Source organism: Canis lupus, chromosome 38, assembly GCF_048164855.1.
Source record: "Canis lupus baileyi chromosome 38, mCanLup2.hap1, whole genome shotgun sequence".
Taxonomy (NCBI): Eukaryota; Metazoa; Chordata; class Mammalia; order Carnivora; family Canidae; genus Canis; species Canis lupus.
The window spans coordinates 6,295,719-6,582,916 of NC_132875.1; the positions used below are offsets into that span (position 1 = coordinate 6,295,719).

General features: G+C 45.2%; 4 protein-coding genes, 3 long non-coding RNA genes and 1 pseudogene across 13 annotated transcripts; 5 read left to right on the plus strand and 3 right to left on the minus strand.

The window, feature by feature from the left end:
- The first annotated feature begins 1,036 nt into the window (after nucleotides 1-1,036).
- On the plus strand, nucleotides 1,037-23,133 carry MGST3 (microsomal glutathione S-transferase 3). 3 transcript variants are annotated; one of them, XM_072814627.1, is made up of 7 exons: nucleotides 1,589-1,690; nucleotides 6,366-6,444; nucleotides 16,702-16,825; nucleotides 18,856-18,929; nucleotides 19,897-19,954; nucleotides 22,108-22,180; nucleotides 22,880-23,133. In XM_072814627.1, the coding sequence occupies exons 3-7, from the start codon at nucleotides 16,709-16,711 to the stop codon at nucleotides 23,014-23,016; spliced, it is 459 nt and encodes a 152-aa protein (XP_072670728.1). In that variant the 5' UTR covers nucleotides 1,589-1,690; nucleotides 6,366-6,444; nucleotides 16,702-16,708; the 3' UTR covers nucleotides 23,017-23,133. The 3 variants fall into 3 exon arrangements, with proteins under 3 accessions (XP_072670727.1, XP_072670728.1, XP_072670729.1); XM_072814626.1 differs by lacking the exon at nucleotides 6,366-6,444 and having other exon boundaries at nucleotides 1,037-1,690; XM_072814628.1 differs by lacking the exons at nucleotides 1,589-1,690; nucleotides 6,366-6,444 and adding an exon at nucleotides 2,344-2,588.
- Nucleotides 23,134-28,778: 5,645 nt separating this feature from the next.
- On the minus strand, nucleotides 28,779-48,851 carry ALDH9A1 (aldehyde dehydrogenase 9 family member A1). The gene is made up of 11 exons (XM_072814625.1): nucleotides 48,628-48,851; nucleotides 46,196-46,341; nucleotides 42,884-43,013; nucleotides 42,504-42,638; nucleotides 41,055-41,251; nucleotides 39,915-40,055; nucleotides 37,788-37,976; nucleotides 37,479-37,566; nucleotides 36,078-36,219; nucleotides 32,482-32,594; nucleotides 28,779-29,490 (listed from the first exon to the last, which is right to left on the minus strand). The coding sequence occupies exons 1-11, from the start codon at nucleotides 48,806-48,808 to the stop codon at nucleotides 29,396-29,398; spliced, it is 1,557 nt and encodes a 518-aa protein (XP_072670726.1). The 5' UTR covers nucleotides 48,809-48,851; the 3' UTR covers nucleotides 28,779-29,395.
- LOC140626868 (uncharacterized) lies at nucleotides 43,006-44,485 on the plus strand. The gene is made up of 3 exons (XR_012025863.1): nucleotides 43,006-43,186; nucleotides 43,297-43,437; nucleotides 44,289-44,485. It is a non-coding gene; the product is annotated as an uncharacterized lncRNA (long non-coding RNA).
- Nucleotides 48,852-62,838: 13,987 nt separating the features above from the next.
- Nucleotides 62,839-113,950, minus strand: TMCO1 (transmembrane and coiled-coil domains 1). 3 transcript variants are annotated; one of them, XR_012025864.1, is made up of 8 exons: nucleotides 113,713-113,950; nucleotides 112,801-112,878; nucleotides 107,526-107,585; nucleotides 95,865-95,911; nucleotides 94,182-94,249; nucleotides 80,133-80,277; nucleotides 68,284-68,382; nucleotides 62,839-63,414 (listed from the first exon to the last, which is right to left on the minus strand). XR_012025864.1 is itself a non-coding variant. In XM_072814632.1 (7 exons), the coding sequence occupies exons 1-7, from the start codon at nucleotides 113,780-113,782 to the stop codon at nucleotides 63,316-63,318; spliced, it is 567 nt and encodes a 188-aa protein (XP_072670733.1). In that variant the 5' UTR covers nucleotides 113,783-113,950; the 3' UTR covers nucleotides 62,839-63,315. The 3 variants fall into 3 exon arrangements, 2 of the variants coding, with proteins under 2 accessions (XP_072670733.1, XP_072670734.1); XM_072814632.1 differs by lacking the exon at nucleotides 68,284-68,382; XM_072814633.1 differs by lacking the exons at nucleotides 68,284-68,382; nucleotides 112,801-112,878 and having other exon boundaries at nucleotides 113,713-113,940.
- Nucleotides 75,447-76,139, plus strand: LOC140626961 (AP-4 complex subunit sigma-1 pseudogene; annotated as a pseudogene).
- Nucleotides 113,951-114,039: 89 nt separating the features above from the next.
- On the plus strand, nucleotides 114,040-218,104 carry UCK2 (uridine-cytidine kinase 2). 2 transcript variants are annotated; one of them, XM_072814629.1, is made up of 8 exons: nucleotides 114,040-114,360; nucleotides 137,996-138,167; nucleotides 198,679-198,838; nucleotides 199,668-199,764; nucleotides 204,685-204,827; nucleotides 210,750-210,847; nucleotides 213,336-213,384; nucleotides 214,190-218,104. In XM_072814629.1, the coding sequence occupies exons 2-8, from the start codon at nucleotides 138,051-138,053 to the stop codon at nucleotides 214,327-214,329; spliced, it is 804 nt and encodes a 267-aa protein (XP_072670730.1). In that variant the 5' UTR covers nucleotides 114,040-114,360; nucleotides 137,996-138,050; the 3' UTR covers nucleotides 214,330-218,104. The 2 variants fall into 2 exon arrangements, with proteins under 2 accessions (XP_072670730.1, XP_072670731.1); XM_072814630.1 differs by lacking the exons at nucleotides 114,040-114,360; nucleotides 137,996-138,167 and adding an exon at nucleotides 148,103-148,251.
- Nucleotides 154,216-163,755, minus strand: LOC140626872 (uncharacterized). The gene is made up of 2 exons (XR_012025867.1): nucleotides 163,543-163,755; nucleotides 154,216-157,765 (listed from the first exon to the last, which is right to left on the minus strand). It is a non-coding gene; the product is annotated as an uncharacterized lncRNA (long non-coding RNA).
- On the plus strand, nucleotides 167,679-170,206 carry LOC140626871 (uncharacterized). Of its 2 annotated transcripts, XR_012025866.1 has the most exons (3): nucleotides 167,679-167,848; nucleotides 168,609-168,787; nucleotides 169,119-170,206. It is a non-coding gene; the product is annotated as an uncharacterized lncRNA (long non-coding RNA). The 2 variants fall into 2 exon arrangements; XR_012025865.1 differs by having other exon boundaries at nucleotides 168,609-170,206.
- Nucleotides 218,105-287,198: the final 69,094 nt, after the last annotated feature.

The window sequence follows — 287,198 nt, forward strand, 5'->3', positions numbered from 1 at the left end:
AGGACTGGGTTTCAACACCAGGGATTGGGAGGACAGAGTCTACACCAGCAAGTGGGAAATCTTTCGGGATCCCCGGGAGGCTCAGCAGTTTAGCACCTGCCTTCCGCCCAGGGCGTGACCCCGGGGTCCCAGGATCGAGTCCCACCTCAGGCTCCCTGCGTGGGGCCTGCTTCTCCCTCTGCCTGTGTTTCTCATGAATAAATCAATGAAGATCTTTAAAAAAAAAAAAAAAAATAATAATAATAATAATAAAATGGGGAAAATTCTTCCCTGACGCACACACAAGTGCTTTCCTGCTTTCTTCCCTTCAACGTTGCATCAAAACAAGCCCTTTATACTCAACCTGCCGGAAACTTAAAACAAGAGCCCTTCTAGAGCCTAAGCGGAAGCTGAGAGCCTGGGAATGAAAACTGCTGCAAACCCCTGAGGAAGCTCTTAGGTACTTCCACCAGGTCAACACAGAGGAGAAAGAAAGAAAGATAGATAAATAGATAGATAAACAGATAAAGATAAATAAATGAATAAGTAGATAAATAGGTAAGTAAAATAAAGATAGATAAGTAGATAGATACATAAATAGATAAATAAATGGATAGACAAATAGATAAATGGATAGATAAATGAATAAATAAGTAGATAAACAGGTAAGTAAATAAATAAAGATAAATATAGGTAAATAAGTGGATAGATATATATAAATGGATAAAGATAAATATGTAGATAGATACATACATAAATGGATATAGATATAGATACATAGATAAATGAATAAGTAGATATAGATAAACAGATAAGTAAATAAAGATACATAAACATAAATCGATAAGTAAATAAACAGATGAATAGATAAGTAAATAAATAGATAATAAATAAATAAACACCCCCCCCACCCGGTGTGAAGCCTCCCGACGAAGGCTGCAGGCTGCGCGCGCCGCCCCGCCCCCCCGGGTCCCCGCCCCCCCCCCGGGTCCCCGCCCCCCCCGGAGCTCCAGGCCGCGGGCGGGACGAGCGCGCGCTCCCGAAGGCCCCCGGGGCGGAGCCTCCACCGGAAGCACCGCGAGGCGGGCCCAGGCGAGCCGGCCGGGGGAGCCCGGGCGAGGGTAGGTGCGGCCGCCCCTCCCGGGTCCCGGCTCCCAGCTCCCGGAGAGTAGCCGGGGACGCGCACGGGCCCAGCACCCCGACGTCCTCCGGCTCGACGAGCGCTGCACCCCGAGGCACGAAGGGCCTCCGGCGCCCCACGCCCGCAGCGCGAGGCTCGAGCTCTTTCGCCGACTCGCCGGGCGCGCTGCGCACGCGCCTAGGAGCGAGCTACGGTGGCTCTGCTGGGGACAAATTACTGACGCGCTACAGTTCTGCAAACCCGATCCAAAAAAAAAAAAAAAAAAAGTAGGAACTGACTGGGACAATTCAGGAAGGCGGCCACTGAGGCGTCTGCAGAAGGGACTGACACACGGCCTTGGGAGTAGGGAGGGGTGAGCCCTGAGAAGGATAGAAACGCAGTGGCGGCGGCCCAACCACCACGCAGAGAGGCTGGGCGCCCCCGCCGTGGGGGCGTGGCCTCGCTGGCCAGGGGGCGGGGCTTGGCGTAGGCCCCGCCCCCGCCCTGCCGGAGGCCCAGGGCGCGGCACCCTCGCTTCGCTGCATAGCTGCGGTCTGCACCAGCCGCACCAGCCGAGCGGAGGTGACCCAGGTGAGTCCCCGCACCTGCGGGCCGCGGGAGCGCCGGCTCTCGGGGCACTTCTGCTGCAGCGCGAGGCACCGCCCGTACCTCTGCCGTCCCGCGCGGATTAGGGACGCGCTCCCTTTCCCCCGGCTGCTCTGTACGCTTCTGTCCACCTCTCCATCCCCTTTGACCTCCACCTGCCCTGCATCCTCCCGTGATGGGGTGGGTTTGGGGCGTTGAAGTGGGGCCCGCCCCGCTATCGGTAACTCAGGGGAGACTCTCAAGGTCAACCCTGTAGTGCCCTCCTTTGCTCTCCTCCTCTCCCCGGGCTGCGCAGACCCGGCGCTCCTGGCCTGCGCCTCCCCGAGCCCGACTGACCTTGCCCAGTGCAGCTCCGGTGCAGAAGATGGGCGGGAGGGACCCCTAACTCTGGGAAATGAACAAGGGGCAGTGGAAGGGGAGGTGGGCGGGGGGCTGGGGCGACTGGGTGATGGGCACTGAGGGGGGCACTTGGGATGAGCACTGGGGGTTATGCTATATGTTGGCAAATTGAACAACAATTTAAAAAAAAAAAAAAAAAGGTGGGCGGGCGGGACACTGCAGGCCCGAACCGTAGCAAGTGCCCCGGGAGCCCTGCGCCTGCCGCGGATGTGGACGTGTTGCTAGGGACCCGCCGGGAGAACCTCCCAGGGAATTGGGGTTGTTTTCCTTCTGCCTCGTAGGAACGTGTGCCGGTTTGTACTGGAAACCCCTTGCGTGGGTCTTTAACTACCGCTGCGCGAGAGCAGGAGGCTCTTGATGCTGCACACATCGGCTTTGGACTTGAGAAAACTTCCCCCCCTTATCTGTGTCCGTGCAGGGAGCCCTGGGGCCGCTGCAGAGGGGCGGCTGCAGGGCGGTGGTAGCAGCGGCAGGAGACTCCTTGGTGAGTCATTCCCCTAAGTGGTGGCTTCTGCTCTTACTGACTTTCTGACCTCGAGTTTAAGAGCTACTTTGTAGCTTAAGGGACAAGTGACTGTGGAACAGGAAGCTGGGACCAGAGGGGGTGGGGTAGGAGAGGAGTGACTGAGCAGGGGCAGCAATCCCTTAACTGGAGAAAGGGAGTCCAGAGGAAGGACACCTGCTGCTGTGCCCACGAATGACCCTTTGCAGGTGCTGTGGGCCTAGGCCTGGGCGGGTGCAATTGCTGCAGATTTGAGATCCCTCTGTGCGTGGGAGCTGCAGCAAGGGCTTGTCTTGGGAAATCTGTCCATCACGGAGAGCCTGCAGTTTGTGGGAAGCACCCAAGGTTACCAGGTCAGAGTTACAAGACTATGTATGTGTTAGTCCCATGACTTCAGTAATGAAGAGCATAGAATCCTACTCCGGGGATCAAGAATGTTTATTCTCACAGGAGTTAAATTTAACCCAGTTAAATAAAACTAGCATCTAAAACCCAAACAAATACTTTTACCCCTGGGAAGGCATTTCTGTTAAGCTTCCATCCTGACACAATGTTACAAAAATAGGAAACTTTGTCAAGCAATTTTTTTTCCCCCTGAACTGATGTTACTATATATAAAACAGATATACTAGAAAGATAACTGTGGCCTGCTATAGAAAGTTCCTTAGATTAAGGAGCAAAACTGGAGGACAGTCTCCCCCCCCCCCCCCCCATATAGACTTCCTGCTGTTGGCCTAGAGTCCTGAAGAGACACAGTCATGAAAGGTTAAATTTCCGAACCGGGAGGACAGCAAAGTGAGTCAATGTGCAGTAATGAAGCGCTTTAGCCCATTACCCAGAGACGTGTTGAAAAGCCCCTGGAGCAATCTGGAATGAAGTGGATGACAAATCATGCTGTCAAAACGCAATTTAGTGCCTGCTGCGCCGTTAGCTCTATTTAAGCCTATTGCTCCCTATTTAATATTTAATATGTAAATATTCTGAATATAGATTCAGAATATATTTGTTGCCAGGTATTTGTAAGTGATGCTTGTTTCAAAGAATCTACCCAATGCTACAGTTTACACAGATGAATTCACTAACACTACTTAGAAGTGTACCATTCTCCTGAAAAAGAACCCAATAGTCAGTGGCTAGGATACGACCATGTAAACAAGAATTCCTGTTTCCCTCACTGTCTCTTATGGTGCCTGTCTGCCTACCTACCTGTCTTTCCATGGAGAAAAACATCAATGAGTAGACAGGAAAATTGCATTACCTTCTTCTTCTTTTTTTTTTTTTTGCATTACCTTCTAAGTGACATTTGGAAATACCTTTAAGGATTTCATCATTTGGGATTATAAGTCTCCCTCTTTGCCCTCTGAGTTCTTTTTTTTTAAATTTTTATTTATTTATGATAGTCAAACACAGAGAGAGAGAGGCAGAGACATAGAGGGAAAAGCAGGCTCCATGCACCGAGAGCCCGATATGGGATTCGATCCTGGGTCTCCAGGATCACGCCCTGGGCCAAAGGCAGGCGCTAAACCGCTGCGCCACCTAGGGATCTCTGCCCTCTGAGTTCTTGCCAGAGTTGGCCTCTTCATTAGCTGGAACTCAGGTTCTAATACTTTGGTACCTTAGTTCACTTTTTTTTTTTTTTTTTTTAATTTTATTTAGGGGATCCCTGGGTGGCTCAGTGGTTTAGCACCTGCCTTCAGCCCAGGGCATGATCCTGGAGTCCCAGGATCGAGTCCCACATCAGGCTCCTTGCATGGAGGCTGCTTCTCCCTCTGCCTATGTCTCTCATGAATAAATAAAATCTTTAAAAAAAAAAAAAAGATTTTATTTATTTATTTATGAGAGGCAGAGACACAGGCAGAGGGAGAAGCAGGCTCCCTGCAGAAAGCGTGATGTGGGATTCGATCCCGGGACCCCAGGATCATGATCTGAGCCAAAGGCAGCTGTTCAACCACTGAGCCACCCAGCTGCCCCCACCCCCTCACCCCTTTTTTAGTAAGTGGTATTTTATTTCTCCAGCCAAAGCGATGTGGATGAATGATTTTGGCACAGCTTCATTCTAAGTACAGACCGGCACAAAGAGTTAGATCCCCCGTTTCGGCCAGGAACCAGCAGCCCCGATAGTTCCTCCATCCACAGTGTCTGGTACCCTGGTGAGGACTCAGCAGCTGCTAAGAATTAACTGCAGCCTGCCCACATTGCTTGTGGTGGAAAATGCAAGTGGTGTCCCTGTGACTCATTTGAGATTTTTGTTTTCCTCTTGTGGAAGTCCGGGCTTATTTCCCTGTGACCTTCAGGAACTGCACAATGCCCATTAAGGTACAGGGTGTGCGGAAATCACAATATGACAAGAAGTGCGGGTTTCTTTGCTCCTTGCAAGCCTGTACACCTGAAAGATGGGAGGAAGCTTTTCCTTCCCAGAATCTCTCCTCTTGTCATAGGGCTGTGCTGACACCCATTAAAAGAAATTTAAAAATAAGTTTCTTTTTTGGACCTCATCCAAGTTTTCTTTTTTTTTTTCTTCCAATTAGAAAGTTCTCAGGCTTTAATCAGTCACAGACTGGGAGTTAATTATTAGCTCTCTATCCCTGTTAATATATTTTATGCTCAGGAGAGAGTTTGGGGAGATAGAGAAATTCCAAAAGAGATCAGGTGTGGTCAGAGTTGCTCTGCAATCTCGTTAAGAGGTAGTAGAGACAAGGGTTTGAAAATACAGAGTCTGGAGCCAGGCTGTCTGGCTGTGTGTGAGTGCAGGCTTCCTCTGTGATGGCTGTGTGATGTTGGGCAGATTACTTAATCCCTCTGATGCTTCCTTTCCCCATCTGCACAATACAAGTAATGTTATTTCATAGGGATGCTATGAGCAGGTAATATTGGTGGGCCACCCAGAACAGTGTTTGATATATAGTAAATAATATAGGCTAATAATAGGTATTATTAATAACAACTGATTTCTCCTAACCAGTCTTTTTCTGGTCTATATGATTACTCATACCCTTCTAGTCCATACCCTTCTGACGCACTGGTGTCCTTTCTCTTCCTTACGCGAGCAAAGCCCTTTCCTGGCTCCTGTGCACTTGATGTTTTCTCTCCCTCTGTCCTCTCCCGCCCATCACACGGTGTCCTTCAGAGCCTTCCACTCAATCTGTTCCTGTCCCGTTTCATGGTCCTCCTGTGTTGTCTCTCTCCATGTCATGTGTCTCCTGGAGGGTCAGGACCCTCTATCCCAGTCTGGATCGCCATCGCAGACCTGCACACTCCGCCACCCCTGCGTGGTGTCCTGAGTGTGGTGGGGGATAAAACAGGGAGGGAACCATTCCTGGAAGCAATACTGAAGGGGGTGGTAGGTGTGGGCTTCAGGCAAGCACTCCACTTAGGTAAACTGTCTGTCCTACACTGACTGTGTCAGGTCAGCTGCATTTCATGCATTGTCAGGAGATTTTTATTTTCTTCTGTGTCCCATTGCTTCTCCCCATTCTTTCTCTTGCTCCCCTGAAGTGGGTACCTTCAGACCACAGGAAATGCCCCGTGGCCTGCCACTGGGATCACGTCTCCTGGGAGGTTCTGCTCCAGATGGCCCAGCATGGCCCAGGACGTCTAGGTGAGGTGCCAACCCATCAAGGAACTCTCACCCCATAGAGCCTTCTGTATCAAGAATCTGGGAAAGTTTGGCATCACACCAGCAGGGGAACCTAGGATTTGTTCTCTCGTTCCAATCTATTCGTAGATTCTTGAGGAGCTGAATTACCAGTTTTTTTCCAGGGGAGACTCCGTTCCATTCAGGCGTGTGTGTCTAGTGCCTCTTCACACAGAAGTCAGACTCCGGAGAAGACAAGAGCTGGTAATTTGCTTATGTGACCTTACCAGGGATTACTGTGTCCATGCCGGCTCGGCCCACTGAAGCAGAACTATTGTGAACCTGGGCTTCATGCTGACCCCCTCCTTTCCAGCTCCCAGCCAGTGAAGTTAGGTATTTATTGATTTCAGTATTGATGGTTCACCAACGTGTTGGAATTAAAACAATATGGGAAATTTCCCTTTTTTTTTTTTTTTTTTTGAGAGCGAGAGCATGAGCAGGAGGGGCAGAGGGAATCTATAAAGTTCAACATGTTTGGAATAGAATTCGAAATTCTATTAATTTTGAATAGAAAATTCAAAATTTTCCCTTAAAGAGACAGCTCTCCCACCTTTTTTTTTTTTTTTTTTTTTTTAGATTTTATTTATTTATTCATGAGAGACACACAGAGAGGGAGAGAGAGACAGAGAGAGAGGGGCAGGGGGGCAGACAGACATAGGCAGAGACAGGCAGAGGGAGAAGCAGACTCCATGCAGGAAGCCCAATGTGGGACTCGATCCCGGGACTCCAGGATCATGCCTTGGGCTGAAGGCGGTGCTAAACCCCTGAGCCACCCAGGGATCCCCCGATCTCCCACCCTTCTAACTGTCAGTGTCCACTTCCCAAATGTCCTGCGAGGAACATTGGTGAGGAATCAAAGAATATGAGGTTCTGGGGAAGTACCATTTTCTGACCTGCTTGCTATTCGCCTCACCGAGTTAATGATTAAGTGCTGGATAAATAATTGTGTGCCTGTTGAGCTAACTTGTTTTTAGCTCTTGGAGAAACATCTATCAAATGTGCAATGCAACGGTGAGAAGTGGTCATTTTTCCTCACCTGGGTTATGATTCCTTCTTTTAAATATCCTGGCCCCTTTTTAAAAAATCCAGCTGTCGTGTGAAACTTTGGCATTGAGGCAGATCCCATTACCTGTTTCGTTGTAGAAGTGGCCAGAAGTGGCATTTTGAAAATGTAGGGTGGACACAAAGAAATCCTGTGATTCTTTCTTTTCTCCCATCGTGGAAGCAGGGAAGTACTTTGGTGCGGCTTCCATCCACGTTCTTAAATTTCTCCATTGAGCTCTCCATGGGTTCATGAGGGTCAGCTGCCCTGGCTGAAATGATGTTGAAGATGGTTCATTTGTAGAAACAGAGGCAGAAGTGAGGCTGGGCAGCTGCCCTGAGGTGCTTTAAGCAGGCTGAGTAGACACCCAGCACAACCTCAGAGTTTTCTCTCTCTCTTTTTTTTTTTTTTCCAACCTCATAGTTTTCTGAACCACCTTGCATGTTGGGAAGTCCATTTGGGACCATCAGACCAGCCCTTTAAGTGACCGCCCTTGTGTTAGTCTCATGAAAATATAAAAGAAGGGACCACGTAAAAAGAAGATTGGATGAATAACAGAGGGAGCCAGATAAGAATTTTAAGGAAACACTGGGAAATGGCTCCAAGTCAGTGTGTGAGTGAGTGCTTGCCCACTGTCCCACTCCTGGATGTATAAAGAAACAAAAAGACACTGCTGAGAAATTGCAGGACAATTTAGGGAGAACGATCTTGCAGATGGAAGTAGAGGGTGACCACTGTCCACGCTGGCTTTTGTCTGCTTGTTTAAGAGCAAAGAGAGAGCTGAAGGGTGAAATCCGTGTTCTCCCTTTAAACAATCCAATTGATTTCACTTAGTAAAAGATAAGTTGATGTAACTTCATGATTCAGAAGTAATAATTTGAGGCAAGTGCCCAAATCTATAAAGCTTGCCTCTTGCCCCATTTGTGCAATGCTGATTGTACACTGGGGAGTTTCTTTTGGCAGCCAAGAGAGACGTGAGTACATAGTGAAGGAGAGCTTCACCCCCCGGAGTGTTCTGGTGAATGTGGTTCAGGAAGTGTTCTGGGTCGTCCTTGAAACTGAAGGAACCCCTGCCCCAGAGAGAAGCAGAACTGGAGGGAAGGTTGAGCAAAGCGTGGTGATGTTTCCAGAGAATCTGCCGGTAAAATTCCTCGAGGGGACTACTTCAGGCAGATGTCATAATGCAAATTTGTGTTGCTCACTCAGGCACTGGAATGGGGCATGTCTTCTCATTGAAGCCCAGGCTTGATCACTTCTCAAGGGAGACCTGGCCTTGGGGCTTTCTTAAAATCCACTGGGTGTCTACTCACTGGCTGTGGAGACCTTGAGGCCCCACTGTCCTCTAATCTCCCCCTGGAAACCTACCTCGACCTGCGCTTTTCCCCTTCCCCACCTGCTTCAAAATACTGCTCCTCGTTTTTCCTCGCCCTGACATGTCTTCAAAAAATCATTTTCAGCTATTTAATACTTTGATAAGTACAAAAGTTACAGGCAGAAATATTGCAGTTTTAAAATATTCTAGAAATAAAAAAAAATATTCTAGAAATAATTTGGTGGGTTTTTTAAAAGATTTTTTATTTATTCATGAGAGACCGAGAGAGAGGGACAGGGACAGAAGCAGGCTCCATGCAGGGAGCCAGACATGGGACTCGATCCTGGGACTCCAGAATCATGCCCTGGGCTGAAGGTAGGGTCTAAACTGCTGAGCCACCCAGGGATCCCTAATTTGGTTTTCTAAAGTATTCTCAAGAAAGGCATCTATGGGGGCACCTGGGTGGCTCAGTGGTTGAGCCTCCGCCTTTGGCTCAGGTCGTGATCCTGGAGTCTTGGGATCGAGTCCCGCATCGGGCTCCCGGCATGGATCCTGCTTCTCCCTCTGCCTGTGTCTCTGCCTCTCTCTGAGTCTCTCATGAGTTAATAAGTAAAATCTTAAAAAAAAAAAAAAAAAAAGAAAAAAAAAAAGAAATTAGGGCAGCCCGGATGGCTCAGCGGTTTAGTGCCGCCTTCAGCCCAGGGCCTGATCCTGAAGTCCCAGGATTGAGTCCCATGTCAGGCTCCCTGCGTGGAGCCTGCTTCTCTCTCTGCCTGTGTCTCTGCCTCTCTCTCTCTCTCTCTCTCTCTCTCTCTGTGTGTCTGAATGAATAAATAAATAAAATCTTAAAAAAAATTCAATTGAAAATAAAATCTAGTTTCTTTTAAGGCCTTCACTTTCATATACTTTCAACCAAACTATTCTGACTCCTCTCAAGACGGCCAGGAAACTGAAAGGATCCACACCTGCCACTGCTAATAAGGGAGAAGAGAACAGAAACCCTTCTTCCGTCCTATTTCTGCCTTTCCCCAACATGTTCACTTTCATTTTGTAGGATAAGTGTGCACCCAGTTTCTGATCCCTGCTGTGACGGGGGAAATCTGGAATTGGGTGTGTGTTTGCTCGTTTGCCTGTTTCCCCCAGTAGAACACGGGCCTGGTGAGGGCAGGGACCAAAGTGTGAGCTCTTCATCTCCAGCTCAGGGCCCTGTGAGCGGTATACAGTAGGCACTCAGGAACCTTGGATGAGCAAGTGAGCGCACACGCCCACGCGGGGATGAGCAAGCATCTCTGGCTGCAGTGTGGGCTTCAGGGACTGCAGTTGGCAGATGTCCCTGGTCAGCATCGGAAACCTGCTTCCTCCTGAATATTCCTGCTTTATCACGGCTGGCTCAGAGCTCGGAAATAGAAATGAAATATATATGGTTCTCGATTCTGTTTGCTGTTTGAAAATAGAGTTCTAAATTATACGTTCTTTAAGGGAAATTATCATTGATTCAAACATGCGCTTTTATAATTGAATCAGGGCAGAGACAGTTGATGTAAACGCACACATAATAGAGCCCGGGTAGCTCAGCGGTTTAGCGCTGCTTTCAACCCAGGACCTGGTCCTGGAGACCCAGGATCGAGTCCCACGTTGGGCTCCCTGCATGGAGCCTGCTTCTCCCTCTGCCTGTGTCTCTGCCTCTCTCTCTCATGAATAAATAAATAAAATCTTTAAAAAAAAAAAAAAGAATCTGGTGCGGAACATTTGCTGAGTGCCCACCACGTGTCAGGCATCATGCTGAGCCCTCGAGACAGCGTGTCCCCCCCCCCCCCCCCCCCCCCCCCCGTGTCTTCCTCACAACAACGACAAGCGCAGAGGCGGGCGGGTACCACCCGAGTCTCTATTTAACACATAAGGAAGCCGAGGTCGCTAAAACAGGTGGAGAAATCTTCCCAAGGACACGCAGCTAGGAGGTGTGAGAACTGGGTGCTGAGCTTGGTTTCATTCCAGAACTTTATCCCCGAGCTGCCAAGAGCACAGGGCAGGTGAGTGACAGGATGCAGGCTGGGTAGTGAGTCACCTGTGGCTGTTGGTTCCATCGCGATATATTGACTGTTCCTCTGAGTTCTCAGTTCCTGTCAGGCCACTTTCTGTAGTTTTTTTTTTTTTGGTGTGTATCTGCTCATTTTGAAAATTACAGAAAGTACAAAGGAAAGTCTGTAATTCACCCATCTAGAAGTGATTATGCTGATGGTTTTATTTTTTTTACTTTTATTAAGATTTATTTTTTGAATTAATTAATTAATTAATTAATTCATGAGAAACACAGAGAGAGAGGCAGAGACACAGGCAGAGGGAGAAGCAGGCTCCATGCAGGGAGCCCGACGTGGGACTCGATCCTGGGACTCCAGGATCACACCCTGGGCTGAAGGCAGATGCTGAACCGCTGAGCCACCCGGGCGTCCCTATGGTGATGGTTTTAATATTTTTGATTTTTTTCTATTACGGAGAAAATTGAGATTATACACTATATACGCCTTTTGAGGTTTTTTTTTTTTTTTAAAAAAAACCTCTCATGCTGTATGTTAAGCCTGTTTCAACACCTTTAATTGTGTGCACACCATTTTTAATGGTCATACTACAATATTCTGTTTTACAGGTGTACTATTTAATTTGTCCTCTTTGCTTGGCCATGGTGCCATTTCTGTTGTCGCTGTTATACATGGTGCTCAAGTGAACGTCTTTGAACCACATCTGTCTGAGCCTCTGATTATAACCTCTAGCTTAGCTTCCCTGTGGAATTAATGAACCAAAAGGTATGAACAATGTGAAGAATATTAACCATCGTTAGGCTGTTCTCCAGATGGTTCCATCTTATAACTTCCCCACCACCGTGTCATAGTGCACACTAAGTACGTTTAAATAGGTACCTAATGGGCAGCCCAGGTGGCTCAGCAGTTTAGCGCCACCTTCAGTCCAGGGCGTGATCCTGGAGACCCAGGATCGAGTCCCAGGTTGGGCTCCCTGCATGGAGCCTGCTTCTCCCTCTCCCTCTGCCTGTGTCTTTGCCTCTCTCTCTGTGTCTCTCATGAATAAATAAATTAAAAAAAAAATAGGTACCTAAATACATTTCTGTGTATACAAATTATAACTTCTCATGTACACAGCGAGAGCGTGACCCACCTCGAACACAGTGTGATGATGAACAAACGCCGTTGTGCAGCTAAGCGGGTTACAAAAGACTCTACACCTGCTTTGGAAGTTGAGCTGCAAAGGGACTGTTAGACCACATGCCGTGAGTCTGGTGCCACCGCAGACACCAAAGTCTGGGGCAGAGATCCCCACCCAAGACCACCTTATCTCCTTAGGTCAATAAAAGGGTTGCTGGTGACACAGAGTCGGTGTGTAATCAGCAAAATGCGGTGTGCTAAGCCAGAGAGGTGATGCAGCCTGTAGCTTGGTGGCTCTCCGCTGGCTCCAGGGCCGGGACAGCCTCAGGCTGCGGCCTCTGTCAGCTGTGCTGCTCCCCCGCCCTCCGAACCAGTGAGCTCACCTGCACCCGAGCCCACCAAGGCCGACCTTTAAGGGGTGGGAGCATCCGTGTCTTAGCCTTGGATTCCTCAGAGCAGAAGGACTCAGCAAATGATAGGGTTTTTTTCGGCCTCAAGTTTTTATATATATGGTTTTGTTTTAAAATTTTATTTATTTACTCATGAGAGAGAGAGAGAGGCAGAGACACAGGCAGAGGGAGAAGCAGGCTCCATGCAGGGAGCCCGCTGTGGGACTCGATCCCAGGACCCTGGGGTCACACCCTGAGCCAAAGGCAGACGCTCAACCACTGAGCCACCCAGGGGTCCAATAGGTGTTGTTTTATGAATGTGGACTTCAATTGATTCTCTTTTTTTTTTTTTTAAGATTTTTATTTATTAATTCATGAGAGACAGAGAGAGGCAGAGACACAGGCAGAGGGAGAAGCAGGCCCCATGCAGGGAACCCGATGCAGGGCTTGATCCTGGGTCTCCAGGATCACGCCCCGGGCCAAACCGCTGAGCCCCCCGGGCGTCCCAAGCTGATTCTGTCCCGAAGGGACAAGCCATAACCATTTTCCTGTCCCAATTGGATTTATGTGTTCAGCAGCCATGATGACAGAGCTTTCTTCTGTGTTCTGACCTCCTCTTTCTTTGCTTCAAAGGGTTCTGGAGACACTTTTGAGGGGAACAAAAGGGAACTTAAATCGCCCAGGCACCTACTTTAAGCTGGGCGCCGTGGCAGGTGACAAGCATTGTGTCAGTTGGTGGTGTCATTCCTGAAAGCCACCTGGAGCCGCGGCTTGTCTGTTTATTCCGCAGGTGTCTATAGGGCCCACTGTGTGCTTGGCGTGGAGGATGCCAGACAGACGCGGTCTCCCCAGCTGCCCTAAGTGGCTGCCGTGGCTGGTTCAGCATCGATCACACCAGCTGGTGTCTGGAGCGGGACTCCTCATTTGGTGGGAGGGCAAGGGGGTGTCAAGGAGTGCTGTCTGCCCATCCTGTAGGAGGCATCCTGGGCTTTGCTTTTGCGCCTTTGCAGGTGCGTCCAGGACTCCTGCGGGGAGAGGTTCAAGGAAAGTAGACCCCTTCCTCCCATCTGAGCACACAGCTAGCTACACGGTCTTTTGCAAACCACCCACTCTGGCATTGGCCTCTGGGTCCCCCACTGTATATTCTCTGCCCTTCAGAGGTACTTGTTCCTGGCTCTGCTTGCCTGTACCCAGATCCCTTTTCCCTCATACCCATCACGGTAGCAAAGTGGGAGGAGGGTAACTTTCACTAGAGTGTGCATGTCTAACAGCTTTAACCTCCCAGATTGCATGTACACTCTGGAAGAGGAGCTCAGTAGTAAGTATTGATTTCAGGTTATAAATTTTTGAGCAGTCGCCTGAGTGTGGCTCATTGCCTGCCTGCAACAGAAACATCTACTCAAGATGCCTGTCGTGCCTCTCAGCTTCCACCCCAACCCCTTACAAACCAGAAAAACCAAGGGCAGTGACTGAGTCATGAAATTCTAACGTTTTGCCTGTGCCTGGGTATTCGGGGCAGACCTAAAACCTGCTCTGGTCTTGGTTCTGCCCTCATTTACCTGAGCCTCCATCCCCGTTTCTGTGTAGTGAAGCTAAAGAGATTTTTGTGAGGGTTAAAAGTGCCACACAAACACAGGGTGACCCCCTGCTGCCGGGGAGCCTGGCATCCTGTCCAGAGGCTAGGGTCTGGAAATGCGCTCTCAACCTAGGACTCTCGACTTGCAAACTTTGACCTGAGCTAAGTGTGCTTCATTTACTGTCCTTAAGCAGGTGGCTTCTGACAGAGTGAGTGACAGCTTCATTTTAAATGACCTGTTTGGCAGAGTTTTGTTGAGCTCCAAGGACATCAGATAGGTTGGAATGCTCAGTCATTTCTATTCTCAAAGAGGTGTTCAGAATTCACCCTATATTTCCATTTTAATAACTACTACCTCCCCGAGCTGATTTTCTAAATTTTGGAAGCAACTAAATTCTAGGAGGGAATGAGGGCAGGGAAGTGTGGAGGGCAGCCAGAGACCACCTGCTTTCTGCCGCCGTACCCGACGGCAGGGAGACGGTAGCCAAGAGGCCAGTCCTGCACCGAGTCATGGCCACAGCCCTTTGCAGTGTGTCCCCCAACCCAGGAGCCGCTCAAGGTGAAGACTGTAGAAGGGGAAACTGGTGAGAATTATTGTGGATCCTGAGAAAGGGTGTGGGGGGAGGGAGGACAGACTCTAGGACTTCAGCCCTAAATGTCATCTTTGAGACCTAAGGGAAACGTCCTTTTAAAGAACTCAGCCGCCTTCTGGCCCCAAACTGCACACCGAGAAAGGTGCTGTGACCCTGACACTGGTGCCGGCTCTCAATCTCCAAGTGGGATTAAAATGGGGACCTTGGGGGGCAGCCCGGGTGGCTCAGCGGTTTAGTGCCACCTTCAGTCCAGGGTGTGATCCTGGAGACCCAGGATCCAGTCCCAGGTTGGGCTCCCTGCATGGAGCCTGCTTCTCCCTCTGCCTGTGTCTCTGCCTCTCTCTGTCCCTGTCTCTCTCTCTCTCATAAATAAATAAAATATTTTTTAAAAAGGGGGGGGAAGGGGGGGGACTTTGGAACCAAACTGGAATCTAAATTGGAATCCCAGCTCTGGTGCCTTCTATTTTCGACCCTGGGAACATGCCGTAACCTCTGGGTCCTTTTCGGAAATGGGGATATTCTATCTTGCTGGGTTGTTGGCTAGGGCGACTAGAAATGCTTTGGGGCGGGATCCCCGGGTGGCTCAGTGGTTGAGTGTCGGCCTTTGGCCCAGGGCTTGATCCTGGAGTCCTGGGATCGAGTCCCATGTCAGACTCCCTGCATGGAACCTGCTTCTCCCTCTGCCTGTGTCTCTGCCTCTCTCTCTGTGTCTCTCATGATAAATAAATAAAACCTTTAAAAAAAAATAAAGAAAAGAAACGCTTTGGGGCCAGGTAGGCCTCCCAGGCCCACAGGACAGGTCGCAGTGAGCGGTTAGCAGGGCTGGAAACTGCAAACCCCACGCGGGAGCTGCTGGCCGGTGGGCGGGCAGGAAGGCTCCCGGGGAGCGCTCTGTCCTGCCTGCCTCACCTGCCTGCTGCCGGAGCTCAGGGAGGTGGAGGGGCGGCTCGGCTTTACCTGGGCATTACGAGGGCTTCCCCCGACCTGCCAACTTCTCTTCTCCCTGATGGCCAGTCTGTTTCTTCTCTTTTTTTTCCTTGTGGGGCAGAACAGTAGCTAAAAGAGCTGAAATTGCAGAACACGGAAAAATGCCGACAATTAGCCTTTTCTCTGTCTTAGGGTGAAATGTTTCAGGTATACAGCAAAGTTGGAAGAATTATATATAGAGACCGTCCCTAAAGCCACCACCTAGTTCCCATGATTGGCGTGTATCGTCATTTCTTGATGCATTTCAGAGTAAGTGGCAGGCACTGGACATGTCCACGAGGGGGGCTTTGAGGTGAAGACTTGATGAGCAGCCTGGCTCCCCCGAGCTGCCCCGAGCCGGGTCTCCTGGCAGCGTGACAGGCTCAGAGCCACGCTCTTCTTTCAGAGCGCTAGAGCTCGGTCTCCTACCTGCGGTACATGTGCTGCTAAACCAGTATGTGCCCCGGGATCAAGGGGCGTCCCACGATCCCTGCCCTCGGTGTCCCCCGTGCCACAGTCACACAGAGAACTTGGAAGCATTGTTTACTTACTGTTTCGTACCCTGCTTCCCTCTCCCTCCCTCCCTCCCTCCCTCCCTCCCTCCCTCCCTCCCTCTCTTTCTCCCTGCCTACCTCTCTCCTCTCTGTCTGTGTCTTTAATACATCCTTTAGGATTTTGCCACATTAAACCTTTTTCTGAAAGTGGTTTAGAAGCAGCCATGTCCTACAGCAATGCCTACTGCACTGGTGCGGCCACATCTTGCCAACGTCATGTTCATCAGGAGAGAATGTGATGTGCTCGCACACCTTTCTCTGTGTACATTGCGTGATTGAATAACGGTTCGATTCTGTTGTGTGATGCATGGTAATATCTACAGCTGCCTCTTAGAAACATCATGTTTACTCCCACCTTTTTGATCAGACCTTTTTTTTTAATTAATTATTTATTCAGAGAGAGAGGGGGAGAGAGAGAGAGAGAGAGAGAGAGAGAGGCAGAGACAGGCAGAGGGAGAAGCAGGCTCCATGCAGGAAGCCTGATGCAGGACTCGATCCCAGGTCTCCAGGATCACACCCCGGGCTGCAGGCAGCGCTAAACCGCTGAGCCACCGGGGCTGCCCGGGTATACCTTTTTTAAAAGATTTTATGTATTTGAGGGACAGAGTGAGCGGGCGAGAGAGAGCACAAGCCAAGGTAGAGGGAGAGGGGGAAGCAGACTCGCCGCTGAGTAGGGAGCCTAATGTGGGGCTGGATCCCAGGACCCCAGGATCATGACCTGAGCCGAAGGCAGGTGCTTCACCCCTGGAGCCACCCAGCTCCCCTGCAGGTATAGCTTTGCAGGTAATGAAGCGCTGTACCTCCATGCTCCAGGCCTCCTACCCTGGGTCCCTCCAGTGCAGGGTGGTACCCTAATGTCTTCTTCCTTCCACAGAGCCAGCATGGCTGTCCTCTCGAAGGAATATGGTTTCGTGGTTCTAACCGGTGCTGCTAGCTTCATAATGGTAGCTCATCTAGCCATCAATGTTTCCAAGGCCCGAAAGAAGTACAAAGTGGAGGTGAGTGGAAACCTAGAGGGGTTGGGGCAAGACCTTGTTCTCAGTGGTGGAAGGAGAGGTGAGGCTAGGGATCAGCACTGCAGTCTGAGAACTGCACCTCCTGGAAAAGCTGCTCCTTCCCAGCAAGAAGAAGGCAGGAAACCGGGGAGGGTGGGGGCCCTGCTGGGGAGCAGTCTCCACCGTGTTTTCACCTGGTCTCTTCCGTAGAAGGACCAGCTGTGCTGGGGCAAGGACAGTATGGCTTTTGGCCGGACCTATGTGCCTGGGAGAGTGTTATTTTCTAAAGAGGGTTAAACAAGCAGGCCTACGTCAAACCAAAAAGCTTCTGTGCAGCAAGGAAGCTGCCAACAAAATGAAAAGCTCAACCAGTGAATGGGAAGAAATATTTGCAAATGATATAATAATGATAAGGGGTTCATTTCCAAAATACATAATTCACGGAACTCAAAAAAACCCCAAACAACCCAATTACCAAAATGGGCAGAGGACCTGAACAGCTATTTTTCTAAAAATTACATACAAATGGCCAATAGGTGCATGAAAGGTGCTCAGCATCACTCGTCATCAGGGAAATGCAAATCAAAACCGTGATGAGCTATCATCTCACACCTGTTGGGGAATGGCTATCATCAAAAAGACAAGAAATAACCAAAGCTGGCGAAGATGGGGAGAAAAGGGAACACGCTGTTGGTGGAAATGTGAATTGGTGTGGCCCCTATGGAAAACAGTGGAGGGTCCTCAAAAAATTAAAAATAGAACTACTGTAGGCTCCAGCAATTCCACTTCTGGGTATTTATCCAAAGAAAAGGAAAACACTAGCTCCAAACGACATGTGCACCCCCGTGGTCATTGCAGCACTATTTACAGTAGTCAAGACATGGAAGTAACGTAAGTGTCCATCAGTGGATGAGTGGATAAAGACGGGGAGGTGTGTATACAGAATGGAATATTATCCATAAAAAAGAACGAAATCTTGCCACTTGCAACAACATTGCTGGACCTTGAAGGCAAGTAATGAAATCGGTCAGACAGAGAAAGCTAAACATTGTATGACCTCACGTATATGTAGGATCAAAAAAATGAAAAGTCTACAGGGTACAGCATGGCAGCTATAATTAACTCTATACTACATATTTGAAAGTTGCTAAGAGAGCAAATCTTAAATGATCTCAAAAGATAAATAATCTCCAGCTATGGTAACGAGACTTACTGTGGCGGTCATTCCACGATATATGCATATATCAGATCGTTACGTGATACACCTGAAAGTAATATAATGTATGTCAATCATACTTGGAGTTTTAAAAATAAGTAATAAAGTGAACTAAATAAAGAGGGTTAAATGGCAAGTCTTTCCAAATGTGCCACTTTAAAAATGATGTCTTAAGGTCATTTTCCGTTTCCCAAATAGAGGAGAAATGTGTGGTGCTGAGGTTAGCCTGGGCTTAGACATCAGATATAAGAAGGAGGTCTATTAAATGCTTCCTTTGGTTCCAATTGATCTAAAAAGGGACGATTACTGAGGTCGTCCCTGGTGAGCAAATTTAAATGCCCATTTCTGTTTAGCACCTTATCATGAGACTCTGACCAGAGCTTCTCTGAAAGTTTTCATACTGATTTTTTTTTTTAACAGACCCATCCATTAAAATTCTCTCTTCTGTTCCCCCATCAAGGAAAATCTTAAAAGGTTGTGGGATCTGATAACTCTTGGCAAGGGGCTCTTTCCCTGTGGGGTCTTTGTGATGCATCGGGAATCTGGCAGTGATGGCACAGTGTCAAGGGCACCGAGCCTGGCGTAAGCTGCCTTCATCCCTTGTGCAACTATTGCACAGACGTGCCCGCTCTAAGGACTGCTTAGGGCTAGAAATGCGCTGATTCTGCTTCTCAGAGTTGAGACCCTTGTTGCTGCAAGTATTTAAGCAGAGAGTGATCATCTGTCAAGGGGATGGGAGGAGATGCTGGAGGATAGGTTATCTTTTAGATTGGCTGTAAACCAACACTGAATGCTACTCTTGACCTTTGATCCTCAGTATCCCACCATGTACAGCACGGACCCCGAAAACGGGCACCTGTTCAACTGCATTCAGCGCGCCCACCAGAACACGTGAGTGTCGGCCCCACGGGGCTCCGGGGAGGGCCTCAGGGTGCAAGCTCTCGGGCCCGGCCCCTCAGCCATCGATCGGCACTGTTTGCCGAATAGCAGGTGTGGTGATGATCACGGGCACCTCATTAAAATGGTCGTAAAAAAAAAAAAGGTGTGTGAACAGATCGATCACTCAGAGTTGTTAGGATAGTGGGGTTTTGGAAAAATCTTTTTTTTTTTTTTTTAATTTTATTTATTCATTCATGAGAGACATGGAGAGAGAGAAAGAGGCAAAGACACACAGGCAGAGGGAGAAGCAGGCTCCATGCAGGGAGCCCGACACGGGACTTGATCCTGGGTCTCCAGGGTCATGCCCTGGGCTGAAGGCAGTGCCAAACCACTGAGCCACCCGGGCTTTCCTGGAAAAATCTTTTCAAAGATGTCTTTCAAGTTGCGTGGCCCTCCTACTGCATTTGCAAGGCGTCCTAGCTAAGCTGACCTAGAATCGCCCAGCCCCAGGCAGGGAGCAGGCGTGAGCCCCAGAAGGAAATCCGGGGTTCGCCCCTGCCTTCCTCACCAGCATGCTGGGGCTGTGGTCTCCCGCTCAGTGTGTTCTGAGCTACCTTTAATCCCACGCGGGGAAAAGACGGTGGATCCTGCTAGTTGGGGGGGCATCTCTTCCCTCTCAGTGTTTAGTTTTACTCTCAAGTGTCTAACTCGGCCGTGGCTCTGCAGTTTTACGTAGACTGGGAGCACTTTTTTTTTTTTTTTAAAGATTTTATTTATTCATGAGAGACATAGGTAGAGAGAGGGGCAGAGACACTGGCAGAGGGAGAAGCAGGCTCCATGCAGGGAGCTCGATGCGGGACTCGATCCCAGGACTCCAGGATCACGCCCTGGGCTGAAGGCAGGTGCCAAACCGCTGAGCCACCCAGGGATCCCCATTTTTTGTTTTTTGTTTTTTTAAAAAGTTCTCTGTCTATTCCAGGTTGGAAGTGTATCCTCCGTTCTTATTTTTCCTAGCGGTTGGAGGTGTTTACCACCCGGTAAGTTTTTCCAAGGGGGTTTTCATCTGGATTTAGCTCACTGAGCTACTGGGGAGGAAAGCGCAGAATGGACATTGAATGAACATCTTCAATGTCCTTTTAAAAGAATTTCATTCGGGGGCACCTGAGTGGTTCAGTCAGTGAAGCACCTGCTTTCGGCTCAGGTCATTATCCCAGGGTCCTGGGATCGAGCCCCACCTCGGGCTCCTGGCCCGGCGGGGAGCCTGCTTCTCCCTCTCCTTCTGCTGCTCCCCCTGCTTCTGCTCTCTCTCTTGCTACCTCTCTCTCTCTCTCTGAAACAAAATCTTAAAAATATAATAGTTTTATTCAGTTACTGTTACAAAGTTCTTTAAAGTAGGTAGGACCTTCCCCATGTTTTACAGATAAGGAGAAGCCTCTCAGATACTATGCAACTGTCTCGGGCACACAGTGACACACAAAGTAGAAGTATCAGAACTTGAACCCAAATCTCTCTGATCCTGGAGGGTCTGTGTCCCTAATTTTCAGGTGCCACACTCAAACACTGACAGATAGCTGAAGTTACGACGGTGAACAAACCGGGCCAAGACACCTGGTTTGCTTTTAGCTGTGGGGTCACAGACAAAAAGCAGTAAGTCCAGATGGCGCTGCGTGCCACGGAGGAGAGGAGAGCAGGGCAGGTGGAAAGGGAGTCTTGGAACGGGACAGAGCTGTGAGTGGGGTGGTCGGGGGAGGACTGTGCGTGCTGCTCAGGTGACAGGCAAAAGTTACAGAAGGTGAGGGAGCACGTCTTCCGGGCAACGGGCGAGGGCAAGGCCCCAAGTGGTCAGCAGGAGGCGGGGGCAGGTCACAGGGCCTGATAGGCCACCACAGACCTCGTGGGCGGGAGACGTGGTCTGCACGGTACCTTGAACCTCAGGAAAGCCAGTTTATTGGAGCCAGGTTAGGTGCCGGTTGGGTCTCACCATGGACCCAGGCCACTGTCCCCTTAACTGAGCTCTGAGCCAAGTTCTGGGACTTCTCCTTTCTGGTTCTCAGCCTTACACGAGCCTCTGGTCCACACTCAAAGGGCCTTGGGCTTCGTTATAAGCCGCCAGAGTGGCACGTCTGTGGTTCCTGATCTGAAGTTCTGTTTTTTCAAAGAAACATCTGCTAATGTCTTCGAGAAGATACTTCTTTCTGGGGCCTCTGAGGGGCCCCCAACTTAGCAGGTGGCTAGACGAGCTGGTCTAAAGAGATTAGCTGGTCTTTCTAGTTAGGCATCATCACGTGTCCATCCCGTCTGCTTTTCCTGTGCCTCTTCCCTGGACCCCGTTCCTCATGCTCCATTCTTCCGAATACTCTAGAACTAGTCTGAGGACAAGCACCGATGTCAAGTCCTAGGTCGGTGGTAACGGTGTAGCATGACAGCCAGGCTCAGTCTGGCAGGGGCCAGGTTGCAGAGGGTGACTTATGGGCCTGGGGCTTTTATTTTTCGTGGCTTCACACACCTGATAGTTGACTTTACCCAAAATCAACTAAACAAACAAAAAAAACCCTAAAGTACTCGCCTTACCCTCCATGATGCCACTGATAAATTGCAGAGGCGCTTGGAGACGGTGGCGTGCGATGCTTCACATGCCCACACGGCCTCCCGTCCTCTCCTGCCTCCTTTGGACTCAGCAGGTCCCCCCAGGGTGGTGCTCAAGTAGGACTTTCTGTGTAAGTTTTACTCTTTCTACTCAAGGGTGTCGGGAAGGGGAAGATGTCCCCCTCCAAGACCGCGTATTCTGGGGGGACAGCATGACACCCTCTGCCTACTTCTTCTAGCGGCAGCACTTGGGTCCTGCCCTGGGGTCAGTTCTGTCTTGGGGCTCACCCTTCGGCCCCCGGGCCTGCCTCTCCCTGTCCTGTGCTCCTGGACAAGGAGTTCTCCAGGGCAAGCCAGGAGTTTCCTTCCATCCCGTCCTCCTGGAGGGCCAGACTCCTCTCCCCAGCCACAAGCAGTTCACAGAAGAATCACAGGTCTTTGATTTTCCTGCGACACACGACATACCTCTGCCCCAACTGTGGTGGGGGAGCATTTTACCATGTCCCTGGAAGTTTTGGTAAAACGTGGTGTCACCAGCCCTGGATGTTACTGAAGGTCGGCCTGTTGGTTTAATGCCAGTACTAACGCAGCCCTTTTCTTTTAGCGTATAGCTTCTGGCCTGGGCTTGGCCTGGATTGTTGGACGAGTTCTTTACGCCTATGGTTATTACACAGGAGGTAAGTACCTATTGACGTCCGCCAAGGAAGCAAATTTAAAACCCTGTGCTGCTCTATTTTTCTTGTTAGCAGGGCTTTGAGAAAAGGGGAAGTACCTTGATATTGAGGTGAAGGGTCTGGTATCTCCCTTCTTTTTACTAACCTTTGAAGAGCAACAAAACTTATTTTTGCTGAACGTTTTGTATGTGTCAGTCGCTGCTCTAAGACCTTGGTGTAAGCTAGGTAACCCGATAGCAATCCTAGGATGCAGACAGTACATCCTGTTCTATAGCTAGGAAACTGAGGCTCGGAGCTACTAGTGTACACTGCTAAGCCGGGATTTAAAGCCAGGCAGCCTGACTCCGGAGCCCCTGCTCCTGACTTGCTGCTATCGGTGGTGTCCCTGGGAGAGAAGGGGGAGAGAGACTCTTTGGGCTGTACTTCCCTCTTGAAAGCAGGGGAACACTCCCAAAGGTCCTGGAGCAAAGCTGCTCTCATTATTATCCCATAATTCTTTTAAGGTCCAAATAATACCGCTGCGACAACTTTCTTTGCACGCAGTATCTGACATACTGACAGCTTTAGGCCAAACATTGGTTGACCTCGGCCAACCAGATGGTCCTTTGTGCAACCCCAGACGCCTCGACAGAAGGCTTGTGGATGTTGACAGCTCTGTCCTTCCGACACCTCTAGTCACCCCTGCTCCTTCTCCTGTTTCAGAGCCCAGCAAGCGGAGTCGGGGAGCCCTGGGCTCCTTAGCCCTCATCGGCCTGATGGGCACCACGGTGTTCTCTGCCTTCCAGCATCTTGGTTGGGTTAAAACTGGCTTGGGCGGTGGATCCAAATGCTGCCATTGAAGAATGACAAGATGTTTAAAAACTCATTCATTTTGAGTGACTTACTTTTATTTTCAGTTATGTTTTTTTTTTTTCTAAATATAATAAAAACTTACCTGGCATTAGCCTCATACCTAACCCTGACTCGGTCACTGATTTCTCTTTTGAGTCTTTGTCAAAAAGAAGTAGCCTGTTCCTACTAGAGGAGAGAGGTGATGGGTACTGAGCGATGGGTACTGAGCCCCCTCTTCCCTGCCAGAGGGTGTTTACTTAGGTGAAATTGGGGAAATGTCTGATTTTGGTAATAGGCTCATAATCATGCCGCAGCTGTGAAAAATTGGCACCGCAGAGGAAAAGTCTTTTAGCCTGAGTTAGGATATAAGATTATCTTACCACTTGGCTGTTAACACGTACAGTAACAACAAGGATTTTGGTTTTTTTTTGTTTTTTTTTAAGATTTTGTTTATTCATTCATGAGAGACACAGAGAGAGAGAGGGGCAGAGACACAGGCAGAGGGAGAAGCAGGCTCCATGCAGGGAGCCCGACGCAGGACTCGATCCAAGGGCCTCCAGGATCATGCCCTGAGCTGAAGGGAAACGCTCAGCCACTGAGCCACCCGGGTGTCCCAATCAATAAAATTTTTAAAAAGATTGGCTCTATTGCTTAAAAGCTAAAGCTCTAGACTAACTTTAAGTTATGAAACTTAATAGAGATACAGAGATCTGATTGCATAGGTCCAATGGGGGAAGGACATCTTTTTCTTTTTTTAAACAAATTTATTTATTCATGAGAGACACACAGAATGAGGCAGAGACACAGGCAGAGGGAGAAGTGGGCTTCCTGTGGGGAGCCTGATGCGGGACTTGATCCCAGGACCCCCGGATCATGCGCTGAGCCCAAGGCAGACGCTCAGCCACTGAGGCCCCTGGGGAGGACACCTTAACAACAAAATGTAGAAAACTAAACAGGCTCAGTTGACCTGGAGCAGGGTGCTGGCTGGCAAAATGAGAGGGCTGCCCCGGGGTGAATGTGGCCGTGAGCTCCATTAACAGTAGTGCAGTGTCTACACCTGTGCTGCTTCAGTACAGTAGCCATGAGCCACATGTGACTGTTTACATCCAAATTTATAAAATGTAAGTAAAAGTCAGCTCTGTAACTGCTCCTGTCACATTTCAAGTGCTCACTAGCCTGTGAGAATGAGAGATGGGATCTGCACCCGCACCCAACTCTAAACTCCATGCTTTCCCCATTACTCCTCCATCACTTACAGCTGGAATGTTCTGGTTAGCCACGGGACATGGTCAGCCGTGGCCTCACGACCACCTGGAGCGCTCCAGCCATCGGGTGAGCAGCCTGGAGGGACCAGTGTACACTTTGCCGTAGTTCATGAGAAGTTTTCCCCAGCATGGAGCAAAATAAGGAAAATGAGGACCATTTTCATAAAGCTTTAACTTGCGTTCTTTTTTCTATTAAAATGTCCATGCCTATAGGGATGTCTGGGTGGCTCAGCGGTTGAGCGTCTGCCTTCGGCCCAGGGCATGATCCTAGAGACCCGGGATCGAGTCCCACATCGGGCTTCCTGCATGGAGCCTGCTTCCCTCTGCCTGTGTCTCTGCCTCTCTCTGTCTCTCATGAATAAATAAAATCTTTAAAAAAAATAAAATGCCCTTTATAAAAATGATGGTGATGATGAATGGTATTTTTGGTCCAGACTTGAACAAAATTAGGACTTTATAATAGGCTAGGGTTATGGTTTTGGTTTTTTGTGTTTATTTTTTCATGAGAAGCGCATCTCAGATTAGAGAGCTTGTGGTTTCCTTTCTCGTCACACGAAGTTTGGGTGTCAAGGATGCAACCCAGGGGAGGCCTGGGGACCATGTGGCATTTTCACCTTTGAAGTCTTGACAAGATGCTTTACAAAGTCCTGTGATCCATCGTTGTCATTTTGCTGTTACAGAATGGGCTCCAAGGGGGGTTTTATAAGGAAGCCCACCACGTGAAATGGTGCTGTGGTTGGAGGGGGCACCCAGAGCGGTGCCTTATTTCCCCAGGCCCCCCTCGGCCCCCAGGGCTTGGCCAAATCCAGCCTGCAGATCTCTGCCATAGGGAATCACCAGGTCTGACAAGCTACTTAAGGTTCAATTCCCTTGTCACCTGCAAGGGGGAAAAGAAAGGGTATAGGAACTGCCGCTCACTCTTCTCTGGCAGGGTATGTTCCAGAGGGTGGGTTTATTTCTATGGAGAAGCACATTCTGGGTTCGTGGTAGATGGAAGCTAGAGAACCAGGCTGGGCTAGTTTATCCACGTTGCAGTGCAGGTGACCCTCGTCGCGGGAAGTGGTGTGCCCTTGGCCAGGCTGATTGGCCTCCCCTAAGTCTCAGCTCCCCCAGCTCCAAGTTGGGAAAAACGAGGACACTTGGTATATAAAGTTCTTGAGGATTGAATGACGGTCCGTGCACCGTGCACCGTGCAGCCCAGGCCTAGGGCCGGCTCGGTTCCAGGCCTAGCTGTGGGGAGCGCCGGCGCTGCCTGCTGGTAAAGCTTCATTCATCGGGAGTCGGTAACCCGGTGACCTACCCTTTTAGGATCCAAGGGGCCCCCACTCCCCTCTTCGTCTCCCACAGCACTCGCCCCCCGAAGTGGTCTCCTAACTCACTCGAAAACAAGTGTCTCCAGTCCTTGGCTAATAAACAGCACTGTTCGAAAGAACCATCTGACACTGTGGAAAGATTTGACATCTGCATTTGTCCAACACAGTACCCACTACCCACTGCCCGTGTGTGGCATTAGGTACGTGCAATGTGGCTGAAGTGAGCAAAAAATGGAATTTTTCTTTAAGTAAACGTAAGTAGCCACATGTGGCTCGTGGCGACTGTCCTCACGCGGCACAACAGTAAAGCAGTGGTTCTCCACCTGTCTGCTGAATCCAGCTTGGCGGGGACCACCCAAATTTGGATGACCAGGCCATACCCCCGATCAATTAAATTAGAATCTGTTTTTTTTTTTTTTTTAATTTTTAAGCATTTTTTAAATACAGAAGATTCTCTGGAACAACCAAAGTTCAGAACCATTGCTCTAAGGGCAGCATTTGGCCAACTATTGTGCGTAAGAATCCCCTGGGGGTCTTGTTAAAATGCAGATCCTGGTCCTTAGGTCTAAGGGGACATGGATATTCTGGGGGTCTAACAAGCAGACGCTGCTGGTCCCTGGGCCACCCTGAGTAGCGATGGGATCCATTCACTTATGCAAGCAGTACTTTCCTTGAGCCCAGCGGCCTGACAGTTGTGGCTCTGAGAGCTGGCATGTCTGGAATGGAGTAAAAAGTGAGAGCCTCCATTTTTTTTAAAAAAAGCTCCATTTTCTATCCTAAAACCAATGGCCGATCAACTCCTGGCCTGGCCAAAAGGACCCCTGGACCGGGCAGGGAGCGGCAACCGTTTTACAGGTCACCAGGAGGCAGGAGTCGTTTGCAGTTCCTCCCTGTAAGAAAGTCCTTGGAGACAGAAATGCCCAAAAGGTAATAGTGGTTTCCCCTGGAAGAGAACAGATGAGGAGGGAGAAAGTGGCCAGGCCGGTGTTTCTGGAATGTGCGGGGTCAGCATCATTACTTTTCCGGGCAGGTTTGCAGGGCCGTGGCCGAGGACACCCTGGAGCGCACTGTGGACCCTGTGGGGTGTGGCCGCCGAAGAGCGCTGCGCCCTAGTCCTAATCCTAGAAACCTGAGTGTCACCTTCCAAGGCAGGAAGAGGTGTGCAGGTGCGCTTCAGGTGAGGGCGGAGCTGAGAGGGGAGGATGGTCCTGCCGCAGCCAGTGGGTGGGCTCCAGATGCCATCCCTTGTGTCCTCGTAAGCGGGAAGCAGGGGGAGCTGAGGATGCTAAGCTGTTGGCCCGTGACATGGAGGAAGGGACCACGAGGCACGGAATGCAAGGGATGCTCGGGACGCTGGACAAGGCAAACTCAGGGACTCTCTCCTGCAGCCTCTGGAGGAACCTGGTCCTTTTTTTTTAATAAACTTATTTTTTATTGGTGTTCAATTTGCCAACATATAGAATAACACCCAGTGCTCATCCCGTCAAGTGCCCCTCTCAGCACCCATCACCCAGTCAGCCCCACTCCCCTGCCCACCTCCCCTTCCACCACCCCTAGTTCGTTTCCCAGAGTTAGGACCTGGTCCTTCTGATGCCTGGATTTCAGTCCAGGGAAACCACCCCGGGCTCCAAGTCGGAGGTTTGGGGTCACTTGTCACAGCGGCCCTGGGAAACCAGTACAGGCCATCTAGGCCCTGGGAAACCAGTACAGGCCATCTAGGTTCCAGAATCGAAGGCAGGCAGGAAGCACAGGAAGTGAAGCCCCACCCACCTGGCTCCCCCCATTGTTTCTTCCTCTCAACATCAGGGCCAGTATCCTGCTTCGGTTTCAGTTTCGGTTTCGCAGGAGCACTCACTGAGGACTGGGCAGTAGGAACACAGCGAGGATTCAAAGGCCGGTTCCCCCTCCCCTGCCCTCTTCTCTTTAGAGGAACTTCAGCTCCCACTGCGTGAGTCACAGGAGCGCTGCCCGCCCCCCAACCCCCTGGCCCCAGACCCACCATGGGATCACTCTTGGCCTTGCTCCCAACACCTACGTGCCCTCCGTGCAAATAAGCACCAAGAGGCTGGGGCGCCTGGGTGGCTCAGTCAAGCATCTGCCTTCAGCTCACATGGTGATCTCAGGGTCTGGGATGGAGCCTGAGCTGGGCTCCTCACCCAGCCAGGAGCCTGCTTCTCCCTCTCCCTCTGTGCAATCTCTCAAATAAATAAATAAAATCTTAAGAAAACAAAAAAAACAAACAATACCGAGAGGCTGATGCAGTTGCTCTCATCCTCCAAAATTACAGTATTGGCCCATCACAACACACCATGAGATGTGGGCCCGGGGAGGCCAACCATCCCTTACCCGACTACTAAATCAGCTATGTGCTGGTTCCTTCCATGTGCCAGCCTGACTGGGCTAAGGCATGACCAGACGGCTGATAAAACAGTATTTCTGAGTGTGCCTGTGAGGAGGTTTCAGCCATTGAGTTGGTGAACTGAGGAAGGCAGAGGTCTCTCCCCGGGGTGGGTGGCCATCGCCCAACCTGGGCAGGGCCCAACCAGAACAAAAAGAGGGAGAAAAGGGGAGTTCGATCTCTGCTGGAGCTGGGACATCCATCTTCTCCGGCCCTCAGACACCAGCACTCCTGGTTCTTAGGGCTTGGAACTCAGATTTAAAACCCTCGGCCCCCCTCGGGTTTCAGGCCTTCAGACTCGGACCGAATCACATCACCCTCCTTCCTGGGTCTCCACCTTGCAGATGGCACGCTGTGGGCCTCCTCGGCCTCCATGATCCGTGAGCCGACTGTTACAATAAACGTCCCCTTGTACGTGCCTACCTATTCCGTTACTCTACTCTGTGCTCCTGTGTCTCCGGCCAACCCTGACCAATGCAGCTCCCAGACATAAACGGTCTCCCTAAAAGGCAGAGAAAGGGGCAGGGTGAGGACCCCTGCGACGGGCTGAGAAGTCACCGTGCCTGGACAGCTCTGCAAGCACAGGCACTCCGTGTGGGGGGGGGGGGGGGGGGGGGGGGGAAGGACATGGAGCCTAGAAGGTTCCACGGGCCTTAAACATTCGCTACAGCGCCCGAAGCCCATCCTTGTGTACTCAGTGCAAAGGACTGATCTGCTGTGCTACGTGTCTAACTTCAACCCTACCCTGTCAACATTCGGACCCCGGAGATGTGCTTAGCTTTAAAACATGAGGCTGCAAGATTAACAGGGTGATTTATTTCATTTCAGTGTGCCGTGGCAGCATACAGCTCGGTGGTGTATTTAAAAAGAGAGCAGGCTGTCGTTCAAGGGCTGGAGGCCGGTCTCCTCCACTGGCGCAAGTGGAAACCAGGTGCTTACTCTGGTAGGGTAAGCCTCACACAGAGTGTGACCCTGTCATCTCGCTCCCGACTGTCAGCTTTCTCAATGAAATGACAAGGGGCCAGGGCTTAAACACGTCAATGAGCAGAAAAGCATCTCGGCTTCTTCCGCCAGGAACCGAACCACGAGCCAGTTCGCTGAAGCCGGCGGCTGAGCACTGCCAGTGGGTCAGATCTGTGGGACCAGCAAAACCCTGCCCCCCGCCCCCGTTCTCCAGAAGTGTGTTAAAGATTTCACAGAAAATTTGCTCTGGGGACAATCGCAGCTTTCCTGATTAGTATCTAAAAGGCACTTAAGCACATTCTCGGTTAGGGAGGGGACCGAGCCATGAAGAACACTGAGGCCACTCTCTTATCCCGAAAGACACAATTCTGGGTTTGGAACAGAAGGCAGCTGTACGGCCTCTATTGAGATCCAGTCCTCGCTCCACGCCCAGCCACGCCGCACATTTTCAAAAAACAGACTCCACTTCACCCATCTCCACGCACACGGTCTTCAGCTGGGAGTAATACTCGATTGCCACGCGGCCATTCTCTCTGCCGAACCCTGAAAGGAAGAGCAGGGTGAGGAAGAGCCACCACTACGGTGGTCTGAAGTCACGGTGACCTTCAAGGACACAGGCGGGGCCTACCCCAGTGGCAGGGAGCACACAGAACCGACAAGTTTGGGACAAAATCCTCAACTGCACATGTCAGCTGTGGAGCTAGGCACGGGGAAAAGTGACCCACTGGCCTTTGGGGATGAGGACAGGGAAATAGCCACGTCTCGTTTCTGCAACAGGAACCTTAACTTAGGTACCTGCTGTTCTGGGCTGAGATCTGAAGACGTTCAGGCTTTTCTATCAAGTGTGAAAGCAGCCTCTACAACCATCAGCGGACGCCTTTGAAAGCTAATGCTAACTCGGGGAGCCGGGGTGACTCAGTCGGTTGGTTGAGCATCTGACTCTTGATTTCAGCTCAGGTCGTGATCTCAGGGTTGTGAGATCGAGCCCCACGTCAGGCTCCACGCTAGGCATGCAATCTGCTTAAGATTCTCCCTCTGCCCCTCACCTTCCCCCTCCAACTGCACTCTCTCAAGAAGGAAGGGAGGGAGGAAGGGAAGGAGGAAAGAATAGATAACCTCTATTGCTTTAAAGCTAAACCTACAGACTAACTTTGAGATTATGAAACTTAATAGAGATACAAAGATCTGATTGCACAGGGTCCAAATGGGGAAGGACACCTTAGTAACAGAATGTGGAAAATGCGGACAATCTGCTTGGGATTGTCTCTCTCCTGTTCCCTCTTCCCCTGCCCCTACTTGTACTCATACTCTCCCCCTCCCTCTCAAATAAATAAATAAATCTTAAAAAAAAAAAGTTGGTGTTCACTTAAAACTTAACTCTAACTTAATAGATTTTTTAACCTTTTCTTTTTTTTTTTTTTGATTTTTTAACCTTTTCTTACACTAATCTGTGTTTAATATTTTAAGATATTTTTAATATTTTTAAATAATATTTTAATATTTTACTTAAAATTTTTTATTATGTATTTTATTTACATATTCATGAGAGAGACAGAGAGACACACAGACACAGGCAGCAGGCTCCAAGCAGGGAGCCCAACGTGGGACTTGATCCCAGGTCTCCAGGATCACGCCCTGGGCCAAAGGTGGTACCAAACCTCTGGGCCACCCTGGGCTGCCCACACTGAATCTGTTAAGAGTAGCTTGCTGTTTACACACTGCCAACTCACAAGGGCAGCTCAGGTTACTCAAAGTCTAAGCGATGCCTGGATAGAAGGTCACAGGTTCCAAGGATAGCATTCCGCACCTGCCTGGCTTTTCCTGTTAGCCTCAGGCTCAGGTAGGGTCTGCCTCCAAAGGGCGAGGCCTGGTCCCCACAAATAATGTCCTTAGACGACACTATTCGAAAGGTGGTTTATACACCGGCCCTGGCAAGGCCTCACTCTATCCCTTGTTCCCTTCCACAGGCTCTGAGCACACAGCTAGTGGGGCGGTTTGGGCCAGGTGCTGCTCCGCAGACCTGGCCACATGTTGGTCTTGCTCTCATCGCAGGTAGGCAAGCCTGAGTGCACAGATCCAAACATTTTGATCTGAGGATGGGAAAGCTGGCCCAGGAGGCCCCTTTGAGGCCTACGCTGCAGGCTCCAAACAAACTTTCCTCCACACCAGGAGTTACATATTTAATAAAGCAGCATCCTAGTTCCTGCTCTGCATTTTGTGCCTATGTGTCCAGCTCCTCTGGGCCCCAGGCAGGGACAAAGGTGATCAGGGGAGCAGGATCAGGGAAGGCCAGGGTAATAACAAAGCAAGTATTAAATAAAACTCTCAAATTAACACCCATCATCTCATCAGCTCTCCTTGGGGTTTGTAGGTCTGCCAACACTGTGATGGGCACCTTAGTAACAGAATGTGGAAACTCTTAGCATGGGGCCCCTATAGAGTTGGAACAATTTTCAGAGAAAGGTATAGGAGATTAGAGAATATTTATGGGCAACCATCTCCAAAGAGAGAACCTCGAAGTAAGGGCTCTATCCCAGCTGCCTCGAGGTTCCTCATACGCTGGACTTCCACCTGCACCAGGTTACAGTAATGTCTGCACAAATGACTGAGTCAATGTAAGCAACGGGCAGCAGCCTAAGGACAACATTCCTGGGTGGCATCCAGCATAACCAGAATGACCGTTGTTAAAAAAAAAAATGAGTAGGGACACATGGGTGGTCCAGTGGTTGAGCATCTGCCTTTGGCTTAGGTCATGATCCCAGGGTCCTGGGATCGAGTCCCATATTGGGGGAGTCCCCTGCATGGAGCCTGCTTCTCCTCCCTCTGCCTGTGACTCTGCCTCTTTCTGTGTGTTTCTGACGAATATATAAAGAAAATCTTTAAAAAAAAACAAAAACAATAAAACAGAGGACTATATGCTTTCTGAGATGCGAGAGCCACTTTACGTCTAAAGGCTCCACAGTGGACAACGACAAACATCCCTAGTATGGAATCTCTGGGGTGGCTTTATGCCTATAGCAATCACGCAATGTGAGGGGAAAAAAGTAATTCTACCCACAAGGTAGACCTTTCTGAGATGTCTACCAGCAGTTCATAAGCCAGGCTTATACATGTCAGAACCTTCTGGACAGGGATCCCTGGGTGGCTCAGCAGTTTAGTGCCTGCCTTTGGCCCAGGGTGTGATCCTGGAGTCCAGGGATCAAGTTCCGCATCGGGCTCCCTGCATGGAGCCTGTTTCTCCCTCTGCCTGTGTCTCTGTCTCTCTCTGTCTCTCATGAATAAATAAATAAAATCTTCAAAAAAAAAAAAAAAAAGGAACCTTCTGGACAGCTTTTGGGGGAAAAGAAAAAAAAGAAGATGCTTGGTTTCCATTCCCTGAAACAGCTGCAGGGAGTCTGGGGAAGACCGGGCATCAGTCTACTCTCTCAGGTGATTCTGACACTCAGACAAGTTTGGGAACCTGGTCTCGAAGGTCTGAAGTGCGGCCAACAGCCCTAGAGACCAGGTTTGCTCTCACGCTCTCCAGCTCCTCACCTGACTTCTTATATCCACCGAAGGGCAACTCCACTGGGCTGACGTTGTAGTTGTTAATGAAGCACATTCCAGCCTGCAGCTTAGCCACCACTCTGTGAGCACGCTGGATGTCTCTATGGAGGGGGAAAAACAAGAAACAACAAAAAGGAAACCAACGTGCTGGTTATTCATAATTTCTTTTGCGACTACTTTAATAAGAAGTTAGGCTGCGGGTTCTAAAGGTCTCAAAATATTGCCTAATTCTTGTTTCTTTACAAGCTTTATAAAAGCTTGTGGCATCCAGGCAAAATAGATAAGGACTCGAGTTTTATGGTCTCATCTGAAAGCATCTACAAAATAAGTAGCAGCAAGGGGGGGCGGGTGTAAAACACTTCGGGCGACAAAGTTTCTGTGACAAACAGTGCCACAACCACTGGCCATCCACATGGCCACGGAGAATGACGGTAGAGCCCTTTCTACACCATATATAAAAATGAACTCAGATGGGTCACAGACCTACACAGTACAAACCATAAAACTCTTCAAAGGAAACAGGAATAAATCTTCCTGACCCTGGGTTAGAAGAAGACTTCTCAGACAAGATACCAAAAGTGACAGACAAAAAGAACAGAATGAGACTGTGTCAAAATTGACAATTTTTGTACTACAAATGAGACTATCAAAAAAGTTAAAAAAAAAAAAAAAAAAAGACAACTCCTAGAAATGCAAATCAAAACTACCCTGAGAGGCACCTGGGTGGCTCAGTCAGTGAAGCAACTGCCTTCACCTCACGTCAGGATCTCAGGGTCATGCTCTATAGGGAGAGTCTGCTTCTCCCTCCGTGCCCCCACTCTTCCACTCTGCTCATGCTCTAAGAAACAAATAAATGTGGTTGGTTGTTTTTTTGTTTTTTTTTTAAACTACACTGAGGCACCACTTCACACACATCAGGATGGCTGAAACCACAAGGAGAGACAGTAACCACATGATCCGGCAATTCCACTTCTAGGTATCTACCCCAGGCAGAAATGAAACATACCCACACAAAGGCTCAGAGATAAGTGTTCACAGACGTGTTATTCATAATAACAAAAAAGCAGAAACAATCCAAATGTCCATCAACTGGTGAATGAACAAAATGTATGCATACAATGGAATATTATTCCACAGTAGGATGAACCACTGATACCTGGTGCGACACAAACTTTGAAAACGTTCTAAGTCAAAGAAGCCAATCAAAAAAAAAAAAAAAAAAGAAAGAAAGAAAATTTTTAATTAGATATATTTTATGCCTAAATTATATAGATCAGTGGGTTATAGAAACTACATTACAGGGGCACCTGGGTGGATCGGTTCCTGAAACGTCTGCCTTCAGCTCAGGTCATGATCCCAGGATCCTGAGCTCCCTGTTCAGGGGGAAGCCTGCTTCTCCCTCTCCCTTCCTCCCTACCCCACTGCTTTCTCAAACAAATAAAATCTTAAAAAAAAAAAAAAAGGAATCTACATTACAGTCTAGTCTCTATCGTTTGCATTTTGTTAATGTAGTATTCAATATATTTGTGACACCAAGTTTGATAACCCATGCAAATGTGTATATCATAAACATGATGTGGATTAAAATCATCTTAATGGACTACAAAAAAAAAAGATATGTCATCAAATATACTGAGAAGCAGAAAATTCAACTGTGTTGACTCATGTCCATCAGTCCAAATACTCTGATAGTATTATTTGGTAGTCGACATTATTTGGGTAGTTGAAGTGATGTATAAATGGTTGAGTTAAATTGGTTTATGTTAGCAAAATAGATCCCTCATGAGAATTTTGATGTAATCTCTGTTACATATAACACAAAAATCTGTGGACATGAGGGGCACCTGGGTGGCTCAGTGGTTGAACATCAACCATCGACTCAGGTCGTGATCCTGGGGTCCTGCCTATGTCTCTCATGAGTAAATAAATAAAATCTTTAAAAAAAGAAGTGTGGACATGAGCATTAAATACAATGTACATGCTATTATATATATATGAGGCACTATAAAAATGTGTTTATTACAGTAATAAAAGTTAAACCCCCCAAAAGCCAATCACAAAAAAAATCATATACTCTATGATTCCATTTTTACAAAATATCCAGAATAAGCAGATCTGTAGAGAAAGCAAGTAAGGCTAGTGGTTGCCAGGGCCTGGGGGAAGGGGAAAATGAGGACTAAGGGCTCCTGTTTGTGGGATGATGAAAATGTTCTAAAATTAGATTATATGGTGATGGTTGCACAACTCTGTAAATAAGTACACTAAAGGACACTGAACCATACGCTTTAAGTGGGTAGATTGTATGGTATGTGAATTATCCTAAAGCTATTAGAAAAGTAACAGCATTTAGGGTCAACCTTTGGGATTGCCTTTATCTGTACTGTGGGGTCAAAGCAAGAGCAAGAGTTAACCCGTTCAAATCCTCCCATCAAAACGGCAGCTCCTAGGAGAGGATTATGGTGACACACAGGTGAAACTACCCTGTGTGTCACCGTAACAGTGGATACCATCGTCCAAACCCATGTAACCTACAACACCAAGATAAACCTGATGTCACTGTGGTCTTTGGGCAATTACAATATGTCTAAGTAGGTTCATCAACTGCAACCAATGACCCCTGGGTGGGAGACGTGGATGATAAGGGGGCAGGATGGGGGGAAGGTGTACGGGAAATTTCTGTGCCTTGCCTCCCATTTGCAGTGAACCTAAAATTATGCTAAGAAATAAAATCTACTAAGAAACAAGCAAACAAAAAAGCAGCAGCTCCTTAACCTTTTCTTTCTTCAGGGCTCAAAGAGAAGCTATTTCATTCATCAGGCCCTCCAGTGGAGACCTGGGTCTTCTTTCCCAGGTGCCTCACCACAAAACTACAAAAAAAAAAAATTGAACCTTGTATATACCACCAAAGAAACTGCATAATTCCAAGTGTAAGCAGTCTAGAGAACTGCCTACTGCTGCCAAAGACTAATCAAAGTCTGTATATGCTCAAGCAATCTGCAATCACATTCAAGGAAATTTTGCTCCCAAATCATTTTTACTTTTAGTATATTGGTTAAAGTTTATGCACAAAGATATTAATCCCAATTTTAGTTACAAGAGTCACAAGTGGAAACAATATTCTATACATATGCAACAATCAAAAAGAGGCCTACATATTTTACAATGCATTCCAATTAGGAACTATTCTAAAGCCGTGAAAAATCATGTTTTTGAAGAGCACCGCCCCGTGTTTATATGCTTATAGGTTCTAAATTCCTGGACATGTAGGTTTTCAAGAGACACTCAACCTGATTCTCTACTCAGATCAGAACCTTAAATATTTGTTCAATGAAGGAATGAAATAGGATAGAATTTTCATCAATATTGTTTAAAGCTCAATTTAAATTCAACGGCAGGGGACGCTGGCCGTTCAGCGCAAACAACGAGATGTGACTCTGGCACCTTCTAACTTCACCCGGAGCAAGCAGAAAATGCTGATGAAAATGTCAACTCCAGAGAGGAAAAGACAGCAATGGGCTCCCCGAGCAACTGGGCAGAGATCCCTGTATTCCTGCAAGGCTGCCTGAGTGTCCTTCCCCACATACCTGGTAAAGACACCAGCTGCTAAGCCAAAACTGGTATCATTGGCTCTTTCCAGAACCTCAGCTTCAGTGTCAAATGGTAAAATGGACATAACTGGTCCAAAGATCTCTTCTTTCACACAGGTCATGTCGTCTCTGCAATTGGCTGCGAACAATGTAATAAAGCCAAACATCAGTGAAGGAACGATCATGCTTGGTGCGTGAATGTCTTCACAATAAGCGCTGAGATACAGAGCCGTAAGAACGGCTTGAGAACGCTACTCTACACGCCACTATCAATATTATGATGCACATTCCGTTCCTTCTTACACGTACCTTTGTTTTTCAATACATCTGGGTTAATACCATACACGCTATTGTTTAACCTGTATTTTTATTTAAAAATATATTTTAAGCTTTTCCTATTCACTTAATAACTATAAGCTAATCCATGGTATGGAGGCTGAGTTCACAGCTTTCAAATCTCAAGTGGATCTTTTTTTTTAGCAAAGGCTAAGGGTTAAAATGCATCAGATAATCAAGTGCTGAAAACGGACACCATTGTCAACCTTGGGCAAAAATCAGCTGACCTACCTTCCAACAACATAATTCAATGTGAACAGAATTTTTAAAAGCCTATTAAACTACTGATATTGGGACATCTGCATGGCTCAGTGGTTGAGCATCTGCCTTTGGTTTAGGTCATGATCTTGGAATCCCAGGATCGAGTCCCACATCGGGCTCCCCATAGGGACCCTGCTTCTCCCTCTGCCCGTGTCTCTGCCCCTCTCTCTCCTGAATAAATAAAATTTTAAACAAACTACTGATATTTTGGGGGGATCCTAAGATCTATTGTAAAACTGCAGAGGAAAGCATGAGAACAACATGACCTAGAGCAGTGGGCACCTCTAGGGTAGGGGCCGAGTGAAGGGATGGAGGACAATGGAAGGACCATACACTTGCCTGTCCCAACCAGGAGATGGTTAAGATGGAAAGGAGGTGCTAAAATCTACTACATCATTTAAAAAATACTGCCAGACTGTCTGACAGATTGGTTTTATTATACTGATGATGTACAGTTCAAAGAAAAACATATTCTTCAGCAACATTCCTGAGAAACAAAATGCATTCTTTTTTTTTTTAATCAACCATGCACTTCCTTTTTTCTTTTCTTTTCTTTTCTTTTTTTTTTTTTAGTTCCTTGTTTCCAGAACAACAGGTGCAGGCCCAGTAAGGCTCAGGTAAACACACATAGTTGTCCAAGAGGTAGTGCACACAGGGTGACAGAGAACTTCTCCTTAAATCTGAGCTGTGGGGACACAGTTGACCAACACTTGCTTTATGCCATATTCATGTTTTTTAAATATCCTTTTCAATGTGACATTTACTTCAAACTGTTTAAAAGTGAACAAGAGGAGGACATACTCAGTACACAAGGTCTCATGTAATAGCCATCCTTCAATTTGGGATCTTCAGGTACGTGTATGTCTCCACCACAGAGCACTTTAGCACCCTGCCCAAAAAAGAAAAAAGAATGCAAATTTTCTGTTAAATGCACAGCCTGATATGCATTCTTGACACGTGAGGCGTGTCCTGAACGGACGCCCAGTCACTCCCCGGCAGGTACAGAGCAGAACACAGGTGAGGACACAGTAAGCCCAGCAGGTATGGGTGCAGGAAACGTGCAGTAAGTCCCCTCTTCTTCACCCCATCCCATCGCCACTGGTTTCTCACCTGCTCCTTTGCCAGCTTAACAAACCCAAGGACTCGCTCCAGGTGTGGACGGTTGATGAGGGGGCCCATCCTGGTATCTTCCAGGAGGGGATCTCCGATTTTTATCTTTTGGGTCCGCTTCACCACTTCCCTTGTAAATTCATCAAGAATTTCCCTTTGCACGAATACTCTTGTGCCATTACAACAAACCTGAAGGACGGACACAGATGTGCATGTGTGTAAGGAAGGGGAAGAGGGAGGAATCCAACAGCCTTAATCTTAAAAGAGATAGTATAACCCCCTTAAAAGGTTAGTTCCAGCTCTAAAAACTATCCCCATCCTGAATGGGATCACATATGGAATTGTGGACATAACAGCACATCAGCCAAGAAACTGCCTGCCCTTCCAGATCAAAGTTAGAGCTTTTTGTTTGTTTACTTTCCTAAAGGCCACTCACAGATCCACGTGAGCCATGCGACCTCTCCTATTGCCTCCCACTGGAGGCTCAGTGGGGCCCTGTGTTTTAAGAGTAGGAGGGGATGGGACAGTAAAAATAGATTAACAATGAAGGGCTTGAGGGATGCATGAGTGGCTCCGTGGTTGAGCATCTGCCTTCAGCTCAGGTCATGATCCCAGGGTCCCGGGATCGAGTCCCACATCGGGCTCACCGCAGGGAGCCTGGTTCTCCCTCTGCCTGTGTCTCTGCCTCTCTCTCTGGGTCTCTCATGAATAAACAAAATCTTAAAAACAAAACAAAACTTGAGCCTAATAAGGGCTTGAGCCTAATAAAAACCTGAAATATTTCATAGAGAACGTCTGTCCCTAAAACCACAAATCAATCGTGACCAGTTAGATCCTTCCATAGAATGCGAGCACAAATACTGTTCCAATGCTATCAGAACCATGGATACAAAGCCCGCAAACAGAGCCAACTACTCATGCTCACAGAATAGTGAGATCTATCAAAAGTTCCCAGGAGCTGCGGTGAGCCGAATCTGCAATTATCAGAGCATCAAAATTAATGATAGTAAATGGACTGTAATCTGTAAATGAAGTAAGAACCCATGGTCTGTAATAACACAAATCGATGAGTGAAAAAAAGCAGCACGAGAGAAGGGAAGGTGCCTTCCTGTAGTGGAGAGTGAACTAATTAATACATGTAGAAGGAAGAACGGAATTGGGAAGTCACCATTTGGGGAGCACCGTAATAGGTTTCCAGCAAAAATCCTCAGAGGGTGTTAAGACTAGTGGCGGAGAGCAGGAGGGGCCGAGTCCTCTGGCATGTTCTCTCATGTGACATGTCTCACCCACGAAGGAGACCCACCCGCAGCACAGACAACCCCACCTCTGGGAAGGACACAACTTTACTTTTGTGGTGTTTTTTGCCCCAAATGCATAACCCAATTCTTATCAAAAGGAAACACCAGGGGTGCCTGGGTGCCTCACGATCCCGGGATCGAGCCCTGCATTGGGCTCCCTGCTCAGCAGGGAATCTGCCTCTCTTTCTCCCAAATAAATAAAATCTTAAAAAAAGAGGGAAACATCGACAGACCCCAAACGAGGGACATTCTACAAAATAAATAGCTTGTGTTCTTCAAAAATGTCAAGGTCCTGAAAGATACGAATAATTGAAAAGCTGACTGCTCCAGGCTGTGGAGATACAACAGCTAAAGCCAACGCACCTTCCGGGATTTGATCTTGGGCCAGAAAAAAAGAAACTGTGTGGGCTTTTGTTTTGTTTTTGCTGAAAGGACTAATGTCAAACAAATGACAACATGAGAAATAAGAGCTGCAGATTGAGTAACAGATCAGGTTATTGATCTCACTAAGCGCACGGTGCTTCATAAGAGAATGCACTTGTTTCTAGGAAATTCACGCAGGAATGTAGAAGTTATGGGTCTTACGTCTGCAACTTTCAAACAGTTCAGAAAAAGATAACATGCACAGGTATGTCCAGAAAGGTAAACAGAATGACAGAAGAAAGCTGATAAAATGTTAGTATTTGAGAATCGTGGCTCAAGGGTACACGGGAATTCTGTGCAATGCTTCTGTAAGTCCGAAATTATTTCAAAATGAAAAGCTTTAAAACATGCTACTAGGTGAAGGGGGGAGCTTCCTTCTAACCGTCTGCTGGGGCCAGGTGCCTACCTCGCCTTGCGTGAGGAAGTTGGCCATCATCGCCCCCTTCACCACATTCTCCAGGTCACAGTCGGAGAAGATTATCAGGGGAGACTTGCCTCCCAGTTCCAAGGTAACAGGTTTGATTCCTTTCGCGGCCATCTCCATGATCTTCCAGAACAAGAACAAACATATTCGGAAGTTTAACACGAATAAAACTGCAAGTTTCATCAAGTAGAACCTGGGCCTCCAGGCATCTCCAACTACGGGTGACCTGCAGCCTTGTTCCTGTCTGCAGCCTTGCCCTTCCGCTACTTATCCCTTTCCAGAACCCTGAAGAGAATCCACAGGACTGCACCTGACATTCTGAAGGGGAATTCATTTAAAAAATACTGTTAGGGATGCCTGGGTGTCTCAGTGGTTGAGCATCTGCCTTGGGCTCAGGGCGTGATCCCAGGGTCCTGGGATCGAGTCCCGCATCAAGCTCCCCTCGAGGAGCCTGCTTCTCCCTCTGCCTGTGTCTCTGCCCCTCTGTGTGTCTCTCATGAGTAAATAAATAAAATCTTAAAAAAAAAAAAAAAAAAGGAATAAAAATACTGTTAATTCACATGTCCTGGTCAGAAACTCTTCTATTATTATTATTACTGTGTTCAAGGCTGGCAATTAATACATCAGAAATAGACTGAGCAAACACCCTTCCGAGATGGCTGTGACAGGGGGGTTAAGACACCAAAGACCCAAGTGGCAGCGAGACCCCACGCTCTGAGACACAGGCAGGAGGTGATGACTTCCATCCCCTCGAGGCTACCTCCACTCCACTACCTTCCCCACTTCACACTTTTTTTCAGGGCGCCTGGGTGGGGCAGTCAGTTAAGCATCTGCCTTTAGCTCAGGTCATGATCCCAGCGTCCCCGGATCGAGCCCCAAGTTGGGCTCCCTGCTCAGCGTGGAGTCTGCTTCTCCCTCTGCCTCTGTCCCTGCTTGTGCACTCACTCTCTCTAATAAATAAAATCTTTAAAAGAAATAAAGGACACTCCAGATCTTTGCCCCGATGCCTCTGGCCCCCCTCCCGATAGAAGCTGGGTAAGATCAGATGATCAGCCTCAGACACGTACACTGGGGAGGCCCCACACTGCCGTCTGTGGGAAGCAATACTGGTTTCATCTCTACCTTCATGCCGGTGGGCACGCTTCCGGTGAAGGAGACTTTGGCCACGTCAGGGTGCTGACACAGGAGCTGGCCGGTGGCAGCCCCCCCTTGCACCACATTGAAGAGCCCGGGGGGCATGCCGGCCTCCGTGTAGATCTCGGCCAGCAGCAACACCGACGCGGGCGTGAAGGGGGAGGGCTTAAAGACCATGGCGTTACCTGCACAAACCCAGGACACAAGCACAGAAGATGTTTTAAGACCGGTGATCCTCTGAGCACAGGACAGGAGGACAAGCCAAGAACAGCCTCCAGTGTTTCCCCCCATCAATGCCCAGACCCGCACTGGCGCTCAGCAGCAGACACCTTGCTCTTCCCTCCTCGGCTTCTCCGCTTTCGCAGATCCAAGCCACACCTGCTCAGGCCCAACCGGAGATACCTTCCACTCGCGTTTCCAGGCCCTGCTACGCACGGGCTGCAGCAGTCGGCAATACCGCGCTCACTCCCAACTTACAGAAGTGGGAACTGGAGACCATAAAGCTTAACCGGATGAGAGTCTCCAAACTGGTGACTTAGCTCTACTCTGGTCACAGCTGCTGCGGTCTCACATGGGAGGGCACGTGCAAAAAAGCAGAAGGACACAAGGCAGCAACACGAGAAAAGCTGCATTTTGACACCATGTCCTAATCGTGATGCTTTTTTTAACCTTTGACTTTTTTTTCTCTAAGAATAAATCCTCTTTTCCCGATTCCTCTTTAAGTAATAGGAGGACACTTTTTACATCAGCCAGCCAAAGTTTCTCTGATGGAAGCCTTGTTTATCATTTGTCTTAAGACACAAATAAAGGAGGAAGTTTATCTTCTGCGTCTTATGTGCAGCTGAACTCCCTCTACAGAAATTCATTCCACAGTTCTCGTGCAGAAAGGGAGAGAACGGGCAGCCCGGGTGGCTCAGTAGTTTAGCGCCGCCTCCAGCCCAGGGAGTGATTCTGGAGACCCGGGATCGAGTCCCACGTTGGGCTCCCTGCATGGAGCCTGCTTCTCCCTCTGCCTGTGTCTCTGCCTCTCTCTCTCTCTGTGTCTCTCATGAATAAATAAATAAAATCTTTTTTTTTTTTTTAAAGTGGGGGGAGAACTTTTAGGTAGCACAAATCTGAATTAATTCAACAGTGAAAAAAGAAGACCTCCAAGACCAAAATTAACAGTCCTCCTTTCTGTAACAAAAATAAATTAGATAAATAAAGTGGGAATAATGCAGATGCAATCCATGTGTATGACCTACGCTGTAAGGTCTCTCGGGGGGTGGGGAGTAAGGGATGCAGGTCCTGTGAGGCTCTGGCACCCCAGCACAGGCCCCTTCTGACGTGGGGTGTGAGTGTGTGAATGAGTGTGTGTGTGCACGTGCACACCAACAGGTGACAGGTAGAGAACAGGGAGGGAATGGTCTCCCAAGTAGAAGATTCTTTCTTTCTTACCGCACGCTAAGGCCGGAGCAGATTTCCAGCAGGCAATCTGGAAGGGGTAGTTCCATGCACCTATTCCCACGCATACGCCCAGCGGTTCTCTCCTGGTGTAACCAAAGGACCCGCCAGGGAGCTGGATATATTCGCCTAAGAGGAAAACAGAGGCGTCATGGAGAACGCAGGACGGCTCTTCCCAAGCCCCTGCCAACTATGATAACCCACAGTTTCAGTTAGGAAAGACAAAGTAATTCTCAGGGTCATCCAGGCAGAGAGTGATAAACTCAGGATTTTAACCCAGGTGTGTGTTGGTGTCCGCATCTTCATCCTCCTCCACCAGGACCTGCTTGCCTACCTCCCCGTCAGCTCACACAGAAGGCCAGGCAAGGGCTCACCAGCCATGGATCCAGCCAAGCCTGCGAAGTATTCCAGGCATTGCCAGGAAGTGTCAATGTCCCAGCGGGCCTCGAAGATGGACTTGCCATTGTTGATGGTCTCCATGGTGGCGATTTCATCCTTCCGTTCCTTTGGGTAAAACAGAACACTAGGCTTAAGTCATGTTACCATATACCTCAATATATTCTATACTCAGACTATGTGTATAAATACATATGTACGTGCACATATGTGCTCACATGTATAAAGAGACAGTCATCATTATGGAAATGGTACGCAACAGCCAAACACACGACTGGCAGGTAAGAGGTTATGGACACACATGGCTTCAATTCACCCAAAGACACGCAGCATGTGAAAATCACAAGATAATTATGTTCTAATTGTCAGTACTTATCAATTCTCTTTTTAGATTCTGTCTCAGTTGTAGCTACACGACTCACAGATGCTGGAGTGCTGGAGACGGTGCAGGGATGATTGGGAAATGGGACTAAAGAGAAGAGTGCAACAATGCCTTTCTTTGTCCCAGAGATAAAAGAGCTGAATGAACAGAGTGAGTAAGAAATAGACGTTGGCTATGGATCTAGTGTAAAATAAACAAGAGGGTGACTATCTGGACACACACACAAGGTGCACTGAACCATCAACAAGATGCGGCGTTGTCTTCTTAAATCTGGTAAGCGGTGAGGCTGACCAGAAGTAAAAGGAAATGGCAACAAGCCCACATCCACAGTACACACCTCGGGAAGGAAGGGAGGGCGAATATAAAAATCACCAGGAAAGTCTGACAGTCAGATCTGAACACACTATATGTCTACCAAGGCCAGAGGTATCCATAGTGTTCACTGACTCCTTCCACTGTCCTAAGTCGAAATGTATAGATCCATTCTCTGCCTTCACAAAGCCGATTTCTCAAACAGGGAGTTAGTAAGTGCTCAATAAATGAGCCCAGACCCTGAGCTCTCAGACACAGGCAGCAGATGAGGACTTCTGTCTACTACACGGGGCCCAACACTAACTACTCCAAGGGCCCTCCTTCCCCCCCTCCCTTCAGACCTCTGCCCAATTATCTACGGCCTCCCGCCCAGTACAAGCTAGGTAAGATCTGCAGATGCTCTGGGTAGCCCACTCTGCCATTTGTGTGAAGACAGGTTTTCTTAGTCAGTCAGTTCTAATTAACACTGGAAATTATCCGAACCAAAACATACTGAGAAAAAAAATAGGCAAAAAAACGAACAGAGCACTAGTTGCTATGGGATAGCTTCAAGCCGCCCAGTGTGTAACCGGAGGCCCCGGGAAGAGATAGAAGCAGGGCAGAAATTCAGTTAGACCTTCCTGATACTTAAAGCACTAAAAAAAAAATCCTGTTGACCTAGACTTATAGGCTTATAATTCTTTCAAAAGACAGAGCAAAATGAAGACTTTTAGACACACAAGACCTGAAAGAGCACCACCGACAACCTGTTCTATAATAGATGCCAAAGAAATTTCTTCAAGAAGAAAAAACAGGATACCAGACAGGAATCTGGGCCTACACAAAAAGGGATGAGGAGCACCAGAAATGGTAAAAATTTGGGTAAATAGAACATATTTTTACCTTATTTTATTTACTTTTTATTTAAAGATTTATTTATTTGGGAGAGAGAGAGTGAGCAAGCGAGCACAAGTATGGTTGGGGGGAGGCAGAGGGAGAGGGAGAAGCAGACCCCCCACCGAGCAGGGAGCCCGACTCGGGGCTCGAGCCCAGGACCCGGGACCATGACCTGAGCTGAAGGCAGACTCTTAGCCAGCAGAGCCACCCAGGTGCCCCAGAATTAAAAATAACTTTTAACGATAGAGGAAAATACTTAGTTGGGAGGAAATTCTCCATGAACACTGTGACATCCTGTGCGGCCCAGGCTTTCTGAGCAGAGAACCCTGGCAAGCCAAATGAGAGGCTGAGGTCTTGGAAGGCAGACACAGTGTCTCCTAAAGACAGCTGCCCGGAGAGATGTGGAGATAGGAAGCCCTCTGCTTCACATTTCTGGAGACATCTGCGTACTTTCCAGGGTAATAAACCTGGTAACACCTTCCCCCTGAACCCTGGAGGAGATCTGCTAAGGGAGTCATCGCTCTTGCTCCAGGAGAGAGAGCAGCTCCTGTGTAAACTGAGTCCTATCACTTTAGGGTTCCCCTCCGGGGTGCAACCTCTGCCTACAACAGCATTACATGTGGCTCTCACTGAGAGAGACCCCTTGTGGGGACTGGAGCTCAAAAAACTCATGCTAAGGTACTGCTCTGGATATTCTGGTGTACATCCTTCTGAATCTTCTCATTTTCTGTAACGAAGATCTCTAGTCCTTTTGCTTTTTAAGACTGTAAAAAGTTCAGGGGTTCATGCAAGTCTTGATCTCAGGGATGGGAGTTCAAGCTCCACGTTGGGTATAGAGATTACTCAAAATAAATAAATGAAAAAAAATTTTTTAAGAATTATTTATTTATTTATTCATTCATTCACGAGACACACATGGAAAGGCAGAGACACAGGTAGAGGGAGAAGCAGGCTCCATGCAGGGAGTCCGATGTGGGACTCAATCCCCCAACCCAGGATCACGCCCTGAGCTGAAAGGCAGATGCCCAGCTGCCAAGCCATCCAGGTGTCCCATAAAAATTTTTTAAAAAAGACTTGTCCAGTTTAAAATTATTTATTTACTTAGAGAGAGAGAGAGAGAGCGAGCACATTTGGCGGGGGGGGGGGGGGCAAGGGGATGGGCACAGTGAGAGGGGGAGAGAGACTCTCAAGCAGATGCCCTGCGGAGCCTGACACACTCAATCCCAAGACCCCGAGACCACAACCTGAGCCAAAATCAAGAGTCAGTTGCTTAACTGACCGAGCCACCCAGGAGGCCCTTAACTTTGTTTTGTAAGAAGGGAACATCTATAAATGTACAAAATCTTCCTAGGTAGTTGAGGTAGAAAATGTACATGAAAAAAGAACGGTAGACTTAAGAGTCATCAGAGCAAAAGTAAAGGACACAAATACACAAAGTTAAAAAGGAAAGGAGACAAGTTGCAAAGGATACGTAAGCACCAAGATGGAGAAAACCACCTGCCAAGGGAGATGTCACAGACAGCCAAGCTCCAGAAGGCCATTACTCACAGAAAGCATGTCCTATATACCCAGGTGATCACATGAAAATGTTTTTCAATTTTGTAAAAAAAAAAAAAAAAAGGCATAACCTAACGGATCATTAAAGTCTAACTGTAAATCATCATGAGGAACCCTCAGAGCAACGCAAGGGGATATTTCTGAAAGAGGAAGTAACACATACCCTTATTATCCTGGCAGCCTCCAGAAGAATTCGACAACGCTCCATGCCAGATTTCTGACTCCATATTTTAAAGGCAGCCTTGGCATCCTGGACAGCCAAATTTACTTCCTTTTCCCCCGAGCAAGTGAAAGTAGCTATCACTCGGCCTGTAAGAAGAAACACAGGGTTATCTCCAACTGTTGCCTCATCTTTCAAGAAAGTACTGGGTATCTAAATTACCTTTTAGTGACCTCTATCTTGTTTTTAACTATGGTCTGATTTAATGATCGCTCCTATGCCAGCAGTTCTGACCTCTATTTCAAGGTGACTGAACCCTTTAAGAATCTAATAAAAGTTGCAGACTTCTCTCTAGGAAAACGTACTTCACCAGATCCCAGAATTACAGATTGTGTCCTTTGCCCTAAGCACAGTAGTAACCTCAGGTTAAGAAACTCTCTCTCCTCTATTTTATAAGTGGGTTTTGCAACTCTGCTTAACAGTGTTTGAGAATATCAAAGGTCTTGCGAAATCCAAGTTGAAAGTACTCAGTCCCGTGGGTTATGAACTCGGGATTTTTTTTTTTAAAGATTTATTTATTTATTTATTCATGATAGACATAGAGAGAAAGAGAGAGAGAGAGAGGCAGAGACACAGGCAGAGGGAGAAGCAGGCTCCATGCACCGGGAGCCCAACGTGGGATTCGATCCCGGGACTCCAGGATCGCGCCCTGGGCCAAAGGCAGGCGCCAAACCGCTGAGCCACCCAGGGATCCCCGAACTCGGGATTTTAAATCACTGGTCCATGTTCTATAGAAGTCATATCATACTAGTGATACTTCATGAATATGGATAATAAACAGCAGTATCAGGAAAACATATCCCTAAAACACAAGAAAAATTTCTCAAGTATGAAAAAGCCCAGGTTCTCCTGTTCTTACTCCAACCTCTTTCCCTATCCTGGTGCAAAATATGAGCCCACATCCCAAGGGCTGTGATGGACTCTACCAACAAGAGTTCTGTAAGTACATCAAATCCACAGTTCCTTTTCCCTCCCACAAGAACTCCAGAGACTCTGTTTTTTTCCAGAAAGATTTCACAAGCCTGCAGTTTCTGCTGCAAATTCGAACAGCCAGTTGTTAAAGGCTAAGGATTGCACACACTGAAGGTAATTAAAATAAAGAACTTTTCCTTTTCTCCTATATGATTACAGGGATGGGGCGGAGAGGCTGTTTCCACCAGGAAATCTGCTGATCCCTGTAGCCCCTTCCTGCTCTGACAAGGTTACTGCTGCTCTGTGATGTAGCATGACTGATCAATCCTAAATTCTGCAGTCCTTTGCAATCCAGTTTTGTCCCTCTGGCTACCCGCCTTTCTGGTTTACACAAAACATTTACATATTTCTCCCCACAAATATTCCATAAAGCTCAGCAAAGCAAACATAAACCCACACCCAAAACTTTTCCCTTTTAGCTGCGACATCTTTGGAATTCTCAGAGCCGATCCAGGGCCCAGCACTTGGCAGCGTGAAGCACGGGACAAAAAAAAAAAAAAAAAAAAAAAAGAGCTGGCCTTTTTTTCCCCTTTCCGAATTCTGATTCGTGCACAGAAATCTTCCAAGGCTAGGAGGTGGCCACAAAGTTCACGGTCATTGGGGTCATCTGCGCACGCATCTCCGTTCTCCCCACTAGTGTTTTCACCTGCCCGTCCTTCTGTGGAGATCCTAGCCGTCGCCTGTGCACGTTGCTGAAAACATTACTGCTGTTCTAACTTTAAAAGTCAATAACAGGGATCCCTGGGTGGCGCAGCGGTTTGGTGCCTGCCTTTGGCCCAGGGCGCGATCCTGGAGACCCGGGATCGAATCCCACGTCGGGCTCCCGGTGCATGGAGCCTGCTTCTCCCTCTGCCTGTGTCTCTGCCTCTCTCTCTCTCTGTGACACTATCATAAATAAATAAAAAAAAATAATTATTATTAAAAAAAAAAGTCAATAAAAGGGCACAACCTCGGGCATCGTGGCTCTGTAGGCTCTGTTCAGGCCGTCGTCGCGTTACCCACGACTCCCCGCCGCCCCATGCAGCCCCCCAGCTTTACCGGTTTGCTAGACTCGGTTCCTGTCCCGGGCAGATGCAATCCTGTCTGCCCCGGGGCCTTGACTGCCCGCGCTCACAACCTGCCTCCGCACCGTCCTCACCTGTGCCGGCTGCCAGGTGCGCTCAATAGAGGCCCGGGGCCGTGCAAGACCTCGGGCCGGGCGCGGCGGGCAGCTCCGAGCGGCGCCCTGCCCAGGCCCGGCCGCCCCCCTGCCCAGGCCCGCGGCCGCCCCCCTGCCCAGGCCCGGCCGCCCCTGCACCGCCCAGGCCCCCCGCCCCCCCTACCCCCGTCCCTCTGTCCCGCCGCCCCCTGCATCCCGGCCCCCGCCGCCCGCCGCCCAGGCCCCTCCTCGGGTCTCCGGTTACCCGTGGCCGGCTCGAACGCCTTCTCGGTGCCGGAAGAGTCCGCGGGATCCACGCGGGCCCCGCCGCGGTAGTTGAGCGGCTGCGAGACCACGAAAGTGCCGGTGCTCATGGCTGCGAGCGAAGCCGGCCGGAGACTGCGCGGAAGCCGAGCGAGCGCCGCCAGGCCGGCTCCGAGAAGCATGGGGGCGGCGCGGCGCGGGGCCGGGGTCAGAGCGAGCGGCGGGGGCCCGGGGGCGGGGAGGGCGGGGCCTGGGGGGGCCTGGGGCGGGGCCTCCGAGGGGAAGGGCGAGCGGCGGGGGCCTTCGGGGCGGGGCTTCGGGACTGAGCCGGGGAGGGGCGGGGCCGGCGGAGAGAGGCTAGCGGGGAGGGGCGGGGAGGGGCGGTGTGCGGCCTGGGGCAGGGGCGGGCTGTGGGGAGGTGCACCAGGGCCCCGTGCACTCCAGGGTCCCACACACCTATCAGGTCCCACACTCACACCCGGCCCCAGATGCACACCAGGTCCCACGCGCACGCCAGGGTCCCACGTGCACACCTGGGCCCCACACACCTATCAGGTCTCGCACTCACACCGGGCCCCAGATGCACACCGGGTCCCACGCGCACGCCAGGGTCCCATGCACACACCTGGGCCCCACACACCTATCAGGTCCCATGCGCACACCAGGGTCCCACGCGCATGCCAGGGTCCAGAATGTCCAGAGCCGACCGAAAATTATCACGCATGCAAACAACCAGGAGGAAATCCATCAAAAGACCCAGAAACCACACAGATGATAGAATTAACAGACAAGGATGTTAAGAGTTATCATAAAAGTACTCAATATGCTTCAGAAGGTAGAGGGAAAAAATGAACATGATGAGAAGGAAAAGATAAATAAAAGACTCATTTCAAACTTCTGGAGATGAAAAATGTACTATCTGGGGGGTCTGGGGGGGCTCAGTCTGTTAGGTGTCTGTCTTCAGCTCAGGTCATGATCTCAAGGTCCTGGGACTGAGCTCAGCAGGGAGTCTGCTCCCTCTTCATCTGCCCCTTCTCCCCCTCATTCTCTCTCTCTCTCACTCAAATAACATCTTTTTAAAAAGAAAAAAACGTAATATCTGAAATTTTAAAATATACTAAATGAGATTAACAGATGCTGCAGAAGACTAGTGGATTTGAAGACATAGCAGTAGAAACTCTCGAAGATGAAACACAAAGAGAAAAAAAAGGCTGGAAATCACAATAAACAGGACATTTCTGGGCTGTGGGGCACTATCCAGTGACCTGACACATAGGCACCTGGAATCTCCAAAGTAGGGCCATTGGGAGGTGGAAAGAAAAACAGTTGAAGAAATAATGGTCAACATTTTTCCAAACTTCACGAGAAATCTAAATTTAGCAATCCAAGAATTTCGATGAATTTCAAATAGAAGAAACATTAACTATCCTATTCGAAATATCAGAAATCTGTGATGAACAGAACTCCCCAAGCAGGTGCTAAGAAATAGATCTTCTTTTTTTTTAAATTTTTTTATTTATTTATGATAGTCACACACAGAGAGAGAGAGGCAGAGACATAGGCAGAGGGAGAAGCAGGCTCCATGCACCAGGAGCCCGACGTGGGACTCGATCCCGGGTCTCCAGGATCGCGCCCTGGGCCAAAGGCAGGCACCAAACCGCTGCGCCACCCAGGGATCCCAGGAGTAGATCTTCTTAAAGGAATATTCGGCTTTCGCAGCCTGAGGTCCGCAAGCTTGGGAGCACAAGATGTGTTTTATTTTAACAATGACTTTCTTCGACCAGGCTCCCTATGGTCACTTCAGGAATGTTCTCGCTTCAAAAACTTACAAAGCATTTACTCTGTTTGCTGCTGCCCAGTCCGTGTGTCAGGAGCCATACCCAGAGTTCCTCTCTAGGCAGGGTCCTTAACCTGTTTCATGACTTGCTTCCTTGCCCCTAAGCTCCTCTTTCTTAAGTTAGTGGCACCTGCCTTGCAACTGCCTGAAACAACTGGGCAAGGCTGAAATGACATCTTGGTTGGCCTGAGATGTCTTAGTAAGAGGCCACTGAGACAAGGCCAACAAGACTTGTCTCTTGCTATTTATGCTATTAAAGTAGTTGGCTTTTCAATATCTCTAGGGTCCCAAATTCTAGACTCTCCCAACCGTTCTTTGCTTTCAAAACCAGTAGATTCTGGTCTGAGCTCCTCTCTTTCTAGGTATACCTAGCTAAAAACAGCAAGAGGCAGCTACCTCAGGCCTTCTGGCTCATTCCAACCACGTGTTCTAGAAATCCTGGCATAGCAGGAACTGTATCTGCCTTTCACGTAACCACAGAAATAGTTCTACCAATGTTTTGCCCACGCATCAGACGATAGTCCAGCCTTTCAGCCAGTATTATTGCTCCCTGACCCTGTACTATGCATCTACTAAGCCAATGCCTATGTTTTAAGTGTTTATTTTTTACTTTTTGAAAGATTTATTTACTTTAGAGAGAGAGCATGCATGAGAGCTTGAGCAAACAGAGGGGAAGAGGGAGACGAGAATGCTCTAGCAGACTCCCTGCTGATGGGGGAGCCCAAAGTGAGGGCCTTGATCCCTGGACCCAGATCATGCATGACCTGAGCTGAAACCAAGAGCTGGCCACTTAACTGAGTCCCCCCCAGATGCCCTCTTAGGTGTTTATTTTAAACAGCATTCCACTTCAAGGTACCAATTTCTGTATCACTCAAGGTCTGTTAATCTGGTTTATGAAATAATTCCAAAATGCAATGACTTGAAAACAGTAGAAATTTATTTACAACTTACCTAATGGTCCAGGGACTTCTAGGTTAGAGTGTTCAAGATCTGTGGGGCCAGGGTGGGGAAGAGGGACCTTGGCTTCACATAGTTACTGAAGGACCCAGGGTGCCATCTTCAACACATGGTTTCCAAGGATGCTCTCAGTGTCACCCTGCTGGTCATCCAGAAAAGAAAAAAGACCAAGGAGGTGTAGTGGGTGGGGCATGGAAGTTACACGGCCATACCGAACTGCAGCTCAGTTAGTTAACTAGGAGTGCAAAGTATGCATTTTGGGACATAGCTAGCCATCTCCACAGATGTCCTATTAGGGGTTCCCAAAGAAACAGAATCAATAGGATATATTATGTAGACAGAGTGAGGTAGAGAAACAGACCAAGGTTTTAAGGAATTGGCTTATGCAGGTCTGGAGGCTGGCAAATCTGGAATACACAAGTCAGCCTGGTGGGCCGGAAATCCAAGTTAAAATGGGTGTGCAGTCTTAAATCCAAAATCTGAGGGACAGAAGGCTGGAAACTGGGGCAGATTTTCGATGCTGCTCTTTTGAGGAAACTTTCTTTTTATTTGGGAAACCCCACCCTGCTGTTAAGGCCCTCACCTGCTTGGATGAGGCCCCCTTTTTTCCTTTCTTTCTTTCTTTCTTTCTTTCTTTCTTTCTTTCTTTCTTTCTTTCTTTCTTCTTTCTTTTCTTTCTTCTTTCTTTCTTTCTTTCTTCTCTCTCTCTCTCTCTCTCTCCTTTCTCTCATTTACGAGAGACATACAGAGAGAGGCAGAGACATAGACAGAGGGAGAAGCAGGCTCCCCACAAGGAGCCTGATGCGGGACTCGATCCCAGGACCCCAGGATCATGACCTGAGCTGAAGGCAGACGCTTAACCCCTGAACCACCCAGGTGTCCCGAGGTCCCATTCATATTAGGGAAGATCATCTGCTTTACTCAAAGTCTACTGATTGTTTATCACATCTGAGAAGTACCAGCACAGTAATTTCTAGAATGGTGTTTGACCCAGCTGCTGTGCACTGCAGCCTAGCCAGGCTGACCCGTAGGATGCCCCTCCACAGATACCAGGCATTACCAGTGGTTATTTTGGGACAGGTAGTAAAAGAAGGGACAAGAGGACAGTGCTGAGGAAAAAGACATGGACTTTTGCTATTTACATATCTTTATAAATATTTGATTTTTATCAAGCAAGCGGGAAGCCTGCTTCTCCCTCTGCCTGTGTCTCTCTCATGAATAAATAAATAGACTCTTTAAAAAGAAAAACAAAAGCCAGGTATTCAGTTAAAGTGGCATTCTAAGATAAAATTGAGGATGTAGCAAAGTCTCAAGAAAGAGCAGGGGCTGCAGAGGACCCGGAGGAGAGATCTAGGCAGCAGAGGGCAGGTGACAGGGAGGAGGAAGGGCTAGGCTGGTGGAGACGTGCAACAGGAGGAAAGATGTGGAGGTGACCAGAAAGGTGAGGGGGACCCTCCTGGGGCCACCACTCTTTTTCTCTTATTTTTCTTTATTTTTTAAAAAAGATTTATTTATTTTAGAGAGAGAGGGAGCATGCATGCATGAGTGGGGGAGGCACAGAGGGAGGCGGGAGGGGGGGGAGAGAGCACAAGCAGACTTCCTGCTGAGTGCAGAGCTCCGCCCTGGGCCTGACCCTGAGATCACAACCTGAGCCGAATCAAGAGTTGGATGCTTACCGGACTGAGCCACCCATGGGCCCCTTTCTCTCCTATTTTTAAGGTTGGTCGTTATGTCAAGGGAGCAACAAATCTTTTTTATTGTTTTTGTTGTTTTCATGGAGGCTTGAGGAGTGAGAAGGAGAGTCCAGTAGGAAAGGGAAAAGGTAACACACCTGCCGGGTGTCTACAAGGTCTGTGTCTTATGCTCAACCACAGGGAGCCCTCCCACTGGCCCCGTTACACCCATTCTAGAATCCTCGGTGTGTGTGGTCCGTTCTCCCTCCCTTGCTCAGTGCAGGGGACAGGTGGCTCCAAGAGCAAAGCGCGTCACCCCCTAGACCAGCCAGCGGAGCCAGTTACCATCACTAGGTGGCGCACGCCCCCAAGCAATAGGCGGAGCAGGCCCTGCCCTAAAAGTTAGAAAACTAGAGAAAGCAAACCCATACAACAAAAAAGGAATTCAAGAAAGAGCTCAACAGATTCAAATACCTATCGCTTTTTGAAACCTTGACCACCAAGTTGCTTTATCCTGTACCCCAAAACTTGAGGCTGGGTGGATATTGGTCAAGATAGAAATATCCCTGCAGCAGGTGGTAGCAAACAGCGAGATACAGAATAAGAGGCTGACGGCCCAGCAAGGACCTGATGATGGCTCCCACAGGCAGCCCATCTCCACCTCGGATGGCCTGAATCATCATCCATACAGCTTAATATTAGTAACCTACTCAACAGCCATTTTTCCCTTGTCCTAGGCTAGCAGAGCCCTGATTTTGCTCCAGTGTCTAAGTCCCCTCACATAATTAGGGCAAGTCACGAGCCAACCAGATTTCTTATTCCCCTTGGTATTGATGGGTTTGGGGATGGACATGTGACCCCAATCCAGTCGGTGAGCACTGGAGAGGCCGGGTATCTTCTAGGAAAAGATGCCCCCCCCCTTTTTAAAGATTTTATTTATTTTAGAGAGAGCGAGCGAGCTGGGGGAGGAGCAAAGGGAGAGGAATAAGCACACTCCATGCTGAGCCCAGAAGCCCATGCGGGGCTTGATCCCATGACCCTGAGATTGTGACGTGAGCCGAAATCAAGAGTCAGACCCTCAACTAAGTGAGTCATCCAGGCGCCCCAAGATTTCCTACTTAAAAAAATTTAATTTCTGTTGTTTAAGCCACTCGGTTAGTGGTACACTATTGGAGCAGCTCTAGCAAACCAATCCAGGAAGCCAATGGAGAGTTTTGAGCAGAAGAGTTGCACAATCCGGCTTACTTTTGCTACGTTACAAAGCGTGGAATCAAATGGACCAGTTAGGCTGCTGATGCAGTAAGCTCCGGGGGGTGTGGGGGGGAGGTGCCCACTGGGGGGGGGGGGAGGTGCCCGCGGGCCACAGCAGTGGTTTAGGTAGAGGCAGTGAGAAAGGCAAAGCCCAAGAGAATATGCTGATTGCGTGGGTGTGAGGAGTGTGGGCGAGAGGAACCAAGGGTGCCTGCATCTTACTCATCTTCAGCTTGTGGGGCCTCCCCTCCTCCTAGGTACTCTTGTCATTTTGTGTTGACATCTCTTTTTCATTTAAATAATATCCCCCAGAAATTGGTCTTCTTCCTTCACAGTCTATAGATTCTCCTCATAGATCACAGCCAAACCTATGACTTTGTCACTGGCATTTCGATGACTCCCTGATACATGGCTCCATCTTTGATCTGCCTTCTGAGTGCCAGAAACACACCCAGACGCCATCAGGCATTCCCGCCTAGCTATCCTACAAGCTCCTTTCATTCCTTTTGTCTAAATGGAATCATTATTTCCCCCCCAAAGTGTGCTTCTCTTCCTATATTCCCTTCAGTGTACCTGGGAAGTTCAAATGTGGCTTCAGCTTCAGATCTAGGGGCTTAAATAGTGTTGTCAAACTCCCTTCTCCCTCCCTGCTCCCTCTCTGCTCCCCCCCCCCCCCCCCATATCTCTGCTCTACTTCTGTATGTTTATTGGATTTATTCTCTGGTTCTTTTATATTCACCAGAAAAAAATGGTGAACGGTTTGAGCCTATGTACTCAGAGCTTGTGATCCAAAAGCATGAGAGGCCTTCGCTTTCCTTTGATGTCCTTATCAAATATTAGAGTAGTTCCTAGTTGGTTTTGTTTGGCCCACATGCCCAGTCTGGAGCCCAATTACGGGGCCAGGAAGATAGAGTACTCTAATTGGCTAGCCTTGGTTCTATGCCCGTCTTCAAGGGGACAATGTGAATGACACGACATACCACACGGAGCAGGGGAAGTATGGTTCCCTAAAGGAAACTGTTACCGGAAAAAGGAATGCCAACAGTAACAGGGGACCTAGACTCCAGTCAGACACCATTATATTCACAGTGATTCAAAGGATTACTTAGAACACTTAATTTTTATGTGTTCACTTGTCTATTTGACATCTACTTCCCTCACCCAGTTGGAGCTCATCAAAGAGTGACTGTGTCTTTTTGGTGATCACAGCATCCCCTGGCACACAGTAGGTGTTCAGTAAGTATCCGATGAATGGTTGGCCTCCTAACCCATCCAACACCCTGCCTTTTCTAATCTACATCCACCCTGCCACCAGAGTGATCTTAAAATGTCAATCTGATTGTGCCATTTCTCTGCTTGTAATCACTGGCAAATTGGGAGATTTCAAAATTCCTCAGGTAAATCATGGATAGATAGACCTCATGTCTATCAGTCATGAGGCTTGTCAGTTCTCCATTCCTCCCTAATGCTCCAGTCAACTTCAACTATCTACTGTTTCTTGCCTGCTTACTTTTGTTATGTTATTCTGTCTCCAATGCTTTTCTTCCAACCTTTTCTCTGCCACTTCCAAAAAATCCTTCAGAATTTGGCTGTTGCCAACTTTTGGAAACCGTTCTTGGATCTGTTAGACATCCTCCTCTGTGCTCACAAAACAATACAGTGTTCCTCTCAGCCTACGTTGTTGATTTATTCAAATGCTGCCTGTCTATATTCTAAGCTCCTCGAAGGCAAGGGTTTAATACTAACTTTTGCTGACCAGTACCCAAAATCCTCCCCAAAGAGAATCAATGGTTTCTTTCTCTATTCGTAGCTACTTCTATGGCAGTATACATCACAATCATCAATGTGGCTCATCCTTCTGGAGGATACTGTATCATTAATCCCTGCACCTGCCCTGGTGCTGCTGGGTTGCTCTGCCCTAAAAAGTCAACTGCGGAGTAGAATCACATGCAAAAATATTAAATGTACTCCAGACACTTTTAACTTAAAACATACAAATATACACCCATTCACTATTGTTTGGAGTCTCACTATTTTTGTGTGTTGTATGTGTGTGTGTGTGTGTGTTGGGAGGGGGTTGGGGTTTGTTTTATTTTGGTTTCTTGGTTTTGTTTTGATCATGACTGGCTCATTTATTCCAAAGAATTATTATTTGTTTTCCATGAATACTTTTTTAGCAGTAACACAAAAGAACCAAACATTTGCAAGTTTTTAAAAATTGGAAGAATTCAAATAGAACCTGTAATGACAAAAATCCCATATTTTACGGTGGATGCTTTCCAAAGATAAAATGTTTATAAACCAAAATGTATCATCTCTGATTTCCAGTTTTGGTTTCTTTAATGTGGAAAATGAACTGAAACACTAAGAAAGGACAGAAGGGCTGAATCTTTCTACATTTTTACTACTTTTTTCAGGTTCTGTTATTTCACCCACAAATACGTCAGAGCAATTATTTTTAGCAACTTGCTTTTATTGAGTCATTCCAAAACATTCAGTTTTCATAGATGCAATTCTTTTTGCCTTCACATTTCATTGATTTGCATAATATTTAGTCAATTTACATGATTAAAATTAACAAAACAAATAGCATTCTGCAGTCACGGGTGGGAGCTGGCGGACATAAGCATGGCTAAGAGCATTCGATACACTGTGAACATAAGCGTGGCTAAGAGCATTCGGTGCACTGTGAGCATCAGTCAGCATGCTCTGCAGGGGAGCAGAGAGGATGCAGAGGAAGGCCTGAGTAAGAGGGGGTTGGATACAGGACCTCTGACTATTTACCCCATTTTCCAGATGAGGCAGCTGAAGCTTAAAAAGAACTGGCCCATTTTTAATAAGTTTTCATATATGAAAAACTCAGAGATACAGAGAGGAGAAAGAACCTGGCCGTCTAAAGGTCAAATAAAACTTATTAGGAGGTGGTACTTGAAATGAGTCTAGAAGGGGACAGGAGGAGATCACACAGGTAAGCAGGGGAATATTCCAAGCAGAGAAAACAAGGGTGATAAAGTCCAGAAAGACTGTAAAAAATGAAGAATTCTCAAAATAAATTCTGCTGGAGTCTAGGTTTATCAGGGTATGAGGGGGCAGCAGAGATCCACACTGAGATGCTTTTCTGTGCCAAAGAGTTTACTCAGAGGCTCCTGGGAGCCACTGGACCACTTTCCTTGAAGAAGAACACAGTTAGACTTCTTTTTTTTTTTAAATAATTTTTATTTATTTATGATAGTCACAGAGAGAGAGAGAGAGAGAGAGAGGCAGAGACACAGGCAGAGGGAGAAGCAGGCTCCATGCACCGGGAGCCTGATGTGGGATTCGATCCCGGGTCTCCAGGATCGCGCCCTGGGCCAAAGGCAGGCGCCAAACCGCTGCGCCACCCAGGGATCCCCACAGTTAGACTTCTATCTTAGAAAGATGCTACATGTCAGGATAGACAACAGGCCAGAGTAAGGGGGGCTTCCAGGGAGGCTGCTGCAGGGGAGCTGAGGGACAATGAGGAGGGCCTGACTCTGGGGGCATCCACACACGGTACTCTCTTCCCACAGGGCCTACTGGCTTTATCCAACAAGGACGGGCAAGGACATTATCTTTCCATATATGTGGGGGCTTATGAGTGGGGTTATACCCACAAAAGAAGTAGGATAATGACTAGCTCAGTGCCTCTCTGTATGTAGGTTAAATACGCTTTTTTGGGCTAGCCCAGAAACCTAGTAAAACATTATATATCATTTTTATAAGGCAAAATTAAAGAGCATGTCCTAAAAGTTGAAAATAAAATCAAACAAATGAATAAACTCAAAGAAACGATTCCAGGTAACTTGAAATCTCAGTGATTTGCTATGAAGTCAGAGTAAGATGTATCTTAAAGAATTCCACCCTTACCAAAACAAACAAACAAAAACAACAACAAAACCCCACCAAAAAAACCAACCCACCAAACTTAAACTATTTCTAGTAATCATATTGTTGGCAACAATAATGGTAATTACATTCTGAGACTTCTGGATAGATATTAACGGGATTATGTTAGTGAATTATGTGATATTGTAATTCTATCACTTCTGGTAGTGGAAACTGGAATTCTTAGGATGGGATAAAAGAGATATGGATTAAAGAAATTAAGTAAAAATTTTGAGGCCCTAAGTTTAAGTAGGGAGTAGGGTATCAGTATAAATTCATAATGTAATTTATCTTAAAATGACAACAAAAAACGTACTGCCTATCTTAGTCCACAAAAAAGGCCTAGAAACGTAGCAATCCAGTCTCAGGGAGCATCCTCAGTGCTCTGATTACAGTGTCCAAATACCATTTTCCAGTAAAAAAGAACCAGGCCTCCTTGGAAAACGTGTTGCTTTCAAGTCAGGCAGGAAATTTAAGATGGTTCTGAAACATCTGGTCATATCACTCAGCAAGGATGCTCCCAATGACAACTAGAGTCATGCCAAATGGACCCAGAAGCCAACTTCAAAAGCCTCTCATTGGCTAAAAATGGTAGAATTTCAGTATCCACAAGAAAAATAATTTCAGTGACTTGAAGTGAATCAACTGCTAATCACACACACTCACACAAAAATTGTTCACCACAGTCATTCACACTAGTGAATGACTGATTATTCTGAAGACAAGACAATCCAACTTTTATTCTGGCTTTCCCCCCAAAAAATTTACCATTCTGTAACCAAAAGTAGATGGAGGGGAAGGGTCTATCTATAAAGGATTTTAATAAACTGAAGAGATACAAGAAATTAGAACATCATTTTTTAATCTCAACTAATTAATGGATCAAAAAGCTGCTAACATCTGGCAAGTTGAATTTAAATAAAATAAAATAAAGAAGGAAAAAGCTGCTAACATCACAAAAAGAGACAATAAACAGTTAAGTAAAACAGGTATGCAATCAGCAAGACCCGAACTAAGGGAAACTCTACAGGATAAACAGCTCAGTTTCTTCAATAAATAAATTGCAAGGGGAGAAGTGAAATAAACAGTGAGGAACTAAAATCTGAGTGGACTCCAAACCCTACAGCATCAGCATCACCTTGCACTTGTTAGAAGTGCAAATTCTCAAGTGCCACCCCAGACTTAGAAACTCTGGGGGGGATCCCAGCAGTCTGTTTTAATAAGCCTTGTAGGGGATTCTGATGCACTCTAGTTTGAAAACACTACAAGAGACTGGAGGAGATTTATAATGCTTATCAGCCATATGTAATATGGTCTTATTTGGCTCTTGATTCAAAAAAGATTGTAATGAATTTTGATATCTTTAGACAACTTACGGAATCAAGAAATTATTAATTTTTTAGGTTATATAAATGATGTTAAGATTATACACACACATAAACAGGGCAGCCCTGGTGGCGCAGTGGTTTAGCGCCGCCTGCAGCCCGGGGTGTGATCCTGGAGACCCGGGATCGAGTCCCACATCGGGCTCCCTGCATAGAGCCTGCTTCTCCCTCTGCCTGTGTCTCTGCCTCTGCCTCTCTCTTTCTCGTTGTGTCTCTCATGAATAAAAAAAAAAAAAAAAAAAAAAAAAAGATTATACACACACACAAACATATTTAAAAGCATTGAGATATTTAGGGATAAAAGATGGGATGCCTAGGATTTGCTTCAAAAACACTATAGGAGGCCGGCTGGGGTAGATCTAAGATTGGCCACGAGTTAGTACTTGTTGAAGTTGAATAATGGGTATCTCAATGTTTTTTATACCTTTTAAGACTTTTTCAGATTTTTTTCCATTTTAAAAAGTATAAAAACTCAGAGATAAACGTAAATTAAAAGACTGTAACTTGGGATCCCTGGGTGGCGCAGCGGTTTGGCGCCTGCCTTTGGCCCAGGGCGCGATCCTGGAGACCCAGGATCGAATCCCATGTCGGGCTCCCTGCATGGAGCCTGCTTCTCCCTCTGCCTCTCTCTCTCTCTCTCTGTGACTATCATGAATAAATAAATAAAATCTTAAAAAAATATTAAAAAAAAAAGACTGTAACTTAATCAGAATTAAAGCAAAAAAAAAAAGAAAAAGAAAGTATAAGAAAGTATATGGCACTTTTACTTGTACTGAAGGTCAGTACTGAAATACACAAAGGTGTAGGTATACCAAAAAACCCCTAGTACCTATCAGTACGTGGCAAAGTGATTTTGACTTGGATGTATGGGAATTCTGGATGTTCATCAAACCACTGATGTCACTGTAAGTCCCTGATCCCACCGAAGAGGATGACTTCTATGGGAAATCAGGGACCACAGTCTAGTTAAGGGCCTATGAGTAACTACACCCATTTCCTTTCCAATTTCCAGACTGACTGAGATTTTGAAATGCTATCTGTTAATAAATTCAGATTTACCTGCATTTTTTTGAATGTTTACTGCTTCAGCATATTATGAGTGCAACCTGAGTAGGCTAATGCAGGCATTAAAAATGCTTGTTTTTTTTCCCCTTAAACTAGATGGTCTGGATCTAGTCATCCAAATGACTAGTCTTGAAAATTTTTCAGGGTAAGTAATTAAAAAAAAAAACTAATTATGGGGTTGCAATAGCCCCTAATATATCCTTGAATTCACTTTCTTGTGATGTGGTAGCTTTATTCTTTTGTAACACATCTATGGTGCTCTTTTAGAAACAGGGTGAATAGCTGTTACTCTCCTTCTCCCCTTTTACTCTCCCTCTTACCTTCTTCTATTGAAATACACTTTATGAAAACCTAGTCCATGGGACGCCTGGGTGGCTCAGTGGTTGAGCATCTGCCTTGGGCTCTGGGCTTGATCCTGGGTCTGGGGATCGAGTCCTGCATTGGGCTCCCCATGAGGATCCTGCCTCTCCCTCTGCCTGTGTCTCTGACTCTCTCTGTGTCTCTCACGAATAAATAAATAAAATGTTAAAAAAAAAAAAAGGTAACCTAGTCCATGACACATTTAATTAGAAAGTACTATCATCAAAACCTAAGGAGGTAGCCAGTAGGATGGACCATGTATTCTCACTTTACAAAGACATTGGCAGAATTTTCAGTGTGGTTCCTTCTCTTTTTAGGTTTTATTTTAGACAGTCCATCACTTTTGTCATCATGTTATCATGATCATTATTTTCGTCACGATCATTCTTTTAGCTATTATTTTGCCCAGAATGGTCAATGACATGGGGAAAAGACCATTAGAAATCATCACCATCCAACATTAAACACCCTGTCTGATAAAAGTAACCTAGAAATAAAGATTTCTGTTCCATTTCATCTGCTTTTATGGAGTTTTTGCTGTGTTCCCACCCATGTGACTGCTTTAAGAAAAAAACGAAAAACAGAAAAAAACCCAACTTTAGGGTTCACATTCTTGACCTGAAGAGATAGGAGCGGTGGGAAGAGAATCAGCACATACCTACGGGGAAGTACTGACGAGCCCGGACTATGTAACTTTAGATGGCTTCACTTCAAATCCTGACTCTGCCACTCACTAGCTAAGTGATAGTGAGGAAGTTACTTAACCTCTCTTGTCTCAGTTTCATCTTTTAAATGAGGGTGAGAACAGTCATTACCTTATGGAGTTTTCTCAAAATAATTAACTAGATAACCCATAAAACAATTAAATTTATCCATACAGTTTATCAATTTGTGTTGACCATTGTTTCTTATATCCCACACCTTCCTCCTGGTATTCTTTTTCTGTCCTGGCAACACATATATATTTCTTTTTTTAATATGTAAGTTCTATGCCCGTCATGGGGCTTGAACTCATAACCCTGAGATCAAAAGCTGCATGCTCTACTGACTAAGTGAGCCAGGCACCCTGGAATCATATCCTTTAATAATTCAGCTATCTTGGATTTTGTAGCTCTGAAAATACTGCTCCCAGTTTTACCCCCAAACTTATGGTTTAGCAGTACATAAAATTCTAGGCTGATAATTATTTTCCTCAGCACTGAAGGTATTATTCCGCTGTCTTCTGGATTTTATGCCATTCAGAAGTTTGCTATCAGTTTAGCAGTTGTTACTTTGCAAATGACATGACCTCTCTCACTGGTTGAATACATGCATCTAAGGAGTATGTATTTGTTACTAGAGTATCACTCCATACAAGATTTCCAATTTCATGGATCAGGCAGGGGAAGATCACGGTAAAAGCATCCTCTCATTTTTCATGAAGGACCATGGCAGGAACTAAAGGCCATTGTGATCAAAAGGAAGCTCTGCAAGACTGCATACCTATACCCTCGCCTCCGGGAGATGACTAAGAGTGACTTCCCAGGAATCCAGCAGGGTATAAAAGGGATGCTGAGGACTCTCATTTTTACACTCACGTGAGTTACTTCTTTCCTTTCCTCTCATGCTTTCTACTTCCTACAATAGGACAAGTCTATATTTTGAGCTTATAAGGCAAGTATGATAAAATAGTACATTTAAAACTTTTAGTTTAGCCCTTTGTGGCCAATGTTTATGTTCAGATTACTAAAAACATGTATCTAGGAATATGGTACAAAACAGATCTCACCTTGTAGATGAAATAGCTAAAATTTTGGCTTCTTTATTCATCTTCGGTCATATATTTGGCTTGGAAACAATGTACAACAAATAGTTCCAATTAAGATATCACAAACTGAATTTTTCTTCCAGAACTCTAAATGCTCATGGAGAGCCAACTTCCATGGTACAAGGCACATAGCACACACTTGAATCGGTCCCACAGAAAATATTCATGTAAGCCAAACAAGAAAGATGCTATTTGTTTCTCATTACATAAACATCACCTGAACTTATCTAACCAACAAACATATTTTTTTAAATTAATCTGTGACTGAAAGTACTATCATGTTTGTTGGGTGCCATTCTCATTAGAATAATATCCAAAAAGTCTAAAAATAACTCAGAACTAGAAAGTGGCCCAAGCCCTAAGGCTGTCTATGGCTCCTGCTACAAAATAGTTGCCAGTCTAATTTGAATGTTTAAAAAGAATGACGGGTATTACAGGGTTCTTCTTGATTTCAAGAAAATTTCCCAGAAGGAGGTGGAGGGCCAAGAAATCCACCTGCCTGCTTGGTGGCAGCACGTGAAGGGGCAAGACCAAGAATCTTCTGGATGTTCTGTGAAGAAAACAGAATTAAAATTCAGTTTTAATATGAGATATTGAGAAGAGTGTTTAACATAGATCCCATATGAAGAGAAGGCATACAGATTAAAAGTACCGTTATGATCTAAAACTGGACAATTACTACCATGTTATTTTTTAAAAGGCCTACAACATGATGGAGATCATAGAAGAATAAAAGCCCTCTCACCTAATGTGACCTTGGTCTACAACCAAAAAACAAAAAAGCTGATTTTTTCAAGTGGAGAACCATTAAAAGAGGTAATCTTTTATTTCAACAAGAAGCATATAAAATATACTCATTAGCTGTTTCTTATAGCAAGGCCTTTTCTTTGAATGTGGAACATTAGCTGTATTTTAGTCATTACTGCACCGTCAAAAGCTGAAACTGAAATATACAATTTCAGTTTTTTCAAAGTGGTAAGGAAACTTAGGTTCCTGCAAAGCAATGGGAGTCCAAAATCCTCCTACATTTCTAGCACTTCCCTCATCTTTTCCACTTGTCATATTATATCTAATTCAGCAGTTTTTTAAAAAAAATTCACCTTCATTAAAGTATTTCTCATAAAAATAACTTTTTATACTCATATTTTATTACTCACTATAACATTAAATTAAAGTATGTAAATACGACATCAAGCAAAATCAGCATAAACAGTTTTAGGATAAATACAGGCTCTTGAAAAGCATGACTCACCCGGTAGGAGCAGACAGGTGTGGGTGCAGAGTGCAAACCATGAATGGAGAGTGGGATGTAGGGATTAAATGCTACGCCTTTTTAAAGAGGAAACTGAGAGGGTTTGTAAATGTGGAAAGCTTCAGTAAAGATCAGGTGTTAAGATTCTGTATAGCATTCATAAGAGGGAAAAACCTTAAAGATCATCTACATTCTCTTGCTCAATTCTTTCATTTTTACATTTGAGGAATTTCAATGAAAACCTGGAAAAGTATGATGGTTTGTCCAAAATTACAAAGTTAAATGAAGAACAGAGTTAGAATTAAAACCCGTGTGTTTTGATTCATAATCAGATAAGTTCTCTTCAGCAGTATTTCCTGTGTTAAAGTTCTAGTCTTCAGAACAAACTACACCCCACTGGTAGGCAGGTTAGCATGTGTACATTCACTCAATAGTTATTGAGCACCCACTGTATGTAACGCACCATGACAATACCCATATCCAGCCTTCTCTGAAGTGTACACAATCCCTTAATCCTTCCATCATTGGGAATGAGGACTACTACTGATTTGAGTGTTTATATTTCCAACATAGTACCCTGTCAGAATATAATAGAATATGTAAATACGAAGACACAACTTTAGGAACTCATTCAAATTACATTTTAATATTTTTATGAATACGTTTTAATATTTTTATGAATGATCATAAAATACTTCATCCATCCACTCACTCACAATACTGCAGCTTGTGCTTTACTAAAAATGAAATCTGAGAAGAAGCTAAGAAGAAAAAAAAAAATCAATCATTAGGTCAGCCAGCTTCTCCTTAGTAAAGTTGGAGAATGTATTACTTTTATAATAAAAATAGCTCCTTTTTTGCCTAATTCTAAAAAGGTGCACAAAACAGTAAGACCAAATGATATAATGTCACTAATTTCCAATTTCTTTTACTTTTTTTTTTTATCCAATTTCTTTTACTTAATCAGTAAGTCTTTACTGACCACCTACAATGTAGCCAGCATTAAGCAAGGCATTGTGGGAAATTACTTTAAAAATAAAATCTGAAATAAGACATTACAGAATTAGCCGGTGATAAACACATTTGTCTAGTTAACAAACACAATAATACAGTCTAGACAAAATATACTAGGCATCCTTGATCAGTTATTCTGTAGAGACAGGGGCCAATTAGGTGAGTCCTTACCATTTCAGAGATAAAGACTAGTGTAAAACTACTGATGCCCTTTAAATTGCAAGTTTACTGTAATTTAAAGAAGACAATCAAAGGAAAATAGGAAATATATTGAAGGGTAGACTGTTGATAGTCTCATTTATGAAATAACAACATATAAATGACTATTAGACACAAGTCCACTGCTCTAGATGGGGAAGAGCTCAAATAGCAATAGAAATGTTAAAACAGGGCACTTCAGCAGCCAAGGCTGAAGTTCATGGAAATCCAGGCAGCTGTATACTTGTGGCAAGAGCCCTAGGCTTCCTTTGGGAACTCTAAATTAAGTTTATCAGTGTTACATTACTCAAGAATTTGCATTTTAATATAAATGCTATCTACTGCATGCAATCCTATCCTTTAGTGAAATTCTAAATGATCTTTTTAAATTCCTATGGTCTCACAAATGAACCCAGGTTTTATGATGGTTTTTCTCAGGGAAAATTTTCTCTGTTTCCCTGTCCATGAAGTCTTTTCAGTGTAGGAACTAACTGAAGCTCTCAAGATGCAAAAAGACCTGGGTAAAAGAGTAGAGGTCACCATTCTCCACGGCAGTAATAACATCCAACATTTCTATTAACTTTAAAGTTTATACATAGTTCTTAGGACTAGATGCCAGTCCTTAGTTATCCTTGCTTTGGAGATGAGAAAGTTGAGCCAGAGAGGTTACAAGCCAGGACATGAACAGATATACAACTTAAAGTACAGTTTTCCTCTATTAAACCACTAAGAGATCCTTGTCTTAGGAATAAAAAATTTTGGGACACCTGGGTGGCTCAGCGGTTTAGCGTCTGCCTTCAGCCCAGGGCATCATCCTGGAGTCCCAGGATCGAGTCCCACATCAGGCTCCCTGCATGGAGCCTGCTTCTCCTTTAAAAAAAAAAAAAAAAAAAGGAATAAAAAATCTTGTAGTAGGCCTGCCTATAAAAAAATTCTCAGTTATGAAGACTATGTAAGCACATGAGTATGTTATATCGTTAAGTAAATAAATGCATATAAATTCAAACCCACAGAAGGTACAACACACCAAGAGTAAGCCCTAATATAAATTATGGACTTTAGGTGATAATGAAATGTCATTTTAAGTTTACTGACCAGAACAAATGCACCACTCTGGTGCTAGAGGGTGGTAGTGGGGGAGACTGTACACATGTGGGGGCAGGCACTACATGGGAAATCTCTGTATGTTTTTTTTTTAAAGATTTTATTTATTTGACAGAGAGAAAGAGAGAGAGAGTACAAGGAGGGGGAGTGGCAGGTAGAGGGAGAAGCAGACTCCCTGCAGGGCCTGATGCGGGACTTGATCCCAGGACCCTGAAATCATGACCTGAGCTGGAGGCAGATGTTTAAATGACTGAGCCACCTAGGCACCCAGGAAATCTCTGTACCTTCCACTCAAATTTGCTGTGTACCTAAAACTGCTCTAAAAAATAGTCTATGAAAATGCATATAAAACTGTAAAGATATGGGACGCCTGGGTGGCTCAGCGGTTGAGCATCTGCCTTTGGCTCAGGTTGTGATCCCGGAGTCCTGGGATCGAGTCCCACATCAGGTTTCCTGCATGGAGCCTGCTTCTCCTTCTGCCTATGTCTCTGCCTCTCTCTCTCTGTCTCTCATGAATAAATAAAATCTTTAAAAAACAATAAATAAAAATAAATAAAACTGTAAAGATACATGAAAAATAACAGTTTATGCCCTTTTCTCATTCCTTGCCTCCAACTTTTTGAAATATTGCTAACCAGGATAACTTATTTTTTTTAAGGATTTATTTATTAGAGAGAGAGAGAGAGAGAGAGAGAGCGAGCTAGAATGAGCATGAGAAGGGTAGGCAGCAGAAGGAAAAGCAGACTTCCCACTGAGCACAGAGTCTGACATAGGGCTTGATCCCAGGGCTCTGAGTTCATGATCTGAGCTGAAGTCAGATGCTTAAATGACTGAGCTACCCAGGCACCCCTAAACAGGATAATTTAAAATAAAGACACGTTTCTATGGGTGCTATCTCAAAGTGCTAGGCATTGTTCTAAGTACTCCACACGCATGTTCTCATTTAATCCTCACAACAACTCAGTGAGGCAGGTTCGTTATCCTTACATGCAGATTAGGAAAAGTCAACCAGCAGGCCATGATTCAATACATTCTTACTGAACATGACCCTGTAACAGATATTTTTGTATGTATTATCTCCTTTATATCTTTCAATATGTATTTTGCTAAAAGACAAAAGCTATAATAATATATTAAGATGATATGGAACACTTAATATATATGCAAAATACAGTAATATTGCTAAGGTTACAGAAAAATATAAAACAACTATTTTGAATTTCTGTCCAGTCTTGTGTAATAGGATAACAACTGAGGAGTGTGTGTCAGAAGGGAAAAACAAAGGAAAAACATTTTCCCATAATCATGCCTTCTACTGGCAGGAAACCCAGAAAAACACCATTACAGGATTTGCGTTCCTTCCTCTTTGCAAAGGATAAGAACCGGTGATCAAGAAAAGGAAGTTGTTGGTTGCTAACTGGATATTTTGGGAAGACCCAGGTCACTAGCCATAAACACATTCTGCTTAAATGTTATTCCTTAGTCATTTGGCTAAAATAACTCAGCCATGGCAATCCTTAGTTTATCCTTTGTTAGTTTCTCTGGCATCAAGCAACCAGTCTTCACTTCCAATTGATTACACTTTCTCAAGTTCTCAAAACATAATCTTTAGTAGAGCCATAAAGCTGTGTGGAAATCCAGTCACTTCAGATGGCCCTATCCAACAGCCCCAGGGTTTTCACATTCTATCTAGATAGGTTGTTTGGGAGAATGATGTAGAGGTGAAATATTTACTGAAAACAATGGCAGTACAGTGGGGTCCCTGAAATATTACGGGGTCAGCAGTAGAAGATTTTTGAGTCCCGGTACTGGCTAACCAGGCAAACCAGCAAAAAAGCAATGTCTTCTCACCTTACCAAATCTCAAATGTCCAACCCCCTATGAAGAAGGAGGTTGACTAGAAGGAGGCTGACTAGATCAATCACTTTCAACCCTTTAGGCCACAGAATCCTTTAAAAAAAAAAAAAAAAAATTCATGAAAAAAACCCACTACAGAAAACGGGTAAAATACTGTTAGGGACTTGAAGCCTCCTGCTGGGCCCTTCAAACTTTTCTACCAAGCACTTTAAAGGAGCCAAAGTCCCCTGTGGCTCTAGTATTCTAGAATGTGACTATGCTGTAACAAACTATATTGCAGGTTTCAACATCTATCTTCCAAAGCGGAAATCAAAATTCTGAAAGGAACATGAGCACATCAAATCTGCACTAGAGTAATGCCACTTCCTTTATAATGCTGATGACATTTTCTGTCCTAGGTTGTCTAAAGGCCTTGCTTGTGATAAAGGTCTTTTTTTTTTGAGGGGGTGAGGGGTACCCCCTCAGGGGTCAGAGGGGTCAAGTGATCAAGTGACAATCTGAATCTGTCTCTCTCCTAACCATCTTTCCAATGAAAATTTCCTTAGATCTTGTTTAGCCCTTTATTTGAGGATTAGTCAAGGAGAATGTTCTGAATTTTAGTTTAGTGCATGCAGGAAGACAAGATGCATGTTTGCATGTTATATGTACGTATGTATGTTATGTATTTTTAATCCTATAATGAACAGTAGGACACAGCTGGTACAGAGTGGGGTATCTAAAACTCAGAATGAAGCTGAAGTCTTACTGGTTCGAAAAACCAAAAGACAAGGATTAGGGTAACCACAGCAGCTTAAAATTGAGTGAGAAAATCCTGGAAAACAGTTAACAAGAGGGGTTCAAAACTACATTTAAACTGCCCAAATCTCTTAAACTATATATGTGTGAGACAGCCTTCATGCAGCCCAGCTGCGACTGAAATAACTTGAGATTTCAGGTAGGTAGGTACTGCCTACCACAAAGGAGAGAGTGTAGAGCCTGAGTGTCAGGTTATCTGCCTGCTTAACTAAAAAACTCAACACTCTCCCAAAGAGTAACAGAATCCAGAGTCTTTACTACCTATCCTAACAAGGTCCAATACACAATCCAAAATAATTAGATATATCAACACTGTTTTTTTTTAATTTTTATTTATTTATGATAGTCACAGAGAGAGAGAGAGAGAGAAAGAGGCAGAGACACAGGCAGAGGGAGAAGCAGGCTCCATGCACCGGGAGCCCGACGTGGGATTCGATCCCGGGGCTCCAGGATCGTGCACTGGGCCAAAGGCAGGCGCCAAACCGCTGCGCCACCCAGGGATCCCTAGATATATCAACAAACAAGAAACCAGATCCATACTTAAGAGAGCAGGCAACAGAGTCCAACCTTCAGATTGTCCAAATGCTGGAATCAGTAGATAAGGTTTGTATTTTAAAGCAGCTAAGTAGGGCAGCCGGGGTGGCTTAGCGGCTTAGCAGTTCAGTGCCACCTTCAGCCGTTGAGCCATCCAGGCGTCCCAAGTAAATAAAATCTTAAAAAAAAAAAAAAAAGGGCAACTAAATAGGGGCACCTGGGTGGCTCAGCTGGCTAACCGATCAACTCTTGGTTTCATCGTTTAGTACAGAGTCTGCTTGAGATTCTCTCTCTCCCTCTCCCCTCAGAGTTTCAGGGTCCTCTTAGACAATACTGAAAAGACAAAGGTGTAAGAAACTGGTATCACAGAAGAAGAAGAAGAAGAGAGAAAGAATGGGCAGAAAATAACCTAGCAGGATAAAAAAAAATTAATATGCTAGGCAAATCCAGCCAAACTGCTGAAAACCAAACTTAAAGAAAAAAATCTAAAAGCAGCCAGAGAAAAGTGAAAAATTATCTACAGGGATACAAAGATATGAAGGACTTTTTTTTAATATTTTATTTATTTATTCATAGAGACACAGAGACACACAGAGAGAGAGAGAGAGAGAGAGAGAGGCAGAGACACAGGCAGAGGGAGAAGCAGGCTCCACACAGGGAGCCCGACCTGGGACTTGATCCTGGGTCTCCAGGATCACACCCTGGGCTGCAGGTGGTGCCAAACTGCTGCGCCACCGGGGCTGCCCAATATGAAGGACTTCTTACAGAAACAGTAGAGGCAAAAAGATAATGGAAAGGCATTTTTAAATGCTGAAAGATTAGAACAAACAAAAAAACCCTAGTCAACCCAGAATTCTATATCCAGTGAAAATATCCTTTAAGAATAAAGATAAAATAAAAATATTTTCAGATAAATGAGGATCAAGGGTATTTGTCACTAGCAGACTTGCACTATAAGAAACACTTAAAAAAAAAAGAGAAAGAAAAAGGAATCACTGAATGCTGTACTGTGAGGTATTGACATCAAGCCATGGCACACAACAATTCCCCACTCAGGAGTCTTATATTCACTACGCACTATCAAGCCTCCATGCTTTTACTTATATTATTTCCCAGACCAAGAATGTTCTGATAAGATTGGAAAACCCCTACTTATCCTTCAAGATACAACTAAAATGTCCCATTTGTATAAAATCTTAGTTTCATCCCTTAGCCATTTTGCTTCCATAGCACATTTTTTTTCCTCCAATACTATTTTATACATGCACACACGTATAAAGAGCATCAGTCATACTCCACTTAAGGGTCTTTCCACACAGACTATGAGTTTCACAAAGGTAGAAACCACTGCTTCTTACCCTGTACTCTCAGCATCAAAGAATTCCTGGCATAATATAAAGACTTGAACCAATCGTCAGCAACCACAGGCAATACTTTAAATAAAGCCTTAAACTCATGCACTCATACAAATCACAAAGAGATCAGATTAAGGTAATGCCTGAATAATCTGTTGTCACTTACTAGTTAAGCTATCATTTTCTGAACCACCTGCATTCTCTAATTGATTTAAAGTTAAGTACTAAAAATGCAAACACTCTGCTTGTAGATGAGCTATACTGACATTAATGAACTAAGCTCTAAGTCTTAAAGTGACATATATTAATGATGAGGGACAGGAGATGACAGGCATTTAGTCTTCTCATTTTGATGGCCTTAAGATATACTGACACGACATAATTAGAACCTGTTTTTATACATACACAGGGCATATCAAAATCTTTGCCCTGAGAAAGCCAAGAATGAAAAAATAAATAAAATTTACTTATTTTTATCATTCTCATGACACACCTGTTGAGAGAGACAATAACAAATTCTCACTGATCTTTTACAGATTATAGTCATACATACATACAGTTGCATGTTAAGAGATGGGTGATAAAAAAAAGAAATAAAACTTTCCTCCATTCTTCCTCAGCACCACTAGTTCTTTTTGCTTCCAAAGAAAGAATTCCATTCATAGGTTTTACAGTCATATAAATTCATAAGAATGGGCCAGTTTCTTCTTAGCTGTTTACCAGGTAAATTTGCTTGGGTTTTTACTGAGATTTAGAGCACTTTTTATACAAGAGATCACCATTTACACAATCTACTACTGACTCATAATAGGGAGAAAATAAAAAAAGCAAGTACTTTAATTTTGGGAATTAAGGAAATTTCCTTCCATTCTTGAATTTCGTCACTACCCAGGACTAACTTAACACCCCTGCTGGAAGCTGGCAGACCTACCATTTCCGCTGCTACAAATTCACACAAAAGAAATAGTTGCAGTGTGAAGGTCAAGGCAGCTAATCATATAATCACTAAGCATTACAGAATTTTTAAAAAGGAGAAAGATAAAATGGGAAAACACAATTAGATTTATTTTCAGTTAATGACATATCATGCTGTTTCAATCTATAAAAAGCAACCTTATCCTACCTTGAGCCAGGAAACAAATATTAATTTACAAAATACCCCAAAGGAGGGGGCACCAGTTGATTTTTTTTAAAAATGTGACTGCTAACATTCTATATCATTGTCTTCTGATTATCCTAACATGTTGAGGTTGTCCACCAACCCCCTCGCACCTTTGTAAAAACAGACTCAGAGAGACTCAGAGATGTTGACATTCCCAAGGATAATTAGCCAGTAAAGTGGCAACAAGATTCAAACACTGGTGTCTTACCTCCAAATACTGTATCTCCTCAAACTTACAATGTGGTCCTCCTCTCTCCCCATCACTTTAAAGTTTCTAAAGTAGGAATGTGGCTTAAAATCTATCATATGATCAGTATAGCGTTACTTTTGCTCTCCCTTGAAATCTTTTAAGGTAATGGTAAATCAATTAATAATATCCTAGCATGGAAAAAATATGTACTAGATGAAAAACAGATTCACAAATACTTATGTGAACTAGTATTATATCATAATTTAGGTTCAAAGTTCAATCTTTGTTTCTGCTTCTATTCTGAAGGACTAATATAATAGAATTAACTTTAGGGGCACCTGGGTGGCTCAGTGGTTGAACATCTGCCTTCAGCTCAGGCCATGATACCAGGGTCCTGGGATCGAGTCCTGCATTGGGCTCCCCGCAAGGAGCCAGCTTCTCCCTCTGCCTATGTCTCTGCTTCTTTCTCTGTGTCTCTCATGAATAAATAAATAAAATCTTTTAAAAAAAAGAATATAAATGTACTTCTATATCCTCATATTTGATAATGATTTTTTTAAAGTGAAGCTATAGGTAGAAAAATTAACCCTTTAATTTCACAAGAAACAAAAGTTCCATGACGGCAAGGACCATAATTTTGTGTCAATTTTGTTTAAAACTGTATACTAAGCACCCAGCTTGGAGCCTGATACAGATCTGTGCTCAGTTTTGTTGAGTGAATAAACGAACAAACAATCTATCAAGGGATTATTACTAATGTGATGATGAGCTCTTAAGGATGGGAGAGAAGACTGAAACAGAGAGATACCCTTAATTCCACTGAATATCATACCTCCATCATAATAAGGGGAGCATTATTGTCATGTCATGAAGGGCATGTTGGTTTAATTACACCATCACTCACATTTAGTAAAGGAAGTGGATTCTGGTTAACATTGTAGAGATGTTATTAACTGACATATGTAAATATAATCATAATCTTTCACAAATAAAAGACTTTAAAAACATAAATTCAGGAAATCCAGTGGTAAAAGTATCTAATCACTTCAGCAAACTCTTGATACTTTCAAGGTACTGCTAAGAAAGGATTCTCATTCTCCTAGATGCTCTACTCTAATTTACTACTATCAGAAGACTTCCTTGTTAAAACAAGCAAGGCCACCCCCACTGCTGGAGGTAACTTGCATAAAATACACGTGGTTTTTACACGTTCAGCATAAAAATTAACCCTGAGCAAATGAAATTATGGTTTCACTCACTGAAACAAAAACATGAGAAATTACTCGTACCTTTTAATGTTAAATGGTCTCAGGTTGGTGGTGAACTGGCCTTAAGATTAACAGTCCTGGGTAAAATGATGCAGTAACTGAACACCAGCTGGCAAATCCGCAAAAACATTAAACATAAAATTGCAGCATGACCCAGCAATTCTATTTCTGAGTACACCCAAAAGAAGTAAAAGCAGAAACTCAGAAAGACATCAATACACCATGTTCACAGCAGCATTAGTCACAACGGGCAAAAGGTGTAAGCAACCGAAGTGTCCACTGACGGATGGATAAACAAGAAGGGGTATACACACACAATGAGATATTATTTGGCCTTAGAAAAGGAAGGAAATTCTGACACTTGCTACAATATTGGATGAACCTTGAAAACATGCCAGTCTCAAAAGGACAAACATTATATGATTCTATTTATATGAAATCAAATCCACAAATACGAGTAGTCAAATTCATAAAAAGAAAAAAGAAAGGTTGTTGTCAGGGATTGAGGTGCAGGGGTGATGCAAAGCCTATGTAGGGTTTTCATGTAGGAAGATGAAAACATTTTAAGATGGATGGTGGTGATAGTTTTATAACAACGTAAATCAACTTAATGTTGTAGAACTGTCCAGTTGAAAATGGTTAAACAGTAAATTTTATGTTGTGTGTATTTTAACACAATAAATGAGAAAGATTAATAGCACTGGAATTACTGGATATAGGAAACAGGAAGTAGCGTCTGGACATAAAGAGAGGATTAACTGGAGGATTCTGCAGGAATACGGCTACCACAGGCAGTCACACTGGTAAGTTTAAGCCTCTGAGACTCTCTAGGCAGGAGATACTCATTTGGCCTACTCCTATTCCTTTACCCTGAGGGTTCAGATCACACTGCCTGGCTCACCCTATGACATCAGCACATTTCAAAAGACCTCTTATCTGAACAAGATGTGAAGGAAGGAGTGCCTCCACTCAAACACCTGTCACTGGGACTGAACAGACCTTCAAATTTCAAAGGTGAGTTTAGATAGGCACTCCAGAGAAAATCCTATGAGGCTGACGGCAAGGATTTGTTGTATTCACATGCACACCAGATTCAAGACCAATCATTCACCTCGCTGCATTCTTTTGACCCTTTGGCTTCTTAGGCTTTGAAAAAAAAGGAGTAGGCAAGCTGCGATCTCAAATGAATCCGTTTTTATGTTTTCCTTCCTAAAAATCCACCTAATAGTTGGCAAAGAAACAATAAGATACACCAGTATGAACTCCAAATGGATTAGCTAATCATTTAAGTGCAAAGAATGAAACCAAAAAAATACTAATAGAAAACAGGATGAATTTCCTTATAACTTTGGAGTGCAGAATTTTCTAACCATAATCTAAAATCCAAAAGACCAATCTGACTGAAAAAGAAAAAAAAAAACAGCAAACAAAATTTTGTGTGGCAAAAACCATTGTAAGTAAAACTGAAACACAAATGACAAAGGACGCCTGGATGGCTCAGTGGTTGAGCATGTGCCTTTGGCTCAGGGCGTGATCCCCGAATCCCGGGATCAAGTCCCACATCAGGCTCCCTGCAGGGAGCCTGCTTCTCCCTCTGCTTGTGTCTCTGTCTCTGTGTCTCTCATGAATAAATGAGTAAGATCTTTAAAAAGAAAACAAAAACAGAAAAAAGTCAAAATGGCTGCCCCAAGGAAGCCCGTACCACGCAGCTAGCAAGGGCTGGGGAACAAGCTTCTGTGGGAAAGGGGGAGAGGGGCTCTCGGAAGAGCTCTCGCCAGAGCCGTAGGCAGGACTATCGCCCCCACTCCGCGCCCCCCCCCCCCCAGCTGCACAGGTTCTAATTACAGAATTACAGGCACCTCTTGACATAACTTTTGAACTATCTGGAAAAACACTGGCCAGAAAAAAAAAATGATAAATTTTTTCCTAATGGTGAATAAACAAGGACAGACCCGACTTTCTAAATACTGTGAACATGTGGAGATTAATAAGCGTACACTTCTTGAAACGGAAATCATAAAGAGCTGTCTCTCCTGATCCAGTGAACAATGCTCTTTCATTGAATTTAAGGATTTCAAGCTGATATATCGACAGTATGCAGCTCTCTTCATTGTGGTTGGAGTTAATGGCACAGAGAATGAGATGGCAATTTATGAATTTATCCATAACTTTGTGGAAGTGTTAGATGAGTACTTCAACCGAGTGAGTGAATTAGATATAATGTTTAATTTGGACAAAGTACACATCATTTTGGATGAGATGATGTTAAATGGCTGCATTGTGGAAACAAATCGGGCAAGAATTCTTGCCCCTCTACTCATCCTTGACAAAATGTCAGAAAGCTGAATGATGGCTCTGCCAGACAAGAGCTACTTGTAAGTGAGAATACCATGGAATGAATACCTTTCAACATCTGTAGCCCAAAAAATCTGGAAGACTCTGTATTGCAAAATGGGGTGTCTTCCAAAAACAATTTAAATAGGTGTTTCCCACACTTCCTAAATGGAAAACAAAACTGCACATTAAAATATGGTGTACAAAGAAAACTTTTCTCTGAACTAAGAGACAAGTTTTGTTTTCTAGCCATAAGCATTTTTCTCCCCACTTGTTCAAATTTTGTTGCGTTCTGAGGGTAACTTTTTTGTTCTTTGTTTCTCTTTGTACATTTAATTCCGGACTAGCAGCATGGGAAGAACATGTGACAACTATCAGCCAATAAAATTTTAAACATAGTAAAAAAAAAAAAAAAGAGAGAGAGAGAGAAAACAAAAACAAATGACAAGCTAGAAAAATTATGTGTGACTTACAGTACACGGAGAGGGCTAATCTCCAACATAAAAGCTAAAAAGTCAAAAAAAAGACCAACAACCAGGGACACCTAGGTGACTCGGGTTGAGCATCTGCCTTTGGCTCAGGGCGTGACCCCGGGGTCCTGGGATCAAATCCCACATCTGGCTCCCTGCAGGGAGCCTGCTTCTCCCTCTGCCTATGTTTCTGCCTCTTTCTCTGTGTTTCTCATGAATAAATAAAATCTTAGGAAAAAATATAACAAGTCTCTCTCTCTCTCTCTCTGTGCCTCTCATGAATGAATAAATAAAATCTTTAAAAAATATATAACAAGCGGACAAAAACAGATAACCAAAAACTTCTATGATATAAGGCAAAATATGACCAATCATTATGGAAACCTGAATCATTCTATATTAGTTTTCCCATTACTCACTCCATTTTATATCCCCAAACAAGCAAACAAAAAAACCCCAATTCACTATGTTCTCTTAAAACTACTTTATACCACAGTATATATCGGAAACCAAGTGGCCTACTTCTTTGCCTAAGAATGGCCTCACTGGGGAAATCATAGTACATCTATTATTTGAATTTCTGAAAGCCTTCTGTTTTATGGCTGCTCTTTTCACAGGCATCTACACAATTACCATGTAACCTAAGATCCTAAGAAGTAAACAAAACAAAACAAAACATGGAAATAGTAAGCTAACAAGCATTTTAATTCAGAGAGAAGCTTATATTTCATAGTAACACTTCAAATGCTAAGGTATATCAGAATGGATAGAAGTTCATAATCCTCCGATACATATGCTAACAACTAGTGAGGAACAGGTCAGAAATATACAGCTACTAAAATAAAAATTATAAAATTAGGTCACTGGTGATTTTTCTATGATTTTTAATATATTACAATACCTTGTTTAAAATTTGGGTAATAAAATGATCTGCCCAAGATGAGCACCACTCGGGATGCGGCAACAAGTCAGAATTCACCATTGATTTTGGGGAAAAGAACTGTATACAAAACAAATCTTTCAAATACAACACTGTTATATTAGCTATGCAATACTGTAATATTGTCCCATTCCAGGCACTGATAATATCAGTGTATGGAAAGGACAAGTAGAAATCAAAATTTTGAGTATGCACCCTTCCCGGCTCAAAACACATTGAGTGTGTGTGTGTGTGTGTGTGTGTGTGTGTGTGGCCAGGGGTGGGAGTTGCCACCCTTTTCCTCCCCTTCTCTGTACTCAATAAGCAATTATTTTATTAAGCTGTACCACTGAAGGATCTACCTTCCTATTTAACTTTATAGCACATATTAAGCACTGTAGTTCTCAGGGGCTAGCCTACCATGCTGGTCCACTGACTGTTTTTATAAATAAAGGTTTATTGGAACACAGTCAATACTTATTTATATATTGTCCATGGCTGCTTTCATACCTTAATGGCAGAGCTGAGTAGCTGTGACAGTCTCTGCCTGAACCTTCCAGGATTAGCAGACTATGGCTGACCCCTTGCCTGGTTTTGTAAATAAAGTTTTGCTGGAACACAGCCATTCATTCATTTACATACTGTCTAGGACTGTTTTCATACTATAATGGCAAAGTTGAGTAGTTACAACAGAGTGTATGGCCTGAAAAGTAAATACAAAAATATTTACTATCCAGACCTTAACACAAAAGATTTGCTGATAAATGAACATTGCATTCCTGATAAGATTTAACTGCTCAACAAACACCTCACCAGATTCTCTGAAATAACGGAAAGGAGTTTAAAGACCAGCTTGACCTGAACTTCCTCAACGATCATTCTTAACATTTATTTCATTTTAAAAACTCTACAGCTTCAGGGCAGCCTGGGTGGCTCAGTGGTTTAGTGCCACCTTCAGCCCAGGGCATCATCCTGGAGACCTGGGATCAAGCCCCACATCGGGCTCCCTGCATGGAGCCTGCTTCTCCCTCTGCCTGTCTCTGCCTCTCTCTCTCTGTATCTCTCATGAATAAATAAATAAAATCTTTAAAAAACACACACACACAACAACAACAACAAAACTCTACAGCTTCAGATGGTGATTTCTAGGTAGCAATGTCCAGGTAGTGCAAATGGTCCATCTAAAATGCCTTTTGTGAGCTATCACACATAAAGTATTAATATCTGCATGTAATTAAAGTAGAATTGCTCTTAGTTGCTTGAAGTAGAATGTATGCATCACTGTAGTTCATTAATATTTGGACACAAGCTGGAATTTAAAAATTTCGGATTTAAATAATCAAATTTAAGAGCAACATTCTGGAAATCAACAGACCTCTGCTAAACCAACAAAGGAGATCTGTGTTGTCACTATCCTGGTTTTCATGTTTAGACAGACTAAATAAAATGCTTCACTACAGAGACATTTTGAAAGGTGTATTATACATCTCAGTTACACAAGAATACAACTTCCAGTGGACATACCCACTTAGCTGCTCCATAAACATCTCCAACAGCTTATCTTCTACCCAACCTACTCCTTGTTCCTCTATACCCCCCTCTTAATGAGACTAATCTCCATTTGGTCACCAAAGCCATACCTGGGAGCACATAAATTTCTCCTTTCTCACCAAGTTCTGCTTCTTTACCTCTGCATATGTCTCATCTTTGCCCTCTCCCTTTCATCCTTCTCATCACTGCAATAGTTTAGGACATAACGATTTTTTGCTAGACAATTTGGATAGTCTTCTGGTATTTGTGCACCTTGCCAGGCTCCTCTCACAACTATCCTTCAGAAAGCAGTTAAGTGTCAGAAAACGTTGCCAGGAAGCCTTGAAACCTGGTTGCACTAAATCTACAAAAGGAGGAGGTGGGAGGCAGCCAGAGAAAGAGCATTCACAAAAAGTAAATCTGAGTGAGTGGGACATGGGAGCTGTCAGGCAAGTCAGAATGGTTAGAATGTTGGATGAGAGATGAGGTGAGGAAAAAGCCTTAAGCAGTAGATCTTTGCAAGTTTCAAACTATAATTCCATTTCCTACTTTTCCTCACATGCTAGGCCAACCAAAAAAATCTGCTACCATTGACAGTATTCAGAAGAAGAAAAAGTACAAGTCTCATGTGTCAACTTCCCCATGGCAATGCCTGCTGAATGGTAGCTGTATTCAAAAACTGAAATATAAAAAGTTCTTAAGCCAGAGACTTTAATTAACCCCTCTTACTTTTTAAGTTCTATTTCAAAAAGCTACTTCATTCTCTAAACCTTTCCGCCTGAATCTTCCCCCACTAATCAAATGTTATGTTTCTCTCTGGGGTCTCCCAACGATCTATACTTCTCTCTTGGCTCTGTTTTTTCACTATGAATGTCTGATAATCATGGTGGCCAAATGTAAATTTTCTAATGCAGACTTGAGTATCTCAACTGTGAATAACCTAAAGTCACCCAATGTTACGTTTGTGTTCCTAAAGTGCCAAAAAGCACTGGCATAGAGAAGAAATGATACTGAGAAGACCAAACTTGCTCTTCACTTTTGTATCTTTAGATGGTTCCAATGAAGAAGGAACCTAGGAGCTCCAAGAATGGGATATGGAACCATGTTTGGTTTATGGCTACTTCTCATCCCAAAGAATCCACAGTCTAGATCCATACACATTTAAAACAGCTTCAGAGGAGCTACTGGGATTCTATAATATTTCTGGTATTAAAAAAGTAAAAGCTAATTTAGGGCCAGAAAGCAAGGAAGAATAAATGTATTTAATAGTGGATATGGTCACTCACCTGTCGAATTGACATGGTACAGAGAATATACAGAAAGATGAAGGAACAGTCTGTGGTGTCATCCCCCAGCAGATTTCGATGAGACAGTCCTTGGATATAGGAAAGGGGGGTGAAAGGCAGTTTTGCCACCACTCTACCATCAAATCTAAAAAGGAAAAAACAAAGAATTGTTATTTTTGGAAGACTGACAAGCTTCTTAGTTCCAGGGAAGAATCTGAGACAGAAATAGAACTCTTAAGTCCCTTGATCTCTAAAACACAAAGAGTAAGTAATATTCTAAAAAGAGACCTAAAGAACAAGGATGTAAGGAAGGGCCTAGATTTTTCCATCAATCTTTTTCTAAACTGATTCTTAATTCTTTCAGTATCAGAACCCCTTAACACTCTGAAAAATTAATGAGATGCCTACATTATTTAAAGGTTATAGTTATCAATATTAACTGCTTTATAAATTAAAACTGAGGAATGTTAAAATATTTATTAAATTATTTAAAAGGTAGCAATAAATTCATTATATGTTAAGACAAATATTTTTATGAAAAATAACTATCTTTTCCAAAACAAAAAAGAATTTAGTGAGAAGAAAGGCTTTTTTTTTCTTTAGGCAAATGTCTTTAATGTTTTCCTTAATAGAATATTGCTGGATTCTCATAGCTGCTTCATGATTCAGGCTGGTGCAATAATGTATATTATGAAGCCCTGAAGCCTCTGGGAAATTCCACTTTACACTAAAAAGATAGTAAGAATAAAAAAGGAAAATAACATCTCAGAATTATTTTGGCAGTAATGTTTATCTCAAGGACTTACTAAGAGTCTCAAAAAGCTCCAGGGATCCCCAGACTATACTTAGAGAATCACTGTTTTAAACTATGGCACCAATAAGTATTTAAGAACCCTTTTTTTCCAAGACTCAGAGACTCCCAATACACACCTTAAACAGGCTAAACACTTCTGAATAGAAATTCATGGAATATATAGTGGTGAATGAAAAAAGTAGATTCTTAAAATGCACACACAATACTCTTGAGATAACTTTTAACATACTGTTAGTGTTTGAAAGTTTTTTTTTTTTACTTCTAAATTAGAAAGGAAAATTTTTTTTAAAGATTTTATTTATTTATTCATAGAGATGCAGGGAGAGAGAAAGAGAGAAAGAGAGAGAGAGAGAGAGAGAGAGAGAGAGAGGCAGAGACACAAGCAGGCTCCATGCAGAGAGCCTGACGCGGGACTCGACCCAGGGTCTCCAGATCACGCCCTGGGCTGCAGGCGGCACCAAATCGCTGCACCACCAGGGCTGCCCGGAAAAAATGTTTCTAAAAGAGAAAAACTTAGAAAAAAGCTATAAGAAAATGCATATCAGCATTTATGTTGAAGTGCTGAGGATGTTAGCTTCTTTCATATTTTTCTATAAATAAGTAGTATCAGTCAATAACAAAAATCATAAAAATTAATGTGATTAAAGATAGTGATATTTTACATTAGAGAAATATATGACTGTATCAGCTAAATTATCCAAATAAAGTCTCTAATTCCAGTTAAAATAGCCAGAAAATTCCCTCTTAGAAAAACACTTGGGGGGGCTTGGGTTGCTGTTGGTTTAGAGTCCGACTCTTGATTTCAGCTCAGGTCAGTTGTGAGATCAAGCCCCAGGTTGGGCTCCATGCTCAGCAGGGTCTGCTACAGATTCTCTCTCTCTCTCTCTCCCTTTCCCGCTGCCTGTCCCCCACGTGCTCTCTAAATACATACATACATACATAAACAAAATCTTAAAAAGAAAAAAGAAAAACATCCGGAAGCCTGGCTGGCTCAGTCAGTGTAGTGTGAGACTCTTGATCTCAGGGTTGAGTCCGAGCCCCACCTTGGGTATGGAACTTACTTAAATAAAAATTAATACACACACACACGCACACACACACACACACACACACACACATATAAAGGAAAATGCTTGGTATACAAAATGTTTCTAGGGAGAGGAAAAAGAGAACTAGCAATACCTCTTTGTTTCCGGGGGAAAAAAAAATCCCTAAACACCCAGATCAACTACTTTGGTTCTAAAAAACTTCTTAGACAACTGTGCTGCCAAGAATATAGAAGAGAGTGAATTTGATACCTTCTATATGACTGTCCACTTACTACTTCCAACTGCCTTTCTAGTGCATATTTATACAGGGAAAGGCTCAATCATGAAGTGACTTTACTTGTATACGACAAAAGTATTTAAAGATCTGCTTGAAATAATCACTGTCATTCTCTTCCACTAGCTTCACAAAAGCAAAACAAAAATAATAGCTTTTTCAGGGGAAGATATTCCCATTTTCTCACAAGTATTAGGTGCAGTTGCCCCAATATTTTCTGGTTATACGCTATACACAACATGCTGCTCTAGGTATGCCACTCTGACCGTCCTACTGCACAGTTAGACTATAGGAAGGGATGGAACAGATATAAGCTGTCTATCCCCCCTTATTGCTAACATACAAACCCAATAAATTCACTTTATGTAGTCATTTTATTTTCTGTCATTTTCAACTTGAAATTATAACCAAAAAGCAAAACCAAAAATAAAACCTTTTTAGAATCAATAAACAAATTCAGTAAAGTTTCAGGATATAAAATCAACATACAAAAATCATTCTATGCATTTCTATACACTAAAAATGAGCTATCTGAAAAAGAAATAAAGAAACTAATCCTATTTATAATAGCATCAACAAAAATAAAATATTTAGGAATAAATTTAACCAAGGAGATAAAAGATCTGTACAATGAACACTCTGACACATTGATGAAATACGTTGAAAAAGACACAAATAAATGGAAAGATATCTGTGTTCATAGATTCGAAGAGTTGATATTATTAAAATGTCTATACTAACCAAAGCTAGCTAGCTATTTATTTTATTTATTTATTTATTTATTTATTTATTTATTTATTTTTAAGATTTTATTTATTCATCACACACACACACACACACACAGAGTGGCAGAGACACAGGCAGAGGGAGAAGCAGGATAAAAATTAACTCAAAATGAATGAAGAACTTAAACATAAGACCCAAAAAGGTAAAATTCCTAGGAAAAAACACAGAAAAAAGTTCCCTGACATTAGCTAGGACTTTCTTGTATATGACAGCAGAAGCACATGCAGCAAAAATCAACTATATTAAATGAAAAAGCTTCCATATAGCAAAAGAAATAAGCAACAAAATGAAAAGGCAATCTATGGAATGGGAGAAAAAAGCATGTAAACCATGTATCTGATTAAAGGGTTAATATCCAAAATATAAGAAACTCAAAACTCAACAGTAAAAAAAAAAAAAAAAATCTGATTTTTATTTTTATTTATTTTTATTTTTTTATGATAGTCACACAGAGAGAGAGAGAGAGAGAGAGAGAGAGAGGCAGAGAGAGACACAGGCAGAGGGAGAGAGAGAAGCAGGCTCCATGCACCGGGAGCCCGACGCGGGACTCGATCCTGGGTCTCCAGGATCACGCCCTGGGCCAAAGGCAGGCGCTAAACCGCTGCGCCACCCAGGGATCCCAACAATCTGATTTTTAAAAGGGCAGAAGATCTCCATAGACATTTTCCTCAATAAGGTATACAAATGGGCAAGTACAAGAAAAGGTACTCAACATCACTAATCACCAAGGAATTATAAATCAAATTCACAATGAGGTATCAATTCACTTCTGTAAGAATGGCTATCATCAAAAAGACAAGAGATAACAAATGCTGGCAAAGATGTAGAGAAAAGGGAATCCATGTACAGTGTTGGTAGGAATGTAAGCTGATGCAGCCACTATGGAAAATACAATGGAAGTTCCTCAAAAATAAAATAAAAATATAACTACCATATGATTCAGCCATTCCACTTCTGGGTATAAATCCAAAATAAATGAAATAAATTCCTATCTCAAAGAGATATCTGTACTTCATGTTCATCATAGCATTAATCACAACAGCCAAGACAAGAAAACAATCTAAGTGTCCACCTACAAATGAATGAATAAAGCAAATGTGAGATAGATATATACACATTTACACAATAGAATGCTACTTAGCCACAAAAGGGAAGGAAATCCTGCCATTTATAACAACAGAATAAACCTTGAGAGCGTTATGCTTAGTGAAATAAGCACAGACAGAGACCAAAATAATATGATATCACTTAGCTATGAGATCTAAAAAAAATGAACTCATGGAAACAGAGTGAGATTGGTGGTTGGGAGACGCTGGGGGATGGGAAAAATAGGAAAATGTTGGTCAAAGGATACAAACTGGGCAGCCCGGGATCCCTGGGTTGCGCAGTGGTTTGGCGCCTGCCTTTGGCCCAGGGCACGATCCTGGAGACCCAGGATCGAATCCCACATCAGGCTCCCGGTGCATGGAGCCTGTTTCTCCCTCTGCCTATGTCTCTCCCCCCCCCCCCCTCTCTCTGACTATCATAAATAAATAAAAATTAAAAAAAAAACAAAAAAACAAAACAAAACAAAACTGGGCAGCCCGATGGCTCAGCGGTTTAGCGCTGCCTTCAGTCCAGGGCGTGATCCTGGAGACCCAGGATAGAGTCCCATGTTGGGCTCCCTGCATGGAGCCTGCTTCTCCCTCTGCCTGTGTCTCTACCTCTCTCTCTCTCTCTCTGTGTCTCCCATGAATAAATAAATAAAATCTTAAAAAAAAAAAAAAAGATACAAGCTTCCAGTTATAAAATGAGTAAGTTCTGCGTATCTAATGTACAGTCTGGTGATTATAGTCAACAATATTGTATTATATACTTTAAGTTGCTAAAGCAGTAAATCTTAAATGTTCTCACTGCCACAACAAAGTTATAACTATATGAGGTTACGGATGTGTGAACTAACCTTACTGTAGTAATCATTTCACTCGATGTGTATCAATTCACTACATGTAAATCACGTGTGTACACATACATAAACAATGTTATATATTATATGTCAGTTATATCTCAATAAAGCTGAAAAAAATATTTAGAGAAAAAAAGGAAAACTATTTATGTCCTATAAGTTATTCATTTCTGTGTATCTACTATGCATGACACCTTAAGCCAGCCATAAATATGAAAAAAAAACTTCCATGAATTCTTATTTTTATTTATTCTTTATTTATTTTTAAGATTGTATTTATTTATTCATGAGAAACAGAGAGAGAGGCAGAGACACAGGCAGAGGGAGAACCCCAGGCTCCATGCAGGGAGCCCGATGTGGGACTCGATCCCAGGACCCAGGGATCACGCCCTGAGCTGAAGGCAAATGCTCAATCTCTGAGCCACCCAGGCGTCCCAAATTCTTAATTTTAATGAATTGATTTTTCTAGGAGACTTGAAGATCATCACAGGAATAGCTAAGTGAAGTGGTATCTAGCCTAATAAAGAAGAGTCAGTGAACAAAAGGGAAAGGTACAAAGAGAGAGATAGCTTATTTTTTTTTTTTTTTTTGGAGAGAGATAGCTTATAAATATCATTATACCTCAGTAGATTATTTCTTTCAGTACACTTACTCTGTGGTTCCAGAAGGCAGGACCATGACTCATGAGTATGGGAAGGTCCAGTAAAAGGAATTACTTTCAAACCCTAAAAACTACTCAATAAATGCATGTTATTTCAGAAATCACCAGATTCCTCATTGTTGGAAATAACTGAACAAAGGAGGGAAAATTACCTGTTAGAGGTATTTTTTTTTAAGATTTATTTACTTATTCATGAGAGATACTGAGAGAGAGGCAGAGACACATGCAGAGGCAGAAGCAGGCTCTATGTGGGGAGCCTGATGAGAGACTCGATCCTGGGACTCCAGGATCACACCCTGAGCTGAAGACAGATGCTCAACCTCTGAGTCACCAAGGCGTCCTATGCTAGAGGTATTAGTGAGGGGATTTTTGTACTGGGCCAGAAGTTGTGTATTAAATGACTTTTCAGGGATCCCTGGGTGGCGCAGCGGTTTAGCGCCTGCCTTTGGCCCGGGGCGCGATCCTGGAGACCCGAGATCGAATCCCACGTCGGGCTTCCGGTGCATGGAGCCTGCTTCTCCCTCTGCCTGTGTCTCTGCCCCTCTCTCTCTCTCTGTGACTATCATAAATAAATAAAAATTATTAAAAAAAAAAAAGTTAAATGACTTTTCAGATCTCTTCTAATTTTAAGATTGTTTCTATTCAAAAGATTTTATTTATTCATGAGAGACAGACAGTGAGAAAGAGAGAGAGGCAGAGACACAGGCAAAGGGAGAAGCAGGCTTCATGCTGGGAGCCTGATGTGGGACTCGATCCTGGGACTCCTGGATCACTCCCTGGGCCGAAGGCCGGCACTAAACCGCTGAGCCACCCAGGGATCCCTAAGATTGTTAATATTTCAACTTTATGGAAATGATCCAGGATGAAAGAAATAAATAGCTCAAAGCAGGGCCTCCTATTGCTTCTTTGGAAATCTGGAAACTCCAGTCCTTTCCATCTTAATCAAACCTCAGGCTTTTTTCTTAAAATCTGCCAGCTGTCAACAAATTTTAAGATTAAAAGGTATATTAGAGATAGTGTATCCCATTCTACAATAAACAGATGATTAAGGTGAAATGCAGAGAAATTATGTTAAAAACCGAAAAATATAATCATAATACGTACTAGAATTTTCATTTCATATGCCAGCTTATAAAAAACAGAGATATAGGGATCCCTGGGTGGCGCAGCGGTTTGGCGCCTGCCTTTGGCCCAGGGCGTGATCCTGGAGACCCGGGATCGAATCCCACGTCAGGCTCCCTGCATGGAGCTTCTTCTCCCTCTGCCTATGTCTCTGCCTCTCTCTCACTCTCTCTGTGACTATCATAAATAAATTAAAAAAAAAAAAAAAAAGATGTTATTTAAAAAAAAAAACAACAGAGATATAGACTTTAAGGTCCTCACGGTCTTAGACAGAATAGTAATATATTTTTATTTTTTAAAGATTTTTGTTTGTTTGAAAGAGAGAGCACACCAGCAGGGGGAGGGGCAGAGGGAAAAGCAGATTCCCTACTGAGTCAGGGGGCCTGACGTAGGGGCTCAATCCCAGGACCCTGAGATCATGAAATGAGCTGAAGGCAGCCACTTAACTGAATGAGCTACCCAGGCACCCCATTAATATATTTTTTAAAATGCACAGGCACAATGACCAGAGCAAAAACATGACTTAGAGCCCAACAATTGTGCTCCTTGGCATCTATTCAAAGGAGTCGAAAACTCATGTGCACACAAAAACCTGCACACGGGTGTTTAAAGCAGCTTTAATCATAATTGCCAAAACCTGGAAGTAATCCAGATATAAATGGATAAACAAACTGGTATATCCAGACAATGAAATATTATTCAATGCTATAAAGAAATGAGCTATTGGCCATGAAGAGATGGAGGAACTCTAAATGGATATTACTAAGTGAAGGAAGCCAATCTGAAAAGGCTACATACTGTATGAGTCAAACTATATGACATTCTGAAAAAGTCAATACTATGGAGACAGCAAAAAGATCAGTGGTAAAAAAAAAATAAATAAAAAAAAAAAAGATCAGTGGTTGCCAGGAGTCCGGGTGGTAGGAGAGAAAGGAATGAATTGGCGGAGCAGAGAATTTTTAAAACAGTTAAATTACTCTGTTTGATACTATAATGATGGATACATGCCATTAACATTTGTCCAGACTCACTGAATGTACACCAAGCGTGATCTCTAATGTAAACTGTGGACTTTGGTGGTTGATGTGTCAGTGTAGGTTCACCAATTGTAAAAATGCACCACTTGGGCAAGGGAGGTCGCTGATAGCAAGGGGTAGAAGGTATATAGGAAATCTCTATCTTCCTCTCAATTTTTCTGTAAACCCAAATCTGCTCTAAAAAAAAAAAAAGGCTTATTAAAAAATTAATACAGCACTTAAATTAATAGTAAAACACTTATATTACATGAACTTCCACCAGTATTGCAAAGCAAAATAAGTAAAAAGCTACTGTTGTCAGTGTTCTGAATAAGAATGTTGACAAAAAGAAAATAGTGTCCTTAAGAACTAAGAACAGTCTTCCTTCTTGCCAATAGTAGCCTTCTATAAGAAGTTTGAATATAATGAAGATTTTCATGTCATTTTCTTCCTAAAGACATTGTATTTGATTTCTTTGATGTCTATGGCTTAAAGAAAAGGCATCTAATATTTTATCTTGTACTACTGAACTGCATAAATAGGCATTTCAATATTGGTGTAAGACTTAAAAATGTAATCACTAAGTAGTTGCTAGGTAATTATACAATATATGTTTTTCAGATATGGCCCTTGACTCAAGAGATTTAAGAGTGGAGAAATAAAACGGAAATACATAAGATATCATGGAACACACAAGAGATTGCCATTCAGTGTTAGATGGCTCACTTGAGTGACGATGCTATGAAAACTGCAGAGAAAACCCACGGGGCCTCCGCTGATGAGGGAAGTGCTCTGACCCCCACATGAGCTTGTATATAGCTTTGAAAACTATCAAAGCAGCAATATGGCTATTATATTTGGTTGCCATCTTTATTTGGCTTTCTTTAGTATTTCATTATGAAGTATTTAACCCTCTCTGGTTGTTCTAATTCAATTCAGCTTAGACCTAGGGAGGAGAAGAAGGCAGCAGAGAAGAAAGGAGGGAGGGGAAATTTGGAAAGAATGAAACCAAGTCATTTGTCTGATCATATATGATTATCTATCTAGAAAATCAGAGAACCAAATTAAAACCTATTAGAGTTTAGCAAGATGGTCAGTTACAAAATAACAAAAATTGGTAACCTACTTTTATACCACTAGCAATGAGCTAGAAGATATAAAATACATGCAAAACCTATTTGAAAATAAACTACAAAAGTTATAAGATAGACTTAGCAGAAACACCATGTTCCTAGATGGGAATATTAAAAATTATAAAAGTGTTTAAGATTTTAAAATTAACATATAAATCAAATATCATCAACATATAATCAAAAACTTAAGTCAAAACTTGAATGGGATTATCTTAGGGGAAACTGACACATTCTAAAATTCCCATGAAAGAATGTGTGTCTCAAGGGGTGCCTGGGTGGCTCAGTTGGTTAAACATCTGCCTTCGGCTCAGGTCATGATCCCAGGGTCCTGGGATCGAGCCCCACATCAGGTTCCCTGCTCAGTGGGGAGCCTGCTTCTCCCTGTCCCTCTGCCCTTCCCTCTCCCCCTTCAGCTTATGCTTGCTTGCCCTCTCTCTCTCTCAAATAAATCTTGGAAGGAAGGAAGGAAGGAAGGAAGGAAGGAAGGAAGGAAGGAAGGAAGGAAGGAAGGAAGGAAAAGAATTGAAAAGTGAAATGAAACAAAACGAAAAGACTGACTCAGGAACAGTGAGCAGTGCAGTTAGAACACAATAGTTTGTAGACAGTAAAAACAAAGTCGAAGAACAGGCTGGAGCCAACACATGGAATGCCATGAAAGCCAGGTTAAAGAGTTTGGACTTAAATCAGTAGTCAGAGTGGCACAATGCAACATAAGGACTTGAGTAGAGACACATGAGTTATAGCCCAGCTCAACGTTTTCTAGCTTTAAGACTTTGGGCAAGTTAAATAACTTGGGAGTCTCATATTCTCATCAGTATAATAAAGACTATAATCCTCATTTCAGAAGGTTGTTAAGATTACAAAGGCAACATATATAAAGGCCAACAGTGGCCAACAGACTTCCTGTTCCATCAGTAGCAAATGTGGTTATTAGACAACGGGTAACATGCTTTTGGGGACAGTTAACTTACTGCTGCAGTGACAGGAGGCACCCGAGGATGGAGAGCAGCTAGGAAGCTACTGGCATGCCCAAGGTCAAGCGGTAATAGCAGAGTGGAAAGGCAATGAGCTGAAACCCGGATGAGAGCTGGTGCAGCATGGATGAAGAGGAGGGAGAGGAGGGAAGTAGGGAGGAAGGGTAGGAGGAAGGTAGGAGGAAGGGTAGGATGGGCAGATGGATGGATGACTAGATAGACACAAAGAGTTGAATAAACAGGAACTCTTAACTGATGGAACAGAGGACTGACAATGTTAGAGATAACTCAGTGTCTAACGTTACACTTGGGGCAGGGTAGATACACAAGAAACGTGTGCTGAAAGGAAGAGGGGGGTAAGCAATAAAGCTTTCAATTCCAGGTTAGCAGAAATGAGCACCACTGAAAGACACAGAAGTATCAAGAAGAGTGTGGCTTTGGCAGAGAACGTGATGAGTTCCAAGTAAGCCTCAAAAATAACGTAAAGAGAAATAAGTCTCTCTGATGCTCAGGGACAGACAGGCATGTTCCGCAGCCCAAGGAAAAGGCAAAATATAGCTGGGGTAGGGTGTTATTACTATAAAACTTCTCTCTCTAAGAGAGCTCTATAATGGATCTTCTACAAATTACAAGGTCCTCTACATAAAAAAGAACAGTAAATTTTTAACTAGTAAATCAATATTTCCTATATAGATGTCTATTCTATTTGAAGGCAATACATGGCATGAGGGCTCAGGCTGGGCAATTTTCTTTTATCTCCCACAGTGTGAGGCACAAAAAATGGCATGCAGCTTTTTGACCTGAATAAACATTAAAAATAGTTGAAACCTATAAATATTCATGTAGCACACTCACAAAAAATTGAGAACTGGAGGAAGAATATCAAAGGAAGGCAAATGAAAATTATTAACTCAAAAGAGAAAGAAATATAAGAAATATGGTATAATACTTTGTGGTTATGTGATTCTATGACTATATGCAGATATGTCAGCTTCCTTTAGTAACTAAAGCAATTATAGATTCAAATCAAAACTGTATGCCAAGCTCTAGTTTTAACTACAGAAAAGAAAGAAAGAACAGGCAAATTGTTCTAAAAAGGTAATCTAACATTACGTCCTACTGTAAATAATGAACATAAGCCAAAATGATTCATTTCCGTGTTTCACAACTTCATTTACAATACAAGACTTCTCCCTACGTAAACCTAAAGTCAACACTCTCATCATTAAAGAGATATAGTCTTTGAAAATTAGATTTATATTACTCTAACCTGTCAACAGGATGCACATGATTTTGCACTATTTTTTCCAAACACTATTGATAAATTAATACTGAAATAAACACTCTCAGTATTTTTTGCTGATATTAGCCTGTCTTATTACAAGACTCTCTGAGCTATCCTACGCTGAAATAAACTATGACCTAAGAGTCAGTAGAAGACATTTTCATTTGAGCTGAAGCCTTTATTTGTTGGTGCAAGATTCTAGTGCTCTTCTAATCTCAGTTGTGGAAGCCCATACAGAAACAGGGACCAGCAACTCTAGGTAGCTTGGAATGCTGAGCCTCCTACATGGGGAGCAGTCCTCCAGTCTTGTGATGGACTTTATGGGAATGAGAAATAAACTTCTGTTAGAGAACACACACACACACACACACACACACACACGTGTGCGCGAACATATTTTCATCAACTACATTCAGACTTTTAAAGTTTTAAGAATTTTGTTCCAGTGTAATTGGTTTGCTAACTAATATTTTCATAAGTGAACCACTGACATCTTGCAAATTAATAATTATAATTAAAAAAATTTTGGTTCAAGGGGTGCCTGGGTGGCTCAGTCAGTTAAGCATCTGACTCTTAAGACTCTTGATTTCAGCTCAGGTTGTGATCTCAGTGTCCTGGAATTGAGGCCTGTGTAGTCATCTCTGTGGCCAGCAGGGAGTCTGCTGGAGATCTCTCCCTCTGCGCCTCCTCCTGCTCATATATGCCCTATCTCTCTCAAATAAATAAATAAATCTTAAAAAAAAAATTATGTTTCACATTTCAAATGGCATCAAATTCTTATCTCAGAATAGTATAAAAACCATGACAGTGGAAACTGAGTTGTATATTTACAAATTTTTAAGATTTATTCAATAAATATCTTTACAAGCCTTGAAACTCTAAGGATATGAAAACTGTTACATGTGAAGACTATAAGGAACTTACAGTCCAGTAAAAGCAGACATAAACATAAATTTGATAAAGAAACATAAGAATGAGGAATAGAATAAAGTGCTGAACCTCTAGCAAAGCAAGACTCAAATTTGTCACAAAAATCACTCAATCAAGCTAAGGTCAATCAGAATAGACACACATGCACACACAACACTAACCTTAAAAATATTATTTAGTAGTATGCGTGAAGAGAAACCTAAGGAGAAGTTAATCATTGAATTTAAAATGTATAGCTGAGGACTTACCCAGCTCTATACTGTCCAGAGTACACTTTAAAAAGAATATCTGAGTATTTGTGTTGTACCATGGACACTTAGTGGTTAACTATAAAACCTTTCAGTGTTTGCTTTGCCTCATAATTCATGGGAATATATACCCAAGAAATGAGATAAAGTATGGCAGGATGAAAAGAGTATTGAGTTTAGAATTACAAGCCAGAAATCATGAGACTTCTGGATACCTTAGGCAAGTTATTTTACCTTCCAAAGGTTCCTTTCAGCTCTAAAGGTTCTATGATTTCAGTAATCATTAGTCAAAAGGAAATTTTATATTAAAATCATTTGGACACCCACTCTAGTCCCTCACCTAAGTAAAAATAGCCACTCACTTTCTTCTCCCTCAGCTGCACTTCACACGGATTTCTAGTATAATATCCATCAACATATTTGTTTATCTTTTCTTCCCATAAAACTGGCTATTACTGAGGGCGGGGGCCACACCTTATTTGTCATATTCTGATACTCCCACAATGCCTGGCACAATGTGGGCACTGAACTAGTAGGGAGGAAAAGGGGAGGTGCAGGGAGAGAGAGAGACAGAAATGAAGCAGGGGAGGAAGAGTAGGAGGAAAGAAAGGAAAAGAGGGAGGGAGGGAAATTCTCATTCCTGTGGGATGATTCAGGTGGGCCTTGAAAAGTAATAAATGACTGCCTGTCATGTCTGGATACTTTCCCAGTTTCTGTCAAAAGCAGTTCCACGATTACTCAGGCCTGCTACCTGCCAGTTTAGACAACAGTAACTTAATTTATCATTATACAAGGTAATGGTTGTTAAGACTCTAAAAGAGTCAAACATCTCTATAAGACTACCCTCATTTTGAACAAGTATGCTAGTCAGTAACTTAAAACACAGGGGGCATATTAAATTCTCTTTAGAGGCTCCATAATACCTTAGTCTTTACCTTGTACATAAAAGATTCTCAATATTAAAGAGGGTGAGGAGGTGCCTGGGTGGCTCAGTCAGTTAAGCATCTGCCTTTGACTCAGGTCATGATCCTGGAGTCCTGGAATTGAGTCCCACATTGGGCTCCCTGCTCAGTGGAGGGCCTGCTTCTCCCTCTCCTTCCCCTCCCCACCGTTGCTCATGTTCTCCCTCTATCTCAAATAAATACAATCTATAAGGAAAAAATAAAGGGTGAGAAAGTTATCATATAATTGAATTCTCTCAAAATTGAATTTCCTTGATTTTGGTAATTGGATTGAAGTTATATATGAGATTATCCATGTTCCTAGGAAATACACATTTTAGTAGTTATGGCAGCTCCTCAGTGGCTCAGTCTGTTAAGCATCTACCTTTGGTTCAGGTCATGATCCCAGGGTCCTGGGATGGAGCCCTGGGGGAACTCCCTGCTTAGCAAGGAGTTGACTTCCCCTCTCTCTCCACCCCTCCCCCTCTCCCTATGCTGCTCCCCCTGCTTATGTGGGTACTCTCTCTCTCTCTCTGTCAAATAAATAAAATCTTTAAAAAAAAAAAAAACAAATTAGTAGTTATGGATAAAAAGGGCATGAACCCTATACTCTTGAATAATTAAGAAAAATACATAAATAATATATATATGTAATAACATAAATAATATATGAGCATATAGTTGATATGGAGAGACAGAAAAAGAGAAACAAGAGAAATGTGAATCTGGATAATGGATATATTATTCTTGTAACTTTTCTGTAAATTTGAGATATCAAAATAAAATATTACCAAAAAAAGTTAATTGCTTACAAATACACACACGGAAAGAACAATAGTTAAGTAAAAGCATATTACTAAAGGGTACTCACATAGAATTGAACATTCCCATTAGGGCAGTAAAACAAAAGCCAATTGCAAACATGGATTTCATTCGGACCTATAAAGAGACCAATAAATTGTCATTTCACACCAAAGTCACCACTAAAGCACACCCCAAAATCGTGATTTCACGTCATGTTTAAAATGCACCCCATAGCAAAAAGCTATTTACTGGCTAACCCACCCTCCACCTCCATGCCCTTCTCCTTGCCCACGTCTGGTGAACAGTATTGGGGTGGCCATGTGACAATTCTGGCCAGTGAGTTACAAATACAAGTACTAAACCAGACTTTGAAAAGGGACAAACTTGGCCTACATCCTTTTAAGCCTTCTGCCCATTCTTCTTGCCTGGAATGAAGAATATAATGCCTGAAGATAAAGGATAAAGCACCTTCAAATAAACAACCATAATCTGAGAATGGCTAACCTAAGTCCTTAATGACAGTACTGAGCTGCCATACCAGTCCAGTACTATCAACTTCTGGATTTCTTTCACAAGTAAAAAATCTTCATTTGTTTAAGTTGTTGTTGGTTAGATATTCTATTACTTGCAGCTAACTTCTTAATTACATATGTGGTAAATAAATAAACGAAAGATCATAAAGATGTAAGATTAAGATTAATAGTTATCTCTGGATGATAGTTGTTTGTTTTTTGCACGCTCTTCTGACTGAGTTAACCTGGCACCCCTGGATGACAAGGTTTATCAGCGATTTTTCTCTCTTCTTTCTGTAGTTTCCAAATTTAGCCTCATAAACATTTAATAATTATGTCAACAGAATAGCTACTTTCAAAAAGATGTACTTCTAAATTATAGCCTTACTCAATAAGAATTTCAAGGAACGGAAGATAATATAGCAAAGGTCTCTTAGAAAGCAAACACAATTGTTGCACAGTTCAGATGTCCTGTGTTAAACATACAGAAATTAAATAGAAAAATTAGTCAAGCTATATAATTAGCCTATCTATGCTTTAGAAAAACTCTTCAACAAACTCTATTCTTTATAAATGATGAGTAAATGGGTAATAACATTATTTTCCTTTACACTTTATGGTATGCCTGATATACAGAACAAAAGGTCTCTTAAAGAACAAAGGCAACAATAAAGGCCACCTATAATGCTCCAACTCAGATCCTGGTGTGACACAGGTCACCAGAAAACCAAAGATTCACCAATGACATAAAAAAGAAAAAGAAAATAGACTACTTCATTTGAAACATAAGGGCAAAGCTAATTAAGAACTGTGAAAGGGGGATCCCTGGGTGGCGCAGCGGTTTGGCGCCTGCCTTTGGCTCAGGGCGCGATCCTGGAGACCCGGGATCGAATCCCACGTCGGGTTCCCGGTGCATGGAGCCTGCTTCTCCCTCTGCCTGTGTCTCTGCGCCTCTCTCTCTCTCTCTCTCTCTCTCTGTGACTATCATAAAAAAAAAAAAAAAAAAAGAACTGTGAAAGGGACAAATCATGACCTCTGAGACAGCCTGAAAGAGCTACCCTTATTATGGAGATGAAGTTCAAGCCCAGAGCATATTTTCATTTCCATCTTATCCGGGAACACCCATGACATTATTGGGTGAATTTCTGAAAAGGTAAGTACAATGTACATAATATAAATCAGTCTTTTGCTATAAAACATTTTGTGGTTTACCACAATATTATACTTTAGACTCTTACCATGGAAAGGTCCCTGTTGTTATTTTTCAGTTTCTCTTCTTGCCTCTCTGTAAAGAATTAATGAACTGGTTAATATACACAATGCTGAGCACAAAGCAGATGTTAAACTGTCACTGGTGACTACAAAAGCATTTCTGTCTCAGGATCACTTAATAATAAGAAGAGCTGAATATCTGGAATATTGTATGCTTTATATTAGTAGCAAACTCAAATGCAGCAGAGCACTGAAGTGTTTCAATTTAAATAAATAAAAATCTTTATTAAAAATTACCTCTGGTATTAGTGTCTTAACTCTGTACACTAAGATATATTTTAAACTACAGTGATGGAAAAGTGTAAACACAATGTTTGTACTTAGGTTTCAAACATGAGTTACTCATCTCATGTTTTTTCCCCTTCTTTCATTTTCTTCAAGAGAGCAGAGTCCAAAAACTAAAAGTCAATCAAGACATATTTAAAATTCAGGTTTTTTCATATTACAGTTAATTACTCTAAAAATAAGCGTCGTTTTCTAGGTAAGTCACTTAGAAAGCTAGACAATTTCACATATATTTCCAGCAAGTTGTTACATCCATTTAATCTGAACTGCTTAAGGAAGTCTCAACGGTACATTAATGCCCTTATTTACTGTACTCCATCAACAGAAGGGATTTGTTTCCAGGAAGAAACTGAAGTCCCACAAAGGGAAAGTGACTTGGTAGAGACCCCATGGGCATTCCATGGCAAAGCCAGGACTAGAATCCCAGTTTCCCAACTCCCAACCCATTGACCTCTATGTTCGCTCTGATACTGTTCTCTTTGATCATGTATTATTATCGCCATTTATTTAACAAATACTGGTTACCTACTATGTGCCAGGCACTTTTCTGAGCACTGGAGATACATGAATGAAAAAAAGTACACAAAAACCCCCACCCTCATAGGAAGACTACAAAATAAAAATATAAGATCCTTTAAATTTTTTTTTTAAGATTTTATTTATTTATTCTTTTTTTTTAAATTTTTATTTATTTATGATAGTCACAGAGAGAGAGAGAGAGAGAGAGAGAGAGAGAGAGGCAGAGACAGGCAGAGGGAGAAGCAGGCTCCATGCACCAGGAGTCCGACGTGGGATTCGATCCTGGGTCTCCAGGATCGCACCCTGGGCCAAAGGCAGACGCCAAACCACTGCGCCACCCAGGGATCCCTTATTTATTTATTCTTGAGAGACAGAGAGAGAGACAGGCAGAGGGAGAAGCAGGCTCCAAGCAGGGAGCCCGACGTGGGACTTGATCCCGGGTCTCCAGGATCACGCCCTGGGCTGAAGGTGGTGCTAAACTGCTGAGCCATCCGGGCTGCCCATAAGATATTTTAAAATAAAAAAGCCATACCATTAGAATAAACTGGTGCGAGGGCTAGCAAATTTGAGCAGGTAAAGGAAAGGAGGAACTAAAAGAGGCCTACAGGGAGGCTGACTTGAGGAGTGGACCACAGTTTCCAAACAGTACACAGCGGGATGAAGACATGACCCCTTGCCCTGAACTGCTCCTACCCAGTTTATTCGCCCTGGGAGGGAAGGATATGGGGAGAAGAGAGTAGGATGCTGCAAATATATGGAAGAAAAGGAACAGAAAGAATGGAGCTAAGTCTACCTTGGGGGTGGGAACTCCTTTGCTATCTAGGCAGTCCTCTTACAATGTAACAAGACGTTTTTAAATTGGGAGGGGTAAGGACTGGGGAATGAGATGACCAGAAGGTAAGCAGGCATAAAATAACTGGAGAGGGAAGGGACTACCACTACAAATAAAAAAAAGGTATAGGAGATCTCCTATGCTAGAAGCTTTGACATATTCCTGACTCCCTCCTTTCTCATCCAGACACCACATCCTTTAATTATACCTCATACATATTTTTTAAAGATTTGTTTTTTGAAAGAGAGAGAGCGTGCACACTTGCAGGGGAGGGGCAGAGGGACAAGGAATCTCAAACAGACTCCCTGCTGAGCACTGAACCCAACACGGGGCTCACCCTAGGACCTGGAGACCATGACCTAGGCAAAATTAAGAGTCACACACTTAACCGACTGAGCCCCCCAGCAGGCCATAGAGCCTCACATACCTCATAAATATTTATGAACCCCTCCTCCTCTTTCCCTTATCCTTAGGATTTCTAACTCCTTTTTACCTATGTTAGGTCTTCTAGCATGTCTAACTGCCCCCAAACTTGCTCCCTCAAAACCATCTTTCTGACATAGCTGCTTGTCAGATGTACCTAAAATGCAAAACTGACCAAAACTATGACACTTCCCAGCTTAAATTCTGGCATGGCCTTTCACCCCCATAAGGTCATGATCTAGCGTCACCTGCAAGTCTGATGTTTGCCTCTGCTTACTCTGCAGCCCCATTTCCAATCTCTCCCATGAGCCGTTACATTCCTGAAACACCAAACAATTCTAAGCTGCTCTCTATGTGAAGGTTTTCTCTAGATCCAGTGTCTTTGTTCATGAAGTCCTTTCTACTTGGGTGACCAACTGTCCCAGTTTTCCCAGGATTGTTCCCGTTTTAGCTCTGAAAACCACACATCACAAAAAACTACTCAGTATCAACCAACTGGGATTTCTTCCTAGAATGTTTTATCCTGACCCTATCTAACCCCTTCCTGGCTAGCTAGTACTCAACTTTTAAGCCTCAGTTCTTGGTCACCTCCTTTTCAAAATCTTGATTCCTTAGTCAATATTACTCTATAGAGCTTTCTTTTTTTTAAAATTTTATTTATTTATTCATGAGAGACAGAGAGAGAGAGAGACAGACAGACAGACAGGCAAAGGGAGAAGCAGGTTCCATGCAGAGAGCCCGATGTGGGACTCCATCCCGAGTCTCCAAGATCACATCCTGGGCTGAAGGTGGTGCTAAACCACTGAGCCACCCAGGTTGCCCTCTATAGAGCTTTCTAGAGTTATGAAAATATTCTGTATCTTTGCTGACAATAAAGTAAGTACTAATTACATGTGGCTCCCAAGCAAATAAAATGTGGCTAGTGTAACTGAGGAACTAAAATTTTAACTTCATTTAAACTTTAATTTAAAAAGTCAAATGTAGGGGATCCCTGGGTGGCTCAGCGGTTTGGTGCCTGCCTTCGACCCAGGGCCTGATCCTGGAGACCCGGGATAGAGTCCCACATCAGGCTTTCTGCATGGAGGCTGCTTCTCCCTCTGCCTGTGTTTCTGCCTCTCTCTGTGAGTCTCTCATGAATAAATGAATAAAATCTTAAAAAAAAAAAGTTAAAAAATAAAATGAAAAGTCAAATGTAGCTCATGGCTGCTGTACTAGACAATGCAATCTTAAGACACTGGATTAGAATTCCTTTCTTTATGCTTCCAGAATATTCCTTGCACATCTTTATCATTATACTGGGTTTTTACATTCTCTTGTAATGATCTGTTTATATATCCATCAACCCAACCAGATGGCAACCTCTTGGAGAACAAGGAATCTCTAAGCCTTCTTCATCTCTGTATCCTCAGTACCTGGCAAGTAGTTAGTTGCTCAGTAATGTAGTATGTGTTCAGTATCACTTCATGAATGATTCAGCAATATAATAAAAGCTGACCTGAAGATACAAAATACCAAAAATCCTTTTCTAGGGAGTAGTCCTTTACGATGAAGCTGGTAACCTGAATAGGCAGAAAAGGACAAAGAGCCTAGAAGTTGAGAGCAAACTAAGGTGACATAGTTTCTCTAAAGCTTTAACATTTTTTTCACTTATGTCCAAACAGAAACAATAACCGTAAATATTATCAAGGTAGACTCTATATATACATGGCTTAACAAGAATATAGCAGCACAGGTTTATGATACATACCCCAACAGTACCACGGTTCTTAAAGATTTGCAATTCAAATTGTTAATAATTACCTACCACACAAATAAAGTAGTTTTAGTGGGCTTCAAATAATTCATAAATAAGTTAATACTCACTTGATTTTTGAGGAGGTAAAAGATACAAATATCTTAGATGTTTGCTTTCACTCCTGCCTAGCTCTGGTAAATTCATAGCAGAGCACTATGAGCTGCACAAGGTTCAGTTAGATGGGACAGCAAAAGAAGCTAAGACTAATTCTCAGCATAGGCATTTTACTCATGGACAATTACAGCTGATCATGTCCGAGGCTACCTGAAAGGTGTATGTTACAGACTCGAGTGATTTCACATTTCACCAGGGACCACGCCCGACAGAAGAGAATCAAAAAGACAGTACACAAAAAGGTATAGTTGAGGGTGCTTGGGGGGCTCGGTGGTTGAGCATCTACCTTTGGTTCAGGTCATGATCCTGGGGTCCTGGGATCGAATCCCACATAAGGCTCCCTGTGAGGAGCCTGCTTCTCCCTCTGCCTGTGTCTCTGCCTCTCTCACTCTGTCTCTCACGAGTAAATAAATAAAATCTTAGGAAAAAAAAAGATGCCTCTAGAGAAAAGGGACAAAAAAGAAGACAGAACAAAGAAACAACAAACTAAACAAATATATTTAACAGGGAAACATACATGCAAAATTTCATCTGAAATGAACCTGATCTATATGTGGGTAGGAAATGCAAAGACACCTCAAGAAGCATAAATATTATAAAAACAAAGAAGTTAATACTCAAATGTTCTCTCAGGACACCTGGGTGGCTCAGTGGTTGAGCATCTGCCTTTGGCTCAGGGCATCATCCTGGGGTCCTGGGATCGAGTCCCACATCAGGCTCCCCTGTGAGGAGCCTGCTTCTCCCTCTGCCTGGATCTCTGCCTCTTTCTCTGAGTCTCTCATGAATTAAAAAAAAAAAAAATCTTCAAATGTTCTAGAAGATGTAACAGTCTTTAGAAATCCAAAAATGTCCATTTAAAAAAGAGTAAATCTGATCTAATGGAAGTGCTACCAATAGAGAAACAATTTCAGGTACTCCCCAAGTTATGAACAACAAACTTGCAAATCCCATAAAGCCACAGTTAGCTTTATATACCTCCCCTTACTCCCACTAACCCCTCAAAACTGATGATACCGGGATACCTGGGTGGCTCAGCAGTTTAGCACCTGCCTTGGGCCCAGGGCATGATCCTGGAGTCCCGGGATCGAGTCCCACGTCAGGCTCCCTGCATGGAGCCTGCTTCTCCCTCTGCCTGTGTCTCTGTCTCTCTCTCGCTCTGTGTCTCATGAATAAATAAAAAAAAATCTTAAAAAACAAAAACAAAAACTGATGATACCTTTATTTATTTATAAAGATTTCATTTATTTATTCATGAGAGACAGAGAGAGAGAGAGAGAGAGAGAGAGGCAGGCAGAGACATAGGCAGTGGGAGAAGCAGGCTCCATGAAGGGAGCCCAATGCGGGATTCGATCCCAAGATCCTGGGGTCACACCCTGAGCCAAAGGCAGATGCTTAACCGATGAACCACCCAGGTGTCCCCTGATGATACCTTTAAACAGCTGCTGGGAAAATGCCTGATCTAGTCTTTCCATTTTCATTTTTCTCCATTCCCAACTCTGTTAATTGCATCTCAGATGATCATATTCATATTTTCTCTATCTCCACACATACATGTTCTTTTAACCCCTTTTTTTTCTTTCACTTCTTAGAAAATCATTAAACTACTTCTTTATCTCCTTCTATTTGACTACCAAACCTTGACTTTAATAACTGCTGGGCGAAGATTTTTTTCAGTTATTCATTCTCATTATTTTAAAATATAACACTCAAGTTTTGCAAGGATATTCTATTAGACATAATGAAAAGTGAAAAATTTAAGTCCTTAAAAGTACTTAAAATACTCTTTAAAGGGGATCCCTGGGTGGCGCAGCGGTTTGGCGCCTGCCTTTGGCCCAGGGCGCGATCCTGGAGACCCGGGATCGAGTCCCACGTCGCGCTCCCGGTGCATGGAACCTGCTTCTCCCTCTGCCTGTGTCTCTGCCTCATTCTCTCTCTCTCTGTGTGACTATCACAAATAAATAAAAATTAAAAAAAAAAATACTCTTTAAAGTTTCTACTTCTTATATTCTGATTAAATCTATTTTTCTTTAAGCCTCAATGGTTTAAATAAATTTTAAAATATTATTTCACATTCAATTTTATTGTTAGTTACCCGTTATTACCAAAAACAAAAACAAAAACAATTATCCTAAGAATGAAATTTTTATGTTCCATTCTAGGTTAGAGAAGTTTATGAAGACTGGCCTGTTACTACTACCATGTAAAATATGGCTTATATGAGGATAACCCAAGTTCTAATAAACTATGTTGAAAATAATGCTTTAAAAAAAATTTTTTTTTAAATAATGCTTTTAAAAGAAGCTGTTTTTCCCTTAAAAAGGAATTGTGTTTCCCCAGGGGAATAACTTCTAAAAAAGTCACATTATCAGGTAAAATAAATGCAAGCAATTTACTCTGAAATGATAATGTAAACTGTTTATTAGCAGGGAATGAATATTTGAGCATTATGATTTATGAAATTATGAGAACAGTTTTTGGCTGGATGATGGTAACAATGCCAGAGATTCTCATGCTTGAAATGTTTAATTTCTAGTACCACAAATAGTTAAGAGTATATTGAAATAAGTATAAGTGTTTGGCTCTCTCTATTGCTCTGGGAGTAAGTTAGCACTTAACTGGTATCACTTAACTAGCATAAATCCTCTTAAGAGGTTGTCTCTTGAGCCCAGTAAGGTAAAGGAGTCACTGTCTCAGTCTCATGTGATTTCCATCCAGCTGGTATGTTACTTAAAGAACCACAGTTAGTGGGGTGCCTGGGTAGCTCAGTCAGTTGGATATTTGATTCAAATTTAGTTCAGGTTGTGGTCTCAGGGTCGTAGAATCCAGCCCCACATCTGCTCCATGCTCAGCATGGAGCTTGCTTGTCCTTCTCCCTCCGCTTCTGCTCCTTACTTGCATGTGCACACTCTCCCCCTCGCTCTTGAATGAATGAATAAATAAATAAAATCTTTAAAAAAGAAGAAGAACCAAAACTAGTGAGATGCTCTTCTGAGGTAGAACCACTCGGCATTTAGGAGTCCAAGGCTTCCAAGATGGTTGTGGTCCCCAGTCTCTTATTGTTATTTTGACATCAGAAAATGTCTGTTTGAAACCTCCCTTGAAGACCTAGAATTTAAAGATGCTGAGTGCTAGAAGTAAATAGTATATGGCATTTAGTATGCACTTGTGCTGTGGGAACTGTTCTTCATTTTATACCATCTGGAACCTTAAAATTTAATACAGGGGAAAATCATACCTCAATCCCTCCATTTGGAAGGAATTCTTTTTTTTTTTTTTTTTTTTAAGATTTTATTTATTTATTCATGATAGAGAGAGAGAGAGAGAGGCAGAGACACAGCCAGAGGGAGAAGCAGGCTCCATGCAGGGAGCCTGACATGGGACTCGATCCCGGGACCCCAGGATCACACCCTGGGCCAAAGGCAGGTGCTTAAACCGCTAAGCCACCCAGGCTGCCCCTAGGAATTCTATATACTCTCTTACTATAAGAAAGCTGAGGAAACTTGAAGAGAAGGAACTGGAAATATGAAAAAATATAAACATACATTTGTGTTTTAGAATGACTCATTATCCCAGATGACAGGGCAAAATGAAAAATTTAAATTCTAAAAGGGAATACTCTATAAGGAGGTTATATTTCTAGTAGCTATGGGAACCAACTAGTAGCAATGATGACATCTATTCTGACCACAGAACGAAGAGATATCAAGCCAATTTTGAGGAACACTTCATCATTTACCTAGGTCAGCAACTAGTGTCTTTTCTGTCAAAGAATGGAAATCAACACAGGAGGCAACTGGGTGGTCTCATTCAATCAACAGTTTGGGAGAATGAGAACACTTTCAAATAAGGAAGAGATGATCAAAATAACAGATGCATCTCTCTAGATTCAAAGAGTTAGGTATCCCATCCCATCTACATTCAGAATTGTGTTGAATGGAAAGCCAATTAATAATATACCCTTGAAATTTCATGTAGATTTGGTAATGGAGAGGAAGCAAAATTTAAATTAAATGCTTGAAACAATCCCTGAAACAATCTTCTTTTATGGAAAATCCAAGTAGTATAGATAAAGGCCTAGAATGTGTATATAAATTCAGGGGCCTAAAATAAATTAAATTTTAAGAATTTCCTCCCATATCTACAAGTCACTAAGAAAAGAGATACCCACCCCCCTCAGTCAAGCTTCAGAATGCCTGCACTCCCTTCCCCAGCCAACTTCTGGGGATACTGGCCTCTTACCATAGTCTTCATTGAGGGTCAGCCTTACAAAGATTCCTATCGCCCCTGCTCTGCCACTACTGACCCAGAAGGTAGTCAGTTCATAAGCTTTCTCATGACCTATGGTGTAAAGAGACAAGCTGAGCCAACCAGATTCCTTCTCTCAGAAATTTAAAACAGAAAATCTTGGCGACAGTAAATCAACTGACTGTCGAAGTACAAACAGAAAAATGATAATACAACACAATGGCTCTCAAACTTTAGTATGTCTGAGAATATTGGGGAAGTTTGTTAAAATAGACTCCTGGGTCCCATATCCAAAGACTCTGATTCAGTAGTGTGGGAGGAAGACTCAGAACCTTTTACTCTTAACAAATATCTCAAAGCAATACTGATGTAGGGGGTCTAGAGAGCACATTGTGGGTAACACACGTATATAGAAAAGACTGTAGGACACAAGCCAAACAAACTTAGGTGTAGGCAAAACCTAAATGCTAGAAAAACACTAGAAAGTGGGGGAAGGTGAACAACAAAAAGAGAAAGAAGTATATATTAATTAATAGTGCGGCCTCAGGAACACCTGGGTGGCTCAGGTGGTTAAGCATCTGACTCTTAATTTGGGCTCAGATCATGATGCCAGGGTTGTGAGATGGAACTCCATGTTCGATTGGTTGAGCATCTGCCTTTGGCTCAGGTCATGATCCCCGGGTTCTGGGATCCAGCCCTGAGTCAGGCTCCCTCCTTAGGAGGAGACTCCCCGCTGAGGAGGGAGCCTGCTTCTCCCTCTTCCTCTGCTTACCACCCACCCCCTGCCAGCTTGTGCTCTCTCTCTCAAATAAAAATAGATAGAATAATTAAAAAAAAAAAAAAAAGAATGGGGAACCTAAGTGCTGCTTGGATGGCTCAGTCAGTTCATCTCTTAATTTCAGCTCAGGTCATGATGTCAGGGTAGTGAGACTGAGCCCCATGTCAGGCTCTGCACTCAGCAGGGAATCTGCTTGAGATTCTCTCCCTCCCCCTCTTGCACTCATTCTCTTTCTCTCTCTCTCTCAAATAATAAATAAATAAATCTTTTTTTTTTTTTTTAATGGGAACCTAAAATCTTTGGTTCAAATGTAAGACATTCCAACTTCGAATTAATGGCTCTACTCAAGACCATTACCAAAGAGCTACACCTAGTAAAATCAGTGGCAATTTACCTAAGTTCAGGTTCTTGCCATTTTTGCACCTAGAATACTTAAAAAGTCTCATGACTTCGTACCTCTAGGATGATCCCTTCTCCTATTTATCTCCCAACTATTGCTAGAGTTGTCTTTCTTAAAATCTGATGTCAATCAATCCTGTTTAAATCCTTTAGGGATCCCTGGGTGGCGCAGCAGTTTGGCGTCTGCCTTTGGCCCAGGGCACGATCCTGGAGACCCGGGATCGAATCCCACGTCGGGCTCCCGGTGCATGGAGCCTGCTTCTCCCTCTGCCTATATCTCTGCCTCTCTCTCTCTCTCTCTCTGTGACTATCATAAATAAATAAAAATTTAAAAAATTCCTTTAATGGTTATGGAAAGATGGAATGCCTTCTGAATACAAGTTAAACTCCTTACCTTAGTTTAATTTATAAAGATCTTTATAAACAGGCTCTACTTTCTTTTTTTTTTTTTTTTTTTAAGATTTATTCATGAGAGACACAATGAGAGAGAGAAGCAGAGGGAGAAGCAGGGTCCACGCAAGAAGCCTGATGTGGGACTCAATCCTGGGACTCTAGGATCATGCCCTGGGCCGAAGGCAGGCACTAAACCGCTGAGCCACCCAGGAATCCCTACTTGTTTCTCTAGCCTTGTTTGTTTATACTTTACACATTACCTCCTTCTGTTTGTTATACTAAACTATTTTTAATTTTAGGTATATATCTTGCTATTTGATTCCTCTACACTTTTATATAGAATGTACAGAGCTTAAAATTAGATTTCAAAGTTGCAAATGACCCCCTTCTCTACCACTAACCTAATTCCTTCCACCACTGGCTGAGGGCAAATATTTTAACTCAAGCTTCAATTTTCTCATCTATAAAAATGAAGTAACACTTCACTACTGCATACAATTAGTTGTTAAAAGAATTTAAAAACATGTAACGTGCTTACCTCAGTGTGTTGCAGATGGTAAGTGCTCAATAAGTTTTGACCACTATATTATTTATTTATTTATATTTGTGTTTAACCAATTTGCACTAAAGCTTCAAGATTCAACTAAAACATTAACGCTTCAAAGAAAACCTAATTCCCTAGTTTGGTTTAGCTCTCCTTTCTCTACTTTTTTTTTTTTTTTTTTAAAGATTTTATTTATTCATTCATGAGAGACACAGAGAGAGAGAGAGAGGGGCAGAGACACAGGCAGAGGGAGAAGCAGGCTCCATGCAGGGAGCCTGATGTGGGACTTGATCCTGGGTCTCCAGGACCAGGCCCTGGGCTGAAGACGGCGCTAAACCGCTGAATTACCTGGGCTGCCCCTTTCTCTACTTTTTTAACACTCAGAATATATCTTTATCATACCACGCTGGTCTGTTTTCCCTCTCTACAGACTTCCTAATAGAATTTTTTCTACTTTGTTTCTTTAGTACATACAAGAGCAACTGACACAGAGTAGATGCACAGTAGCATCCTACTATAAGACTAAATGAGTAGGCCATTTAAAAAGCACCAGGAACACGAAATTCAAAAGCCTTAATGAGAACAGGACAGTGGCATAGTTCAGCCCGGTAGAATTATCTCCTGGATATAATGGCAGCGATTTGCGTAGAGACATAATTTCTGAACAAAACACACAGTCTCACACTTTTTTCCTGATTTCAGAATCAGGAAGCATCATAAAGTAAAAATATAAATCCTATGTAATCATTTATAAATTGTCTTTTTGGAACAGAATTACATTCTGTAATTAAGTTCTAAATTACACTGAAAAACCAAAAGCATGTCATTACTTTCCAGATCAGATAAAAATTACTCAGCAACAAATTTCCTACCCCCTGGTGGATTTCCATCACCAGTCAATTCTCAGTAAGGAAGCCATGGCAACAATACAAGTTACTCAGACTTAACTGGAAATAATCATCTAAGATATGGGAAAAAAAATACACTTCTACAAACTATGCCAAGATCCCTCAGCTAAGTTCAAAAGCCACAACTGTCAGCATCATTTTACTGAAACAGAATTTCAAAGCTAAGAGCAAAAAGTAGCAACTGCTTAGATTTACCTCACAAAATGGACAAGAGAGAATCAAGTAAGATAACATATGCAAGTGCTTTATAAACTACAAAATTATACAAACACGAATCACCACTGTTAACAATTTTATTATATTTTCATTACCTAGTTTTTTTCCAATTTAATTTTCCAAATTTCCAAAATTTATTTTTTCTAAAATTTGTGCAGACCAATAATTCATCTTACCTATTTTCTTTTTTTGTTGTCGACCAGCTGACTCTGTTATTGTTTCCTTCTTCTTTTCCACTGTAAACAACACACAATAACACAGTAAAAGTTAATTATGCATTATGCTAAAGAAATGAAGGATGCTTTATCATAGCTGAACCAATGTAAAAAAGCTCACAAGAAAGTTACACATTGCCTTTGATTATGGTCATTAGCAAGACAATTGATCTGCTCCCAACCTACTGACAAGAGAAGGCAAACAGAAATCCAAGACTAAAAAATCAACCAAACGCCCAAAAAGGATTATATAAGGACACAATAACAATAACTAGTGAAACATAATAAGAACTAAGAAGGCTTTCAGGCCATCAGCTAGGGTGATTGCCGTTGGTTGAGTCTAAGCAGTTTTCAAATTCTGCCCTCAGATAACTATGATTAATTACAGTTTCATTCTCATATTCACTAAAGAAGGTAGGAATTCATTTATTCAGTTATTGGTGCCTAAGTAATTGGCATTGTTCTAGGTAGATAAAAAGATAAACACGATCCGTGCCCCCTAAAGAGTAATCTAGTGAGGTAGACAACTGGATAACAATTATGATACAGAAAACTGGCAAGACAGACATATGCACACGGTAAAGAGATCAAGACAGTCAAAAAAGCTAAAACCAGGGCACCTAGCTAGATCAGCCAGTGAAGCATGCAATTCTTGTTCTCAGGGTTCTGAGTTCAAGCCCCAGGCTGGGCAGAGATTACTTAAAAACAAACAGAATAAGCTAAGCCCTGGACCCACAGTAGGATAAAGCAAGACTAGTCCAATGAATGGAAAAGAAGGCCTGAGTGGCTACAGAATAGAGCAAGGAATAACATGACACAGGATGTAGTTGGAGGAGAAGGGAAGAGAAACCAGACCGTGCTAGACCTTCCAAGCCCCACTTTTAACCTAAAAGCAACAAGGAAAAACTGAGTATCTTGAGAAGGGCAAGTACCATGATAAGATTTGTGTCTTGAAAAATTACTTTGGATGTACTATAAGGAATAAATTTGAGTGGCTGCAAGGAAACCAATGAGGAGGCCATTGCAGTAGATCACATGTGGTAGATGCCCATGACAGAAGGGTGCCTGTGTGGCTCAACTGGTTAGGCATCTGCCTTCGGCTTGGGTCATGATCCCGGAGTCCTGGGACTGGGCGCCATGTCAGGCTTTCCGCTGAGCGGGAAGCCAACTTCTCCCCGTGCCCCTCACTCTGCTCCTATTCTCTCTCACACACTCTCTCTCAAATAAATAAAATCTTTAAAAAATCTTAAAAGAAACATGACAGAAGTTTAGATTAGGTGCTGGTAGCAGAACGGGAAGGATGTGGAGAGACTGCAAACTTTCCTGGAGAACAGTAAGAGGGCTTGAGAGTGGACTGCACATACAGGGTGAGAGAAGAGGTTCAAATCAGCAAGTATTTATTACACATTTACTAAGTGCCAGTCGTTCTAGGCGCTAGGATGTATCAAAGCAACAACAAAACCGTTGTCCTAGTGAAGCTTTAGTTTTAGCAGGTGGAGATAAACAATAAACCATAACACAATAGATCGTATATTAGAAAGGGACGAGATGGGCAGTCTCAGGGTGTGATCCTGGAGACCTGGGATCGAGTCCCATGTCAGGCTCCCTGCATGGAGCCTGCTTCTCCCTCTGCCTGTGTCTCTGCCTCTCTCCTCTCTGTGTATCCTCATGAATAAATAAATAAAATCTTTAAAAAAAAAAAAGTGGGGGGGACAAGAGCCATGCAGGGTGGGGGACAGGGGGAAGAGCAGGTATGGAAGATCAGGACCAGCAGTAGAGGAGATGAGCAGGCTGCAGTTTTATTTTTTTTTTAAAGATTTAAAAAATTTATATATTCATGATAGACACAGAGAGAGAGAGGGTCAGAGAGAGAGGCAGAGGGAGAAGCAGGCTCCATGTCAGGAGCCCAACATGGAACTCAGTCCCAGGGCTCTAGGACCACGCCCTGGCCCAAAGACAGGCGCTAAACCACTGAGCCACCCAGGGATCCATGGGCTGCAGTTTTAAACAAGGTGGTTAGGTTAAGATTTAGAAAGGTTGGGGCCCCTGGGTGGCTCAGCGGTTGAGCATGTCTTCAGCCCCGGGCATGATCTCAGAATCCAGGATCAAGTCCCACATTGGGCTTCCTGCATGGAGCCTGCTTCTCCCTTTGCCTACATCTGTGCCCCTTTCTCTGTGTCTCTCATGAATAAATAAAATCTTAAAAAAAAAAAAAAAAACTTAGAAAAGTAAACTTTGAATGGAGATCTGAAGAAAATATAAGGGTCAGCAAGGCAGATATCATAGAGAACATTCCAGGCAGAAGGAACAGCCAGTAGAAAGGTCTCGGCACAGGAGTGTGCCTGATGGCACAATGGGGAATAGCAAGCAGGTCGTGTCGTTGAAGCAGAGTGTGTGAGAAGGGAAAGAATATCGGAATAGTACAAGGGGAAGCTCTGCAAGCCACTCTAAGGACTTTGGCTGTTCTTTAGTGAAAATGGGACACCATGACAGGGTTATGAGCAGAGATGGGACATGATCTAATAGGCTTTAAAAAGAATTATTCTAGGGGTGACTGGGTGGCTTAGTCAGCTGAGCATCCAACTCTGGATCTCAGCTCAGGTCTTGAGCTCAGGGTTCTGAGTTCACGTCCTGCACTGGGCTCCACACTGGATGTGGAGTTTACTTAAAAAAAAAAAAAAAAAAAAGATTATGGCTGTTATATTGGGAGCAGACTGTAGGGAAACAGGAACATTTGTTGGAGACTGCTGCAATAATACATGCAAAGGATAAAGGTCATTATCAATGGAGATAATGGAAAGTGGTCAGACTGGATACGTCTAAAAGCAATCCAAAAGTATTAGACGTGGGGGGTGAGAGAAGAGTTCAAGATAACTGCACAAGGATTATGGCTTGAGCAAGTAGAAGGATAGATTTGCCATTGGCCAAGATTGTGAAAGCTATAAATGAAGCAGGTTCAGAAGTGAGGAAAAAGTATTCAATTTGGACATGCTGGGTTTGAAATGCATCTTAGACATTACAGTGTAATTGACAAATTGATATATGAATCTTTTGAGTATAGTTGACGCATGATGCTAATTTCAGGTGTACAACATGGGGATTCAACCCCTCTACACATCATGCGAGGCTCACCACAAGGGTAGCTACCATCTGTCACCACACAATGCTATTACAAGGATATGTGGATCTTTTTTTTAAGATTTTATTTATTTATTTGAGAGGGGGAGAGAGAGAGAGAGCAAGCGAGAACACAGGAAAGGGGGAGGGAGAAGCAGACTCCCTGCTGAGCAGGGAGCCCACTGAGAGGCTCCATCCCAGGATGCTGGCATCATGACCCGAGATGAAGGCAGACACCCAACTGACTGAGCCACCTAGCCGCCCCAAGGATATATAGATCTTGCACTAAGGAGAGAGAGCTAGCGACATAAATTTGGGAGTTACTACCAAATAGAGCATGTGATCGAATTTACCAAGGGAGTAAGTGTAGGGTATAAAAACAAGTTTGGGGTGCCCAACAAGAAGTTGAGAAGAGGAACCAACAAGGAAATTGCAAAAGAATGACTGGCAAGGGGTACCTGGGTGGCTCAGGTCCTGATCTCAGGGTCCTGGGATCAAGCCCCGCTTTGAATCCTGTGCTGGGCACAGAGCCTGCTTACGATCCTCTCTCCCACTCCCTCTGCCTCTCCCCAGCTCCACCCTCCCCACCCCCACCTAAAATGACCTGCAAGATAAGAGCAAAAGCAAGAGAGTGTGGTGTCTGGAAAGTGAAGAAAGTGTATCAGGGTTTCTGGCTTGCACTATCAGAAGCATGGAAGTACCATTTGTCACAAATGGAAATACTGGAAGAGAACCACATTAGTGAAAGGAACAGAAATGTGCTTGGTTTTTAGTATGTTGAGGTGCATTATCCACACTGAATAAATCAAGGAATGGTAAACTATAATTTTAAAAGCCTGGGTTTGGTTTCTAAGCCTTTGTTCTGCAACATTAGTATGTTATTTAACCCTTCTGAGCCTCAGTCTTCTTTTCTATAAACAGAGGATAACAGGGCAGCCCGGGTGGCGCAGTGGTTTAGCACCGCCTGCAGCCCAGGGCGTGATCCTGGAGACCCGGGATCGGGTCCCACGTCGGGCTCTCTGTATGGAGCCTGCTTCTCCCTCTGCCTGTCTCTGCCTCTCTCTCTCTCTGTCTCTATGAATAAGTAAATAAATAAATCTTTAAAAAAAAAAAGAGAGAGAGGATAACATTTATACAAGTAACCACAAATGGTTGCTACATGGGTCAAGAGAGATATTGTAAGGAAGAAAACTTTAAACTCTTATGAGGACATAGAGACATGTCACAGGATACAGTCAGAAGAATCTTTAAAATACAAAAGTTATATTTAATCCTTTTAAGGTGGAAAAAAAAACCCACTGAAAGCCACATCAAGCCTACAAGGAACCACTCATATTATACCTCGAGCAGCGGCCTCAAGCTGTGTCCTGTGGAATTCCTGCTTTATTTCAAAGAACACAAACTCTACTTGTTATTAACCTTTTCCCCAAACTCTCCTTCAGCCTCCTCACGTAACTGAAACTTGCCTTATCCCTCAAGACACCACTTACCCTGATACTAACAATAACGACCTGTCTCTCCAAATACATATTCTCACTACATTTTCCATATTCTTGCACATATCCTATCTTCTTCACCTGGAGTTCCTTCCCTCAGCTCATTCTCTTTTTAAAATATTTTATTTACTTATTCATGAGACACAGAGAGAGGGACAGGCATAGGCAGAGGGAGAAGCAGGCTCCATGCAGGGAGCTCATGTGGGATTCGATCCCAGGACCCCGGGATCTCGCCCTGGACGGAAGGCTGATGCCCAACCACTGAGCCACCCAGGTGCCCCTCAGCTCATTCTCCATCCAAGAAGGACTGCAAGGCCATCTGCATCCCAGAGGCCTCCACGGCCCCTCACAACTGAACGAGATCTCTTCTTCAGAACACATGAACTAGTACTTCTCCCGTCCTGTGCTCTACACCCACGTGTATTAAACATTCCGCATCAAATATCCAACCTTGCATCCATCTCCACACAGCCTTCGGTTCAAATTGGATGCGTCTTTGTACTCCCAGATACACCTTTATTTTTGTATCTGTCTTGGTGCTCCTGAAACATTTACTGTCAACAGCAGCCACTAACCAGATGGGCTGAAACTGTATCCAGAAGGATGTTGCCGTCCATACTCACACTTTTTACTCTGTTTCTCCACTTCCGCTTTGAGTCTCTTGTACTTGTCTGTCCTGTAAACCAGGACCCATGTTATACCTGAAATATGGGAAAAAAAAAAAAAAAAGCAACATGCTAATTTCTCTATTAGAAATGTCTGTGATGGGGGGGGCAGCCCTGGTGGTCCAGCGGTTTAGCACCTGCCTTCAGCTCAGGGCGTGACCCTGGAGACCCCGGATCGAGTCCCATGTTGGGCTCCCTGCGTGGAGCCTGCTTCTCCCTCTATTTTTTTAAAAATAAAAATAGGGATGCCTGGGTGGCTCAGAGGTTGAGCGTCTGCCTTTGGCTCAGGGCGTGATCCCGGTCCTGGGATCAAGTCCCACATCGGGCTCCCTGCAGGGAGCCTGCCTCTCCCTCTCTCTCTGTCTCTCATGAATAAAAATAAATACAATCTTAAAAAATAAGTAAATAAAATAAAAATAGAAAAATAATAATAATTTAAAAAAAAAGGTCTGTAATGGGCACAACAAACTGGGACTAGTGCTGCCTGTGGGGGTAAGGAGGGATCTCAGCTTTTTGCTTTGTATTTACCAGTCGTTAAACGTTTCTTTTTATTTCTTTTAAGTTTTATTTTTTTCGTTAACGTTTCTTAAATGTTAAGACGGACTCTTCAACCAAAAAAAAAAAAAAAAAAAAAAAAATTAACGGAGGCGTCTCCCCAAACACGCAGAGCGAAATCGACCCCAGGCCTAGACCGGACTCCACGCCGCCCCCGCCCGCCCCTGATCCCGAGCTCCCCGCATCCCAACCCCAAGCAAGCAAGGCTGACGGCCGCTCCCTTGGGCGGCGCGAGGGTCCCCAGGCCGAGGATGCTGCTCCGGGCCGGGGCGGGGGGGGGGGGGCATCAAACGTCAGAGAAGCAGCCGCTCTCACCCTCGGCCAGAAGAGCGGTGCACACGGAGATAAAAACGATGAGCAGCGTATCCGCGAACATGGTGCTCATCTTCGCACTTCCCCTCCTGCACTCCCACCCGCCAGGGGGGAAGCGCTCTCAAGAGCCCGCGAAAAATGAGACGACGACGACCACTTCCCTGGCTCTCCGGACCGCCCAGCAGCGCTCGGACAGCCGGGAGACCCACTTCCGCTTCCGGGGCACCCCGGCGCCGGAAGCGCTCTTTCCGGAGCGTTGCGTGGCCGTGCGAATCTGAGTAGGGCGGGGCGGGGCTGGCGCTCAGGCACAATCTCGCGAGAGCTGGGGCTTGAACTTCCGGGACGCAATGGCGGCGGCGGCGGCCGCTGCAGCGGTGGGCCTGGGCGTGCCGGCCCCTGCTCGCGGGGCTTCTAGGCGCCCTGTTTTCCTCCGGACTGCCGTTGGTGCGGCCTCGTCCGCGGCTTCTGCCTCAGCCCCACCTCTGAGGCCGTTTAGGTAGCTCGCGGAACTCCTGCGGTCGATGCGAGGCCCCGGCTTTGGAGCTGGGGACGCGAAAATGAGTGTTAGTCGTGGCTGCTGGCTTCGAGGAACCCCCGTCCTAGCCGAGGAGAGAGACTTGTGCACGCGGTGTGATTAGGGTTGTCATAGAGGTATGGCCAGGGTGCCGCCGCGGCGAGCCAGTCGGGGGGCGCGGGGGTCCGAGGAGGCCGCGGCAGGAGCCCAGGCAGCGCCCGGGGGAGTCGGGGCGCTGTGCGGGCCGGAGGGGCCTTTGCGGGCCGAGAGGCGGCGGCCGGGGAGCGTGTGGCGTGTCGCCGGGCGGGGGGGGCCTGGAGGGCCTGGAGAAGGGGATGTGAACCCGCCCGCCCGCGGTGCTTGCAGGTAGATGAGCCTCCGCCGGCTGCGCAGAAGGAAGCGGAGGGAGGTACCAGCCCGAGTCCGGGAGCGGGCGTCTCCTCCGGCCCGAGCAGTCGGCGCTCGCATCCCGACAGTTTCCCCGCCAGAAGGAGCACCCCGTTTTCGCCGTCTCCCCCGTTTGCCAGCAAAACCCCAGAAATCCCGAGTTCGCGGGAAGGCCCGGGTTCATCAATGCCGACGACTCGAAATTCAAGTTTTAAGATGCTGTAGAGATGAAACACGGTGTCTTTAGAAGCTTGGTTTCAGCCTGCGTTGGGGCGTGCAGGTGTCTGAGGCTGATCCTGTTTTGTGCGTCTGTGTGTTCATGAAAATCTGGAAAGCCGGCCGAGCCGTGGTCTCCCCCCTTGACGTGTGCTTCCTGTCGTTGGTTCCTTTTTTTCTTGAACTCCAGTGTACTTAACAGTGTATATTAATATACTGTTGCATTAGCATATTGTAATATGCTATTGTAATATGCGGTATAGCTTACTGTTCTATTAGTATAGTAGTAACATACTGTTATATTACCCTGTAGCGCTGCTTTTGGCCTTTCTTAGTTTTATGTGCATTTCTTGTCTCTTATTGAGCCTTAGCGTCAGGGAGCTTGTCTCATTTTAACAATGAATTTTTTTCCTGTGTGTCAGGAACAGCGGTGGGCACCGTAGGGTCAGAGAGGGTGACTAAAATATTAAGGTTCTCCCTGGATGTTGTTATACGTTATTAAAAGGTCTAATTAAGGTATTCGCAAAGTGTTACAGGAGCATCGATGAGGGCAAGAGTGGTTCCTCTCTTGATGGAGTTGGTGAGAAGGCTTCACAATTGAGCGAGATCACTAACGACTAAAAGGGCAGAGTAGGGTTTTTTCAGCTCTGTATCGCTCATGGTAAATATTGAAGCACAAGAAGAGCCTGACTTCTTTTTGTTTTTTGTTTTTATTTTTATTTATTATTATTTAATTTTTATTTATTTATGATAGTCACAGAGAGAGAGAGAGAGAGAGAGAGAGGCAGAGACACAGGCAGAGGGAGAAGCAGGCTCCATGCACCGGGATCCCGACGTGGGATTCGATCCCGGGTCTCCAGGATCGAGCCCTGGGCCAAAGGCAGGCGCCAAACCGCTGCGCCACCCAGGGATCCCGAAACATAACAGTTTTTTGATTGTTTGTTTTTTTAAAAGATTTTATTTATTTATTAACGAGAGACACAGAGAGAGAGAGAGCCAGAAACAAAGGCAGAGGGAGAAGCAGGCTCCATGCACCGGGATCCCGACGTGGGATTCGATCCCGGGTCTCCAGGATCGAGCCCTGGGCCAAAGGCAGGCGCCAAACCGCTGCGCCACCCAGGGATCCCCTTCTTTTTTATTTTTTTAAGTACAGTTGGCAACACAATGTTACATTAGTTTCTGATGCACAAGATAGTGATTCCACTACTCTGTTGTACTAAGCACAAATGTAGCTACCCTCTGTCCAGAAGAGCATGACCTGCTTTTTTTTTTTTTTTTTTTTTTTTTTTTAAGATTTTATTTATTTATTCATGAGAGACACAGGGACACAGGCAGAGGGAGAAGCAGGCCCCATGCAGGGAGCCCGACGTGGGACTTGATCCCGGCCTCCAGGATCAGGCCCTGGGCGGAAGGCAGACGCTTAACCGCTGAGCCACCCAGGCATCCCTCAGACCTGGTTTTCAATTCTAGCTTTGCCACTTAATTGACCCTTGTCCTTAAGCATCTTATTTTATTTAGTCTTTAAGCCTGACCTTCCTTATTTGCAAAATGATAACACAGTTGCATAAAACTTAAGAAGTTTTTTTTACGGAGAGAGACAGACACAGGCAGAGGGAGAAGCTGGCTCCCTGCAGGGAGCCCAATGCAGGACTCAATCCCAGGACTCCAGGATCACACTCTGAGCCAAAGGCAGACACGTAACCGCTGAGCCACCCAGACGTCCCAAACTTAAGTTTAAATGACAAACAGTATATTATAAAGTATTTAAAGCTGTGCCTGGCCCAGTTGATCAAATTCAACATGCTTTTGATTGTAAGGTGAAACATTATTTTATATACTACTAAAAAAAGAAAATAAACAACTAGTTAAACCATGACACACCATTGATTGTAAAATGCATCCCATTCAGAAGCGTTAAAATGTGGGGGGAAAAGTCACAATCAAGCAAATACAGTAATGAGGAATTTCAATTATTCCTGTGTAAAAGTTGACTACAGAACTGTGGGATGCCAGGATAACATTCCTTCTCTTGGGCAACAACATTATGACCCTATTCCCCACATTGAAGAATAGTGCTGGAGGCAAGTTAAAACAATGTTTTCTACATTCTGCTAGATTCCTTTATCATGTTTCCAAGTTTTCTAAGCTTTTAGTTGTACTAATTTTTGGATTTCAAAGGTTTTCCCCACAAGGACCACCATTTCAGAGTTTACCATCTTGTTCCAATCTCTATGCCTTTTACAAGGCTTTTGACCTGGGACTTCCTTTTACTGTTCCTTTGGGTGGGATTCACTATTTCATGTCCCCACATCTTTCTCCTGTCTTTAGTTTATACTTTATGTTGTGGTACACCTTCAAGTAACTTGTGGAAGGTAAATGAGAGCTAACCCTCAGTGTACTTACTAGAAATATTAGTAACAATACTGTTTGTAAATAAATATTTAGTGCTAGGCTAGACATCATAAAAGATTATGAGAGAAATTAAACCCCTGCTTATAACTGAGATGAACATATATAGGCAACTTCTCTGAGTCTCACTTTAAAGTTGTAGAGGTAAAAGTCCCTACCTTCCAGAACTGCTTTGAAATTTATATAGAATTGAGAGCAAACTTCTGAAGTCAGACTACCTATCACTCCACCAGATGTATAATTTTAAGCAAATTCTTTCACTGTACTGTGCCTTGGCTCCTTAAATATACAATGGCATAATAATAATAGTGCCTAAGTCCAAAGGGCTTTATTTTTTTTTAAGATTTTATTTATTTATTTTAGAGAGCATGAGTGGCAGGAGAGGTAGAAGGAGAGGAAAGAGAATCCCAAGCAGACTCCATGCTGAAGTGCAGAACTGGATGCAGGGCTTGATCCCATGACCCTGAGATCGCAACGTAAGCCACTGAGCTACCCAGGTAGCCCCAAAGGGTTTTACCTTTTTAAGGATTATGTGAGTAAAGTGATCAAAACAGTACTAGGCTCATAAATGGCACATTAAGTGTTAACTGTTATTGGTTCTGTTAAACCACCTAGCACATCTTTGAACTATTTTTTTTCACACTATCCATTTTCTCTGGAATCTTGTTCTACACAAAAACTTCAGTTACCGTCTATCTACTGATGATCCGTAAAGTAGTAACTGTAGTCTGTTTCTTCCCTGATTTTCAGACCTAATATCTAACTGCCAAGTGGGCATTTATATTTGGAGAAGCCAGACAAAACCCATCCATTTCTTTAACCCAAACTCCAATCTTCCCTTCTTCCCTTCTTCTCCTAATAAGTAGCACCATCATGTACCTCGTCTTTCAACCCAGAAAACAAGAATTATCCTCTAACTCCCTCTTCTCTATCCTACACATTCTAACCACCAAAAGTGATAAATTCTCCCTGCTTCATTTCTCTTTTTTTCCCACATCTTTCAACTCTTGCTACACTTTAACTTAACTGATTTTACCATCGTTTTCCTTTGCATTACAGCCTTCTAACTGATTGGTCTCCAGTTGCACAATCACCTGTTCCCTCCAAGCCATTCTTTTATGCAGCCAACAGTGATCTTTCTCAAATACAAAGAATTTTTCCCCCAATAAACTGGTAGGACTATATAAAGACCTTCAGAAACTAACAGTGAAAAGATTATGAGGACCGTTCCCAAAATATACTTTTTTTTATTAAAATATTTTACTTATTTATTCATGAGACATAGAGACACAGGCAGAGGGAGAAGCAGGCTCCATGTAGGGATCCCGATGTGGAACTCGATCCTGGGTCTCCAGGATCAGGCCCTGGGCTGAAGGTGGCACTAAACTGCTGAGCCACCCAGAGTGCCCCCAAAATATACTTTAAAACAAATGCTAAAGTGAAATGTAAGTTTATTGTCTTGGAATATTTTATTTTTTCAAATAATTTTCACTCTGTGAGTGTCCCAAGTATGTGTTTAATTTGTCTTTTGGGTAATCCAGCACAAAGTTTGAGGACAGAGACTGGGTCTTGTTTATTTTTGCATCTCCAGCTTTTGGAACATGGCCTGGCACAGAGAAGCTTCCCAATATGGAACAAATGAATAAATGATACTGTTGAGAGAGAGGACAGTAGGTTGGACAAATATCTTGGAGGAACCAGGAATTTTAGCTGGACCTTGAGGAAAAAGTGAAATTAGGAGGTGGGAGAAGCAGTGATCAAAAGCATTGAATTGGCAATGAGAAAGAGAGGACATCATAGCTTGTATGTAGTTAAAACAACTAATAAGTGTGAAGAGGCTATATGTTTAATAGGAATAGAATTGACTAGGTAAAGTGACTATTACATCTGTAAGAGATACATGTCTGACCTTTAGGAGATCCGTAAATCTGATTCCATAGACAGAACCTTGTATGTGCATTTTTTTTTCCTGAATCAGATGTATAGTTTTTATCGAATTCTCAAAGGAGTTTATAAACCAATAAATATTAAGATTTATGTTGTATATTTGAAAGACTGATAAGTCTTAAGCTTGATGCTGTAACCAGTTAGTGTTCAAAAATTATTTGCTACAGTACTCCTTAGGAGCAGAAAGGAGGAAACGAGAACCTAAGATCTGGAGATAGAGCCTGAAGATTGGGACTTTTGACATTATATGCGAATTTTGCATTAAGGGACTAAAGTTTCTAGTGACCAGAGAACTGTAATTCAGAACTACTTCTTTCAGTTGAAAAAAAGTTGGTCCATCAAATTGGAAAGGAAAAGTTAAAATTAATCTTTGTTTGCAGATGACATTATCTTTTTTTTTTTCTTTTTTTAATTTTTATTTGTTTATGATAGTCACACACACAGAGAGAGAGAGAGAGGCAGAGACATAGGCAGAAGGAGAAGCAGGCTCCATGCACCGGGAGCCCGACGTGGGACTCGATCCCGGGTCTCCAGGATTGCGCCCTGGGCCAAAGGCAGGCGCCAAACCGCTGTGCCACCCAGGGATCCCCGATGACATCTTATATATAGAAAACCCTAAAGATTCCACATAAAAAAAAAACAAAAAACAAAACAAAACAAAAAACCCCCAAATGTTAAAAGTAGTAAACTGGGGCACCTGGCTGGCTCCGTCAGTTGAGCATTCAATACTTGGTTTCTGCTCAGGTCATGATCTTAGGGTTGTGAGATAGAGCCCTGCATTGGCCTTTGCACTGAGCACAGAGTGGGCTTGGGATACTCTCCCTCTGCCACTCCCCCCACTTGTGTGCACGCTCACTGGTTCCCTCTCTCTCTCTCTCTCAAATCTTTAAAAGAACTAGTAAACAAATTCAGAGAGGTAGGATACAAAATCTACACATGAAAAATCAGTTGTGTTTCCATGACAATGAACAAGAAGGAAATTAACAAAACAATTTGTAATAGCATCCAAAACAAATACCTAGAAATAAATTTAACCAGGGAGACAAAAGATTTGTTACTGAAAATTACAAAATACTCTTGAAAGAAATTAGAGAAAGCACAAATAAGTGAAAGACATTTTGTGTTCATGAGTTGAAACACTGTATTGTTAAGATGTCAGTACTACCCTAAGCAGCCTACCTATTCGGTGCAATCCCTGTCAAAATTCCAGCATTTTTTGCAGAAGTAGAAAAATCCGTCCTAAAATTCCTGTGAAATTTCCAAGGATCTTGAGTAGCCAAAGCAATCTTGAAGTGGAAGAGTAAATTTGGAAGTCTCATTCTTCCTCATTTTGAACCTTAATCTCAAGCCTCAGTAATCAAAAAAATGTGGTACTGGCATAAGGAAAGACATAAACCAGTGAAATAGAGAATCCCCCAAATAAACTCTTGCTTTTATGCTCAAATGTTTTTCAACAAGGGTGCCAAGACCATCTTTCAGCCAAAGGACAGGTTTTTCAATAAATGGTGTTCAGAAAACTGGGTATCCACATGGAAAAGAATGAAGCCCTTCTGCCATACCCTTGTATACAAAAATTAACTCAAAATGGATCAAAAACTTAAACATGAGAGATAAAACTATAAAACTCAGAAGATATCACAGGGGAAAAAGCTTAATGACATTGGATTTGGCAATGATTTTTTGGATATAGACACCAAAAGCATGGGCAACAGCAAAAATTAATAAATTAGATTTTATCAAAACCTAAAATTTGTGCAGGAAAGGATACAATGAACAGTGAAAAGGCAATTTATGAAATTAAGATGTTCTCAAATCATATATTGAGAAGATATTAAAATTCAGAATATATGAAAAACAATTCAACAACAGCAAAACAACGAACATGGGCAAAGGACTTAAACATTTCTCCACAGGAGATACTCAACTGGCAAATAAACTCAGCATCACTAATCAGGGAAATTCAAAATATGAGATATCATGTCACACCCAGTAGAAAGGCAACTATTAAAAACAAAAAATAGTATGTTGGCAAAGATGTGGAGAAATTAGAATACTTCCGCATTGCTGGGAGGAATGCAAAATGGCACAACCACTGTGGGAAAACATATGGTGCTTACTCAAATATTAAACAGAATTACCAAATGATAGGGGCACCTGGGTGTCTCAGTTGAGAATCTGATGCTTGGTTTTGGCTCAGGTCATGATCTCATGGGTCGTGGAATTGAGGTGTATGTTGGTCTGTGGGCTCAGTGGAGAATCTACTTGATTCTCTTCCTCCACCCTCCCCTAATTTGTGTACACGCTGCAGTCTCTCTAAAATCTTAAAAAAGAATTACCAAGGGATTCAGCAATTCCATTTCTGGACTTCTATCCAAAAGAATTGAAAATGGGCTAAACCATGTATATACATCATTATTCATAATAGTCAGTAGGTGGGAGCAACCCAGGTGTCCGTCAATGTATGAATGTATAGACAAAATGTGTGTGTGTGTGTGTGTGTGTGAAATTCTGACATATATGGCAACATGGATGAACCTTGAAGATACAATACTAAGTAAAATATGCCAGTTACAAAAGGACAAATACTGCATGGTTCCACTTATATGGGGTACCTAGAGTAGTCAAATCCATAAAGATAGAAGGCAGAATGGTAGTTCCTAGGGACTGGGAAGAGAGAAAGGGGGAGAGTTACTGTTTAATAGGTATGGAGTACCAGTTTGGGAAGATGAGAAAGTTCTGGAGATGGATCTTGGTAGGTGATTTTATTGCACAAGAATGTGAATGTACTCAATACTACTGAACTGCACCTCTAGACCTGTTAAAATGGTAAATGTGATGTTATATGTATGTTACCATAGTTTTATTTTTTTTAAGATTTATTTATATTATTTGAGGGAGAGAGAGTAGAAGGAAGGGGCAGAGGGAGAGGGAGAGAGAATCCTAGGCAGACTCCACACTAAGTGCGGAGCCCAGCTCAACTAGATTTCACGACCCTGAGATTGTGACCTGAACCAAAACCAAGAATCCACCACTTAGCCAACTGTACCATTCAAGTGCCCCACATGAACATCTTTTTAATACCAAGACCTGAAAACAAATGCCTATCTACCCGTAGAGGAATAAATAAATAGAGTGTATTTAAACAGCACTCCAAATGAATGTATTACAGTCACATGCCACAGTGTGAATTAATCCTAGCAATATATTATTAAGTGGAAGGAGTAAGTCCTTAAGAATTACAGCATGTGGTAGATTTTCTATAAAAGTCACAGTAATAATAATAAGTGATGCAATGGAGGATCAAAGAGGTGGATGTAAGGGTAAATTCATGTCTCAGTTTTCAGTTGGTGGTGATTTCATGGATATTTGTTATTTTTTAATTTTTTTTAAAGGAAATTTTTTTTTAATTTTTATTTATTTATGATAGTCACACACAGAGAGAGAGAGAGAGGCAGAGACACAGGCAGAGGGAGAAGCAGGCTCCATGCACCGGGAGCCTGATGTGGGATTCGATCCCGGGTCTCCAGGATCGCGCCCTGGGCCAAAAACAGGCGCTAAACCGCTGCGCCACCCAGGGATCCCGATATTTGTTATTTTAAATGAAAGACTGAGTAAATGCTTGAGGTCCTTGAACATACCATTGATGAGAATATGTCATGAACCAAGAATAATGATGAATCTAATTCTCTGCATCTGAGCTCAAAAAAAATTATTTTTGTCTTCAATTCTATATCTGTTTGTTATAAGTAAGAAGAATAAAGTGCAGGAGTTGAGGAGTAATCTTTTAAATTACTTAATGTGGGGACACCTGAGTGGCCCACTCAGTTAAGCATCCCACTCTTGATTTTTGGATCAGGTCCTGATCTCAGAGTCATAAGATTGAGTCCCGTATTGGCTCTGTGTTGGATGTGGAGCCTGTTTAGGATTCTCTCTCTCCCTCTGCCTGTCCACCTATTCTCTCTCTCTCTTTTTAAAGATTTTGTTTCAGAGACAGAGAGCACATGCGCATAGAAGGAAAGGGAGAGGGAGAAGCAGACTCCCCAGGGAGTAGGGAGCTGACTCAGGGCTCGATCCCAGGACCCCAAGACCATGACCTGAGCTGAAGGCAGACACGTCGGAACTGAGCCATCCAGGCCCCCTTATTCATCTTATTTAATTCTAAAACTTACTCTTCCATCCTACAAAAGGTTCTTGGTTTAGCCCAATTTCTGCTGATACTACTTAGTTCAAGTCTCCCTTACTTGAAAACTGCATCATGATGATGGCCCAATGGTTGGTTTCTGACTGCAATCTCTCTCAAAAATGTATCTATCCTGTGTAAAGCTGCCAGACTAATTTTTTTTTCACAGACGCACTGCTTATTTTGCAGAATTCCCATCCAAGCTCAAAATATTTTTGTGACTTTCCACTACCACTGATCTTCTAAAATTGAGATGCTTAAATGCCAGGCAAAAGCGGCAATTAATCATAGGGTGCTTGAGGTTGCAAGAGAAATGTGACATTTTCCTAGAGTATCATTTTTACTTGATGGTAAGTTATTTATTTAAAAAAAATTGTTTTAGGGCAGCCTGGGTGGCTCAGCGGTTTAGCGCTGCCTTCAGCTCAGGACCTGATCCTGGAGACCCGGGATCGAGTCCCATGTCACGCTCCCTGCATGGAGCCTGCTTCTTCCTCTGCCTGTGTCTCTGCCTCTCTCTCCCTCTCTATGTGTCTCTCATGAATAAACAAAATCTTTAAGAAAAAAAATTTTTTTTCATCGGAGCCTGACATGGGACTCGATCCTGGGTCTCCAGGATCACATCCCGGGCCGAAGGCGGCGCTAAACTGCTGAGCCACCCGGGCTGCCAAGAAAAAAAATTTTTTTTGAGAGAGAGAGAGAGAGAGAGAGAGGGAGAGAGAGAGAGAGACAGGGGCAGCCTGGGTAGCTTAGCGGTTGAGCATCTGCCTTTGGCTCAGTCGTGATGCCAAGGCTTATTTAAAAATAAATAAAAGCTGAGTGAAGTAAGTCAGTCGGAGAAGGACAAACATTATATGTTCTCATTCATTTGGGGAATATAAATAATAGTGAAAGGGAATATAATGGAAGGGAGAAGAAATGTGTGGGAAATATCAGAAAGGGAGACAGAACGTAAAGACTGCTAACTCTGGGAAACGAACTAGGGGTGGTGGAGGGGAGGAGGGTGGGGGGTGGGAGTGAATGGGTGACGGGCACTGGGGGTTATTCTGTATGTTAGTAAATTGAACACCAATAAAAAATAAATTAAAAAAATAAAAATAAAAATAAATAAAGTAAATAAGAATACTTCAATAATTCTAAGGTTTCTACCGGGAGTTTTTATTTTTATTTTTTTAAGATTTTATCTATTCACTTGACAGAGAGAGAGAGAGAGAGCGCACAAGTAGGCAGAGCAGCAGAGAAAGGGAGAAACAGGCTCTCTGCTCAGCAGGGAGCCTGACACAGGGCTCAATCCCAGAACTCCAGGATCACAACCTGAGCCAAAGGCAGACACCCAACTGACAAGCCACCCGGGCACCCCTCTACCAGAAGTATTTCTAAGTTTTATGTGACCCAAAGCTTATACAACTCTAGGGAATCCCTTTATGAAAAACAATATGCCAAAATCAAAATTAGATACAAAAGTGAATACTTATTTGAAAGGGGCTAGTGCAAGTGAGGATCCCAGAAACTTACATTTCATTACCTTATTGGCAAATCCATCTCTAGATTTTAACCTGTATGGGCACAAACCTGACACAGAGTGGCTGGAAGGGCAACGTTTACATATAGTTATATACATATGTTTTGTGTATATATAAATATATATATATATGTATATACATATATATATATATATAAATTGTTCCGGTCATTTTGGTTGTTTCCCTATCTTGGATATTGTAATTAATGCAGCAATGACATGATAGTGCAGGTATCTCTTTAATATCCTATTTTTATTTCCTTTGGTTATATACCCAGAAGTGAGATTGCTGGATCATATGGTAATTCTAGTCTTATTTTTTTTGAGAAAACTCCATATTGTCTTCCTTAGTGGCAGCACCAATATACATCCCACCAACAGTGCACAAGAGTCTCCTGTTCTTCACAATTGCCAAAACTAGTTACTTACTGTCTTTTTGATGATAGCCATTCCTACAGATAGGAGGTAATATCTCATTATGGTTTTGATTTGCAGTCCCCTGATGAGTGATGTTGAACATCTTTTCATGTGCCTATTGGTCATCTTTAGGTCTTTGGAAAGATGTTGATTCAGATCCTCTGCCCATTTTTTAATTGGATTGAGTTTTTAAAATTTGTTTTGCTATTGGATTATACGTGTTCTTTATATATTTTGGATATTAACCCCTTATCAAATAAATGATTTGCAAATATTTTATCCCATTTTGTATGTTGCATTTTAATTTTATCAGTAGTTTCCTTGGCTGTACAGAAGCTGTTAGTTTGATATAGTCTTACTTATTTTTTTGCTTTTGTTGTCTTTGCTTTTGGTGACAAATCCACAAAAGCATCATAAGACCAGTGTCAAAGAGCTTATCCCCTATGCTTTCTTCTAGAAATTTTATGGTTTCAGCTCTTACGTTCAAGTCTTTAAATCATTTTCGCTTTTTTAAAAAAGATTTTATTTATTTATTTACAAGAGACACGGAGAGAGAGGCAGAGACATAGGCAGAGGGAGAAGCAGGCTCCCCACTGAGAGCCTGATGTGGAACTCAATCCTGGGATTCTGGAATCATGCCCTGAGCCAAAGGCAGATGCTCAACCACTGAGCCACCCAAGTGTCAAATGATTCTTGTGTATCATAGAAGTCTAGCTTCATTCATTTGGCTGTCAAATTTTCCCAACAAGCATTTATTAAAGAGACTGTTCTTTCCCCATTGCCTGTTCTTGTCTCCTTTGGTATGAATTAGTTGATAATACATGCATGGATTTATTTTTTGGGTTTCTATTCTGTCCCATTGATCTATGTGTCTTTTTATGCCAGTACCATATTGTTTTGACTACTTTAGTTTTGTAAAACAGTTTGAAATCAAGGAGTGTGATTCTTCCACTTTTGTTGTTCTTTCTCAAGATTATCTACTTAGTCTTTTTGTGGTTCTATATAAATTTTAAGATTTGTGTTTTCTATTTCTATGAAAGATTTCATTGGAATTTTGATTAGGGATTGCATTAAATTATTTTAAATTTTATTTATTTATTCACGAGAAACACGTATTTATTTATTCTCTCAGAGAGAGAAGCAGAGACACAGGCAGAGGGAGAAGCAGGCTTCCTGTGGGGAGCCCGATGCGGGACCCCTGGCTTATGCCCTGAGCCAAATGTAGATGCTCAACCGCTGAGCCACCCAGGCATGCCAAGGGATTACGTTAAATTTTAGATTTCTTTGGGTAGATATGAATATTTTTTGCAATATTAATCTTCCAATCCATGAGCATGGGATATCTTTCCATTTATTTATGTCTTCAGTTTCTTTCTTCACTGTTTTATAGTTTTTTGTGTACAGATCTTTCAGTTCTTTGGTTAAATTTATTCCTAAGCATTTTATTCTTTTTGATACAATTGTAAACATGATTTTTTTATTTGTATGTTTTTTAGAGAGAAGGAGCATGTGAGTGGTGCGGGGAGGATCAGAGAGAGAAAGAATCTTAAGCAGGTTCAGTCTCATGACCCTGAGATCATGACCGGAGCCAAAATCAAGAGTCAGGCGCTTAACTGACTGAGCCACCCAGGAATCTCTGTGATTGTTTTCTTAATTGCTCTTTCTGATAGTTGTTAATATATTGAAACGCAACTGATTTTTGTGTATTGATTTTGTAACCTGCAACTTGACTGAATTCATTTATTCTAAATTTTTTGTATATAATTCTATGTCATCTGCAAATAGAGACATCTTTTCCAATTTGGATGCCTTTCATTTATTTTTCTTGCCTAATTGCTCTGGCTGGGACTTCTAGTGCTATGTTGAATAAAAGTAGCAAGAGTAGGCATATGTTTCTTATTACTGATCTTAGAGTAATAGCTTTCAGTTTTTCACCATTGATTTTGATGTTAGCTGTGGACCTGTCATAAATGGACTTTATTATGTTGAGGTACATTTCTTCTATACCTGTTGAGAGTTTTTTTATTATGAATGGATATTGGTTTTTGTAAATGATTTTCCTACATCTTTTGAAATGATCATATGATTTTTCTCTTTCATTTTGTTAATGAGATGTATCACATTGATTTGCTGATGTTGAACCACTCATGTATGCCAGGGATAAATCCTACTTAATCATGGTATATGATCCTTTTAGTGTATTCTTGAATTCAATTTGTTAATATTTTATAGAGGACTTTTGTATCTATGTTAATCAGTGATATTGCCTTGTAATTTTCTTTTCTTGTGGTGTCCTTGTCTGGTTTTGGTATCAGGGTAATGTTGGTCTCATAAAATGAGTTTGGAAGTATTTTCTTCTACTTTTTGGAAGAATTTGAAAAGGATTGGATTTATTTATCTTTAAATGTTTGGTAGAATTCACCAGTGAATCCATCTGGCCCTGGACTTGTGTTTATTGGGAGGTTTTTGATTATTTTTTTTAAGATTTATTTATTTATTTATTTATTTATTTATTTATTTATTTATGTATTTATTTATTTATGTATTTATGTATTTATGTATTTATTTATTTATTTATGATAGACAGGGAGAGAGAGAGAGAGAGAGAGAGAGAGCAGAGAACAGGAGGAGGGAAAAGCAGGCTCCATGCCGGGAGCCCGACATGGGACTCGATCCCGGGACTCCAGGATCACGCCCTGGGCCAAAGGCAGGCGCTAAACCGCTGAGCCACTCAGGGATCCCAGGTTTTTGATTATTGATTCAACCTCCTTACTCTAGTAATTGGTCTGTTCAGATTTTTCTATTTCATATAGATTCATTATTGGTAGGTTGTATGTTTTAGGGATTTATCCATTTCTTCTAGGTTGTCCACTTTGTTGGTGTATGTATAATTGTTATAGTGTCTCATATGATCCTTTGTATCTATATGATATCAGTTATAATGTCTCCTCTTTTTTTTAAAGAATTTATTTACTTATTCATGAGAGACACAGGGAGAGAGAGGCAGAGGAAGAAGTAGGCTCCATGCAGGGAGCCAATATGGGACTCCATCCTGGGACCCTGGGCTCATGCCCTGAGCCAAAGGCAGATGCTCAACCGCTGAGCCACCCAGGCATCCCTAATGTCTCCTCTTTCATTTCTAATATTACTTATATGGGTCCTCTCACATTTCTCTTGGTAAATCTAGCTGAAATTTTATCTATTTTACTTATCTTTTGGAAAAAACAGCTTTTAGTTTCATTGATCTTTTCTATTCTCATTTAGTCTTCATTTCATTTATTTCTGCTCTGAACTGTGTTTTTTCCTTCCATCTAGTAATTTGAACAGAGCCTGTTCTTCTTTTCCTAGTTCTTTGAGGTGTAAAGTTAGGTTGTTTCCACCAGATCTTTCTTTTTTCTTAATGTAGGTGCTATCACTATGAACTTAACCTCCTAGAACTGCTTTTCCTGCACGCTGTAAGTTTTGTTATATTGTGTTTCCATTTTCATATGTCTCAAGATATTTTTTAATTTTTCTTTTGTTTTTCTTTGACCATTGGTTGTTCAGTAGCATGTCGTTTAATTGCTGCATATTTCTGAATTTTCCAGTTTCATACCCTGTGGTCAGAAGAGATGCTAGATGTGATATTAATCTTCTTAAATTTATTAAGGCTTGTTTCATGACCTAACATGTGATCTCTCCTAGAGAATATTCCATGTGCACTTAAGAAGAATGTGCATTCTTCTGCTGTTGGATATAATGTTGCGTAAATGTCTAAGTCTATTTGGTAGAACATGTAGTATAAGTGCAATGCGTCTTTATGGATTTTCTGTTCCTATTATCTACCCATTGTTGAAAGTAAGTTACTGAAGTCCCCTACTATTACTGGATTGTTCATTCTCCCTTTAGGTCTGTTAATATTTACTGTATATATTTAGATGCATATAAAATATCTATGCGTGGGGTACATAGATATTGCAAATGTTGTACCATGTTTGGGGTACATTATATAATGACCTTTTTTTGTTTCTTATTAAAGTTTTTGCCGTAAAGTCTATTTGATTTCCATTTGCATGGAATACCTTTTTCCATCCTTTCAGTCCACAAGTATTCTTAAAGCTCAACTAAGTCTCTTGTACATAGCATATAGTTGGGGCTTCTTTTTAAATCCATTTAGATACTTTATGTCTGTTGCTTGAAGAATTTAGTTCATTTACATTTAAAGTAATTGATAGTTATGAACTTACTATTGTCATCTTGTTCATTATTTTCCAGCTATTTCCTAAAACTTTTATTTATTTCTTCTTGTTCTCTTTGTGATTTGATGATTTTCTGTAGTGGTATACTTACAGTCTTCTGTTATTATCTTTTTTGTATCTGCTTATAGATTTTTGATTACCATGAGACTTATATAAAACTGATATTTTGCTTTTAAATCCTTTTGCATTCAAAGAATTTTCCTGTGAAGTATTTGTTTATACCATTCTCCTTGTTGGTTTTCTCTTTTCTAATGATTAATTCCTGTACTTCCACAACATTCTTATTTTTGTTGGTGGCTTTGCTTATAATTAGAGAGGTTCTCCACAGGACCTCTGGGTGGCTCAGCAGTTGAACATCTGCCTTCGGCAGCTGGGGTCTGGGGATCCAGTCCCTCATTGGGCTCCCTGCAGGGGGCCTGCTTCTCCCTCTGCCTATGTCTCTGCCTCTCTCTCTGTGTCTCTCATGGATAAATAAATAAAATCTTTAAAAGAGAGAGAGAGAGAGAGAGAGGTTCTCCATTATTATTTCCCATGACTTTATGGAAGTCCTACATCTTTTACAAGAGATTTGCAATTTCACTTTGCCAACACTTTGGACTGAATTTACAAGTAGACTAATGGAGCAGAAAGATATGTTAAATGAGGACGGATGTTTGATGACTCGTTTTATAAATGATTAGTTCACTTGGTAAATATATGATAAGGAAACTTTTGCTTCCTACTGCAAAATCTTAACTGTGGGGATCTATCTTAGTTAATGAAACCTTGACTAATAAGGATCCCCTGCAGGCATTTATTTAGTAGGGTTCCAGTGAGTTTCATATGAGATAATGTATGTGAAGTGCTTAGCATTTGTTCCTGACGCAGGTAGGGTTGATTACTTAATTCTTTGTGTTGCCAAGGAATACAATAATACCACATGACATAGTATTTTGATTGCTTAATTGTTTATATGCGTGTATTTCTTAATAATCTGGGAAGGTAGAAATGGTTTCTAATTCATCTTTATGCCTCTGATACTCAATAAGTGTCTCATACATGATGAACATTCAAAACATGTTGAGTGAGTAAGTAATGAATAAATGGATATCTTCCTTGTCTTTTTCTTGTTATGATAACACATCTCAGATTATCTATTAGTCTTCCACAAAAGTAATTTCTTTTAGGCCATGAAACTGTTGTGTTTTGTGCCTTTAATTAAAAAAAATTTTTTTTTAACAAGGCAAATACATTTGTACTGATATGGAATGTTCTCCAAGATAAAGTGATAAAAAACAAAATGCAGAATGGTTTGTAGCATATACTACTTTTTTTAAAATTGGAGGTAGAATACATACATGCGTGCACATGCTTGTGTGTATGTGTGTATTTTGTGTATATGTGTATTTGTTTTATGTATAGATTATCTTTTTTTTTAAGATTTTATTTATTTATTTGAGGTAGAGTGGACAAGCAGATGGAGGGGAAAAGGGAGAGAAGCAGGCTTCCCTGAGTAGGGAGCCTGACACGAGTCACCATCTCAGGACCCCAAGATCATGACCAGATCAAAGGCAGGTGATTAACCAACTAAGCCACCCGGGTGCCCCTATGCCTAGACTATCTTAAGGATATGTGAGAAACCAGTAAGAATGACTGCTTTTGGGTAGTAACACTGGGAATACACATGGTAAAGATTTACTTTTTTACCGTATACTCTTTCAAATTGCTTAGTTTTTTTTTTTTATCTTGTGCCTATATTACCTGTTCTACATAGATGTAGAAATATAGTTATACATTTTATTTTGTGAAGTTTTTACCATTTCTGAAACCTAAAATAACTGGTGAACAGAAAGACTGGAATGACGTTGGGATATTACGAATTCAGGTTAGAAAAGTATGTGAAAATGAATATGTACAAGTCTGTAAGAGTTTAAAAATATTTTTTCTTTGTCTTCATCTATCTGAAGACTTACATATTGCATATTTCCAGTTAGACTAAAGGTCACGGATTCATAAAAATTGAATGGGATTTAATAATTCTGCTTAGTGTTTTTCTAAGTGATTTCCACACTCCTTGTCATATAATTTGGTTTTTCTGAGAGACCCTTTCACCTCTGGCCATTCTAAGTTTTGTTTCTGTGACTTTTCATTTATCATGGGGTATTTTTGGTATGTGTTTTTGAAGGTTTTATTTTTAAGTAATCTCTACATGCAACATGAGGCTCGAATTCACAGCCCTGAGATCAAGAGTCCCACACTCCACTGACTAAGCCAGCCAGGTGCCTCTCATCCATCATGAGTTTTATGGTTACTCTTGCACATACAACCTAAAATATGACCAAATATCCCAAATTAAATGATCTATATATAGTTTCTTCCTAAAGCATAATAGACTCTCCCAGTGCTCTGCTCACCCTTGGGTCTAACCATTTGTATTTACTCCATCGACTTCCAGCTGCCTGATGTTTTCTGGCATCAGAAGCCTTTGCCATTGGAGCCTTTGTGAGTTTAAACTTTACTTTTAAAAAGATTTTATTTATTTATTCATGAGAGACAGAGAGGGAGAGGCAGCGATATAGGCAGAGGAAGAAGAAAGTGCCCTGCAGGGAGCCCAATGTGGGACCCCATCCCAGGACCCTGGGATCGTGACCTGAGCCAAAGGCAGACGCTCAACCACTGAGCCACCCAGGCATCCCGAGTTTTTTTTTTTTTTAAGATTTTATTTATTTATTCATGAGAGACAGAGAGAGGCAGAGACACAGGCAGAGGGAGAAGCAGGCTTCATGCAGAGAGCCTGATGTGGGACTCGATCCCAGGTCTCCAGGGTCACGCCCTGGGCCGAAGGCAGGCGCTAAACCACTGAGCCACCCAGGGATCCCAGCATCCTGAGTTTAAACTTTAAAAGCAATTTATCATAATGTTTCAAAGGCCTTAACGATGTGCATACTCTGTGATCAGAGGATGGGCCAAGAAGCATTTTTAAGGATGTTTTCATAGCCTTAAATTTAAAAATTTTTAAAAAGCAACATATCTGGGATCCCTGGATGGCTCAGCGGTTTGGCACCTGCCTTTGGTCCGGGGCGTGATCCTGGAGTCCCAGGATTGAGTCTCGTATTGGGCTCCTGGCATGGAGCCTGCTTCTCCCTCTGCCTGTGTCTCTGCCTCTCCCTCTCTCTCTCTCTCTCTGTCTATCATAAATAAATAAATAAATCTTTTTTAAAAAAGCAACATATCTATATGCTAAAAAAGAGGACTGTTTGATACATTGTAACACATGTATGCAATGCAATACTGTTCAGTATTTAAAATTACATAAATATATTGATTTCACTGCAAGTTCATTCTATATTATGTGACTACAGTGGTTCATTGGTATGTATGTATTAAGGCGAACGTTGCTTTTTTAGTGCAGTCTCTTAACTATGGAGTCTTGACTAATAAGATCTTAGCTAAGGGGTGCCTGGGTGGCTCAGTTGGTTAAGTGTCTGCCTTTGGCTCAGGTCATGATCCTAGCATCCTGGGGTTGAGCCCAGAACTCAGGCTCCCTGCTCAGTAAGGAGTCTGCTTCTCCCTTTCTCTCTGTACCCCCTCCACTTATGTGTTCATTCTTTCTCTCATACTCTCTCTCAAATAAATAAAATCTTAAAACAAAATCTTGGGGCACCTGGGTGGCTCAGTGATTGACCCGTCTGCCTTTGGCTCAGGTTGTGATCCCAGGGTCTTGGGATCAAGTCCCACAATGGGCTCCCTGCAGGGAACCTACTTCTTTCTCTATGTCTCTGCTTCTTTCTCTGTGTCTCTTATGAATAAATACAATCTTAAAAAAAAAAAAAAAAAAACAACCTTGGCTAAAAAGGACTTTAAAAAAAGTTATATGATGCATAGAAAAACACTTAGTCAATATCTACAACTTGTGAATTATAATCCATATTCTAGATCTTGCATAGAGTGGCAGTTTAATTAGCCTATTAAATAAAAGCGATCAATGATGAGATTGTGTTATAAAATAAGGGTCATGATCATTTCAGATCTGTGCAGTTGAAGTCTGTTAAATAAAAGAAAGAGAGGTGCCTGGGTGGCTCAGTGGTTGAGCATCTGCCTTTGGCTCAGGGAGTGATCCCAGAGTCCTGGGATCGAATTCCACATCAGGCTCCCTGCCTCTACCTGTGTCTGTTTCTCCCTGTGTCTTTCATGAATAAATAAATAAATCTTTAAAAAAAAAAAAAAAGGAAAGGAAAGGGGGGGAACATCCCAGAGGTTATATGCTAGATTGTTAATAGTAGTTATCTCTGACACAAACTTTAAGGGTGGTTGTTTTCTTTTTACTCACTTAAGGATTTCTTATTTTATTTTATTTTTTTAAGATTTTATTTATTCATGAGAGTCACAGATTGAGAGAGAGAGAGTCAGAGACACAGGCAGAGGGAGAAGCAGGCTCCACGCAGAGAGCCTGACATGGGATTCGATCCCAGGTCTCTGGGATCAGACCCTGGGCCAAAAAGCAGGCACTTAACTGCTGAGCCACCCAGGGATCCCCTACTCACTTAAGAATTTCTAATTCATCTATAATTCTATATTACCTGTATAATGGAGATATTAAAGGTTAAAACTATGAAGTTTAAGATTTAAAGGTATTTAACAAAAACAGCAACAATGAAGCCTTACTCTTTTAAATACACAAAACAGGGGATCCCTGGGTGGCGCAGCGGTTTGGCGCCTGCCTTTGGCCCAGGGCACGATCCTGGAGACCCAGGATCGAGTCCCACTTCAGGCTCCCGGAGCATGGAGCCTGCTTCTCCCTCTGCCTGTGTCTCTGCCTCTCTCTCTCTCTCTCTCTCTGTGTGTGACTATCATAAATAAATAAAAATTAAAAAAAAATAAATACACAAAACACTATTGTCTGTATTGGCCAATTATGTTCCTTTGTAGCAAATGCAGTACACTGGTTTGTGGGATATTTAGAATACAGCTGAAACATTCCTGTGAATGATGGATACGTTATATTGGATTTGATTCATTTTGCCTATGTCATGCCACTTTTGCACAACACTTGGAGAAAATGTTTTGTTGTTTGCTACTTACCATATGAAAGGGAGGAAGCAGTTCCCAGCTATTAGGAGATATGAAGCCATTTGGAAAATCTCCTGGGTTGTAAGGTATTATTGATACAGAGATGCCAGAGCATAGCTACTTTTCTGCAGAAAGGAGGATTTATAAATGTTATTACTTAAATTACTTTATCCTAAAGTAGAACTACAGATGTAATTTACTTAAATTTCCCCAGATTCTAATAGTGAAGCCAAAGGTTATTTTAACAAATTGAAATTGCCCTGGGAGTGGGCTATAGATGTCTCTCCTATATATTCCTTAGTACTCTCCTTAGTATCCTATCTTTTGTCATGGCTTATTCAAGGACCTGTTTTTCTTTCCGGATTGTACTCAGTAAGAGTAGGAATGATGTCTGCCTTACTGGCACATCATAGGAACTCAGTGCTTCATGAAAGTATGTATAAATGAATGGATAGATACAGTTCCAATTTAGAGCTGGGACATAAAGAGCAGGGGCTTTAAAATGCACAATGGAGACTGTTCCTTACACATTGATAGAGAAGCATGCGTTACATTTAAGGTTTGAAGTGCATGTTACATTTAAGGTGCATTTGCACTTAAGGTGAAATATTTATGTTTGTACTTGACACCAACCAATTCCAGTAAGTGAAGTGCTAAGAGAGGAATATACTACTAAAAGTCCATGTGAGGAGTCAGAATGTAGAGAAAGTGGCAGATAGGCTACAATGTCACAATTATATAAATTCCGACCTGGGAGGGAACAGAACTTCAAAAGTCAATCTCTTCATTTAATAGATGAATAAATTGAAATCCATACAATTTAAATAACTTACAAGGTGGTATATTTCATTATTGATAATTCTAGACTGTGGGCCAGGTCTCCCAATCTGCTGGTCTAGTTTTCTTTCCATTAAACTTAAAGAAGGATTGACTATCACCTAAGTCTAGGAAAGGAAGAACAGAGATAATCTTGTTCTTCAAACACACTGGTTCAAGATTCCTTTTTCAGCCACAAAGGCCAAGAAAAATTGGGGAGTCGTTAGGAATGGCATTGTTAATAAATCAAAACAGGATTTCACGCCTGAAATACTGTCTGTAGTTCTGTCTCAGTACCACAGGAAAAATACACTAAAGCCAGAGGAGGGCCACAGGATGAAGTGAAATTGATCTAACTGAAAGATTGAGAACAGGATAAACACCCTATGATGTTTCAGATGGAATTGTTACAAGAAAATGTAACTGTTGGCTCTGCACCTGAAACCTTTTTTTTTTTTTTTAAGATTTTATTTATTTTTTGACATAATGAGAGTGAGCACAAGCAGGGAGAGGGGCAGGCAAAGGAAGAAGGAGAAGCAGATTCCCCGCTTAGCAGGGAACCTGATGCCAGGCTCGATCCCAGGACGCTGCGATCATGATGGGAGCAGAAAACAGATGCTTGACCAGCCGAGCCACCCAGGCGCCCCGCTCCTGAAACTTTTAAGTTGTCGGCAGAGTGAATAATGAAATCCTTCCACAAAATACCTATGGACGCTATTGTCAGACACTCTGTCACGAATTAAATGATCCATGCGACTGATCCGATATGCTCATTTATATGGTCTTATTTACAAAATTCTTTTTCTTGTCATCGTAAAGCACACTTAATACCTACAAACACCACCAATGGAGGGGGAAATCATGCCTACTCGTTTTCTTCTCTGGTGACCGTGGTACTTCAGGTAATAGGAAGACACACTTGGAGGCCTCTCCTCTGTTGATCTTCCTTTCATTCCAAGTCATGTGTCATTATGGATGAGAGATACCCCCTTCAGTTATAACTGTAAACTACCCATGTCTTTTATTCATTTTCTCTTGTGGGCCTCTGAATATTTTCCTCTGTAAGTGTGTCTTGATTTATAATAGCCATAGAGGAAACTGGTTTTTATGATACTGTCAGAGCATTCAAAAGGTAAGTATTTTGAGACACCTGAGTGGCTCAGCCGCCTTCAGCTTAGGTCATCATCCCGGGGTTCTGGGATTGAGTCCCCCATCAGGCTCCCTGCTTAGTGGGGAGTCTGCTTCTCCCTCTGCTTGTGCTCTCTCTCGTTCTCTCATTCTCTGACAAGTAAAATATTTTGAAAGTAAATACTTTGAGTATCCTAAAATAAATAAATAAATCCTTTGTTTCACATCTTTATTGTGTCCTATTTCATGTTGGAAGTTATCAGATGTCAACCTTCTTTTCTTGAGGGTTTGTTTCTTCTTTAATCTCCAATTTTGGGATGGCTGGGTGGCTAAGTGGTTGAGCAGCTGCCTTCAGCTCAAGGCATGATCCCAGGATCCTGGGATTGAGTCCTGCATCAGGCTTCCTGTGGGGAGCCTGCTTCTCCTGCCTATGTCTCTGCCTCTTTCATGAATAAATAAATTAAATCTTTTTATTTATTTATTTATTTATTTATTTATTTATTTATTTATTTATTTATGATAGTCACAGAGAGAGAGAGAGAGAGAGAGAGAGAGAGAGGCAGAGACACAGGCAGAGGGAGAAGCAGGCTCCATGCACCGGGAGCCTGACGTGGGATTCGATCGCGGGTCTCCAGGATCGCGCCCTGGGCCAAAGGCAGGCGCTAAACCACTGCGCCACCCAGGGATCCCAATAAATTAAATCTTAAAAAAAAAAAGCCTCCCCTTTTTATTTAACTTTTAATATTCTTCTTTCTCACATATTTTTCAAAGCTCTAATATTTTCATATTTATTTGAAAGTTTAAGTGTTTTACAATATTAATATGTGCATTTTTTCAGTAGATAGTGAAAACTGACCAACTCTTCTGCTGGTGAGCAGTTATTCTAAAATACTTTGCAATTATGAATATTCAAAGCCGAATAATAACACTAATACTGATTAGCTCTTAGGGAGGGAATTAAAGAGGATGTTCACATTCTATAAAAGCAATTCTGCATTGTTTTATATTTTTATACTAAATACAACTTTTTAAGCCAGAAAACAATTATAACAAATTATTAATAACTGCATATTAAACATGAGACGTCTGGGGATGCCTGGGTGGCTCAGTGGTTGTGCATCTGCCTTCGGCTCAAGATGTGATCCTGGAGTTCCGGAATCGAGTTCCACATTGGGCTTCCTACACGGAGCCTGTTTCTCCCTCTGCCTATGTCTCTGCCTCTCTCTATATTTCTCATGAATAAATAAATAAAATCTTAAAAATAAGCATGAGACGTCTATCTAATATAAAGCTAAAGTCATTAAGTATCCTTCTCCATGTAAATAGGTCTCTTAAGACCTCCAAAGTAACAAAATACTGCTTATTTCCTTGTAAGAGAGAATTTGTTGTTTTGACACTTGGTTACTATCGAGACACATTTCTTTTTTAAAATTTTTTTTTTTTTAATTTTTATTTATTTATGATAGGCACACAGTGAGAGAGAGAGAGGCAGAGACACAGGCAGAGGGAGAAGCAGGCTCCATGCACCGGGAGCCCGACGTGGGAATCGATCCCGGGTCTCCAGGATCGCGCCCTGGGCCAAAGGCAGGCGCCAAACCGCTGCGCCACACAGGGATCCCTCGAGACACATTTCTTAGGGTGAGTTCCACAGAACACTGGTTCTGCCCCTTGGCTGTAGGCAAACCAGAAAAAAAAAAAGATTCTCTCTGGTTGGGTAACTTTGGTAAAACACTGATTTAAACAAATATAGGTAAGTTTCTTAATGATGGTATTTCCCAGGGTGCTAAATGTGCTGATAGACCTGGTGACTCTCCAAGAAGTAGAAACACAGCAGTGTGCAGGTTTTTCCAAATTTATTTGGAAAATATAATTTTTCCTCCCAGAGTCAGTTTCAAGGCATGTATTTTGGGAAACAGTGCTCTAGGGTGTTCAAGAAAGAGTTCTTTTTATAGTGAGGGGTAATGAAGGGCCCTACCCTTCTTATTTATGATGGGATTTATCCATATCTAAAGATACGATGATCTGCGAGCCTGGGTCACTCAGTTGGTTGAATGTCTGCCTTCAGGGCAGCCCCGGTGGCTCAGCGATTTAGTTTAGCGTTGCCTTTGGCTCAGGGCCTGATCCTGGAGACCCGGGATTGAGTCCCACGTCAGGCTCCCTGCATAGAGCCTGCTTCTCCCTCTGCCTGTGTCTCTGCCTCTCTCTCTCTCTGTATCTCTCATGAATAAATAAATAAAATCTTAAAAAAAAATGCCTTCACCTCAGGTCGATCTCAGGGTCCTGGGGTCAAGCCCCGAGTCGGGCTCCCTGTTTAGTGGAGAGTCTGCTTCTCCCTCTCCCTCTGCTCCTCCCTCCTCCCTCTCTCTCTCAAATGGATAAATAAAATATTTTTTAAAAAGATGCAATGATCATTGTACATTGTTTTTGATCCAGATCTATATTATTTAAAGTACAGACTTTTCAAATATTTAACCTTATATTTTTAAAAAATAAATGACTAGGTTGTGATCATATATTAGATTTGGTTTGTTAAAATTGTGTTCAGGATTTTTATATGTTCTCATGAGAGACTCTGGCCTTTAATTTTCCATTTTTGTGATATGTTCTCAGACGTCGGTGGTAAAGCTATGCTGGTCTCATAAAATGAGTTGTGACGCGTTCCATCGTTTTCTTCTCTCTGGCGGAAGGCCATGTAATCTTGGTATTAACTCTCCTTAAATGTTTGGTAGAATCTGCTGGTGAAAGTGTCAGAGCCTAGAATATTTGTTGTGTTTTATTTCACTGGGAAGTTTTCAATTTTGCAAGAGGTGTTAGAGTCACTCGGTGGGGGGGGGGGGGGGGGGGGGCAAAGCCCCACAGCCTTGCCAGCAATGCACTGTGGACTTAGGCACAAATGGGGAAAATCCTTCAAGCAGCTTTGCCAGCCTGCAGGTGAGGTTCTGGTTCAGAACAAGTAGTGAAACAGCCAGCAATTTAGCAGGGGAATCCTGGAAGTAAGATAGGCACAGAATGGCTGAGATAAGCTTCTAGGATAACTACACATGGGTGGAGGGGACCTCAGAGATCTTGGAGAGGCCAGAGGAAAAAGACAGCCTTTCAGCCAGAACCACCATCTTCCAGCAATTCGCCAAAATGACCAATACAAAGGGAAAGGGAAGAGGTACCTGCTGTATGTTCTCTAGGCCTTTTGGAAAATATGGAGTTGTTCCTTTGACCACACACAAGCGAATCTACAAGAAAGGTGATATTGGCTCCATCAAGGGAATGGGCACTGTTCAGAGAGGAATGCCTCACAAATGTTTCCATGTTACCCAGAGTGCTCTTGGCATGGTTGTTAACAAACAAGTGAAGGGCAAGATCCTGGCCCAAAGAATTAATGTATTGAGCATATTAAGCACCCAAACAGCCAAGATAGCTCCCTGAAGCGGGTAAAGGAAATGATCAGAAAAAGAAGGAACCTTAAAGACCAGCCTGCCCCACCCAGAGAAGTGCACTTTGTGAGAGCCAGTGGAAAGGAATCTGAGCTGCTGGAACCCAGTCCCTGTGAATTCATGGTATGGTAAATGTAAGAAAAAAAAAAAAAACCCAAAAACCAAAACAGGGGCACTTGAGTGGCTTGGTTGGGTAAGCATCTGACTCTTGATCTTAGCACAGGTCTTGATCTCAGGGTTGTGAGTTCAAGCCCTGAGTTGGACCCCACTCTAGGCATGGAGCCTACTTTAGAAAAAAAAAAAAAAGGCTAAAGATAGAGGGGAGCCTTGAGAACTGGCTGAATCTTTGAGTGCATTCCCCAAAAGATAATGAACAATTTGGTTGGATATTTTGGTTTGCTGTCAGCATGTGATGGCCAGAAGTGCCTCAAAGACCTCTACCTACAAAGAACATAATGAACCCAGCGCCCCAGCTAATGCGCTCTGAAATACATGCTGCATTTGCTCCCTGGCCATGCTTCCCGTAGGCTCTCACAGCCAGTGCCATTGCGTCATTGGACTACTGAGGCACGTCCATTCCTACAGATGATGGGGTTCTTCTGATCGCTAACAACCTAGACATAAGGACTCACAGCAGCTTGGCTGAACCTTCTCCGTCTGCATCATTGTCTAGAATGCTTCCGCCCACCCTTCACTGTCTCTGTGCCTCCCCCATAGATGGGGTCAAGTCTGAATTGCGGTCTGAAGGACCTCTCTCCCAGGCTTTTCCAGCTCCTTCCTGTTTCTTCTCACAGCCACTTCCCATCGTCCTTACTCCTATTGGCAGGTGCTTCCTAGGGGGCTCAGATTAGCACCAATGGTATCAAGAGTGGTCCAAGAAAATTGGTGGTCAGATGAGGATTTGGGACTGGCTTATCTGCTGCCCAGCAGGTGAGGAGAATGCTGCCCTGCCCTTGGGAAATGAGACATGGCACAAGGTGGTGGCTCACTGGGTAAAGATTTCCCTCATGGTGACCTGGGAAAATGTCCTGGTGGAGGAGAAAGGTTGTGGCAGGTACAGTGTTTCAGGCCTTTCAAAGATATGGAGGACCCAAAGCCTACAGACACTGGAGTTGGCTTGTTGCTGCTAAGTGGTAATGATACTCTGCTGTTGGCAAGCAGTGGCTGGGTGTGAGAGAGCACCTCTGGTAGCTTCCAAAGAGGCCCCGGTGTCTTGCAGTTAGAAGGACAGGCACATTTGAGCAGCAGGCTGAAAAACAAATTGTTTGAGCCTTAGAGCTCTGCAGTTGTTTTCATTGGTCAGCCACGGCAGGAGGTGTAGGGGACTGTTAGAGCCTTCCTGACAAAAACCGAGGATCCTGAAATATGAGTAGGGACATCTGGATGGATGCCTTTGAGGATATTGCCTGTGCAACCACCATGCTCTGGTACCCTCTGTGCTCGCAAAAGGGCCTATATTCCCTAAGAGGAGCTGACAGTTCTGAGATGCTCTGCTCTGAAGCTGCCCTCACCCCTACTTCTGCATCTCCTGGCTACCAGACTGATAACTGGGGTTATGTAAGGTCTGGGTAAATTACAGTAAAAATTCTACTTGTGTGCATGTGTGGGCACATGTTTTCCTGGGGAAATCTGTTGCCTTTGTTTGTTTTTGTTTTTTTTTGTTTTTTTAGTCTGTGACTAAAAATATTTCTGAAACACTAGCTTTCCTCCCTTTAAGCCTTAGGGCTCCTTCCCACCAGGAATAGTAATTTCATTGCAAAGCAGAATTGAAGTAATTTTCCCTCCTAATGACCTGGGGAGAATTCACTCTGGCATATCAAAATAACTTTATAGAAAAGTCCCACTTATAAAAAAAGGAAGAAGGAAAGGAAAATACCACTTGAACCCTAAGCAAAGATTAATCTGCTGGATCTGCTCATCTCCTTTGGCCTCCAACACCAATTGGCGCTTCAGCCCATCGTCTCAAGGACAGTCAAATCTGCCGTCCTGGGCCACCAACGTAAATACAAGCCACCAGACTAAATCTAAGTACTCCTCCGAGGCAGTTGTCATCATCTGCACCATCGTTTGCCTCACTTCTGGATGGTCACCAGGCCTGGGCCTGGGATGATGCAAGAAGGCCCTTAGAGCCAACACTTAAGGAGAGGCTTGTTTTCAAGGCTCCCCCTATACTCGCACTTGCTCCATCTGAAAGCGAGAACCTTCTTACATTTTGCAGCCTGGGATCTCCCTCATCAAATCCAAGTCACCGTACATCACCAACTACAGTGTATCATTGACAGTGTGATGGAAAGAGCGTTAGTGTCAGGATAAGGGAGGGTGGAGATGTTGTCATTTACAGGAAAGATGACCTGGAGCTAAATAGGGGAGATGAAGGAAGTCACTGCAGAAAAGTGGGAGAGCAAGGATTTAGTCTGGAGACAGGGAAAGAAGTGAGGGGTCAGAGGCAGGCCTGGGAAAAGCCCTGTGAACAGGATGAAGCTAAATGGCTTAGAACATAGACAGTGAATGAAATGAGGTTGCCAGGAGCTTGCTCTTACTGGGTTCCAGTAGTGTCTGGTATATCCTGGTATGGGGACAGGAGACAAACTGGGAAAATCTCTACAGAATGGCAATCTGAATGTTAACCTTTTCTAAGTGTGGGAAAGGGGCTTAGGGCATATGGTATTTCTAAAGTTGGGCAAACTAAAACGTAAAGGCCTGTGATGTTCCCAGGTGACTGTGTTGGTTAAGTGTCAGACTCTTGATTTTGGCTCAGGTCATGATGTCAGGGTCATGACATTGAGCCCCATGTTGGGCTCTACACTAGGCATGGAGCCTGCTTAAGAATCTCTCTCCCGGGATCCCTGGGTGGCGCAGCGGTTTGGCGCCTGCCTTTGGCCCAGGGCGTGATCCTGGAGACCCGGGATCGAATCCCACATCAGGCTCCCGGTGCATGGAGCCTGCTTCTCCCTCTGCCTATGTCTCTGCCTCTCTCTCCTTCTCTCTCTGTGACTATCATAAATAAATAAAAATTAAAAAAAAAAAAAAGAATCTCTCTCCCTCTGCCTCTCCCCCTCCCCCAATAAATAAAGGCTCTTGTGTGACTATTATCTTTGCAGGGGAAAGCTGTATGTGCAAAAATCAATATGTTGAATTTAACGAAATTAACCAAACTCATATATGTAACATTTTATAGGTTACAAAATCTCCTGACATTCTTTTTAATCCAGTCTTCTGTGCCTTTGCTCATTTCTGTTCCCACTTCCTAAAAATCTCTTTCCTCTCCTAGCCTGCTGGTTGAAACTTTTTAAAAACGGCTTTACTGAGATATAATCCACATACCATACAACTCACCAATATAAATTGTACAATCCAGTGGTTCTTAATGACAACCAAAGTTGTGTAACCATCAAGACAATTTTAGACCATTGATCTAAAAAGAGGGGCACCTCGGTAGTTCAGTGGGTTATATGCAGACTCTTGATTTTGGCTCAGGCTATGATCTCGGGGTTGTAAGATGGAGCTTGGGAGCCTGCTTGAGATTCTCCTCCCCTTCTCATCTGCTCTGACCCTCACTCTCTCTCTAAAATAATAAAAAGAAATCCTGGGAGTACCTGGTTGGCTTAGTGGGTAGAGCATTGACTGTTGATCACAGTGTCATGAGTTCAAGCCCTCCATTGGGTGTGGAGTCTCTTTTAAAAATAAGTAAATAGAAAGAAATCTTAACTCATCTAGCAGCCACTCCTTATTTCCTTCCCAACCACCCTTGCTGTTGACAACCACCAATCTACTTTCTATCTCTATAAGATGTACCTGTTCTGGATATTACCTTTTAATTTTTACCTTTGAGTGACCTTGGGGATTAGGAATTCTTATCTTTGGAGCTCCTAAACCCTAAATGGTGGGATTTCTGTGATGAATAGAAGGGGAAGGAAGCTGCTACATATCAACATATAGTCTTTATTTTCAGTTGACACTGAAGCCCATAGAAATTAAGTAACTTGCCAAAGGGTACAAAGTAGTAAAGCACCGGGTGTAAACCTGGCTTTCCCAACTAGAGCTCGTTGTCCTCTTTCCACGAGATCAGTGATTCTCAAACTCTGGTGGGCACTAGAGGTACCTGGAATATTTACCAAACACAGATTGCTGGGCTCCACCTACAGGGTTTTGGATTCTTTAGCTGTGGGATGGGGCCCAAGCTTTTGCATTCCCAGATGCTGCTACAGCTGGGGTTTGAGACTATGCTCTATCAGGCTGCCAACAGTATCTGAGAATGTGATTAGGATCACAGAGCCAAATGTAAGGAGCTTTAATGTCATCTGGCCATCTTTTCAGAACAGTAGTACTCATGATCTGTCCAGGCAATTGCTGATTGATGAAAGGCAATAAAGAAAATGAAAATGTTTCAGTGGCAAGCTAAAGTTTGATGACATTTTTTTTTCCGGTTTGGAAATGTGATAAGCAATTAGAGAATTAGCCATGGTTTATGAAGCGCCTAGTGGTAGAACTTTTCTGGTGGAGACAATATTGTTCCTTGTCTAGTTTGGACCTATGGTTACTTAGAAGGCAGGCAGGCAGACAGAGGACCGTGAGCGGCAGTGTCTCTTGCTGTTCTTTGGCTACAGCTGCAGCTGCACACTCATGCTGACTTCACCCCCATGTGTTAACTAGGCCAGAACTTGAACAGGCTGAAATCTGTTTATAAAAGAAAATGATCACAGACACCGAGAAAATGTATTTCCTTGACTCTGTTCTAACTCTGATTTTATTGAACACGTTTGATCTTTTTTGGCTTGGTGGGTGGGGAAGGAGGACAGTTGGAAATCACTTAATTCAGAATCTGCAGTGTAATTGCTACGGGAGACTCAAACGTGATTTGAACATCCCCAGCTATGGGATTTGGTGACCAGGCTCCTGAGAGAGGATGACACAGCACAGGGAATAGCACAGACAGCCTGCCTGGCTTTATAGAGAGCCGAAATACAAAAGTCCTTGTAGAGGTCACTGGTGCTGAGAATACCCTTAATTTAAATGGACTTGGATAACTTCCTTACGGGTAGGTAAGGCAGCCCTAGGGACAATAGTGAAAACAGGGAGTGCAGAGTGCAGCTGGATGTCCTTGCTAATTAGGCCTTACCTTATATAGACAGCTTTTGTTTGTTCCAGAGCACTTTTATGTCTATTAACTTATGCACAGAGGCCAACATTATTAAACAAGGTACAGAAGGGGCACCTGGCTGGCTCAGTATAGTATGTGACTCTTGATCTTGGGGTGGTGAGTTTGAGCCCGTTAGGGGGAGAGATTACATTAAAAAATAAAAGATAAAACAAAATCTTAGGGACACGTGGGTGGCTCAGCGGTTGAGTGTCTGTCTGCCTTTGGCTTAGGGTGTGATTCTGGGGTCCTGGGATGGAGTCCTGCATCGGGCTTCTTGAAGGGAGCCTGCTTCTCCCTCTGTCTATGTCTCTGCCTTTCTCTGTGTGTCTCTCACAAATAAATAATCTTAAAAAAAAAAAAACAATAAAAATCTTTAAACAAGGTACAGATAAGTATAATGGGTTGTTAGCTCAGTTAATGAGTTGGTTCAACTAGTTAATAGATGGACACAGAAGACTAGATGTAGACAGTTATTTGGAATGCCAGAAAAAGAAAACATTTGGAAATACTAGTAGCCATGTAAATACCATGTAGGGAATACCACCTTTCATTCTAAAATGGTGGCGGTGAAGTTTATATGTGGTCCTTTTTGACTTCTTCCATATTTTTCATTTGTTCATTCAATACAATGAACACGTACTGAATGCTTCCTCCTTGCTAATCCTTCTGCACAGTGGGCCTTGGGAATGTAGAAGCAAGACCTGATGTTTCTTCATTTATTCAACAAATATTTGTTAAGGCCCTATGTGTACCAGAAACTATTTTAGGTGTTGGGGATATAGTAATAATAATAATAATAATAATAATAATAATAATAAAAAGGCAAGAAATGTATAAACCAGCTTGGAGTAAACCACTGCAAACTAACAAGGTAAAGGCAGGTAAGTATAATTAAAATGTGCTGGAAAGAGTGATGGGTAGATGACCAGTGTGATAAAGCAAGTATAGCACAATGTTCATGGTAGACTCTAGATGGTGGTTATATCAGTGTTTACTGTAAAATATTTCAGACTCTGTTTGAAAAAAATTTTTTAAGGATTTTGAGAGAGAGAGAAAGAGGGAGAGAGAGGGAGCACAAGGGGCAGAGGGAGAAGCAGATTCCCCAATGAGCAGGGAGCCAGCTCCAAGGAACATAATAAAGCCAGATCCCAGGCCTCTGAGATCTTAACCAACTGAGTCATCCAGGCTCCCCTGAAAATTTTTATGATGAAATATCATGGAAAAAGAGCTATAGAAATAAAGAAGGTGGGGACTTGGAAAAAGTTCATAGAGGATGTGGCCTCCTTTTATCCCGCTCTCCTTTCTCGAGCTACCTGATATCCCCTTAGCTCTGGGTCCATCAAGTTTTCCAAATTCCAACAGGGTTTATCTTGGGCTATAAAGAGCTCTGCAAAAGTCTTTGAAGACTGTTAGATCTCTTTAGTGGAGAAAAGATGTTGGCGAGGAGAGGCAGCCTCATGAATCATGTAAAACTCACTCACCCCACAGCCATGTGGCAAGACACCCTCCTTCTAGCTGACCTCTCCTAAATGCCTGCCTTTACCACCAGGGAGCCACTCTCTCCATCTTTGCCTCCTGTAGAAGCTTCTGTGGAATTTGGTTTTGGATGAGGACATGAAATATTTCAGAGGTGAAAGGAAGATTGTGCTAATACTCTTAATTTTTCCTAGCAATTAAAAAAAATTCTGAATTTAAGGTAACTTACTAAGTTTGAAAAAATGCTACTGACCTAAGTAAGCTGTCTTTTAGACTGTAGGTGCCCATCAGTTCATCAGTTGCAGGTTCACAGGGGCAGAGGCTGGAAGCTACTTATCTAGTCCTACCTCCACCCAGTGTAGCCCCACAAAAGTTCCCTTTGGGGTCCCAGCTTTGTAGGGGGCCTCTTCCAACTCTTACATAAGGCCTAGACCGTACCAGCAGCTATTCTAAGAACTTTGAATAAGACAATTCATTTAATGCAACAATCCTAGGATAGGGTTGCCATTGTTATTCCCATGTAACAGATGAGAACACTGAGGCACAGGGAGATTATGTAACTCGCTCATGGAGCTAGCTGCATGGGTGTGCATGCAGAAATCTGCCTTCAAAGGTGGGGGCTGCTCTGAGTCACCGGCAGATCCCGCCTTTCTAATCAAGTGACTAAATGCCCATCTCTCAAAAACCAGTTCACTTGAAGGTATTGATGGGTCAAAGTGGCATCCATCACTATTTTAATGTTCGCATAAATCCTAACTCCACAGGAACCTCAGCATTTGTGATCTCAAACTATGGGTTGAAGGGGCCTTGCCTTTTGGAGGGAGTGAGCCCTTCAGATAAGCCCCTCCCACTACCCTTCTCTGGGGACAAGGACTCTAGGGAGTCGCCTACTGAGGAGGATGGTGTTTCCAAGAGAGGAAATATTGAAAGCCGGCGTCTGACATATTTTGGCAAAAGGGAGGGGGAAAAATTTTCATCTGGGGAAAACACAAGTTTTTAGCCTGAATAGTGGGTCAATGTCATGAACTCTCTGCCTCGTCTTGGTCTCCCACGAGTGCTCGAATTTCGCATCCCAAACCCGGGGCGTCGGCCTGCGGCCCCCGTGGCCGCGCATCCCCCTGGAAACGGGGCGGCGCAGCGGCGGAGGTCGCCGGGGAAAGGGTTAAGCCGGCGGGGGTGGGGGGGGGGTGGGGGTGGGGGCGGGGAGGGCCGGGCTCACACCTCTCCGGGAGACCTCGGGCGGCGGCGCGGGGCCCGCGAGGGGCGGAGGCTGGGGCCGGGACGCCTGCCGCCTGCCGCCTCCGCCTCGGCGAATAGCAGCGCGCTGCCCGCCCGGATTGGAGCAGCAGCATCACGCTGACCTCGCCTGGGCTGGGAGCCGAGCCGGCCGCTGCGGGCAGAGCAGCCTCGCGGCGCCTCCGGGAAGCGCAGCCCCACGGCCGAGCTCCGGGCGGGGCGCGGGGAGCGGCGCGGCGCGGGGCGCGGGGCGCGGGGAGCGGGGAGCCCGGCGCGGGCGGGCGGGCGGGCGGGGAGCGTGCGTCCGGCGGCGGCAGCGGGAGGAGGGGCGGCGCCAGCCATGGCCGGGGACAGCGAGCAGACCCTGCAGAGCCACCAGCAGCCCGGCGGCGGCGAGCCCTTCCTCATCGGCGTCAGCGGGGGCACGGCCAGCGGCAAGGTACGGCGGCGGGCGGGCGGCGGGGCGGCGGGGCGGCGGGGCTGCGGGGCTGCGGCCCGGGCCGGTCGGGGCTGCGGCCGCCGCGTGGCCCGCGCGCCCCCGCTCCTGGCGGCGCTCCAGCGCTCGGGCTTCCTCGCGGCCGGCGGGCTCCGGGGGCGCGCGGGGTCCCGGGCGGCTCCTCGGGGCGACCCGCGGGGAAGCGGAGGCTTATTGTTTTGCGGGTCGGTCGGCGGGGTGGGCGCCGGGGGCCCCGATGCGCCGCCTCCCCCGGGACCCCGGGACCCCGGGACCCCGGGGCGGGGCGGGCGGGGCGCGCGGGGCGGCGTCCCGGGGACGCGGGACGGAGGGGGAGGGGGAGGGGGAGGGGAGGGGAGGGGGCAATCCTGGCGCCCGCTCGCTGCGGGGACGTCGGCGTCCGGGCTGCGAGGGGGCCGCGGCCGGCTTCCAGGAGAAAGTTGCGCGGGCTCGGGCTCCCGCACGCGGGGAGGACGCGCCCCGGGCCCCGCGGAGGGGGCCCCCCTGGGTGTCCGGCCCCCGCCCCGCGCCGCCCCCGCGCCGCTCTTTGTTTTATCGGCGAGGCCTGGAGAAGACGGGGGGGGGGATGCGCTCGTGGCGCGACCCCGGCTTCCCCGCGGCGGCGGGTGGCGTCCTGCAGCGGCTCCGTGTGCCCGCGGCTGCCTCGGGACGCGGCCCGTGTGGCGGCCTGGGCGCGGGGGCGCGGGGGCGCGGGGGCGCGGGGGCGCGGGCGCCGGGAGGGGATGCGCGGCGCGGGGAGGCCGTTGGCGCCATGAGGAGCGCGCCACGAGGTCCGCCGCCGCGGGCTCCCCCTCCCGGGCCGCGCTGCGGGGTGCGGGGTGCGGGGCGCGGGGCGCGGGGCGTGGGGCCGCCGCGAGCCTCCTGACGGTGGAGCGGGTGGGCTCTCCGGCTCCCGGGGCTCGGGGTCGCGGCGCAGGAGCCGATGTGGCGTTCGCCCCGGGCCGACTGCCTCTTTTTTTTTTTTCCCCCTTTACCAAATTGTTAGGTGTTCCCTGCTGGTGCCGTTCCTAGTAATTAAAAGCAAACCCACGATGCCCAGTTCTTTGCAGAAGCTTTCCCTGGCCTTTCGGGGTGATCCCCGGCCCCCTCTTTCCGCAGCATATGCCTGTTGCGCGGGACCTTTTCGTCCGTGGCTGTGTTCCCAGCGCTCCCAGCCCGACGCCTGACACCCGGTCGGCCCCCCAGTATTTGCCCGAGGTCCAGACCCCCTGGGGGAGGGAGGCTCACAAGGGCAGAGGAGTGTGGCTTTTACAGACAATGACCTTGGCAATCGCCTACATGGTGTGGGCACCGCAGAAGTGAAAACTTGAGACCCCGATGGGGGAAGTAAATCTGTTCCCTGGTCATCACCTGGTCTCAGTTCATACTCACTGCAAGTCCCAAGTGTTACTTCTGTAATGTGTCAAGTGGGAGCTGGTCGTGAGCCATGATGGGAGTAGGAACCCGGTCTCTGGGATTCTTTTATTTATTTATTTACTTTTTAAGATTTTATTTATTTATGAAAGAGAGAGAGGGGCAGAGACACAGGCAGAGAGAGAAGCAGGCTCCATGCAGGGAGCCCAGTGTGGGACTCCATCCCCCGTCTCCAGGATCAGGCCCTGGGCTGAAGGCGGGTGCTAGACCGCTGAGCCACCAGGGCTGCCCACCTGGGATTCTCATCAAGGAGAAGATTAGAGAAACTCTGGAGAAAGGCTCTTTTTTTTTTTTTTTTTTAAACAACAACAACAAAAAAACAGATTCTTATATTTCTTCTGAAAGGACAGGTCTAGAGAGAGCCAGAAGTCACACTGGAAGAGAAAAAAGGAACAGCATTAAACATGTTGGACACTTTGGGCTCTGAAAAATACTATGTCCTTGTTTAAGATTATTCTAATCATTTTAAAAAATATTATTTATTTATTCATGAGGGACACAGAGAGAGAGAAAAAGAGAGAGGCAGAGACACCTTCCCTGCAGAGGGAAAAGCAGGCTCCATGCAGGGAGCCCGACATGGGACTCGATCCTGGGTCTCCAGGATCAGGCCCTGGACTGAAGGCGGTGCTAAACCGCTGAGCCACCCAGGCTACCCTAATCATTTTTTTTTTAAAGTAACATTTATTCCCTTTTTTTGTTTTTTAAAGATTTTACTATTTATATATTCATGAGAGACACAGAGAGAGGCAGAGACACAGGTAGAGGGAGAAGCAGGCTCCATGCAGGGAGCCTGACGTGGGACTCGATCCCGGGTCTCCAGGATCACACCTGGGGCTAAAGGCATCACGAAACCGCTGAGCCACCCGGGCTGCCCTGCCCTAATCATTTTTGTTGTTGTTGTTGTTATTTAAAAAAGTCCAAAGGAGCATCGGACTTCTGTAATTCCATATTGTAGTCCATCTGCTGTGATAACATCATGGTTCTTTTATCTAGTATTAGTGCTTTTCCTGCAAGGAATTCAAAGTTTCAGGGTTTTGTTTTGTTTTGTTTTAAAGAGGGTGATCAGTGTCAACAGGCTGGACCTCCTTTGGAAACCTGAACATAGTAGTGCAAGAGGATCTAGAAGTGAGATTGATCTGTGTTCCCTGGGTGTTTATTATGTGCCTGTTAATAGAATTTGGAAGAAACAAAAGGATCAAAAAGGACAATTTTAGAGCTCGAAGGAACCTCAGAGTCCCTGGAGTCCAACACTTAGTCTCATCACTTATAGATGAGAAAAACATCGTAGTCAGGTCACATATTTCCCAGCGAAGCCCCAGGTTCTAGACTGGTGCTGTTCATTCCCTGCTATTCCTTGGTCAAGGCAGAATCGACTTAGGAAAAGTTAAGACTAAGGTTGGGGGGTTGGGGGGACCTGTTTTACAGCCTTTACCTTGGACATAGCTGTGGAATGGTTTCAGAAGTACTTGATCCAAAGGGAAATGGAAATGTAGATTGCTTTGTACCCTGGGCCCAGCCCTGTAGATCTTGATTATTCCCACCCTAACCCCTCCTTTATGAGAAGAAACCACTCCCTGTTCAGCTTCTCTTGAGTGCTCTAATTTGTCTCAATGTTGTAGCTGCCCTAGGTACAAGTATTGTACCTTAGCTAAATTATTTTGGATGTAGAAGGCAAAAATAGTAATTGTGGCTCCATATATCACATATTTTTAGTCTTCGAAGTAAAGATGAATTAGAACTTTAGAGTCGGCTTTGCTAGTCCGGCATGGCAAGTCATTGTTCCAAAGTCATCTTGAAATTGCAGGGGGTTGAAAAAGTTGTTCTGATCTGTGTTAAAAACCAGGTTCTCAACCTTTCCTTTGAAAGGACAGGTCTAGAAAGCAGGAAGTCAAACTGGAAGAGGAAAAAAGTAGTATAAACTTCTCCACCTGCATGTATGTCCATGACAGTTGGCGCCAATCCCCTTTTCCTTTTTGCTGTGACTTCTTCCTTGTCCAATTAAAATAGCTTCTTACCCTATACCTTCGCGGCCATGAGAGTGGGCCTCCGTGGCTGTAGCTCTCATTGTCTCACTCTCCATTCTGGAAATCTTGGGCCACTCTCCGTTGCCCAGACTGCTGGTCATATACTTCAGCACAGCGCAAATCCCCTTGACCCCCAAATGTGGTCCCAGACTTTATTTTTCCCCCTCTTCCTTCCTGTCTCTACCCAAATGCACCCAGACACATCTGTGGAACTGCTTTCACTTACACTTTTGCTCTTGGGGTCTTCTCTGGCATGACCTATAATCCTTTTAAGCCTTTAGTTCTGTAAATACTTCCTCCAGGGAACTCTGTTACTCATTTCCTTAGAATTACTTCTTGTCTCTAATGCTTCCATAGTTTTAACTGCATTCACCGCATTTTTGCCTTGTAGTTGACTACTTCCTCCACCATAATAGAAGTTCTGTAAGAGCATCTCACATATTTGTGTCTTTGTGTCCTTTTTGGTGTTTGATTCAGCATTAGTGTTTAGTGTTCGTTGAACTGAGTTAGGGCAGACCAAAATTTGTAATTACTCTTTGATTATTTATTTATTTATTTATTTAAGAGATTTTATTTATTTAGTCATGAGAGACAGAGAGAGAGGCAGAGACACAGACAGAGGGAGAAGCAGGCTCCCTGCAGGGAGCCCCTTGTGGGCCTCCATCCTAGGACCCCGGGATCATGTCCTGAGCCGAAGGCAGACGCTCAACCCCTGAGCCACCCAGGTGCCCCTATTCTTTGATTATTTAATTTATAAGACTATTTGAATTAGGATTTGAAGCCACAATTGAAACCATATTTAACTCTGTTATTCATGTTGCAGTGCCCCAAATATAAAAAGCGCCCCCACCCTCACCCCTGGGCCCTAATGCATTGGTATTGCTTATCCAAAGCCTCACATTTTTGGGCAGCCCGGGTGGCTAGGCGGTTTGGCGCTGCCTTGGGCTCGGGGCCTGATCCTGGGTTCCCGGGATCGAGTCCCATGTCAGGCTCCCTGCGTGGGGCCTGCCTCTCCCTCTGCCTGTGTCTCTGCTTCTCTCTCTGTGTCTCTCATGAATAAATTTTTTAAAAAATCTAAAAAAAAAAAAAAAAAACAAACCCAGAGCCTTGCATTTTTTTAGTAGGTACTAAATAGGTACTTGTTCAGTGGATGTCGTTGTGCGAAGTACTGTATTAAGTGCTTTCAAGAAGTCAGGATACGAGGATACTTGAGAGAAAGTCTCTGTTAGTATTTACTGTTAAAACTTCCTTGAACCACTTTCACCATCAAGCCAGTTTACCTTTTTCTTTCTTTTTTTTTTTTTTAAGAATTTTCTTTTCCTTTTGAGATAATCTCTGTACCCAACGTCAGGCTTGAACCTACAACCTGGAGATCAAGAGTCCTCTGACCGAGCCAGCCGGGTGCCGCCAAGCCAGTTTATCTTTAAAGCGTTTGATTATCTCTTCCCTTTGAAGTCAGATGGCGTTCCCCCATTGATGGCTAACTTTGGAAGATGAGGTTGGGAGGATTTTTGACTTGCCTGACGTCACGTGGCTAGTAAGTGATACAACTTGGATTGGAATCCAGGTTTTTTTTTTTTTTTTTTTCCCTCCTTTCCTCAATCTGTGTCAGTTCTGAGCTGTCTTCACAGGCAGCAGGCGGTCCTCTGAAGTATTTTGGGAGAGGTTGGTCTGACTGTGTATGAGTAATACAGACCAAGAGAGGAAACTGCAGTCCCCTCAGAGGTGTGGGCTGTCACCTCAGCTCAGCTTGGCTGTGACTCAGCATCTGCTTTTGGAGCACTCTGGAATGTGCCGTGGGCCTGCGTCTCCTTGGCTCCGTCCCCCTGTTCCTGGGACCTCAGCAGCCATCCCCATCTGGCCAGACTGCTCATTCCACACCTTCCTTCTGTTGGGTGCTCCCAGAACCGTGGGACCGCTTTGGTCCTTGCTGTTTTTCTCAAAGCCGGTGCTGTGTGCTTTCTCCCATCCCAGACGGCAGCCACGGCCATCAAGGCCTGGCATGGTCTGGCCCTGCTGGCCTCTTGCCCTCTACCCCTCTCTCTCTGTGTTGCCGGCACGCCTGGCTTTCCCCCTGCCCAAGGAAGACCGTTGGCTCTGCCGGAAACTCTCTCGTTGGCTGTGCCAGCGCCTAGTGCGGTGCCTGGTAGAAGAAAGAAGTGACAGCCCGTCTTGAGCATCCAGTATGTTCCTCTCCTGCTCGTCTTCCCAGCTGTGCCTGTAGTCAGCTGCCTCCTCTTACATTCCTTGCTTCCAAGTCTTTGAAGTGTGGCTTCTGATGCTCACTCTTTGTGGTCACCCGACTCCAGCTCCCTCTGTGGCATTTGCTGAGATCTAATGCTTGGTGTCCTCATTTCTTTGTTGAATCTTGCTTTAAGGGAGTTCCGGGCTGGGGACACATTGTACTGAGGAGTGTCGCTGCTGAGGAACTTTCTGGCTGGTGGGCTCTGAGGTAGTGCTGTTAGATTATTCAAGATCTCTGAGGTCTTTGAGATGCGCGTCTCAATGTTTTAAACCAGTGAGAAAGCTCGGAGGATGTGCTCTCCATGTCTGTGTGCATGGGTGCAGTTTCTTGTCCATCAAACCATTTATATCATTAAGCCAGCTTACTAGCCAGCTTACTAAAGCATTCCGACCATCTCTTTATCGTAATGTATCATGTATACCTATATATGAATTACATAAGTTTAATCTCCATAAAGCACAAATAAAAATTTTAAAACTGAGTAAAATGGAACACTTAAAATGGTGGTTTCTTTAATGTTATAAAACCTTTTGATTGTTGCTAAAATACTTTTTTTTTTAATTTTTATTTATTTATGATAGTCACACAGAGAGAGAGAGAGAGAGGCAGAGACATAGGCAGAGGGAGAAGCAGGCTCCATGCACCGGGAGCCCAACGTGGGACTCGATCCCGGGTCTCCAGGATCTTGCCCTGGGCCAAAGGCAGGCGCTAAACTGCTGCGCCACCCAGGGATCCCTAAAATACTTTTTTTTTTAAGACTTTATTTATTTATTTGAGAGAGAGAGTGAGAGAGCACAAGCAAGGGGAGCACCTGTCAGAGAGAGAGGGAAAAGCAGGCTCCCCACTGAGCAGGGGAGCCCGATGGGATGTGGGGCTCAATCCCAAGATCCCGAGATCGTGACCTGAACTGAAGGGAGATGCCTAACCGACTGAGCCACCCAGGCACCCAAGAGTGTTTTACTTTTAAAAATCTTGTTTCACACGTGGTGATTCATGGATCTCAGATGATCTTGGTGATGATAGTCTTGGTGACTATGAGGCTCAAGGTATGGTTCTAAGTTTAGTCTTTTGAATCCTGATTTAAAAACCATCATACTTGAAAAAGTCATCTCCTTAAGAGATCCAAGAGCAAGAAATTCTCCATTTGCAATGTTTACCCAAATCACAATAGTCCCATCCCCCCAAACCAGCTAGAAAATTTTCACCCTCTGTCATCCATCAGCTGTTTTTGCAAATCAGGGTGCTCCATTTAAAGATTTGTTAACTAGCAGATTCAAACTCTACTGAAAGTCACTATTTGGAATATTTTGCAAATTTTTACATGTTTCTGTCTACAGGTTTTATAGGTGCACACATAGGTTTTGGCAACGGAGTTGCTTAACCATGGAAACATTTTTAGATCTCTAACAGAAAATTTGATCATCTTCCTTTAATAAATGTAATTGTTTTCTTTCACTCTTACATAAAACAGCAAATCATAACTTTATTTACTTATTTTCTTTAAAGATTTTATTTATTTGAGAGAGAGAGAGCAGAAGCAGGTAGAGGGGCAGAGGGGGAGGGAGAAGCAGACTCTCTGCTGAGCAGGGCTCAGTCCAGGACCCTGGGATGATGACCTGAGCCGAAGGCAGACACTTAACCCACTGAGCCACCCACCCCTCTATTTTTGATGTAAGTGTTTTTCATCATGGCTAAAGAGTAGCAAAGGATATATCCTGATATATTGTACATACTGACATTCTGAAACAATAATTGTTTCATTCTTTTAAGTGTATCTAGTGGGTTCTAAATACTGTAATAATTTGGCCTATTGTCATCCATTAAAAAAATACATGAATAAGCTCGTAATTTGAGCCAGAAAGCTTAATTTTTTTTTCCTCCTTGAAATCACATTTCAATTCCACTTTCCCCACAACATAGTAACTTAAGCTCATCTATTTTTATGCTTGAAAATCTTTTATTGGGGATCCCTGGGTGGGTGGCTTAGCGGTTTAGCGCCTGCCTTCAGCTCAGGGCGTGATCCTGGAGTACCGGGATCTAGTCCCACGTCAGGCTCCCTGCATGGAGGCTGCATCTCCCTCTGCCTGTGTCTCTGCCTGTCTCTCTCTCTGTCTCTCTCATGAATGAATAAATAAAAATCTTAAAAAAAAAAAGAAAACCTTTTATTGATCATTCTATCATTCTTATGCAACAAAAACGTACCTGTACATAGGAATGATTTTATTTCCTATTGTCTCTTTGGTGTTAATTTATTTTGGATTCTATTACTGTGGCTGTTGTCACAGGGTAATCAAAACAAGTAGATAAACATTTTGATAAATACTTAAACATAAAAAGTAGACTTTGGTTGGAAGGCAACTTGATGGGATAGATGGAGCTTCCCCCCCTCACAAGTATGTCTTGAATTGGTGGATTATTACTACTTAATGCTAGAATAAGATTTTTCTCTTGTGTAGTTAGAAACTTTGAGAAGCCCTGTTGGCATAAGTAGATGGGAGCAGAAGGGCTTTTGTTATATCAAGGTCACTCAGTTTTTACCTTTCAAAATATGTGTCAGAACCCAGAATATTTTTATGAATCAACCAGCTTGCTGCTCACCTCCTGTAATTTTGTCAAAAGCAGAAAGCTGGAGACCTTCAGATTTGTGAGAGGATTTTGTGACGTCATTAGCCATTCACTTTTTCGTATCAGTGCTATTATTTCACCTTGCCCCTTCATGTGGCCATTAATTTAGGGGATGTGGCTTCCAGCCTAGCTTTGCCAGTACTTACTAGCTATCTGTATGTGCATCCACAGGAGAGGCTCCTTTCATGCTTTAACATTTCTCAATTCTGTGGCTAGCCGCAAGTGTTCTAGAATTGTTTTCTTACCATGGCTCACACACACCATGTACTTCTCCCATCTGCACCTGCAGTTGGCATTTGTGATCTTTTGGTGGGGTCCTAAAAGGCTGTTAACCCTGTCCCGTGCCAACGTTCACTTCAACTGGCTATTAACCGGGTTTCTCATAGATCCTGGGACCCCGTATCTTACTCTCATAGATGTTGCTGCTTTTCCTAGCTTCCACCTACCTTCCTTTTCCTTATCTGGGTAACGCCTGCCCATCTTTCTGTGCGTGTTCTATCATGGCCTCTCTTGGCAAGTCCTCCAGGCGTGCTTGGGTGTCCCTCTTCTATGTTGCTAAAGCATCCCAACAGACCGCAGCCATAGGATTTCCCCCACCCTGTGATGCCCTTGCTCCTTGAGTCTGCCCTTCTCTCCTGACTGAGTCACAGCAGGGGAGACATGGGAGGCTTTGTTTTTCCTCACTCTTTCTCAAGGCTAACATGTGAGCTGAAAAGTCTAGGTAGGTCCTCAACAAATATTTGTAAAATAGCCCAATATTAAGGACCTCTTTCTCAAAAACCCTTGCCATTTTCTCTTGGGATCTCAGCAGGAGTCTCAGGATGACCAGTATTTAACTCCTGATCTTACCCTCATGTGTGTTCACCCTGCACTCTTTCCCATCTCGGCTGCTGATGACTCCATCCTTCTGGGTGCTCAGACCTCAACCTTGGAGTCATTCTTAACTACTCTTTCATTTGTATCCAGTCCACGAAGAGGTCTTGTTGGTTCTACCAACACTTTGGTATCATGGCACGTCCTCCGTCGGCCCCTACTCACCTCCACTGCTTCAAGCCCCCATCCAAGCCACCAGCATCTCAGAGTTGGGTCATTGCCATAGTATCCAGGCTCCTCTCCCTCTCCCGCCTCTGTCCTTGGGCATTCTACTCTCCTCACAGTGGCCAGAGGGATCCTGTTCAAATGAAGGTTGGATAATAATTTCCCTGTTCTTCTTAAAACCTTGCAGTGACTTCCCTCCCATTTTACTCCCAGTAGAGAACCCAAAGTCCCTGCAAAGATCCGCAGGTTCCCCAAGATGGCTTTGCACTGGCTGTTTCTTCTGCTAGGTTAGCACTTCCCTCAGATAGGTATCAGTATGGTTGGCTCTCTCACCTCCTTATGGTCACATTGTTTAAAATCGCAGGGGCACCTGGGTGGCTCAGGTGGTTGAGTGTCCAATTCTTGGTTTCGGCTCAGGTCCTGATCTCACGGTCGTGGGTTCAAGCCCCGTGTTGGGCTCTGTGTTCAGTGTGGAATCTGCATCAGATTCTCTCTCCCTCCCTCCCTCCCTCCCGCTGTGCTCTCTCTCACACTCTCTCAAATAAGTAAATATATAAAATCTTTTAAAAAATAAAGATTGCACACTATAGGCCCTCAATTATTTTTTTAAATTTTTTTTTTTAAAGATTTTTATTTATTCATGAGAGACACAGAGAGAGAGGCAGAGACACAGGCAGAGGGAGAAGCAGGCTCCATGCACCGGGAGCCCAACGTGGGATTCGATCCCGGGTCTCCAGGATGCGCCCTGGGCCAAAGGCAGGTGCCAAACCGCTGTGCCACCCAGGGATCCCTAATTTTTATTTATTTATGATAGTCACACACAGAGAGAGAGAGAGAGAGAGGCAGAGACACACACAGGCAGAGAGAGAAGCAGGCTCCATGCACCGGGAGCCCAATGTGGGACTCGATCCCGGGTCTCCAGGATCGTGCCCTGGGCCAAAGGCAGGTGCTAAACCGCTGCACCACCCAGGGATCCCTAGGCCCTCAATTATTTGTTGAATAAGTGGTTGAAGAATGCGTTACTTCTCTCTTTTTTTTTTTTTTTTTAGAATGCATTACTTCTTTGCTCAGTTTTCTCTTCTAATAATACGGTTTACAGCATTTAAACCTGGTTGCTTTGGCGGGTTGTGGGGAGATGTGGACCGCAGTCCCATGGCTGTTTATATTTGTACTTCTTGGGGTCCCTTTACCTGGGTAGGATTACTGGCACAAGGTCAATCCCAGAGCTCAGTGTAGGCGTATATGCTAGGTGGCTTAGGTGGTGCCTGTTTAATGGTGCATTTTTTAAAATATGAAATCATCTGGAGGGTAACCATTACGTCTTATCAAATTCTTATTACAGATGTTGCCTATTTTATTTGATTAGGTGCTTGTTAATATGAATTTGGTCTTTAACTCAAGAGATGCTAGACGAGTAGATCTTAAACCAACATGATTATCTTCCCTATCTTAGGGGAAGATCGATCTATCATCTTTGGAGAAAAGCTGTCTGTACTTGGGGGCAGCTTGCATGAGTCTGAATAGACCTTCTGTAGCTTGGATTGGAGCCGGGAAAGCACTGAGCAGAACTACGGTTGGGGACATTGTAGCTTTTTAGGTTCTTCTGAGTTCAGTGCGTCTTGTGCAGAAGAGAGTATATCCTTGTTAAGTTGTAGAGATTTGACATGACAAAGACATTTTCCAAAGCTATTGGTCCATTAGGATTATTAATGTTCTTCCTTTCATTCACACAGATGATATATAATTACACGTACTATAAGCTTTAGTTTCTTTTGTAACACTGCAGTGTTAAGATGTGAGATGCTGCTGTTGAAAATATTTTCCTTTTTTGACAAAAGAAATGCAAACACTGTAAACTGGAGTCGTTACGGTCTTTACTGTTGAAATGAACTCATGATAGGATTGGTAATAAGTAGTTCCTTTTTTTTTTTTTTTTAAATAAGAAGTAGTTCTGAACAGGAATAGAACTCAGAGCCCAGGGCTATACCCAGGGGACCAGGGGTGGCCTGCCCCATCTGTGTGGCTCATGGGTTGGCATCTGTGCCAACAGGTGCCCTGGAATCAGTAGACATTTATTGAAGCAGGTGTGGCAGAACTGCCTTTTGTCTCTGTGGGGGCTTCTGAGGATGTGTTTCTCTTGTGTGGCATATTTTGACTAGTCATGGTTTTATTTTTCACCACTTCCTTGGTAGAGAGTAAATATTTGAAAACAGAATAGAATAGTATTTGACACATAGTATTGAACTCAAGAGTATTTGAACGAGAGAGGCAGTGAATACTCACTCTCCTGGAGGGAAATGCAAGCAGCGGGGCTCTCCGTGGCTCACCATGAAGGACACAAGCCTGTGTGCACGCTGGATGGGCCCCTTGGCTTCTGGAGGCCATCATCAGGAGAGGTCATGCTTGATGTGGAAAAGCTTGTGTTGTGGATGTGTCCTCTAAGAAGAGCTAAATCCCAGGCCTGCCACGAGGCTGCTTCTGTGAGTGTTTGTGGGGTTTAAGGTCTTCATGGTATGATAGAATTGAGGCTTTATGAGGTCTCTGCTTCAAGCAAGGATTGGAGTACAACTTCCTGGTTTCTTCTGGAAAGTGCTTTCTTGCTCTAAGTCCAGACAGCTTGATGGGGTGGAACAAACATGGGCTTTGGAGTCAGCCACACTTGTGTTCACATCCCACCTTGACCATTTTTTTTCCCTAAAGATTTTAATTATTTGACAGAGCAGGGGGAGCAGCAGGCAGAGGGAGGGGGAGAAGCAGGCTCCCCACTGAGCAGGGAGTCCAGTGCAGGGCTCAATCCCAGGACCCCAAGATCATGACCTGAGCCGAAGGCAGGTGCTCAACCGACTGAGCCACCCAGGCGTTCCCCACCCACCCCCTGACCCATCTCGACCACTTTTAATGGTTCTTCTGAACCCTTTCTACATCTGTGAAGAGCAGATAATGTCCATTGTGGAGAGTTGCTGGTAGGACACAGTCACAAAAGGCACGCAGAAGTTTCTCCACCGTGACACTTCTGCTGTGGGCGGGACCAGCGTTTGTGCTCTGGGCAGGTGTGCCAGCCACCTGGCTGGCTGATCCCCAGCAGCCCAGCCTCCGGGCCCTGTGCTGGCCAGGTGTGGTGCCACTGAGAGCGAGGACAACCTGTTAGGACAGTTTGATTCCCACTTACTCACGTGATGTTACTTGCTCGAGGCAGTGGCCCTTCTCTGCTGAGAAGGCCGCAGCTAGTCAGCCACTGCCCACTCCCTGCCGTGGGCTGCCCTTCCCGCGTCTCTTCTCTTATTGGTCCTTCTCTGAAGTTGTCAAGTTGGACCTTTTTCTTGAAAAGAGTGAAGTGGACTTGTTTTCTAATGGGTGGTGAGGGGAAGAAAGAGCAGCTTACTAACATTCCTTTTTAAAAACCCTCCTGGGGGGATCCCTGGGTGGCGCAGCGGTTTGGCGCCTGCCTTTGGCCCAGGGCGTGATCCTGGAGACCTGGGATCGAATCCCACATCGGGCTCCCGGTGCATGGAGCCTGCTTCTCCCTCTGTCTGTGTCTCTGCCTCTCTCTCTCACTGTGTACCTATCATAAATAAATTAAAAAAAATAAAACAAAATAAAAACCCTCCTGGGCACCTGGGTGCCTCAGTCGGGTAAGTGTCTACCCCTCAGGTCATGATCTCAGGGTCCTGGGATGGAGCCCCGCCTCTGGCTCCCTGCTCAGTGGGGAGTCTGCTCCCCCTCTGCTCTCCCCCCCCTGCTTGTGAACTCTCTCTCAAATAAAATAGTTTTTTATAAAGAAAGAAAAAAAAACCCTCCTAATTAAAAATAGAACCTGTGGGAAAATGCACAGATTTTATGTGTAGGGTTCAGTGAAGGATCCCAAAGCGAACACCTGTGGAAGTGCTCACCGAGGAGTAGAGTGTGACCAGCACCACAGGGAGCCAGCCCATTGTCATTACTGCCGTCACTGCCCCTTCTGTCAGCGGTTTGTTGACTTAGTAGAGACAAGGTAGGTTTTATGGCTGTAGGGTTACCAAGACTTGTGTGGCTCTAGGAACTTGGTCTTGTACAGAAAATACATCATAAAAACTTCAATCATCATTTGCCTAGAGATGGCTTCTCAAATCCAGATCCCAGTGTCTCCTAAAACTTTTACCCTCGGGGGTGCCAGGGTGGCTCAGTCGGTTGAGCATCTGGCTCTTGGTTTCAGCTCAGGTCGTGACCTCACGGTCCTGGGATCGAGTCCCACGTCAGGTTCTATGCTCAGCAGGGATTCTGCTTGAGGATTCTCTCCTTCTGCCCCTCCCCGTTTGCTTTCTCTCTCACACACACTGTCTTTAAAATAAATAAATAAAGCTTAAAAAAAAACACCAATAAAGCTTTTACCCTTGCTTGTCCCTGAAAGAACAGGTCATGTCTTCCATTCACGTGTTCATCCGGTAAATGCTCACTTGATTTCTTACCAAGTGCCAAGCACCCTGCTAGGTGCTGGGAGAACAGGAGTGCAGCAGATGAAGCTCTTGACCTCATGGAGCTTACACGTCCAGGTCTGACTCATCTCTGCCAACCCAGGGCCTAGCTTAGTGCCTGAGCATGTGGTGGGTGTTTAATAAGTATCTGCCAAACCCAACTAAATAGCTTCTCCTTACTTTCTGGAAGCATCCATCCTCCTACATTGTGGTTGGCTGCAGATCTGTGACTTCTGGGTTCCCGGGTCCTGGATCGCAGGCTGTCTACCTCTGGACCCTTAGCCTTGTGCACAGAAGGGACTTTTTCTGATTCTCACGCTCGACAAGGGCCATGTGAGTAGTGTAGTCAGTAAGAGGAGTGGGAGCCTATGAATGGCTGTGGTAAGGCCTTTCTTGCCACCGTCACCAGTAGTTCTCTGGTCCCCAGGTCCTGTTAAAGCTGTTGATAAAGATCTTACTTTGCTGTAACATTTGACAATGACCACTGCCTCCAGGGAACTTTCTTTACCTCCCCGCTCTTGGCTGGCCTTCTGTCTCCCTGTTCTTTCCCAGCCCTCTTGCTGGGTTTTTTGTCTACCTGTGAATGTGTTGTGCCTCCGGACCCCCTGCTTGGGTTGGTGGTTTTCTCTGGCTTCGTCTCTGGATCCTCCATCTCTTGATGATTCCCCACGTTCCTTCTTGTCCTGAATCCTTTCCTCCTTGTCCATTCATCTGGTGGTCCTATTAACTCCCCTGGTCTGTCCACAGACCTGTGCCGTCTGTGTTTTCTCTCCACCCAAAGGCATGGCACCGAAACCTGGCATCCAGCCAGCGCTCCTCCATCCTCCCTCATCCATCCAGGCGCCGCTGGGGTCCGGTCAAGTCCGCTTTCTCCTGAAATGAACCTCTCTTCCCAGCATCCATCATTTCTTGCCTTGATAACTCTCCACTGACTGATTTCCCAGCTGCCAGTCTGGACCTTTTTTCTTTTTTTTTTTTAAGACTTAATTTATTTATTCATGAGAGACACAGAGAAAGAGGCAGAGACACAGGTAGAGGGAGAAGCACACTCCCTACCGGGAGCGCGATGTGGGACTCGATCCCGGGACCCCGGGATCATGCCCTGAGCCGAAAGCAGACCCTCAGCCACTGAGCCACCCGGGTGCCCCAGTCTGGCCCTTTTTCAAAACATTCCCCATATTGCTGTTAGAGCAGAACAATCTTTTGAAAAAAAAAAAAAAAAAAGCAAGTGTGGTCAAACCTGTCAATCCCCTAAAATTCTTGGTGATTCTCCTTCACCTGCTGTCTTGGGTCTTGTCGTTGGCACTGCCGCCCTCCCTGGCCTCACCCCCCAGCCTTCCAGCATAATCTCTCCAGCCTTTCCTTCCCTCCATAGGGAGGGCCGCCCTCCCTATGCCATCCTGTCGTCCCCCAAACTCATTGTCAGTTCCTTCCTGTACCCAGGTCTCCGAGCGCTCACCTCTGCACCTCTGGACATGTTGCTGCTCCTGCTCCACATGCTGTCCCCTCCTCTTCCGTTTGGTCACTTCAAAGTCCAAGGAAGTGTCTGGCAGCCCCTGCAATCTGAACTGAGGTTCCTATTCTGTGTTTTCCTCCCTGCGGCACCGAGTGTTGCTGTACACTGTTTGTCTTTCCAGTAGACTATGAGGTTTTTTTTTTTCTTTCCCAAAAGATTTTATTTATTCATGAGAGACACACACGGAGGCAGGCAGAGACATAGGCAGAGGGAAGCAGGCTCCCTGCGGGGAGCCTGTTGCGGGACTCCATCCCAGGACTACGGGATCACGACCTGAGCCAAAGGCAGATGCTCAACCACTGAGCCACCCAGGTGCCCCTAGACCATGAGTTTTAAGAGCAACGTCGTTCATCTCTACCCACAGTATCATAGGTGCTCAAAAATACTTGAGGGGTTGTAAGGAGGTGGTGGTGTTTTGCCATGAGCATGGGATTGGTTTACGTACTGGCTTCCTCTGGCTTATTTTGTTTGCTTTTGTTGTTGTTGTAATTGTTGTTTGCTTTTGTTTTGAATTTGAGATCTGAAAAGTTAATCTCACATCTATAGTTGTTGGTTGATAATGCTCCTGATCTTCGTGGTGGTTGCTGTCTGCAGCACTGACCATTAGGGTAGGGTGGGTAAGAAGTGTTCTTGCAGGAGGCACGCTTGTTTACGTTGAGAATGGTTTGCTCTCTGCCTTGCCTGCCTTGTGAGTTGGGCCCTGTGAGCGTGTAGGTGTGTGGAAGGTTGAGGGGGATAGGCGTAGGCGTAGGGATGGCAGACGGACTGTCACCACTGCTTTGGAGCACAGGGCTGGTGCAGAAGACTTTGACTTTGTGAGATTAAAAAACTATTAGTTTGTGTGAAGAGTCCTTGTGTGTAAGTGTGGAAAAGTCAGCTTTAAATGAACCGTGCGGGCAGCCCGGGTGGCTCAGCGGTTTGGCGCCTGCCTTTGGCCCAGGGCGTGATCCTGGAGACCTGGGATTCGGTCCCACATTGGGCTCCCTGCATGGGGCCTGCTCCTCCCTCTGCCTGTGTCTCTGCTTCTCTCTCTCTGTTTCTCTCATGAATAAATAAATAAAATATTTTAAAAAATGAACCGTGCATTTATAGTAAAAGCCATGGCTATTGGGCTTTTAGGCAGATGTTTGAGTTTCACGTTTGAATTGAGGTATTTTAGGGGGTGGCGCAGATTTTTAATTATTTTGATTAAGTAACTCCTAATCATGTTTTTGCCAGTTTTCTTTCTCAATCAAAAGTGAGACATGCTCTTGCAAAACACTGACATACTACCAGTTGGAGCACCTCTACGTTCCACTGCCTCATTTTATTTTTATTTTCCTTATTTAATGCCATCTGAAATTATTTATATGTGTGTTTACTATCTATTTCCTTTCAAAATCCGCCTACTCCCAATAGCTCACTTCCTGAGCATCATAGTTAGGTGCTCCACTTAGGTCGTTCTAAGTGTTTAACACGCACCAGCCCCTTTAATTCCTCAAGAGCCCCAAGGGGTAAATTACTATGATTATCCCCAATTTCCAGATGAGGAGATTGCAGCCCAGAGAAGTGAAGTAACTATCTCATGCAGACAGCATGTGATAGTTTAGACCTTTGCTGCCTCTCTGGAGCCCACTCTGCTCCACTGAGTCTGCGTAGAACCTTGCATCACTGGTCCTCCATACAATCTGGTTGTTTCCCCAACGAAAAGCTCTTTCTTTTTCAATTACAAACATACACTTATACAAAGACATAGTCCTTTTTACATAAATGTTGCCCCTCTTGGGAAACATATTTTTTTTCCATGACTCCCTGGGGACCACGTCCCTTGAGGTGTAACATTATCTTAACTCTGCGACAATTAACAGGATCTGAGGTCAATTTATGTTACCCAAATGTCAGTCTCCTTGAGATTTGGCAAACGTTTTAGCCTCATCTGCAGTATCCTGGGGAGAGGGATGCTCTTGCAGATGGCTGCTGCCGTGTCTTTGCTGGTAAGTTTTACTGGTAGATGTCATCCCTGTAAAGAAAATTAATGTCGCCGAATTCTAAGCACGTACCTTATTTGGAGTTTTGAGCATCCGGGATACCAACTGTGGTATTTTCCTGGTTCCTGTAATTGGACTGACTGATGAGAAAAAGGACCCCATAAAAATTTTTTTTTTTTGGCAATCTTTTATAGTAATATTTGGGAGGTGGCTAAGTCTTGTCTTTTTCTTCCCCCTCCAGTGGGAGCATAGGATTGTCCTGTAGGGCAGGGGTTCTTGTCCTGTAGGGCAGGGGTTCTAAGATTGGCCCGGGGTCCGTGGATGGGCTTCAGAAGGGCCATCAATCTCATGAAACTTTTACACAGAATTTTGTCAAGTGTGTACAATTTGCTGGGACGGGATTCCATCCCAGAGGTGAGCATGAGGACGGCCGAGAGCCCTCTTTGGTATGAGCAGTGACACACTCTCAGTCTCAGGCTGTAAGAATCCTGGAAGCTGGCTTGGTTTAAAGATTAGAAATCTTTTCTTTCTAGTCCCAGAGAATGAAGTGAGTGTAAGTCAGCCTCTGGAGAGGGCAGTTTGAACTTTTCTTCGCTAGGTCACAGGAGTTCTCTCACATTGGGTGGATATATGGGCTCAGGCCGTTCTAGGGGGAGGCAGAGGCACCTATTTAAATTAAGTAATCACATTTTGGTGTGATACCACTGTGATGCTCGCTTTGTCCCCCTCTGAGCCCTCCATCACGGAGACTGGAAATAGCTCACACCCTCACATCTCACTGGCTATTCTTATTTCCAAATGCTGCGGCTTGTGTGCAAGGCTACGATTAAAAATTTAATGTGGGGGCGCCTGGGTGGCTTAGCCGGTTAGGCATCCAACTCTTGAATTTGGCTCAGATCATGCCCTCAGGGGAGTGAGATGGAGCCCCTCGCAGGCTCTGGGCCGAGCATGGGGCCTGCTTGAGATTCTCTCGCTCCCTCTCCCTCTGCCCCTCCCTCTCTCCCCCCAAAAAAGGATTTAACCTGTATTATTATTATTATTACTTGGTAGACGTTTAAAAAAGTATGTGGCATAAAAAGATAGTATTGCCTCAGCCGTGCCACTCCCTAGTATGTGACGTTGGGCAAGTTACTTGCTGTGTGCCTCATTCTTCTCATCTGTAAGATGGGTACAAAATAGTGCCCACCTCTTAAAGGGTGTGTATAAAATAATACAGAGAAAGCAATTGAAATGCCATTTGGCAAATGGGAGATCACCAGTTAGTGTTATTGGTTCTTTGGACGGTGATGACGACACTGGGGACCACTACCCCCCTCTGTGAGACCCTCCTCCTTCACCCCACCCCGTTTTCCAGAGACTGCCACTTTCAGCTCTTTTGTTCTCTCCTTCTGATTTGTCTCCATATCACATTCACACGGTGTTATTCCGATTTCCCTCTCTCAGTATCAGGCATTCATTATTGACACCCCGTTGTAGATGGTGAGGTTTTATTTTATTTTTTTAAAGATTTTATTTATTTATTCATGAGAAACACAGAGAGGCAGAGACACAGGCAGAGGGAGAAGCAGGCTCCTCGCAGGGAGCCCAATGTGGAACTCGATCCCAGGACCCTGGGATCATGACCTGAGCCAAAGGCAGACAATGAACCATGGAGCCACTCAGCTGCCCTGATGATGAGGTTTTAAGTGACAACTTTCCCTTTCCCCACAACTTGTCTCTTGTAATGTAATCATATCCTGTTATGTTGGAGCGACATGTGGTGTTCTACATGCTGATCACATAAATGTTGTTTGCATCCGAGTCACGGGATCACGTGGGAGGGTGCTGACCATTCACGAACATTTGAACTGCATTGCTCTGAGTCGAAGAAAACTAGGATGGGGAATTGTTGACTTGCCTTCAGTGACGTGTGAAGTCAAAGTTGGCCACATGGTTGCTGTCGATTTTGGTTTCTTTTGCGACACACTCATTTTTTTCCTCTTTGGCCTCATCTGTTGGAAGAACCATTCTAGAATCTCAGGAAGAATGGGTAGAAGGTAAGCTTCCAGAAGGAACGTGGCGGTTACAACAGACTGGGAGTTTGGAGTTGAAAGGGATAATCCTTAGGTCTGTGTCAGCCTTCATGTTTTCTGACCAACTTAGGCTGACGTCATCTGTGGATAGAAAGCCTAGCCTTGGCCTCGTGGTGGGTCACAGGAAGGCACAGACATAGGACTGCCTCGGACGATGTAGAACAAAAGAAACCCCATGTGGGAAAAGACAGCTTAATGTGTCTGTGAAGAGTAAGTGTGATAATAGGGAAGAGCAGAGTCTTAAAAGTGCCTCCATGGAAGGACCAGGCAGGTTCTTGTGGTTGGCATGTCAATATTGACTGACTTTTCCTCGGTGCAGGTTACCAGGGTGGGGAGAGAGGCAGAGGATACGGAAAAGGGGGGGGGGTTGTGGTTTTGTGGTTCTCCTGTGTTTACCAGTGAGCCCGATGGAGGAGGTCAGGTGTCCGGCTCTGAGAATCCCCATCTGGAGGCAAAGCCTTGTGTTTGTGCAGTACCTGGCAAATCTGTGGGTTCTGGATCTGGGGAGGAGTGTGTGTCGGGTCGGGGGGTGCGGAACCCAGAACAAAGCAGAATTTCCTTCTGGAGCCACGTTAATGACACTAATGTGATACTATGTCCTGGAGTGAACTTGGTCTGGGACTTTCTGGCCTCTGGGGTTTGGAGGCCAGGGGGCAGGGCAGGGCGGTGGGGTGGGGTGGGGTAGGTGGTGCAGGAGTGAGATGAGAAAGCCAGTGCTTGGGTACCGATGATAGTTTTAAACAAAATTGATAAGAGACAACATTGACGGAGGAAAATGAGATTAACGTCTGCGTCCAACGGTTCTTTCCCCATCTCTGGCTCTAAACTTTTCTGTGTTGGGAGTTAGTGGCCAGTTTCAAAGGTTGATGGGAGCGAGGGAATCTGGACTATCTGTAAAAACGAGAAAAGCTGGTTTTAGACAGGAAAGCATGTCCCTTGGAATGAGTAGCAGAGAGTTTTCTTGTCCCAGGTCGCTCTCCTTCCCTTCCTCGCCTCGGTGCGGTGCCTCAGCTCCACACTTTGCATCCAGCCTCTGCCAGGATTTGCCCAATAGCTGCTAGCAGGTCATAAGCTTCTGCAACTTGGTCATCTTCTGTATAAAGTAAGGGTGATTAATAACACCATGACTCAGACTGACTGGCTTACCAGGTAAGAGATCTGACGAGGGTGACCCAGAAATGGTGGGAATGGCAGAGAACCTGAGATCTCTCCATGTCCCAGAACCGTCCCCCAGTGTTTACCAGGTTTAGGTACCAGGGATGTCATGGGACCGCCTCATTTTCCTCCCCACACCCTGTGTCTCTCTTCTTGGGTATTTCAAAACTCGGGACAAATGAGTTCGCTTCTTGGGAGCCCTTCACTTGCCCACAGGCCCAAGGCTCTGGAAACACGGGGCTTTTGGAATGTCTGTTTTGTGAGAGCAGTTGTAGTTAGTGAACTTGAGTATAAAGCTTTTCATCTTTTAAATTTTCTTCCTTAGCGGTTTTAGCATCTGGGGTCCTGAGCTTCCTCCAGCCTGTTCAGCTGGAGCTGCGCATGCAATCAGGATTCTGTGCTCTCTGGAAAGTGTGCAAGTTAAGGCCCCTTACACAACTGCCTTACCTTCAGCCCTGAGGGGAGGAGTGGGAAGCAGTGAAACAGGGTTCTGGACTGGTTTTGCCCCGGAACCTTGGAGCATGGTGACAGGCTTGAGAGACCCTGTGCCATCCCATCTCATGCAAAGACTGGGATTGGCCTCGGAACCAGCCTTGTAATAGGGAATGGGGAAAAAGTGCTGTCTGGTCCTGGGATATTCATTAACTTCATTCAGGGGATTCCATGCATGCCATGGGAGGGTAAACTGTGGCTTCTCTCTAGGACCTGACCACTCGAATACTGCAGAGAACTGAACCGACAGGTAGTATAAGTCCCCGTTACTAACCTGACCAGTGCAGCTGTGTGCAGGTGTACCTGCGTACCACCGTGGCAGCGTGCCTGTGGCCTTTTTTTTCCCTGAACTATATCCCCACCCCCAGGCCCTAACTCTCTTATAGACTGTTCATTACTTTATTTATTTATTTATTTATTTATTTATTTATTTATTTATTTATTTGTTTATGGTAGTCACACAGAGAGAGAGAGAGAGAGGCAGAGACACAGGCAGAGGGAGAAGCAGGCTCCATGCACCGGGAGCCCAACGTGGGATTCGATCCCGGGTCTCCAGGATCGCGCCCCGGGCCAAAGGCAGGCGCCAAACCGCTGCGCCACCCAGGGATCCCAGACTGTTCATTACTAACTCGATCTCTATTTTATCTTCATTTTATTTTTTTTTGAGAGAGAGAGCAAGCGTGCGCAGATGGGGCGGAAGGAGATGGAGAGAGAGGGGGAGAGAGGGAGCAAACTCCCTGCTGAGTGCAGAGCTCAACATGGGACTGGATCTCATGACCCTGGGATCATGACCTGAGCTGAAATCAAGAGTTGGATGCTTAAATGGCTGAGCCACCCAGGTGCCCCTTGGGCTTTTTCTTTTTTAAGGATTTTATTTTTATGGATTTTTTGAATCTCTTTACATTAAAAAAATCTGTCTTATGTTTGTGTTGATTTTTGTTCTGCCTTTCGCTCTGAAGCAGCTCCCTACTTAGCTCTTCCTACACCACATCTTTTCTAGTACATAGGTACTGCCTTTCTCTACTCTAGTTTTCAGACTCTTTCCTTTGTGCTTCTGTTTTTCCTACAGATCCCCGGCAATAACTGCACCCAACTTTGGGAACACATAATTCAGAAGATTTTAAGTGGGTTTGAAAAGTTAAATAAGTTCTCCTCTGAAGGTATATTAAAGGACAAGGATTCAATCAAGCAAATTTGAAGATCTCATTGGCTTTAGTATGGGATTCATGAATTGGGCAGCATCCTTTCTCAAGAGTCGAGGGGAGTTTGGAGGAGTTGTCAAAAATGGAAGTTTTTATAGGAAGGAGGGAGGGCAAAGAAGTTATTAGTAAGAGAAGAGAAAAGATTATTCCAGGCAAGGACACCTTCCCTTAGGGGAAGGCCTGGGGGTCTTATCGGGTGGATGGTTGAGCTTTCTTTGGGGAGTGGAGATGGCCCATGAGACATAGTCCCTCATTGGTGCTCATCAGAAAATTACTGACAGGTTAAGGCTACATTTCTGGGGAGGGTGGAGACTGCAATTAGGTTAGGCCTTGCCCAAGTGACTCCATATTGGGCCCATGGTTTCCTTTCTAACAGGTATTTCTAACAGTTTGCTAAATATCTTGAACACATGGACCCTGAAAAGAGAAGGCACAGAACTGTAGAGAATCCCTACTGGAGGAAATGGGGATTGCCATTTCTTTTAGCCTGGGACAGTAAGTCTTGCAGAGCGTTTGGCAGCCTATGGGGTTTTTCCCCTCTGTTTTGAACTCATCTACCTTGGTTGGATGGACGCTTGTCAGATAAATACACGAGAAGGACAGTCTTCATTTCTGGAATGACACACGATTGTCATTGGCAGGGTCCAGCTCATTCTCTTTAGGACTTCTTTCCAGAAGTAGTAGGACCTTGGCATGTGAAGATTGGTCGCAACAAGTCAGGCTTCCTGAATTCATCCTCATTGAATGCCTATTTCTAGTCCCTGTCTAAAACTCCCATTTATTTTGCAGCAAAGATGTCCCAAAATAAGGTGTTTATATATAGCAACAGATCCTACATCCTTGCCATCTTGTTTCAGAACAGCGCACCGTTAACACATTTTAACAGGCACAGAATCCACCATGGGAGGAAGTAAAACTGTCTTCACATAGATAGCAGACCCTTCCCAGTTCCTGCATTTTCCATTGCCAGCTTCTTCTGTCCTAACTGGGACCCACATAACCTCTGTCAGGGGAACTTTCTGTTGCCCTTGAACATACTGTAGGGCTGTAAAATACGTGCTGTTTGAACTTCGGGTGACGTGCCAGGAGTCACCATGTGTGACAGGGTGGTGTGCAGAAGCAGGGGCCCCCCTGCGATGGAGAGCAGGAAGGTTCCAGGACAGCTGGTGGGTGCAGAGGTGAGGCTGGAGAGCCTGTGCTGCATCCCAGAGCTACCCTGGCCCTGGGAGACCTGGAGCTCTGTTTCCCTGCCTTGGCTGCTGTGATCATGGGCGAGAGGTCAGAATGCTGTGATCTGCTCCTGCTCAGCTCCCGGGTGTGCCCTGGGGCCAGCCAGCCAACCTCCACAATTTTCGATCCTCTCTGTAAATGGAAGGTGTCTATGACACCAAGGTGTTGAGAAAATAGAATGTGAAAATAGGTATGAAAATGTTTTTGACGTGTAAAGACCTCTCCCTTGATACATGGGTGTGTGTCTTCCAGTGCAGGGGGTTTTGTGTGTTACATGCTATAAACAGTATGTTACACATTATATAAATTGTGTAACCATCCCCACTTACAGTAAGTGGTAAACTAAGGCTTTGGAGGTAAGAGGCTTGGGGCACCTAGGTGGCTGTCTTTTGGCAAACGTCTGCCTTCAGCTCAGGTCATGACCCCGGGGTCCTGGGATGGAGCCCCACGTCAGGCTCCCTGTTCAGCAACGACCCTGCTTCTCCCTCGCCCTCTGCTGCTCCCCCTGCTTGAGCTCTTGCTCTCGGACAAATAAATAAATAAATAAAATCTTAAAAAAAGAAAAAGAAGTAAGGATCTTAACCCATGCTCACACAACTAGTACATGGCATAGCCAATCCTTCATCTTCTCTTTGAAACCTGGTTTCTACTAAACTGATTAGGGTCCATGGAAGTAGTAGGCAACTTCTGGTTAATGTGTTAATTTATTCAGCAAACGTTAAGTGCCTATTGCATCCCTAATACCTGACATTTGAGGTATTGAGTGAGTTTTGTTTGTTGGTGTGTTTTTTTTTTTTTTTTTTTTAAAGAATTTCTTCCCTTAAGTAAGTTGCAGTGAGCTTTAAAGGCTTTAAAAAAGCTTTCCTCTTTTTAACCACTCCACCCATGTTTCATAGTCTAAATTTCTTAGTTGACATTCCCATGTAGATTTATTTGTCTTGCAGCTGGCCAGAGGGGTGTCTCTTAGGAAAAGAGACTTGGAATGACTTCAGTGAGCAGGCGAGGAGTTGTGACATGTGTCAGCTTGCTTGTGTTCAGTCAGCCAGGTGGTGATTTAACTGTTAGCCTTCCCAGCTCCAGCTTTGGGCTCATGTAGTGGGAGCTGGAAGGCTTTAGTAGATGAATCAATTGGAAAACACTTCGAGAGTCAAATGTCACCCCTTTAGCAGCTACAGCTGTCAGCAGGGACCAGTACTAGGGCCTGAGAATTAAGGACAGATATTAAGTACAGCCCTCCGAGGTTCTGGGGCTTTCTTTTTGACGTGTGGTCCTGTGTTGACATGGACGGGACTCAGAAGCCAGTCATGCCTGTGCTGTGGCTTCCTTCTCTGCAGACAGAACAGAGCGCTGGCCGTCACCTGACTTTGCTCACGCCTGCTTTCTCTTAGCGATCCTGAGGTCAACCACAGTCGTGTGGGGTAGATGGCCTTGTTCGTCTTCCTTCCTTTGACGTGGTGAAATTAAGGCACGCAAAGGAAAGTGTCTTCCTGGGCACACATCGCCAGCACGTGGTACTTGACCCCTGTCCTCCCTGGGGATCCCCCTGAGTCCCTAGTTGAATCAGTGGACCCGCAGTCCCTGCGGCGTCCCCAGCACCTGACATCCAGCACCCTGGGAGGCAAGAGGAGAGGACAGGTCACGGACAGAAGCAGAGACTGAGCTGCCCGGTGCTGGGTGCGACACGCTGTGTGTGGAGCTGCAGGGGCAGGTGACACAGGTGACGCCCCAGCTGGAGGAGGAGGGACGAGCAGGAGTTAGCCAGGGTGGAGAGGCGGGTGGGGACACACGCAGGGGGCGTCGCAGACAGAAACGGAGGGGTGGGAAGAGCAGTGTGTGGCCTGCTCCACAGCCCTGTGTGCCACGCCCAGGTGTTTGGATGGTGCCTTGTTGCTCCACGTGTCCCTCCCCTGCTGCTCTGGCTATCATCTGACGGTCCTTCTGCTTATCCACCCTTCTACCCCGCAGCTTTGTCCTTATCCCTCACCTTCTGCCTTAGTACTGGGGGCGCCTGTGTGCCTTGATTGGTTAAACGTCCAACTCTTGCTTTTGGTTCAGGTCATGATCTCAGGGACCTGGGATCGAGCCCTGCATGGGGCTCTCTGCTCAGCGGGGAGTCTGTCTCCCTCTCCCTCCCCCTCTGCTTGCCACTCCCCCTGCTTATTCTCTCTCTCTCTCTCTCTCTCTCTCTAATAAATAAAATCTTATAAAACAAAAAGCCATAAAGGGTTACTCCTAAAGGGTTAGATGCCGTCACCAGGCCAGCCCTGTCGTTGGGGAGAGTTTCCTTCTGTTTTGCTGGAGGGACCGAGAGAATGGTACAGAGGGGTTCTAAGGAACATGGCCTCTAGAATTAACACCGAGGAAGTGAGGCAGGTGAGCATGGTAGGAGGAGTGGAGAAGAATGGTTGCTTCATCCAGAGCATCACAAAAAACATCTCGAGTTAGGCTATGTCCAGGTTTGTGCGTGAGGTAGGCGTGGAAGGCACCCCCAGCATTTCCTGAGCGTTGAGCCACTTGGCAAGATGCACATACAGATTAAAAGGTGCCCGTTTACTTCTGTCCTGAGGTGTGAGGCATTGGTCTTCTGTGTCAGGGGAGAGAGTAGAGGCTCAGAGAGGTTAAGTAATCTGCTCAAGGTTGCTCAGCCAGTGAGGGGCGGAGCCCAGGGTTCACATGTGGGTCTGTCCAATTCTTCCTACGAGCCTCCTGCCCCTCCTGTGTGTGTCACTGGTCTGTTGGCACTGGCCTGGGTGTCATGCAGTGAGTGACTGTGGTTCCTTGTCTGCCCGCTTGGCAGCCTTGCCCACGAGGCTCGGTTTTGCAGACAGATGAACAAATGAGCAGCTGACTGCTCTGATAGGCTCTGGAATTGTCCCTGGGGAGACGGGCCAGTCCCAAGAAGGTTATATCAGGCTTTGCAGCAGAAATGTCTGGGCATGCCGCAGCGTCTGCTGACTCAGCAATACCTAGTTCATCTCCCATTCTGCAAGCGAACAGGTGTTTCCTGTGCTGACTCCCTGCCTGGGAGGGAGTCCTCCCTCAGCCCAGGAGAGCACCACCCTCGGGAGGGAGCGTTTCAGCGACTTTGCACCTGTGCCCGAGGAATGTTCCCTTCCTTTCTTTATCTCTGAGAAGGTGTTCACAGAGGCCGAGCCGTGCAAGAACAGATGAGTGGCCGTTGAGGTGACCTAGGCATTCCAGCTGTGTTCAGAGCAACAAAGATTATGGTGGGAGCCGCTGCTGATTCAATACTCCTCTGAGTCCTCCAGGGACTGTTAGGTTAGCAAAGCGAGTGTTGAAAGGGATTGAGTAAACCATGAATCAAATTTTTTGGATTGGCATCTGCTGGGTAAGGTCTGCTGGCGTGGCTTTTTGTTGCTACAACATGTTTACTAACCATATGTTTTGAAGGATGAACAAGATAAAGGCAGTTCACCGAGTTCTGACACAGGGAGCGAAGGACTATAATGAGGTCTATATGAAGAGGCTTTGTTCTTTGTTCTCTCTCTCTCTCTCTTTTTTTTTTTTTTTTTTAAAGTAGGCTCCATGCTCAGCACGGAGCCCCACGTGGGGCTTGAACTCAAGTCCTTGAGGTCGAGACTTGAGATGAGACCTGAACTGAGAGCAAGAGTTGGCTCTACGGGTGGAGCCACCCAGGTGCCTCATGACCTTATTCTTCGCATGCATTTTGAACATCCTGGGACAGATGTGCGAGTGGGTGCCATCCTCCCCTGCCAAGGAAGGTGATGGCAATTGGAGAGTGGAGCTTGACGCCCGTGGCTACCCCTGAATTTGTGCGATGCCTAAGGACAGGCTTGTGGCTGTCACTTTCCTCCTGTGTTGGAGACCCTTGCCTCCATCCTCAGCTACTGTCCGAAGTGGATAACCTCAGCTGCCCTCTGCTGCCACCTCTTATCTGTTCTCCTTGTTACATGTGCCTGAGCTCTCAAGCAAGTGTCACCTGTCCTCTGGGTCCCATCTCTGGACCTTCCCCAGTGTTTCAGACCTCAGTAGTGCCTGGTAACAACAGTCACCTGGATTGAAAGTGAAAGACCCTTCTGAAAAACAGCTTGTGTCAACAGCAAGCAATAAAGCAGATTAGCTATGGTTTATTGACCACATCGTACGTGCCTGTGAGCTAGGTGTCCCCGTCCTGGCCATCTTTTTCTTTTTTTTTTTTTAAGATTTTATTTACTGGGAATCCCTGGGTGGCTCAGCGGTTTAGCGCCTGCCTTCGGCCCAAGGCATGATCCTGGAGTCATGGGATCGAGTCCCACATCAGGCTCCTGCTCTCACTCTCTCTCTGAATCTCATAAATAAATAAATAAATAAATAAAATCTTTATTTTTTTTTAAAGATTTTATTTATTTATTCACGAGATACATGGGGCGGGGTGGGGGGGGGAGAAAGAGAGAGAGAGGCAGAAACACAGGCAGAGGGAGAAGCAGGCTCCATGCAGGGAGCCTGATGTGGGACTCGATCCCGAGACTCCAGGATCACGCCCTGAGCCAAAGGTAGATGCCCAACCGCTGAGCCACCCAGGTTGTCCCCCAACCTGGCCATCTGAGGAGAGACTTGGGCCACAGGAGGTTAACCACCTTGCACCAGGTCACCCAGCCACCACTGGATGCAAGCACAGATCTGTGTAACTCAAGCCTGGTTTCTCTTCATCACGCTTCCCTTCCTCCAGGGAAATAATACCAACTTCCTGTGTAATATCTGTAAATTATGTCCCATTTTTGGTAAACTGAAAATTGTTGGGTGGCCCGTGGGAATAGAGGGGGTTGGGCTGGGGGTTCCCCATCATTTTTATTCCATAATGGCCCCCACTTGAAGGTCGTTGCTCGTTGATAGGAAAGTCCTCAGTCCTCCCATCAGCCTTGGCAGAGACCCTCACCAGATACTTGAAGGAAACATGCGAGTTCCCTGCTCTGTGCTCTGGGTAGTCTCTCTGTTCACGTGGAGTCCCTTAGAGTTCATCTTCGCTTCCTGCCAAGCAGTCTCAGAAAATTGCAGGAAGCTAAGCCGTGCTGCACCTGTGCCCTGGAGTGTGTCTTCCTGCTGCCTCAGGACACTCTGGAAGAGTGAAGTTGCATGTGCTGACTTGCTAAGGCATCCCTAACTTGCTAAGGCATCCCGGGGGCCAGGAGGGAAGACACCCTCAGGCTGTCTTCTGGCCACACCTCCACTGCTCCAAGGTGAGGTCCTCTGGAGTGAAACCCACCCCCCAGCACCTTGGAACCTCCAGGCCAGCATGTTTCACATAAGCCTCCTTCGAGTGTCAGGACACCTTCGAAGACTGAGTTTTAGAGAGAAATGCTTGGAAAGGATTCCAAGCACCACCTTTGTTTCCGTAAGGGCCAGTGAGTGAATGGAACAGCTACAGCCTGAGCCTGAGGTCAGCTTTTTTTTTCTTTTCTGTCTTAATAGTACAGTCAGGTGGCTGCTGGCTGCTGGCAGCGACTCTGCCTCCACTGACTTCAGCGCCAGCCAGGTGGGGTCTAGTTTCAGCTCACAGACCTTAATGTCATTGCTGAGTGGCCTTGACAAGACACTTAAACCTTCAGTGAGAATAAAATAGTGTCATACAGAGAACACTCAACAATGGTTGCCTTCCCTTTCACTTGGAATCTGGAAGAGCAGCTTGTTAGATTTGTGTGTTTAAAAAAAAGGCGCATAAATAATCTCTAATTGAGGATCTCCCTGGGTAGAAAAAAAGCCAAAGCTTTATTTAAATTAGGGACCTTGATAGGCATTCTGCTACTTAGAGAGGATTTTTTTTTTTTATCATTATTATTATCTGGATCTCAACTGCTCCAGCCAGTTCTGGAACATAAAAACATGGAATAACATGCTGGCCTCTGGGCTTAATGCACAGCTACAAGAATGTCTGTTCGGAGGGTGCTGCCCTTTTTTTGGGCCTGGCGCCAGGCATGCTAAAGGTCTGCACATTGACCCTAAAAGGTGTGATGCACCTGAGGGCTTACCTTTGGGGAGGCACAGAAATATGGTGGGACAGAGAGGCACGGAGTAGAGAAGTCCAGAAGGAGGTGGGCCAGTTGTGTGTTGAACAAGCCTCGTTGAAGAAGAAAAGCTTCAGAAACACAGGTCTTTCTGTATTGTCAAGTACCAGCATTTACTCAATTGTACTGATTTTCTTCGTCAAGTACCAGCATTTACTCACTTGTACTGATTTTCTTTTTTACTCAAAGTTGACAAATGCAGTGGCATTGTTTTTTTTTTCCAGTTTTGTAGACAGACTATCTTGTGAGCAGTACAGGTCAAGTTACATCAGAAGCTGTGCTGGGGACCGAATCCTTACTCATTTGCCCGGAAAAATGTGATGCTGCTTTTGCACAGCCAGTGAACTCTCAGATGACAGTGTGTTTGTAAGTTGGGAACTACTTGTAGGGTATTTTGTAGAGGAGGAGACCTTCTTTTGAAGCCAGAGCCAGAGCCTTCCATGGGTTATAGGGGAGTTGTCACTGGAACCAGATTCGTAAAAAAGCATTCTTGAAATTAGTTTTTAAGTAGGCATCATGCCCAGCGTATAGCCCAAAGTGGGGCTTGAACTGATAACCCTGAGATGGAGACCTGGGCTGAAAAATCAAGACCAAGCCACCCAAGCGCCCTTAAATTAGTTTTGGAATTGATAGGGCTGATCCTGAATAACCTCCAAACAGGTTGTTCTAGAAATGCAGAATATTAACTGTGGAGGCAGAGAGATCATCTAGTCTTCCTAACTGCCAGATTGCACACTGGTTTGGCTGTTGATGATTAGGTTCTTCAAAACGTCTACAGAAACCATATATAAGGGACGCCTGGATGGCTCAGGCGATTAAGCATCTGCCTTCCTCTCAGGTCATGATCTCGGGGTCCTGGGATTGAGCCCTAGGTCAGGCTCCCCACTCAGTAGAGAGTCTGCTTGTCCCTCTGCCCCTTCCCATGCTTGTGCTCATGTGCTCGTTTTCTCTCTCTCTCAAATAAACAAAATCTTAAAAAAAGAAATAAAGTATATATGGTATGTCAGTTACGTTATGCATTTGCTAAGTGTGGTGGCCCCCTTGCAGGTGCTCTAAAAAGTCATGTCCTTTATCTTTTTAATAGTTCCTGCCTTGATTTTTCCAGTTACCAGGTAAATGGCCACACGTATCATGGTTCTGGATCTGCCACCTGTTTTTGTGCATTCTTTGGCTTTTGTAGTGGTCAGACTCAGGGTGCCAAATGAGAGTAGGAAACCACAAAAATTTTTCCATCTCCACCCAAGCACTGTGTATCCTAACGATAATGGATGGGAAACCTCATCAGAGAGCACTGCTTTTCCTCTTAGCAAGTCATTTTTAAGCATTATAAACAGACTAATTTTTAAAAATAACATTCCAGACCCAAATGTCATTTTATTATTTGTATGAGCATCAGCATCTCGTGTATGCGGTTTTGGGTCGGACCTCTTTCTGCTTGAGCCATATCGTTTGGTGTATAAAAAATAATTAGGGTACTGTAAAGAAGAAAAACGTGATTTCTACTTCCACCACCCAGACCTCATCTTTGTGGTTTTTTTTCATCTTTGTTGAAACTGTTATATTTCTTTCTGAACTTTAATACACATATATACATCCATGAAAGTTATTTTTTTGGATGAGACTAGGAAAAAATAGTTTTGTATCATAATTTTTTAAACTTAACATCTCCTGAGCATTTTCCCATATTATCAAATATTCTTTTTTAAAAAAAGATTTTATTTCAGAGGGAGAGAGAGAGCGCCAACGGTGCAGGGGTTGGGGGAGAGGGAGAGAGAGAATCCCAAGCCGACTCCCTAAGAGCATGGAGCCTGATGCAGGGCTCCATCCCAGGACTCCAGGGGATCATGACCCAAGGTGAAGTCAAGAAGCTTAACTGACTGAGCTGCCCAGGCGCCCCCCAGATTACCAAATATTCTATGCAAACGTGACTTGGTTGTGTTTTATGTGTGCCTAGACTTAACAAATCCCACCTCCCTCATTATTGGCTCTGTAGGTTGTCATCAAGTGTTTTGCAGTGATGGACATTTTATTCCTCTCTATTCCTTAAGATAGATTTTTAAAAGTCGAATTATTGGTTAGAAGGATGAACATTTTTCCTACTCTTGCCTGGTGGGCAAAATTCTTGCTGTTGGCAGCACTGGGAGTGGTTTCCCAGGATAGCTGGTCCCAAAAGCCATGTGTTGCCAGGATAGCAAGGCTGTAAGACTTCCCCCAGCAGGCTTGGTGAGTGTGGCGGCGAGAGCCACTGGAGAAAACACCCGGGGAACTGTCATTCCTAACATTTTCTGCTCTTGCTTTTTTTTTTTTTTTTTTTTTTGCAGAGAAGCGGGGAGCTTGGTGTTCTTTCTCACTTGGCCCCATTTACATTTTTCTTATTTTTTTTTTAAGATTTTATTTACTTATTCATGAGAGACACAGAGAGAGAGAGAGAGAGAGAGGCAGAGACACAGGCAGAGGGAGAAGCAGGCTCTGTGCAGGGAGCCCGACGTGAGACTTGATCCCAGGACCCCAGGATCACACCCTGGGCTGAAGGCGGCACTAAACCACTAGGCCACCAGGACTGCCCTTTTTCTTACATTTTTCATGTAAAAAGATCGGCTTGCATCACATTGTCTTTTTAAACCTGTGCCCCATTAAAAAGTAAGCCACTGGCTATCCAGTCCATTTCAGCAGGAAGTTCCTCAAAGTGCTTACCATGAGAACATAGTAAGGGTGATCTTTGCCCGGGACCCCATGAGAACCCTTGGAGGAGGAAGGGGCATGGTTAACTAGAATAACCACGAAAGAACTAATTACAGACTACCCGTAATCAGACTTGGCTCCCATCAGGAGCGACAGAAGTCATGCCAGCATTCTTGGTTCTATAAAGGTGGCAAAAAGCTCAAATTCTCTTTCACTAACCTGTTTCTTTGACACCTATTTGGTGTGGGGCTGGAAAATGAGTGGTTAGCTAGGATGGGGAACATGGAGAGGAAGAAAAGAAGAAATAGGAGCAAAGGTGCTTGCAAGGAGAAATCTCTTAAATCTTCCTGGAAGAGGAAGTTAACTCTGGGAGATTAAAGTGCCAGCTTGCGTTTTTTCACATACCAGGAAGTAGGTACCCTTTCAGAGCATGGTTTGAGGTTGGTAACTAGAAATAGAGAAAAAAATTGAATTTTTTTCATTTAGTGTTCCTTGATGAAAAAAAATGATTTTTTTTTAAGATCTATTTATTTATTCATTTATGAGAGACACAGAGGGTAGAGGAGAAGTAGGCTCCCTGCCAGGAGCCCGATGCAGGACTCGATCCCAGGACCCCGGGATCATGACCTGATCCAAACGCTCAACCACTGAGCCACCCAGGCATCCCGAGAATTGCTTTCTGTAACTGAGAAAAAGGTTATATTATCAGATAAGGTGTCTCCCTGCCCTGCCCAACCTCCCCCCCACCCCCGTCATGGTTTTAGATCAAAGGACTGTGTTCCTGGACCCTGGAAGGCGTCTTGGTTTTAGAGACTCTGAACAATGTGACTTCTGTTGAATGGTTGGCACTGGGATGGGTGTATAAAGATTGATGAGGTGAGACCCTTACCCTTGATTTAGTGGTAGAGAAGAGAGTAGGAATATATGTGATATATATTTTTTTTTTGTGAGAAATATAGATAACATAAAATTTGCCATTGGAACCACTTTTACGTATAAAGTCCTGTGGCATTAAGTGCGCTCACATTCTTGTACAACCATCACCATCATCCATCTCCATCACTGTCATCTTCTCCATTTTTAAACTCTGTATTTGTTAATAACTCCTCATTTCCCCTGTCTCTAGCCCCTGGAAACCACCATTCTACTTTCTGTCTCTGAATTTGACTACTCTCAGTACCTCATAAAAGTGGAAACCAAATAGTATTTGTCCTTCTGTGATTGGCTTGTTTCATTTGGCTTAATTCTTCTGGGAATTGTCTCAAGTTTCATCCACGGTATAGCATGGATCAGAGTTTTCTTCTTCTTTAAGTCTGAATAGCCATTTCTTTGTATAGAGAGACCACATTTTGTTTATTTATTCATCTGTCAATAGACACTTGGATTGCTCCCACCTTTTGGCTATTGTGAATAATGCTGCTGTGAACTTTTGGGTATATACCCACAGGTGGAATTGCTGGCTCTATGGTAATTCTGCCTTTAATGTTTTGAAGAGTTGCTGTACTGTTTTCCACTAGCAGTGTAAAGTTTCCAGTTTTTCTAAATCCTCACTAACCTTTATTTTCCGTGTTTTATTTTGTTTTTTGTTTGTTTGTTTTTTTCTGATAATAGCCATCCTAAGGGGATATGAAGAGGTATCTCCTTGTTTTTTTTTCTCCCCCCCCCCCTTTTTTTTGTAAGATTTTATTTCTTTCTTCACAAGAGACAGAAAGAGAGAGGCAGAGACATAGGCAGAGGGAGGAGAAGCAGGCTTCATGCAGGGAGCCCCATGTGGGACCTGATCCCGGGACTCCAGGATCATGCCCTGAGCCAAAGGCAGGCCCTCAACCACTGAGCCACCCAGGCATCCCTCATTGTGGTTTTGATTTGCATTTCCCCAATGATTAATGATATTGAACATCTTTTCACGTACTTAATTGGCTGTCTGTATATATTCTTGGGTGAAATATGTGTTCAAGACTTGTGTCAGCTTTCTTTATCCATTCATCTTTCGTTGGACACCGAGGCTCCTTCCACAGTTTGGCTATCGTGGCCATTGCTGCTATAAACATCGGGGTGCAGGTGTCCCGGCGTTTCATTGCATTTGTATCTTTGGGGTAAATCCCCAACAGTGCAATTGCTGGGTCGTAGGGCAGGTATATTTTTAACTGTTTGAGGAACCTCCACACAGTTTTCCAGAGTGGCTGCACCAGTTCACATTCCCACCAACAGTGTATGAGGGTTCCCTTTTCTCCGCATCCTCTCCAACATTTGTTGTTTCCTGCCTTGTTAGCTTTCTAAATCAGTTTGTTGTTGTTGACTCTTAGGAGTTCTTTATATATTCTGGATACTAATCTCTTATCAGATATGAGCTTTGCAAATATTTTCTCCAGTTCCTTAGGTTGTTTTTTTACTGTTTATGATGTCTTTTGATGCATAAGAGTCCATTTTTTTTGAAATATTTTATTTATTTATCCATGAGAGACACGCAGAGAGACAGAGAGGCAGAGACACAGGCAGGAGAAGCAAGCTCCATGCAGGGAGCTTGACGTGGAACTCGATCCTGGGACCCCAGGATCACACCCCGAGCTGAAGGCAGTGCTAAACTACTGAGCTACCCGGGTTGCCCAAGAGTTTTTAATTTTGATGAAGTCTGTCTTACTTTTTTTTCTTTTGTTGCCTGTGTTCTTGAGATTTTAATATTTATTTATTTGAAAGAGAGAACACAGAGGGAGAGTGAGTGAGAGGGAGAAGCAGACTCCTCACTGAGCAGAGAGCCCGACGTGGGGGCTCGATCCCAGGACCCTGAGATCATGACCTGAGCTGAAGGCAGGTGCTTAACCGACTGAACCACGCAGGTACCCCAGTGTAGCCTGTGTTTTTGGCATCATATCCAAAAAATCGTCAGATCCAATGCCATGATGCATTTTCTCCTGTGCTTGCTTCTAGAAGTTTTATAGTTTCAGCTCTTACATTTAGGCCTTTGATACATTTTGAGTTAAGTTTTGTATATTGTGAACGGTGGGGTTCCAGCCTCTTTTTTTTTTTTAATGTGGATATCCAGTTTTCCTAATCGATTTTATTTTTTTTCCTAATTTGATTTTAAAAATAATCCTAACATATGAAAGAAGATGCTTCGCTGCTTCTCACTGGGGTTATTGAGCCAGTCCCTGGCAGGAGGGTCCTGTCTGAATGATGTGGGAAAAAGAGATGTAAGCCTCTCACTCAATTCTGGAGACACAGCACACTACAGGATGCTTCCCCAAGGGAACTGAGTACTGTCTTCTAGAAATAGGCAGGAGCATTTTCAAGTGAGCTAGGGAGGGGAAAGAAGGAGATTATCAAGGTGGGATATTATAAACACTGGTATGTAATGTGCTTCTAATTTTCTGTCTTCAGTTACATAAGTATCAGTATAGGAGGCTTGTTTGGACTGAAACTCCCCATGAGTCTTTAGTTTGTTGGTGTTTTATTGGTGGGGGTATGTGCTTCTTTTAGCTGTTGGCCATGGTAGGGAGAAAACAGGATTTCATACTCTCAACAGAGTATCCTGCAGGGGGTGGGGAAAACATATACCTTGTATTTTAAAGAAAACTTTCCACATGGCCTTGGTCTGTGTCGTTCTCCAAACCTGCTACAGATTTCCTGCTGCTCTTAAACTGGTGCCACTGGCCTGATCCCTTATCCTGTGTGCAGCTGTGGGCCTGAGGGTTGAGAGCAGAGCCTGGGTCTCTTTCCGGAGGAATTCCAGAGGGACACAGCTGCAGGGTTCTCTGTAACTGCTTGTATGTGCACAGGAAGTTCCCCACAACCCGCAGTGCTACATCTCACTTCCGTTCAGTTGCTTGCCATCCGTGGCCCTGGCTGGCTGGCTGGAAGTTGTTGGTGCAGAGAGCTGCTGGCCTGGTGCCCTCGTGGCCTCTCCTGGTCCTCCCTTGATCCAAGCGGGATCTCGGGAGTGGAGGGCAAAGAAAGGGTGTGAGGGTCATAGAGGAGAAGAAATCATAGGGGGATCTATTACAGATTTCTGTGCAAAGAAGTCCTTTCTAACTGTAACATAAAGAAACACTGGGCAATGTATCAGTTTACGTAAGTAAAAATTATCTCCCAGAAAACACCACTTTAAAGCAAAAAGACAGGGACCCCTGGGTGGCTCAGTGGTTGAGGGCCCTTCTTTGGCTCAGGTCGTGGTCCCGGGGTCCTGGGATCGAGTCCCACATCGGGCTCCCTGCATGGAGCCTGCTTCTCCCTCTGCCTGTGTCTCTTTCTCACTCTGTGTCTCTCATGAGTAAATAAACAAAATCTTAAAAAAAAATAGTAAAAAGACAGTAGGCTGAAAAACTATTTGTGATACAATGAGAAACAGCCAGTTTTCTTAGTATGTAAAGAGCTTTTGTGAATCAGTAAGAAGAGACCCATAATGGAGCAGAGAAATGAGGATAGGCTATCAACAGAAAGGTTTCAGAAAAAGAAAAACAGAAGGCTTTTAGGCATATTGAAGATGTTTATCCTCACTTAAAGCAGAGCGGTAAGTCAGAGAGATCTCATTAAGTTAGATATTCTTAAAAGAGGATGTAGAGTGTATGTGAATCATTGATGGCAGGGGCTCTCTGTGCTTATGTATGACAATTTTTAAAAATGCAGATTCTTTACATTAGCAGATCCACCACTAGAAGCTTATCCTACTGATATGTACCTATGTACCTATGTCCCTACATAAAGCTTTTTAACTTTTTAACTTTTTATTTTTCTTAAGATTTTATTTATTTGAGAGAGAGACAGTGCACACCAGAGAGCAAGCCTGAGCAGAGGGGGAAGGGACAGAGGGAGACGGAGAAGCAGTCTTCCCGCTGAGCAGGGAGCCCGATTTAGGACTTGATCCCAGGACCCTGAGATTATGACCTGAGCCAAAGGTAGCCCTCAACCACTGAGCCGTCCAGACGTCCCTCCGCTCAGATTTTAGAGCACCAAGATGGAACAGTGAAGCTGAGAAAAATTACAGAGATCTGAGCTAGAGGATGTTATTTCATAGCCTTATAGATATAAAGAAAATCGAACATCGGGGCCTGAATCCCAATGTCTTCAGTGAATCACAAAATCAAAGCTCCTCAGTAGACTGTTTCCAAGAGAGGTTTATAATGGTGAAAGTTTGGACACCTATGCTGTGCTGGCCACGGTCTCCTGTGCATCAGCCTGTTAACACTTAGCACCCATTCATGGGGGGCGGGGGGGTTATCAGCGCTCACAGTTGGTAATAGTTATAACCATCAGAGAGGTTTTGTTGCCTCCCCTGGTTATCCTAGTATCAGAAGTCAAGCCAGGTCCTGTGTGCCCAGCCTGATACCAGAAGACCCACTTTCCGCCTTTTAGAACTTTGTGCTAAGTGGGTAGTTTTTGTCTTTTTTTTTTTTTAATCTATCTTGCTCAGAAGTTTATTGGGCATTTCTATCAAAACACAAAATTTCTCTTGAATGGCACTTTTACACATCTGCAACCTAGTAATTGCTTCTCCTTTTCAAAGGCCCCGAAGCCCATTGCCGGACCTAGAAGCAACTCCTTGGCCACCAGGCAACCCATAGAGTAGGTTCAGTGCTGTGCAGTTTTACTTCTAAGTGTCATCGAAGTTTTCAAAAATGGGTTGAATCTCTTTAGGGTCCGTGATAATGGTTAACCAGGATGTTTGAAGACGTAGACACTCGATAATGCCAGCTAGCAATAGTTTACTCTTAGAACAAAGAGAAACACCAGGAAATAAATTCTGCAGGAAAAGATTATAAAGTGAAACAGTACATCCTTATGGTATATATCCTCTGGAAGAAGAAGGAAAAAATGTGTCCAGGAGTATATAAAAATAGAAGTTGAAGAAAGTGTTCACATCTTCTGTGATTAAAAAAAGAGAAGTCAAGCCCACTAGAGATGACAGGTGCACTCACTTCCTAGGGCTGCGGTAACAAATTGCCACAAATGTGGTGGCTTAAAAAGACCAAAAATGTTTACTCTCTTAACAGTCCTGGAGGCCAGAACCCCAAAATCTAGGGGTTTGGCAGTGTTGGTTTCTTTCGCAGGCTCTGAAGGCAAATCTGGTCTGTGCTTCTCTCCTGGCTGCTGGTAGAACTCCCTGGCTTAGAGATTCTGGTTCCTTCCCCTGTCTTCACATGGTATTCCCTGTGCGTCTCTGTGTCTTGTCCTTTTCTGTTTCTTATAAAGACACTTGTCATCGGGTTTAGTACCCATCCAGATCCAGGATGATCTTATCTTGAGATCCTTTACCTTAGTTACATCTGCAAAGACCTTTTTTCTGAACAAGGTCACATTCTGAGGCCCTGAAAGTTGGGACTTAGTCCTATCTTTTGGGGGGCCACAATTAAACCCACAGCAGTCTGTTCTTTTGCGGCCCCCCTGCGGTTCATTCATGTCTGTGCCACGTACAGAATACATTCCCTCCATATCCATTGATTACTTGGGGCTTGTGAGGATAGAAAGAATTTTGAAGGGTGAGAGCTTAAATTTCTAATTAAAGACAAATTGGGCAGCCCGGGTGGCTCAGCGGTTTAGCACCGCCTTCGGCCCAGGGCATGATCCTAGAGACCCGGTATAGAGTCACACGTTGGGCTCCTTGCATGGAGCCTGCTTCTCCCTCTGCCTCTCTCTCCCTCTCTCTCTCTCTCTGTTTCTCATGAATAAATAAATAAAATAAAAAATAAAGACAAATTGCAGAAGACAGATGGGCATTAATTTGGTGGGGTGGTTTTTTTTTTTTTTTTTTTGAGATCATTGTCCATTCACATAGGGTTGTAGGAAGTAATACAGAGGGATCCAAGTAGCTTTTCCTTAGTTTCCCCAGTGGTAATGGCTTACAAAATGGTATTGATCCTGATACAGTGAAGAAGCAGAACATTCTCCCCACTGCAGGGTCGCTCCCCCAGGCTGTGCTTTGTTTGTCACCGCTGCCTTCTCCGTGCTACCATCCCCCTTGTCCCTAATCCCTGCCAACCACCAACCTCCTCATTTCCGTAATTGTCTTATCTAGAATGTTCTATAAATGGAATCCTACCTTTTGAGATTGCCCATGTATTCTTTAGCAAAATTATCTGGAAATTTATACAGGTGGTAATTTATTCCTTTTCATTGCTAAGTAGAGTTCCGTGGCACGGATGCACCACAATTTGTTTAACCATCTACCCCTGTAGAACACCTGAGTGGTCTCCAGTTTTGGCTGTTATGAATAAAGCTTCTAGGAACATTTGTGTAATGTTCAGGGTGAGCATGTTTGCATTTCTTTGGGATAAATGCCCAGGAGTACAAATGGTGGGATCCTATGGTAGTTGCACGTTTAGTGTTTTAAGAATGTGCCAGATTGTTGGGGGCGCCTGGCTGGCTCTGTTGGTAGAGCATACAACTCTTGATCTCGGGGTTGTGAGTTTGAGCCTCACACTGGGTGTAGAGATTACTTTAAAAAGTGCCAAATTGTTCTTCTGAGTAGTTGAACTGTTTTCCATTTCTAACAGCAGTGTATGACCAATCTTTTTTCTCTATTGTCATCAGCATTTGGTGTTGTCACTTTTTTTGGGGGGGAGGGCTATTCTGATGGGTGTGTAGGAACATGTCCTGATTTTAATTTAATTTACATTTCCCTAATGGCTAATAATGTTGAACATCTCTCCAGGTGCTTATTTGAGAGCTGTGTATCATCTTGGGTGAAATGCTTCTTCATGTCTTTTGCCCATATTCTAATTGGAATTGATTTTTTTTTTAATGTTGAATTTTCAGAAATCTTTATGTATTCTGGATACTAATCCTTTGTTGGACATGTGTGTTACAAGTATATTTTCCCCGTCTGTAGCTCGTTTGTTTGTTCTAAGAGAGGCTGTTTGACAGAGCACATTTTATTTTTGTTGAAATTCAGCTTATCAACTTCCCCTTTTATGTATCATACTTTTATGTATCAAGCTTAAGAAAACTTTGCCAAGCACTAGATCCTGAAGACTTTCTCTTCTGTGTTTTTCTTAATAAATTTGATAGATTTTCTTTAAAGATTTTATTTTTTTGAGAGAGAAAGTGTTAGCGCATGAGTGGGAAGAGGGGCAGAGGGATAAGTAGACTCCCCGCTGAGTCGGGAGCCCACCAGGGGGCTCAACCCCAGGACCTTGAGATCAGGATATGGGCTGAAGTCACTTAACCTAGTGAGCCCCCCAGATGCCCCAAATTTGATAGATTTTTGCTTTACATAAGCCTGCGGTCCATTTGTTTTTAAGGATTTGTTTATTTGAGAGAGAAAGAGAGTGTGAGTGTGGGAGGGGAAAGGAGTGGGGAAAATCCTCATGCTGACTCTCCACTGAGCACAGAGCCTGAGACCTCAACCTAAGCTGAAATCAAGAGTTGGCCACTTAACTGACTGAGCTACCCAGGTGCCCCAGCCTGTGGTCCATTTTGAGTTAATTTTTATATAAGGTGTGAAGTTCAGGTCACAGTTCATATTTTTGCCCATCGATGTCCAGTTGCTCCAGTACTATTCCTTGAAAAGGCTACCCTTCCTCCGCGGAATTGCATTTGTGCCTCTGTCAAATCACTGGGACATATTTGTGTGGTTGTAAAACAGAAGTTTGGCCTGTATTTACTGATAGCTTCAGATCCACAAATGAATAAGAGAAAATCGTTCTCTTCAAGGGATACTTGCTTTAACTCCTCATATTTGCCAGCAGATTAGCCCTAATAATTTTTGATGACTTTCAGTGTGGTCAGTTTGCCATCCTTTATAGGGTAACATGGTCTGTGTCACTATGGGAGTTCTTTTATCTATTTTTTTTATTCCAGAGGAGTTTTGAGGGCCTAGGAGGTGGTTGATAAGTGATGAATCCATCAGAATCTAGTAGGAACGCCTGGAAAGAATGGAGTCTGCTCATAGGAGGATTTGAACCCCTTTCTTTAATGCTATGAAGAGTAAATATTAAGTTGAGTTTTCAAAGACACTAAAAGAGACTTTCAAAAAGGAAGGAAGGTGGGTGCTTGGCACATATTTTCAGTTTCCTTTCCCTGCTGCTCTGGATTTAGGCATGGATGCTGGAAGAGACCTAAAGAGGAAATTAAAAAAAATAAATCTTTTGATAGCCAGATAGTTTGATTTCTAGTTTTCCAGTGTGGATAAGCATTGCTGGAAAGGAAGAGTCAACCCAAATACAGCCTGTACGACAAAGCACCATTGTGCTGTGATGTCCTCGTCTTATGTTTACCCACATGTGGCCTTCAGTTTGGGAAGATTCAACAGAGGATCCAGCTGGCACACTGTGCTCCCCTTTATTCCATTTTTTTTTTTTCTTTTAAACAGGGGAAAGTCAACTCTCTTTTTTGTGTCTCTCCGCTCAGTAAGCCAGACTGCAAGGGGTGTGTGTCGGGAGCAGGGGCAGGGGTTGGGTATGTCTTGTCCTAAGACATCCTTGGCTTTTCCTAGTACAAGAGGCTTGGTTTGCTGGGCCCTACCGTCTCAACCTGCCTCCAAACCCTGAAGTTAAAAAAAGGGGTGGGGGGGAGGGAATAGTTCCCACCTCACTTGCACCCACAAGACAGTAAGAATTGACCCTCCAGTAGTCTTCCTCTTTGCTCCCACCTTTCCAAGAGGGCTTCATAAGCAGCAGAATCAGCAAAGCTAGCCATGATTCTAGCTGCTTTTGTGTGTGTGTGGGGGGGTGCCTTTTGTGCTTATCCTGTGGAGGATACAAAGACATATCCACAAAATCCGTATTCAGGCCCAGATTCGGCAAGAGGAAACAAATCAGTCACTGTTTTGTACTGAATCATTTTAATCCAGTTGTGAGGCTGAGTTGCTGCTTGGGTACAAGCACAGTCCTGTCTTGCCTGATGTTTAGCCCTTGTTTGGTGGCAGCTGTTTACCGGGCTGTGGATGAAACCAGCACTTGGCTTTACGTGAAGAGATTGGGCACCACCCTGTCCGCCCCCCCCCCCCCCCCCCGCCACCTTCTTTTTCTTTAAGATGATGTCGAAGAACTACAGCAGTTTTCAGTTTTGACCGGTTTGCCTTCTAGATTTCCCCTGTCACGTTCAGCTGTATCTGTTACGTGGTTCTAGTCCTGGCGTGCACACCAGTCTGCACTGTTCTCTGCTTACATATTTACATCTCATATTCCTGTAAGCTTCGCTGATCCAACTATAAGTTTGATACCTGGTCAGAGGGTAGGAATGTTAATGATCCTTTCTCTGCTGCTTTCTGGAAGGTTTTCGCCAGTTCATAACACACCACCGCGTGTGCATCTGTTTTTATTGTGGTGAGGTTTTAAAGAGTTTGCTCAGTTCTGCTCGAACACACCTGCATGGGCTCACCTGCTTCCCAGAGCCTCCTTTAACTTGGACTTAAATACTGTTTTCTCCCAAAGAATGAATTGTAGGGGATCAGAAGTGATTTGTCTTGCTCTCTTCCTGGTAAAATATTTATCAGAAAAATTAACTTTGAAGGAAGCCTGTGCTTTGCGAAGCTGGCAGAGAATGAATTGCGGAGCCATGCTGAGAATATTCTGCTCCTGGCAGCTCCTGTGTATTCATTGCTGGCACTATACCCGTGTGTGTACGGTTGTTGGTGGCCCTCGGGACGAGAAGAGCCCTCCACTTCTGGTGTGGCAGGGCAAGGTGGTATGTGTATTGGTTAAGAGCGTGCATCCTGGGGGCCTGGGGGGCTGTCAGTTAAGTGTCTGCCTTCAGCTCAGGTTATGATCTCAGGGTCCTGGGATCGAGCCCTGCATCCCCACATTGGGCCCTGCATCGGGCTTTCTGCTCAGCTGGGAGTCTGCTTCTCCCTCTCCCTCTGCTCCTCCCCCAGCTCGTGCACTCTCTCTCTCAAATTAAAAAAAGTTTAAAGAGCGGTTCAGTTGCTTCCTAGCTGTATTATCTTGGGTTAGTTTTGTCATCTGCCTCCCTGTACCCATCTCCCACTGTGTAAGTGGGGATGATAACACCCACCTTCTAAGGACTGGTTTGAGGATTAGGGAGTAATCTGTAAAGTCCTGAGAACAGTTGCTGGCATTTGGCATGTTCTGTGTAGTTCTTAAATGTTGACTATTGTTCATTATACCCCCAGTTGATGCTAAAGCAGTTTAAATTGATGAGGAAGTGCTCCTTGACAGGGTTTTTCAGTAAGCACTCATGACTTAAAGAGAGAAGGGCCAAACATGTAATTTTACGAACCCAGAAGTGAGTTCTTAAAATGTCTTTCCTAGGAATGGAGCTAAAGGAGCCAGACAATTCACCAAAAAGTCCTGGGATCATGTTTATGTTGGGGACTGTTGATCAACCAGGATTTTTCTGGTGCGGGCTCATACTTGGGTTTTTCTAGGCTAACCTACCTTTGCAGCCCCACCGTATGGATCGGGAATTAAAACTGAGAGCTTCTCTTGTGGGGAATTCCTTATCCGGTACTGTTTATAATCTGGGTTTCCCCCTCCTAGGTACTGCTTCCTCAGTGGAGCTTCGCCTGTAGCACAAGCAAGTACTGGAAGGTGGGGAGGATGTTGAATTCAGCTCTGATACCTCCGGGTAGATACAGCTGGTAGGTGGCAGAGAGGTGCCTAGTGGTCTGGGGACCTTGGTCAGGCAAATGGTCCTCAGGCAAGTGGTCCTCCTCACCCTGCCTTTTAAAACTCACATGCAAATTATTTGGTTGCTGAGATATCTGTGGCTTCTCTGCTGAATAAGGTAGCCTCATGGCCCAGGACATGACGATTACCCCAGCTTTCAAGAGGATAGTTACACGGTTTACTGGGTATGTGAAAGTTGACCACAGTATTAGGGTCATTTTGGTTGGAGAGGACAGAAAGCCTCAAATAACAGTGTTTAAAGATGATTTATCTCACTGTCCTTCCTCTCTCAGCTCTATGATCATTGCAGTCTGGGACTCCTTTACTTAGCTGCTCCCCTACCTTTAGTCACATGGTATCAGGGCTGCAAAGTGGCCACTTGTGCTTCAGCCATCCAGCCTGCATTCCAGCCAACAGGAGGGAGAGTCAACAGGGATAATGATGCTTTAAGGAGATTCCAGGAAGCTGCCACTTCACACTCCTGCTTATTAGCAAATTGATTAGAACTTAGCATGGTCACCAGAAAGGGCAAGGGAGGCTGGGAAGCGGGGCCAAGGCCCAGCTAAAACTCAGGGCTGAGATATGGGTGTGCACAGCTAGCTGTCCCTGCCTGAGTTACATTATGTCCTTTAGGATGGAATGAAGGCTGATGCTAAAAATGAGCAGGGCAAGCTATGCTTTTACAAATCGGGTCTAAAGGAAAAGGAGGTCTGCTGGATGAATTCAGACCTTTTTGGTGGTAATCATGACACACATTTGAGCGAGCCCTCAGGGTACCAAGTCCTGCCAGGCTCCAGGAGCAGATGTTGAGACACAGTTGGTCTTTCTGCTCCAGGGCTCGTAGGTTATTGGATTGACCCGTGTCTGTTCCTTTGGTGCCTGAGACACTTTTATTACATAGCAACGTAGTGAGTTTCTGACTTAGGTATTTATGTGTGTATGTGGGGAGGGGTGGTGGTGATTGTTCTAGCCAGGAGAACCTACCTGCAATGCATAGGTTCTGGGGCATGCAGGACCGCAAGTCAGGTGGCCTCACGGCTATGACCAGAGCGCATCTGGTCCCTGTTGCTACCATGTGGTCAGTTTGATCAGGGAATCCAAGCAGCAGTTTACCTTATCCAGGGCAGATTACTGGTACTTTAGTTTTTTCATGCCTGTAAATTAGAGCTTCAGAGCTGGGTGGGGAGCAACCCCTGCCCCCAAAGGAGTGATGTAATGTCTGGGGGGCCGTGCTGGACACCGTTAGTGGCATTTTTTAAAAAAAGATTTTATTTATTTATTCGTGAGAGACACAGAGAAAGTCAGAGACACAGGCAGAGGGAGAAGCAGGCTTCATGCAGGGAGCCCTATGTGGGACTCGATCCCAGGACCCCGGGCATCATGACCTGAGCCAAATGCAGATGCTCACTGAGCCACCCAGGTGCTTCTAAGCTGGATTTATGAGCCACCCAGGCGCCCCGAGGTGGAGGGTTCTTAACAAAGAAGCTACCCAGAGCTCAAGTGCTCTGTTAGTTTTACTCTGTCAGCAATATTAGGACTGGACAGAGGACCTGAAGGATTAGGGGTGTGTGTGTGTGTGTGTATATATATATATACACACACACACGAAATGGCAGGGTTAGATGGTGTCTGGACCCTCCGGGCCATGTCCTATGTAAGGATCGTTTTAGAGCAATACTACTTGCGATGGCAGTGCAGGACCCCGTGGCTGCTCAGCTGCCCTGTTGGAATCGGCCAGCTGGGAGGGCCTGCAACTGCTCGCTCCTGGGGCTTCCCGAATAGGAAGTGTGTCTCTGAGAAAGGAGGCTGGCACGTGGGTCAGCACATCTGGTGGCCTGGCCTGATCGTCAGGTCAAATGCTGGCATGTTCCCAGAACGACAGAGCCTTTGGGCTCCCAGTTGCTGGCTTCTAACAGTTAGACTCCAAATTTAGGTTCCAGATACCTTGAACGTGTGTGTGTGTGTGTGTGTGTGTGTGTGTGTGTGTGTGTACTTTCAGCTTCTCCATAACGGATATCACTTGCCTGCCTTTACTTATCTGAAATTCAGTGACATTTACAGTTATGTTGAGTCTCATGATGCAGTGGGACAAAACCATACCATATTCCTTTTTTTTTTTTTTTCCATAGCATATTCCTAACCAATACCTTCCCCGTCTCCGTTCCCCCATCACTGACCTCTGGAAGTAGAGTACATTTATGGAGAATATTGGGGCTTCAGTGCTGGCATAGTGAACAGGATTGGGTATTCGGAGTTAGAAGACCTGCAGGTTGAGATTCGGGCCTGTGACCTTGAGCAAGGCTTTTAAGCTTTGGTTCCTCATTAGATAAAAAAGAGATAAAGTAGTTACATCTTATTGTAATGGAGTTAAAAGGAGATGGTGTCTTCAAAATGCCATACAAGGGAAGAAAGTGTATATCCCCTTCACTGATTGTTCCATATGTATGTGTATAAAAATTCATATATATAATTTTTTTTCCTCCCCCTTCTTCTAAAATTAACCTCCTGTTGACCTGGCCTTTCACTCCATATATTCAGACAGCAACCCACAGTCCTATCTGGCTTATTTTTCACCTCCCCACCTTTAAAATAATGTGCCAGAAGTGGCAGGAAGGAATATATTCTGGATACATTGCACTGAATATGGAGATATCCTGTAAAACGAAGCCCACCTCCAGCTGTAACATTCACCACCATAGCCATATGTAGGCGTGCATTTCTGTAGTATTAAGTATAGCCACATCGTTGGGCAACCAGTCTCCAGAACTTTTTCATCATGTAAAAGTAAAACTATACTCCTTGAACAACTCCCCACTTCCCCCCGCCCTCAACCCCTGGCAACCTCTCTTCTACTTTCCGTGAATTTGACTATTCTAGATACCTCCTTTATTTTTTTTTTAATTTTTATTTATTTATGATAGTCACACAGAGAGAGAGAGAGAGAGAGGCAGAGACACAGGCAGAGGGAGAAGCAGGCTCCATGCACTGGGACCCCGACGTGGGATTCGATCCCGGGTCTCCAGGATCGCGCCCCGGGCCAAAGGCAGGCACTAAACCGCTGCACCACCCAGGGATCCCCTAGATACCTCCTTTAAATGGAGTCCTACGGCGTTTGTCTTCCTATGACATAATTATTTTATTTTATTTATTTTATTTTATTTTTTTTACATAATTATTTTAAGTCTTAGCCCACCACAGCGATTGCAGCCTTGCCTACTTTTAGTGTTCTGTAAGCTCACGACTGCCTGCCTTCTCCAGCCCTAAGTCATTAATGCATTATTTCCTTTCTCGAGAGAAGGAGACACCTTGGAGTTCCATTTCATCCTGTTGAAGAGGGCAGGATTAGGGAAAAGGTAAATTAAAATGAAAGGCGAAAGAAGAGGAGGTTAAAGAAGGCAAAGACCATTCAGTCATCCCAAGGAGGCGTCTCCGTAGGGCTCCTTCCTCCCTGTTGTGTAAAAATTCAAACCTATCCTCAAGGAGAGGAATAGCATAATGAGCTCCTGTGTACCTGTTGCCCCTGATTCAACAGCCGTCTAGATTTTTTAGGGGCCATTTTTGACAACTTCCAGGAGAAAGAAAATACTAGAAAAATCTAGACTGACTTGGAGACAAGTGTTTCTTTACTTGTTCATGCAGTGGTATTTATCTCCATGATAAAGGACTTCTGCCTTGGGACTTCTGACTACATTTTAGGTTGAGGGGAAAAAAAAGGAAGCAGGCTTGTGGGCAAGTCATTTCACCTGGTTTCCGCATCTGGGGAAGGATAGCGCTTGTGACTATAAGGGGTGGTTGTAGTGGAGCACTGGCCTAGGGCCTGACTTAATAAATCAGTTATAAGTGATGGTGGTGTGTTTGTAGAAAAAAGGGTCACCAAACAGGCCCATGGAAAACATGTAGCCGAGACATATAGCTGTGGACCTACAAAACAGCAAGACTTAAGCCTTGATAAGAAATTGTGATGGGGTGCCTGGGTGACTCAGTCGGTTAAGCGTCTGCCTTAGGCTTATGTCACGATCCAGGGATCTTGGGATCAGGTCCTGCATCTGGCTCCTTGCGCAGTAGAGAAAGTCCTGCTTTTCCTTCTCCGTCTGCTCCTCTCTCTCTCTCTCTGTCAAATAAATACAATCTTAAAAAAGAAATTGTGATGAACACTGGCTTTCTATATGTGCTCATTAACCCGATTTTGTTGGCCATTGTACCCATTTGTCCTTGGTTGTACCTGGGTTAAGGGAAATGATTGTTTACCTCCAAAATTAGGTAATGTAACCTCGTTATATACACTTTTTTTGGTAGTAGAGAGATTGCTATTCATACTTAAAAATATTTAACGGGTCTTAACTATAAGTAAAAAATACCACCCTGTGAATAATCAGGTAGATTAAATATCTGGCCCTATGAAGCCTTCTTTTCATTTTTGTTCTTTGGTCTTCTAGAATTCTGCTAATAAAAGCTATATCTATAGACTTTACCCTGCGTAGCCTTAGGATGTAAGAACCAGATGGGAGTTAGGAAAAGGAAATGATGGGCTGGCACCTGTTTAAAAATGTATAGTTTATAATTGTATAGAGCCTTTGATTCTGTTGTGGTATTTTCATTTTTGAATCTAACTTAAGTCATGTGCAAGTTTTATCTTTCTATAATTTTTTTTTTTCCTGGCATAGCTGCTGTTCCCAGAATCCTGTTTTAAATGCTGTTCTGATAATACGGGTAAATGTCAGAAAAGTAAAATAGTTTTCAAATAATTAACAATTGAGTCAAAATATCATTCCTCCAAAGATCCTTATTTTGTTGTGTCTCACATTTTGTACAACAGGAAATATTGTGCAAAATAGTCTCATGTGGATTGACTAGGGCAACAGGAATGGCCAGTTTTCCTTACGCTTGGAGAAATCAAATACAGAATTTATGGGAAATGTAACTTTATAAAAGTGTCCTGGTTTTTCCTTGTTAAAACCAGTTGGTAAAGTAAGTTCCACAGTGAAGCAAGACTGAGCCACAGAAATCTCTAACTATGCCACATTTTTCATCTCTTATAATTAGGTCAGCCAGCTCCATAAGGAGGCTTGGCTACGGCTTGTGGGTGTTTGTAATGTAGACATTCTTATTTTTAGATTAATATGTATGAAATGGAAAAAAGAAACAAGCCATTTGATAAATACTGTCCTTTACTATCTCATTTTTTTTTTAATGTGCTTGTTTTTATGCTTTTCTTTTTATGGGGACTCTATTATGGGAGAGAAAAAGAGGTAGATTTTAGGTTCTGTACCCTATTCCAGTTCCAGCAGGTGTGTGTGTGTGTGTGTGTGTGTATTGAGGGGGGGCTTCCCCATATCAACAAGCAATTCTCGGACACTCTCCCCACATTTCCACGTGTTCACCAACCAGGAAGCTCACCAGACCCCATCCTCTTGGGTTTGTATGGACACTTCATGACATCAGCAGGACCGGTTATATCGTTGGTGTTGGCCACTGATTTCAGCCTCCAGCTCCTCCCCTCCCAGGAGGTCAGGGAGATAGGAGGGAAAGTTCTAACCTGCTAATCACAGGGTTGGTTCCTCTGGCAACTGGCCCCATCCTTAGGTGCTTTCCAGAAGCCTCCTTGTTAACATAACAAAGACCGGTGTGCCGCTCCCCTCACTTAGGAAATTGATGTTGAGAACTGTGTGCCAGAAATGCAAGGACTAAATATGTATTTCTCATTTTCGCAATATCACAGGTAGCTGTGTGTACTGCCCACACCACGACACAAAGCGTGTAGGCTTGCGGTCACCTGGAACCCGCTGCCCCATTCGGAGCAGGGATACCCCATGTTGTTTTAGGCGTTGGTCGTGTTATGGAGTCCCATGTCCTTCTAGTCCATAAGAGGTGGCACACGTCTGTGAAGTGGCCACTAGGCTCACTGTGAGTGTGAGCAAGTCCATGGATATGCACTAGAGCAAAAAGGAACCCATGGACGTAGGATGAAAGCCATGACGTTGCCCTGGCGGCTAACTGGCCGGATTCCCTGGCCATGGGTTTTGAGTCCACGTGCATGCGCTGTCACTGCATGACCCAGGGGCCCTCTGAGCCTTCAGCACGTCGTCAGGGTGCCCTCTGTCCACTTTCTGCTGTTTCATGTGTGTCTGTACTGGGGCATGAGCAGGGATAAATAAGTTTGTATTCCTGTTTATTTAAAATTTTTTTTTTAATTTATCTATCTTACCTATTTATTTATTTGCGAGAAAAGAGAGCATGAGCAAGGGAGGAGGAGGGAGAGGGAGAAGCAGACGCCCCACTGATCGGGGAGGCTGGTGACACGGGACCCCATCCCGGGACCCCGGGATCATGACCTGAGCCTGAGGCAGGTGCTTAACCCACTGAGCCACCCAGGTGTCCCTCGTGTTCCTTTGTTATTAGGGACTTTAGAAAAGATTTTGTGGAAGAAGAGGCAGAAATTACTGTCCTCCCCGCTGCAACCCCCTGCAGATAGATACCTGCGAATAGTAAGTTGTGTTTAGGAAGGGGAGGAAGAGACTCTGAGGACCCGCACCCCCCACTTGCCTCTCAGCAGGCTGTCTTTCTCCTTTAGCCTTCTGATCCCTCAGACAAGATGGTAGCCTTTGGAGTCTTCCTTCCCGAAGCTCTTTGCATAGGGCGTGTGCATCAGTTGGTGACTCTCCCTCTAATCCTTGGCCTTCTCTTCTTTTCCACAGTCTTCTGTTTGCGCTAAGATTGTGCAGCTCCTGGGACAGAATGAGGTGGACTGTCGCCAGAAGCAGGTGGTCATCCTGAGCCAGGATAGCTTCTATCGTGTCCTCACTTCGGAGCAGAAGGCCAAAGCCCTGAAGGGCCAGTTCAATTTTGATCACCCGGGTGAGTCAGGACTTGAGGGTGTGTGTGTGTGCGTGTGTGTGCTGGTTGATCGAGGGAGCTCTTTGACTCCTCGGAATCTCTTTTCTATCAATAAAAAATGGAAGATTAATAAATACCTTCGGGCTTATGGTGGGGCCTAAAGAAGGAATTTTGGAACACATCACTCAATGTGTGGCTTATTGAATATGGATTGCATCTGCCTCTGAACAGGGGTGACTCCACGTGAGCCTGTTCCTTGAGATTGGCCAGACACGGGCTAGCACAAACACGGCTGGTTCTTCTGCTTCCTGTGATCTGAAGCAGCCCCTGCTCCCCTCCCCCCGCCCCCCATCCCACATGTGTCTGCACGTGGCAGGGTGTGAAACTCAGCCCACTGGCAGAAAGGACCATGGACAGTCCAGGATGTCTGCCTGAGTAATGCTCTGACGGTCCCAGATCCGCACATCACCCTTTAACTGGTCTTGGTTCTTGCAACTGTTGGAATTAAAACTTGGTGCCTGGAATCAAAACTTGTGTACGCACATCCCCTAGTCGTGCGAATGATTTCCAGGTTATCGTAGGCCAGTTCCCAAGACAGCAGCTATACATGGAGGAGAGATAGATGTCTGAGGCCAAGGGTGAGATAGGTAGAAAAAAAATGAGTTTCTCAGACCGCATTCGATTACGATTCTATTTTGAGATCCAGGAAGTTTGCCTTCTGCTTAGGGTAGACATCTGGCTTTTTTTTTGGTGGGGGTGAATGTGCTCTTCTGGGTGAAATAGATGTGTATGATTACAGGAGAAAGCATTTTAAAATCAAGAGCCATTTTAACAGTTTGATTTCCTTCAGATGCCTTTGACAATGAACTCATCTTCAAAACCCTCAAAGAAATCACTGAAGGGAAAACAGTGCAGATTCCTGTGTATGACTTTGTCTCCCATTCCCGGTAAGTGAGCTGTTGGGGGCTGGGCCGCTGCTGGTTGCCGCTCCCAGATTGTTCCCGTTTTGGGGGCCTCGGGGCTGTGTCCTCTCCTGCCCCATGCCCATAGCGGCCTGTTGGCAGTAGGGGTGGCCGTGTGCAGCCATAGGTGTTGTGCACCAGTTGGGGAGTTTATCCGGCACCTCCTGGAATGGTCTGCTCATCACGTTTTGCTGACTCTGGAAGAACAGGTTCATGAATTTGGGCTCAGGTGAGGGGACTATACATTTGTCCTGATTCACATCCCTGAGCTCTTGCTCCTGGAATATGATGTGAGGGGGCTGGGCAGAGGACACAGGAAACAGAACAAAGGAAACTGTTCTTTCTTCTCCCGTGGTTGGACCTCGCAGAGAGGTGTCAAGGTGTGAGGGCCCTGAGGCTGCCAGAGACCAGACGCTAAACTCTCAAGAGAGTTTCTCCGTCATGTCCTTTCTGCCGATCTGTGTTCCTGCTCCTGATGAGGCCTAGAGGGCCGGGGGGCTCATCTTCCTTCCCTCTGAGTGCTTACGCGAGGCTCCTGCAGGACTTCACTCCAGCCGGCCAGGCCCCCAGGCTCCCTCGAGTCTCCCAGGACCCCTTGCTCACTCTGTCTCCTTTGAGGACTTCCCAGGTCATCTCTAAACTTCTGACAGGGCAGAGAAAGCACGTGTAGTTCCTCCTACACTGAATGTGTTGCTTTCAGCTCTGTGCTGTTTTAAAAGTTTCTCCCACCTGCTTTCATTCTTCCTTTTCATGATTCCTTTCAATCTCATGAGTGGATTTCTCTTTTTTTATTTTTAATTAATTAAATTTTTTAAAGATTTTATTTATTTATTCATGAGGGGGGGGGGGGGCAGAGACACAGGCAGAGGAAGAAGCAGGCTCCGTGCAGGGAACCTGATGTGGGACTCGATCCCAGGACTCCAGGATCATGCCCTGGGCTGAAGGCAGGCGCCACACCACTGAGCCACCCAGGGATCCCTATTTCTCTTTTTTAAAATGGGAAATTAGATTTCATGCATCTTTAACTACCAAATGTTTCCATCATTAAAAGCCTGTCTTTATTGCCCCGTGTGTTCTTTGAGTACATATCTCAGCTGGCCTTTGACACGGGTTTCCTCACACGTTCTGTGCCTTTCCCAGGACTGGAGGGTGTGGCAAAGATTGGTTGGAGGAGGAAGAGAGTGAACACATTGTCCTGGAAGGCCAGGCTGCTTTGCTTCTCACCCCCACCCCTCACTAGCATCTTCCGAAGCATGTCCTACCCTGGACCAGATGCCACTGTGCCCAAAACTCAAAAGAACAAGATGCACCTCCAGTATCAAAGCACCACAGACCGTGCGGGAATAAAGGGGTTTAGTACAGGAATTGGAGCTAATAAGAGTGTTGAGGGGGGTTGGGATTGCTAAGACCTGGGAGGCTGCAGCCTGGGGCACTGGAGATGAAACCAGGGTCCGAGGCAAGTCCACAAAGCTGCCAACTGTGGGCCCCAGCCTGCAAGGTGGGGGGGCTTGTGCAGTGTCTGCAGAGTGGCCTTGTGTGGCTAGTAAGACCTAAAAATTATCTGGGTTTTGTATCATCTTCGACGTTTCCCATTGGCAAAGCACCACAGAGGGAAAAGGGTTCTGGGATTTGTAGTTTCTAGCCTCAGGAGGGCGTGGTGGTGATGTCCAGTCCACAAGAGACCAGGGACCTCTCAGGTCCAGGGCGGGGCACTGCTACAGAGTCGAAATGCAGCCTGACAACTAAATCAGAGCCCTTGGAAGAGTGTAAAGGAGAGAGGACAGGCTTGGAGTATTTAGAGCGGGATGTAGAGAGACAATATTTAAGGTAATATTTATCACCTCTCTAATATGTAGAGAGATGATATTTAAGCTATATATTGGAAAGCATAAGAATTTGTTGGGGAAGGGGATTTGCAAGGTAATGGGTCGGGCAGGATTTGGGGGATGAGCTCAGTGGGGAACTGGAGGTGGTGAGGAGTGGCAGGATGGGGATCAGGGTGCGGGAAGAGTGGCTAGGAAGCAGGCAGGCAGGCCTCAGATGGGAAAGACTGGGGACGCCGGGGCCGGAGCATGAACGCGCTGGAAATAGGGAGTCACAGATGGCTGTTCCGTGGGAGCAGATCTTTTGGTGGCAGGAAGAGAGGATCCACGATGCTATTTATAAAGCCCTTGGAGTGGTACCAAGTGAGAGACTCACAAGGGCCTGAGGTCAGGCGGCGGAAGTAGGGGTGGTTGGCAGGAGGCAGGACCTGACCAGATGCAGGAGGCGCGGAGGGGCAGCTAGTGCATCCTGACCTCTGTCAGATTCAGGTCTTAAAAGAAACCCCAGCAGAATTCCCCATCCAGACATGATTCACTTCTCTTTTTCCTCCCGATCCCTTTCAAATCGTATATTGTATAACCCTGTTGTTTGGTGGCCCATGGCCTGTGTCTTTGTGAGACATTTTCCCGACCACCTTAGACCACAGCAGTCCCCCCAGCTCTCCAGGCCACTTGTTCCGCACTCAGCTGTTCGGAGTTCTCTGCTCCCAACCCAGGCACGGGCCTTCCGTGGTGACCCACAAACCGATGCTGGACCGAGAAAGAGAAGACACTCGTTTGCTGTAAATACCCTTCTCTGGCTTCACTCTTGCTCAAAAGCCAAATGAGAAGCTGGGATTAGGTTACCCTGTGAACTTCCCAGCCAGACTCTGAACTTGTAAATGGAACATTGCACCAAGTGTGGCTCCTTGTACGTTCTGGGCTGGCAGTTGCCCAATAGATTTTTTTTTTTTTTAAGCTCTGGGCTGTTTTGAAGGGTTCTCCTCTCTAAATGTACATGTGCACTTGGGTAGGGATCGATTCCCACCTCTTGGAGCTGCAACAACAGCACAGTTACGTTCCCCTGGCTTTCCTAGGACCAAGACATGTTTGTTGAATTGGAAAACCATCTGTTCCTTGTTCGTGTTTATTTGTTGGGTGTCCTGATCCGCGCTTGATCTGGCGTGGGCCTACGTACCCCTAGCACGGTCACGGTGCTCCCTGGTAGTGTGTTTTCCAGACGGAGCCCCGGGAGCCCGCCCTTCCCCACCCCAACATACACACATTTGCTTTTTCCCAGCAGAGACTCTTCAGTCCCCTCCTTGGTGCAGGGCAGTTGCCCACAGTGGCTCATAATTTTACTCACTCACGGAGCCTCTTTTCTAGCCCATTTCCCTTCTGAACTCTGCCCAGTTAGGTTCTTCATCCTGAGCCATGGTGGGCACCCTGTTTTCTGGTAGGCGATGTTCCTCCATACGGGCTCTCCTCAACCCTGGTTTGTACATTAGACACATCTGGGGCGGTTTTATAAAAAAGACCAGTGCTCTGGCTCTGCCTTAGACTCATAAAATCAGAGCCCCGTGGGAACAGGGCCTAGGCATACATTTTTTTTTTTTTTGTAATTTAAGATTTTATTTACTTATTTGAGAGAGAGAGAGTGCATGCATGCACAGGGGCAGAGGGAGAGGGAGAGAGAATCTTAAGCAGATGTCCCCCTGAGTGCAGAGGCTCAGGCACATGACCTTGAGATCACGACCTGAGCTGAAACCCAGAGTGGTCTCTTAACCGACTGTGCCCCCCCAGGTGCCCCCAGGCATAGGTGATTTTATTTTTATATTTTTTAAGATTTTATTTATTTATTCACGAGAGACAGAGAGAGGGAGGCAGAGACACAGGCAGAGGGAGAAGCAGGCTCCATGCAGGGAGCCTGATGTGGGACTCGATCCCGGGACTCCAGGATCATGCTCTGAGCCGAAGGCAGGCGCCAAGCCGCTGAGCCACCCAGGCGTCCCGATAGGTGTTTTTTAAAAGCTCCCTAGATGATTCTGTGTGCATCCAGAGAACATCACTGTTGCACAGTGTCTCCTACTCTTATTCACCTGGTCCTCTTCTGTTGTCTTTTCTGCCCCACATTCTGCCACTTTGGTAGTCGTTCCAGCAGCGCCTGCCTTAGAATTTAGACAGGAACCCAAGGCTCTGAGCTAATAAGGAATCAAAGAGTGTTTATGGGAGGGAAGTTCAGCGCATCCTCTTGTTTTGGCAGCCGCCGACTTCCCTATGTTTCCACCGATAAACCCATTGTCTTAAAGAACCTTAAAAAAATTTGTTTTCTTGGGTTTTACTCATAAATGTCCACGTAAGCCTTGCAGCGGTTACTATTACTTCCCTTTCAGTGACTTTTGAGCAAGAGGCAGTAGGTGATGCTTAGGACAGAATCAGATCGCGACCCTGTGGGGTAGATGGAGAGGTAATGGGTACCCCTGCCTCATCGAGGAGGGTTGGGGGGGGAGGAGCACCCCACAGCCCTGACCCGTGGCCACAATGCTGCTTGTGGTAGAGCCAGACCCAACGGAGCTCCGGAGGCTTTCCTTCCCTGTAGATGCTTCCTCTCCTCTCCCCTCTTTCCCGCAGCTTCCTTTTTCTGCCTCCTCCTCTCCCATCCCTTCCTGCCTCCTACCAGTTGCCTCCGCAGAGGGGGAGGGGTGGGGTTGTTGGGAGAAAACTGTGAGTTTCTGTTTTGTGAAAGTTCAGCTTTAGCTTCCTTAAATTCCGGCACGAGAGCATTCCTGGAGACGCCTCCAGGGAAAAGAAGAAATCACATCTGCTTCTGTCTGTTGCTATTGTGCGTTCAACAGCATGTTATCTGTCCCCAGGAGACAGTTCAGAAGAACTGGTCAGAGGAGACCTTTGCCCCAGTGGTGATGGCCCTTTGGCGGGTCTTCGTTGGTGGTCCGAGGGCTCAGCAGGGCTGGGGGGTGAGCTCCCCCTTTTGGTCCTGCTGTACGAGTATGGGGAAGGACCCCAGACTCAGGACAGATGCTGTGTCCTCCTCCCTGTGCTTGCCCTGCCTGGTTCAGCCCATCATCTGCTCTGTGCTTTGCAGGAAGGAGGAGACAGTCACTGTCTACCCCGCGGATGTGGTGCTCTTTGAAGGGATCCTGGCCTTCTACTCCCAGGAGGTGCGAGACCTGTTCCAGATGAAGCTTTTCGTGGACACAGATGCGGACACCCGGCTCTCCCGCAGAGGTGCGTCCTATGAGCCTCCGGTGCCCCCGGTGGGTGGCCCAGTCCAACTGAGTCAGTTCAGCCCAGGATGTCCTGCTGCTCAAACATTGGGTGACATCTGAGGAGGGATTAGTCTCTGTGGGTTTTTTTTTTGGATGATGAAAGGTTTTTGAGGTCACGGAGATGAAATAAGAAGTTTACGTTTTGGTTTCGCTGGGAAAAAGTGTGATTAAATGCCCAGTTCCTCATGGTTTTCGTAATCAAGACAGGAGCTAACTGTAGGCCATCCAGGGGCAGGAATGAATACCTAGTACCTGCAGCACGGGGCAGCCTGTCCCAGCAGCTCACTTCTCTAGCCCTTTCTTTTCCAGAAAGCTCAGTGGAAGTTTTGTCATGCTGTCCGGCCAGCTGCGGAGCAGGGTCGGTCGGTCGCTTCCTATGCAGCCCTTACTGAGGGTGTGCCTGAGTGAGTTTCTGCCTGGTGTCCTGAGGACACAGAACTGCCCTTTGCTGGGGAGTGGAGCCCATGAATTCAGCTCCGCAGGACATTGAGCAGAGCACTTGCTCCTACTAGAGGGGATCAGGAGGCTTCATGGGGGTGTGCGAGGGTGATGACGTAGACAACCCAAGAAATCACGGTGCAAATGCAGACCCACAGGGCTTGTTCTGGGAAGCAGGTGGCTGGAGTTCCTAGAAGGCTGACCAAAGAGATGCTAGACATTACTTGGGGCAGATCATAGGGGCTGTGGCTTCCTATTTGGTCCCTGGTAGACAGGGAGAGAGCTACCGAGGGGTTTTGAGCAGGGCAAGTGAAAGGGCCTTGAGTCTCTTTTGGGGAGATGACTCTGATGGAGCAGATGGGAGTGAAGACTGCAGGTAGGGCTGCTGCAGGAGGTGGGGCTGGGCAGGGCGGGGAGGGCTGGGGAGGGACATGATGGTACAAGCAGAGTCAGAACATGACAGCCCCCACCTCCCACCCCCCCACCCCCCGTGGGGGCCACGGCAGGGTATGGGCGAGGAAGAGAGAAAGGGAAGTGGAGGCAAGTGAGCAAGACTTCGAGTCCCCGTCGCGCATCCCCATTGCACAGAAGAGGAACGAGACCCAGGAAGTGACAAGGGTGGCTCCTAGTCACAGAGCAAATCATGGGCAGGATTTTTTAAGTTCCAGCCCTTCTGACCTCAAAGCCTGTGATGATTTCTTTTCTCGGCTCATGAAACAAATTTGTGGTTTATCCACTTAAGCCCTCTTTTTGCAAGAACTCACAAACAGAACCAGCAGAATATAGAGGAATGAGTCCCTGAGTTTTGTCCTCCCCAGGAGTAGCGTCTGCACTTGATGAGAAGTGAGTTGCGGTGACAACTTCTGCTCCTAGGTGGGGTCGGGGAGGGATAGAACTCCGCGATGGACGACAGGAGAGTGGCAGGCCCATATTCTAGTCCACAGCCTTCAGCTAGCTTTGGGACTTTGGTGGTGGCTCTTGGGACTCGTGTGACGTCCCAGGCTCGGGTTTCTTAATGGGTAATATGAAGGGGACTGGCCTGTTTTTAGGGTCGTGACTTTGGCCAGGAAAGAGCTGCATGGTCTTTTTTAATAGTCAAGGCCTGAGCCTGCCCGTCCCTCATGCATCTGCGCCAGGGCCTGGTTTATCACCTTAGTTCCCAAACCCAGGTCCTGCCTTGGTTGATCTGCTCAATGTCCCCATTACTCTGCCAAATCAGGGAGGCAGCACGATACACCCAGGTGAAAAGACTGGAGTCCCATGTACTGGACCTAAATCCTGATTTCACCATCTAGTAGAGATATGGTGACCTCGGGCAGGTTATGTCGTAACCTCTTTGTACCTGACAAATAGGGGTAATCCCACGGGTTGATTCGGTACCGACCTGTATCCCTGGGTCGTGAGGATGAGGGGCAAACGCAGGAAAAATGCCTGGTGGGGCGTTGGTTGGTAACAGTCCGCGTGTCGGATCAGAAGCCTGCTTTGCCTGAGATAGTGGACGTTCTGTTTTCCTGAGTTTCCCTCCAGGACTGGTCAGAAGCTCTGGGGGGTCACCACGTCCTCAGGAGCTGGGACGCGGGGCTGATGGCATCGTCGCGGTGCAGTCATGTTTGAGGGAGGAGGGCGCGCGAGCCGAGGTGCAGGAGGTGAGAACCAGGCTCGAGAACTACAGGATTCAGGGTCCTTGGAAATCAGACTCTCTTGGCCTGTGATTCAAACAGATCATCGTGGCGCCGATGACACAGAAGATCCCCCTCTTGCTCCCTTGTCCCGGGATCCTTGTGTGAAACCGGGGGTGGGGAGAGGGACATGAGGTGACGGCGGCACCCGTGGGGTTTCTCCGGGTCGGTCCTATCACCCCCGCATCCCCGCTGCTCCCGGGGAGGCTGCCGCTTTTCCTCGCAGACCTTCTGTCTTCTCGTGTCACCTGCTGGCGAGTCCCTTCCGTGGTGGACTTGGCAGGGCCTCTCCACATGCTGTTTCTACAAATTCATTCTCTGCCCACGTAGGACAAAAACCATGCCTGGCATGTGCTTTGTGGGAAGGGAGGGTGGGTTCGTCAGGAGCAGCCGCTGGGCAGAAGAAGTTCCTGCAGACTTGGTTGGGGTCCCGCTTTTACCCCCACCGCATGTCCTGCTTCCTGGCCCTGCGACCCCTGGGGTCAGGATCCCAGGACTCCTCCGTGTGGGGCCATGCAGCCTTGGAAAGACTGACCTCCATCCCCTGGGAACCCCTCGTACTGCGGGGGTATTGGCTTCTTCCAGCTTTCACCGTCCCTCCGTGTGTGTTATGTACTCTAACCCACCCTCAAATTCGGGGGCCGGGAAGAATTGAGGGGGCCACGGAGGGCTGACCCCTGCCCTCTCCCCTGCTCTAGTTCTGTGTCCTGTTCCCACAGCGTCAGGGCTGCAGTGGACCTTGGGACAGTCTGTTGTGTTCACTACGGCAACACGTTTCCTTGACTAGTTTTCAAAGTGAATCAATCGACTGAGCCATGGAGGAATTGTAATTTAGTCCGGGTCCTTCTAGATCTCGTCCTTGGCTTTGGCTGACCAGAGGAGCCCTGGTGGCTTTGGAAGGGCGGCCGTGGAAGCCAAGCCGGGAAGGTGGGCAGACGGGTTGTTTCCTGCCCTTTACCCCCTCTTCGGAACGGGCCTTTCCTTTCCGAGCAAATGTGCCGAGTCAGAGTGATGACCAGGGTTTCGAGTCCCTGGAGTTCCTGGGTTGTGCCAAGACCCTGTTGAGTCAGTCCTTGGCTTGGCCCTGTTTCCTGACTCGGCCTGAGGAGCGGGGCACTGGGGAGACTGGGGAGCAGTGACCTGTCTGGCCTTGTGCTGTCCCGACCCAGCTCAGGAGGGGTCTCAGGGTGCTGAACGTGATGACTTGGTGGAAGGCTCTTGGGGAGCAGAGGTGGGTGATGCCTTTTGCTTTTGCACATTCCCAGCATCTGGGCAGCATTCTCACCCATTTCCTGTTTCCTTTTCTGGGGTAGAAACTGTGGGTGGCTCCTCTCTGTCCCGTTTCTCCCTCTCCCCTGCGTCTTCCCACGTGTTGGAGCGCCGCAAGACCTCCCCTCCCTCAGCTCTCAGCTGGGTCTGACCTGCCCCCCTGAGCCCACCTGAGCTCACCTGAGCCCACCTGAGCCCACCTGAGCACACCGATGCTGCCCTCCCAGGAGTCTGCTCTGTCAGGGAGCCATCGCTCCCTAGAAGCTTCCCAGATTCTGTTACACCATAACCCATGGTAGGAGCTCAGGTTGATGAACGCACACGATGCACCAGCCACGGTACTGAGGTTTTCTGTACGTCTCCCTGTTTTCCTGACCTTATGAGGAAGTCTCTGTATCATGTCTCTGTTTTACAGTTAAGGAAAATGAGATTTGCAGAGGTCGAATAACCTGTCTAAGGTCACAGAGGTAAGAGGGAGGGGTCAGGATTCAAATCCAGCTCCGTTCTGCCTGCCGTGCTCTCCGTGGTGGCCCCAGGGGTCGCCGTGGGCCCCCAGAGCCGACTCTGTGTGACTCTCCCCTCCGCAGTGGCGTGGCAGGTGAAGCTCTCGGGTCTGCGGGTCACCAGGGAGCCGCGGGCCTGGGCTCAGGGCAGTAGCAGAGCTACGTGAGAGGCCGTGTGCCCGTGTGTGCGTGCTGGACAAAGGTTCCCGTGCTGCCAGAGCCATCAGCACTTGTGTGAAAAGCGTGTCCTGTGAAACAAGCACATCAGGCCTCTGCAGGACTTCTGAGGAAAGGCTGCCTAAGTGCGGGCAGGCCTGTGTTTGTTTTTTTCCCTGGTCCTGATACCCTTTGCCCTGGCTTCCTTTTTTTTTTTGCTTTGTACTTTATCTGGAGACGTGAAGAATTGGAGGCCACACTGGCTGTGTGTTTTGGCTGAGGGGAGCTCGGTGGCCGGCGTGCCAAGGGCCCTGGAGGCCTGTGGGGCTGAGCCACGTGGCGGCTCTTCGGCCTCCTTGGCCACGTCTCCCTGGCCCAGCCGCCGGGCCCCGCCTCAGAATGCCTGAGAACACCATCTCCTGGCTCGGGGAGGCACCGCCGCTAGCCTGGGCCCCGAGGCAAGTCCTGACCCTTGATCAGCGACCAGCCAACCCTCTGATGACCCGGGCTCATCAGAGCAGAGCAATCTCCCTGTAGATTGAGGAGCTGCTAGAGGAGTCACTGCTATGGCACTGTCACCTGACCCTCTGGAATGTGGTCTTCCTGACAGTCTTCTAGTCGTCTGAGCTCCCAGGTCCCTGCCAGCCCGAGTCCTAATCACAGGCACCTCCCTCCTTCCTGCCCCTGCCTGCACAGGTGCACGCGCACGTGAAGCACACAATCACCTAGAGACACGGCTTTCCAGAAATTCACCCACAGGCATTCCCTGGTTTGTTTGCAGTGAGTTTCCTCCCACACTGACGCCAGAACCTATGGTCTCGAGGAGCCCAGGGGCCTTCCTGAGTGGTTGTTGATGGACAGGGTTCCCCTTTGGGGTGGGAGGTGGAAGATTGAGCGGCTGTGGTACTAAGGTTTACAAAACATCTGTAGGGAGGGGTGTTTTGACTGAGAGAATCTCCTCCCAAACTCTCATTACCCAGTTTGGGGGAGAAATTGAGGCTCAGGGCAGTTAGCGTAGAGTGGCCGAGCCAGGACTCCAGTCCCTTCGGTGGTGGTCAGACCCTTTTCTGTTTTTATGTTTTGTTTTGTTTGACAAGAGGCTCTATTAAAATAATGAAGGTGTTTGATGCAAGCCCCTGAACCACTGCCCCAGAGGAAGAAGGTGGAAGATGGTGAGCGTGGACCCATCCAGGTGGCCCTACACCTCCAGCTCACCGTTTCCAACACCGTGGTGTGGTCATCTTTCACCTAAGTGGTGTTCTGCTCGCAATCCTCTGTGCTTGGGGTTAGCAGGAATGGCTGACCACAGCTGGACCCTCTGCCTGCCCTCCACCCCGTAGGGGCTGAAATGTGGGGGGGAGCCAGGCGCAATCAGGTGGCACGTCGGCAGTAGGTCAGTGGACTGCACACAGGTAAGTAAGTGCAAGGGGACAGCACCCAGGTGAGCAGGGGGCCCTTTGCCAGGGAGCCCCACTGCCTCTCTGGGCCCCGTCTATTTCCCGTTCTAAGCTCTGCAGGAATGTCCTGCTTTTTATGTTGTGTCACACTGACATTTTATTTGGGTCAAATGCTGCTGGAAGCCAGGAGACTCTTGGCTTGGGCCAGACAGAGATCGTTTGGTCAGAGCCAAATTTGACTATAGCCATAAAAATGTAACATGTTTTTCTTGAAGCTGCTGCTGACCTGCTCTTGGTCAAGTCTCTCAGGAATCCGGCTTGTGAATCATCCATCCAGAGTAATTGTGGCGTCCATGTGAGCCGGGTCTGCCTCACGGAAGGCGGACACGTGTTGGCTCATGCACCATTTTCTTGATTCTTGTTTTTCCTTTTCTTATAGTATTAAGGGACATCAGCGAAAGAGGGAGGGACCTTGAGCAGATTTTATCCCAGTACATTACGTTCGTCAAGCCTGCCTTTGAGGAATTCTGCTTGCCAGTGAGTTGTGTCCTTGGTTTTGTTTTTTGTTGAATTTAGAATTTAAAACTTAACCCGTACAAATAAAGGTATATAAGTTGACGGAGCCCCCCAGCCTGGATTTCATTCCTCTCCGAGGGATCCTCTGACCTCCAGTCCCACGGAAGGGCGGACTTTGGGGCTTTGTGTGCTGCCCAGGGTGTTCTCTAGGAGCTGTAGGCCATCATCTCTGGCAGAGTGGTCCCTCGGGGGGCCTGCTGTCTGACTCCAGCGAGCTCTGCGCCCCTTGCTTGGTGGGCTCAAGCTGTGACCGTGCGCCATCTCTAAGCAGAGGCTCGGCCATCTGGGTCTTCCAAAGGTCTGTGATGGTTGCAGTATTTGTGCATGCAGAGGGCTTCTGAACCTCTTCCGCCACCGCGTGGAGCCTCCCTTTGAGCTTGTCTTTGGGGCCTGTGTAAGTTCCCATATGGGAAGCATCCCGCCATGCTGGAATAAGCTTCCATACCTCTGCCCTGGCAACAGACTCCTCCTTCCTCCAGTGGCAGCTAGGAACTCTCTGGGGAGGTGGCTTCAGGGAAGGAAGGTTGGGGATATGGGGAGTTTTTAGCTTTCAGCGAATCATCCCACAGCACAGGAAAAACTCTGAGCTTCATGGGGATAGGCAGGTGAATGTTGAGGGGCACCAGGGTGTGGAGTGGGGGACGGGGGACTGGTAGAGGAAGAAGTAGGAGATGATGTCGTCTGAGAAGAAGCATTTAACTCAAGAGACGCCTGCACCCGTGTCGTGTGTGTGTCTTCACCAGGTCGACTCCCTAACGATTTATAATTCAGCTCTGAGAGAAAGCAGGGAGACATGGGGACTTAGCCCGAGCTTGGGCGATCTCTTCTGGGGGACTGGAATCCTAGGGCATCGAGGCATGGGGATTTCTCGGGTTCTCATTGTAATTAACGTCTTGCTTTCTCCTGGAAAAGTTTGATCTCAAACTGTGTGTTCCTTCAAGTCTGTGAGTAGGTTTTGCGTCAAACCAGACCAGGCTTTTGTTTCCGATCGGGGACAGGTGGACTTTCTGAGTCAGCCTGAATCACGCCGATGCCCTGCTCATTCCCCTGGAGAGCGCTGGGTCACAGGATTAGGTTTCTGGGCAGAGGGCAGAGGATAGCTGAGGAGCCAGGAAATTCTATCCTTCCATCTATCTATCTTCTCCTGCTCTTTTGAACTTAGGTAAACTTATGATTGGGCATAAATGAGCGTTAACTGCCAATTCTCTGCTGATTAACTTAATTATCATGGAGCTTAGAATTCTGCATATTTTCTGGGTGCTTTCTCCTTGTCCCCACAGTCCAGCCCCTCTGTGCTCGGGGAAGATCAGGTCACTCCTGCATAAGCCAGGAGTTTGGATCCGATCAACAGTCTGCCTGGTTCAGGTTGGATTTGGGCCTGACACAGCTACATTCGAACGGTTTTGGTATAGAAGATGCCCACGTTCTGAAGACAGTTTTTATTTGGTCTCCTTCTAAATGTGGGTCATACACCAGAACACAGTTATTTGTAAACTGGTCCACAAAAATCTCAGTAAAATAAGAAAATGCAAAAGGGAATGTATCTAATTGTGGCTTTTGTTTTTGTTTTATTTTTTTATTTATTTTTATTTTTTTTAAGATTTTATTTATTTATTCATGAGAATACACAGAGAGGAGAGAGAGAGGCAGAGACACAGGCAGAGGGAGAAGCAGGCTCCATGCAGGGAGCCCGACGTGGGACTCGATCCTGGGTCTCCAGGATCACGCCCTGAGCTGTAGGCGGCGCTAAACCACTGAGCCACCAGGGCTGCCCTTGTTTTTGTTTTAAAGTGGGATCCCAGAGCTGATGAAAATGGTCATCAGTGGGGGTCGTCTTTTCTGGGTTTGTTTACCCTTTATTTATTTATTTACTTATTTACTTATTTATTTTTAAAGGATTTTATTTATTCATGAGAGAGAGAGAGAGAGAGGCAGAGACATAGGCAGAGGGAGAAGCAGGCTCCATGCAGGGAGCCCGACTGTGGGACTCGATCCCAGGACTCCAGGATCATGCTCTATACCAAAGGCAGGCGCTAACCCACTGAGCCACCCAGGGATCCCCTTTACCCTTGCTTTAGGATCAGTGGTGTCACCTTTCAGACTGTGTAGAAGTCCGAGGTGAACCACATCCCTTTTAAATTTGGGTTTTTCTAATTCACATTTTTCTTAGTAGAGAGGGCGCAGTTATGAGTTGGGTTTGAAAGACCACGTTCTCTGTGCAGGCCAGAGCTTGAACAGTATTAAAACATTAATAATGAAAAATCAAGAGATTGATTTATTGTAATTTAGATAAAGGGGGTGAAAAATATTATGCTCGCAGCCTCAAGCTGCCGCTCTCTGGGGTCAGTGGTAGGAAGGCTGACCTCTCTTCTCATAACCCCTCAACAGGGACTTGGGCCGCTTTCTCTGGAACTCCTCTTTAATGCCTTGTGACTATCTTTCTCCACAGACCAAGAAATACGCTGATGTGATCATTCCGAGAGGTGTAGATAACCTCGGTGAGTCCTGGTGGGGGGTCATCCCATGGGGCATGACTTCTACCCTATGTCAGTCATACTTGGGGCAGGATGTGGTGACCAAAGTAGGCTCCATGGACAGTGGCTGAACCACTGTTGGTTTGCTCTTGGGGGCCAGAAAGGAATTTCTGCCTACACGTTTGGCCTTGGGAAGAGGCCCCCATGCATACGTGCATAGTGACAAACAGGAACTCGTGCTTCTCCAGCAGAAAGCAGAGGGCTGGAGATTGTCCTTGGCTGTCACTCCCAGCGATGACCCCCCGAGGCCTTGCATCCAAGGCCACCCTTTAGCAAAAGTACATTTTCATCTTGATTTAGAATGACCTGCCATCAAGATAGCCCTTCTGAAAGGGAGCTGGTTGCGTTTATTTATCTATTTATAGGTTTTGGCTGGTCTGAGAAGTAGGGGTACTTCTGGATTTCTCATTCTCCTTTTAATAAATTTCAACATTCCTCCGCTTAAACAGTTAATTTTTTTGGCTAAACCATTTGGTGTCCATCGTAGCGATGAATATATTTCATGGTGTCTTCTTTTTTTAATTTTTTAAAAAAGATTTCGTTAATATATTAATTTTAGAGAGAGAGAGAATCTCAAGCAGGCCGTATACTTTATATTTCTAATGCTGAGAACAGAGAGCCCCATATCACATTTTCCTTGGAGGAAAGAGCTTTCTTCTGCAGGGGTCAGTCTACTTGGGACTTGGGGGGGCGGTGCTGATGGGTCCCCTGGTGGAAGGCTGGTCCCCCCCCTGCACCATCTCTAACGTGGCCGCTCTGTGCCCCACAGTGGCCATCAACCTCATTGTGCAGCACATTCAGGACATCCTGAACGGAGGGCTCTCCAAACGGCAGACCAATGGCTATCTCAACGGCTACATCCCTTCACGCAAGAGGCAGTCGTCGGAGTCCAGCAGCCGGCCGCATTGACCCCTGTCTCCTTCAGACCTGGCCCCTACCTTCAAGAGACCGGAGGAGGGATCAAGAGGCTCTGTTCATCCGTACATGTGGTTTCCTATGACATTTGCTGTATTTAAGAAAACACCATGGAGATGACATGCCTTTGTTTTTCCCTTTTTTTTTTTTTTTTTGTGCTTTGGAGCGGCGAAACGAAATCGAATTTGACCCTGAGCTTAAATGACAAACTGTGCCAACTACTACTGGTGATGCCTAATTATGAATCCAACGTGTAACCAGTTATAAATACATACATATATATATATAAAAGGATCTATTTTTGTGTAAATGTACAAATACTGTAAAGCTGTTTGCTGTAAGTATTGTGCAGGAGGGCCTGTATTTGAGTGTTTGGGACTCGAGCTGGAGTCTCACCGAGAGGCCGTTGCTGCCGTGTTCCGGGGGTGGGGTGGGATGGGGCTCAGGCTCAGGCAGGGGTGTGGGGGGAGGCGGGCAGCGGAGGAAGGGAGGCGCATCTCACGGCTGTAGTGCCTCTGCAGCTGGAGGACGGTGGAGTCGGGAGCCTTGGTTGCCCCTCCCCTGCCAGATGCCACCTTCTTGGAGCTGGAACTTAATGGTGTGTCGACAAGAGATACTCTTTCCTTTTTCCTTTTCTTTTCTCTGCTTTTCTTCTTCTTCTCCTTTTTTAATTGTTTTAATTTTTTTGAGTTGAAATTAGGCAAGACCTCAGCTCAAAAATCAAACTCAGGGAAGAGGCCCACTGAGGAGAACAAGTCTTCTGTGTTTTCTCCTTGCCCGCTGCCCCACCTCTGGCTGCCCGGGTCGCTCCCGCCCCTCCCTCCCTCCGTCCACTTCTCAGCGTCTCCAGAAGCCAGAGCTGCCTCTCCCTCCTTCCCCGACAAGAATCTATCTGATGGGCTCGTTTCCCAGTAAGATGGGGAAGGAGAGAGTAGAATGGGACCTGCCATGGTGTCCGAGGAAACACTGGCTCCCCCTGCCTCCCAGGGAAGTCCTCCAGCAGAGTCCTTGGGCCTTGCTCCGCAGGTGGCCTCTGAAGTCTGGGCTTCTGGGCTTCGGCTGGGGACTTCTGCTGGCAGAAGGACGGCTGGCGACCACCCTTCACAGGGTGGCGAGGGCCCTGCCCGTGCGGGGAGTGAGTGTGAGTTTCTGTTCGCCCAGACGCAGGGACTGGTGGCCGGATGGTCCCTAGCAGCGGCCCGGCGGGCTGACATAGGCCATAGTTACGGGGTTAGAGACACCCACCTGTCCTGAGGGCTCCCTCTCCGGGAGAGGTACAGATGCCTGCAGATCCTTGGGGGAGGAGGTGGGACCAGGTGAGCCCTCGCAGGTATGACGCTAGGGTCCTCAAGCCTCCGCTTTTAACTGCAGATGAGCCAGAGGCTTTCATTTCTTGGTTGACCATGTCTGTGCCCTCCAGGCCAGGTTGGCAGCTGCCCCACGGGGGCTGCCGGCACCCGAAACGTTTTGGGGAACCTTCTCCCTCCATTGCTTTCCTAGCCCACTGGAGCCTTTCAGGAAAACCTGACACTGCTACTCTCGAGTCACACCGAACTGTCCCTCTGACCTAGTGACCTCCACCTTTGGTCCCCCTTTTCTGGACTCCATTCAGCTCTCACTCTGTTTGGCTGTTTCAAACAGTCAAATCCCCTCCCCCGCAGAGCCTCCCCCACCCGAGACTTTCAGGAGACGGCTGCGGGCTCTGCGGGGAGCTCCCTGTGGCAGCCGCTGCCCACTCGGAGCACGGGGAGGCTCCCGAGGTGCCTCCATCTAAGGCCGGTCAGCTCACCGGGTTGAATACGTTCTGGAAAGTTTCAGAACCAGTATTCTCTTTGTCGTCGTGCCCTGTATGGTTCTAAGATGAAGGGTGGGTGGCAGGCTTGGGTTAGGATCCTGAGGACCCAAGGCCTGTGGCCTTGCTGGGGCCTCCCTGTGCTCAGGGGCAGCCCACCCCCGTCTGGGGGAGCCTTGGCCTTTCGGTGGGTAGCTCATTCGACTGTACTTGAAGCTCCCAGGTGCCAAACCATTTAGTGCCTTGGCTGTCTGTCCCACTGCCTTGGAAGATGGAGTCTTCTCATCTCTGAGCCTTGACGTCCTTAGCTGCTTCCTCATCTACCTGTGGTGTTGGGACCAAGCCTCCAGTGTCTCTGAGTAGCCCAGTTCTTGCTGGGAAATGGCTCGAGGGCTGCCTGGCCTCCGGGGAAAACCATCACCCATGATTCTTGGTGGCTTGGCTTGGGGCACGGGGCTGTGCCTACTGGGCAGCGCCGGCAACTCCCTCGGTTCTGTGATACACTTGGAGCAAGGAAGGGATGAGCAGCTCTGCCCCCGTGTGGCCACCCCAGCATTCAGCTAACTCTCTGAACTTGAGCTTTCTATATGACAAATCCTGGGCTTGGTATTTTGAGAGTCACTAGTTCTCTGGTTCCACTGGAGAGTCAGGGGTAGGCTCCTTAGACCAGACACCGTGACCCTAGGCCAGAAACCATGACCCGAGTGCTCTGGGTCCCCTCTGTGGTCCAGGGGGGAGGTACCGACAAGCTGGACGGGGTAATGTTGGCCACGTGTGCATGGGAGTCCTGTGGCTTCAAAGCTGCCCAATGGTGCTTGCTTCTCCCCCACACCCCACCCCCCGGCCCAGGCATGACCCACAGACCCAAGTGTTTTGGGGAACAAGCATCCAAGCTTTGTGTCCTGGGAAGGCCTGCCCTCATAACTCTTTCATGCTAATGGAACTTGTGCTGACCCGGGTTTCTTTTTCTTGGGCAGCCTGAGGCCGATAGGGGCAGAGAGACTGTTGGAGTCTGTATGAGGAGCCCACAAGTGTTTGGACCCGAGGAGGTGAAATTGGTTTGCAGTGAATAGGATGGACCCTCGAGGCGGTTAGACAAGGGGATCCCTGAAGAACAGGACAGGGGAGGTCGCCAGGGAAGGTCTCCAGTTCATCCTCCAGAGCCAGAGGTTCCGGCGACAACTTGCTCTGGTCTTGGCTGCCCAGTGGTCACGTGGATGCTGCTGCCCTCCTCCTGGGCTCGGCAGCGAACACTTGTCTCTGTGCCCAGGGCAGATTGCCAGTCTCTCGTTAGGCCACTAGGTCAGGCTGGAGGCTCCTCAGAGCGGTTGGGAAGCAAGAGGGATGGGAGCCCAGTCAGTTTGTGTATCACCTTTGCTGTCCTTGTTCAGCACCCTTGATGTGTGCTAACACCTAAAGGCTGGCAGAGGGAAGGGCAGCGTTTTCTTCTGTTCTGGAGTCTCACCCCTGCCAGTCAGTGAGTCCAGCACCAGGGACCCATGCTGGGTTAGGCAGGCTAGGGCAGGTTCTGGATTGCAGGGCTGTGCTTCTGGGAAGGACTGCCTGGATTTCCCTAACTGTCCTTCACCCTACCTCAGGGTGGGGTGGGGTGGGGGGAACAGGCCTGATGTGCAGTACAAGGCAGAGGACAGGCTGGGGAGAGCAGTGGGGTCGGTGTGGAGTTCAGAGTCCCCTTTAATCTTTTGGGGCCCCGTGCTGCCCTCCTTACTAGGCCAGGTGGCTGGTGTTCCAGTTCAGCTTCCTTGCTGCTCTTAGAGGTGGTGAGGGCATAGCTGGTCCTGCCTCAGGAACAGGGTGAGTAGCTAAATAGAGACGTAGGCTTTTTTTCTTTCTTTCAGATGCTTGCTCTTCTCCTTTTCTTTCTACCACCCTGCCTTTACTGTTAGTAGCTACAAAAATGACCACATACTATGTACTTTGCTGTAAATAAAGACTGAACAACAACAAAAGAGCCAATTCTTGTCTCCTTTGTGGTGTTTGGGCAGGAGGAGCAGTGACTGAGGCCAGTGGGCGTGAGGGCTCAGCAGCTCAGTGGATGTGACCAGGGGGCTGCATGCACGCAGCCTGCTATCCCTAAGCCTTGCAGCCCTGGGCTGGACCCCAGACCTCAGCCTGGAATGCTGGTGAGACGTGCCCCTGTGCATTTCTCTTCTGTCCCTGTCTCTGTCCCCGAAAGCCAGGGCCAAGGTTTCTGGGAAGCTTTGGATCTCTGGAATGTTCCAGCCCTGCATCATGCAGCTATTGCCAGCTCCTCCGTCACTGCCTGCCCTGAGCCATTCACCACTCCTTCCCTCACCTCCCACACTGAAACCCCAAGCAACCTTCTAAATGAAGAAAACTTGATGGGAGTGGGTGGAAGAAGTTTACATTACGACTTCAGGAGAACTCACATGTGCATGTGTGTGTGATTGCCCTGAATATATAGGAATCGATGCAGACATTCATCTCCCTGTTTTAAAGATTTTATTTATTTGAGAGAGAGAATGTGCCAGTGTGAGCCAGGGGATGGGCGGGGGGCGGGGGGGGGGGCGGAGAGAATCTCCAGCAGCCCCCCACTGCTGAGCACAGAACCTGCCTGAGTCCAAGCTGGATCCCAAGACCTCAGATCATGATCTGAGGGGAACCAAGAGTCAGGCTCTACCGACTGAGCCACTTAGGCCTCCCCTACATCTTGTTTTTTAAAGACCTAGGTCACCCACCACCAGAGACAGTCAAATAATTGGCTTTTGTGCCCTTCCTAGCCACCAGACCCCCACGGCCTCTCGGCTTCCATCCCTTTACCACTGCCTCCCAGGCAGCAAGTCACCCTCATTTACGTGCCGTGAAAATTAATAAAGGGAAACCACGCTAGAATCAGGAGTTAGGAGGTCCCGCGGGGTGCTCTCGCCCCCTCCCCACGAACCCCTCCTCGTCAATGGCAAATCTCACAGCAGAGGACCTGGTACTGGGATGCTACTTGGCCATCCGGATTGGAGGAAGAAAGGCTTACTTTCTCTCCAGCCAGCAACAGCCCAGCCAATGAGAGGCCGGCACAGCTCAGCCAATGAGAGACCCGCAACCGCCCAGCCAATGAGAGGCCGGCACAACTTAGCCAATGAGAAGCCACTATACTTCCCACCCCCAGTTTTCTCCAATGGGCTTGCTCGTAACAGCCGTCCACATCCCCTTCCCCCTATAAAAGCCCGTACCTCTCATTTGCTTCGCGGTGGTGCCTCAGGTTTTGCCCTGATTGGGTCCTTGCGCTTTGCAGGTCTTTGCTCTTCCCAAATAAACCCATCTTTTGCCAGTAAAATAACTGGCGGTTCTATTTTGAAGGTCAACAGCGCAGAGCCACTCTGCTGTTTCCAGACACTTGTTTGAGTGATACGTGCAAAGCCATCGAGGAATGTAGCAGATCCGAGGGGACTGTCATTTAAGAGGATCCACGCTCAGAAGGCTGCTGTGTTTTTAAATAACAGGTGCTTCTGCAAGAGCTGGTATTATCGTCCAGCATGATCGTCATCTTCAGACCTGGGAAGACGCGAGCCGTCACGGACCAGGTGCCGGGCCTGCTGTCGCACAGGTAGTGGTTGTGCAAAACTGGCTTAGCCCTGTTTCCCTTTGCGTCGCTCTCCACCGCCTCGGACCTCGGTGGACCACCTCTCGAGCTTTGCTTGGGGCCCAGCTCATTTCCCCCATTCCAGTCCTGTTCCCTTGTAGGCGGAGGGACAGTGGGGACAGGCCAGTGAGGCCCTTGGCAAGTTCTCTTTGTCTCCCCGCCCTCTGTCATAACATCCTCCCATCCAACCTCCTGCCCCACAGCTTGCAGACTCCCGTTTGACTAGTGCTCTTGAATCAAACCCCTTCCTCTGTTCAGATGAAAATAACCCGGTTAGAACCTGCTTAAAGATTCTACGGAAGGGAGAGGGGTGGAGAAGGGGACCTGGGGGTTTGGGAAGGTTTGCTTTGAGAGGCATTCCTATCATCATCTGCTGATGGAACGTGTTTAGAATTTTTTAAAAAGATTTTATTGTTTAAACAAATATTTTAAATTTAATTTTAAATTTATAATTTTTAGAAATATTTTTAAAAAGATTTTATTTATTTATTTATTCATGAGAGAGAGAGAGAGAGAGAGGGGCAGAGACACAGGCTCCATGTAGGGAGCCTGACATGGGACTCGATCCCAGGACCGCAGAATCCTGCCCTGAGCCGGAGGCAGACGTTCAATCGCTGAGCCACCCAGGCATCCCAGAATTTTTTTTTAAAATTATTTGAGAGACCAAAAGCACGGGTGCAGGTGTGGTGGGAGGGGCAGGAAGGAGGGAGAGAATCTCAAGCAGTGTTCGCTGGAGTGTGGAGCTCAACAGGGGGCTCCATCTCACCACCCTGAGATCATGACCTGAGCCAAAATCAACAGTCGGAGGGTCGCTTAACCCACTGAGCCACCCAGGTGCCCCGTTTTGTTGTTGTTGTTGTTTAAGGTTTCTATTTTTGAAGCTGAGTTTAAACAGATGGCTTGCTAGGATGAACTTAACCTAGAATGAAGTTAACTCACTGGCTAAATCTTGGGCTATGCCTGTATATATACTTAAAAAAATAGAATTTATTTATTTATTCATGGGAGACACAGAGAGAGAGGCAGAGACAGGAAGAGGGAGAAGCAGGCTCCATGCAGGGAGCCCGATGTGGGACTCGATCCCAGGACTCCAGGATCAGGCCCTGAGCCAAAGACAGATGCTCAACTGCTGAGCCACCCAGGCATCCCTGTATATACACTTAAAGAAAAAAAAAATATATATATATATATATCCCTTCCCCCCAATCAACTGTGAACCTGAAATAATAGAGCCAAATGAATCAGCTTGAGTTAGGACTAAACCCAGACATAGATTCTCAATTAAACCAGTGAAGATGGGATCCCTGGGTGGCGCAGCGGTTTGGCGCCTGCCTTTGGCCCAGGGCGCGATCCTGGAGACCCGGGATCGAATCCCACATCGGGCTCCCGGTGCATGGAGCCTGCTTCTCCCTCTGCCTATGTCTCTGCCTCTCTCTCTTTCTCTCTCTGTGACTATCATAAATAAATAAAAATTAAAAAAAAAATAAACCAGTGAAGATGAGGGGCCGGAGAACATGAAGCTGCCTGGCACGAACACTGTCCTACAGTCCAGCCCCTGCTCAGCGTTCCACTCTGATACTGAGGGTCCATTTGGGCTACATCATTGCCTCCTCTGATGTGTTGCAGGATGACAAGGGCATGGGGTTCAATGCAGTATTTGTTGAGCACTGGCTGTCCGCAGCCAAGGAAAGCCAGTGTGGCCTCTGCCTTCATTTTTTTTTTTTTAAGATTTTATTAATTTCTGATAGACATAGAGAGGGGCAGAGACACAGGCAGAGGGAGAGGCAGGCTCCATGCAGGGAGCCCGACGTGGGACTCGCTCGATCCTGGGGCTCCAGGATCACACCCTGGGCCAAAGGCAGGCACTAAGCCACTGAGCCACCCAGGGATCCCCTGGCCTCTGCCTTCAAATCTCACGTGTCTCTGGGGGTTTTCTACCGAAACCCCAGGATTCTCTCATGTGAGGTAATAGCAGCTATGGAGGTTTCAAGATTCCTCTTTATTGTTCTTTCTTTTTTAGTTCGCGAAATTTCCGACGTTCATGGCAATACTTCCTTCGGACCTTTCCAGCCTTCTGTACACCTTCATTTTGCTTCCGCCCTCCTGCAAGGCATGCAAGGCATGCGATCCTGCCCTGGCTTCACTGCGGAGGGAAGGGGTTTGACCCAAAGCTGCTGGGAAGGAGGCACCCTGCCAGGTGAGGCTGTCTGGTGCGTGTCTGCCATCTAGCGGAGGGATCCGGATCGCGACAGGAGGGTGGCCTTGGTGTGGCTGGGCTGCTGTCCTTCGCTTGGCTTCTGCGGTTCTAAGAGAGTTGTCAGAGTGCCCCAGACATCTGACTGCTGATGTGATTTCTCTTTTGTTCCTTCCTGGAAGGTCTTTATGAGAGCCTTCATTAGGGCCCATCAGAAATGACCCTCTTGGTTTCCCTATTGCCAAGAAGAACCTAAGTGGTTCTCCAAGCTGGTCATCACAGTCCGTGGGGGCTTGTTGAAATGATCGCTGTGATCCATTCCTGGGAGTTCTGATTCTGTAGGTCTAGGGAGAAGACCTTCTATAACAAACTGTGCAGGTGAATCAGATGCATAGGCAGGGCTGGAACCTGGGGTCCTTGTGTATCTCATCATACAGAACATTTGGATCCGTGGTGTTCATTGCACTGGGTGTGGGGGAGGACTTTCTCCTGGAAATGTCACCTGTGCTGTAAGGCTCTTCTCTGCCTGTGTGGGGACTGGAAAGAAGGTTTGAGTCTGCTCTTAAGCCCATTCAAGCCCAGCACTGCCCTCTCAGGTTGCAAGACCCACCCCTACCCTAGCATAGATGCTAAACTATGGCTGCCCCAGATGAGTTCCTTAGGATGTCCTCAGGGGTGGGCAAGGAGTCATCTTCAAGCAGGTTTTAGTTATGGTACCCTTCATGACATCTTTTCTGAATCTTCATAGAGAAAACAGAAATGTGGTTAAAGTTGGCAAGAGGGCATCTCCCTTGAGAATTCTGAGTTTTCTTGTTAACAGGAATCTAAGCCCTTCATTTTTACAGCTGAGGAAAACAGGGTCCAGAGGCAAAGTGAATGGGTCAGGATCCTACTACCTGGGCACTAGGTCTGCCGTGGACTCAATTAGGGCTTTATTTATTTAAAAAGATTTTATTTATCTATTTGATAACTTGAGAGAGAATGAGTGTGCACAAGCAGCAGGGAGGGGCAGAGGCAGAGGGAGAGGGAGAAGCAGGCTCCCCACGGAGCTGGGAGCTTGATGGGGGGACTCGTCCCAGGATCCCAGGATCCCAGGATCATGACCTGAGCTGAAGGCAGATGCTAACAGATTGAGCCTCCCAAGTGCCCTTGATTAGGGCTTTTACGAAAGAGAATTCCTTTCTCCTGGGTTTCATCATGGGGTTTCTCCAGGGGCAGGCATTGTTGGCAAAAGTCGGGGTGGATCTCGGCTCTTGGATTGGTTCTTTTTGGCAGGGAGAAGGACCTAAGTCATGCTCACTTGGTTGGCAGAAGGAAGTAGAATGAGGAGAGAGAATCAAATGCCTTTAAAAAAAAATTTAGTTAGTTGGAGTCAACTGAGTTTCGTGGAAGGTGGTTCCACCTGTGCTTGGTGACTTCCGTGTCCTCTAGCTTCTGCTCAAAGGAGAGACAGCCTGTTGGGGTCAGTAACTCTGGAGTCCTCAGGGCCAGCGTAAGGTGTTGGCTCATTCACATAATAGCTGGGTGGTCTCGGGCAGGCTGTGACTGAGGGGCAAAGCCCCCTGCTTGGCCCAGAGCACTGAGCAAGAGTACAGAGAGGCAGGACCGGGCATGCTGTCAGATGCTCAGGGAGTGGTGGCTGTTTTGTGCTCTGGGGAACTGGGCTACATGGATGGGACTTGAGTTTTGGGAAAGCCGTTTCTCCTCTGGAACTCAGGGAACCTGGGAGGTGCTGGCTGGCTTGGGGAGAATCCCTAAACTAGAATTCTCTGCAGCGTTGCCAAAGCCCTGCTCCCAGGGTAGCCTCGTCTATTGACAGAGGAAGGTTTAGCAAAACCAAAATAGGCCATTCTGATGTGGAGACATGCCCAAGGGGGGTCAGGGTTCTAGCCACCCCAGGGCTATGAGCCTCTCAAGCTGGGACTCCTCCCTTCCTGGGCCTCTCATCAACTTTGATGCCTCCCCTGATGTAAGGCCTATGATGAGAGAGGGATGGGGGAAGAGAAGATATATGCATAGGTATTATCTAGTAATTTCAAATGGATCTGAAAAATTCATGCTGTGCTTTTTAAGATCTCAAAACAGTGAGTATTGGATAGTCCTGGCATCAAAATGGAGTCAGATATCATGGCCTCTGATTCTGTAGCTGAGGAGTCTGAGGGGGCACTGGGCACCTTCAGTGGGTTAGCCTGTGTTGTGCCTGGCACTCCCTTCAGGATGGTGTCCCCTCCCTCAGGATGTTCCCCGGGCCTATGAAAGCACCTCTCTTTTCTTGATTAAGGTTTTCAATTTCTTTTTGTCCCTAGGCCCCTCTAGCAATGTGCCTTCTAAGGACCCCCTCTCCGGATAATGTTTTTACCTGCATGAAATAACACCCCAAAACATAGAAGGAAAAAGAATATATATACATTAGATATTAGGTATATATTAGATATTATGTATCTATATTAGATATTATGTATATATATTAGATAATATATATTAGATATTATATATCTATATTATATATTATATTTACATAGAAGGAAAAAGAATTTATATATATAAATATATATATAAAAATATATTACATACAAATAATATAAATTGTGTGTGTATATATATATAGTTTTCTCTTTTTTTAAAAAAATATTTTATTTATTTATTTGATGGAGAGAGAGAGCCAGAGAGGACAAGCAAGGGGAACAGCAGATGGAGAGGGAGAAGTAGGCTCGTTGCTGGGTGGGAGCCTGATGTGGGGCTTGATCCCAGGACCCCAGGATTATAACCTGAGCTGAAGGCAGATGCTTAACTGACTAAGCCACCCAGATGCCCAAATATATAGATATAGATATATTTTAAAGATTTTTAATTTTTCTTATTTATTCGAGAGAGAGAGTGAGTCCATACACAAACGAGGAGGGGCAGAGGGAGAAGGAGAGAGAGGATCTGAAGCAGACCCTTTGCTGAGCATGGAGCTGGTCGCGGGGCCCCATCCCAGGACCTGGGATCATGACCCAAGCAGAAAGCAAGAGTCAGGTCTTCAAGACTGAGCTAGGCAGAGGCCCCAGGAAGTGAATTTTATTGCAACACATACCAAAATATAGAAACAAATGTGTGATGTGGTGGTACATGTGCTTCTTTATTAAGCCATCAAGTAACAAGATCCTGTGTCAGGTCTAAGAACTACCAGGATTATGTGGAATTAATGAACCTAAGTGACACTTTGGAATTCTGTAACAAGTATAATATGTTAAGGAAAATGACTGCTTTCTACTGCTTCTTAAGAAGTCGGAGCAGCTCATATTCCTGTGGTTCGTTGCCTACATTCATAATGTAAGGAAATGCAAATATTTCAGAGGCTGATGAGGATAAAGATGTAAGTCTTAAATTCATAGAGTGCCTGAATTTTGCCCTTCTGTCGTTCTGTCCTTAATCCTCAGCCTGAGAACCGCTGGATGAGACCCAAACCTTCCAAGTCACCTGGTGACTCAGGTAGACAGATGTGTTTCCCATCACTCGGGGTCGTAAGTGAGCCCAGGCCTGGCACAGGCAGGCAGCGCTGGCCGGGCACGAGGCAGGCGGCCTCGCTCTGCTCTGAACCTCCCCGCCTGCCTGTCATGTTGGCAAGTCCCCTCACTTGTCCTGCCAGGCTCTCCATCTGGGAAATGAGAGGGTAACGTCTGCCCTCCTCAACTTCACGGTTTAGTACATGATGGGAGAGAAGAGATACACCCTGAATTAGAGACAGTAAAAACTATAATATAAACGGAAAGCATGTTATTTATTTTCAGTGTAAGTGGGACAAAATGGTATTTAGAAATGATCAACTTTGACTCAGGCCATGTGTTGGTGAGGAAAATGCGGTGTCTGTACCCCGCCAGGAAGGAGACTAGGGCAGATGAAAACAGCGAGGCGGTCGGTGGAGTCAAAGCCTGTGCCGGCCACGCAGAGGCCCTGGCTTTGGGGCAGGGCCTGTGAACCAGCCGGAAGCCTACTGTGTTCACTTCTTTACCTCTGGTCAGAGCAGTCTGTGTTCCATTTCCAGTTTGATTTTTGTTGATGCTGTGAGCTCTAGATGGAAGTTCATGATTTTGCATGTGCTATCCACTTGTTCCAGCACCCCTGTTGGAAAGACTCTTATCCCTGAATTGCTTTTGCGCCTTTTGTCAGAAATCAGCTATTTGTGTTTGTGGGTCTGTTTCTGGACTCTGTTCTGCTGATCTTATTGTCGATTTTGGTGTCAATAACACAGTGTCTTAATTACTGCAACTTAAAATTTAAAAAAAAATTTGTTTACTTATTCATGAGAGACACAGAGAGAGGGGCAGAGACACCGGCAGAGGGAGAAGCAGGCTCCCTGTGGGGAGCCCGATGCGGGACTCGATCCCAGGACCCTGAGCTGAAGGCAGGCACTCAACCACTGAGCCACCCAGGCATCCCATTACTGCAGCTTTTTAAAGTATTTTTTTTTATTTTTTATTTATTTATGATAGTCACAGAGAGAGAGAGAGAGGGGCAGAGACATAGGCAGAGGGAGAAGCAGGCTCCATGCACTGGGAGCCCGATGTGGGATTCGATCCTGGGTCTCCAGAATCGCGCCCTGGGCCAAAGGCAGGTGCCAAACCGCTGCGCCACCCAGGGATCCCCCATTACTGCAGCTTTATAGTAAGTCTTAAAATCAGGTAGTGTTGGCCCTCTGACTTTGTTCTTCTTTTTCAGTATAGTTTTGGCTATTATAGGTCCTTTGCATTTTTATATAAATTTTAGAATCTGTCCATTTCTACCAAAAGTCTTGGCTGAGTCTGGAATTGGTATGGTGTTGAATCCATAGATTAATTGAGGGACAATTGACATCTTAACGATGTTGTGTCTTTTGCCCTATGAACAAAATCTATCTCTCCATTTTTTTGGTGGTCTTTGATTTCTCTCAGCAGTGTTTTGTAGTTTTCCGTTTACAGGTCTTATACATCTTTTATCACATTTTTAAAATGCATTTCATATTTTTTGGTGCTATTGTAAATAGTGTTTTTTAAAATTCCAAGTTCCAATGCTAGCATTTAGAAATACACACGATTTTTTGTATAGTGGTCATTTATCTTGCAACCTTGCTAAACTCACTTATTTGTGTCAATATTATCTTTAAAGTGTTTCCAGGAGGAAGCAGAGAGAGAACAGTGGTTTAATCTATTGTTTTTAACCTGAAGTTCTTGAGATTTCTATATTCACTTTTATCATCTCTACAGGTTTGGAAATTACGTATTCTATTTTTCCTTTTAATTATCTTTTAAAATTAATGTGTGGGCATTAGCATACTTGACTTGACAAAATCCCTAGCCTCCTCCCAAACAATGTAAGAGCTTTGGGAAGCTGTAACTCTGATCACACTGTCCATCTGACATGTTCATGTTGCCAAGCATTTTAGTTCCACTTTCCTCTTTTATATCCCTTCAGCTAATTATTATTTTTCAAAAATTATTATTTCTGTATGCTGTCAATGCTTGTTTAGATTTATCCAGAGTTTTGCTGACATCTTTACTTCCTATGTGGCTTTGCATTGTTCTTTGTTCTGGGTTCTATTTTCTTCCTAAAATACATCCTTTAAGCAATCCCCTCACAGAGGGTATCAGTGGTACACACTTTGTTGGAAAATGTCTTTATTTTACCTTCACTTAAAAAGAATTTTTTTTAAGGTTTCATTTTTAGAGGCACCTGGGTGGCTCAGTGGTTGAGCATCTCCCTTCAGCTCAGGTTGTGATCCTGGGGTCCTGGGATCGAGTCTTGCATCAGGCTCCCCATACTCCCTCTGCCTATGTCTCTGCCTCTCTCTCTGTGTGTCTCTCATGAATAAATAAATTAAAATCCTTGAAAAAAAAGATTTTATTTTTAGATCATCTAAACACCCAATGTGGGGCTTGAACTTACAACCTCAAGATCAAGAATTGTGTGCTCTACTGACCGAACCAGCCAGGTGCCCCTTACTGTCACTTTTGAGCAAGAATTTAGCTGTGTATTTTCTTTCTTTCTTTATTTATTTGACAGCACAAGCAGGGAAACAGCAGAGGGAGAGGGAGAAGCTGACTTCCCACTGAGCAGGGAGCCTGATGCTAGGCTCGATCCCAGGACCCCAGGACCATGACCTGAGCCGAAGGCAGATGCTTAATTGACTGCACCACCCAAGTGCCCCAAGCCATGTATTTTCTCTTAATATTTTGAACATATTTGTCTACTTTCTCCCGTCTTTCTTTCTTTTTTTTTCTCCAAAGACTTCTGTTTGTCTTGGATGTTTTGCAATTTGTCATGAAGTGTTGAGGTGTGGTTTTTTTTAAATTGTCTTACTTGTGCTTTCTAGTTAGCAAGATCTGTTTCCTCTGTTCTAGAAAATCATAGCTGTTACCTTTCCTCCTGTTGTCTACTCACCTTCCTCTGTTCTCTCCCTCTAGGTCTGTAGGTGCATGTATGTAGGACCCTTTAGTCTCTCCCCAGTCTCTTACTCTTTAATTTTTCATGTTTTCAGCTTCTCAAGGCTACATTTTTGCAAAGTTTCTCAGATCTAGCTCCAGTTCCCTTATTATCTCTTCAGCCATGTTTAGTCTGTCATCTACAACTTAACCATCGAGTTTTTCATTTCATTGACTTTATTTTTAGCTTTCAGGAAAACTACTTCATCATATTACAAGTCTGCTTGTTGATTTTCTACAGTGTTTTATCCTTATGTTTCCATTCCTATTCTTGGCTCCTGTAACATGTCTTAATTTTCTTGTTTGCTCCCCTCGGCATTAGGCAGGGCTTTTTAATATTTTATCTAGAATTTCTAGGTATTTGGTAGCAATAGGGCTTTCTGGTTATCTGGACCATCAGGTGAAAAAAAATATATAAAAGTATGCCAATCGTTTTTCTCAAATTTTTTTGCCCCAGAAGGTTTTTGCATTGTCTGGTAGGTCAAATGTTACCTGGAATTCTCAAACTTGCGCTGCTCTTAAGTATGTGAAGTGTGTGGGGATGTCTGCGCTGTGGGATGTTATGACTCCAAATTAAACTGTAGGCTCTTTGAGGTGAGGAATTGCAAAGTGTGCTTTTCCTATATGTAGTCTTGCATATACTTGTTCACCTAATGAATGCCTACCTGTTGGCTGATTTCCTTATCTGACTTTTCTTTTGGAGCCAGACACTATTGCTAGCATGAGATACACATATATTTTTAAAGAATGTTGTGGAAATCTGTGTGTGACTTATTCTTGGCCAGAAGGGTGGACCGCATCCCTGGTGGGCCTGCGGGCAGATTGGCAGGAGAAACAGCTCCATCTGTGATCTGGTTCTTAGAAATGGCCACTAGGACTGCCTGGGTGGCTCAGTGGTTGAGTGTCTCCCTTCGGTTCAGGGCATGATCCTGGGTCCCAGGATACAGTCCCACATCAGGCTCCCTGCATGGAGCCTGCTTCTCCTTCTGCCTGTGTCTCTGCCTCCCTGTCTCTCATGAAAAAATAAAATCTTAAAAAAACTAACAACAAAAAACAAAACTGGCCACTAGATGGCAGCAGGGAGCCACAGCACCGTCAAGCCCTGCTTTATTTAACCTTCAAAACAGCTGGAGGACAGTCAGTTCAAAAATACTGACCATTTACTGTGTGCTGGCCACTGCGCCAAGCCCTGCCTGCCCTCAGGGACCTCATACGTGGCCAGTGGTCACTCATGTATAGACACAGCCCTCGTATGAAGCTGGATGGAGCACCCACAAAGAGGGATGATTCTGGTTCCTGGATGTAGAGGGTCACAAGAAACCATGGACACCTTCCCACCAGAACCCACATTGGTTAGTAAGAAGGAAACCTCCAGCACCTGTGTCCCCTAGTGTGTCTCATGCAACCCCCTTGTGGGGTTGTTTCATGTGAACATGTCTGGACATTCCCGTTAGCTTTTCCCGCTGGAGACCTCCTAAGCCTGGCTTTGCAAATGACCAGTTGCCTGTCCCCGGATTTACTACTTCCTGACCCCCAGTTTCTTTACTTTTGGACCCCAGTATTGGTCCTTACTGCTTCACAGGGTTTTGTCATGTTTAGTAACAAAGGTTAATGCTTTGAAAATTCATTAATGCCCTACATTTATGAGGCATTAAAATAATTGTTCATATAAATTTCCCTAAAATTCCTTCAGGGCACATTGGGTCCATTGTGAGCGTTTATCGAGTTGATTAGAATGTAAACTCTTCCAAAAGAGGAGGCCTAGAACCGACTGATGCATGCCAGGTGGGTTCCGACCAACCTCAGAGCTGAGAGAAGAGTGTGTCACTGATGTGTTGGGATTAGCATCATCCACCCATGCTCCCCGGGAAGGATGGAGCTGGCATTTGGGAGGCGGTGTGTCTCCCATAGCAGGAGCTCCTGTGTCAGGCCTCAGGAGGGTCCTGCTTTTCCTTCTCCAGGTCAGGCCCTTGAGGAAGAGGAGATGGGGGTGCAGTCAGGCTGTGTGGGTGGAGGGTCCTAATATACAGGGGCTGCCTGGCCAATGGGGACTTCTCCATCCCTGCTCACTCTTGAGGGGGGAGAATCCTTCTCCAGCTGCTGGTGTGGGTGGAGGGTCCTAATATACAGGGGCTGCCTGGCCAATGGGGACTTCTCCATCCCTGCTCACTCTTGAGGGGGGAGACTCCTTCTCCAGCTGCTGGGAGGTTTCAGGCTCCTGCGCAAGGCCCCTGGGGGGAAGCGGAGAGGAGGACAGCCTGGAGAGAGGTCACCATGCTTCCCCTCCTGCCACATTAGAGAAGCTCCAGGGAGACTGCTAGTCCTTCTGCCACTAGAGTCTCCTTTAAAAACAATCTCTCAATTCGATCCCAACCAGTGTTTTTAACACTTCAAGTGAGATTTTCATGCAGACATGGTGTGAGTGCACGCGCGTGAGTGTGCAGGGTTGCTGGAGTGGGAGTGGGCCCCAGAGGAAAGGCTGGGATGGGTGAGCATTTCCTCTGAGATGGTTCTGATGAGCTTTATGTCAGAGATTTATTTGTTCTTGCAAGGCTCACTCACTCAGCAACAACATCCTCCAATTTACTAACAGTCTGTAACATGGCTCCTGGACACACGCAGATCTGCAGACTTTTCTCTTGGCTGCATTTTGTGTGTGTGAGCCCAGGCAGAAAGGGTTAATGCCCGGTTGCCTCTCTTGGCTGCTGTAGCATCGAGGAGGATCTGACAGAGGGGTAGCTTCTGCTCGTGTGAGAGTATGAGTATGTAGGTATGAATGTGTACATGTGTGAGTGTACATGTGTGACTATGAGTGTGAAGGTATATGTGTAATTGTGTATGTATGTGTGTATGTGTGAGTGTATGAGAGTGTATGTACATGAGGGTGTGCATGTGTGAGTATGCATGTGAATGTGTGTGTGATTTGTAAGCATGTGTGTATGTGAGAGGGTGTATGTGTAAGTTTGATGGTATGAGTGTGTCTGTGCATGTGAGTGTGAGTGAGAATGTATGTGTAGGAGGGGGTGTGTGTGAGTATATGAGAGTATTGCATGAGGGTGTGTGAGTGAAAGTGCGAGTGTGCACGAGGGTGTATATGAATTGCATGTGAGTGTGCAGTTGTGTATGTATGACTATGTAGAGTGAGTGTGACTATGAGAGTGAGCATATGTATAAGTTTGTAGGTATGAGGGTATGTGTGTATGGTGTGTGCATGAGGGTGTGAGTGTATGAGAGTGTATGTGCATGAGTGCATGTATGAGTTTATGTGCACAAAGGTGTATGTGACTGTATGATAGTGCATGTGCACGAGGATGTATCTGTGAGTGTGCATTATGATGTAGGCGAGTGTGTGAGTGCATGTGTACAAGGGTGCATGTGCATGTATGATGTGTGTGAGTGCATGTGCACGAGGGTGTGGGAGTGTGCATGTATGATGCATATGACTGTGTGAGTGTGCATGAGGGTATGTGTGTATGTGCACGAGGCTGTGAGTGTGCATGTATGATCTGAGTGTGCATGAGGCTGTGTGTGCATGTATGATGTATGATAGTGCATGTGCATGAGGGTGCATGTGCATGTATGTTGTATGTGTGTGAGTATATTTGCACGAGTGTGTGGGTACATGTGCACGCGGGTGTGTGTGAGTGTGTGCTGGCCACAACACGGCCTGTAAGTCACACCGCCTCCCACGCGCCCCTTTCGCTGTCCAGGGTGCTGGGCTGCAGGACTCCGCCAGGCGGCGTCACCCAGCGGTCTCCTGGCCCTTTGGGCCACCAGCCGTTCAGCCAACCTCGACTGTGCCTCGCGAAATCCGCTTCGAATCGCACTTGACTTGTGTGAAGTGGCTCGTGGTCCGTCATTTCCCGGCAAAGGGCCTGAGGCTGGGCAAGGTGAAGTGCGGCGGTGGAGCAGCTGCAATCTGACCTCTGCTATTGTGGCTGCGAGCCTGAGCCTTGCGCCCCAGCCCCCGACCCGCCGCCTCCCCTGTGTCCTGCTCTCCCACAGTCCGAGCTCCGGCTCCCTGCCCTCCCCTTCCTGGGGCCTTCGGGGAACCCCCGCAGGCTAGTCCCCTCCGCGGCCCCTGCTCACCTCCCAGCGGGGACGGGTCCCTCGGGCTGCTGGCCTGGCCTCGGGTCCCCGTGGAGCATCCCGGCCTGGGGCCGCCGCACCATAGCTGCCTCAGTCCTGAAAGCCCTGCTCTGACTTCTCCGACTCCCTCGAGTTTCTTTTGATTGACGCCCGGCATGTGTCGGGCAGGAGGTGTTACCTGTTAGACCGACCGTTTCCAACACCCAGGACTGAAGGGGGGTGTGGAGCGGGCCCTTGAGAGGCGCTGCCTGGGAAGGTCAGGGGTTGATCTTGGCCCAGGTGACAGGACCCAGGAAAAATAAGATTCGCCGGGAGCAGGGTTTGGGCAGAGGCCCAGACTAATCATGTTTTTAGCAAAATTCATGTTGTTTTGTTGTCGCCGCCGTTGTTTCGGTTTGTACCAGAACACAGCCTGGGGGTGGTCGGTGGGGGAGTAGGGCGAGTCGTCTTATCCAGCTGGGAATCTGGAATCCTTGTATTTTGTTTTGCAGTGACTACAGAGTTTTCTTTACGTTTCACAAAACCCTTAGCTTTGAGAATATGGTTAAATCTACTCAAGGACACTGCTCGGGGCCAGCTATTGATTTACTCTCTCCAAAAGGACACACTTGTCATTAGATCACGTTTTCCTGAAGAGGGGAAGTGGGAAACCTCCTGGACCTGCAGTCTGGTGTACATCCATGTCACAGAGCGCAGGAAGGGACTATTCGAGACAGGACAGCTCGCAGGTGCTTTCCAGAGCTCCTTTAGAGGGGTCACCTGGCTGCCACTGACTACCAAGAGGGGTGCAGGGAGCAACGCACGGATGGAGACGTGGTTGGGAAAACAATGCTGGCAACGCTCTGCAGACCCCACCAGACCGGGAAGTCTGCCCACCTATTACTGTGCCCACTAAAATCCCGATCTCAGGGTTCCCAGGGACCTGGGTGCAGATCTCAACTCCAGAAACAAATGTATGGAGTCAGAAGTCAGGATAGACTGAAGCACTTGCCTCTGGGGAGGAGGGAAGGGCTGCGGGGAGGGCGGGAGGGGACTACAGGGAGGTAAGATGCTGTTCCATGACCCGAGTTGTGGTTTCTACGCGTGTCCTCTGTGAGGGTGCGCCCAGCTGTACACCTACCGTCTGCAATCTTTTCTGCGTGTGTAGTGCTTCAATAAGACCATTGCTTAGGGACGCCTGGGTGGCTCCGTCAGTTGAGCAGCTGTCTTCGGCTCAGGTCGTGGTCCCTGCTTCTCCCTCTCCCTCTGCTGCTCCCCCACCCCCCCCCCATTCCTCCTCTCTCCTCCTCCTCCTCTCTCTCTCTCTCTCTACCTCCATAAATAGAATCTTTAATTTTTTTTTATTTGAAAAAATCAACATTTCTCCTCTTACTGTGTGGTCTTGGTCGAGTCACTTAAACTCATCTCGCCTCCCGGTGCTGTGAGGACCTGGTGAGCAAATGCCTTCAGGTTTGCTCAGGGCCTGCCTGGCACATCGCTGTGCAAATACCAGTTGTTTCTCTTGTGGCTGCTGTGGCCCAGGCCCCACCAGAGCCCCAGAGGCGGGGCTCCACCGTGCTGTGTGTGCGCGTCTCGCTCCTCTCTTCACGCAGCATCCTGCCCGGTGGTCCCCTCCCTACCCTCCGTCACCAGATCTTGTTCAGGGCACATATGGAAGACCTTCTGCTGGCCTCCATCCCTCAATCCTAGGGCCATCCTTGCTCCTTCTCCGGGGGCCCTGCACCCCATCTCCCGCCACCAGATGAAGAACCCAGCACCCTGTGAGGTACTACTTGGCAGCCCAGCAAGCCCCGGGCAAGCAGGGGCTCAAGAATGTGTATTGAAATGAAGCGTCATCGGCCTCTCCGTGGGACATAAGGCACGGCTCCCTGGATGGGAGGGATTGGAAGTGCCTCCCCTGGAGTGGTGCCTTTGTTCTACCATCTTGCACTGAAGTGGCATGCTGTGTTTTCACTACTGGGGAAATGTCATCCGAAAAATACACAGCAAGTGTTAGATGGTGCATCTGGCCTGCCATCTTGACAGGGAGGGCTGAGGAGCCAAGGGCGGCTCAGTGGCTGCTGCCGGGCCTCCAGCTGGACAATCTGTGTGATTCCAGTGTCTCCAAAGCAGGGGTCCTTGGCCAGGGCTGGGGGAGCTGCTTCCAGAGCAGGCTCAGCTCTCACGACGGGTCACCCCCCACACCGGTCGCTCATCCTCCCCTTCCTGCACTGGGGCTCTGGGTTTCCTCTTGGGTTCCTAGGGATGAAACCCACCCCTCCTGTCTTCACAGGCAGGTTGTTAGGATTACAATCCTGTTAACGGTCCCAAACCAGCCATTTCTTAACATGCCCCCTGCCTTACCCTCTGGTATGAGCCACCCTTGTCCGGCAGATGCAGCCCTCCAGTGGCTTTGTAACTGGACTGGGCTCCCTGTTCCCATTCTTGCCTTAACAGCCTGTCCCTGCATAACAGCCATCACCCTACTTTAAGAATAAAAGTCAAGGGGCACCTGGGTGGCTCTGTCGGTTAAGCATCTACCTTGGGCTCAGGTTATGATCCCGGGGTCCTGGGATCGAGCCGAATGTGAGCCCCACGTGACTCCTCACATGGGAGTCTGCTTCTCTTTCTGCCTCTCCCTCCCTCTCTCCCTCCGTCTCTCTCTCTTGTTCATTCAAATAAATAAACCAAATCTTAAAAAAGAGTATAAGTCAAATCAAGCCTCTTGTTCCATCCATAATTCTCCAGGTTTTGACACACTTAAGAGTAAAACCCCACATGTGTCCTGTGATCAATAAGGCTGAGCATCCCACGGCTCACCTCCCTCTTCCGGCCAACCCCCAGCTCTAAGAGCTCTCCTCCTGCCACCCTCCTCCTTGCCAGTTCTCAGCCATAATGTCTCACTTGCTAGTACTAGATCCCTGCATTGCCACCTTCTTAGGGACTTTGCATTGGCTGATCCCTCTGCCTGGAATGTTACTCCCTGGACGTCATGTTTTCTGACTCCGTTTGGGTCTCCCCTGGATGTGACGCTCAGAGCAGCCCTCCTTGACCGCTCAGCCTGTCTTCAGCCCTGATGTCACGTTTAAGCTGAGATTGTCTCCATGTGCAGGTCCCGCTCCATCTGCCTACTTTTCCTTCTATGTGGATCATTCTCGGGATCTGTCTCTTCACTCGCACGTAGGTTTTGTGGGCAGGGAGCTTGCCTGGTTCCCCGCTGCAGCCTCTGAGTCAGGAAGATTGTCCGGCGCACGGCCCTGCGCAGTACGTATTTACTGAGTGGGTGAATGAATGGAAGGAGGCGACGCGTGTGAGATCAGCCTGAGAAGGGGAAGCGTTCCCCCTCGGTTGAGCTGGTTGTCCCCAGCCTCTGCCTCCAGGGGCAGGAGAGTCTCTTGCTAGCTGGGCCCTGGTTTCTCTTAGGCTGGCAGTGAAACACGGGCTGTGGATCCCAGCTCTGTGGCTTGCTCATTGCATGAGCTTAGTTGAGCTACCAAATCCTTGGGGGCCCCTGTCCCGTCATCAGTAACTGATGCCAGTCATGCCTGCCTCGGGGCTGGTCAGTGGTACTGGAGATAGCGGGGCAGGTCCCCAGGCCCAGAGTGCCAACCACAGACTCCTTCCTCTTCCACATCCTCATTCAGGGGGGACCTATGAGGGATCGAGTAGGGCCCCCACCCTTGGCCATAAATTAAGTCCAAATTCTCCACCTCAGCTCTTCCAATAAATCTGATTTTAAAAAAACAAAACGATTTCATCTTTGTCTTCTTTTCTCAGTAGTTCTCAACTCTGGAGGGGCATTATTTACTTGCCCCCTAATGCATGATCTTATTTGACCTTCACAGTAACTCTGTGAGATGTGAGATAGGGAGGCATTAGTTTCCTCTCCCTTTCTCAGGTGAGTAAACTGAGGCTTAGGGATGGCATGTCCCGAGTAAGGCCACACAGTTAACAAGAGGCAGAGCTGGGGGTCACACTGGAACCAGCTGACTCTGAGCCTCAGGCCCTTTCCATTTTGCTACCTACACGTGTGGGCGCCGTGTGGTCATCCCATGCGTCCAGGGAGGGGAGGGTGGAGGAAAGCATCGGCAGGTCTGCTCTGGTGCTGGTGGAGACGCAGTAGTCAAAGGCACTGGGTCTGAGACACAGAAATCCAGTTTGGAGGAGGAATGAGGTGGCGCTGGGCTGGAGGAGGGTGGCCAGAGTTGGGGGGAGGTACCAAAAAGGGTACTAGGGACCCCTCCCCAACTGTCAGCTGAGGCTGGGGCTAGGAAGAGCCAGGGGAGCCCATTAGCCAGAGCCCCAGCTGAGGCTAAGCTGCCTTGCTGAAAAGAGACAGGCAGGGGGCCCTGAAGCCAGCCAGCCCTTCCCACCGCCAGCAGCCAAGAAATGAGAGGCAGCCTTAGTGGGAAGTCTTGCATAAGAAACAGAAAAAAAGCACTGGGGGAGTCAAAAACTTCTCTGGGTGTAGGAGAGGCCCGGCTTCTCTCTCTGCCACGTCCCTATTTCCCCAGTGTGGCAACGTGAGGATGGCTGTTAAGACTCCACCGGGACCCAGGAGGGCTGACATTTCCAGCTGCTGCCAGCTGTGAGGCTGACACCTGCTTCAGCTGGCCAGTGAGGCTTCAGGAGGCCCCGGGGGACTGGTGGGGGGGGAGTTGAATGGGGGCATGGGTGGTGGGGGGAGGGCCAGCTGCTCTCAGATAGGGTTGCTCCCTGGATCCTGGATGCTGTGCTTCCTGGCAGAGAACGCCAGCCTCCCTGCTTCAACTCCACCCCCACAGAATGCAGCTTTGGGGTCCAGGAGCCAAAGTGAGTTCAGGGGTGGAGCTGGGCAAGCCTAGCATCTCCAGGCCTTCCCCCCACCCCATATCCTGCCTTCATTCCCCTACATTTCTTATACGGTGCTGCAATGTTCACGTTTGTTATTCCCTTGGGTTCAGAAATCGTTTGCAGAAGATCTGTAGGCGAGTTCTGTGTATGTTTGCTGAGTCAGGGTCTGGGGGGAGCTACATGCATCCACTGACCCCACCCCGGGGATAGCTGATCACAGCTAGTTAGCTATTGACAGCAAGAAAGGGACAGAGAGAAAGACACCAGTTGGGGAGGCATCGAAAGATGTGGCTAGAAAGGCCCAGATCATGGGAGAAGTCTTACCTTGGGAGAAAGAGGTAACGGAGAAGCGGTGTGGTGGGGCCGGGTAAGGCTCTGCAAGAGGAATGGTGGTGGAGGACAAGAGGGAGGCAAGGGCCAGGGTTGGCTTAGGGCTGCTGGCCCCATGAACTGAACCCATGATGTTGGGTCCTGACCAGTCTGCTATGTTGACTGACCAGAAGCTCACAACCATTTTTTAGAAGTCTTCATCCAGAAAGAACTCTGGTGCTCGATGGTTCTGGGGCAGCTCTGGGAGTCTGCTGCAGAGCCAGTCACTCAACACTCATTCCCAGAGTGCCCCCCGTGTCCCCAGGACCCAGCCTTGCCTGGCACAAAGTGAGGGCCTGCTCCACATGATGGCACTGATGAGCAAGACATGGTCCTGCCCTCCAGGAGCTCTCAACCGGCCCCGGGACTAGGCTTCAGACACCAGCCAGCCTCACCTCCTGCCTTGGTCACACTGAGCCACCTTGTCTCTTAACAATGTACTGCTTGGGTTAATGAAATAGTCATAATGCAACCCTGAATATTTAAAGCTCAGATTGCCACAGCCCTGTACCATATTGAGCTAAAAATACCTCATCCTGGGGAAGGCATAGTGCACTGGGCTGCATTTTCTCTGATTTAGCTGCCCTGCCTGTTGGAGCTTTACTTTGTGAGTGGCCTGGGGACCGTGTTTGATAGATCTCTTAATGCCCCCATCCATTTCCCTTGGGTAAATTCAACAAAACAATTTCGAGGGCCTACATTGGGCCGGCCCAGCAGGAATTTTTCTCTGTTGTTCATGGTTGTAGCACCAATGCTTAGAATGGTGCTGGCATATAGTAGGGAGATCCATAACCTGTCACCTCAGATGCTACTCCCCACCATAGCCCTACAAAGTAGTTCTTTCATTCTCATTCACAGTTTGTAAACCCTGGGTCACAGTGTGCCACCTCATGGGCCCGCCAAGATCTTTTCCTAAATGGACAGCCAACTCTGGCCAAGAGCTGAATCCCTGTACACATTTCTGACATTTGATGGTCCACTCCTGGCAGACAAGAATGGAGGGAGCCAGTAGAGCTGCGGGGAGACTGCGCTCCCAATACTGTTTTCAGCCTTTGGAGAAGGATCGTCCTTAGTTTCTTTCAAAAGTGGATCTACCTAAACATGAGGCCAGATGTATCAGGATGATTCTTCAAGATGGACTTGAAGAAGTCCACCCTCTTAATTCTGCTTTCTTTTGAGCTCTAACGCTGTCTCGGGGCACCATGCCCATTCCTACCTGGGAATCAACAAGTTCTGATGGTGTTGGGGTGTTGTGGGTAAGGACCTGTTGCCTCCTGTGTGAGGCAGGGGAGGAGCAAGGCATGTCATCACTGTAGGGAGCTTGGGCCAGCGGTTTTCAAAGTGTTTCCTGAGACCAGCAGCATCAACACCACCTGGGAACTTGTTCTGGAGGCAGATTCTCAGGCTGCACCCCGGCTTGCCGAACCAGGAACTCGGGGGAGGGCCCGGCTCTCCATTTTGACAGGTCCTCCACGTGGTTCTCATGCACATGAAGCCGGATCTGGACCGCGCTGATCTAGACCAACGTCTCTCCACATCAGCACTACTGACGTTTTGGTCTTGTTATGGGGCTGTTCTGTGCCTTGTAGGATGTTTAGCAGCATCTGGTCTCTGCCCCCTAGATGCCAATAGTACCCACCTTCCAGTTGTGACAAGCAAACATGTCTTCAGACATTGCCAATTGTCTCCTATGAGGCAAAATTGCCCCTTTGAGAACTGCGGACCCAGACCCCTGGCTTCTCAAAATGTGGCCAGTGGCCCAGTAGCATTGGCCTCATCTGGAAACTTGGTAGAAATGAAGATGTAGGCCCCACCCCAAATGTCCCGAATCAGAATCTGCCTTGAACAAGGTCCTCAGGTGACTCGTCTGCAGTTAGAGATTGACCACCACTGACCTAACTCACTGCCTCATTTTACAGAGGAGGAGATGGCGCTGGAAAGGGATGACCTCCTCAAGGTCATGCCTTCAAGGTAATGTCTAGGCTCTCATTTTCTTTGGTTATTTCTGAAGATAGGAGAGTTGCCCACCTGGATCTTGAGGCCACAGTGTTTGGATCTCCTGGGCACAGGGGGACCTCTGGGCATGAGCCACAGTTTTCACGTGCTGTGCGGATGGCAGTGTCTATAGCGGCCATACATACAGCAATTCTGAGATTTGGTTAGATATTTTGTAGATTATCTCTCAATTGGGATTGGTCTGATGTCTTTCCTCATAATTCAACTGGGATATGGGTTTGGGGGTGGAGAACCACAGAGGTAAAAAGTCATGTCATAGGGTAGATTTTACTTCTTTTTCCCCGTAACTCTTTATATTTTCCAAGAAAACAAACTGCACCACCACCACCACCAGCTACCTACCAATGGAACAACTTGACTTTGTCTTGTTGGATGCAAAGCAAATCTTGCATAATAAAGTGCTTTTGGCCAGCGAAAGCAGCTAGGCACCGTTAGAGCTGAGATTTGACACAAAGTCCCACCTTCCATTCATTAATGGGGAGTGATAGGCACAGCCCTTCTCTAATGAGCAGCTAGCCGCTCAGCAATTTTCCTCTTATGGTTCCCGTTTCTGATCACTGCACCATCCTAATTAGGCAGGTTGGCAGCAGGCTCCCCGAGAACAAAGACTGCAGCCATGGGTTCCCTGTAGAAAGGCAGCGAGAGGACAAGAGAGCCCCAAGAGCCCCGTGAGGGGTGGGTTCTCTGCGGGGTACATTCTGGCCTGGTCTCCTTAGGCACTGGGGTCTGAGGTGTGGTGTTAGCATCCTGGGTGTGGTGTTAGCCGTCCCTAGAATTCTCTCCGGCAGAACAGACTGTTGCCTTTTCAGTGAATATCCAAGTACTCCAACAGCCCCTCCTTACAACACTCTTCCGCTTACACCCCATGAGACAGACACCAGACTCACACATCTCCCCCACTGGCCTGACAGATTTGACAAAGATTTCCTCTGTTTGAAGAAATGCCCCTGAGTTAAGATAGTAAAGATTTCTGTTCAAGTGTGAATGTTGTGTAAACTCAGTGTATTAGTTTTCTGTTGCTGCTGTAACAAATTCATGCAAACCTGGTAGCTTAAAATTATGCAGATTTATTATCATTACAGTCTGGAGGTCGGAAGTCTGAACTGGGTCTGATGAGCTCAAATCAAGATGTTGGTGGGGCTTCAATCCTTCTCAGTGGTTTGAAGAGAATCAAATCCCTTGCCTCTTTGGCTTCTAGGGCTGCCTGCGTTCCCTGGCTTACAGCCCCTTCCTCCACCTATGAGATACACTATTCCAGTCCCTCTCTCTTCCATCACATCTCCTCCCTGACTTGGATGTTTCTACCTTGTTCTTGTAAGTAACCTTGTGATTATCCTGGGCCCACTCAACAAATCCAGGATAATCACCCCATCCCAAGATACCTAATCACATCAGCAAAGTCCTTTCTGCCAGGCAAGGTAGCATATTTATATGTTCTGGGGATTGGGATGTGGACCTCTTTGATGGGGGAAGAATCTGGGGTACCACACCCGATTTATTTTTCTGTTTAACAACAATAATAATATAATCCATTATAAGTATAAACTGTGAGTTCTCCCTCCCTCTCTCTCTCTCTCTCTCTTTCTTTCTTTTGAGAGGGAGGCAGGAGTAGCAGAGGGAGGGAGAAAATCACAAGCAGCCTCTACACCCAGCATGGAGCCTGACACGGGGCTCAATCTCATGACCCTGAGATTGTGACCTGAGCTGAAATCAAGAGTTGGACACTTAGCTGAATGAACCATCCAGGCACCCCCTAAATTGTGAGTTCTAAATTAGATCCTATATGTCCTTTGTTTGGCACAGGCCCTGGCACATAGGAAGCCCTCAGTAACTGTTAACTGTTTTTTTTTTAAATAATTTTTTTTTAATGATAGTCGCAGAGAGAGAGAGAGAGAGAGAGACAGGGACAGGCAGAGGGAGAAGCAGGCTCCATGCACCGGGAGCCCGATGTGGGATTCGATCCCGGGTCTCCAGGATCGTGCCCTGGGCCAAAGGCAGGCGCTAAACTGCTGCGCCACCCAGGGATCCCCTGTTAACTGGTTATTAATGGAATATTAAGTTACTCTTTATCATCGACACATAGGTATTAATTAATCAGCCAGCCATTTGGAAAGGCCAAGTGGTGATCAGAAATAGAGTGGGTCTGGTCTATGTGGGAGATGGGGAGAAGGCTGAGAAGGTTGGGACTATCAGGAGTTGTCTAGGGCAGGACAGGTCCAAGTGGGGCGTTGTTGAGAGCAGATACCGGGTGACATGGGATGGTGGTGGGGAGCTGGTGTGCAGGGCTGTGTAAGCAGCACCATGACGAGGGGAGAGATGAGACAACTGCAAGAGAAGGACTCTAACATTTTTCTCAAGTCTCCCTGACTGCTTGTTGGTGATGGCTTATCTCAGATGCCCACTGCCCCAGCTCCTTGCTCCCACAGCACTGCTGAGACCAGATCTCTCTTCAAGGTCTATCTAGCTCAAGCATTGCTACCTCCTCCAAGAAGCCTTTGCTAATCATCCAGTAAGCACGCTTGTTTCTTCTCCAAATGCCAGGAAGGCTTCGCTCTGAGCCACTGGCATGGCGTACTCTAGTCTAGCTTTTAACAATTAGATTATAAAACATTCTGCTGCCCTTCTGTGTTCCCTGCAGTATCCAGCTCGGGGCCTGGTTGGCAGCTGTCAACGTGTCCAAAACTGAGCTCCTCTCTGCTCCCCTCTGCAACTCAGCATCAGCCTATGGTTTCCTGTTCTGTGTTTAAAGCCCTCTTCTTTTCCAGCTTCCTAAGCATGAAGCCTCAGTCACTTTCAGCCTGCATTCTTTATCATCCATAATAACTCAGTGGTAACAAAGTTTTGATGATTCTTTCTTCTTAACAAAAATGCTGGGTGATTTATGTGCCACACGGATTTGGAAGAACACTGGCCTAGTGATTAGCAAGAACAGTTCCGGGAATCAGGACTCTGGGGTGCTGGTCCCATTTCTACCCTTACGGAGCCACATGACCTTGGACAAGTGCCCCTCCATCCCGAGCCTCCCCTTTTATTTTTCTGGTGCCTAAAAGGAGAGCTTTGGGCTGGGCAGTCTCAGAGCTCCCTGTGGGCTCCTGCAGCTTTCCTTTCTGTGTGCCCAGCCCACTGAGTGCCGAGACCCCATTCTCAGAGCTGCTGACTGTCCTCTTGTCCCTGGTAGAGATGGTAGAGGGTCAAGCTAGACCCAGGCTCCTGTTCTGCAGAGGATGAAGTTACTGATTAAGGAGCAATTTGTTCAGGAGACACTGAAGATAATTAGCAAGAAAAGAGGCAGTGCATCTGGAAAGGAGTTTTTCTAATCCCTTAGGCATTGATCCATCAATTCCATGAGCACTACACTGCCTGGTCAGAACTTGGATGGGGAATTAAGGTCAGCAGCTTCACAGGTACTAAACAGATGACCGCAAGGAGGCAGTTATTGGTGTGGTTTTACTTGGGAGGCTGCTCGATGCCCAGGAGAGACGACAGGCATGCCGTTTCATTTTCCTTTCACTTAATACTTATTCATTTGCAAGAGCAGTTTTGAGTGCCTAGTACAGACAAGTCAGTGACAAAAGCAGCTCTACTCCCTTCCCTAACTGGCAGAAACTTTTAACACAGTACAAGATCCAGACAGACTGCTCAGTAACTGTGCCGTGAAGTGAGATGTGAGAGTCAGTAAGCAAGCCTCCCCCCACCCCTCAGTTGCCTGATTTCCCCCAACCCCTGAAGCGCTGTGGAGGTCAGGTGGAGGTGAGCTCTCGGTTGGTTGGAGTTAGTGCCACCTCCGGTAGGATGGCTAGATGCTCAGTAGGCCCAGTGAGGACTTGAGGGGACTTGAAGTGGAAGGGCTGGCATGAACAGAATTGCTCAGGAGCAATAATGAGGGGCAAGTTCAGAAAACAAACGATGTTTGATTTTATCTGCAGCACAACACCCTACACAACGTGAAATGGAATTAGAAAAATAGGTCAGGTACAGCTGCCCTGAGAACTGAAAAGATGTTGGATTTAATTTGCTGGCAATGGGGCAGCATTGAAGTTTCTCTTGGGCACAGAGTTGCATGATATATAGAGTTATACATTAATTAACAAGTAGAAGGAAAGTACTCCCATCTTGTCCTGAGATGAAACCAAGAAGCTGTACAAAAGGAGAAGGATGACAGTGCTTCACATTCCTCATAGTTCTGTGAAGTCAGAAGTGGCCCAGCCAAGCTCCATGCCACCATTTCCCAAATCCCTCCTGATTCCCTGGGCTGTGGAGCGCAGAGAGCTGTGACAAGGAGCCGTCTCTCCCAATTGACTCAGCTGCCAGGTGCTGCATGCATCTGGCTTAGGAAAAACAAGCACATGGAGACCTGTGTGTTCTTGAGTTCTCTCTAGGTGGCCAGAAACAGCTCCTATAATGGTTTAAATGAAAAAGAAAAAAAAATAAAAAGAGAAAGCATTCAAAAGTACTCTGCTGCTTAGCACTGTTTGTGACTATTAGGAAAGATTTCTTCGGAGTGTGTTCAAGAGGAGAAAGGCCTAATCTTTTCGGTGCCTATCTGCCAAGGGTCTGGTGGGGATTCTGGGAAGTGGGAGTGAGGAACATCCACATCCATTAAAACCAAAACAAAATGGTGTAGCAACGAATTGTCCTTGAGACTGCAGATGTGCTTATCAGAGGACAATTTCCTCATTTTCCTCTTGTGTGCTGCTTCTCACAAGAGAAAACAGACAGAAGAAGGGCAGAGGATTGCTGAATCCAGGGTGATCGGCATTGGGAGGAAGGAAAATTGGCCCCAGCTGGGTAGTCCTGGTCTGTGCACTCTGTGTAATGCCTGATTGCTTCTGATTCTCTGGAGCTGTAGATGAAGCCACAGCTGGATTACCTAGGGTGTCCTGGTCCACCCAGAGGATAACAGGAGATGCCTGGAGACTTGGGGGGCAAAGGGGACACTGATGAGTGGTGGTTCTAGGGTTGATTAGCCTCAAACAACCACAGTGGGCCAGTGAGTTAAAGTTGCTCAAACCAAAAAGAAGAAAGCCAGGATTCATTTAAACTAGTGAGTTTTGAAAGCTTGGATGAGGGGAAGTGGTTATGATTCATCAGTTACCTGAAGGTTTTACAAAAAGCTTTTTATTATAGAAAAATTGAAACACATACAGAATAAACAGGAGTGACGTCATCAAAAATGATGGAATGGAGAACCCAGACAGTGTTTCTTGACTACAGCAATGATCAAGAAGGCAAATAATGTCAGAATCTACCTTTTCAGAACTCTGGAACCCTAATAAAAAACTTACCATGACTAAGGGAGTGCTAAATGAAGAAAGAAGCTGCTGAATTTCAGGAAGACCAGTGTTGTGTTAAGTTAGACACTTTCCAACCCCTCACTCCTCATCTGGGCTGCTGGTGCTAGGTGGAGCAATGCAGACTTTCTTTTCTTTCTTCTTTTCCTTTTTTTTAAAAAATTTATTTACGAGAGAGAGGGAGAGAGAGAGAGAGAGAGAAGGAGAGAGAGAGCAAGAGAGCACAAGCATGAGCAGGAGGGGCAGAGGGATAGGGAGAGAGATTCCCAAGCAGACTTCCTGCTGAATGCAGAGCCTGACATGGGGCTCAGTCTCACCACCCTGAGATCAAGACCTGAGCTGAAACCAAGAGTCAGATACTCAACCAACTGTGCCATCCAGGCACTCCCATGAACCTTATTTTCAGAGGGTTGTGGACGATGTTCTGACCTGTCTGGTGGCTTCCTGAAGATAGGATGAATGCCTTGCTTTTGTTTCTCTTGCTTTTGAGCTCTCTCAGGGCTGAAGCAGCTTCCCTAGGTGGTGTTTGCTGAAAGCTTTAAAAGGCAAATATAGTAGCTGTAGTCACCTGCTGCAAGAGATGATAGTCAGGGCAGGCTGAGACAGACAGGAAATCCCAGAAAGAAAAGGGCTGAGGGAGGAGAGACAGAATAAGGGCTTTAAAAGGCTCCTGTCTACTAAGGCATCTGGAAGGCCACACACATGCACAGGGCCGGACCCATGCTCAGGAAAGACCTGAGAAGACCCTAAGCTTTCACCTCTGAGTAACCTTTAGGTTCCATCCTATAGGAAGAGAAGGCTAAGTCAGAGTCGTAAATGCCTGGCTGAGTACAGAAGGAGCAACACACAGCCAATATGCAAGAATCAGGATACTTTTTAAAAAAATAATTTTATTTATTTATTCATGAGAGACACAGAGAGAGAGGCAGAGACACAGGCAGAGGGAGAAGCAGGCTTCCTCTGGGGAGCCCAGTGCAGGATTTGATCTCAGGACTCCAGGATCATGCCCTGAGTCAAAGGCAGATGCTCAAACACTGAGCCACCAGGTGTCCCAAATCAGGATACTTTAAGAAAATATATTTTAATTAGGAACACCTGGGTGGCTCAGATGGTTAAGCATCTACTTTCAGCTCAGGTCATGATCTCAGAGTCCTGGAATCAAGTCTCACATTGGGCTCCCTGCTCAGTCTGCTTCTCCCTCTGCCCCAATCCCTCTCTCAAATAAATAAATAAATAAAATCTTTTAAACAATATTTAATTTATTTATTTGAGAGAAAGAGAACATACATGTGCATGAGTGGAGTGGGGAGGGGCAGACAGAATCTCAACCAGACTTCATGCTGAGCGTGGATCTCACGACTCTGAGATCATGACCTGAACCAAAATCAAGATGTGGAAGCTGAAATGACTGAGCCACCCAAGTGCCCCACAGACAATTTTTTCTTACTTTACTTTTTTTTTCTGCCTCCAGGTGTTTAAGGACATCTATGTCAAATCACTAGCTAAGCACCAAGCCAACAGACCAGTCGGTGGCCGCACATGCCAGAGAATATAGTCTTGACATAGACGCAGTAAACAGTGTACATGCCCATCCTCCAGTGTCAACAGTTATCAACACTTTGCCACCCTTGTTTCATCCATCCCTCTACCTATTCCTCAACTTACACTCCATTTTATTATCCTTATACAGTTATAACATTTATATACACTGAAATGGATAAATTTTACCAGTTCAATTTTGACAGATCAATATGCCCCTGCATCCCACATCCTTATCATGAAATAGAATGTTTCTATTTTCCGAGCAAGTGCCTCATGGCTTTACTAGTAAATGCCCTCAGATTTACTCCAATATCTGACCTTGTCACTTGTCCCCCCAAGACTGACAGTCAACTGCTTGGCAAAGCCATCATTGCAGATGGGAATGTGGAGGCCACTTATGGATCTGTCTGACCTATCACTGTGCCATGTACAAGTAGAGTTAAATACTCATGAAGGCTTTGGGAGAAATGGCCAGAGGTAAGCGGTATCCCTCATAGATTTGGAGATGAGGCCCTTGTAAGATGTGGCTGATGGTAGGGTAGTCACAGCACTGGCAGCTGCAGGAAGGGGTTTCCCAGTGGGGAAGGTTGGGAGCAATGTTTGCTAAGAGACTCTGGAATGGTTTCATTTTTCCAAGCATTTTCTTTTTATTTTTTAAAAAGATTTTATTTGTTTGTTTGTTTATTTATTTATTTGAGAGAGAGAGAAAGAGAGAAAAAGAAAGCAGGGGAAGCAGCAGGCAGGGGAAGAGGGAGAAGCAGGCCCTCCAGTGAGCAGGGAGCCTGACATGGGGCTTAATCATGGGACCTTGAGATCATGACCTGAGCCAAAGGCAGACACTCAATAACTGAGCCCCCCAGGTGCCCCTTTCCAAGCGTTTTCACATACCATTCCTTTTCCCTGTATCACCTCTTGTCAGACTGCCTCTTATATATCCCTCAATACTTAGCCTAGCATTCCTGATTCGACTAGATATCCTCCTTTTTGCTCCTAATATGCATTTCCATTATGATAGCATATCATACTAAAACTGAATATGGTGGTGCTTTAGAACAGACTTAAACTTTGTGAAGTCAGGATCTCAGTCTTGTTCATCATGGTACTTTTTAGCCTCTATATAAGCACAGAATACATGTTTTAAAAATAAATTCATATTGCAAATGTGGCCTTTACCTTACCTCAGTCAATGGGCCATTTTGTGGACTCTTTACCTTATATCATAAACAGTTGTATTTATTTATTTATTTATTTTAATTTATTTATGATAGTCACACAGAGAGAGAGAGAGAGAGAGAGAGAGAGGCAGAGACACAGGCAGAGGGAGAAGCAGGCTCCATGTACCGGGAGCCCGACGTGGGATTCGATCCCGGGTCTCCAGGATCGCGCCCTGGGCCAAAGGCAGGCGCCAAACCGCTGCGCCACCCAGGGATCCCATAAACAGTTGTATTGCAAGAGCATGACATTTATCACAAGAGGAGCTAGATGAGACTTTGGGTCTGAATAAGTTTTTTTTTTTTTAAGATTTTATTTATTTGATAGAGAGCAAGAGCAGAGCACACAAGCAAGAGGAGCACCAGAGGGAGAAGGAGAAGCAGACTCCCCACTGAATGGGGAGCCCAATGTGGGGCTGGATCCCAGGACCTCAGGATCATGACCTGAGCTGAAGGCAGACACTTAACTGATTGAGCCACCCACATGCCCTTGAATCAGTTTTGATAAGGTTTTGGGGGTACATGCAAAGGATAGCTAATTTTTGAATTTTTGAATTTGAAGCTTGATGCACTCTACTGAAATCTAAGCTTCTAAAAGTCAAGAACAATCTTATGTTGTATCTTCAGTAAAGTCCCAAGCATGTCGTAAGGACCCACCAGTGCTAGCACTGCTCCATCAGAGGCCAGCTGGGAAGTGGCTTCTCATGGTGTCCTAAATGGAAGGAAGCCTTATGGTTTCCCTGCATTATCCCCTGCCCCCCACACCATTCTCCTCCCTGAGAACTTAAGATAGCACTCTGTAAGTCATAAGATAAATTTCTTGGTTTGGGGCATGAGGGGCCCGGCCTACCAGGTTGATAAAGGCTCTTACTCTATTTATCAAAGACAAAACTTTCTTCACCTTCCATTGTGACACCATTTGAAGAATTCCTGGTTTCCTGTCCACCCTATAGCAAGTAGCTGGCTCTGAGGCAACGTCTGAAGCAGGCTTTGTGGAGACAGGCTGAGCAGGGCAGTTAGGAGGTTGTCAGGAAGTTATTTTTGGTCAGTTATGATTGAGAAGGATCTTGGCCTGAGTTCCCTAGGAAACAGAGCCCGAGGCAAAACTTATGATCTGATGCTCACAGGGGTGCAAAATGCAACGGTGGGGAAGTTAGAGTGAGGGTAAAGCGAAATGATGCTAGGAGGAAGGGAGAGCAAATATGAGGAGGAGTGTTACCAAACTAGCTACAGTTTAACCAAGAAGATTACTATTGATCCATCAAATGGGAAGCCTCCAGAGGGGTCGTACAGAAATCCTGAGTCTGGGACATCTGGGTGGTGCAGTCAGTTGAGTGTCTGACTCTTGATTTTGGCTCAGGTCATGATCTCAGGGTCCTGGGATTGATCCCTGTGTTAGGCTGTGCTCAGTGAGGAGTCTGCTCACTGCCATGCTGCCCCTTCCCCTACCTCTAATGAATGAATGAATGAATGAATGAATAAATAAATAAATAAAATCTTTCATGTAACAATAATAAAGAAATAGTCTGGTTGTAGTCTTTTGGGAGGAGGAAAGGAGAAGAATTGATCCATTGTCTCCTTCCTATCTTCCTGCTCTGATCAGCCATGATTACCCCATGAGGCCTTAATTCCTTTGTATTCCCAGGTTGTGTTTCCTGCCCCTGTGGGCAGCTGCAGGGGCAGCCAGAGCCTGTGGTTGTGATGTGAGGCAGCAGCACACCTTCCCTCCCTGACTGCCTGCAGCAGAAACCTGTGCGCCAGCCAGTGTGTATGCATAGCGGCTCGGTGGGACTCAGTAGGTCCTGCAGCGTGGGGGTTGGGGTGCATGACATGTGAGATGTGGGGTACACTCCCATGCCGAGCCTGGAGCAACAAGGGAGACCAGAAGCAGCTGCCGCAGTGAGCCCAGCTGCCTGTGCTGATGAAGGGGGCATGGTGACTGATCGGACACAGAAAGAAGCAGGGACTGGCTCCCTCTGAGAGCAAGGGATGCAACCGTGGTATTGGCTCTCTGCCTCTTGCTTATGGTTTATTAGCTCCTGGGAGGCTGCGGCCATTTTCAGGTCCTGGCCCTGAGTGCAGCATCTGACACAGAGTAGGGGCTCGGCAAACATAGTGAGGAGGGGACACAGTGAATCCACCTAGGGAAACACCATTCACATGGTACCACGCAGCACCTGAACAGGGTACATGACTCACTGCAGATGGGGGTCTGCCGTGGTTTCCAGAGGCGGGGAGAGAGGGGTCGTCCCAGGGCTGCTGGCTGCCTGCACAGAGTTGTGATTTACAGGATTTTATAGCCCTGTTTTCAGATGTTCACTCACCGTTTACTGCTCTGCTACTAATAAATATCTTGTCATAAATGATAAACGGGGCAGCTCGAGAAGGACGTGGGAGCCATGTTTAAAGAGACTTGTTCTGCAGACTGCTTGTGGACTAGGTGGCCCCAAATTTATTTTTAAAAGTCTGTCTGTGGGCAGCCTGGGTGGCTTGGTGGTTTAGCGCCGCCTTCAGCCCAGGGTGTGATCCTGGAGTCCCAGGATCGAGTCCACGTCAGGCTTCCTGCATGGAGCCTGCTTCTCCCTCTGCCTGTGTCTCTGCCTCTCTCTCTCTCTCTTTCTTTCCCTCTATCTCTCTCTCTCTGTCTCTGTATCTCATGAATAATAATTTAAAAATCTGTCTTTGTTGTTTAGGTGGCTGGACCCCAAGAGAAGTCTTGTTGCCCAGCCTTGTTGTCAATCTGAAAGGGATGGGCTGCCCCGGCGGCGGGGAGCTGTCCACGGTTCTGGATGGAGGAACGGGGCTGCTTAGGCACTGCTGGCCCACCATCCAGGGGGCCTGGCAAGATTTGTTCAGGAGGAAATGGGAGCCCTCCTGGAGGGCAGATTTCCTAAGTGCCACGTTCCTCAGTGCTCAGCTGCTGGGCTGGAGCATGAATCAAGACAACTAGCAACAGCTTGGCCCTCATGGTACAGCAACAGGTGCTTCAGGCTGCGACAGGGACACTTCTAGACCTGTGCTTCTAAGACACAGCTGGTGCCATGTGCCACCACCCTGTGGATTCAGAGTCTTCTGGTGGTGCCCTCTTGGCCCTTCTCCAGATACTCCTCCTCTTCCTTTCTTCTCTTTTTCTCTCCCTCTCCCCATGCCCTATCTGTCCCTCCCATTTCCTCTTTACCATATCCAAGCTTCACACCTGCTACATGCTGGAATGGGAGAAGGGCCAAGCAGCTTGCCTGCAGGTGGGTATTGTGCTGTTCAGGGTGGGAGGAAAAGAAAACATCCAAAAGGAATAGAAAAGCTTCAAAGTGACTGGCAACCAGGAAGAGGCCATTTGAGCCTGCCAACTTTGGATTCAGGCAGATATGAGGCAGCTAGTGGAATGCCTGTTACACCTGACACTGGAATTTCAAGAGAAATGAGGAAAATGTAGAGCTGTCAGTTCATGCAATAGGCCTCACTTCCTTAAATTGAGGTTTTCATTTGAAAATGGGAATAGATATACTTTACTCTGATGTTGTCATCAGAAATGGAAAGAGAAAGTTCTGTGGTCCTGGCAGGAACTTGGAGCTTTGGGCAGCAGACTTTTTTGGTTTAAGACAACTCTCAGCATCCCTGGGTGTTGGGTTGAGCCTCCATGGAGTCTGAAGAGACCAATCAGGTTGTGCAGTCATATCTCAAGGGCCTGGGCTCTTTCTTCAAGTCACATTATGCAGTAACGTGTGACTTCTGGGCAGGGTTGGTGCACTTCCAGAGATGGGGGCCAAGGTTATACCTTCTACTAGTGTAGGGGGAAGTGACTTTGGCAGCTACATGGAGGAGGCAAGAGAAACTACAAAGACCCACCCTTCCCTCCCCTCCATTAAAATATTGTTCACACAACTCACCCAATTATAGATTCATCTGGGTAAAAAAAAATGTTCTTTCTTTAAAATTTAAATATTCCCTGGAAGGGCCAAGACTCACACTTAAATGAAGTTCCTCGGCATTATTTATACTGAGCAGCTGAAGTTCCGGGGCCTCTTCCCAGTTGGAACAGCCCATGGGATGCAGGGAACGAGACAGCTGCCAGCTGTACCGCCTTCCTCTGGCACTAAGACTTCTGAGATGCTGGGGAGCTCTAGCTCCTACCTTGATCCTGCAGGTGAGCTGAAATTCTCACAGCTCTGGGACCACAAGAAAGAAGGAATGCTGGCAGCTTCTGGCTTTATCTTTTGATATTTTGGGAACATGGTGTAAGAACACAGGCCTTGTAATTACAAACTTATGTTCAAATCTCAGCTTCCCTGCTTAACAGTGAGGAAGACGACCTATCTTTACCTATCAAATGAGAAGAAAGATGTCACCCCTTACATGTTGTGGGATTCAGAGAGGTCACATATCAGAAGCACCTGGCACACAGTAGGCTTGTGCCAATGGTTAGATTCTCAGCAGAAAAATGAAACATACTCTTTATCAATAATGATGAATTTATTCTTTTCAAATGGATGCCTTTTATTTCTGTTTCATGTCTTATTGAATTGTCTAGAACTTTACGAACAAAATAATAGACTGCAATAAAAATGCTGGGCATCTTTGTTTAGGGCTTCTAGCATTTTATACATAATTATGTCAGTTGGAAATAGAATCTTTTTATCCTATTGAGAAATAACATATCTAGTCTCACATCTTAAAAATGTTTATTTAGAATGCATTCAATTTTTTTTCAAATGCCCTTTTTACACTTTTGTGACATGATATACTCATAGATTTCTTAATATTGGACTACCTTATATTTATGGGATAAACTTCGCTTTATTATTGAGGATTATTTTTTGATGTACTAAATCCCGTTTGTAATATTTTAATTTGTCTTGCCTCTACCCTTGAGGTCCAAACTGCACAAAACAGCCAGGATTATCTTTCTATAGCATAAATCAGAGCATGTCACTCTCTTGCTTAAACACCTCCAGTATTCCATTGTAATGGGAATAAGATAAAATTCTTCGACCTCTATGACCTTTTATTGTTTAACTCCCACCTAGCTCTCCCTCCACATTGCCCCTTGTTTCCTAGATTTAGCAGGGTTGGTTTTTTTGTTTTTTAATTTATGAGAGAGAGAGAGAGAGAGAGAGAGAGAATGAACGTGCATGCACACTCTCTCAGGAGCAGGAGGAGAGGCAAAGGGAGAGGGGGAAGCAGACTCTCTGCTGAGCAGGGAACCCAATGTGGGGCTCGATCTAAGAATGCTGAGATCATGACCTGAGTCAAAGGCAAATGCTTAACCAACTGAACCACCCAGCCGTGTTGGTTTTAAACATACTAACCTTTCTCTGTCATGCAGCATGTTCTTCCTGCAGATCTTTTCTGAGCTATCTCTTTCTCATTGGCCATAACCTAACTCAAATGTCACCTTCTTGGAGAATGGACTCCTGAGCTTCCTGGTTAGGCAGCTTCTCAATGCCTCTCTATCATTCTATTTTATTTTCTTCTTGGGATTTAGTGGTGCCTGAAATTACTTTATTACATTTTTTTGTTTGTTTATGTGCTGATTGTCTATCTCCTTCCACTAAAATGTGTGTGCCTTGACAGTGAATTTTTCTGGTCTGTGCTGGTCACTGCTTCTAAGAACTTCTGGCTGGTAAATGATGAGTGCTCAGTAAATAGATTCACAGGTACGATTGGCCTATTATATTCTTGACCTTTTCTTTTTTGGTCCTTTGTCATCTTCCAATAACTGCAAAACCTTGATTGGGTTTCCTGTCATCTTTTCCTTTGCCTGGGATCACCTTACATAGCACAGGACCCTCAGAGTGAAGCAGGACCTTATAGATTATTTAATCCTTGGACTTGTTCAGTGCAGGAAGCTGCTTCTTTCTAGTAGCTGACAGGAGTATGAAATTGCTCTACTTCTTTTCTTACTTTTTAGGGGAAAGATTATTGCAATGGGGAGACCTGAGGACTTTTTGAGACTAATAGTAGGAAGAGATGAGTTAAGCCGTAGGGTCTCTTGTCAAATAGGGAGATGGATATCTGACCTGAGTTATGTTTTATATGCCATAAATGTTTTAGGGCTGTGGGAGGAAGCCCTGGTTATTGTAGTCAATTCTCCCAGGACCTGAGTGGTTGTGACTAGTGCGCTTTTGTATCCTCTAAGCTTCATTTGGGGATTCCTATGCTTACCCATAGATATATAATTCCCTTTTCTCTTGTTTTCTTTCCTGTGTTTATTATGTCTTTCTTTTATTATTTATCCATCGCCCTTATGACACTTTAGGATTCTGAGGACACTGGAAAAGAAGCAAACTAAAAAATGTCATCCAGGTGACTACCCACCTCTGTGAAGGACTCTCCCACTTGATGGTACAATTACTCTTGATGTCTTTGTTTTTATTTTTCCTCTAGACTATGAGCTGCTGGGAGAGAGATGCTGTCTTATTTGTCTTCCGATGTTGAGGGCCATTTTAGTGTCTGTCACAGAACAGAGACTAGATTTATATTGGTTAAAGAGACTCCCATTTTGGGACCACCATGGCAACATGGTATGTGTGTGGCACCCCAGAAAACATATGGGTTCCCCCTTTGGTCAGACCAAGGTTTGAACCTTGAAGCTACTACCTACTGCTTCTGTGATCTTGGGCATGTTGTTTTAGTATTTTCTGAGCTTTCATTTTTTTTTCCCATGTAAGATAGAGATCACAAAACCTATACCTCATAGGGGCATAGAGAGGATTAACCAAAAAAAAGGTTTATGAAGTGTCTGCACATAGTAGGTGCTTCATGACCAGCAGCTACTACTATTAATATTTTATGCTCTCCCAGACTTCTAAGCAGGGCACAGTTTATTTATCCTGACTAATTATCCTCAGCAAGGAGGCTTCCCAACACCCTCATCAGTCGTAATTACCCCGGTGAAGTCACCCGCAGGGTACAGAGCTACCATCTGCTTGCAGGCCTCCTGGGCTGGGCTCCTCTCCCCCTTCTGGAGCCTGGGAGCAGATGTGGGAGGCTGAGCAGACAAGACTTCCGCTGCTGCTGTTAGCAGCTGAATTTCTGGAATTCCTGCTAATAGCTCAAATCAGAAGGCAAGAGCCACTGTATATTTGCTTGAGGCCTGCCAGGGCTTCGTACATGTGGGAAGCCCCTTGTTCATTCTTCCCTACTCCCTACCAACTTTCTTTTCTTTTTGAACTACTGGAATTTTCTGTCAATGATGATAATATAGGAAAGGACATTGCTGTGGGTGTGTGAACTTTTGTGGGGTAAAGATAGCCAGATCAGGGGGAGAAAGAGATAGGGATGGTAGTGCAGGGTGGCCCCAGCAAAATGGCCTTTGAAGCCTTCCATCTCCAGTCTCCAGGAGATGCATGGTGCATGAAGAGCAGTAAGTGGGGTCAGGAGGTCTAGGACAGGGAACCCAGCATCCTTGTTAATGGATCTGGGACTATGGACAGGTTACTTCACCTCCTTGGGACTCAGAGTCCTCATATACATAATGAGAAGTTGACCTAAGTGATGTCTAAGGTCTTCCGTCCTCTTTGAGGTCTAAAGGCTAATGATTCTCTTTCCATATTTCTGGTTCTCTCTCTCCATTATCTGAACAATGGGTTAGTAGGCCTAATCCTATGCCTCATTTCCCAGGTTTGCTTCTGGTTACAAATCTATTAGATATTAGACAATGAAGTTTTATCTTGTCACATAAACTTATTTTCATTTCCTTGGGGCTTTTCTGGGACAGATATATTTCCAAACATAAATGATAGAATTTCTAGTGTTGGAATTTCAGACACTTTACAGGGAGTGGGGGCGACTAGCATGTGAGTGTGTGTGTGTATGTGTGTGTGTGTGTGAGAGAGAGAGAGAGAGAGAAAGAGAGAGCATGTGCATGCAAGCACATACATGCAAGTACCAGGGCTGGAGGGGCATGTGAGAGAGCAGGGGCCTTACTGGTCATCCCTTAGATCTCATCATGGCCACCTGTGTGTCCATGTCTGACCTGACTGAGGCTACCTTGTAACAATGGCTGCCACTTGTCACTTTGGTGCCTGTTGTGTACCAAGCATTGCCCAGACTAATCTCCAGTCCTTACAAGAACCCTGCAAGGTGGAAATTACAGCATTTATCACTTATAGTTCCAACAATTCTTGAGCATCCTGGGGATCCATGGGGTGCAGCAATCTGTGGTATTGTCAAAGCAGAATCTGAGAGACTGGGGTCAGAGGGAGTTACTGAGCTGGCGAGGGAGGCTTTCTCACTGATCTGTGCTTGCACCTCAACCTATCAAGAAATCATAACTCATTAAATGATAACAGCTTAGTGAGTGTCTTGATGAAAAATGACCTCTTTGAAAGAAAGCAACAACTAGTGTTGATGATGGAGGGAAAAGTGAAGGTTAAGACAGTGGGACAGAAAATAGAAATTTAAGATAAAGCCTGGAAGGCTGAATTTAGTAGTGGCTTAGATTTATAATGTGACTAAGAGAATTCACCATATTTTCTATCTAGATGCATGAACACTGTTTTAGGGAGTGTTCCAGCCTGTGCAAATGATGTGTAAGGCACTCAAAGTGTGGGTTGCATGGAGCGTGGGTCACAAAGATCAATGGGACCCAAAACCCTGTTCTCAAAGACTTCGTAGTCTAGCAGGAACACAGTCAAAAATGACCAATTTATCTAGAAAACTCCATAAATGGGACACTGAAGGCGTTATTGGAATCCATCAGAGGACACATTTTTAACTCAGGTCATCCAGGAGGGCCTCTTTTTTTTTTTTTCATTTGTTTTTATTGAAGTTCCATTTGCCAACATATAATGTAACACCCAGTACTCATCCCATCAAGTGCTCTCCTCAGTGCCTGTCACCCAGTTACCCCAATCCCCCACCCACCTCCTCTTCCACATTTTTATTTCCCAGAGTTAGGAGTCTCTCATGGATTGTCTCCCTCTCTAATTTTTCCCACTCAGTTCCCCTTCCTTTCCCTTATAACCCCTTTCACTATTTCTTATATTCCCCAGATGAATGAAACCTATGATGATTGTCTTTCTCTGATTGACTTAACTTCACTCAGCATAATACCCTCCGGTTCCATCCATGTCAAAGCAAATGGTGGGTATTCATCCTTTCTAATGGCTGAGTAATATTCCATTGTATACATAGACCACAGCTTCTTTATCCATTCATCTTTCGATGGACACTGAGGCTCCTTCCACAGTTTGGAATGTCAATTGTGTCCACCAATTGTGGCCATTGCTGCTAGAAACATCGGAGTGCAGGTGTGCCAGTGTTTCACTGCATCTGTATCTTTGGGGTAAATGCCCAGCAGTGCAATTGCTGGGTTGTAGGGCAGGTCTATTTTTAACTCTTTGAGGAACCTCCACACAGTTTTCCAGAGTGGCTGCACCAGTTTGCATTCCCACCAACAGTGCAAGAGGGTTCCCTTTTCTCCACATCCTCTCCAACATTTGTGGTTTCCTGCCTTGTTAATTTTCCCCATTCTCACTGGTGTGAGGTGGTATCTCCTTGTGGTTTTGATTTGTATTTTCCTGATGGCAAGTGATGCGGAGCATTTTCTCATGTGCATGTTGGCCATGTGTATGTCTTCCTCTGTGAGATTTCTCTTCATGTCTTTTGCCCATTTCATGATTGGATTGTTTGTTTCTTTGCTGTTGAGTTGAATAAGTTCTTTATAGATCTTGGAAACTAGCCCTTTATCTGATACGTCATTTTCAAATATCTTCTCCCATTCTGTAGGTTGTCTTTTAGTTTTGTTGACTGTTTCTTTTGCTGTGCAGAAGCTTTTTATCTTGATTAAGTCCCAATAGTTCTTTTTTGCTTTTATTCCTTTGCCTTCATAGATGTATCTCGCAAGAAGTTACTGTGGCCAAGTTCAAAAAGGTTGTTTCTTGTGTTCTCCTCTATGATTTTGATGGATTCTTGTCTCACATTTAGATATTTTAACCATTTTGAGTTTATCTTTGTGTCTGGTGTAAGAGAATGGTCTAATTTCATTCTTCTGCATGTGGCTGTCCAATTTTCCCAACACCACTTATTGAAGAGACTGTCCTTTTCCCAGTGGATATTCTTTCCTCTTTTGTCAACAGGAGGGTCTCTTGAAGAGATTGTTGCTATGTGGATTTTGTAAGCTGGTAGGATTGAGGTGGGAAGATGGCATTTCAGGCAAAGGGATGAACATGAGAAAGGGCCTGCTTGTCGGATGCTGCTGGATATGGTTGGAGCATGGTAAATAGACCAGTTTGGCTGGAGTGTAGGATTCATGTAAGTATTTTGAAGAAAAGCCTGTAAGGGTAGGTGCTCTGATACATGAAGAGGCCTTCAATGCCAACCCGAGGAGTTTGGCTGGACTGTAGTCTGCTGTAGGACCAGACTAAAATCACAGAGACTTGAATCAACAATGCTTAATGTTAACTCATGCTACAAATCCCCCTCCAGTCAACAGGGAACCTGCTCCCTGTCCTCCTCACTCTGGCTAGTGATGGTGAAGCTCCCACCAATTAAAATCTTGTAATTTGCTATGGTAGGAGGGAGGGGACATGGAAATTTGCACATCAGTGCTTAAAGGCTTCCACTCAAAAGTAACATGTCACTTCCACTTACAATGTATTGATGAAAGGAAGTCATATGGTCATGGGGAAGGCAGGGGAAGGACAGTGCCACTGTGGACATGGAAAGAAGAGAACAAGGATGTTGGTGAAGAGAATCTTGATTGCTACAGTTAGGGAGGACATGGGATGTGCTTGGAAGCTTTTGGACAGGAGAGTGGCATGACCCTCTGAACTTCCTGGGTGCCCAAGGTTCACATGCCCATTGTTGCCAATATTATATCGAATGGTCAGCTTCATGTTGGTTTCCAGGCTTATTCATCTTGTCCCTCAATGGTTCACAGATTGGATGCTCAGATGGGATTTGTTAGACAAGTTAATTTATTTTTTGAAGGGTGGATTGGAGACAGGGTAAATTGGAGCCTGGGGAGGTGAGTTACTGTACTTGTCCTGCTTAACTTTAAAGAAAGGAAGACACTCTCCTTGGAGTTGTTTCTGCCTTTTTATTGAGAAAAATTTTGTCATTTCTAGTGTACGTGGCCATCAGTGTTAATAATTAGAAATAAGGCAAAATACTTATTTCCTGGAGGCAGAAGAGAGCTGCTTGCTCCTCTTGTCACGTGCTTCCCTAAGGGGCCTGTGCCCAATTTCATCATCTGGGGACTGTTCCCATCTGGTCTGGTGTGTCTGGAATGTTAGCCTCTCTGCCAGTCCCTGGTCTAATGGGTACATGAGTCTGGTAGCTTCTGGCTCCAGAGAGATTGATGTGGGCAGCTCTGGCAGGGACAGCTCAGGAGATCAAAGTGTCTTTTGAAAGCTGCATTGTTGCTGACAGCCCCAAGCCTGATTAGATTGTGACTGGATTAAAGGGCCCTGATGCAATTAGTAGCTTCTCTTCCTTCCCCACCCAGGGCGGGCAGAGGCTGCTGTGCTGGGCCAGGTGGAGACAGGGGTATAAATCCCCTCTCTGGCTCCCAGGGAGGGTAATTTGGTTTCAGTCAAGGCAGTTGTTCTGCTTGGGCTGCCCGTGTCACTGTCAGCAGGGTTCCAGATGTTCCTCCTGGTCACAGAGCAGCTCTGGTTAGGGACTCAGCAGAACAACAGCTCCCACGTAGCAGTGTTTTGTTCTCCAGCAGCCACTGAGCATGGATACACGAATATGTTTATTCATTCAGCTCTCAGCTAATATTCCCCCAGGATGTCCTGTGGCTGGGCACTCTGCTAGACATTGGATCTGAGTGGACAAGGCAGGCCGGTTCCTGGCCTTCTGGGAGCTTCCATTTTAGTAGAGGAGGTGGATAATAAATGCATAATGGCAAAATAAACACAATTCTGGAGATCGTTATAACTACCACAAAGAAGATAAGTGGAGTGCTGTGATATAGAGGGAAGGGGGTATCTTTTGAACCTTTCTCCCTCAAGGACTGGAGCTTCTTTCTCCTCGCCCCCAGGTGATCACGGAGCCTCATGCCATATTGAGAAAACGGGTGCTGGCAGATAGGAACTCCTTCATCTTCCTACTGCTAAATCTCAAAAACTCAAACACAGTTTCTTTCCCCGTATTCGCAACAGAGCATGCATTTATTTCCCATTAAAAACCAATCTTTCCGCTGTTCTCTAGATCTCTTCTCATTCCTCAAGGATCACACCTGTCTGATGATTTGTTTTTCTCTAGCATTGCACCATCAAATGCTGTCTCTCTGTTGAATCATCCTTAGACTCTACAGGGACACTCTGACAACTCCCAATCTAACAAACCCTCCACAGACCTCACTGTTGTCCAAGTACTATTACATCTCTCTGCTTCATTTCATACCCGTCCCTTATGAACAGGTCTCAGCTATTTCCCGCTTCCTTCCACCTCCTTCAATTCTACCCCTCACCATTTCTCTAAATTAACTCTTGTCAAGGTTATACTTGGTTCTGTCCCCATCGTTCTTGACCTCCCACCACAGTGAAATCATTCTCGAAACACTCTTCCCTTTTGGATCTGGTGACACCTCCCTCCTCTTCTTCCCTTGCTTTCCCCCCACCTGCCTATTGACTAATTCTTTCTGCTGAACCTGACCTCTAGAGGCCAGTGAACCTCAGGACTTGCCGTGGGTCATTTTCCAATGTTTCTCTAAATTCTTGTCTTGAAGAATTATATCCAGTTCCATTAATTTAAAAATATATCTTGGGGCACCTGGGTGGCTCACCTGGTTGAGCGTCCAACTCTTGATTTCAGCTCAGGTTGTGATATCATGGTTGTGAGATCAAACCCTGCATCAGATTCCATGCAGCCTGCTTAAGATTCTCTCCCTCTGCCCCTCCTTTCCCACATGCTCTCTCTCTCTCTCACTCAAAACAAACAAACAAATAAACAAAAAAACCCAAACAAACCCAAACAAACCCAAACAAACCCAAAACAAAACAAAACAAAACAAAACAAAACAAAAAACCAGCAACAACAACCAAACAAAAAACCATCAATCAGTCAATAAATAAGACATCTCTATGCTGATTATGGCCAAATTGACCTTTCAGCTTAGAATTCTACTTAAAACTACAGAATTGACCATTACCTAGTTTCCTGATCATCTCACAGACTTCTTTAATCCTGTCCAAGGGGAATACTTGACTTCCTGTCCCTCACTTACCCAACTGACCCCGGCTTCTCCATTTCACTCAGCACCACCATATACCCAGTGACTCAATGCAAAATGTACAAGTTATCCTTGGGTCCTCCAATCCCTTCTCCCTTGAAAATAAATCTTGAAACTGTTTCCTTTCATCCTCAATGTCACATCTTAGACCAGGAAACCCTTATTTCCCTTCTGGACTTCTACAGTCAGCTCTTCCCATGTCTCTTCTCATCAGTCTTGCCACGCTTACATCAGTAAAACAAATTAAACAGTATCTTGACCCTAGTTTCCAAATACTTTAAGGATTTCATAGCCCTATATTTCCATCTTTTGCCCATCAACTTATATATTATGCTTCTTCATTATTTTAGTTCTAACCTTTTTAATCCCACAAATTAGACATGATTATTATTTTACTTAGTATTTGTTTTTCTTAGGTCTCCCTTCCTTCCTTCATTTTTTTCTTTTTTTTTTTTTTGAAGTATGCCCTTTAGATAAGTTTTTTACTAGTAGACTCTCCCAGTTTTTGCTTCTCTGTAAATGTTACTCTTTTACTCTCTTTCTTGAAAGATAATTTTGTGGGGTCCATACTTTTTTTTTTTTTTTCAACAGCAAGGAGGGCGGTGAGGGGCAGAAATGGAGGGACAGAGAGAATCTTAAGCTGGCTCCACACTCAGTACAGAGCCTGATGCAGAGCTTGATATCTTGACCCTGAGATCATGACCTGAACCGAAATCAATAGTTGGTCACTTAACCAACTGAGCCACCCAGGTGCCCCTGGGTTCATACTTTTAATTGTTAGCTCTTTCCTTTCAACGTTTTTAAGTGGTAACTCCACTGTTTCTAATTTCTGTTGTTGCCATGGAAAAGTTAGCTGTCTTTCTAATGACCACTTCCTTGTAAGTAATCTGTTGTCAGGCTGCTTTCAAGATCTTGTCTTTTGTCTTTTGTGTTATACAGTTTTACTACTATGCTAGGTATGGATTTCCTTTTTTTAAAATCATATCTGGAATGTTTTACTTTCTCAATTTTGGAATCATTACTTGTCGTTAGATCTATCAAATTTATGGAGCCATTGTCATCTTAAATATTGCCTCTCCTTCATTCTCTCCTCCTGGGTTTCCAGTTGCACACAAGTTAGACTTTCTCATTCTGTTCTTACTGCCTCTGAGCCCCTCTTCTATATTTTCTTCTTCTTCATTTATCTTTACTATATTCTGACATCTCTCTGGACATCTTCCACTTCATTAATTCTCTCCTAAATTGCATCTGAATTGCTTTTTTTGCCAGTCTTTTGAGATTTTGATTTTATGTATTTAAAAATTTTTTAATGGTTCCATTTATTTGTTCCCCCTAAAGTTGTTTCTTCTTTCCTAATAGTTTCTTACGGACTGCTCATCTTTGTGATTGGATCTTTTATTTTTTTAACATAACGTAAACATATAACTTAAAAAATACATTCTCATATCCTTGAGGTTCTGGGTATCTAAATCTAATAATTATTGTTTAAGTACTGATTCTCACTTATAGTAGCCTCTCCTGTACTTAATGCTTTTAAAAATTTGAGCTCATTGTTTGATCTTAGTTTGTGGAGGTTCTATAGGCCCAGCATGAGGATGTTTATTACAGAGATGGTTTGCTTTTGCTTTTCTTAGACAGGGGACAAGGGTTGCCCAGAAACTGGACCATTTAAGCATACCTAGAAGGTTTGGCTCAGAGCAAGAGTCCTGAGCTCAGCTTTCCCACCTAAATTTATTTACCTAAATAGCAAAATCCCCTCAAATAATCTTAACAGAATTTAGTTAAACTTTCATATTCTGTATTCCTAACAGTCCAGGCCAGTTCCTTACCACCCACCAAAGCCCTCCCACTCTGAATCCTCACCCCTTAAGCCCTGGCCCCCACCTCTGTGACTTGAGTTTTCAGACACTCCAGACTAAGCTCAGATTCATAAGTATGTATTTGGGGGGAACATCATTTGTGGAGACCTTCTCTTTCTCCTGTGAGATCTCTGACAACAGAGAATGTGTCCTTATGTTTTGGTCTGGTTGTGTGGAGTGGGCAAGTCTTCAGAGCTCCTTATCAGCCAGGCTTCAGTCATGATGAGCACTGTATGTACTTGTCCTATATGATCACTCATGGGGCTCCTTGCTCATAGCAATTCAGCAGCTTCCTGTCACACCCCAAGTCAGTCCATGCTTCACATGGTGGCTCACAAGGCCCCAGGGCACTTTTCTTTGTTATCTCTTCAACTCTATAGTTCATGACTCTCCTCCGCCTATACCTCCAGTAATACTGGTCTTTTTTAGTTCCTAACTACCAGGGTCTTCCTCCCTATGGGGCTTTGCACATGGTCTTCCTTTTGCTTAAAACAGTTTCTCTCCTGCTCTTCACATGGTCCTTTCAATCTCATCTTAAACATCACCATTTTGAAATGCCTTCCTTTATCACCTCCTCTAACTTATGCTTTCATTCATTATTCTCCATCTCAGTCTCTTGTTGGTGGGTAACTTTTGTTGTATAGATGTTCTAAATTATACTTCAGTTAGATTTTTTTGCTTTTATGATCCATGATTTTATGTGTTTAAGAAATGTTTTTTAAATCTCAATATCATTAAGATGTCATACTTATTTTCTCTTAGTGATTCTAATTTGATTTTCTTCCACATGAAAAACTAGTTGTTTTATCAATATTTGTTGAATTTCCTGTCATTTCATGCTGATATGTAATTTTTTTTTCCCAAAGAGAAACAGAGTGTTATGTGTGACCAAATAGGCTTAAGTCAGTTACCAGCAGTCACATGAGGTTTGGAATGCTCTGTTTGGATATATTCAAAGGGAGATGTCTATTAGTCAGCTGATTAGATGAGTCTGAAGCTTAAGGAAGATGTAAAGCAAGAGATACATAAATTTGGGAGTCATTGATACTATATTATATTTAAAACCATGGGACTGGATGGGATCACTTAGGCAGACAAGTTGTCTAAGGACTGATCCTGAAGCTCTGCAATATGAACAACTAGGGAGGTGAAGAGGAGTAGCAAATGAGGCTGAGAGGTCACTAAGAAAGAATAACTAGTGATGGAGGGGGAAAGCCAAGAGATTGGTATCTCAAAATCAAAGTGAGAGAAGTTTCAGGAAGGAGGGGTAATTCACTATATTAAGTGCTGCTGGTGAGTCTTGTTAACTAAGATTGAGCAGTCAGTAGCATTGTTTTGTTTTGTTTTGGTCTTGGTTTGGTTTTTTAGCATTGGTTTTGACACAATTGGGGTCTTTAGTGATTTTGATTAGCACAGTTTTGGTGTGATGTTGGGGATTAGCTCAATCACAATGGATTGAAAAGAAGAGGATGAGAAGAAGTGGAGACCATGAGTACAGAAAGCTCTTCTAAGTTTTGCTTTGTGATGACAATATAGCTAGAAGGAGACATGGGGTCAAGGGAGGATTTTCTTTTTTAAATACTGGAGATATTACAGTGCTTTTTAAAAATTTATTTATTTATTTATTTGAGAGAGAGGGTGAGAGAGTATGCATGAGTGAAGGGGAGGAGCAAAGATAGATGGATATGGACAAGCAGACTCCACGCTGACCAAGGAGCTGGACTCGGGGCTCAGTCTCACAACCCCGAGATCATGACCTGAACTGAAATCAAGAGTCAGATGCTTAATCCACTGAGCCACCCAGGCACCCCATACAGTGCTTTTGTATAATGATGAAAATACTCCAGTAAATAGAAAAATATAATAACACAGGAGAGAATAAGAAAAATTGCTAGAGTGGTGTCCTTCCATAAGTGACAGGGAATAGGATCCACTGCATAAATTGAGGGTTGGCCTTAAATTAGGAATACAGACAGAGTTATTATTGGCAACCATTGGCTCATGCTCAGACTAGCATCAAGGAGGAGCTATGGGTTGTATTCTTCTTAGGACCATCCACCAACTTCTGACCCATAAAAAGAATACTCATGTTCTGTACGACATCTATCATTGTCTTTTAACTCTCTGACTTCCCCTAAGATTAGAAAGAGCTTAGGCTGATTACTACTTTTTGTTTTTTTAACAACCCAAAGAGGAGTTTATCCACATGGATTGAGTTGAAGCTACTGGTCAGATGTTGGGCCATGGCTTTAACTTCTGATAGCTGGACACATGGAGAGTGTTGTATACTTACTTAAAGAGAAAAGCTGGAGAGAGTGCCTTGCACTGGTGCCCAGCAGGACCCTTATTGAGTTTTTGCAGTGGAATGAGAAGTTTAAATTTAATTCTTAAGCATGGCTCTTGGGAATTTTGCTTCAGGATGTGATATCCTTTATCAAAAACTAATTGGGCACTAACTCTATGCCAGGTCCTGGGGATAAATCATGAGTGAGCATTGCCCTTGCCCCTTCAGAATTCAGATGGGGTGGGGAGACAGATACCTTGTCCGTGAGGCAGACTGAGAGAAGCTTCCAGTATAGACATGAGCAAAGAGCTACGGGAGCCCTGAGGAAGTGGCCTTAGGACTAGGAGCTAACAGTAGAGGGGTAACACTTTCTGCTGACTAATGGGGAGGAGGATGAAGCAGGCATGGCCTGCGCTGGTTTGGCAGGGAGAATGCCCAGGCCAGCAGCTTCAAGACTAATTAAGTGAAAAATGATGCGATTGATTTGTTTGCTTCTAGCTGAATAGAACTTGATCAGCATAGAAAACCAGTGAGTTTAAAATTTCTCCACTCTGAGCCCGCAAGATGACTTCAGCATCTTCCCTCAACCCTGCATCCCAATGTTGAAAAGTGATGTAATTTACGTATTTGAAAATGCATCAGCACAGCTGCATGAGTGGGCTGCACATACCCATAGAACAGTGTGATGGTTACCCTTGGGTGTGTAGAAGTAGAAGGGGAGGTAAGGATGTTGAAGGGGTGGTAAGAAATGACATGGTTGGAACTGTTTATGCAAATCATTCTGGTGGTGCTGAGGGGGATGAGCTGGAATGGGTAAGACAAGAGGCCAGAGGCCCAGGAGGGGCACATTGGAGGAGCAGTGCATTAGGCAAGAGCTGAGGAAGGTGGTGGCAAAAGAGAGGAGCAAATATTTCCCAGGAGTAGTTCATAGGACACAGGATCCTATTTCATCCTGGCAAATTCACAGCAGAAAAATTGGATGCCCTCTGTTTTATTATGAGGGTCAGATCTTGAACTCATATAGGATAATACAGGAGAAACACGACTGTGCCCTGTCACCATGCTGTGGGAACAGAGAGGAGAGCCCTGGTCTACTTCTCCAGGGGAGTCAGGAAAGGACTTCATAATCTTTTTATTTCTTTTAAAGATTTTATTTATTTATTTGAGAGAGAGAGAGTGAGAGAGAATGAGCAGGGGGAGTGGCAGGCAGAGGAAGAGGGAGAAGCAGACTCCCCACTGAGCAGGGAGCCTGATGGCTCCATCCCAGGACCCTGGGATCATGACCTGAGCCAAAGGCAGAGCCCTTGGTTAACCGACTGAGCCTCCTGGGCACCCCAGGACTTCATAATCTTAAAGGATGAGGCGTAGCTTGCTAAATGGGCAACAGGAGCTGAAAGAGGAGTTTAGACAGAGGGGACAACATGGACAAAGACACAGAAGTATGGCAGCAACTAACAGGTTCAGAGACATTGGTGTGATGGCTCAGGGTGCAGAATCTCAAGTTAGACAGCTCAAGACACTTCACTTTCTGTGCCTCAGTTTCCTCATGTCAAATGTAGTTATTAATAATACATATCTCATAAGGTTGTTATAAAGATGAATGCTACTTGTGAGTTTCTTATAACAGTGGCTGGCACATGGTAAATCCTTAACAAATGCTAGTGGTTATCATTTGACCAAATATTTAGAAATGAAAGAAAGAGGGATGAGAGAGCATGGAAGGTGCAGCTATTCTTGCTTTTCCTAGACAGTATTCATGGGTGTCAGATAATATAGGGGAAAGGGTCCTAGGACCAGGTGAATATTTAGTAAAAAATAGATGTTAAATTATTGCTATGGACTAAATTGTGTCCCCCACCTCTAAATTCATATGCGGAAGCCCTAATCCCCAATGTGATGGTATTGGAGGTGGGGCCTGTGGGAAGTAATTAGGATAAAACCAGATCATAAGGATGGGGCCCTCATGATGGGATTAATAGCTTATAAGAAGAGGAAGAGAGAGGAGAAATCACTCCACCATGTGAGGACACAGCAAGAAGGTGGCCATCTATAAGCTAGGAAGAGGGCTCTCACCAGGAACAGAAATAGCTAGTGTCTTGTTCTTGGACCTGCAGCATCCAGAACTCTGTGGTATAGCAGTCCCAGCTGACTAGTACAGATTTTGGTACCAAAAAGAGAGGTGCTGTTGTAACAAACACCTAAACATGTGGAATTAGCTTTTGAACCGGATAGCAGGCAGAAGCTGGAAGAGTTTTGAGGCATGCTATAGAAATGCTGTTGTTGTTGTTGTTGTTTAAGGATTTTATTTATTTGAGAGAGAGAGAGTGCACAAGCAAGGGGAAGGGACAGAGGGAGAGGCAGAAGCAGACTCCCCACTGAGCCTGAGATCAGGCCCTGAGCCACCCAGGCGCCCCAGAGGGGTGCTGTAGAAATGTTAAAGGTGATACTGGTGAGCTTTCAGAGAGAGAAGAGGAACGTGTTGGAAATGGAAGGAAAAGCAATCCTTGTTCTAAAGTGGCAAAGAACCTGGCTGAAGGATGTTCTAGTGTTTTGTGGAATGTAGAACTGCGGAGCAATGGAATTGGATATGTAGTTGAGGGGATTCCTATGCAGAGTATGAAGAAGTGGCTTTGTTCCTCCTGAATGCTTAGAGTAAAAGGGGACAAGAAAGAGGTGAGCTGAAGAAGGAACTTATCAGTAAAAGGGAAGCAGTGCTTGGAGACTTGGAAAATTCTCAGCCTATCCATATTGCAGAAAGTGAGAAAGTTTGTGAAGAGAACAGTGTGGCTGAATAACCATTTGATAAACAAACCATGGGTGTGACTCATGGACTTAATCAGCCTTTTCAACAGAAGCCAGGAATAGAGCTGGGATTGTGCCAGCAAAGACACTGCCAGTTTGAACTAAAGGGAGAGAAGAAATGAGACAACATGAAGACAGACTGTCAGACTTCTTAGATCACAGGATATAGGACTGAAGAGCCAGTATTGGTTAACATGGGCTACTCTTCAGGAAAAGGGAGGGATTTTGAAGGTCAGGACCAGGTATGATCAGGACACTGCATGTGACAAACACCGAGTTTATGATGTTTCTTGGTATTTTGTTTCAGCAGCTCGAATAGTCTAATACAATCATCTATGACTCAGAAAAGGGAAGGTGAATTCCATACAGCTTGTGGAGCTTGGGCTTCCATCCTGGGCATTTTCAGTGTATCCCCTAGAGCAAATCAACTAATTATTCACAATTTGCCATGTTTCAACAGCTGGATTCAAGCATCATATTCCTCTGTGGGGCCATTCCTCACTCTTACTGATTTTAAGGCCAAGGCTTATCTCATAACCTAGAGGAAAATAACAAAATGTGGGCACCGGCTGTGGTCTGTGCGTGAGAAGAGGACAGCATATGGGGTTTCATGACTTTTCAGTTGATGCGAACTAATTGCACTCTTTTATCCCCACGTTATGTCTAATGACCATGATGCTGGGAAGGCTGGCCCCACTGAGACCCTGAGGTCTCCAGTAATGGAAAAGATGGACATGCTGAGATTATTCACCATTTCACTTGTGTAATAGTCTGTCTGTTGGACCTCCTGTTAGTCAACTTGCTGAACTGATCATTTCTGCTTTTGAGGGGGTAAGAGGATAACCATTTTAGAATTTCTCTGTGTTTGTCCTGGGACTAAGAGGTGTCTATGACTAGTGAGAGCTTCACTCTTTCCTTCCTACTACCCCTACCTTCCCATTCTGGACCCATCAACATTGGCTGAATCTCACTGGAGTAACATTGTTGGTGAGGGGCATTCACCACACTCTCTACTGGGTCTAGAGCCTGAAGCACAGCAATGGACCAATGAGGCAGAGTTACACACCTCCCAGTAAGGCACTGTGAGGAATAATAGCTATCAATTTATTGAGTGTTTGTATGTATATGTGTATTGCATTCCAGCCTCTAAGCACTTAAACTAATTACTAATGGGTATTCTCATTTAATTTTCACAACTCTGTGGAATGAGAATGTTATGCCCAATTTACTGATGAGGAAGCTGAGGCACAGAAATTTAAAATAATGTATTTGAGATCATTCAGCTAGGAAGAGGCAGTATTTGGACTTGAATGCAAGTCTTTTTGATTCCAGAGACCTCTCCGTTAACCACTTTAATGTTCTGCCTCCCTGATGCTAAAGTAATACAAGGTTCAGTCCTTGCCCATAAAGAGAGACACTGTGCTAGTCTTTTGAACTGTTATAGGGTAAACACTTGGGGGTTATTATAAAGGGAAGTGGTTTAACTGGATATTGAGGAGAGTTAGGAACTAAAGAAATGCTTCCACGAGCCCATGGGGACCTGACAGTGGGAGTGGTGTCATACTGTACCACATGGCCCCAGGCCTACTTCTCAGAGAGGGGTTGTGACCTGGGCAGGTGCCCCACACAGTGGCTACTGAAGAGACAATCAAAGTACCTAGGTGCTCAGGTGGCAGTTGTACTTCCTCTGGATGAAGCCGCAAGTTTAGAAAAGAGGAGTTATGGAGTCTTAGAAGGTTCTTAAAGATCACCTGGTAGGATACTTCTCATTTTACGAATGACAGAATGCTGGCTCAGAGGAGGTGACCTCTGAAAAGTCACATAGCGTGTGTTTGGGAAGCAGCCAAACACAGTAAGAAGCCTGAGAAGGGGCTACACTGAGGCAGGACATTATCCCCAGGACCCTTCTCAGATGAGCAGCAGGAAGTTTCCAGAACCAGTCTCCTGAAAGATGGCCCTTTGGTTAGGCATCTCCACTAAACTCTCCTCTCCCTCTAGAGACAAAAGTTGGTGGGGGGTGGGCAGTTATTTCTTCTCCCATGAAAGAGTGTCTAATGTATTTGAGCTACTCCCTGGTTAACTGCAAGCAGTCTCAAACAACACTTTGAAGTGGAGGGCTGATGGTGATGGCGATGGTGATGGTGTGTGTGTGTGTGTGTGTGTGTGTGTGTGTGTGTGTAGGGGGTAAGGATTCAGGCTGAGGAGGAGGCAGCATAGCATAGAGAAGTGGCTAATAGAATCAGTTCTGGAAGTGGAGAGGTCCATCCTCAAATGTGTGTCTTGGGACACCTGGTGGTTCAGTGGTTGAGCGGCTGCCTTTGGCTCAGGGCATAATCCTGGGGTCCTGGGATCCAGTCCCTCATCACACTCCCCGAGGGTGGCCTGCTTCTCCCTCTGCCTGTGTTTCTGTCTCTCTCTGTGTGTGTCTCTCATGAATAAATAAATAAAATCTTAAAAAACAAAAACAAAACAAACCTGTGTCTTGTCACACGCTGTTAACTTATCCTCATCAAGTCTAGGCTTCTTCATCTGTAAACCCGGAGTGCCAGTACTGACTTCTCAGAGTTGTTGTGAAGCCTGACTGAAATAATACATAAGGCCCTTAGCACAGTACCTAAGTGTTCTGTGAATGGTTTTGCAGAAATATTAGCTGAGTTATCACAGGAGAGTTTATGAGCTGGCATCCTAATCCCAGCCACCACTGCATTGGGTTGGGAAGGACCTCCCTGCCAAGGGTCACAGCCAGGCATAGCAGAACATTGATCTACACATGTTTGCCCTTAAACATAGTTAGAATTTAAGTAGTACAACAACATGCAGAGTGGAAGGTATGTGTCTCTCTTACACTGTAACTGTTAGCAAACTCCGATTGTCCTAGACATCTATGCAGGTGACATGTTTGCCTTTGGAATCTTCCTATATATCATTATAGTATTTTTTAGGGTATGAATGGAGACTATTCCCTGAGACCTTTGGCACCAGTTCAGATATTCTCTCTCTGAAAAGCCCATGTCTCCCTAGAAAGTGTTCAAAGGACAGGAAAGACCAGCTTTCCCTTTTCTCCAATGAGGAGGGTCACTGGGACTTTCTTCAAGAGCAATCGACATCAGACTTTGGAACTCAGAAAAAAATCTGGGCCTTGGGGCAATCCCTTATTCCTGCCTGTCTCCTCTTTCAGTGTAATAAGAGCAAAAGTCTAGAAGCCCAGGTCTGTATGAGATTCAAGCTGTGTAGATGTGTCAGAGAAAAGAGTGTGGTTTAGAAATCCATGAAGTAGGATGAAGCAAGAACTGACAGGCCTGCTGCTTAGGGTGGATGGCAGAGAAAGACAGATGGACTTGTGGGAGCATTTGTATAGATGGCTATAGATTTCTCCTGATTTAATTGTCACAAAACGACAAGAGGTAGGAAATAGGTAGTTTTGCATGTTACAGACAATGAACCTGATGTCTTTGGAGGGGTGAAGGGATTTTGTCCACATGGACACCTGACCCACTGTGCATGCCCTGAGCATCCCACCTGCTCACCACTTACTCAGCAGCTGAAGACACTTGGAGGGTGAGGAAGAACGTGTTTTGCAAGAGAATTGTTCACCTGACTGAAGTGGCTTTATATTGGAATTTGGGGATGAGGAGTAAAATGGCAGACTATTAATTACTAACAGTAGAGAACAAGGGTCCTGACCCTGAAGGAAGAATAGTGGAAGTGTACAGCTATTCTGAGGAGGGAGAAATAGAGAGGTGTGACACGTACGATAGTTAAGATCTTATGCACAGATCTAGTGATGTGCAGGATATAGAGAATAAATAAGGAAATGCCGGTATTTTAACAAAGAAAGATCTCAGAGTATCTCAGATATAGAAACTTGATGAGGGAGCAAGATGTGAGTATAGCCAGGGTGAGACTCGGGGGCAGAGTGACCCCACAGAGGGGTCCTGCATGAGCTCAGATATATAAAAGCCTTATGTAAAAGAACAAATGCTAAATAAGAAAGCACAAGAAAAGTATGAATGTATAAAAATCATATCAGGATAGGGAAAACCCAGGATGAGATGCAGCTTGCAGCAGTTGTTCCTGACCAAAAACCAAAACCAAAAAACAACAACAACAAAATTGAAGCTACCTCTGAAGCAAGAAGCTGCAACAAAGGCTGAAATGCTAGGCCAAGGCTTGGAGCAGATAGGATAATGTTAACAGATGACAGAGAAAAGAATTGGTTTTGCTTCTGTCTTCTCTGTCAAGCAGAATGGCTTTAAAACTACAAAGGGTAGAACAAACATGATTAAGAGGGAATTGAAATTTAGGATAGGTCAAGTGATAGTGCAGGGCAGCTCTAAGTGAGTTCAAACCCACATGAATTACTTCCAAGGGAGCTGGAAGAAATTGCAGATATGACCATAGAAATGCTGCCCTGAACTCTAAAGAACTGTGGAGAATGAGGGGCCACACAGCCATGGGCTTCCCTCTTTCCTAAATGGAAAAGTTAGATTCCCAAGACTTGATACTGACACTTGGCAAGATCCCAGAGCATATCATGAAGTCAAAGTAGACTTAGCAGAGGGAATGGTGTCCCTGTGGAGCTGGCGTGAATTCACTGAAATAAGGCAAGGTAAGTCGAGGTAACCACACTACCTCTCTTTGGGATGGGGACCAGAGTAGTGGATGAGAAGAGCACATGGTCAAAAAGGTTGGTGCTGCTCCTCAGAATGAGCCTGTGGATGAGAAGAAGCAGTGTGGTCTTAATGACGTATCCAGGAGGAAGCAGGTGGAATGCCCATTCCCAAAATGTGTTGGTAAAGATACTGGTAGTGCTGGGGACTCTGAGAAGAAGGCTCCATGATGAGCACCTCCCTACCCCACCTGCATTCTGAACACAGTGAGACAGAAGACAGGAGAGTCAGCAGATGAGAGCTGAAACATCACCTGTACTACTAATACAGGCTAAGTTGGAGGACATAGCTTGGTGTGAGAGCCAAGTAAACCCTTCAACTGGACAGACCTACCCACACAGCCACAGGCAGCATCAACAAGAGCCAGCCTCCTGGAGAAGAGCAATGAAAGGTGGGGGATGGCAAGAGTGTCACAACCACACATGGACAGAAACAACAGAAGCTGGGAGAGGTCTTCCTCCCCCTCCCCTGGTCCCCCTCCAGCCCCCGCCATGTCATTCTCTAATTCTGTACCAGTCTCACTGTGACTTCCATTTACTCATCTGCCTCCTTCATCAGCTACCTCCCTCAATCACTTCCTGGCACTTGGAGTGTCCTCCATTAAATATGGAATAGCATGTATTTGAAATATTAACTGATTTATTTTTCATTCTTGGTAAATCTTGTTTGTTCCTAGTTCCTACTTTCCTCAAGGGCCTCTGCACATTAAATCAAGAGTAGTCATTGTTTCTAGAGAAAAATAAACATGGCCTAGACAAAAGAATCACTGCTTGGTTTTGTTTCAAAATAGCATTTTGTTGAAAAATGAAGTTTAAGTCCATAGCAGAGACATCAGCCTGAAAACCGATTCGCAAGAGCCAGGGTGACAAAGTCTGTTGGCCTCCAGAGAAATAAACATGGCCTATTGTTATTTATTCAGTTTGCAAATTGGGTAACTTGGACTTGAATTGTTCCTTAACTCGAGTATCAGGGATCCCAGGCTGCCTGGGTTAGTTCGGTTGCGTGAAGCACTTTGCCAACATGGAGCTGGGGAATTATGGTCTCATATAGTTCAGCTGAAAGGGGGTGGGGGAAGCTAACAAAAAAACCTTTCACTTCAATGTCATACCCAGTTAATGGTGGAAGCTTCATTTGCCAGGTCCAGGTTGGAATTTAAATTCTCTTGGTATGACCTTGGGCAACCTGCTTAACTCATAATGATGAATTGAATGCTCTTGACTCCCTTGACTACTGCCAGCCTGCCCACATCAGTAGCTGTGGGACCACATAAATCCAGTCCCAAACTCCAGCTTAGGGAGCCCTCCAGATGTTGAGTTGTTGGCATCCTCTTTAAATGTTCTCATGAAGAGAGTCCCCTGGGCCACTCACTCTCTTGGCTGGATATTTGTCTTTTCTTGGTTAGCCTAGTGGGATTTGGCAACCTTACATCAGTCTCTCTCTTTGGTTCAGGCCAGACACCCTCATAAACTAGGCCCAGAACCCAGCAGGTCTCCTTGGACATAATTAGCCAGGCCATTAGAGCAATGTGAGCCAGGCTTTCTGAATACTCTGGCTACTGCCTTTCTGGGAGGGAAGTCAGACAGTTTATAGGATTGTCATGAAGAGTAAGTAAGATTTTACAAAGTGCCCAGCACTGTGTTTGGTATATAGTGGGTGCTTATGAATGTCCGTTCCCGTCGTTTCATACTACATCCCAAGGGGCTGTATTAGTGAGGAGAAAGATGATGGATTTTCTTATTTAAAATTCATAATTTCAAGAGAAATGGAGAGTAGAGAGAGCCAATGTGGGAAAAGGGCCAGAGAAGCAGGGCGCATTGCTCTTTACCTCTGCTGAGATGTATCTCATAATAGCTACTTGGCCCACTGATGCTTAGTCACTTAATTTGTAGTCACCTCCATTAGTCACTGCTCCTGGGATAATCCTTATCACAATTATGATTCCTCTGCTTTATTTTTAAACCAATCTTCCTGCCATTGGAACAACCAAGTTGGAACCCAGCAAATCAAGTGAGTAAAACCTGTAGGAGAGATGAAATCTTAGGGACTTATTCGTGGAGGGTTTTGAAAGTAAAGACAAGGCTTTATTGGATGGGGATGAATTGGGAAGTCAAAGGAAGGTAGGTTAAGATTTGGTCTCAAAGAATCCAGCAGGGCAAACACCTTGATTTGATGCCTACAAGCAAAGGATCTGATGGAAGAACCTTAGGCCAACCTATTGGTCTCAGTATAGTTCTTTGAGGTGGACTCAGATGATAGGGCTGCAAAATTGACATTAGAGGATGTCAGAGGGCTTCTGGAAAACTCAAAGAATAGTATTAATGGTGCTGCCTCTTGGGGTGGGGGAGGGGCTGACTGTGTGGGTGTGAGACCTACTGAGTCTACTCTCAGAAGGAGTCAGGCTCTTGGTTATGTTCTACGGTCACCACCATGGAATTTGTGATGATTTTATCGAGGAACTTGTGTTTTGTAAGAAACTCTAATGGTACAATGGAACATGTATGTGAGCAGAAGAGATATTCTAGGCAGCACATGTGCAAGCATAGGCCAAGCCTCCAAACACGGCAGGCAGCGGGCGACACACATGCTGAGCAGTTGGCCTGACCATCTCCTGTCCGTGCCTGGGGCAGTCCAGGGTTCTGAGGCCAGACTGGCAGTGACAATTGTTGCAGCCACAGAGGTAGTGGCATGACTATGGGAGACAGGAGGCGTGCCCTATTGGCTGGTGCTGGAATCTGTGGCGGGAGCCTGTCCTGGTGGCCTGTATGCGGATATTAACTCTGAGCACCTGCATGGGAACTGTGGACACAGGCAGTAAACTTTGTGAGCAAATTATTACAGAATAAAGCATCCATATGGGCATTGCAATAAAGCGTACAAGAGAGCTATTATAATTCTTCAAAGACTTAAAAACCTCTGGGTTTGAAAGCTGTTGCAGCATTGCAGAGCAGACATCCACAGCCTTAGAAATAGAAATTCAACTTAAAGATCATCCCATTCAATGGAAAAGAACCATATTTTCTTATGATGCTCTAGATGAACTAATTATTAATGAAAAATACGATTAAAAAGTTATTTTTTCCTGGTAATTGAGACCCAGCCATGTAATGTGTGTGCAGACATTTTGAATGATATACAAACCATGATGCCACTTTTGGTTTGTTGTAATCTTCCATAAGTTACAAGAAATGTCAGAGGAAACATTAAAATGCCATTGTATAAATTTATGTTTAAAATTAAATTCAGATTTACACAAAACTGAATTATATGAAGAGTCAAATCTTTTTGGAAAAATTATTTTGCAAGAATCATCAGCTCTACATGAACTAAAATTTCTGTTTTGAAGTAATTTATCAGAAATGTATCCCAGTGTTATCACAGCTTATAAAATACTCTTAACAGTTCTGGTAACAGTTACGTGATCAGAAAGATCCTTCTCAAGATAAAAAATTACCAAAAGTTATTTGCAATCACATTTGCCAGACTATTCAAAATTGTCCTACCTAAAGCAAAAATGAAGTTGCTGAAAGTATAAATTTCAATAACCTAGTAAATGAATTTCCAGTAAAGCAAGCCAGAAAAATCTCAACCAAGATATTACATTAAGATTATTTATCAATTTATATTTATTATCCTTGTTTAATATATATTGTATTTGTATTTAATTTATATTTATTAATAAGAGTATTAGTTAACGTGTTATGTAAAATTATGATGCCAATATACTACTTCTGTGATTTATGAATTTATGTTGTTACTTGCATATCACTATCACACCTATTATGATATCTAAGTTATTTTTTAAAGGAAAAATTCTTATAAAAGAGAAAGCTCTGGGGATTGTCTAGGGGCAACAGGTGGCCTCCTCCTCTGAGGCGAACACCAGGAGCCAAGCAATCAAGAACCCATCCATTTACCGATGACTTGCCAGTCCTATTACATGGCCTGGCACAGCTCAATGAACATTTGTCAAATGGAGGAGTTGTGAATGCCATCCAAAGAATAGGGAGGCTGAGTTTCAGGGAGCATAACCACAATATTTAAAGTCACAGAGCAGTAGGGGTATGGGTGGAGTGGGGAGGGGCTAGCAGGCTGAGATAGGATGAAAACTAAGGTATCCTGACTTTTTCACGTGTGGGATTTTCAAGCCTTCCTCAGAACACTCATTCTGGGGATGTGGATTGGGCAGTCATAAATCAGGGTACAAAGGTAGAGCAGATTTGGGAAATGTCACACAAAAGTTGATGGGTTTTGTTATGTTAAACTACAGTGTTATCCATGTTGTTAACTTCCAATGTGCATTGTGACTCTCCAAGAAAAAGATATGTTGTATAGTTTTTCCTCAAGTTGATGATTATGGGATCTTTATTTGGTCATCACTGTTCCTCAGACACAGTCTGGGAAATGATCTCCTGGTACATTCCTTTTTGGTTTCCTCTGGGTGGGTCTCTAGCAAAAGACTAAAACCTGATGCTGAAATTCTTCAGCAGCCAAATTCTGGGACCCAAGCTGGAGCACAAGGTTAGCTCTTGATTCTTGAGCTAAGCAACATGGTGCCGGGGAATGAGCATGGATCCAGAGCCTGGGAGCTCAGTGTGATATTGGATAAGTCAAGTCACCTCTCACCTTTCACTGTTAGGTATTTTGCAGATACTTACAAGGTGGAAGAATCATTAATTCAGATGATGTCTTTCAAGGAGACCGACCTAGAGAGTGGGTATAAGTTGGTATAAAGCATGTTATTCTTCTTGGAGTGAGGGTGGGAGGCTGAGTGCAGGGACATTTTCTATGAGCTCAACCTCTGTTCCCAACTGTCCATTTGACAGTTCACTTTTATTTGTATTTTTTTAAAGATTATTTATTTATTTATTCATGAGAGACACATACTCACAGAGAGGCAGAGACACAGACAGAGGGAGAAGCAGGCTCCATGCAGGGAGCCCAATGTGGGACTCAATCCCAGGTCTCCAGGGTCATGCCCTGGGCTGAAGGCAGCACTAAACTGCTGAGCCATCCAGGGATTCCCCCCACTTTGATTTTTATAGGTATCTCCAAGAAAATCTCTTTATTATTTGCTCTCAAAGCTGATGCCTCTTCCAATCATTCCCATTTCATAAGGTGGCTCTAGTATCCACCCAGTTGCTTATTAGGTCCCTAGTCTAGGAGCCAGCCTTGACTTCTCTCTTTCCTTTACTCCCCACACACAGCCACCAAGCTATGTCAGTTCAACTTCAAATCTATCCACTTCCCACCATCTCCAGCACTATCTCCTATTTCAAGCCATCATTACACCTGCCCCGATATAGCAGATGATGTCAGTGCCCACTCTTCTCCCTCAGACTTGGTATCCCAGTGCCTGTAGGCTGCCCTCCTCCAATCCTGAAAGGCCACTCTGCCTGCTTGCTGTAGACTAGAAGTGCTCAGGAGCTAATTAATATTCACTGCCACCTAAGAGCAACCTCAGTTTGGGAGTTGGTGCATAAATACCCCAGCTCCCTAGCCTTTTAGGTGGGACTATTCTGAGGTGTGTTTTAAATCATTGCCTGAGTTTCTCTGAAGGATCAAGCTTCAGCCACTCACATGGTAATGGGTTAATACTAAGCCCTTTGTTGCTTGTCTCTGCTTCTTTGTATCACTTTCCCACAGTCCTACCAAAGTACTGCTTCTGGGGAACCCAAACAAAGACTGTACTTTGTTCAAATGGCTTCTTTTCTACTACAAATGCTTCTCTGCATATTAGCCAGACTGAAGCTTTAAAAATGTGAAGTGGATCATCCCTTCTCTTTTAAGTCTGTGTTCATTTTCCACTCCACTTAAATTAATATCCTCCATCCTCCCTATAGCTCATGGTACAGATTCTGGCCCCATCGCACATCATTCTTTCTCTCCTTCATTTCACTCCAGCCACACAAGGTTATTGTTTGTATCTTGAACTTAACAATACGCTTCTGCCTGAGGCCATTTGCACTTGTTCCTTCTGCCTAGAAAATTGATTCCAGAACTTGAAGACCCAAGCTCCCTTTTAAAATTCCAATCTCAGTTCAAATATCATCTCCTCTGAGAAGTCACTCTAAACTAACCATATCTTCCTTCCATTACAACTGTTTGCATTTATCTTGATATCTGTATATTTACTGTTGGTCTTCCTTGTCTATGAGACCCCGCTGTTAGGACAAGAACCTTACATGGCTTGTTCTTGTCTTCAGCACCAAGGACAGGGCCTAGCACTTAGCCCAGACTTTGATATGTATTAATTGAATGCATGCCTGTATGTACAATATAATATCTCATTTGTCTTTAATTATGTCAAACGATGGCCCATCTGTTAATAATTATCATTTGTATTAATTATTATAATTATTTTACTTAAAACCTATTTAATAACTAGAAATAACACAAATGAACCCTAATAATAAACAGGCTCATTCACACAACAGTTATGGAGTGTCAGAGGTGTGCCAGGCACTGAAGGAAGATACCAGATCGATAATATGGTCTTTAGTCTTTAATGGAAAAACTTGTGACATAGTTGAGAATAGGAAACTGGAAAAGTGGAAGTTGTCTTATGTCTAACTACCACAAAAACAGCAACAGCAACAACTGCCCTCCAAGGATGATTTTCAGGTTTTCCCAGCAAATTGACCTCACTGCTGTGGTCAATCCTCATGGCGGTACTGAAGGCAGCCCCATTCTTCAGGCAAGGAGACTAAAGCTTAAAGAGGTAGAGAGCCTTGCCAGGGCTCATGCAACTCCCAGGAGACAGTGGTGGGATGGGAGCTGGATTTAGGGATTCCAGAAGCCAAGCTCTTTCCATTGCTTCTCACTGCATCTCTTGCTAATGCACAACCAGGGCATGGAGCAGATGTCCCTCACATGCTTGTTGATGGGTAGACGGGTGCTTACAAACACCATAGGGAGCATCTTCTACATGGGAGTCCCTGGGTGCCTTGACCAATAGATATGCCATCTGCTGTTGCTTCTGATTGTCCAGAAATATATGGTCACTGTGAGAGGCATTTGCCTTCTTGTAAAGCAAATTTACTATTGGTAATGAATAGTTGGTGCAGGTGCACCCCTGCTAGGTAGATAAGTTATGTTTTTATATATTGTTCGTTGAATATATTAATGAAATACATTAGTAAAATAAATATGTATAATCCGATAATGTGCAATGGTGCCTAGTGCAGTAAGCCAATCTTAAAGTAACAATTATTAAGAGAACCAAACTGTTTAAGGCATAGATTTGCTCTATTTCAGGCCAGGGAATGAGTAGATTTCTTCTTCTTTGTAAATACTAGATTGTAAATACTAGATCTTTGCTTTACAAAGTTAAATCTGTGATGTAGCATTTGCCTTCTTACCTATTGCTTAAACAAAGCCCTGCCACATGTTTGTCTGGGCTGAAAATTCAGTTTTGTTTGTTTGTTTGTTTGTTTGTGAATCAGGTAGTGTACACTGCAAGGCAGGGGTGAACGGAGGGGAGTGTAGAGAAAAATGTACCAGGGAAAAGTCAGGTGGGATCAGAAAGGGCCATTTGCTTGCTGATTGCTAGGTGAGATATGCTAAGTGAGGATGGGTGTGGGAATTTAACTCTTTTTAAGGGATGGGATGCCAAAGCGGAAAGCCAGTGTGCTGTCCAGAGAGGAACACTTCACTGGAGAGTTACATGCTTCTCTGGTTCACTGATACTTTTATCTAAAGGGGAAAAAACTTCTCCATCGGCCCTACATAGGTCACCTGGTTTCTTTTCAGTATCACAAACATCACCCAAAAGAAAGGAAGACCAAGGACTGATTTGGTCATCAAAGGATGATGTCATGCTTTCATTAAGTGTGTTGTAAAATATTTACCAGAAATATACAATCAAAGGATCATTAAACTCACAGGACTGTACCTATTCCTACTCTTAGAGCCCTAAGGTATAGGGATTTTTCCAGAGCCCCACAGAGCCAGGCCTTGACTTGATGTCCACCCATCTTCCTGTCCAGCTCCTTTCACATCACTCTCTCTCTTATCTTACAGCCCTTACCTGTCCCCAGCTGTCTTCATGGAGCATGCTGATTTGGGCCCCATGTGGTCCCAGAGAAACCAGAGCAAATTCTCTTCCCAGTTTTCTGGCTCTGGATGCACCGAAGCAGGGAAATAATTGCAGCATCTCTCATAGAATACAGCATAGAGCAGGTGAAATGGGTTACATGGTGCATCTTGGGGCATTCGACCCATGCCAGTCATTCCATTCATACTGCCAGGCATTGGGCCCTTCTTATTCTTGTCCATGAGCCTAAATTATTCAAAGGGTCTCTGTGTCAATACTTGGGGATGAGGTGATTTACTGCTACAAAAACTTAGAAATGGCAGAAACAAGAACGCCCTCTGAAGGATCAAACAGTGGAATGAGCATGTTGTGTACACACACCATGCCCCCACTCCCTCCACCTCCTTCTTCAGCCTCATCTGTCGCCCAGCCCCCAGGACTTTGCATCCCAGCCTCAACAAACATCTTTCCACTTGCTGTCCCTATCTGAGACATGCTCCTCCTGCCTGAGATACTTCCCTTCTCCCCTTCTTCCCCTTCCCTTGATCCTTTCTCTTGACTGTGTCCCCTATCCCTCGGGGTAGACCTGGTAAGGCTCTGCCCAGATCCCCTTTTTGGGGTCAGTGCACTCACCTCCAAACACTGGGCATGGCAACAACTGCTGCAGCTGTCACTGAGATCTACTCTGAGCCACAGGGAATCACTTCCCCAACGTCATGCCCCTTCCCAGGAGCAGCACACAGTCAGTGACCAATTGGTTTGGGGACTCAGGGGCTCAACTCCTTTGCCCCAGTTTGACCCTGCTCTACAAGGCTATCTCAGCTCCTGGGTCCCTGTAAAATTGGTGGGGGCCTCAATGCTGGCCAGCTTTTCCCTCTCCCAACCCTGCCTTCCTCATTTTCTCACGCGTATATCTCCCGTGGGAACTCTCCTACTCACTTTCTGTACACACCTGTCCATCTTAGTCTTTTTCCCTGAGACCCAAGCTAAGACAGTTGGCATCAGGTGTAGACCTGGGAAGAAGATACTAGAATGCCATCTTGGAGCTCCCACTAACCAGTCATCTAGCAATGAGGACTTCACCACTGGTGGCAGGAGGAGGAAGGAGGGCCTTGGGTGTGTGCAGCAGTGCAATTGTCAAGACTAGGATAGGATACCTGAGGAAGGGGCCACACTGGGTCATGCAGTATCTTGGGCACTAGAGCAGTTTGAGGGAAATACTAACTAGGAGGAGTATGAAATTGGTGTCAGTCACTGAATGCCATTGTTTCATTAAGGAGTGATGATGACAGGCTCAGAGTGGGATTAATCACCGATTCTAGGCAAAATGTGAGAGCCAGAGGCCTCCTTGGCAGCAGTTAAGAAAATCCTAATCTCTGTAGAAGGGCAGGAAGAATGGAGAATCAGGCTGAGGCCTCAGTTGTAGGAGGAACAGATCTTCAGAGAAAGATGAATTCTAGCCCTGGTGGGTCTTTAGTGCCAGAGTCAGGGCCCTAATAGAGAAGATGCTGGAGCCTGAGACTCAAGGTGGGAAAATCTGGGTAGGTGCACTTCGACATCTTGAGCTTGCAGATTCCCTGGAAGCCATAGAAGTGGCCCACTCCCTTGTTGGATGGATGTTAATGATCATGTGGAGGCTTCCGTTGAGGCAGGTGTCTTCTGAGATGATGTTTGTTTCTCTCAGAATCCGCCTCTGGCTCTTCTCCTGGCAACCAGCCCAATCACAAGAGCCAAATTCCAGCACAACTTGACAGAGGGTACGCTGGGCCCACTAAGAAGCAGAGGGACTGATTCTATGTTAAAGTTGCTTCAGAGTCTATCTGACGTGTATCTGTAAGAGCCAGAAGACTGCACTAGGAACTGAATCCTGAGGTGCTGGGTCAAGGGCGTATTTAGATACAGGAGCACTCTGAAGGGCCTTCTCAATTTCAGAGCTCCCTGTAGGATCATCTGAAGGTCAGCATAACTCTCTGCCCAATTATACCATTGTGACTTCCTTACAAATCCTTCCTTCTCCAGGTGACCCTCCAATCAACTTTCTCATGCGGCTCTCCATTCCAGAGTCTGTTCCAGACCGTGTGCCTCCAGTCTATTCTCAGCTTCCTCCATCATAACACTTGTCACGCCTGCTTACTCTCCTGCCTCTAGTGCCTACTGTAGTGCCTTGAACCCTGGCACATAGTAGTTGCTCAATTAGTGATAGATTGTTGAATGAATGGTGAAATGGATGTCAGTTGAAGAGACAGAATGCCTCTCAGGCCAGAGTAAGACCTAATGGAAAAAAGGACCATATCTAAAGAAAGAAGGGGGCTGGACAGCCTCAGAATAATAATGAAAGGCAAATCTTTGAACAGTGCCCATGCAAGCACCATACAGGAGGAGGTGCCTTAGCCATGGAATTTTGCTTATTCTGATTCCAGTGTCTATTGTGGAGGTGTAACAAAGAGGTCTCTAGAGCCTGTGGACTGAAGTGGTCCTCTGTGGGATTTCATATGGAATCTGGGATGCTTCTTGCTCTCAGGGACCCTGGGAAGGCAATTTGTGTCTACAGAAGAGTTCTGAGCCTCAAGTTCAGAAATACTGGTTAGAACTAAATTTGTTTCTTATGGCTTGGAATAAAACCATTTGTATACTTTAAAAAAAATCCTTTGTATGTAGGATTTACCTCCATTTTACTTCAGGAGAAACTGAAGCATAAGATTACCATCACCATAATCATTATGAAGTCTTTTGTAGCAACGACCTGTTCTCTACTCCGCCTTTATGGAAAATTTCACATTGTAATCCCCACTCTAGTGGGTGGATGGTATTATGTCAGACAGTGGCAGACATATTGACCCCATCAATGTATAGGTGTTACACTTCATAGATTTTAATATGTACATTTTTCCTCACATTTATCATCTCTGAAAATGGGACAAATCTTATAATCGATGTCATGTCATAGTTTAAACTGGAAACAAATTTTCTTTTATAGTATTACATAAAATTATAGTGTCTTATAATTGATGATGTTTTAGATTAAATGAAATAGGGGAGTAAAGTGTTATACAGCATTCTAGGTTGAGGGGAAACAAGGGATTGCATTTTTTTTTTCTTCTCATTTTTGTCTTTCGTACATTAGCTATTTTGCCCTATGGGGCAGAAGGTAGTTGTCTGAAAGGAAGAAACACTTTCAAAATAAACTCTTTTTTAAAAAATTTATTTATGATAGTCACACAGAGAGAGAGAGAGAGAGAGAGAGAGAGAGAGAGGCAGAGACACAGGCAGAGGGAGAAGCAGGCTCCATGCACCGGGAGCCCGACATGGGACTCGATCCCGGGTCTCCAGGATCGCGCCCCGGGCCAAAGGCGGGCGCCAAACCGCTGCGCCACCCAGGGATCCCACTTTCAAAATAAAATTGAGAGAAACACAAGGACTGTTCCAGGATGAAGAGTGCTGGCCTTCTTGCTGCCTCTGCACTGGCCTGGGAAATGCCCATCCTGTGTTTACCTGAGCCTCCCTCCCTGGGTACCACCTGGAATCTTTCTGTCCCTCCTCTTACTCATAAACCTTACCTCCTCTATCTCCTAGCTTCAAAGAACTGGCCAATCTGGATAATAAGTCCATGAGAATGCTCTCTATCAGTTACTGCTAATAACTCCATGTTTTATCCTTCCCCACCCCTTCTCCTGAATCCTGTGTATTTTAATAGTGACCCCCTGGAATCATATACTGTGTCAGTCCAAGGGAGCAGTGCTCATGGTGGCAGCTATAGGCATCAGTTACACGGTGGTAGAAGTCAGGTTTTAGGTTATAGCTTCCCTAAATCACACCATTTATTATGAGAGCTCAATTTTTATACTGCTTTGTGGTTTATAAAACATATATCGGCAAACAGTTTCTTTTTTCTTTTTAAAAAAGATTTATTTATAGAGAGAGGCAGGTAGGGGAATGATGGGTTCAGTTTAAAAGTACTAAGCATGAAGAGCGTATGGACACAAATGGAGATGTTGAGTGGTGGTTGGATAGGCCGCTATCTAGAGAAGAGATGTCTGGAATGAAGGCAGAATTGGAAACCATCAGCCTATCATGGCGGATGGACTAGAAGCAGAGACAATAGTGCCTTGAGTGAGGGAAAGAAATTGTCGAGAGACAGATGGCCATGTATTCTTTATATTTTCTCCCTTTCCTTTGTACTCCCCTCTCTTGATGCCACATAATGCCTGCATTGCATCTCCTTTCTTATCACATGACGTGGGACTTGGCAGGGAAGGGGAAAGGGAAAGAACGCAGGAGAAAATGGAGAAGAATGTGAGCAAGAGTCATGAGAAGGGTGCCCTGAAATGGAGACGCAGTATCAAATCTGACCAAAGAGTTGCCAGTTTTGATCACCTTGAACAGAGGGGTGATAGAATGTAGTCTATCAACGGGAGTGGCTTCACAGTGAAGCTCCATGGACATAAAGGGAAGGATAAAATTAGCATTTATTGAGCAACTACTATGTAGGGGACACTGGATAGGTTCATTAACATTTGCTCACTTATTTAATTTCCTCCAGTAGCCTTATCAATAGGGGAAGGTGAAGCTCAGAGCGGTCAAGAAACTTCCCCATGATCAAGAGTTAGTAGCACAGCTGGATGAGTCTGTGCATCTCCAAAGTCTTGCCTTTTCCTCTGTACCACGAAACATCTCTACTGGAGAGACACTGGCAGCCAGGAGATTCAGATTCTGACCCACACGACTTTACTTGTATTTTCACTGGGCTTTTATCATCTCAGGACTTTGAAAGATTTACCTTTTCTCTTCACACAGAGTTGAGTACACAGTGCCAGCCTGACCTTTCAATCTGGGCTGCTCCTTGGTTCTTCCAGGTTACTGGCCAGCTCAGACAAAGGGAGAAAAATGAGCCATAATTCTTTCTGGGAGTTGAATGGCTGCTTCCTTGTAAATACCGAGAAAATCAATCCTCTGTGAATTAAACTCTTTCATCAGCTATCAGCCAGATTCTAAATCATTGATAAGTTGGAAAAACCTCCCAATTCATTGATCAAAATCTTGAGGTTTTATCAACTCAAGTAAAATAAAAGCAGTAAACTTTGGGACAATACTCAGCAGTTATTCACTTTGAGAGAAGAAATTCTTGCTTTCAACTCGGAAAATGCCCGATATGCTCAGGATTGACAATAATGACATTTCTTCTGACTTCATTTATCTTCCAAAAAGGCCACATTAACAGGGTTTCTTGTAAGTAGAACACAGTGTATTAGGTGCGGGAGAGTCAGAGGAGTAGCAGGTTAAGCCAAAGTGCTGGATTTTTCGGGATCATCCAGATTTAAAAATTCACTTATGTGGTCCTCATCGGTGCACTGGAATCTGTCAGAAATTTCATCCAGACTTTAATTTGGAGACTCAGGTTATTATAGGCATATCTTTATAGGTTTCCTTAAGGACTTGGCAATTATCTTAGGGTGTCCTGAGCATACATAATATGCACTGGGCAATCCTATTCACTTCAGCAGACGTTAAAGGAATGATATTTAGCCATGTGTATTAGGACTCAAGTTAGAGACAGAAGAAAAAAACATTTTAGCTCTTTGTTTACTGCCCTATAGTAGGCAAACAGGTAAGGAAACAGAAGCTTTGATTCCAAGATAGGAGACTGAATACAAAGCTCTATCTCCTCTCCCATGAGACCTCTTAAAATAATATCAAATCACAAAAAAAGTTACCAAATCTCTAAATAAAGAGAGATTTCAACACTTTCTGGAAGATGGAAAATAGGTAGAAGAGGGGTATCAGAGAGGAAAAGAGGGGCTATGAGGGAGGGGAAAAGTTAGATGCCCACAGGCCCTGGAAGGAGGTCATCAGACATAACAGAGGGGGTTGTACTGTGGGGGTCCACAAGGGCAGGAATTAGTTGCAGCTACATACAGAAAGTCAGCCTCTCCCTTACTCCCTACACTGAATGCTTAGTGTCAAGGCACATATTCCCTCAACTCGGGCAAAGAAACAAACACATAAAAACAAAAAACAGGAATTATTGTTAAATTACATGAACTGCGTGGTGGATCAATATGGGAAGTTCAACATCTAATAGGAGTCCCACAAAAAGAAAACAGATACAATCAAGGAGAGAAAATTGTCAAAGACATAATAGGAGCAAATTTCTGGAGTCAAAGAATAATGTCTCTATATTAACAGAGCCCACCACACTCCCACCACAATCAGTGCAAAGTGACTCAAATCTGGACTTTTCATCATGAAATTCAAAACTGAAGGAGCTCCTAAAAGCCTCTGAAGAAGAAAGAAACAAACAAAAACAGAAGGTTCACAAGGAAAAAAGAAACATCCTGGCATCTCCTTCTCATCAGAGACCTTAGATGTTGGTGGTCCATGGAGATATGTCCTCAAGGTTCTGAGGGAAAAAGAATTTTAAACCTAAAGTCCTATATCTTGACAAACTAATGGTAAAACATGAAGGTAGAATTATTTTTTGACTCTTAAGGACTGGGAAATAGTCTCTCCCATGCATGTTTTCTCTGGAAGTTGCTTGAGAGGGTACCACGTCTGAATGTAGGGCTACCTCAAGACAGGAAATGGTGAGTCCAGCTCTGGAGTGTGGCAGGGTCCATTCAACAGGCTTGGGGGCTGGCTCAGGAGATGACCCAGAGAGGCC

Coding starts and splice junctions, on each gene's coding strand:
- MGST3 (XM_072814626.1), top strand. CDS start 16,709: ATGGCTGTCCTCTCGAAGGAATATGGTTTCGTGGTTCTAACCGGTGCT. Junction 19,955..22,107: donor TTGGAGGTGTTTACCACCCG/GTAAGTTTTTCC, acceptor CTTTTCTTTTAG/CGTATAGCTTCTGGCCTGGG. Junction 22,181..22,879: donor CTATGGTTATTACACAGGAG/GTAAGTACCTAT, acceptor CTCCTGTTTCAG/AGCCCAGCAAGCGGAGTCGG.
- TMCO1 (XM_072814632.1), bottom strand. CDS start 113,782: ATGAGCACCATGTTCGCGGATACGCTGCTCATCGTTTTTATCTCCGTG. Junction 107,586..112,800: donor GGAGAAACAGAGTAAAAAGT/GTGAGTATGGAC, acceptor TGTTGTTTACAG/TGGAAAAGAAGAAGGAAACA. Junction 95,912..107,525: donor ACAACAAAAAAAGAAAATAG/GTAAGATGAATT, acceptor AATTCTTTACAG/AGAGGCAAGAAGAGAAACTG.
- ALDH9A1 (XM_072814625.1), bottom strand. CDS start 48,808: ATGCTTCTCGGAGCCGGCCTGGCGGCGCTCGCTCGGCTTCCGCGCAGT. Junction 43,014..46,195: donor AGGCTGCCAGGATAATAAGG/GTATGTGTTACT, acceptor TTTTACCCAAAG/GAACGGAAGGATGAAATCGC. Junction 37,567..37,787: donor TTAAGCTGGCAAAGGAGCAG/GTGAGAAACCAG, acceptor TTTTTTGGGCAG/GGTGCTAAAGTGCTCTGTGG.
- UCK2 (XM_072814629.1), top strand. CDS start 138,051: ATGCACCGGGAGCCCGACGTGGGAATCGATCCCGGGTCTCCAGGATCG. Junction 198,839..199,667: donor GTTCAATTTTGATCACCCGG/GTGAGTCAGGAC, acceptor GATTTCCTTCAG/ATGCCTTTGACAATGAACTC. Junction 199,765..204,684: donor GACTTTGTCTCCCATTCCCG/GTAAGTGAGCTG, acceptor TGTGCTTTGCAG/GAAGGAGGAGACAGTCACTG.